General features: G+C 52.5%; 4 protein-coding genes across 10 annotated transcripts; 2 read left to right on the top strand and 2 right to left on the bottom strand.

The window, feature by feature from the left end:
- The first annotated feature begins 3,877 nt into the window (after window positions 1-3,877).
- Window positions 3,878-11,795, top strand: LOC113992029 (serine/threonine-protein phosphatase 4 regulatory subunit 3B-like). The gene is made up of 11 exons (XM_027728890.2): window positions 3,878-4,515; window positions 5,428-5,505; window positions 6,307-6,420; window positions 7,472-7,588; window positions 7,790-7,921; window positions 8,659-8,761; window positions 9,220-9,378; window positions 9,542-9,711; window positions 10,046-10,182; window positions 10,528-10,591; window positions 11,374-11,795. The coding sequence occupies exons 1-11, from the start codon at window positions 3,967-3,969 to the stop codon at window positions 11,449-11,451; spliced, it is 1,701 nt and encodes a 566-aa protein (XP_027584691.1). The 5' UTR covers window positions 3,878-3,966; the 3' UTR covers window positions 11,452-11,795.
- A 2,421-nt stretch (window positions 11,796-14,216) lies between these two features.
- PPP1R12B (protein phosphatase 1 regulatory subunit 12B) lies at window positions 14,217-145,715 on the top strand. Of its 5 annotated transcripts, none has more exons than XM_039379672.1 (25): window positions 14,217-14,583; window positions 47,860-47,990; window positions 48,430-48,548; window positions 52,938-53,097; window positions 55,720-55,864; window positions 58,164-58,238; window positions 60,912-60,991; window positions 61,542-61,684; window positions 66,614-66,723; window positions 69,789-69,986; window positions 70,779-70,861; window positions 72,927-73,052; window positions 78,584-78,769; window positions 79,313-79,495; window positions 92,660-92,750; window positions 93,733-93,891; window positions 94,615-94,798; window positions 95,319-95,431; window positions 96,722-96,766; window positions 130,021-130,031; window positions 130,545-130,698; window positions 131,287-131,391; window positions 131,672-131,725; window positions 132,818-132,868; window positions 142,529-145,715. In XM_039379672.1, exons 1-25 carry the CDS (start codon window positions 14,296-14,298, stop codon window positions 142,613-142,615), a joined length of 3,081 nt encoding a protein of 1,026 aa, XP_039235606.1. In that variant the 5' UTR covers window positions 14,217-14,295; the 3' UTR covers window positions 142,616-145,715. The 5 variants fall into 5 exon arrangements, with proteins under 5 accessions (XP_039235606.1, XP_027584697.1, XP_039235607.1 ...); XM_027728896.2 differs by having other exon boundaries at window positions 130,021-130,037; window positions 130,551-130,698; XM_039379673.1 differs by lacking the exon at window positions 78,584-78,769 and having other exon boundaries at window positions 130,021-130,037; window positions 130,551-130,698.
- A 1,132-nt stretch (window positions 145,716-146,847) lies between these two features.
- Window positions 146,848-170,643, bottom strand: SYT2 (synaptotagmin 2). Of its 2 annotated transcripts, XM_027728905.2 has the most exons (9): window positions 170,516-170,643; window positions 155,795-155,977; window positions 155,483-155,652; window positions 153,994-154,110; window positions 153,620-153,787; window positions 153,290-153,457; window positions 152,743-152,860; window positions 151,431-151,564; window positions 146,848-150,750 (listed from the first exon to the last, which is right to left on the bottom strand). In XM_027728905.2, the coding sequence occupies exons 2-9, from the start codon at window positions 155,958-155,960 to the stop codon at window positions 150,544-150,546; spliced, it is 1,248 nt and encodes a 415-aa protein (XP_027584706.1). In that variant the 5' UTR covers window positions 155,961-155,977; window positions 170,516-170,643; the 3' UTR covers window positions 146,848-150,543. The 2 variants fall into 2 exon arrangements, with proteins under 2 accessions (XP_027584706.1, XP_039235640.1); XM_039379706.1 differs by lacking the exons at window positions 155,483-155,652; window positions 155,795-155,977; window positions 170,516-170,643 and adding an exon at window positions 154,669-155,413 and having other exon boundaries at window positions 153,994-154,119.
- Window positions 170,644-174,110: 3,467 nt separating this feature from the next.
- Window positions 174,111-236,510, bottom strand: NAV1 (neuron navigator 1). 2 transcript variants are annotated; one of them, XM_027728845.2, is made up of 32 exons: window positions 235,466-236,510; window positions 234,867-234,967; window positions 231,863-232,585; window positions 204,787-204,889; window positions 200,782-201,147; window positions 189,832-189,970; window positions 189,330-189,627; window positions 188,267-188,960; window positions 187,706-188,164; window positions 187,461-187,502; window positions 187,148-187,296; window positions 186,368-186,538; window positions 185,757-185,809; window positions 185,568-185,591; window positions 185,401-185,478; window positions 185,122-185,205; window positions 184,850-184,961; window positions 184,116-184,237; window positions 183,711-183,719; window positions 182,157-182,353; window positions 181,908-182,070; window positions 181,602-181,776; window positions 181,290-181,387; window positions 181,077-181,172; window positions 180,763-180,922; window positions 180,429-180,664; window positions 180,178-180,332; window positions 179,921-179,992; window positions 179,452-179,648; window positions 178,832-178,950; window positions 178,406-178,603; window positions 174,111-177,849 (listed from the first exon to the last, which is right to left on the bottom strand). In XM_027728845.2, the coding sequence occupies exons 1-32, from the start codon at window positions 236,044-236,046 to the stop codon at window positions 177,754-177,756; spliced, it is 6,270 nt and encodes a 2,089-aa protein (XP_027584646.2). In that variant the 5' UTR covers window positions 236,047-236,510; the 3' UTR covers window positions 174,111-177,753. The 2 variants fall into 2 exon arrangements, with proteins under 2 accessions (XP_027584646.2, XP_039235603.1); XM_039379669.1 differs by lacking the exon at window positions 183,711-183,719.
- Between the last annotated feature and the right edge of the window lie 212 nt (window positions 236,511-236,722).

Raw genomic sequence — 236,722 nt, 5'->3', positions numbered from 1 at the left:
GGACGTGGAGCTGATGGAGCGAGTCCAGATGAGGCCAAGGAGATGCTCCAAGGGCTGGAAGTGTTCCAGGCCAGGTTGGATGGGGCTTGCAGCAACCTGGCCTAGTAGAAGGTGTCCCTGCCAGTGGCAGGCGGTGGAATGAGATGGGCTTCAAAGGTCCCTTCCAACCCAAACCATTCTGGATTGATGACTCTCTCATGAGAAATTGTAGAGAGCAAGGGAGTGAGGAGCGACTCTCTGGGAATGACTCCCATGGGAACCCACAACAATGCTGCTCTGGGGGCAGGCACCTGGGGAGAAGAAATAAGCACAGCACCAAACTGTGAGGGAAAGGCTGTAGGAGCACTGGGAAAACACTCAGAGCACAGCTGGATGACAGGTGTCTTCCTGGGAAGGGAGAGCTCTGAGAAGTGAAGAGGCCAAAGCACTGCGGGCACCGTGCAGCCTCTGCAGGAGCAGAGACACTGCCCACACCTCCCTGCTGTCCATGTACCCCCCCACACACACAGCAGTGCCCTCCAAGCCCACACATTCCCAGAGCAGCCTACAGAAAGTGTGACTGCAGGGCTGCAAAGCTGCTCTTTCCCTTTTTCCTGTGTGTTTCTATGCCAGGGCAATACAGGAGCCCAGGAAGGCCCAGGACCATGTCAAAAATAATCCCAAGGCTCCAGGTAATGCTATTTACACCGTGAAAAGCTGAGGGTGGTCCATGTGTAGGCCCTGCAGCCTGACCCAGCACTGAATTGTCTGTCCAACCCTGACTGCAGCTCCATGCTCAGACCCCCCATCAGGATTCCACATCCCAGTCTGAGTTTGGGTGTTCCCTTGTATGCTCATCCCTGCCTGATTTGCTGCTTGTTGGGGTACAAGTTCCCATTCTCCATGTCCTTGGGAAACATTCCCCTGGATCCGTCCCCCTCTGGCATTCCCCCTCTACCCATGGAGAAGGGCAAGGAGGGGAGTGGGACACCCTCCCCGACCCCAGCAAACCCCACACAGGGACAGGAACCTGGACAGAGAAAGGACTTTCCATTCTTAGGCATTTTTGGTGTCCTGAAAGATCCAAAGAAGATTCAGTCCATCGATGTTCTGTTCCCTGGATCTGGAGACCAGCAAAAGGCAGCCACTTCAGGAGCAGCTCCACAGGTTGCTCCATGAGGGGAAGTCAGGAGAAGGGAAGAGATTTTGCTGGTGGATAAACTGCTTCCCACCCTGAGCTGCTGCCCTGGGAGCCCCTGAGGCTCATCTGTGCCTCATGAGGATCTTCCAGCCCCTGGAGTAGGTGAGAATGGAGAGAAGCTGGATGCTCCAGTGCTCCTGATCACTGTGCCCTTGGACAGGATTGTCAAGCCAGGCCAGGATGCAGTTGGCAAAGGCCCCTTTTTAATATCTCTTGCCTGGGCTGGCCTTTTTCTACTCGAAAAATGTAAGTAGCCATTAAAGAACAGATATCTGGCAGGAAGAGGCTGCTGCTGCTCTGTGGGGCTCACAGGACCCTTTGCACTCACTCTCCTCTTCTGAGCCACCATGGCTAATCAAGGGAAGACAGTTCACTGGCAGGAGCTGAGGAGCCCAGGCTGCTCCAGCTGCTGGGTGTGTGTTACTGAAACTGGAAGGAAGGGAGGAGGACTGGGAGGGCAGCAGGGAGGTACTTCCTTTGGACCCGGAAAACTTGCCATTAGATTCAACAGTAACTTTGCCCTGAACTCTCGGTTAAAAAATTCCTGGCACAATTTGAGGCCATTTCCTCTTGTCCTGTTGCTTCTTACTTGGGAGAAGAGCCTGATCCCACCTGGCTGCAACCTCCTGTCAGAGAGCCAGAAGGTTCCCCCTGAGCCTCCTTTGCTCCAGGCTGAGCCCCCCCAGCTCCCTCAGCCGCTCCTGCTGCTCCAGCCCCTTCCCCAGCTCCGTTCCCTTCCCGGCACTCGCGGCGCGGAGCTCTCGAGCAGCAGGTCCGGCAGCTGCAGCTCCAGTCAGACACCAGTGGGTTCATGGAGGAGCTGCCAGAACCTGTAAAGTTCCAAGTAAGGACTAAGCAATAATCATCAGGAGGGCTGGAAGAGCTCTGGGACCCTGGCACAAGGCACTTTAAAAACAAAATAAAAAATCAAAATCACGGTGATGTGAAAGTTCCCTGAAAACAAATTCATCCTCCTTGGAAAACCTCAGGGGGCAAGAAGGTTTCTCAGAACATTAGGCAACTCTTCCACCACATTAATACAAGATGCGTGCACAGTTAGAGGCATTAGAGAAGAAATATTATGAGAACCTTTGCTTCTTTGGGCATTTAAAGGTGTGTTTAAAGAAGCCCTGGGAAAAAATAGTTGTGGACAAATGCATGCGATAGAAGAAATTTAGTATTTCAGTTCCTGGTCTCCCCCGGTTCACCCGAGCCCGGCCGTGGCCCAGGAGGCGAGTGGGGTTGGAGCAGAGACCCCCCGGGACACGGGTCTCCCTCCGGCACAGCCCCCCGGCTGCTCCCTTCCAGCTCCACCCGCTGCAGCGGGGAAGCTTTGGGATGAGATGTTTGCATTGGCTTCCTTGCGCCTTCCCCGAGCCCCCTCTCGTGGCTGTGCGTCCGTCCCGTCCCGCTGATCCCCTGCGGTGCTGGCTCTGCTGGGCTGGTGCCGAGCATCACTCCCGGCACTCAGGGGGCTTCTGGTCTGGCATCGTAAAGGTCAGACAGCGAATACTTTGACCAGGAACAGGAACAGAGGGTCCCTGCCTTCAGCCAGGAGGAGGAAAGGGATAACCAGGCATACAGGACTGGATTCGGTGGCCTGGCATATCAGATCCAGAGAGGTGTAAAGCTTTAGTAGATCCTGGTGAACAGTGCACACTGATGTCATCGAGGCAGAGGAGTGCAGAACCCATCTGGATCCCTGGAATGACTGGGGGATGCCAGGAGTTGTCTGTATTAGAGGCTGAGGTGAGTTTAACAGGGAACAAGTGGGAAAAGCACCTCATTGTGTCTGGCCCAGAAGCCCTGTGTATCCTTGGCACTGACTGCCTCAGGAGAGGGCGCTTCAAGGATCCAAAGGACTATCGATGGGCTTTTGGTGTAGCTACTGTGACTACAGAGAAGATCAAAAAATTATCTACCCTGCCTGGCCTATCAGAAGATCCCTTCATCGTGGGATTGCTGCAAGTTGAAGACCAGCAAGTGCCAATTGCCACCAGAACACTGCAGCGACAGCAATATCCCACCATCTGAGATCCATGGCTCCCATCCATGAGCTGGAGAGTAAGGGAGTGACCAGCAGGACCCTTTAACAGCCCCATATGATTTTTTTAGTAATAAATTCAGTTAATATCCCCAATTCAAGTCTGTTTTGGCCATGGTGGTATATGGTGAGGAATCTCTCCCTTTCCTTATTTCAACCCATGAACCCTTTCTTCTGTTTTCTGTCCCCTGTCCATTTCTGGAGGGCAGAGCAGCTTTGGTGGGTGCCAGGGTCAACCCACTACACATCTCCAGGCCTGCGGAGTCCTCAGCCTCTCTGGGCAACTTGTGCCAGGGCCTTACCACCCTCAGAGTAAAGAATTTCTTCCTAATATGTGATTTAAACCTGCCCTCCCTCAGCTTAAGGCCATTGCCCCTTGTCCTGTCACTACATGCCCTGGGCAAAAGTCTGTCCAGCCTTCCTGTACTAGAAGGCTGCTGGAACATCTCCTCTTAGCTCTAGAAGTTCTCAGGTTTCAGAAGTCGGTTGGTCAAGACATTCTAGAATGTAGAACGTTGGGAACCCTGAGGGCAGGAGCCGAAGGAGCAGAGCGTCCTGGTGCAGGTGACATCATAAGGGCTGCAGACAACGGAACCCTGCGGAAGCTCCAGGGCCAGAGCAACAGGAGGCGAGCGCAGCGTGAGCTTCCCTCTGGCTTCCCTCTTGCTCCGTGTTTGGATTTTGACATTCTGTGGAAGTCACCCAGCGTCTTTCAGCGTCAGAAGAGGAACATCTGTAAGAAATGCCTGCAAGGAGGCGTTTGATCGACCTTCCTCCCTGTGAGACCAACAGGCTTGGGGACATCGCTGATCTAGTCACCTCTGCCCTCTCCTCACGCAGCCGCGGAGGAAAGCTGGCCCTGGCCATGAAGAGGAAAGGCTATATTCCAAAACTGTTGGAGCTTTTCCAAGCCTGCGAGCGGTCAGAGGCCACCGAAGCCTTACACCAGTTACACGGAATTATGAGAGGGATTTTGCACCTCGGTAAATCAAGTCTGTTTGAAGTGATGTTCTCCAAGGAGTGTATTATGGACGTCATCGGATGCCTGGAGTATGATCCTTCGCTGGCTCAGCCCAAACACCACAGGCAGTTCGTGACTAAAAGAGACAATCTTAAGAAGATTGTTCCCATCAGAGACTCCAAAATCCAGAAAAAATTCCACCAGATGTACCAGGCACAGTATATTCAGGCTAACTTCTTGCCAAATCCTCCCGATTTTGGAGAGAATTATCCTCCTAACCTCGCTTCCTTCATCCGCCGCAAGAAAGAGGAGATACTCAGAGTGTTGGAGGTAAGTGGGTTTGATCTGGTCTAAAAGGGTTGGGGCCTGGAGCTGTAATTTCCAATGGATCACAGTTAATCCCACGTACTTTCATTTGCACAGTGTTGGGAATGTTTCCCCTTCTTTCTCATATCTTTGATTCTGTATTTTAGAAACAGAAGATTTCAGGTGAATCTTCTAAATATCTGAGTATCTAAATATTTTTTAATGGACTGTAAAGGGTTTAAAGTTCTTCTCTTTGATTCCTAAGCAACATCCTCCTTTTGAGCTGGTTTGTACAGGTGTGTAGGGAACGAGCAACTCTTGGTATTCTGGATCAGGGAAATTTGTGATGTGTGTGTAACAAATTCCGAACCTGTGATTCCAAAGAGCCTGCTCAAAGAGAATGCCACAGCTGCCTTCCCTGGGAAGGAATAAAAAAAAGCCAATAATAGTCCAGAGGTGCAAAGCAGAGTGTCTGTAAGTCAGGGAGCTGGTTTGATTGCAAGGAAGGTTAACAGGGAAACTGGGAACTTGTGAATCTGGTCACCCTGGCCCAGGTGGCCTGAAAAGATGCTTGGCAGGGCTGCAGATCCCAGAGAGGGAAAGGGGTCCTGGTGGGATGTTCCCAGTGGGGTGTGAGCAGCAGGTGCAGCGTGGGAGAAGTTGTGTCTTGGTTGGCTCTTTGTAGTTGCAGTTTTAGCTCAGCTTAACCTGTGGCTCTGGTCTCCTGGACCTGCATCTGCTACATGGAGGGAATGCTGAAACAATGACCTGGAAAATGATCCCGCCGGATGTGTACTCTGGCATTTGCCTTTTTGGGGATAAAATGAATAGAGGTGTGGGGAGTTGGACTTTGGGCAATGTGGGATCCTATAAAGAAGGAAGTTTAGCCTTTCCAGAGGCACTGTGTGAGTTGTGTTCCTTTTGTGTGTTACGCAGAAAGACGAGGAATTTTTGTCTGATGTTTTTGTCCAGTTGACAAATGAAGCTACGGCTGAGGACGAACGATTGGAATTGGTAAGTCTGTGCTCTCAGTGGGTTCTCGAATGCTTGAAAATTAGAGAGATGAAGTAGGAAAAGTGAAATTGTTCCATGAGTTCTTTGAGGTCTCCTGCAGCCACTGAAGTATTTCTGGAACCCTGGAACCACTTCCAGGGGAGCTCAGTCTTCATTTAAGTACTCACTAGAAAAATCTTTCTGGCAACATAAGCTCTGATTTATTTGTGGTAAATAATGATTTTATTGTGCAGAAAGGACTAGCACTGAGCTGACATCCTTGACTCCAAGCTCTCCTTTCCTCCCAGTATCCTTCAGCATCCCAGATCACTGACTTCCAGTCATATCAGCATTGCTTTCTTCACTGTGCTTTACTGATTCAGAAAGATCTTTAATGTCCTGTGACTGAGGATTGTTCTTATATATATATATTCCAAACTGTATTTATCTTTGAACACATTTAGCTGCTTAAATTCCCTGTTCAAAGCTCACTTTCAGCAAGGAAGGCTTTTTTCCTTCAGGCCTGGCTGGAGAATCAATCCTTCCTAAGCCAGGGGGATAAAAAAGCTACAAGGTGACTCTCTTTCTTTCCAAGCTCAAGCCCAGCATCTTCATTTATTCTTTCTCTGTGTGTTTATTTTGTTTTGCTTTCCTTTATTGATGTTGGTAAATGTTGTAGGAGACAGAACTAAAACAATACCATTTTCTAGGAAGTCCATCCCAGCCAGGACTCAAACTCTGCTACAAATTGGAACCGTTTCCTCCTTTTTGGAGAGTTTTCTGACTCAAATACTCCTGAAATTATTTTTTCCTATGCAACAGGTTAACTTTCTCAAGGAACTCTGTGCCTTTTCCCTCATGTTCCATCAGAAGAGAGAGAAATTTCTACAAAGATCGACCAAGTTGGGAATTCTTCCAACTCTTGAAACTCTAATAGTAAGTGAAAACTTCAAGCTGATTTTAATCAAACTAGAAAATCCCATGGCCATTGAAGCAGGTTTTTGATCTGCTGAGCACTTCTGTGTCAGTTTGCTGGGACAGCTTGGGTCTGCTGAGGGTGGAAGTTGGTTGGCACGATCAGAACCCAAAAGCTGCCCACAGCTCTCTGAAGGCCCTGACTTGAGTGCTCTGGTGATTTTTACTGTTGCCATTGAGGTTGTTGTTGGAGCAGGGCCAAAGAAGGACTTTTAGATAATCTTGAACTATCAGCTGGTTCCTACCCAAAAGATCGTGGGATCCTGTTTTTAGCAGATTAATATGCCCTAATCAGCTATGGAAAAACATAATTTTTTAACTCCTTTGGCTGAAGCAGCTGTTGCTGTCTGACCATTGCAATCCATGTGTCAGTGCTGCTGTTCCTCAAAACCACAAAATTCCAGGGGGTTTCTATCCTGGAGTAACAACCTGTGAACTGACCAAGGGACAGGGACTGCTGGGAAAACACTGAAGTGCTGTAGATGTTCAAGGATTAGACAAGGCTTAATCTTACTATTCTTTGTGAGGGCCAGACCAGTCCAAATGCAGCCTGGGGCATTGCTGTGTTGGGCTCAGAAGTTGTGCTGCTCTCAGAGAAAAACAGAGCCCTAAAAGAAAGTTATTCCTTCTTGTTGCCTGGAAATGAGCACAGAAACTTTTGGACCAATTGATTTGTACAGTTGGTCCTTGGGTACAATATGAATAAATTGTGGAGAACATGTACAGAAGATCAGTGTCTCAGATATTGGAGCCAGTGGGAATGTTTCCTGCCTAAATTAGGACCATTAGGTTCACAGAAAGCCTTGTGTCCTTTCTAAAGGAGGGAAAGAGTGGGGAAAAGACGTTGTTGGTTTACTGTTGTTTTTCTGCAATATAGTTACATGTACATGTTTCTCATAGAAACTTTGTAATGAAACATTCCCAAACCTTTTAACTCCCTTTTCTTTGCAGCTTTACCTGATAATAAATCCCAAACTTGATTTGCCTGGCAAATTAATTTCTTTTTTGTTAGGGAATGGATGATCTGCAAGTTAGAGCTGCTGCCACAGACATCTTGTCTGATCTAGCAGACTTTTGTCCATTCATGGTCCAAGATTTTGTAATGAAAGAGGCCCAGCGGAGTGACCTTGTAAGTAAAAGTGGTTTGGACTTTGTTGAATATACCAGTCTTAGGGCAAACAGGAAACAAACCAGCCAAACAAAATCTCCATTTTTCTATTTCATTGTAATTTTTATTCAAACAAACAAACAAACTCGATAAAAACGAGGGAACTCATTCCACTTTGGTATCTAATTATTCTGTGTCTTCTTTGTTTGGGTGTTTTTGCAGGATACTGACCTGATCAGTGTAGTCATTGAGCAGCTGATCTGCCATTCTGATCCCGAGTCTGGAGGAGCTGAGCAGTTGATGGATGTGCTGTGCACTCTGCTCGATCCGGGGAATCTGCTGCGTGCAGCTGAGGTAAGAAAATACAAAGGGGTGAAGACACACCACTGTCTCAGCAAAGTTAAACCCCTGAGATTCTCTATTGCTGATTTTGTGGGCAGAGGATAAAAAAGGGTTTTCATTTTTGGATGATTTCTTGGGTGTTGTGTGTGGTCTGATACTGAATTTAAAGAAGTTATAAAACAAGCTGAAGTTCCCACTCCCTTTGCTCAGGAAAGGGGGGTGTGTGGGGCACTGGGGCACTGGGATTTGTTAAGCCAAGCAGCGCTGGGTTCCAGTGACACAGCCCTGTCTGGGCAGAGCTCCTGCTGGCTGGGGGAGAAACCTAGAAAGAACAGAATCCAGGAGAGTCCCTGAGAAACCCAATCCATGTTTTAATCCATTGGAATGTGCAGGAATAGCTATGAAAAGGTTTGCAGGTTGTCATGACATAATTCCTGCACTTGAGAATGGTTTAAGGACACTTTGTCAAGCACTTGGAGTCATTGATGGGTTTCCAGGATATATTTGCACCCATGGTGGGGACCCTCCTGGTGACAGTGAGGTTGGCTGGATGTCTCTCAGATTTTCCCCAAAGAAAGAAGTGGATCTCTGTTGAGTGCAGACAATGCTGCAGGCCCAGCCAGAGAGATCCAGGCACAGCTGAAGGAGCCAGGAGAATTCTTTGTAGGCTGTTTCTGCTGTTACTGCCCTTTCTTATTTAAAAGGTGTGTGTGAAGGCCTGTGTTTAAGGAAATGATTCTCTGTCTTAGGCTCCACAAGTATTCGAATTTCTCAATTTCTTCTACACCTGCTGTATTCCTGTTCTGACTGCTCCACTTTTGGCCAATGCAGCAGAAGATACATGTGAAATAGGTAATGAGAAGTTTTATTTTTTCCCCCCTTTTAGGCTTTTAATGTTTATCAGTGACTGACAGTGCTGGTCCCAGCAATCAGCTTGTGAGGGCAGCTGGAAGTACACTTGGGGAAAGCTGCTGCTCTCCCAGGGTCAGGAGTTCTTGTGGGCAGAAGTTTTCAGCCCTTTCTTGCAGCTCTGAATGTTGACAGAGCTTGATGCTGTTCTTTGGAAAAGATGCACCTCCTTGATGTGTGGTGTTAATGGTGTACCAGTTTGACTTATATAATTTTAAAGAATATTTGCTGTAAGGGCAAAAAAGCCACAGTTGTGTTTTGTTCTGACCCAACGTTCCGCTTCCTGAAGCAAAAGTCCACTAAAAACATGTCAGGAACTATAACAGGAACTGACCTTGGTGTGCATGACAATACATTATTTGGTTTGTTTGATTAATTGAAGGCATTAATTCTCCTTGTAGATGACTATCAAGTGGCAAAACTGCTTGCCTTAATTCTGAAGCTCCTCACTTTTTGTGTGGAATGGCATAAGGAGCACATGAGGCATTACATTATCAGCAGGGATTTGCTAAGAAGAGTCCCGGTCTTGATGCATTCCAAACACACATTTCTGGCCTTGAGTGAGTACAGAACTGTGGTGATTTCCTTCTTCGAGCCTTCACATGTCCTGTGTCGAGGGTGTTCCAGTGTCAGTGGACACCTGAACTCAGAATTCATGGGAATGAATTTCTGGACTGGAGCCCGGGCATGCTATTAAATGCTTAAATTTCTCTCTTCATGCAGGTGCTTTTAAGTTTATAAGGAAGATAATTGGCCTGAGAGATGAGCACTATAACTGTTACATGGCCCAGGGAAACCTCCTTGAACCATTTTTACTTGCTGTGTTGGAAAATGGAGCTGTGTACCATCTGCTCACCTCGGCTGTGTTTGAGCTGTTGGAATTCATCAGACTGGTGAGTTCAGCAGCAGCTTCAGCTCTGACATGTCTGGGGCCTCTCAGGGCAAAAGGCAAAATGTGGCTCTCCCAGATTGCACCATCCTGGTTTAATGGCAGTGTCACAAACAGCATTGGGACACTGCTGAGTTTGTTGTCCATTTCCATGCAAAGCCTCATAATTATTTCTAGATTTCAGCTTTTCTATTAAGGGTAAATCCAGTTGCTTCACAACTTTTCTTTACAATGGTGTTTTGGCTCTAGCCAAGGAATCAGTTCCTTTCCAAATTAAAGGTTTCTGAACTTCTGCCTGTGACCATTTGAGACTGAAACCCCAGTTTGTTCTTCTGCAGGAAGATGGCAAGTCCCTTATTGGACATCTAGTGGAGAAGTTCTGTCAGGCACTTGGAACTATCGACTACGTTCAGACTTTTGGACTGAAGCCCAAATATGAGAAAGAAAAGCACCAACAAGAGCAGCAAGTGAACAGGTAGGCCTCAGTTCGTGTGTCCTGAGCCTGCCAGGGACTGCCATTCTGCAGGGCTGGTCCTTGATTTTTAATTTCCAGAGGGCAGCAGGAGCGGGTGGCTGGGACTGGGGTTGGGTTTCATTCTTGATGAAAATTTCTTGTTTTGTCCCCTGAATTAGGATTCAGTCTGCCTCGGTGCCAGATGGGGTGCTAGTGAGTCTTATGGTGAGGGCAGAACTGGGGGTGGAGTTGGATTGCCTTCTCAAATGTGCCCAATTCCTTCCAAAGCTATGCAAGGCATTTCTGATCCTGGCTGAGTCTGAAACAGCAGCAAAGCTGGAATCACTTGTCCTGTCTCTCTTACAGTGTCCCACGCCGTGGCTCCTCTTCAACGAAGGAGACCCCGAGGCCAGCGGTGGCGGCCCCCAAGGTGGGAGAACTGGTGTGAGGTGCTGTCCTGGCGTGGGACAGCGGAGCTGCCTCGAGGGGCTGTACCGGGTGTGACAGGCAGGGGGCTGAGGGAGGGAGAAACTCACCCCAAGACCTGCTTAGGGAAACCCTGGCTGCTTTGGGGGAAGGGTTAAGGAAAGCCTGGGTGGGGCCGCAGTCTGCTGGTGATCTGGTGGCACAGTCTGATCTCGCATCTTCTGCGTCATTTGACTGGTGCCACTCCTTGGCTTTGTCCCTGCCCAGGTGCTGCTGTGTGTGAGGTACAGATGGGATTAGGATTTTGGGGAACTGTGTCAGTGCCCCCTAGCTGGGGAATTACTAAGTGTTTTTAAGCAGACAAAGGCAGTCAGTGACACCTCTGTAGTGCCTGACACAGTCGTGCACTACTGGAATCTCCAGCCCCTGAGCTCCTGAGCAGCTCCAGCAAACTGTGGCAGGAATTTGATTGCCCACCCCTAAGGCTGAGCAGCCAAAGGGATCTCAGGGGGCACGTCCTGTCCAGCTGGAGGCTTCCAAAGGGATTTTGAAACAACTGTGAGGCCACAGCCAGAGGAGCAAGGAACCTCCAGTACTTTTTGCAGCTTGAGGTTCAAAACCACTCTCCAGACCAAGGGTCTTGGAACGCCAAAGGATCTCCCAGATGCCAGGATCTCCCGCTGCTGCCAGCTTGGGTGTCCCGACAGGCTGGCTGGGGGGGTGTACTAAAACTGCACATTGGTGGGTACCTTTTCAAAGTGAGGATTTCCTTTCTGTAATTGGCAGAGACGTCTCCGGGTGGATTGTACTGAGCACGAAGATCAGGATAACACAGTTAAAAGGAAAAGACCACGCCAGCGTTGATGAAGAAAACACAGCGTTTGGAAGACGAGTTATCATTTTGAGTTTCCAGTTCTGCAAGTGTTGAGTGTTAAATTTTTGGAGTTAGTTTTAATTGTAGCTGTTGTTTCGTAGAAGATAGGCTGCTGTAGGTTTTGTTACTCAAGTAGAGTTTGTTACATAAAAGATAAGAAGTTTGTTTTGTATTCAAGTTCCCATTGTTCTGGTTTTAGACTGTTTGTAAATATGTTTCAATATTAACATATTTTTAAAATATTTTACAATTTAGGATTTGTAAAATTTAGGATTTAAAATTTTCCTCTGTGATTTTATAATGTTTTTATTGATAAATGTTATTTTGATAAAAAGTTCCCATTGTTCTGTTTTTAGACTGTTTGTAAGTATGTTTAAGTATTAATACTGTTGAGTTGTAAAATTTAGGATTTAAAATTTTCCTCTGTGATTTTATAATATGTTTATTGATAAATGTTATTTTGATAAAAAGTTCCCATTGTTCTGGTTTTTGGACTGTTTGTAAATATGTTTAAATATTAGTAATGTTGAGTTGTAAAATTTAGGATTTAAAATTTTCCTCTGTGATTTTATAATGTGTTTATTGATAAACGTTATTTTGATAAAAAGTTCCCATTGTTCTGGTTTTAGACTGTTTGTAAGTATGTTTAAATATTAGTAATGTTGAGTTGTAAAATTTAGGATTTAAAATTTTCCTCTGTGATTTTATAATATGTTTATTGATAAATGTTATTTTGATAAAAAGTTCCCATTGTTCTGGTTTTAGACCGTTTGTAAATATGTTTAAACATTAGTAATGTTGAGTTGTAAAATTTAGGATTTAAAATTTTCCTCTGTGATTTTATAACGTGTTTATTGATAAATGTTATTTTGATAAAAAGTTCCCATTGTTCTGTTTTTAGACTGTTTGTAAGTATGTTTAAGTATTAATACTGTTGAGTTGTAAAATTTAGGATTTAAAATTTTCCTCTGTGATTTTATGTTTATTGATAAATGTTATTTTGATTAAAAGTTCCATGAAAGTTGACTGGGCGTGTTTGTCTCTTTTCCTGGGGGTTCCTGTGGCAGTCAGGGATGGAATGCCAAAGCCAAACAGTTCCTGGGGGTTTTCCTGGAACTCTGCTGAAAACTCCTGGAGTTGTTTTAAGGCTGATGAGCAAACGCCCCCTGGCCTGGGGGACTTGCCACTGATCATTTGGCAGCATGGCCGTAACTGAGATTCCTCCAATGAACAGTTTGAGGCAAATCCTCCGTTTTGGCAGCTGAGTACTCGAGGATAACCTGCAGAAGAGGAGCAGCTCCCCGGCTCAGAAGAAGCCCAGCATGGCCGAGTGCCGGGAGTGATGCTCGGCACCAGCCCAGCAGAGCCAGCACCGCAGGGGATCAGCGGGACGGGACGGACGCACAGCCACGAGAGGGGGCTCGGGGAAGGCGCAAGGAAGCCAATGCAAACATCTCATCCCAAAGCTTCCCCGCTGCAGCGGGTGGAGCTGGAAGGGAGCAGCCGGGGGGCTGTGCCGGAGGGAGACCCGTGTCCCGGGGGGTCTCCGCTCCAACCCCACTCGCCTCCTGGGCCACGGCCGGGCTCGGGTGAACCGGGGGAGACCAGGAACTGAAATACTAAATTTCTTCTATCGCATGCATTTGTCCACAACTATTTTTTCCCAGGGCTTCTTTAAACACACCTTTAAATGCCCAAAGAAGCAAAGGTTCTCGTAATATTTCTTCTCTAATGCCTCTAACTGTGCACGCATCTTGTATTAATGCGGTGGAAGAGTTGCCTAAAGTTCTGAGAAACCTTCTTGCCTCCTGAGGTTTTCCAAGGAGGATGAATTTGTTTTCAGGGAACATTCACATCACCGTGATTTTGATTTTTTATTTTGTTTTTAAAGTGCCTTGTGCCAGGGTCCCAGAGCTCTTCCAGCCCTCCTGATGATTATTGCTTAGTCCTTACTTGGAACTTTACAGGTTCTGGCAGCTCCTCCGTGAACCCACTGGTGTCTGACTGGAGCTGCAGCTGCCGGACCTGCTGCTCGAGAGCTCCGCACCGCGAGTGCCGGGAAGGGAACGGAGCTGGGAAGGGTCTGGAGCAGCAGGAGCGGCTGAGGGAGCTGGGGGGGCTCAGCCTGGAGCAAAGGAGGCTCAGGGGGAACCTTCTGGCTCTGCAGCTCCCTGAGAGGAGGGGGGAGCCAGGGGGGAAGTCCGGCTCTGCTCCCAGGGAACAAGGGGACAGGTCAAGACGACGTATTCTTAAACTGCACCACGGGAGCTTCAGGTTGGACATCATGAGGAATTTCTTCATGAAAAGCGTTGTCAGTTATTGGCAGGGGCTGCCCAGGGAGGTGTCGGAGTCACCCTGGAGGTGTCCAAGCAACGACTGGATGTGGCACTCAGTGCTCTGGTCCGTTTGAAAAGGCGGGAATCGGTCAGAGGTTGCGCTCGCTGGTCCCGGCGGTCTTTTCCAACCTCAGTGATTCCTGGATTCTGGCATTCCGTCACTCTGCGGTGGGCAGGGGGACCTGTCTGAGGGCGCAGCGATGGCGCCCTGCCCAGCCCGGCCCCGCCCCGTGCGCGCGGGGGCCGCCGGGAGTTGTAGTCCCGGTCGCGCCCAGGTGCGGCGGCGCGCGGAGGCCGCCGGGAAGCCGCGGCCGCCCCGGGGGGCAGGTGCGGCACCGCCCCCCTCGAACTACATGTCCCGGGGTGCCTCGGGGCGGGGGCGTGGCGGCGGCTGTGGCGGCGGGGGGGGCGTAGCGAAGATGGCGGCGGGGACGCTGCGCCCCGCTCCGGGCTGAACGCGGCGCGGCCCCCGCGCGGCCCTTCAGAGCGGCGGCGGCGATGTCCGAGCCGGAGCACCTGGGCGGCAAGCGGGCCGAGTCGGCGCGGCTGCGGCGGGCCGAGCAGCTGCGGCGCTGGAAGGGCTCCCTCACCGAGCAGGAGCCGGTGGCGGCGGGGGGCGGCCGCGGCCGGCACCGCGGCGCGGGGGGATCCCGCGTCCGCTTCGAGGAGGGCGCCGTGTTCCTGGCCGCCTGCTCCAGCGGGGACACCGAGGAGGTGAAGCGGCTGCTGGGCCGCGGCGCCCGCATCAACACGACCAACGTGGACGGGCTGACAGCCCTGCACCAGGTACAGGGCCGGGGGGCTCCGCGGAGCCCGCGCCGCGGCCGGGGCTGTGGGTAAACAAAGGGTGACAGGGCGCTGCAGCCGAGCCCCGCTCAGCCGCTGTCACGGCACAGCCCCGGCTGGCCTGTTCCAGTCGGGCAGCGTGATGTACCGGGCTTTTGCAGGGTTATTAAGGAGCTTAATTAGCAGAATAAAGATCGAGGGGCTGTCAGGGCTGCTGGCCAGCTGGCCAGTTTGTTAGTTTTTGGAAAACTTCTGCCTTTGTGCTTTTGGGGTCTGCTGAAATAGCAGCGATGCTGGGAAAATTTCCCCAGGGGAGTGTGGATTTTGCAAGGTCAGGAGTGTCTGGTCAGCCCCTGTGTTGTGTTTTATCAGAGTTGCCTTGAAACTCCTCAAACTGCTCCTTTGGCAGGGAGCAGAGAGTGCCCTCATCGCCGATAAGCGACATAGATTCTATTAATATTCAGCCAAATGTGCTGAAGATAGTACAAAGTGGTCCCAGGAATTGGCTATGGAGTGGTAAAGCCTTGGCTGTTGAGAAACGTGTGCTGTGTTTCATCCGTAGCCTTTGCCGTCCTTGTGTAAATGAGCAGGAATGCGAGGAAGCACGTGAAATTGCCATCCCAGATATTGGGAAACCTGTTGCTATCTAAGACTGATAGAGAATTTAGCAGGGGTTGTGAAATCAGTGTCCCACATTGGTGCATCTGGTCAGTGAAATGAATCCGGTTTGGATCCGGGCCAGCCTCAGGAAGAAAATTTTCTTAGCTCAAGATCTTGTAGATTAAGAATGTGGTGTGGCAACAAGACCGGGAAAGAAGCACCATCAGGAATAACATCTGGCAATAATGTTTGTAAAGAATAGCGTGTTAATAGCACAAATAGCAGGACAGTCGCTGAGCTGATCAGGATTTCTTCTTCGCTGGGACGGTGTTACTGAAGCATTTGGGACGTGTGTCAGCCGGTTCAGGAGCTCACTGGCTCCTGGCTGTCAGGGAACAAGGGGAGAGAAGACTGATACATTTTATTCTGGACTTCCAAAAATAAGTTATGAAGCAAAGAGCATGAGAGCTCACAGATCCTCAGGTTGAATAAGACTTCAGCTGGCAAAGCAGTGAACTTTGTGATGGCTCAGCTTTCTTTTGGTTGGTTGTGGGTTTTGGTGTAGTGGTAGCAAATAAGTTACACTGCACAAGTACTCTCCAGTCTGGCATTTGTCCATTTATTAGCAGATAAATAAGTAGTCCTATAGATGCTGGTAAGAGCCAGTTACTGAAAAGCATTTTGACAACCAAGAAAGCTGAATTTAAGGTGGATAGAAGCATGGTAGAGTTGGGATGACTTCATGAGGGTTTTCCAGCCAGGACTGGTTGTGATCTCCTCAGAACTGCCCAGGTCCTTGCTGATGGAGGTAATGTGACCTTTGGCCAGAGGTGTCTGGTGAAGTGCATTGGACTTGTCCAGCAACGGGCGATGAGCTCAGCAAGGTCATGCTGCTGGAGTCCAGGGCGGGCCATGTAGTGACAGGCAGGCTGCACATTTAATTCTGCCTATGTAAAGGGTACAGAATTGTGTTATTATGTGTCTTAGGATCCCAGTATCGGGTGACACTGACCAGTAACACCAAGGGCTTGATACTTGGAAGAGGGTTTGGATGAGCGAGCGGCGGAGCAGATGCTGGCAGTACCAGCCAGCTGCTTACGTGAAGGGTTTCTTCACTAACTTGACAGGAAGGGAGGGTGACCTTACTGTGACTGGAATAAAAACTTTGTTCCAATGTCCCATGGATGCATTAACATTTTTGCTGAGCAGTGACGAGATGTTCTTGCACACCCAAATGGAACAAAGGCTGTTTTGTTAGAGGTTGTGTTGTACATGTGTATCCTGAGTCTGTAAATCTGTATCAGATGAAAATGTTTATTAGCGTGGTTGGGGAGGTTGTTATGAGTTCCTTATCAGTGAACCTGGCCAAAATATGTTTATTTTCATATTACTTGGAGAATAATACTGCCTTATGGTAAAGTGTCAGCCGAGACCAGTTAGGTTGGGGGTCCCCAGAGCTCTGGTTGAGAAATGGGATGATGTAGTACCCTGAGGATATTTCAGTAACTTCTCTCAGTGTTAGAATCACAATGTTACATTGTGATGGTGGTGACCCTCTGCTCTCATTTCATACATGTGAAACCAAAGGGCCAAATAACAAGGAAGGAAATCCTGCATGTTAAAAAGAACTGGCTTTGTTGAAAGAAAAATCAAGTAAATTTATTTTTTTTTTTTATTAAAGAACTTAATATTAAGTGAGACTTGCTCTGGACGAGCAAACAGGTCTTTTTAGATAATGGAAGGGTTAACAATGTCAATTGACTTAATTTGTCAGAGGTAGCAGCTGCTTCCACAAAACCTAAGACCAGTCTTACAAATTGGGTTAGTTTATTTGAAACACAACGTGGCCCCAAACGTTGTGTGTTGTTCACAAAGATAAAATTACACTTTCTCTGGTATCTGGGCCACTGTGACTAAGACCCATTGTGTGCTTGCTGGGTGAGAAGCTGCTTCTGCTATTTATAGCCACGAAGCTGTATTTTGAAAATAACCTTTTAAATTACAAGTGGTATTCCTGAGCCTCCAGCCTGTGTCATCGTCCTCTTGGGAGGCACTGGGTGCAGCACAGACCTGCACCACAGCCAGTGTCTGCTGTGAAATCACCTGGGTGGTGACTTCAGCTCTACTTTATCTCCCTCAGTGCCTGCAGATTGCTGCTGGATGAACATCAGTCCCCTATTTTCAGTTATTAACTTAGACTGTATTCAGTGAATTATTTTTGGCAATGGTTTTGTGCCAAATGCAGAATGGAAAGGGAGATGTTACTTAAATGGGAGTGAACATTTAGAAATCATCGAGAAAGCTGCTTCCAGTTGGTGAAGTGAACTGTTGGTGGCTGTTGAACTTCTCTAGTGTTTGCAAGTGGTGGGAAATGGGCATGAACTGCTCCCTCTGTCTCCTGAGTGACAGAGCCAATGGAAGAGTAAACTTGTATGAAAATTGAGTCTTAAGGGGAAGAAGTCTGCTGCTTCTAGTTGGGAAAGCATCTCCAAATACAATAATAGTAGTGCTTGTTTGTCTTCAAGGACAGTTCACAAAGGATAACAGCAAAGATTGTTTATCCTCTGTCTGCCCTTTGATTTACCCTCTTTCCCTTTGGTCTGTTCCAAGGAGAAGTGAGTTGCTCATGAAATAACTCATGTCATTTACAGTGCTCTGCAAGTACCTCAGCACATGCTGTTTACTTGTTTTCGGGTGCTGGGCACTTGTGCTTATTCAGAAGCTGCTTCCTGAAAAGTCAGGTACTTTGTGTGGTGTCTCTGGGTTAGGTGGAGGCTGGAACCTCTCCAGGAGATCCTGGTTTAAGTTATTTTTCCTTCTGAGCCACAGCTGTAAAATTGCAGGTATGTCTTGGATGCTGCTTTATAAAGCTCGGAAGAGCAACATGTCAGAAGGGTTGGGAAATTTTCAGTTACTGCTCAGCAAATTTGCCCTTTCCTCCCTTCTGAAGGTTGTGTACAGTCCTAGCAAAGCAGAGGCAGCAAAATTTTTGGACAGTCCTAAAACCATCCAGGGGAATACGTTACAGAGCACTCTGGTCACAGCAGTCTGGAGACTCTTGGAAGAATCACTGAGTTCCCAACACTGGAACAAAATCTGGAGACTGAGGGGAAGAAAGAGAGGATTCGTGTGTGGATTGATACTTTCCCTAGCTAGGACATCACTACTGGAGAGCATGGAGCAAAGAGTTGGGACTGCAATAGTGCCTGAAGCAGCCCGGGTTTGTTTTATAGGATAACTGAGGTAGATCCAACCCACACAGTAAAGTGCTGTACTCCTACAGCCACAGCTTCTGGGAGAATCATGGAATGACATAAAGGAATTGTTAAGGTTGGAAAAGCCCTCTAAAATCATTGAGTCCAACAGTGAACCCAGCACTGCCATGTTCACCACTAAACCATGTCCCCAGGTGCCACATCCACATGTCTTTTGAACACTTCCAGAGATGGTGACTCTACCGCTGCCTGAGCAGCCTGGTCCAGTGCCTTTCAGGGAGGAAATTTTCCCAATATTCAACCTAAACCTCCCCTGGTATAACTTGAGGCTGTTTCCTTTTGTCCTGTCCCTTCTTCCCTGGGAGCAGAGCCTGACCCCCACCGGGCTCCAACCTCCTGTCAGGGAGCTGGAGAGAGTGAGAAGGTCCCCTCTGAGCCTCCTTTTGTCCAGTCTGGGCCCCCCCAGCTCCCTCAGCTGCTCCTTATCAGACTTGTGCTCCAGACTCTTCCCCAGCTTCATTTACTTTCCCTGGACACAGAATTTCTTAATCACCAAAAGGTAACAACCAGTTTGTGCCCTGAAAAGTGAGGAGATGACACAGTGTACAGTGGCATGAAAACTCTTGAATGAATGTTCAGGTACCCCATCTCTGGGGCATCACAGCTGTGCTTTAAGGTAGTTCAGCTTCTGATCTTTAAGTGGTGACGATAGTGTCATAAATCAGGCTGCATTTTTTAAGATTGGGTGGCTGCATTGCCTAAAAATACATTCATCCTCGGAAGAGAAGGTTATCTAGGGAGAGTCATACCTTTCCCGGTGCCCTGTGCAGAGTTCCTTTCCAAAGGCCTCTGCCAGGGAAAACAGAAGTTGCAAGCTGTTTGTGCTGCATTTAACACTGCTCATCACACTGAAATATGGCACTGTCAAAAATAGGGTTTATCACTAGGGAAAGAGAGATTTTGGGTTTCAGTTAAAAATGGGAATGCAGTAGCATGTACCATCCCATAGTACTCTGAATAAAGTGAGAGAACTTGGAAGTTGCCTACAATACACCAGGAATTTATTAGACAAAATGGTTAAGATCCAAATTGCTGTTTTATCAACCTCATGCTTTTATTTTCTTCCCTTTGGCTGACTCAGTCCCTTTTCTGGCTTGATGTTTTGTCCCCGTGGGTTCATTTGTCTGTCCCTTGCATCTCTATTTCTGAACAGTCTCCTAAGTGGGCAGAAATAAGTCTAGACTACACTAACCTTGAGCTGCAGTGAGTTGGAGCCTGGGAGAGCTGCTGCTCTTGGCAAAGGGGAGGAAACCCTCCCCTGGTGTGGTTTGGGGCACTTTCTCGACTGGTTGGTTTGGCTTCTGGAAACTGAAGCCAACCACAGCATTCACTCAGTACTGGATGCTGGGAGGAAACACCCTGTGTTTTAGTAAGTAGATGGGTATTTGGGAGGGGAAATGTGCATCTTCATTGCTTCTTTCCTCAGCCTCTGTTTATCCTACTTGTGATTCCACGCATCAGGCTCTGCTGCTCCCCAGAAACAGGGAGCAAGGGAGCTCATGGGATTTTCAGCTCCAGCTTCCTTCATGGCGGCAGCTGGAAGTGCTGAACCTGGTCCTTCAGTGCTGCCTGTGGAAAGGTTCTCATCTCCACTGCAGCTGCTGGGCAGTCCACATCTCTGGCCCCACATGGAAAGCTCCTTTGGGAAGCTTTTAGGGAAAGCTTGTTGTGCCTAACGTATACTGAAAGCTTTCTGGCTTCTGCAAATGAAATTCTTGAGCCTGCATTAGAGGTGGAGACAAGTCTTTAGGGCTGCGTACTTGTCTGAATCAACATGGTTTGATAAGATTGAAAGCCAGCTCAGCAAAACCTGCAGAAATGAGCAGTGAATGCAGTGGGATGGTCCCTGCTCTGGCAGTGTGGGGTCCTGCAGCTCCCGTTGGCGTGGCTGGAACCTGCTCAAACAGCCAGTACATTTCTGTGCAGAACTCTCAGCTCTAGCCTAGATGAAATTGCTGTCATCCTGGTATTATTTTTTGCAATTTACAATGCCTCTTGCTTTTGTTATCGGTGAGTGTTAGGGGCTGGGAGCTGTTTCTATTTCAAAGCGGTTTAGAGATTTAGAATTCACATTAAGTACTGTGGGGCTTGTGAGACATCTCAAGTGGTGTGTCTTGTAATATACTGAGATAATAACTGCCTAATATTAAAATATAAGACTTCTCAGTTGGTATGCTGGCTTCCAATTGAGGATTATTATATACCATAAGTCAAACAGGCCTGTCAGACTGTGCATATTAGAGCAATCTGTTTTAAGAAGTTTGGGAGAGGGGAATATAAGTAGTTGTATAAATTGACATTTCATTCTTTCTAACTTTTGAATACAAATGAAGGCAGGTGGAACATTAAAAACTCTGAAACATCTGATTTGGTTTTTAAAAAATGGCATTTGTGCACAAGGCTGGGGTAAAAAAAATGAAGGAAAGAGCAACCCAAAGCCTTTCAGGGGAATGGCAGCCCCCACTCTCCAGTGACAAGCTTTCCACTGAGTGAACTGTTTGACCTAGTGATAATGGTATGGCCCCAGCACAGGGAAGGTGCCCAGTATAAATCCTGGGATCTGAGTCTGCAGTTTATTTTCAGCTGTCCTTCTGAAGGGAGGTGCCACAGCTGTCCCTGCGATCTCCTTTCTTGGGCTGCAGCAAAATGATCTGTGTGGGGAGGAAAGGTGCAGGAGGAGCTGGGCCTTGTGTCTTAGGCCTCAGCAGGAAAACTTCACTTGCTAAAGGTGTTGAGATCAGGCTGGATGGGGCTTGGAGCAACCTGGGCTAGTGGAAGGTGTCCCTGCCCATGGCAGGGGGTGGATTGGGATGAGCTTTAAGATCCCTTCCAACCCGAACCATTTGATGATTCTATGGAGGAATGATTTGATGGGGATTTAGGTGCCTGTTTTCCTGGGGGGGTCACTTCAGCATGAATGGATTTCAGAACAAGCTCGTGGTGGATTTACTCTGTACAGGCCTGTGCAGAGATGTTTCCAGCTGCTGTGAACTTGTTGAAGATGCAGGTAATGGGATCCAGAGCACGGCTGTGAGATGGGGCTCCAACCTGCACAGCTTCCAGGAGCCAAATTTTGTTTCCTCTCTTCACTCCAGAGATGTCCCACCTCTTACTGTGGTGGAACAGGACCATTCTTAAATACTTAAGATGTTTTTCAGAGGAACTTTGCTTTTCTAGATTCACAGACTAGTGAGAATGATATCCCACAGCCACATCCCGGGAGTCAGGCCTTCCATTCCACATTAAGCTATTGACAATAACAAATGTCAAAATCCTTGATTTAGGCACCTACGCAATTTCTCATGACAGTTTTCATTCATAATAATTACAATGTGTGGTACTTACAAGTGATTAGTAATTTAGAAAATACATCCGTGTGCTTTCTTGTTAAATATTTTCCTGTTAAACAAATTTTGGAAAGCTCCTTCCAGCTTTAAACTCTTAAATATAGGCTTTGCTCATCTGAAGACAAACCAAAACCAGTGAAAATTCACTGTTTAAGAGTAAATGGTGTGATTTTTTTTTTTCTTTTTAATGCTGCTTTTATTTAGTAGCTTGTTTCTTGTAGCTGGGCAAAATAAGACAGCCTCAACTTGTAAGAGTCTCACTGGAAATGTTTCCATAATACAATAAGCTGACCTTGCAGAGGCACACAAGCAGCTTCAGTGTTGCTTTTCCAGCATTCAGCCTTGCTCATAAATCTTTGTGAGATGTACAGAATGCAGAGTGACCACCTGCCATCAGCTTTTTATGTGTCACTGCCTTTTCAGGGTAAAACTAAACCTGGCCCCTCTCCGATCCCCTGAGCCAGAGCATTGATTTGCCACAGTGATTGCTCACCGTCCATTTCTGGAATCTCTCTGAAGCCACCTCCTATTTATAATTTGTCATTCCTCGCTGTCTTAGTTAATGCAATTTCGTTACAAAGCCTGATGCTTTTTTACATCTGAAATCTTGCGATAGCAGCAACTCCTGGTCCAGCTTGTCTAAACACAAGTGCTGGGTTAGCAAGGGGACTCTAGCAGGGATTTAGGGAGCTGAGGGGACTGTGTATGGGCTCTGCCCAAACCTGGCTTATGTCTGTTTAGTTTGCACTTGTAAATATAAGACCATTACCCAGGGGGATGTAAACCAGCTTGAAGCTGGTAGGGCCCGCACAGGGAGCTGTGCCTGATTCACCACACGGGTTTTGTGCTCGAATTGGGAGTATCTGGAAGTGCTGCTGCCATGGTTTCATTCTGAAGTCAAAGTAGAAGGTGCAGTTACTCTTCATCTGCCAGGAATTTTAATTCATATGGATTGTCAGCCTTACCCAAAACGAGTATTGGAGTGACAATTATAAAAAAGGGGGAAAGCAACTTTTTGCATGGGGAGATAGTGATAGGACAAAGGGGGAATGGTTTTAAGATAAAAGAAAAGAGATGTTGGGAAGAAATTCTTCCCTGTGAGGGTGGGGAGGCCCTGGCACAGGCTGCCCAGAGAAGCTGTGGCTGCCCCATCCCTGAAAGTGCCCAAGGCCAGGTTGGATGGGGCTTGGAGCAACCTGGGCTAGTGGAAGGTGTCCCTGCCCATGGCAGGGGGTGGGATGAGGTGAGCTTTAAGATCCCTTCCAACCCAAACCAGGTTGGGATTTTGTGACCTATTACACTTTGATACTTCATGCAAGACATGTCAATAGGGATTTCAGGATTTCTCCCTTGGAAGATTGCTGGTGGAGGTGGACACTGCCCTTTGAGTGATGGGGCTTGCTTTAATTGTTTTGGTGGAGCCAGATATCTATATCTATATATCTACGTATCCATATATCTTTGTATCTACATATATTTATTTTTGTATCATTGCTCTGAGTTACATCATTAACAGAGGCTCTGCCTGTCCAACAGAAGTCATCAGAATATTTATCTTCAATACTGTTGTGGTATTGGAGGGTGAAATGTTCTAAATTTTTCTCTAACAAGCCACTTTTTCTACTCCATTTATTCTCTGGTTTCTGTAAATGAGATGACACACTCTCAGCATGGACAGGTTTGGTGTTTATGTGGATAAGACCAAATCTGAGCTAACTGATTGCATTAGCAGAGCCAACACCTGTCCAGGAAGAGGTGCACATCCTGAGCCTGCACTGGGCAGCCACACAAACACCACACACTTGCCAAGTGTCTGATTTAATTTTTTTTTTAAAGGGATATGATAATGCCAGTAGCAGTTCCTGTGCTAGAGGAGCACAGACCCTTGTTTGGGTCTTTTACTGACCATCACAGCTGACGTCCATATGACTGACACATTGCAATAATTTAACCATTTCTCTGGCAAAGATGCTTTCAAAGCAGCTTGATGGCACATGTGAAATGCTACGTTCTAGCCTATTACCACATCATCATCTTTCAGGCAGAATTAGGGATTCTGAGCTGAAATAGCTCTCTAGAACAGGTAGCAAAGAAAGATCTGCTGACTTACTTCCTAATGAGTTAAACCTTCAAAGCCGGTTTCATCACTTGATCCTGGTTTTCAGTTCTTCCCTGGCTTCATGCTCCTTCCCTGTGTTCTCAGGAAGCCGACTGATCTACTCCATGCTCCAGCCAGCTCCACTTACTGTGGGCTGATGTTCTCATCATTCCCTTTTAGGGGAATCTGTGTGCCCTGCATAGGCTTTGAAAGGTAGAACTTGTGTTCAAAATGACTGTTTCAAAGACTCTGGAGAAGCAGAAAGTCACTGTTGTGTCACAGAGTCTCTTCCAGACAGTTGTAGTGATAGTCCATAAAGCACTTACTGTGGCTGTCTGTCCTCTGGCTGCTCAGCCTCCCTGAGAGCTTGGCAGGTCATTTGGTGCAGAGCTGCTGTACAGCCAGTTGTCCCAGTCTGTGCTGGTGCAAGGGGTTATTCTGTCCCAGAGGCAGGAGACTCTGTTTGCCTTGGTTATCCCTCCCTCACAAACCCTCCATCAGACCCCTTCTCTAGCCTGTGTCCTCTGAGAAGGACCTCCTGCCCCAGCCATGCCAGCAGTTTGATATAGTCTACAAACTTCTTGAGAGTGCTCTCTGTCCCGTAATTAATGTTAATCGAGTTTGTTAATGAAGACATGGATTTGTATTGGCCTCAATACCAGCCCTGAGGGATGCTGCTGGTAATCAACTGCCAACTGAACTTTGTACAGCTGATCACCTTTTGAGCCTGGTATCCCAGGCAATTTTCCATCACCTTATCATCTGCTCCTGCAGTCCAGTTCCTGCTAAGAACACTGTCAGTGATGGTGTCAAAGGTGTTCCACACTCACTCTCCTGTCCTCCACGCAGCCACCTCATGGAGGGCAATCAAGTTAGGCAAGATTTGCCACTGGTAAATCCAAGCTGGCAGTTCCCAGTCACCACCACCTCCTGCTGGAAATGGCCATCAGGAGGATTTACTACACAGCCCTTCCAGGGACTGCATTGGGACTGACAGGCCTGTAGTTCCCTGGATCCTTCTTACACAATGTGGTGATGTTTGCATGTCATCAGACCTCCCTTTGTCGCCAAGACCTTTGAAAGATGACAGTGATTTGCAGTGACATTAGCCAGCTCCCTCCTAAGCCATGTGAGTATCCCACGTGGTCCCAAAAGTGATCCATGATCGTTCCTTCCCCTTCATTGCCTGGGCTGAGGCTCTGGTGCTGCCCAGTGGAGCTAACAGGACTAGTCTGTATTTCCTGGGAACTGTCCATTCTCTCAAGTGTGTGTGCAGGGCTGTCAGATGCAGCGCTGCTCTAGCTGTGGGCTGCAAGAAGCTTCAGTCTTACTTGCATCTGGCTCTTTGCAGTGACTGTCACATGCTCCTAGAACCACAGAACCACAATGGTTTGGGGCAGAGGGGACCTTAAAGATCGTCTCACTCCAACCATGGCAGGGACAGTTTCCACTAGACCAGATTGCTCAAAACCCTCTCCAACCCAGCCTTGAATGCTGGCAGAGTTGGGACAGTCCTGTGCACAGCAGACTAACCATTCCTAGGGCATTTTCCTGGTTTTCTTGTCTCTCTGATTTATTTTTTTTTCCCCTTTCTAAAAATTCGAATTTTACGGTGAAGTCCCTGCCAGGAGGGAAATAGAAGAGGTTCTTTCTACTTGACTTGTCTCTTCGTGCTTCAGCATTCAGTCCTGCAGGAATATGGCCAGTGAGCAATTCCTGTTGTCTCATGTGGTACCTTCTCTACTTTTTGGTGTAAACCTGCATGACATCACTAATGATTCCAAACTGCTTGTCTGTCAACACCCATTCAGTTTTAAGGCAGGTCATGACCCCTTTCCTTTGGGAGTCATGAAGTCAGAAGTGCTGCTGGGCATCATCTGCCAGGGGAGGTGATGACAGTGGATTTCTGTTTCCTACTACCCCTTCAGTAAATGCTTCTTCCCCATCCTGCAGCACAGACATCAGTGGCTCTTAAGGCTGGGGTATTCTCTTGGCTGCCTTAATTTTACTAATGGGCTTAGCAATTCCTTCCAGTTGCTGAGAATGCTTCTCCCTGCTCCCATGTGCTGACACTGGAGGAAATGCTATAAAGCTGAGTGGACATTTTTGGCTTGTGAGCCCACTTTAGTGGAGCCCATTTTACTTTCAGTCCAGCTACCAATTTAATCACTCCTTCACTTCAGATATTAACTGTTGCTCAGTGCCATCTGATATGGAAAGGGGGTGCAGGAGGCACCAGGCAGGGATTAGGCTCTGGCGGAGGATGAATGGCCCCTGAGTGGTGGATGCTTCATCCCTGTGGATCAACTGGAAGAGTGAACAGCCATGAACCAGCAGGCTCAGCTTGGCCCTTGGAAAAAACATGGTGTAGGGTCCCACTTTGCTTAACCTCAGCACCCCACCGACTCGTGACAGGTCAGACAGGGCTGTTCAGCCCCCTGTGCCCAGCCTATGCCCAGCTGATGGATGTGCTGCCTCGGGGAGCTGGGTTTAAGGAGTAGCCTTGAGTGCCAAACCTTGGTGCAAGCAAAGCCCTGCTCCTGCCAGGGGTGGGGAAACCTGGCTAGTAGGTAGGAGTGAGCGGCTCCTGTGGCTTGGAGATCCAACCTTTCTGCAAGTGGGGCAGTGAGGGGACAGCAGGGCTTGGCAGCTGCAATCCTTGCCTTGGATCAGGTGGAATTGCCTCTGGCTTGGAGGGAAAGGAAGCTGTGGGGAAAAGATCCCTGTTTAACAGCCTGTGGCTCTGTGTTCCTTTCAATAGTCCTGGGTGGGAAGTGGCTCTTGTTTGTTTGCTCTTCCTGGGCAGTCCACCATGTGCTGAGTGCTCTGCATTCCCAGGTGTGTGTGCTGCTCCGGGGCTGCCCGGATGCTTTCTGGACCAAAGTGCTGCTCCAGAGGTCCTGACTGCCCTGGAGCTGTTGAGCTTTGTCTCCAGTCCCTGTGTCACTTGCCTACCCACTGCCATTGTTTCCCAGACTCTCTGTCAAATCACTTCTCAGTCTAATTCATGTGGGGGAAGCTGAAAGGCAATAGAGTCCCCTGCAGCTCCTCAGGGGCTGCACTTTTCATCCAGATGCTCTGGGGGCCAAGAAGGCCAATGGGATCCTGAGGTGCTTTATGAAGAGCATTTCCAGCACACTGGGGAGGTGATCCTCCCCCTCTCCTCAGCCCAGGTGAGGCACTTCTGGAGTGCTGTGTCCAGTTCTGGGCTCCTCAGCACAAGAGAGGTGTGGAGGTCCTGGAGCAGATCCCAGCAGAGGATACAGAGATGATGGACTGGAGCATTTCTCTTATGAGGAAGACCTGAGGGAACTGGGCCTCTTCAGCCTCGAGAAGAGATGCTGAGAGGGGACCTCATCAATGTCAGTCATTGTCTGCAGGGAGGGGTCAGGCGATGGACCAGGCTCTGCTCCGTGGAGCCCAACAATAGCATGAGACAATGGGCAGAAGCTGAACAGGAGGAAGAACTTCTTCACTGTGTTGTGTGACCGAGCACTGGAACAGATTCCCCAGAGAGGCTGTGGAATCTCCCTCCTTGTAGATGTTCCAGAACCATCTGGACACAATCCTGTGTCATGTGTGCTGGGATGGCCCTGCTTGAGCAGGGGGGTGGGACCAAATGACCCACTGTGGTCCCTTCTAAAGTGACCCATTCTGAGGTTCTGTATCCTCAATGGGAGATGAGCTGCCCCTTAGATGCTGGTATAGACAGAGGTACTCAGATGCTGGTGTGTTAGTCCTCTGTGGAAAGGCTCAGTGCATGAGCCTTCCAAGTGCCAGGTAAGATCACCCACACCCCTTCCCCTGGGGCTGCACCCCTTCCCTGTTCCCACACACATGGATGCAGAAGGTGAGGTGTACGTGGAGAGGAGACAAATAGAACTTCTGCAAACTTCTGCATGTTGGATTGGTGGAACAGGGGGACTTCCAATAAGGAAAATTAAAAAATGGCGATTTAGTGGAATTTAAATCCTAATTATTTCAGACTGGAAAGAATGATATATTGTTCCTTGTGACATATCATCTTTTATATGTCATGGCCTGTGTGTATTCTCCTCTGTATCTTAAATCACTGTAGTAGGTACAGGCTCTAGTCAGGGAGCACACAGAATCCCGAGGGGTTTTTTCTGGAGAGTATTGAGAGAGTCTGAGTCTTGGATACGGCTCAACGGAATAGTTTCAAATGACAAATCTGTCCCAGTGTTGCCATTGTGTGATGAACAGTTTTGTAGTGTTTCTCAGCAATACCAGGGCTGCATTGCCTTCAGTCTTTCCTGTACAAAGATCTCTTGAAATAAAAATAAAAAATTCAGCTTTCTGAGCTTTCCCAAGCTGCAGTATTGACAGAAGAGGTTCCAGAACTGCTCAGCAAATTAAAAGTGTTGGGTCTTCAGCACCAGCTGGTATTTTGTCATGAGAAACTGGCACATGCAGTCACTGAGCTATAATCTGTTGTGTTTAGTATATCTTAAAACACTTAAGCCACTACCATGGAATGTCAGTGGGAAGTGACAGTTCTCCATGTGGTGCCAATTTCCATAAGGAACTCTAAGAAGAACTGGAAAATGATGATCCCAAAGGAGGCAAAAAGCATGTGGATTGGAGAAATGTGGTGGAGGTGGTATGTTTGGATTTCCAAAATGCTCTTCACAACACCCCTCAATGGAAGCCCTAAGAAATAAAGCTGTTGTGAAATAAAAAGAGATCTTATCTTTGATTAATTACTGCCTGAAAGAGAGAAAACAAAGGATCAGTTTGCAGGGGGAAGGTGAGTTATCCTGTGCATCTCCCCTGTGCTGCTCTGCACACCCTTGGGTGAGACAGAAAAGAGAATATAGAGCGAGGATGCAGTTTTGCCAAGGGTCCTGCACAGTCAGGATAATGAAGTAAGAGCTGGCAGTGAAGAGTGTTACAATATTGGCCAATTTGCTGATAAAGTGGCTGGCAAAATTTGGTCCATAAAGGGGGAGTAATGTTTATGGGGAAACAGTGGCTTCCAATGCAGCTGTTACAGGCTGGAAAAGGTTTTCTGGGGATTTAATGTAATAGCATGGAATTACATGCAGTGGCTGAAAAAACAAATCAAACATTAGGAACTATTAAGAAAGGAATAAATAAAGCAGATATTGTAAAGGCAGCATTAAGTTCATGTTGTGCCTCTGTATAGATTATTAGTATGCACATTCCTCTTTCTACCGTCTCAAAAAAAATGTAGTTAAGAGAAAGAGATGGGAAATAACAGCAAGAAGATGAAAGTCATTGAATGGTTTCTATACCAGGAAAGATCAAAACTGTCTGTGATTCTTTCTGACTGATGGAAAGCCACAAGCACAGATTGAGGGATCCAAAATTTTGTGTAAAGTGGGATTAGGAACGTTTATTTTTTCCCACAAGGAAGAATTAAAGAACATCAGTGTTTTAAAACATTTTTTTTTTCATTCCATGTAAAATTCAGCTGTGAAATGGATTGCTTTAGGACATAGCTCATACCAAAAGCTTTGGTGTGTTCAGAATCTGCATGATGGGTGCAAGTTCTAACTCTAAGTTAAGCTACAGATCACCAGGCTCTAGGATGGGTGAATGATATAAAGAACAATTAAAAAAGCATTAGTTGCTACAGGTGAGGGTCAAGAAGAGAAAGTAAGATGGGGAGAATTAACAAGGCCAAATACCTTCTCAAACGTTAAAGCAATAGTTTTAAACTGAATATCCAGTGCTTTTTAGGAGGCTCAGTAATACCACCCTGCAGAAATGGTGGGCAATTCTGCTTTGTATTTAGTGGAATTTTATTGAATGTTTGGGTAACTTACTGCAGTGGCATGAAGATTATATTTCATAGCGTTCTCTAAACCAGAAGAAAGCATATGTATATATGTAGGATGTCACCTTGCTAATCCAGGAGGGTTTGGAGCATTTTTCTATTCCTGGCTCTCAGTAGCCTGAGCTGCTACATCTGACTGATCACAGCGTCGAGGTGTTCATGCAAGGAATGGATTTCATCCTTGTGGTTTGCACTGGATTTTCTTCTCTCTCTTGGATGGCTGACAAACAGAATTTGACCTTCGCAGCCCTAAATGGTTTGTCTTTTAAATGGATATCACTTGTGTTGTTCTGAACAAGCATTCCCTCGTGCTGAATAAGATAAGTGGTAACTGTGTCTCTCTCTGGATGAGAGACTTCGGGGCCATGCCAACCTGTATGGCAATGGAGCCAGGGTTTGAACTTCAGAGCATATTGCACAAGTTATTTTTGGTCCCTTATTAATAGCTGCTATAGAAGGAGCCCCGTGTCTTATAAGGATTCCGGGTATTGGCTTCTCCTTGCTTCTCCTCAGCCTACAACTCAGCCCACAAAATCCATTCTTTTCCATTTAGTTTAGGTGCTGTTAATCTGAAAGAAAATTGTTCAACATTGCAGAAAGTGAGCAAGGAACAAAGAATTGATTGTAACCCTTGGGAGGGGATCCATGTGCTGACAGCATGCCCAGCTTCCTGCAAATTGTGCTCCGGACTTCAATTCAAGCCCTGGCCTAAACAAGAACTGCTGCATTAGGGGAAAATAAGGCATTTTGATGTAATCTGATTCCAGGATTACTTTTAAATTACAGTGTTGTGGTGATGAAACAAACCCTCACAGTCTTGGAGATTTGGGGATCAACCTGTTGTTGACAAAGCTACCAGCTTTTTTTTTAATATATAATTTATTTATTTTAATCATAGAATGAGGGAATCATTAATGTTGGAAAAGACCTCCAAGATCATCAAGTCCAACCTTTGACCAAAGACCACCTTGTCAACTAGACCATCGCCTATAAGTGCCACATCCAGTTATTTCTTGAACACCTCCAGGGATGGTGACTCCACCACCTCCCTGGGTAACCCCTTCCAATGCTTAATGACCCTTTTATAAAAAATATTCTTCCTGATGTCCGACCTGAACCTCCTTTGGTGCAGCTTGAGGCTGTTTCCTCTTGTCCTGTCCCTTGTTACCTGGGAGAAGAGCCTGACCCCCATCCTGCTAATGTGTTGCTCTGGCCTGATGTCAGTCTCTAACCACTCCCCCTTCTCCAGTCTGTCTAAGCTGGTTTCCTAATGCTTTGGCTTCTTGTAGCAGTGCTTGGATAGTTCTCCTTCTGTGGTGTGATGCTGAAAGCTGCATCTCTTCTGCTGCCATTTGTTCAGCCTGTTGTCGTTTGCCCACAGACCAGTCTGGGCTGTCTTGGTGGTGGGGACAGGCGGCTGCACTTGGAGAGTTCCAGACATGTGGCTGGAACAGGTCACAGAAGCCCTTCTGAGCCAGTCGTCTGCACTAAGGCATGACCAGGTTTACCAGAGCTCTTTCCAAAAGAGTTATCTAATCCCTTCCTAAACATCTTCGCAAAGAGCTTGTCTGCACCTCCCTTGGAAGCCTGCTCCAGGGCCTGGCAAGCTGAGCAGTCAGAATCATGGAATTCCAGAGTGGCTTGGGTTGGAAGGGACCTTTAAGCTCATCTTGTTCCACCTCCCTCCCATGGGCAGGGAGGTTGCCAAGGTTGCTCCAAGCCCTGTCCAACCTGGCCTTGGACACTTCCAGGGATGGGGCAGCCACAGCTTCTCTGGGCAACCTGTGCCAGGGCCTCCCCACCCTCACAGGGAAGAATTCCTTCCCAATATCCCATCTAACGCTGCCCTCTGGCAGTGGGAATCCATTCCCCCTTGTCCTGTCACTCCAAGCCCTTGTCCAAAGTCCCTCTTCAGCTCTCCTGGAGTCCCTTTAGGCACTGGAAGGTACCATAAGGTCTCCCCAGCCAGGCCCCAATTACCCAGTGGGGGTGGTAATGCAAAATTCGAAGTAATAGTATCAGTCATTGATGCTGTAACAACATATGAGTAAATGCTGTTTTGAAGGATGAAGATCCCAAGGAAGCAGCCTGGGGGCTCTCAGGGCCAGTGTGAGATCTGTGGCACAGCAGGGCTGGCGCTGCTCTCACCTAGTCAGTGATTTCCTCTGGTCCTGTGTCCTTTTTGTCCTTGTTCTGCCTCTAGAATCTCCCACTTTAATGTAGGAATGTTCGTATTTTGCTTTGTTGCAAGAACATTTGTCAGGGACACTTTGAGGCTGGGCTCTGCTCCCCGCAGTTCTCTGCCTTCTCCGCTTTGGTTTCATCCCACACCAGTAAAACATGATCCCTGGTTCTCATTTTTGCTGAACAGGAGGGACAGAGCTGGTCCTCATTAGTCTGTTCTGATGAGTCCTTCACACAAGTGTTTCAGAGGCTCTGGGATCCTGGGCTCCCCTGCACAGCCCCATCCCTGCTGTGCAGCTGCAGTGGGTTGGGGTGGCAGCAGTGGGGAGTGGACGTGGAGTGAGCATCCTGCTCTCCCCAAACCTTTTACAACTTGTTCTCTTCTTATCTTTCTGAAATCTTCTTTAGCAGTTTATTTCTGGGGTACCCTCCAAATAGCATAAACCGTATTTGTGATACCACAGAAATCCATAAGAAATGCTTTTGGGAAATGGGGAAGTTGTTTGGGCTTCTTGGTTTTGCAGGGTTTTTTTTGTTTCTTGTTTTGGGATTTTTTGCATTTTTCTTAAGTTAAGCTTTTTCCCATTCATGTCTACCACATCTTTCTTAGTTGTGGAGACTAGAATTTCTTATAATACGGTAAATCTGCTGCATTACATAGGGGCCTAACGATATTTTCTGATTTGTTTTGTTCCTATCCACGTAATTTCTAGAATTTGCTTTGATTTCTGAGCTTGGAGCTGATGTTTTCCTACAGCTATTTGTTATAATCCTAAGAGCTTTTTCCTGAACACAGTAATAAGCTCAGAGCCTTTCATTTTGTTACGTGACGTTAGGTGTATTTTGTGCCTGTGATTCACTCTGCAGTGATCTCACTGCATTTCATCTGCACTTGCTCAGTACTGTAAGATTCTTCAAGTTCGTCGTTTTCTTTACCCTCTTGAATAGTTTCATCAGCAAACTTTGCCTCACTAATCACCTCTTCTTCTTCATCACATCACCTCCTCAAATGCCCTTATGTAATACATTTGGTGGCACAGACCTTGGGAGAGCTTTCTGCAGAGATCCCCAGGAAGGATCTGTCACATATTCTGGTCTCCCCATCATGAAAATACGTTTAGTCTTGCCAGAAGGGTCCCTCTTACCCAGGCAACTCAGTGGCTTTAGGAGCCTCAGAGAGGGGCCTGGTGAGAAGCCTTTAGAAGTCTTTGTGGATAAAATCATGGGATCTCCTGAGCTGGAAGGGACCCACAAGGCTCATCAAGTCCACACCCTGGCTCTGCACGGGACAACCCAAAAAATCACACCATGTATGTGAGGTGAATGTCTTGTAGCACCTGGATCTTCCTTCCCTTTGTGCCTATTTGCCCTTCAAAAGACTCCAGTGCCTTTCTGTCACAAGACTTCCCTCTGTGAAAGCCTCGGTGGATCTTTTCCAACATAGCACAATTTCCCATGGACTCTTCAGTATTGTGTCATTGGCTGATGTAACCCCAGCAGCTTGGTTCTTCTTGGCTTTGATGAGATCTCTCCCTTCTATTCCAGGAGTTTCCTCACGTCCCACTGACTCCTCCTTTCCATCTTCTAAGCCATACACTGAGACACTTGACACTTGTCCATTTGTCTAGTGCTACACCAGGGGAGGTTTAGGTTGGATATTAGGAAAAGGTGGTTGAGCACTGGAACAGGCTCCTCAGGGAAGTGGTCACAGCCTCAAACCTGCCAAAGCTCAAGGAACATTTGGACAATGCTCTCGGGGACATGGTGGGATCGTTGAGGTGTCCCATGCAAGGCCAGGAGTTGGACTCCATGATCCTTGTGGCTGCCTCCCAACTCAGGACATTCCATGATTCTATGATACACATGGCCTTGACATGGTTTCCAAGAGGCTGCCCAAGCAGTCCTGCTGTCCAGCTCCTAATCTGAGCTGTTGTGTTTCTGGAGCCTCTCAGTCCATCCGTCTTCTCTTGGCCATCATCGTCCATCCATCCGTCCATCCGTCCATGTGCCTTGCTCTTGCTTCAAGCTGGGAACTCAGGGGTGCATCCTGTAGTCATATTCCCAGTGAGACAGACCCAGAATTGCTCTCCCAAGCATCAGCTCACTGCTTCCTCCTGGGAGCTCTTCCTTCACAGCTGGCACAGAGATGGGACTGCAGTGGGATCCCTCTGCAAGTCCTCTTGCATAATACTCTTTGCATCTCTTTCCTCTTCAGCAGAAATCATACAATCATGGAATGGTTTGGGTTGGAAGGAGACCTTGAAGATCATCTAGTTCCAACGCCCTTGCCGTGGGCAGGTACACCTTCCACTACCCCAGATTGTTCCAAGCCCCATCCAACCTGGTCTTGAACACTTCCAGGGATGGGGCAGCCAAAATTTCCCTGAGGAACCCATTCCAGTGCCTCACCACCCTCACAGTAAAGAATTTTTTCCTGATGTCCAATCTAAATCTACTCTCTTCAATTTGAACCCATTCCCCCTTGTCTTGTCACTCCAGGGTCTTGTAAATAGTCTCTCTCCATCTTTCCTGTGAGTTCCCTTCAGGTACTGTGAAGCCACAATTAGGTCACCCTGAAGCCTTCTCTTTCCAGGCTGGACAATCCCAATTCCCTCAGCCTTTCCTTATAGCAGAGGTGCTCCATCCCTCTGATCAAGTTGGTGGCCTCCTCTGGACTGGGGTGATCTGCTCAGAAGTGAGACTGTTTCATGGCTCTGGCAGCTCAGTTTTGTCAGCAAACCTTGCCCTCTCCTAAATTTCTCCTATTCACCATCCAGGTTGGAATGTGCTGTTCCTGAGGATTGCCTGTGCCACCCACCTGCAGGGCAGACTCATGCTCAGGTGATACAGGGAAATAAAGAGGGAATTCCCCATCCTCCAGCTGGACTTCCACCAGATTTAACTCAGGGATGAGTAAGTGCTGTAGTTCCCCGGTGAGCCCAGGCAGCTGCCCGGCTGCTGCTCCTGGTGGTTGCAGGGATGCAGAGTTTGCTCTCCCTGCCACCCCTCCCTTTGCTGGATATGTTCATTGCTCTCACCATTTCTGGCTAGGACCTTTTTTTGGCTCTGCCAGCCAGGGCTGTGTGACACTTTGGAAGTCCTGATAGGGCACTCAGTCAGAGTTCACAGGGGCTGCCAGGATCTGAGCCCTGCAGGGCATGTGTATGGCGTCGGGGCAATAACTGGGTTTATGTTACTCCTAGGAAAACATAAAAGTTTGTATCAGGTCTGTATTTCTTTGATCACAGAGACCACAGTTCATTAGACTCAAAATGTCATTCATGCCACCAGGGAAAGGTGACACTTTAGTTGTGTCCATCTTTCAAACTATCAGGATATCTGGTGTCGTGCTCTGACAAGGGTCGGTGCACGGCCTCATCCTTCATGTGCACAGTGCTCAGTTGCTCTATGTGAGGGTCTCTCAGGGAACTGGCATTCAAGCAACTCTTGTCCCTCTGCAGTGCCTTCATCCCACAAGTCATTTTCTTTAATAGTTCAGTGTTCTCTGTACCATATTTGCCACTACCTCTCTTTTCCATGGGCAGGATGGACTCCCTGCCCTCTCTTTGCACTGCTGCTGGCAGCAGGAGGGGGCTGTGCTTAGAAACCAGCAGTGAAGGATTTTGTTACTGGTGGCCAGGCTGAGATTTGCTTTTTTTTGTTTCCCACAGGATTAAAAAACCTCAAAGACACTTTCCTGTGGACTGAGTAGCCCTGATAGTGTCAATTGACTTTTTTCTTCTCTTTTTTTCTCCTGTGGATAAAGGCAAGTTCTAATGAACTTTACCTGAAAGTGTAGTTGGCATTTGAAAACTAATGGAAATCGGATTCTCAAATACAGATCTTTTCCAGTATTGGGAATTCTCAAAGAGATTTTTTACTTCTGCTCTGGAGACAGGCTAGGAAAGCTGTGGGTGCTCAGCCTGGAGAAGAGAAGGCTCCAGGGAGACCTTAGAGCCCCTTCCAGTGCCTAAAGGGGTTCCAAGAGAGCTGAAGAGGGACTTTGGACAAGGGCCTGGAATGACAGGACAAGGGGTATTTCTGTAGTCAGCCACTGGTTTCATCATCTTTGCCCTTAGTGCTAACTGGGCACTCTTGGCATTCACAGGAGCTCATGGAACAACTTCTACATGAGCTTTGGTGTCTGTAAGTTAGAGTTGGTTTCTGTGAAAGCAGTACTGGTTCTGGAGGGACTTGGGTGCTTTCTCTGTTGACAAATCCCTCTTTCCCTGGGCCAAGGTCAGTGTAAACTGTCTGTCTTGACATGAACAAGATGTTATGTGGCAGCTTAAGGCTATCTCTGTCCTGCCCTTCCTGCTGCTCCTGTCGTGTGCCTTTTGTACCAGTGCCAGGGCTTGTCTGGTCCCATTGTGAGCCAGTTTAGCTCCTGGATCTGTTCAGTGGGGATCAAATGAGTTATCAGTGACCTTGGTGGGGCAGAGGCTCTGCTGGCAGGGTGTAAGGCTGGGCAGGGTGAGGGCAGCCCTGGCTTCAGCAGAGCTTGCTGCAAGACCCTGCCATGGGAGAGGCTAAAGAAAGCCTGGAGTGACCGGCGGAGATTTCTCTGTCTGCCTTTGAGGTCTCTAGTTAGGCAACACAAATCTCACCTTCAGTTTGCCAAGTTGGAGCTAAACCCATTTGCAGCTGTTTTTCCATGTCTCTGACCAGGTAAGAGAAGACCTGGAGAGACTCTTCCCATAGAGGATTGAGTGCTGGAGCAGAGAGGCCCTGCCTTGTCTTCCCACCCCACCTTGCCCTTCCAGTGGGTGTGGGGTGAGTGGAGCCACCTTGCCAAGTGGGCTGCAAAGTGATTTTACATTTTTACCCCTATTATTGACAAGGTGAGTTTCCATTTAGCCTTGGCTGTTCTGCACTGCTCTGCCACTGCAAGGCAGCAGGACAAATGTCAGCCCTGGGCTGCAGGAGACCTTGTTGGTTTGGTTGCAACTGATCTAATGCTGCATCTTGGAAGTTTAGAATATGTTTATGTAATAGAGCTGATGGCAGAAAACACATCTATATTTACTTGTGCTGTAGAAGTACCTTTAGGAACTGCACTAAATAGTGCAGTGTAACCCCTGATGGAGCACTTGCAAGGGCAAGGGTGTTGTTAGCAGAACATTTCTTTGCTAAGCAAACCTGCAGTAGCTGAATTTCCATTTTCCACACAGGAGTGAAATGCTTGTGAGCTTTCTAATTATGAAATGTAGAGTTATTTCAGGCAGGAACAAAAATTTCAGTAATTTAAGGGCAAGATTTTATGTAGACTGTCTTGATCCAGTGCCAGGGAGTGCTGGCTAAGTGGGAGAGAAATTACATACTTAGTGGTCAGAATGACTAAACTGGTGAGACTTGAAAAGCCAGTCCTGCTCCACACCATTAGAAAACTGACAGTCCCTGCTTTTTAGCGACAGAAAGGCTTTATTTTTAGTGTTGGCACTTGATCATGTACTGGACTCATTTCAAGCTCTTCTCAGATAGTACAAAGCATTAGTCTTCGACTGCTGTTGAAATAATGGGTATTAAAAATCATGTTGGAATTAGTGGGATGAAGATGATGAAAAGGAAGGGAGTAAGATGATGATCTAGGTTGGATTTTGAAGTCAGTCCCACATGGCCTGGCACTGGTTTAGGGCAGTGTTCTGGTCTGTGAGTGCAAATGGCAAACCAGTCCATCAGCTGCAGAGGAGGAGCACTGTGAAAGTGGAAGTCACTGGGAAATCAGGGCCTGGTTTGGATGGGAGGTGCATTCAGTGCAGGTTGTTAGACACACGGAGGCACAAATACTCTGAGGCTCAAGGAGGTTCACGGGATCATAAAATGTCCTGAGCTGGAAGGGACCCGCAGGGATCATCAAGTCCAACTCCTGGCCCTGCACAGGACACCCCAGCAATCCTACCCTGTGCCTGAGAGCATTGTCCAAACACTCCTTGAGCTCTGGCAGGGTCACTGCCCTGCTCACAGCACCAATGTTGTGCATAAGGGTTGGTCCCTGTGGCTCTTTGCATAGTGAATTCCCTGTCTGTGGCATGTGCTGAGCTTCCTAGCTTTGCCAAAATGCTGTTTGATTAGAAAGGCTAAATGAGGGCCAAAAGCTGGCAATCCTGCATGAACCTGAGCCTGGTGTCCTAGCAGGAGTAAAAGCAGGGCAATTTAGCTTTCTTCCCCTTTCCCTCCCATTTCAGTAACACAGAGTGTGAGTGTCCAGCTGACCTTCTCTTTCCTTCCAGCAGTGGCTCTTTCTCCCACAGAAGCCGAGCTGGAAGCTCTGGCATGCCAAGGGCTGCCTTGGTGAGCACAGCTCCTGTCCAGCCCCGGGGAAGTGAAGTGTGGTGCCTCAGCACTCACTGGCAGCACCATCGCTGCAGCTCACGCAGGATCCTGGTAGTTGTAAAGAATTCCACAGACATTTAGCCAAGCCACCTCTGGTTTAATGCATCAGGTATTTACATCTACCTCCTTGTAAATAAGCTGATTGCCCCGGTGCACATAGGAAGGCGTGGGGAGTTTTAAAATGTGGCTTCTATTCAAAGCACTTCTCCACCTGACATTTTGTGCTGCTATTTCATCTTGGAAATGCTACGTTCATGACATAATTATGCCTTTGCATGTCTTTCTCTCTTCCCTTGTGCTCTGCTGCGTTTTTTGTTGTGCTAATCATTGTAAGAGATTTGTTGTTGGTTTCTTTTGATGACTGGCATGGATACTGCTGAGTACTTCCAGTTGTTGTGAGTTTTTTTCCGATGGAAAAATCTGACATAATCCATATCTGTCTTCCTGCTTACATGAGAAGTATGACTCAACCGCTGTTAGAAAAAATGAAGCTCCATAGCTAATTAATCAGACTAGAAAATGAACCTTTTTATGTCATTTTACTCCCTTTCCCCCTGCTCTCTTTAAAGCAGAATTTACCTCTTTCTTCTGACTGTTTCAGGATTAGATTTACTCAAGGGTTTTAAAGCATAAAGATTTTAGGACTGGGCTCGTGGTACAGAAGTGCCCGTGCAGGGTGTTGAAGCAGAGGACACACAGAAGCTGGGGCTGAGGACTGAGAAGGGCAGGTGCAGAAGCTCTGTGGTGTTGTAGGAGCAGCAGTATGAGCTGTTTGTTGTTCCCCAAATCACTGGCAAGTGTAATCTATGCTGCCAGAGATACGGGATTACTTGGAGGTGGAATTTTTGGTAGTGCCGGTTCTGACAGAAGCCCCTTAAGAGCAGAGCTGTGATCATGGGACACCATGGCAATGTCATACCTTCCAGTGCCGACAGGCCGAGTGGTGACAGTTGCCAGGCTATTTTGGGAGGCTTTTCTCTTTGTTTTCTGTGAACTCCTCTCTCTGTGCTCCCGGATTTAACCCCGCTGCTGTTCAGCTGTCATCGGCCTTGCCTTCGTTTGTGGGTTTGAGGTGTATGTTGACATCACGTATTTACTCTTGCTTTGCATTCAGTGGAGGATTGGCTCCCTCCATCTCCTAGCCAACCTTGTTCCATATATTTTAGACTTATGACAGGAGAACAGTAGAGAAGTGAGTCTTGTCATTTAATCCCTTTGACACTCTGTCATGACTGGATGACTGAACTGCCCTGCCAGTGCTTCCAGCCCTGTGTGTACCAGCTAATGGTGCTGCTGGTGTCACTGTCAGCCTCTGATTTGCAGCAGCTCTATAACCATTTCCAAAACTCCTCAAAGTGTTCTAGTTACACCAATCTTATAGGAAAAGGTTGTGGTAAAGAAAACCCTCTCAAAGTTCAGGTTGAGTAGTGACCTCATAGATCTCGGCTCTTGGAGGGTTCTCTTGTTCTGCTGGTCAGTCATGGAGGGTGGGATTCCTCTCACCCTGGTGTCAGTGGATCTCTGCTGGTCTGCAGGCAGGGGGAAAGGACAGGTACTGTGAGAGTGGTGCATCCACCCAGCTTGGACAGGGAATGCCCTGGGTATCTGTCTCTTTACACTTTGAAAATGTGGGTGAAACTTAATCTTGTGCAAAGCAAGGTGTAGGAGCACATGGCAGCAAGCTGGGCTTAAACCTGCTCGAGCTCTTGTAGGGATCTCAGACTGAATTTGAGCTGCACTTGCATGCACTCAGAAACCATCTTGCTTTGAAATTAGTGCTTTTTATGGCCTGTACTCACTCTGGCTCTTCATTTAGCACAGAGAAAACCTTTCAGTCTGTGTGAGCGCGATGTCCCCCCTTGGTTTGTATGAACAAACCCCACTTTTTTCACCCCGTACCTGATACAGAATTTCGTGTAGCTCATGGGTGGTGCAGCCTGTGCCACCCAAATGAGTCTACATCAGGTTTCCAGCATGAGGACATCATTTAGGAGGAGAAAGCCGGAGGCTTAGGCACATAAAGCATCAAAGCTGTGGAGGTGAGTCAGGTCTGGATCAGAACAGCTGCAGACACAGGACACAAATCTGTGTCTTCTAGTCCTTTCCCGCAATTTAAGACTTCCCTGGATTTTCAAAGAATAAATATAAGTGGCTGTGCTTGTATGTATGAACATATATGCACATGCATATGATGATACACACACAAATCCACAGCCTGGAATGGTGGGGAGAATTCACTGCAGACCCTGCCTTGTGCTAGAGGCACTAGATTAGGAGTCTCCTGAGGTCCTTTCCAACTGCAGTAATTCCATGATGTATCTGTTGCTATTCTGTCCCTGAGTGGCACTGGGGTGTGTTGAGAACTGGCTCCTCTTTAAGCAATAGCAGATAGTCCCTGCTCTGAGCATCTCAACATCTAAATTATAAACTGTTTCACTATATGCAAGAATGGAGTGGCTTTCTGGGCACACTGACATATGGGTCTTGAAGATCAGTGCAGGAATGATGGATGTAGGATTGTATGGAAGCATCTCAGAGGTGTTTGTTAATACTCAAGAGTTGCAAAAATTGGGATCAGGGAGGGAAGCAAGCCATGGGGCTGGATGTGTAAAGAGCTTTGAAGATGGTTCAACACTTGATTTCTGGACTGGAGGAGAGTCTGGTAAAAGAATTAATATTACGGGTTTCAGGAGCAATCTGATTTAAGAGTAGCATTTTGCACAGACCAAGATGTACCACAGTTGTAGGAGGTTCCAGAGACAAGTAATGAAGTAATGAAGAAGAGCTGAAGCAAAGGCCTCTCCTGGCCTGGCATCTCTCATACTCCATTTAAAAAGCCAACATGTGCCTGACCAGACAGTTTATCTGTTGCATTTATGTGTGACAAGTGGAACTGCCAAGTATGATTTCCATGTGGGAACCATGGGGATAGCTACCCAAGGATCTGACACGGTAGGATTAGGAGATTTTCACTCTTGTGCACAGAGAAGGCACTGAAATTGGGTTCTGTCACAAGACTGGTGTATTCATAGTAGAAACATGTAACACAGCAGCCAAGCACACAGCCCTTTCTGCTTCCCCCTTCTTGCATCTTCCTTCTGCCCTGAGCAAATGCATGGATTCTCCCTCAGAAATCCCAACAACCACAGAGGGAGCACCAGGGAATTAAATACAGCCAAAATTAACCCACAGCAGTAATTACAGGTTTCCTGGCTGACTGAGTCCCAGCTCTTGCATGCTGCTGCTGCTGCTTTATTCCGTGATCATATGACACTGGGGGATGTGACATGCTGTTTGTAAACCAAATGTTGACTCAGTGGGGCTTCAGGGAGCGATGCCACGCGCTCGCAGCTGGGTTCACCCTTCTTACAGGGGTTGTACACACGGTGAGCACCTCATGCAGGCCCAGGGCAGGGGATGTGCCCGTGCTGCTGAGCAGCTCTGCTGATGTCCTGTCAAGAACTGCTCTTCCTGCAAACAGCTGCTCTGTGACATGAATGTTGTTTATGTATTTATGTTAAACTACTTAGTATTGGGTAAGCTGTGGAGAAAACAGGTGCCTTCATGTGCCTGTGACAGCACTGTGGATGTGCAGTTATTGCCATGGCTTCTGTGTTCTTCTGGGCTTGTAACCAACTTTCTCCTTATCTCTCAGCTGATCCCGAGCAATTTCTTAGGAATTTCTCAGGTGGTTTAGTTGCTCTCTTTGCTGCTATCCTGTGTGTATTCAGTGTGTGGTAGGAATGTAACACCAGTCCTAGGCTGGGGCTTTGCTAAGTGTGATGCACCCCTAGAAGGTGAGCAGTGTCACACTGTTCACACCTTCCTGGAGCTCAATTCCCGGTCCTCTGAACCCTTCAGTCTCATCCCATCTGGCTCCTTTTCCTCCCTGATCCTCCAGTCTCTGTCCCAGGGGATGCCCAGGAGATAAGCAGACCGAACCTTTGGCAGGCAGCAGGCGCTGTTGCGTTGCTGATACTCATCAGGAGTTCAGCGGTGCTCGTGCACTCTGGGTGCTCCAAGGAAGGAGCAAACACAACAACACGATGATAATAATGAGGTTTCATTCAAGATAACGATCAGATTTTTGTCTGGTTGCTGGACAAGCCTTGCCAGCTGAGCCGAGCTGTGCAGAGTTGCTGTGACTCGTTTCCTGGTGTCCCCGTTTCGTTACTGTAATGTAAACTTCATGCTCCGGAGAAGAATGCCTTGGCAACAGCTCCTGGCAAAACTCAGGCCTGCAGCGAGTGTCCATGGCTGGAAAGGGCTCCACCTGTTAGCTGAGAGGGGGAAGCTAATCTGCCGTATCTGCAAATTTTAGAAACTGAGCACTTCCTCCCTATGGAAAAACTGCTAAATGCTGGGCTCCTGCCAGGAGCTGGAGGAACACCATGAGCTGGGGATGGAGACTTGCCCAGCAATGCCTGGGATTTAAATCCTGTGAGCCAACTTTCTTTGGGTGGTGAGTGGGTAATTCTGGGCACTGGATGCAGTTTGCATCAAAGACTGCTAAAACTGTAATGCATTAGTGCCGTTCCAGAAGCACTTGGAGCTCATCAACTGCCAAGAAAAATACGGGGATGGCAAGAGATTATCCTGCTGAAGATCCACGATGAGAGGGAAAGACACTCGCCCTGCACTCCCACCCTGTCACATCGCCCTGAAGGTGTTGTGTTAGAGCTTGTACAGAGAGAGAAGATAAAAAAGGAATTATAAATTTAAAGACAAAATTGCTGTGCTCTGCAGTTAACCTTGCTTTTAGCCTCTCCTACGTGTGAACCAAGCAGCTGGGGGTTAGCAGGACCTAAAACTGAAAGAATTAAGCCTATCCCTGTATTTTTCTTTATACCTGATTTCAGGGATGGTTTAGGAGAGAGAGTGTTTCCTCACAGGAAGTAACTACCCACCAAAATGGCAACATTACTTCTTGAACTAACTCTTTTTGACTTTGGCCCCTCCCTTTGGGGCTGGAGAGCAGGAATCTGCTTTGTGACTCTGTTCTCCGAAGTCGTGGTTCTTACCCTGTTCCCAAGGAACACTGTATCAAATAAGAGAGGAGAACTCTGCATAGCAATAGATCCTCTCGGGTTACTAAACTTATTCACTCTCCTAAATTTAAGGTTGGAGGATTAATAGTACTTAAAGGAGGACATATCTACCCTTTTACTTCCTCTTTGTCCTCTTCTCCTTCCCCCAGTAACCTCAGGTAACTGAATTGGCTCAGCGTGAAGGGGAGCTTTGCCCCCTGAATCCCAATGAAAGTGTTTTTCTTATGGGGTGGTTCATTCACAGTGCTTTATTTTGGCAGATATGCACAAGAAAACATGCAGCAGAAATTTGGTGGAGAGATATCAGCACTCAGGGCTCTCAAAAATTTTAGGTGGGCGAGTGTGAGCCCTGAGTGCTTTTAAACAGAGAGAATTTCTGTTCCTTAATTTGTGTCTTGGTAAAATTATATCATGTATGAAACTATTAATACCATTACTGTGTGTGCAAGTATGAATTCCCTGGTAAAATATTAGTCTTATTCAGTTGATACCTTAAAAAGACACACAGAAATACACTGAAACCCCTAAAAGCTGCCATTTAATCTGTTACAACCTTTATAAAGGCTTTTTAACGTTCAGATCTGTAGAAATTACCAATTCATTATCCATGTTGTTGGCCTCATAATTCTTGCTCTGAGATGTGTTAAATATGTCATAGTATATTAAGATGCAAGCAGTGTGTTCTTTTGGGTGTCTGACTAAGAAGTGATGTAAATAATTCTTTGCCTGATGGTTTCTTACGTAAGACCACAATGAGATTTTTCAGAGCTGAGCAGGGGTTACTCAGTACCTCTGTTTATCAAATGCCATGTTTGGAAACTCCTTTTCCACCTCACTTTTTCAACTCTCAGTGTAATTAGTAGTATGTAATGATACAACAATGCAAAAAGTTCTTACATTTTGGTATTTGAGGCAGGCAAGGAATCGTACCTGTCACTTAGGAAACTGTGTTACTCTGCCCTGAGCTCAGTTCTATTCCTATTAGCTCACACTAAAATCAGTATTTGCCAAGCAGCATCCCCTGGCTGGATCACACTCCTTGAGCAGCAGCTTTTCCTTGACCACATGCCTTGAAGAGCCCCTTTTCATGAGCTGTACAAGGGTGGAGTGAGGGTTATTTTTCTTAGATCTTAAAGAATATGTTGCTGCCCCATTAAGGCCTTACTCCCCCTTTGCACTTGGCTTTCTCCTGGTGGTAAGTGCAGGCAGCAGGCATGGAATGGCCATGGCTCCCTTGGGGAGCGAGCAAGTGCCCGCTGCTGTCAGCACCCACGGAGCCCTGGCACTTGGTCATCATTTTCTCCCTGCAGGAGCCAGGAGAGTCGAATTACTGCAGATTTCGGTGTGGGAACAGGTGGGGGTTGATCCCATTATCCCTGCTGGTTCGAGCATGCATTCCATTGGAACCACGCGGGATGGGACCAGCAGAACAGTGAGGCAACAACAGGCAGAAATTTAAAAGAGTGAGAGGGGCTTGTTTATGCATTTAAACAGATATTTCACTTCAGAGTGCAGTGACTTGAGCGAGAACCGGGCTTTTCCCTTGGCTGATTCCCAGGCTATGCAGATGAAGTAGGTGTGTTTGATGAACAATGTAAATATAATTCTCTATGAAATACATACAAAGCTCATGCTATAGAGACATTCTTCAGTCTAAATTTAGATTCCCACTCAAGCTGCAGGTAACACTTAAACAAACCCAGCAGAGCAGGAACCGTTCACTTCTCTGCTTTGGCAGAACCCTGCTGATAAAATTCCTCTGTAATGAGGCTCTGGTTCTGTGGGCAGCCAGGAGGGATTGTACCCAAAAGAAACCACTGCGTGGGCGAACTTTTCTTGGCTATTCTCGGAGCAGTATGCTTTTAGATAAAGTCAGCTTTATTTAAGAAGTGATTGGTACTGGTCGTGTTCCCAGGTCAAAATGTAAATAACTCATCAGGAAGTGTAATTTATATGAGGTGTGTTGGGGGGAAACTCAAAGTATATCACAATAAATATGGGTGGCAATAAAAAGAGATGAGCTGTGAGTTTTGCAGGCTCAGACTTGAATTCCCAAAGAATTGCTCCTTGAACTGAAAAGGGATTACTGGGTTCCTCTGTGTGTCCATGTCCACCTCTGTGTGCCTCACATCCTTCACCTTCTTGCTGCATTTCAGTGTGTTGGTACAGACATAAGACATAAGACGATTATGGAAATCGTGAGTTTATCCTTCTTAGAGTGTGTCTTAAACTTAACTGTGTGCATACTGGGCATATTAGTTCCCCTGTACAGTAGGAATATTGGGCTTGTGTTTCCTGCCCTCATCACCTGCTGACACTTGGAGGCTAAGTCTGTGCTGCTGGAGCAGGAGGAAGTAGTTGCAGCAAGAAAAAAATCCAGATTAGAAAAATTACCCACAGAGAGGAGGGTAAAGCACTGGGGCAGGAACCAGACCAGGCCTGGAGTGTCCATCCCAGCAGACAGTAAAAACTGGCTGGAGCAGGCCTGGGCAACTTGATCTCATACAGATTTAGCCCTGTTTTGAGCAGGGGGTCAGACCAGGGGATCTAAATAAAAGAAGACCAACCCCTTGCTCCTGGTGGTAGAACATTACTCAGACCTAACCATGTCTTACCCCATCGTGCTTTGACCCAGAGCTCCTCCAGCCTCAGGATGATGCTTTTCAGTCCCCAAGATTTTCAGTGGGGTTTTATTTTTTTTCCCTAGTTCCACTGCCTGAAATAATCTAAGGAAAGCCCCTCAGAGCTGGGTTTGCAGGACAAAACTGTTTTGTGCTTGAGAGTGGGACAGTGTTGATGGACTGAGCAGGGTGAATGGAGCCTGCCCAGGTCAGGCTCAGCCATTCTGGATTTGGAGCAGCTCCTGAAGTAAATGACTTCTAGAGTTATGCTTGTGCTTTCCTGACCAAGGTTCAGGTAAACCACTCTAAAACAGGGCTAGGGAACACACTGACCCTTCAGCATAGGCTCTGGTTGGGATTGAGCCTGCTCCTGGGACATCTGTCCCCTGTGTTGTCTCATGTTTGCCCAGTACCTGCACTAGGAGTTAGTTAATTCGGAATGTGCCTCCTTGGAGATTTCAAAGCTAGGCTTGTGCATGGCTCTTTGTGAACCAGCCAAATGAGGAACAACTCATGTTTGCAGCCTAAGCAGCTAGTTTGGGATTGTACTTGGAGTTATGGAGTATCCTGAGTTAGAAAAGTCCTACAAGAATCATCGAGTCCAACTCTAGACGTAGAAGGAGCTGGATGTCCTGGTGCAGGATGTGCCTCTCCTTTGACATGAGCAGTGCAGCAGAGATGAACATGTTAGATAATACAGGATTGTCTCTTTTTGGTGTGTATAGGGATGTTGGTTAGAGAGGATTCCTCGTTTTCATTCCTTGCTGGGACAGGAGTGGATAGTCAGTGCTGCTCTTTATAGACAGATCATCTGGGAATCACCTGACTGCCATAAGGGATTGATGTGCCCACACTGAGCTGTGCAGAGGGATCGAGTGCGGAGATTCTGGAGCAATTCTGACTGTTTCCCTCTCTAGTAATGAGGAACTGGGTTTCTGCCTGTGGATGGACATGCAGTAAAAGCCAGTCCTTGCCCCTCCTGGTCGTGCCCAGTGCTTCCCAGCGGAGGCAAACGCATTCGGAGGTATGGATTAAATTGCCAGCTCATCCTTAAATAGTAGCTTCCAGTGAGCTGTAAATGCAACACAGAACGTGCTAGAGCCAGGAATTTGAGGAAGGAGGAATTCCACCCAAGAGAACTGCTGAGACTTGAAAATCAAGCTGGGTTTTCTTCTGACAAGTTCAAAGCAGGCTCAGGAATGACTACAGCGGCTCATCAAGGGCTGTGGTTCTCTTCAGCAGCTCACAGGACTGTAGAGCAAACAGGGAAAGTTGTACTGTGTTATGCTCAGGAAAACAGAGATACTGCTGAATGAAGAAGTTATTAAGTTCTCTAAAACCCTGCTTTTGCCCTGGTAAAAGGTGACCTGTACACAGGTGGGCTGCTTTGGTCAGGCTTCTTCAGCTCCTGCTTTCTTTGCTCATCCCTGCCACTAGTCAGGCCTCCTTTTGTTCGCCATTATGACTTTTTTTCATTGACATTTTGAGGAACAACATAGTCTAAATGTTGTTCAGCTTGCCTTGCTTAGAGGGATTTGATACCATACCTAAAACTAATAGAGATCCATCATTTCAGCATCGCAGCTGTGGTGAGGTAACAGTGGGGGAGCGAGGAAGGAAACAATTCAATGGTGAGAGGTAAAGCTTGAGCAAATTCAGAAATTGTCCACCTGGGGAATCTGAGTTACAATTACTTTTTGAAAGTTCTGAAATTGATTTGTTTCAGTTCACAAATTGATGCTACCCTAAGCTTTAAGGTGTACTTGCCCACAGTGTGGATAGTTCAGCCCAGGAATTACCTGCTGCCAATAAACTGCAGGTGGGGGTTGTATGCTTGATTTCATACCAACACCTTGGTTTTTTCCCCCCTTCCCTTTCTCTTCAATCCTTCCCTCCCTGCATGTTCACCTCCCCTCCTCCCTCGATGTTCCCCTTCTCTCCTCCCTCAGGCCTGTATTGATGAAAACCTGGACATGGTGAAGTTTCTGGTAGAAAATGGAGCCAATGTGAACCAGCAAGACAACGAGGGCTGGACCCCTCTCCATGCAGTGGCATCCTGTGGCTATCTGAACATAGCAGAGTGAGTGAGTTTCGGGCTATTCTGGGTATTTATAACACTTCCTGTGCCTTTCTCATCGGAGCAGGTGCACAGGTGATGGATACTGTATGTACATTTGTATATCTCTTTGGTATAGAAGACAAATTTAAAAATTGACGATGGCTTGGCTTGCCCTTTTTTAAATTTCTTTTCTTTTTAGGGGATAATCAACCAGATTAGTGCAAGAACCTGGGGTATTTAAATAACTATAGAGAAAAGAAAACTATGAGCCCCCAAGCAGGGACTTGCAGTAACAGTGAACATTTTTAGTCTAGAAATTGGCTAAGAATACAGTACTCATTTGGTGATTGAACTTGAATGAGAATGCAAATATGTTGTCGGGCTACCTGCTGTACTGTGTAGGTTGCTCTGAAGCCTTCAGACAAGGTCTGATGTGCTGGTCTGGGTCTCACTGATGCAGGTACTTGATTAGCCATGGAGCCAACGTGGCTGCTGTGAACAGCGAAGGGGAGGTCCCGTCTGACATCGCAGAGGAAGCAGCCATGAAGGACCTGCTTCTGGAACAAGTAAAGAAGCAAGGTAAATCAGGTGTGGGATTGAATATGGGAGAGTTAGAGCCTAAAAATGTCCATAAGAGAACTCTGCTGGCTTGCTGTCTGTAAGTGAAAAGATCTAAAATCTGGCTCAGGAGACAGCAGACAGATTTTATTTTGCTGTCAGGACAGTGGTGCAGATGCAGGAGGTTTGTGGTGTGTGGTCTCTGTCCTTGGGATTCTTCAAGGCAAGACACCACAGTACTGAAATCTGAATCATTAGATCTGTTTGCTTTTAAAGTGAGATTTAATTCTGACCTCTGGTATCATTAAAAGGTCTCGTTTCACTAAGACTTGATAAAACAGAGGTGAGATTTACAGCACTGGCAAGAGGAGGAAACAGGATGTGAGTATTCCAGGCCTGGAGTGACCTGCTTTATCCTGATCCTTCCCCAGAGTTCTGCAGCCCATCTACCATGTTCCCTTTCTCATCAGGTGTGCCTGGCTGAGGGGTTGCTCTCCAGACTGTCCCTGCACAAACATTCCCAGTAGAAGAATCATCTTGGACTGTGTAGCTGATGTTATAATTAAGAAATGCTTTATTAGTGTGACATTTTCTTCATACCCATGGAATTCATCTGTGAGTCATTAAATATATGTACACATGGGTGAGAAGTTTAAATCCTGTCTGTGAAGTTCATCGAGAATGTTTTTGAAGGATGCAGTGATGGAACAGGGAACCAAGGAATTTCTGGAACTCCCATCATTGGATGTAATCAAAGCTCAGCTGCATTCAACTCTGAGCTATTTGATCTGGGTTTGAAGTTACCCTCCTTTGAGCAGGGATTTGGGCTAGAGATCCCCAAAGATTATTTTCAGTGTGGATTATTTTATGCCTGCAGGTCGATGGGGGGGTTGTTTGCATGCTGGATTGAATCCAGTCCTCTGTCAAATATATTCTGACATATGGTGGTTACTTTATTTTTGAAGCTCCTTTCAGGTATAGTTAGGGAAGAGATCAGTCCCGTGGTACTTTGTCACCCGTGTTACTGTTCCACAGGTGAGTTTGTAGCTGTTCATCTGAGAGCTGGTTGTTATTTACTGTAGTGCTCCTCTTGGAAAATTGATGCAGGATCATGTTCCTTCTAAACAAAAACTTTTCACTTTTTAGTCCAGGGATATTTGTGACAAGGTTATTCTTATTTTGTTCCCCTTTACCATCCCCTTTAAAATAAGGTTGAACAGCTCTTCTCCCTTATATTTACTCTGCTCATGTATTTAAAAAAAAAGATCTGTGTCTGCAGTCAGCCTTTGTTTTACTGGGCTATCCAAGCCATGCCTTTTTCCTGTTGGCATTCAGGCTTTATTGAATGCCCAGAAAGACAGAGATCCTTTCTTTACCTCAGTGTAACTTGGGTCTTTAAAGTGGGTATCAAGAGCTGTACATAAAATCAGAGAATGATTTTGGTTGGAAGGGACCTTAAAGACCATCTCATTTCAGCCCCTGCCATAGACAAGGGGCCTTGGACACTTCCAGGGATGGGGCAGCCACAGCTTCTCTGGACAACCTGTGCCAGGGCCTCCCCACCCTCACAGGGAAGGATTTCTTCCCAATATCCCATCTAACCCTGCCCTCTGGCAGTGGGAAGCCATTCCTCCTTGTCCTGTCACTCCACCCCTTGTCCAGAGTCCCTCTCCATCTCTCCTGGAGGCCCTTTAGGCACTGGAAGGGGCTCTAAGGTCTCCCTGAAGCCTTCTCTTCTCCAGGTGAACACTCCCAGCTCTCCGGAGCCTGTGGGTTCAGCCCAGCACTCTGGGTGTCACTGCACACAGCTGGGGTGTGTTGAGCTTCTCATTCCCCAGCACCCCCAGGTCCTTCTCTCCAGGGCTGCTCTCAATCCATTTGTCTCCTAGCCTGGATTTGTGCCTGGAGTTGCTCCAACTCAGGGGCAGGATCTTGTGCTTGATCTCATTGAACTTCATGAGGTTCTCATGGTCCCACCTCTCCTGCCTGTCCAGGTCCCTTTGGGTGTCCCATCCCTTCCCTGTGGCGTGTGACCCCACCACACAGCTCAGTGCCATCAGCACTTTGGTGAGGGTGCATCAGTCCCACTGTCCATGACACCAACAAAGGTTAAACTGCACCAATCCCCACACCAACCCCTGAGGATGCCACTCAGCACTGGGCACCACGTGGACATTGAGCCATGGGCCACAACTCTGAGTGTCACCATCCAGCCAGTTCCTCATCCACTGAGTGCTCCATCCACCAAATCCATATCTCTCCAGTTTAGAGATGTGTCATGTGGGACAGCGTCACATGCTGTGCACCAGTCCAGTGTCAGTCACTCTTTCCTCATCCACCAGCGCTGTCACCCTGTCAGACAGGGCCGTGTCAGGCACAGTTTGCCCCTCAGAGAAGACAGGTTGGTTGTCACCAATCACCTCCTTATTTTGCATCTGCCTTAGCATAGTTTCTAGGAGGATCTGCTTCATGATCTTGCTGGGCATAGAGGAGAGACTGATTTAGCTGTAGTGCCCCAGGTCTTCTTTTCCCTGTTTAAAAATGAGGATTATATTTCTCTTTTTCCAGTCTGTGGGAACTTCACCGTACTGACACAACTTCTCAAATATGATGGAGAGTGACTTAGGCACTTCTGTTGCCATCTCTCTTGGGATCTTTGGATGCATCTCATCAGGTCCCATGGACTTGTGCACCTTCAGCATCCTTAGATGGTCTTGAACCTTACAGGACATCAAGGCAACGATCCTGCCTCAGCTGCAGGTATTTTGCCTGACACTTTTTGGGATTCTGCTTGCACTGCTTCACCACATTAGCTGCATCCTGCTAAGATGCCCTGAAACAACCATCTGTCTCCACTGAGAAGCTTCCTATCAACACAGTTTAAAGGCTCATAACTGCTGGAGGAAATGGGGTTGAACTTTAAATAAGCTTTGTCCTGCACAGTGGCCTGTCCTCAGCAGTGACTGGAAACAGATGCCTGCTGCAAACTGGAACAACAGCACAAGCGTGTAAAATTCCCCTCCCAGACATTTTCCCAGTCTCCAGCCACTGTGCCTCCAGGAATTCCTGAGTGAGATGGGCTTTCTGTGCACTCATGAATCCTCCGTGATTTTCTGTTTCATGAGCTTGTGCAGTGCTCCTTGGGAGATTCAGCATGTCCAGCATTATAATTACAAACTTGTCGGATCCTCGTTCTGCAGACAGTTGTGTTTCTGATCTTTGCAACATCCTGCAGCAGTGGGTCTCACAGGTCAGACTCCCAAGTGTTTTCTTTGGTGCCATTTTAAGCCTAATGCCCCATAATTTAATTTGGAATCATGCCATCCTCATACTGAAAGAATTAATCTGTAGGGACACTTGCTCTTCAACACCCTTCTTGATTTTTGAGATTTGTCATCTTCTCCTTTGTATTTTGTCCTGAGTCAGCAAGCTCTGAGCTGATTAATCTTGTGTGGAGCTGTATCATACTTGTGATTGATACATCAACCTTCCATGACCTCATTATTGTGAAAACTTCACTTAGGAAAACAAGTCTATGTTTGTTTTGCCTCTTGTTGGTTTAGTGAGAATTGACAGTCTGTCACCCAGACCCACTTGCCTCTCCAATCATCCACCTGCCTTTCTACACCATAGCAGTCATTTCCTAAGGTGGGAGACTCGTCCCTCTTGTTGTCACAGAGCCTCACAGTCCATGTGTCTGCTATTCCAGATGTGTGTATTGATGAACTTACCTGATCTGACTTCAACTAAAGCAGTGACAACCACCAGAGTAGATTTTTTTTTTGGCCTCCTCATCCCCAAATGATTTAGGGTTGTGTTTTGTCAGAATCAGGGGGTTTGCTGCTCAGTGGGATAACTCTCAGCATGCCTGGCAGGAATGGCTCTGGAGCAGTACAGCTCACTCTGTGTGTCACCTGCAGGTTGTCCTGAATTCTGAGTGTGCACAGAGCTGGGCTGACATTGCTCTTGCAGGAGATGCCTAAGAATCAAGTCTTTAGACCTTCACTGTAGATTACACTCTCATTACAGTGCAATCCAGTTGGTTAAGATGCTGTTCATGACTTTTTTGTTTCAGTCTGGGACACATAGGCATATGTAGAATGTTGTTTCAATCTGGCATATCTAGAATTTAATCCTTCTACCCTTAGTGCACTTCTAAGCTTGCAGTTCCTTGGGGTGGGTTGCAACCACTGGCCCAACTTTCAGATTTTTTAAGTCAGACTGTTTCTGAAGTCTCTGTCAATGACACAGGAGCTCTCCCAGCTCATAGAAGGTGCTTTTGCTGATTGTTTTGTGGAAGATTACAGATAGTTTGCTAATATTGTACAGCAAATGAAGCATGGGGTAAGTTTAACAAGTGCTCAAGAGCTTTCCCTTGTTCATCTCTTCTTCTGTGCTTCACCCTCTTAGGTGTAGACCTAGACCTGTCAAGGAAAGAAGAGGAGCAGCAAATGCTGCAGGATGCCCGGCAGTGGCTGAACAGTGGGAGAATTGAGGATGTAAAACAGCCTCGGACAGGAGCCACAGCCCTTCATGTTGCTGCAGCCAAGGGCTATTCTGAAGTCATGAGGTAGGAGCTCCTCCCCAGGGCTGATGTGTTGAATTAGGGCTGGTTTTTGTAAAGAACACATCTGGCTTTACAGTTGAGAGAAATTTGTTCCATGCTGAGATTTTCAGGCTGCTGTTTCTCCAAAGGCTCTGTGGTTTTATGTGCCCAGCCACAGTGGTTCACACAGAAATACACAGGGACTGGAGCTCATTCCTCCAGGCCTTTGAAGTGAGGAAAGCTTTTCAAAGAGCAAGGCATAGGAGGTCTCATTTTCACTATTAGAGTAATAGTTTTAGGACTAGCAAGTTAAACAGTATTAGGGGATAAAAGTATAATTTTGGCCTACAAAGTGACAACACACAGTGCATGACAGTCACAAACACCCCAGAAGTTTACGTGACCAGTCTAATGGGAAAACCCAGGGTCCACCTCTGTCTCACTGTCCTCTGCCTCTTAGTGCTACTGCTCCTGCAGTGACAGAGGTATTCCAGCACCTGACAGTTCTGCTGCCCTGCCACTAACAAGACTATTATGAACAGCTTGCCCAATTTAGGGTTTCCTGGCAATAAAGCATTAATATTTTTACAGGTAAGATCACATTAAGGTTTCCAAAACAGAGCTTTCTTCTCTGCTCTTTGTGGGTGGAACTGCCATAAGCATGGAGTCATAGAATCCCAGAATGGTTGGGTTGGAAGGAACCTTAAAGCTCGTTTCATTCCATTCCCTGCCATGGGCAGGGACACCTTCCACTATCCTGGGTTGCTCCAAGCCCTGTCCAACCTGGCCTTGAACACTTCCAGGGATGGGGCAGCCACAGCTTCTCTGTGCCAGGGCCTCACCATCCTCACAGGGAAGAATTTTTACCTAATATGTAATCTAACCCTGCCCTCTGTCAGTGGGAAGCCATTCTCCCTTGTTTTGTCACTACATGTGCTTGTAAGTAGTCTTTCCAAGGTTACTCTATTGTCCACATTAGAATCTGTTCTGGAAGTGTTCATCTGTCTTGCTTCTCAATTTCATAATTTTAAGTGACATGCATAAGAGCTGTTTCATCTCAAGCTCAAGCAATTTTCTTATTCTCCATGTTTCTAACTTGTATTCAGTCATTAGAGCATATAATTGAGTTATGAGCTGTCTATGCCTGTACCATGCCTGAGAACAGGAATCTAACACAGCTCATGTGAATAGAAATGTAATATCTCCTGCATTTGAGGTGTTGGTCCCGTGGACTGTCAGAGGAGGGTTGTGTGTGCAGTGCTCCTTGATGAAGTTCACTGTGTGTGCAGGGTCACTTTGCTCTGAACAACAACTCCTTGGCATTAGTTATGGTAATGATAAACAGATCTCAGGGCAGACTGACATTGTTGTATATTATGGCCATGCTGTAAGTTCAAATAAAAATCTTCAGTGGCTTAAACCAAAGAGGCTGACAGCCAGGATCCAGCTCACTCTAAATGGGACATGGAATTTGTCTGTGACCTTGAGACTCTTAGCAGCTCTATTCCTCGCTTCTGCCAGCTGGAAAACCAACAGAAAGTCAGCACCTAATTTAAAATTTCTTTCACAGAGAAGCCCACAGCTGCTTTACTGTCACTGTGTTTTATTTAGCACAGTGGCACATCGATGTAAAGCCACAGGAGTTTCCAAGCTGTTGATGCCATTCTGGGGTCATGCTGGATTTCGTTCATGCTGCACAAAGGTGGCTCTGGATGGTGGAAATTCCCGTGATGGAAATTTTCAGTAGCAGTTTTACCAGATTTGCAGAATTCCCCTGGGATGATCTTCAGTATTTAAGGAACTTGGATAATAGTTTTGATGCACATGCTGCTCAGTGCTCTCACCTGATCACTGCCACAGAGGTGTGCACATGGCTCTGGAGCCTCAGACTACACTGACCATCTTGTGTTTGTTTTGGTGTTAAATATTCAAGCTCCAGATGCTGTGAAACACCAGCACTCTGGTCTGATGGAGATGGGAGGGCTGGAAGGGGCACAGCAGTGAGTGCCTGGGAGTTCCCAGGCAGCTTCACTTGGGAAAGATTTACTTGAACTATGCAAGTGTGAAAAAATGCATTTTGGGTTGTTTAACCCAAATGTGGATTATTTAACATATGAATTTCACCCCTGTCAATCACAGTAATGTCACTGGTGCTTACCTGGCAGTCCTGCTGGTCTCCTTATGGACCATCTCACACTGTGGCCTTGTGTTCTGGTAGAACCAAGCCCCAGCTCCATTTCCCAAACTTCCCTCTCATGGCAGGTGCTGTGCTTGGCTCCCTGTTGTGGGGATGCAGTTGCAGAGGTGCTGTTTGTGTACTCAGTGCCTGAGCCAGGCCAGGCTGTCTCCTCCACTCGAGCAACAGTTCAGGCTGGGTCACCAATGCCAGATGAGAAACTAAGGTGTTCTCCAAATTTATGGCATGCTGAAAGGAAACATCAATTTGACATGTTCCAGCAGATTTTACGTCAAAGTCACAGTTTTTCCACCACAGTTTGGAGCACGTGGAGTGAGGTGTTGCTTGGGGGAATAAAGTACAGAAGCTGCTGCTGGTGAGCTGGGCTGCTCTGTGCCTCACGGGGGAACTCTGCTCAGTCATGAAGCCGTTCTTGGATGAGCTGAGATCAGTACTGCTTCTTTTCCCAGGCTTCTGATCCAGGCTGGGTTTAATCTGAATGTCCAGGACAATGATGGCTGGACTCCCCTCCACGCTGCCGCGCACTGGGGGGTGAAGGAAGCGTGTTCCATCCTGGCCGAGGCTCTGTGTGACATGGACATCAGGAACAAGCTGGTGAGTACAGGACTAATGCAGTGTATTTTATAGCCAGATTAACAACAGCTTTATTGCCTGATGCTTGATCATGGAATCACAGACTGATTTGGGTTGGGAAAGACCTTAAAGTTCATCTCATTCCACCCCCTGCCATGGGCAAGGACACCTTCCACTAGCCCAGGTTGCTCCAAGCCCCGTCCAGCCTGGCCTTGGACATTTCCAGGGATCCAGAGGCAGCCACAGCTTCTCTGGGCAACCCGTACCAGGCTCTCATCACCCTCACAGGGAAGCATTTCTTCCCAGTATTCCATCTAACCCTGTTCTATGTCAGTGGGAAGCCATTCCTCCTTATCCTGTCACTCTGGGCCCTTGTCCAAAGTCCCTCTCCAGCTCTCTTGGAACCCCTTTAGGCACTGGAAGGGGCTCTAAGGTCTCCCCAGAGACTTCTCTAGGCTGAACAGCCCCAGCTCTCCAAGCCTGGCTCCAGAGCAGAGGAACTCCAGCCCTGTGGTCAATTTAGTGGCCTCTTCTGGATGCATTTCAACAGGTTCATGTCCTTGATTTGGGGGCCCCAGAGCTGAACACAGTGCTTGAGGTGGGGTCTCATAAGAGATCCAACATCACTATCCAACATCATGACAAAGTTACACACAGTGAGCAGTTCTGGCCTGTGCACTGGGGCATTTAAAAACATCAGAAAATAGAGGATCTTGACTGGAGGAAGGGAGAAGATATTTCAAATATCATAGGAAGAGATCTGTAATTAAAATTTAGGACCAAAGTTGTCATCCTGGTTTAGTGTAACCCTGGCCAATTAAACAGCAACAAAAAATCAATCTTGGAGTGCAATACAGTATATTAATATTAAGGTATAGGGCACTGAAAACAAGTGAGCCTGTTCTTCTATACATTGGTCATAACAGAGGAAATTGAAAAATTGATTCAGATTTGTAATAAATTAGTAAAGAAAAATAAGATGGAAGAAAAGAAAAGAAGAACCATTCCTTTTCCATCCTAATAGTTACAAGTTTCTCCTTGAAGAGCCCTTGGATTTTCAAGAGCTTGTCCAGGGCTGTTCTTGGTGTTCCCCTCCTTGCTGGAGTGTCCACGTTGGTCTTTGAGCTGCTTCCCCCCGGAGCAGGTTCAGGTGTGCCATGGCAGCTCCTGGGGGAGGAGAGGAAGTGGGATGTGCTTGGAGCAGCCCCGGGGGCTGAAGGCAGGTGGGAGAACGTGGTAAGAGAAACATGGCCCCGTGTGTTTGGGGGCATCTGCCTCTGTTGGAGACTACTGGAATCAAAATGCCTCTCTGAGGAGCCATTTTATCCTGGTGAGCTCTCTGACACCCAAAATACGGGGAATATTTTCTGTTTTAAATGCCACCAGGTGCTTTTCCAAAGTGTTCAGGATGTGTGGGGGGTTTTTATCGTGCCAGACTTGGAAAGAAACAGACACAGTTGTATTTGCTGCATTACTTTGTCCTTCCAAAGCAGGATTGTCTCCTTGCTGGGTCAGGTGGCCAAGGCTCCCTGCATTTCTTTGATCCCTGGCCATCAGGTTTCATTGCATGTTGGTAATTCAAGCTATTAGAGCTTCAGTTATGTTGAAAATGTAACTGATTTCTTGGTTTGTGCCCCAGAGTAATTTTTTTGGTTTGTTTTAGTTTATAAATGCCCATAGATGTGCAAGTGGATCCCAAATTTTTTGGCTGGCTGTTGGCTGGCAGCCTCTCAGGAGGTTTAAATACATGATGATACAGTAACCTAGAATCATGGAATCTCCTGAGTTGGAAGGGACCCACAAGGATCATCGAGTCCAACTTGTGACCCTGCACAGGACACCTCAAAATCCCACCCTGAGAGCTTTGTCCAAACACTCCTTGAGCTCCTTGGCAGGTTTGGGGTCGTGAGCACTGCCCTGGGGAGCCTGTTGAGTGCCCCACCACCCTTGAGGGGAATAATCTTTTCCTGATATCCAGCCTACCAACAGGTTGATCATATTCTTTCTCAGTACAAGAGCATCCTTTTTGGAAACCTGGAAACTAAACTATTGAAGTCCTAGCTGTTGGATTTGAGCAGCAGCAACCAGGGAGCTGCCCTGCCATGTGAAAGGTTGCTCACCGGACATGAACATGATCTTAGGTGTGAACATGATCTGTGATCTGTGGTCACTGTCACACGGGTTTCCCTGCTCTGGACCGAGTGTCCCTCACCTTCTGGGGAGGGAGGATGTGATGTATGTTCACTGGTAAATAGTGCTTTTTTTGACTGTTACCACCATGCCATATCAGATACCCTCTTGTGTTCTCTCACTGCACCAGGGCCAGACGCCCTTCGACGTGGCTGATGAGGGACTCGTGGAGCATTTAGAAATGCTGCAGAAGAAACAGACTGTGGTGAGTTTCTGGAGATCATTTTCCACCTCTCCAATTACCTTTCCACGCACAGGTCTTCTCCAAAACATATGGTGCCAACAGATGCAGGAAGCTGAGGCCCTGCTATTTTTTTTTTGTTAGTCGTTTGCAATCTTTAATCACAACAATATTTTTAATAGCTGGAAATCCAGACTGCAGCAAGAAGGTCAGTAGTGTGCTGGCATGCAGAGTTATGTGAACTGGTAAGGAATGTACAGTTCACCTTTGGGATTGTTATTATCCTGCACTTTGCTGGCATCAAACCCTCTCTAGCATCAAACTGCTCTGTTCCTAATGAGTGATTTCCCAAGTCCACTTTGTGTTTGCATCCAAGGAAATACACTATCAGCATTGAGAAAGTTCTGTTACCGTGTCTACCTCTCTTACAGTAGGGAGGCTTTGGATTGAGAGAGAAGAAATTATAAACTTCAGGGAATTCTGAAAAAATGGGAGATTTCAAAGCCGTATTATTCAAAACTGCCATTTCATAGTGCAGTGGAGATGCTGGAGGGGGTTATAAGCCACAAGTTGCCATAAAAAAAGGAAAACAAAAATATATCTTGACCAACATAAGGCCAGAAAGTTGGTTTTGGATTGGATTTTTTCCTATTTTATTTGATCTACTCAATTCTCTCATTCGGATGCTTCCACAAAACAAGCCAAGCTTCTTTAAAAGAAATTAAAAATTTTTATTATTTAAAAGGTTGGATTCAGAAACAGACAGAATGAGAACAGTGCTGATAAACCCCAGGAAAGTATTTTGAGGAACTGACAATGTGGGTGGTTAGAACTCCAGCTCTGATCACAACACAGCTGCTGCCATCCTCAAATAGCAGCCTTAACATTCACAGGAACTTCTTAAAAATTAATCAGCTTCTCCCTAAATGAGGTGTTGATAAATACTATCAGGGTTGTATTTTTGATTCCCTCCTCTCTCACTACCCCAGGATTCTGCAGATAACTGCTCTCCTTTAAAGCAAAGAAAAAGAAAGACAACAAGAAGTTGTTTTTGGTTGGGTGCTCACCCATTTTTAGGGCTGTTTTGCAGGGGCTACAACCCCTCTGTTCTCTATACAGCAGCACTATATAAGGGCCATTTCCGTTTATTCATTCAGTGTAGAACTGGGCAGAAGAATCCAGATTGTATCCCACTTCTTTTTTTTAGTGGATATGATTTTTTAATGGAAATGCCATTTTATCATGTGCGTTTATCATGTGCCATTTTTATCATTTAAAAATAGAAAACTCACATTTGTTAAGGACGAAACAGGCAATTCCATGACATTGCTCTAAGTCATTATTTCACTTTGAAAATGACTCTCAAATCAGATTTTTTTTACTCTAAAGCCTGAGGCAGAACACTGTGCTCTCCTTGCTTAAAGGTGTGCTGCTGTTATTGGAGAGCAGAGGGGATGTTTGTTTGCTGGAAGCAATATTTTGGTTTGGGTTTGGATTTTTCTCCCCGTCCCTATGAATGGAGTGGGCTGTTTCCTGCACTTCCCTTTGCTGTGCTCCAGCAATTTGGTCTGTTTAACAATGTGCTGTACTCCAAATTTTGGCTCTTTGCTGGAATCTGTGTAGCTTTTCCTACTTCACAGGTTGCCCAGAGAAGCTGTGGCTGCCCCATCCCTGGAAGTGTCCAAGATCAGGTTGGACAGGGCTTGGAGCAACCTGGGCTAGTGGAAGGTGTCCCTGCCCGTGGCAGGGGGTGGAACTGGGTGATTTTTAAGGTCCCTTCCAACCCAAAGAATTCTGAGATTCTGTGATTCAGAATTTGCAGAGCTTTTGCTTCTGGTGTCTGGTGTCATCAGCTCCTGTCAGAAGAGAAAGAGTAACTTTGTGAGCCACAACAAAACAGAGCTAGCCTTAAATTTAGCCTCTGCCATCTCTTCTTCTGTCTCAGCTACGTCTGGGCTTCTGGAAGGTACTAAAATGATTTTTGGGAACTATTTTGTCCATTAATGTTAGCGAAATTAATATTGCTGCTCTCTGGACAAAATGTTTCCATTGCTGTGGTGATCCCAGGTGTTCTTGTGCAATGACTTCATGCATTTGAGAGATTTAAGAAGTGACCCATCCTGACTTGAATGTTTTCCTCTGAGAACAAGTCAATAATAGCTACAAAGGCAGCGAATTCTTAACTGAATCCAGCCTGATTTCATGGGCACACACACGTGTGGGCAGACCTCCAGCACGGTCACAGAATGGTTTGGGTTGGAAAGGACTTTGAAGGTCTTGTAGTTCCACCCTCTGCCATGGGCAGGGACACCTTCCACTAGACCAGGTTGTTCCAAGTCCCATCCAGCCTGGCCTGGAACACTTCCAGGGACAGGGAGCCCACAGCTTTCTGGGCAGCAGCCAGGGTTTGTCTCTGGGTCTGGGCAGGGACTTTTGCAGGTGTCTTTGAAGGGTTCGTGTTGCAGTGTGAGGACCTGCTGGGTGTGTGGCCGTGCTCTGACAGAACTCGAGTCCAAAGCTCACAGTGCCCTTGCAGATGTGCTGCTGTTGGATTGGCTTGTTAAACAAATCCACAGTATTTTTGGTCTAGTGAGGCTGGGCTGACCTTGTGCTGTGGTGATGATTGGATTGTGCTGAGGTGGCTGGTTAACATGTCTCTTCTCATTCCTCCCCCAATCTTCCTGGGCTTTTTGACAGTTGCGAAGTGAGAAGGAGACGAGGAATAAGCTGATTGAAGCTGACATGAACGGGAAGCCTCAAAGCAGACTCTTCACCAAGTAAGTCTCTCCCTCTTATTTGAAAAGGAGCTGCCCAGGGAGTAATGGGAGAGCAGCTTCATCTGTCACAGCCAGCTGGCCTCAGCTGGGTCAAAAACAGTTCACTGCTGTTCATTTCGTGGTTTTTTTGTTTTTTTTTTAAATTTGAGCTCTCTCAAATACAATTTTAGTTGTTTCCTAACACACCCACTGAGTGGTGGAACAAGGGGTTGGGCTGGTGCTTGGTTCTCCTGCTCTGGCTGAGGATCAGTTAGAGCTTTGAGCTGAGAGCTGCACCTTCTGTTGCACGGAGCCCTACAGCTGCTGGGTTGGGTGGCTCTAAGAAATGAGAGACCACATTTTTTTTTGATGGTAAAAATGCTTGCAGATTTACAAAATGTGAGACTGGCAGTGGAATGCATGGCAAATGGCCCGTGCTGGAAATGCTGGGGTGTTGAATCCTATGCTTGTTCTATATGTAGTAAATCATGTCTGTGTGTTCCTGAGAAGTAGAACTCAGAATTCTAACTCACTCGCCTGGGGTAGGCCTTAAAGTTTCTATATTTTGCAGCAAAGAGAAGATTCTTTATGAGGAAGACACGCTGAAGTCCATGGAAATGGAGGAAGAGAACAAGGACTCGAGTAGTTCTAGTTCTGAAGAGGAGGAAGAAGCTGAAGATGAAGTTTCAGAATCGGATGCTGAAAAGGAGTCAGGTAAGACTTAGATTTAATAATCTCTTGGATTTAATAATTAGCATTCCAGTGTATATGTACAGAATATGGAGAAATCAGTAGTTCGTGTGCTAAAATAGCTGATCCAAATGCTGACTCACAGGTCAGCATAATTTTTTTAAAACAAAAATCCTGCACATCCTATTCAGTTTCTGCTTGAGATAACACATTGGTCATAGTTTGTTCTTAAACAGGAGGGTTTTTTCTTTTTGGCCCAGTTCAAGATAAACCCTTCAGGTCCTGCAGGATGGTAGGAAAGCAAATGAAGGTGTAGGAAAGCAATAACCTGTTGTGTTTGGATTACAGACATGAAACAAAGGGCTGAAGCTGTTCTGGGTAATTACAGAGATGAGGAACTTTTTTTTTCCTGAGTGTGATGTATAATAGTTGCAAAACATAGTGGAAAATAAAGATTAAGTGAATAGAGTCACATTAGCCTTTACATTATAACATATTGCTGGCATCTTACTCCCATTCCTTTTCCATAATTTGTATGGCTTCCTTAATTACTTTAAAAAGTGTTTATGTGCAGCACAGAAAGTTTAAATAAAGATACTTAATTTTACAGTAAGCTGAGACTTACTTCTACTTAATATTCTGCAAACACAGATGGATCTTGGTCTGTGATGTGTTTAATGGTGAAATTACTTTTAACATCAGCTTACTCGGCCTATATCCCAATATCCTAATACATAAGTCCTTGCAGAGAAGTGCAGTTTAAAGTTTTGTCCTGCTTCTGTGCCAGTGAAATTTTCACCTGTGTTCTGATTGTGTCATTAATGTTGCTGTGGCAGGGTGAGAGGGGTGGAGAATCATGGCTGCTCCTCCCAGAGCTGGTGTTACACCATGACAGGAACATGTGGGCATGACAGTAGCACAGGGAAGTAATCTTTTGGCTTTTAAATCAAGCAGATCTAGTGGAGAAGTCAGTGGTAGAAACAGACACACAGTAGAAGTCATATATTATTTGCTCCATAAATCAGGGGTTTTCCCTGATTATGTATATTATTTTTTAATATATATATTTATTTCTACATATATAAATTATATCTGTATAAATTATAGCTTTGTAGTTGTGTGCCAAACCTTGTAATCCTTTTAAACATGATGGGAGTTCGACCAAAACACCTCAAATGTACAGACCCCTGTAAGACCTGGAGCTGCGTGGGGTTTAACTGAGTCAGGAACAGCCTGAGATCCTTCAGCAAGGAAAGATCCACAGCAGTCACCATTAAATTTTGTGTAAAGCCAGAACAGGTCTTTTTATTGCATTAATTCACTGAGCAAAGCACATTATAGGAATCTATGTCAAACCACTCAAGCCAATACAAATGGAAGACAAAAAGCACTCAAGTAATGATTAAGCTTCAGGCTTCAGGCTTTGTTACCTGTGCTCTACTTTCCTCGAGAGATTAATGGCTCCTTTGAGACAGTTCCATCAGAGTTGAAACCCCACCTTGTAAACTTCTCAAGTCTCTGATAGAATGAACACGGGCTTGCCCAGCTGGGTGGAGACACAGTTGTCAGTTATAGCTTTTGATAATGAAAATTATAAATGTCAGTGTGTTACTGGTTTCAAGGACAGACAACTGTGTGCTGGGCTGATCCCACAGCGGGGGCAGCAGGGGAGGGGGAAATTCTGCCCCTCTGCCCTGCTCAGGTGAGCCCCCACCTGCAGAGCTGCCTCCAGCTCTGGGGACCCTGCAGAGGAAGGACGTGGAGCTGCTGGAGCAAGTCCAGAGGAGGCCACCAAGCTGATTAGAGGGATGGAGCAGCCCTGCTGTGAGGAAAGGCTGAGAGAACCAGGATTGTTCAGTATGGAGAAGAGAAGCTCCGGGGAGACCTAATTGCTGCTTTCCAGGACCTGAGGGGAACTTAGAGGAAAGATGGAGAGAGACTATTTACAAGGGCCTGGAGTGACAGGACAAGAGGAGTGTCTCCCCACTGCCAGAGGGCAGGGTTGGATAGGATACTGGGAAGAAATCCTTCCCTGGGAGGGTGGGGAGGCCCTGGCACAGGTTGCCCAGAGAAGCTGTGGCTGCCCCATCCCTGGAAGTGTCCAAGGCCAGGTTGGACAGGGCTTGGAGCAACCTGGGCTAGTGGAAGGTGTCCCTGCCCGTGGCAGGGGGCAGAACAAGATGAACTTTAAGGTCCCTTTCAACGAAACCATTCTGATATTCTGTGGTTCCAGGATTATCTGTTCAACATTTTAAATGCTTGGATGGTAGAGAAGACATGGGTATGAAAACACGGAAATTATTTCCTTATTCCTCTTCATTTCCTTAAATATCCCCATAGCTGTGTCATTCTGAGCAGTGCTGAACACACTGGTGATGACAGTTGTTCTGAAGTGTTCAAAGTCCAGATGAGGAAAAATAAAAATATTCTGAGTGATCTTTTTGAACCCAAAAATTCCACCTCCTTGGTAACTCAGCATAAAGCAGGACATGTTGAGGCCAGCAGTGTAACACAAGTTTAGTTTGAGGTGTGTTTTGAAGAGTCTCAGGTTGCGATCAATTTGTTGAATTCGCAGGGACTGTGGGAGGAAGAAATTGGATGAGGGAAGCAGTGAAATTGCTGGAAGGCTTCCGAGTAGCATTTCTGACAATCTGTAAGAAGTTTCTGTTCTTCAAACAAAGAGCATTAATGCCACTTTATTCATCTTGAGGACAATTCATTTGGAATTGGGTTGTATATAAACAAGAGAAAGATCAGTATAAAATTCTATGGTCATTATCTGTGCTGGGAACTATTACAATATGTAATTATTGGGAATTAAAGCAGGCCAGGGAAGCTTTCAGTGTTGTTTTGTTTAAAAACCAACCAAACAAAAACTCTAAGAGAAAGGAATTAGAAATTCCTTAAGAGAAAGGAATTAGAAAAATTAATTTTTACTCTCACCAAATTTTTTTGGGGAGGTTGAAGTAATCCTCAGCAGTTTCCCTTGACTGGAATTTGTCATGTTCATTGCTGAAATGTCAGTAAAATAAAGTGTGGGACCCTGCCCCGAAGCTAATGCTGCCCATGACTGTGCCATCTCCTGCTGCCAGCACAGGGTCCTTCAGCCTGTCCTGCTTCTGCAATCAACTCCCTTCAGTCACATTGCTCATAGTTAGAGCTCTTCCCAACCTGTCATTACCACTTAAGCCTGTGCCCTTCTAATTAGGCTTGACCTTAAAAGCGACCTCTGCACTATATACTTCCAGAGCAGGCTCCCAGTCCCCACCACCCAGCCTGCACAGCCTGGTGCAACCTTCCCTTCCTGCAGTGCCCTCTGGTTTACAGGCCTCAGGCTCAAGAAATCAGCCCAGGGCAGGGTGTTATTCCTTGTCCGTGTGCGTTTCCATGGACGCGGATGCCAAGTGTGCCAAGCTAGGAGGAATAGGTGACCTGTGGGCCCTTTCCCAAAGGGCTGTGTGACAGAGCACCTGAGTGTTTGGCTCCAGAACTGGAATCCTCTTCTGAGATGACTTGGATGGAAGTTGTGAGACAACATGGAGAGGGAAAGTGGCTGAGATTTCAGTCTCACACGCACCCGAGGGAGTGGCTGGAGTTGTGTCAGGAGAGGGTTAGGTTGGATGTTAGGAAAAGATTCTTCCCCCAGAGGGTGGTTGGGCACTGAACAGGCTCTCCAGGGCAGTGGTCATGGCCCCAAGGCTACCAGAGCTCAAGGAGTGTTTGGACAATGCTCTCAGGGCCAGGGTGGGACTGTTGGGATGTTCTGTACAGGACCAGGAGTTGGACTTGATGATCCTCGTGGGTCCTTTCCTGCTCAGATTCCATGATTCTGTCTTTGCCACTTTAATTCAGGCTCTGTCAGTCCTGCTCACTGCCTGTTATTTTTAAATGTTTCTCTTGGCTTGCTCTTTTCTGTTTTCCATGTCCTTTGAATCCTTTTTTTTGTAGGACTGAGAACATTTGTTTCAGAAAGACTGATCTTCATGCTCCAAGGTGCTGTCCTCCCAGATGCTCCACCCCAAACTGCTCCAAGTGTGGAACAGCAGATCTTTATTCCCTGCACATATCTCATTTGCTAAGACTGTTTGGGTGCTTATGCTTAAAATTACTTTATGTTTTCAAAACCGTGTTTGTGTGAGCACTCACAGCTCTCAGGAAAACATTTTGTTTCGTGTAGGTACATCATTTCTCAGGCAGGTTGCATGTGCCTGGGTTTTTGGTAAATAGTCTATCTTCCAGCCCTTTGCACTCCTGTCAACTGAACCTATTGCCTGAGACACACTTTCTGCTTCCTCTGCCCCAGTAATGTCTGGTGGATGTTCTTCTGTCCAGCTGGGTGCATAGATACAAAAATAAATGTAATGCTGTACAGCTGCACTTGTCTGACGAGCAGGGAGCCAGTTGTGAGCCTGGACAGGGATTGTTTAGCTTGCTTGGAGCCCTGGTAAGGGGTTTTGTTGGGCAGCAGTCCTGGCTTCCTGTAGAAAGATGGATTTTGCTGCAGAAGACCAGAAATTCTGCCCAGCAGCACAAGCAACTGCAGAGACCCGTGCAGTGAAACCCACAGCAGGCACTTGGGGCCGTGGGCTGTAACACACACATGTGCTCCAGCAGGAGCAGCACGTGCTGCTTTTCATCCCAGATTTTGCAAGGGAAGGACATTCCCAGATAGGGAACAAAATTGTGAAAAACAAAGAGTCTGTTTGTCCTCCTTTCTGCTAAGATTTTGCTTGTCTGTGGGGATCAAGTTCTAAAGCTTTGCCTGCCAAATGTATCTGTCCTATTCTTTAGGAAGTGGAAAGCTCTTTGCAGAAAGCCTGGCTTAGCCTTGTGACCTGAGGGGTCTGAGGTCACACGGCACTGAACTGGAGTGTAGAGCACACTCTATGTAAAGATGGGCCTTGGAAGGGCAATACTGAAACATTTGGTTTCTCTTCTTGTTTAAAATTTTAGAGAGGAAGGAAGAGCCCTTTGCCAACCACTCCAGCCGTGAATCCAGGCCCAGCATCACTGAGCAAATGCCACCACCCGAGCCCAACTCCTTCACTGCGTCTGCCAGAAGAGTAAGTGAATTTGGAATCAATGGGGACTCAGCAGTGCTCAGAAGCAGGAGGTGTTACTGGGAGATGGATGCTCTGAAACCAATTTTCAGAGCAGTTTAAGATTTGAATTTAGGAAAGGATGATATTAGGCAAGCCTGTTAAATCTCTGTGTTAATACCAGTGTAGGACTGGCCCCGAGGAGGGTGTTGGTACCATCAGGTTCCTCTTGAATCTCTGACCCTCCAAAGCAAATTGTGCTGTTCACAAGAAACCCAGCCTACAGCACGTGCTCTGTGTGCCATCAGTTCCGAGGTGGCTGATGCCAATCTCTTCCCAGGAGATCTTTCATCAGAACTGATTCCTGCTGGTGTATCAGTGGTGAATTTGGCAGTGTCATCACAAGTGCCCTAGACATGCCAAACCCTGCTGACTCAGTGATGTTACAGCCCAGCAAGGAGAGGTTTACATCTGACAGGCCAGCTGGACTATGGGAACTTTGAAAGGTGAAGCAGTTACTGCAGTCTTACCTGACTCCTCCAGCTCTCACATCACTCAGCTAGATGGCACCAGGAGACCCTGTTCTGCCCAGCACTGGTATCCTCTGCTGCTGGTTTCTTTTAGCACCAGACCATGGAGAATAGCCACGCAGGCACCTGGCCCCAGGCTGAAGCACTGGGTGCGTGTCAGAGGGAAATATTTCTTGCTTAGTCACAGTTTTGTATTTTTTGTATTTTTCACATGCTACTCAGTGAAATTTCTCATCCAGATCAAATGAAACAGAGCTCCTCTGGGCATTGTTCAACTCAGGCTGGCTTAGCAGTGGAACTGTTAGAGGTAGAAGGATACTGGGAAGTGAGAGCACTTTGGTTAACCTTTTCCCAGCTGCAGAGGTTTGGTCTCACTCCTTTGAGATGTTTAACCCAGAATAAGGCTGTTAGGGTATGGAAGGTGACCTGTGTGGAGAGCAGTTATTGATTTGACTTCAGTCACTTAAGATCAGTTGCTTTACCTTCTCTTACCTGTTTGATTTTTCTCCCTGACAGACTGGGCTTTGGATGAGAAAATACAAGTGCTTCTGTTGTCCTCCATTTGGGGAGTTATTAGGACATGCTGTGTTGTTCAGAATTTACAGGCAGCAGCTTTTGTTGTGGATTTGAGCTTTCTCTGAGGAAAGCATCAAAACTTCGTTAAAGTGTTAGAGCTGTGTAGGTCAGTAGGCTGGAAGTGCTAGAAATGGTGCAGTACAGATTAACTCTCTGCATTTGCATTAAAATGACATAAGCTGAAAACATTGCTCCAGTACTGCAGGCGTAATTTGAGCTTTGCAGTCCTGAGGCTGAGGGCAGAGCTGCACAGTAACTCCATTTATTCTGGATGGTTTACATCATGTAGAATATGGTGTAATAATGCTTAGATCATCTCTGACTGAAAGCCTTGTCTGCCCAGTGTCCTGCCCCTCACAGAGACCATCAGAAGATAATAGAGAAGACAGAATCTTGCAGGACTTCTGTCCCACCTTCCAACAATTGACATTTCAGGGAGCTGCTGAACCTGGGGTACTTTTTGTCTTCAGTAGCCCCTGTTGGATTTTTCCTCTGTGAATTTGTGCAGTCACTTTTTGATTGGAATCCTCTAATGTCCAGGGGCAAAGGGCCCTTCAGCTTAATTACAAACCCTACAGAGCTCCCTGCCCCTGTTCCATTAACCTGCCACACGCCAGATTTGTTTGCTGCCCATTGTTCCCTTATGGGAAGGACCAAGGGATCCTTATTCACTCTTCTGTGTGCCACCTTGGTACATATCTCAGCCTGGAGATTCCTAATATATTGAGTATCTCTTCATACAAAACCTCTCTTGCTCTGCTCATTCTTGTTGCCTTTCTCTGAATCTCTTCCCTTCTCATCTAATGCTGAGCTGTGCATGAGACCAAAGATGTGATTGTACCCTGCAGTAATATAGAGCTGTGTTGTGTATTCTGTACTTTTCCAATAATTCCTAATAATTTGTTTGCTTTATTTCCTTTACAGCTTGGTGTTGAGCCCCTGTACAAGTATCTCTTGTGATGCTCAGGCCTCATTCTTGGTGGCAGTAGGCAGCTTTTTGTAAGACTTGATAACCGTAGCTGAAGTTGTGCATTTAAGCAGTTGTATCTTTAAGGAATGATATATGCTGGTCAGAAGTGCCTCATGTAGCAAAAAGCACATGTTCTGTGCTCTGTACAGAGTCTGCAGTTACCTGCCCACAGAAAAGGTTGCACTAGGAGAGGCCTCTGCGAGGCTGCAGCCCAACCTCCTGCTTGAAGCAGGGCTGACTTCAAGCCCTGACCTGATGCTTTGATCTACCTGAGCTCAGCTGAGTATTAAAAGGTCTCTGGGGATGGAGATGCTCCACTTCCTTACCCCCTGTCGCAGTGCAGCATCACTCCTACCAGGTGGTATGTCTCCATGTCAGCAGGGATTTCCCATGTTGAAGCTTCTCTGTTCTCTTTTCACTGTAGACTGTAGACAAGTCTGGTTCCATGTCCTCTGTAAACCCATCCTGAAGTAGCAGAGCAACTAAATCCTTTCTTTTCCATGCTAAACAATCCAGGTTTCCTCAGTCTTCCCCTTAGTGTGTCGCTGGCTCCAGCTCCCTGATGATCTTAGTGGATTCTCCTGGACTCCCTGCAGTTTGATTGGTGTGAGGGGTTTATTTGCAGCCAGTCCCAAAAGACTTGAGTACTTGTTTTTGGTTTCTACCTTTACTGAATAATTCCCCCTTCCTAAAAGGGTGCTAATAAAAGCTTCATTGTTCCTTGTATTCTTTCCTCAAAGCTGGAGGAGGGCATTGTGTAGGCAAAGAGCTGCCCAATGACACAAGATTCCTTTCACTGTGTGTCCTTGGGGATGAGGCACTACATCAGGTTCCATCCCTGCGAGTTCACCTTGAGCTCTGTCCTGTAATTAAAGCAAAGCAGGAAATCAAAGTCACTCCATCTTACAAGTGTAGCCCAGCTAAAACTGGGGCTTGTTGAGACACTTTCAGAACTTAGAGTGTGCCTTGCAGTGCTCTCACTTCTTCCCCATGTCCGTGTTTCTCCTCTGCAGTTCAGTTGGCTCAGCAGGCCGGAGGAGCAGAAGGATGAGTCACCGTCGTCGTGGCGGCTGGGGCTGAGGAAGACGGGCAGCCACAACATGCTGAGCGAAGTCGCTGCCACTCGTGAGGCACAGAGAGATAAGGCTGCTTCCATCTATCGTTCCTCGTCCAGCCCTCGGATATCTGCACTGTTAGACAACAAGGAAAAGGTTTGGCTTTCAGCACGGATGCATTAGTGCATCCCACTTCACCTCACGTGTTTAAGACACTTTCCCTTTGAGTTATTGCTGAGTTTTGTATCCATAACTTCATTCTTTGTTTCTTTTCCTTTGAAAATTATTCCTCTCATATCAGTTGTTCCTCCAGAACTGGAATTTGTTGCCCCTTTCACCTAATTCGTGCTCAGTTTGGACTGGGTTGACCCTGAACAGGGGCTGCCAGTCTGATGTGGCCCATTCTTTACCAGAAAATACCAAATCCAGACAGTAGCACATACCTGCAGTGGAAATTCTTCTTCCCTCTTGTCTATAGGGATTCCTCCTGTATCCACCAGCTGTATTTGTTACTCCCACCCCACATATTCACTAACTGTAACTACCCTATAGGTAGATGCCCCATCCCTGGAAGTGTTCAGGCCAGGTTGGATGGGGCTTGGAGCAGCCTGGTCTAGTGGAAGGTGTCCCTGCCCATGGCAGGGTGCTGGACTTGATGACCTCCAGAGGTCCCTTCCAACCCAAGCCATTCTCTGATTCTGTGACTTATAACTAATTCTGTAAGTTAGAAAATGCTTTTATTCACTAGCATGTTCCTCAGGAAATCTCTTTCAGAACTGATACTTCTGTGCTGTGGTATCTGTTGCCCAAGAAAATGCCTTAAACCTGCTGTCCCTAGATAGGAGAATGCTTGCTTAGTTGAAAAAATTTGAACATGCATTTAATTGCTACCGAACATGCTGGAAGGGTAAGAGATGTGCAGCTGAAGTCCCTGTTTTGCTTCACCAGGATAAAGACAACAAGAGCTATCTTGCCACCATAGCTCCCAGAAGACTGAGCAGTACGAGCGATGTAGAAGAAAAAGAAAACAGGTGAGACTGGCTGAAGTTAATGCTCAGCTTCCATCCTGTCAGTAGTTCCATTTTTCTGTAGTCATGCTCCATGTATTTTCTCAGCAGTCCCAAGGACACGGGAATTCACAACATCAAGAGCCAGCTCTGGTCTATAAAGTTCTGCTGTGGTGCTTTTCATTTAGGTGAGCGGGGCAGCAGGCTGGTTCCTCCACCCCGGTGCTCACACAGACACGAGCTCCATCCAGGGAACTGGGTTGATGCATCCTTGTTCCTTTTATATGCAAGTGCCTCATTTTGTAGCTGGCACCTGCACTTGCACTTGTCACTTGCTCAGCAGTCACCTGCAGTCCCTTTGTTCACACATCTGTCACTTGTGATTCACTTGAGCCTGTGAACTCTGCCATGTAGGAACTGTTTCATTGCAGGGTTGTTTTTACAGTCAATGTGTGTAGTTGCCCCTGGACAGAACCACAGTATAAATCGGATATTTACATATCCAGTATCTCCAGATATATTTGAGGAGCTGATCTCTACAAACAGCTACTTCAGCAGTATCTGAAGGGAGCCTACAAGGAAGATGGAGAGAGACTATTTACAAGGGCCTGGAGTGACAGGAGAAAGGGGAATGGCTTCAAACTGACAGAGTGTAGGTTAAGATTTGATATTAGGAAAAAGTTCTTCCCTGTGAGGGTGAGGAGGCCCTGGTACAGGTTGCCCAGAGAAGCTGTGGCTGCCCCATCCCTGGAAGTGTCCAAGGCCAGGCTGGACGGGGCTTGGAGCAACCTGGGCTAGTGGAAGGTGTCCCTGCCCATGGCAGGGAGGTGGAACAAGATGATCTTTAAGGTCCCTTCCAACTCAAGCCATTCTATGATTCAGTTTGTGCTAGAAGGAGTAAAATTTGAGCTTAACCTCTTTTCCAGCACTTCCTCAATGGAGGAAGAAAGGCACATGCAAGAAGTGGCTGTGAACTGTAATTGTTGGGCAGGAGCTGTGGCAGAGAACACCCTGAGAGAATTTCAGCACAGCTGGAGATTCTTTGCTGATCTTTTGCTGGAACCTCCCCGCTGTGCTCTTGCTCACTCTCAGCCAGTCTCTGAGATTCAGAGAATCTCAGATTCAGAGAATCTCAGAATTTGGCAGAGGCTGCTATCAAGTGGCACATCCAGTGAGTGCTGACAGGTGTCCTTTGCTGGGTGAGTGGGGCCCAAGGAGAACTGGCCTGTGGGAACAGATGGTGCCAGGCCTGCTGGGGAGTAGATTTTCCAAATATTCTTTCCTTTAAAAGCAGATGAGTTTGACTTCCCAGAACCCACAGGTGTCTGAGAGGGTGTCAGTATGGGCACAGCAATTGGAAATAGAAAATAATTACAGGCTGATGGGGGAGTGGATTTGTGCTGCACTGCAAGCTCCAGGTCCTGTCCAGGACCAGAGGAGAGCAGGATACACCACCAGAGGGAAAGAGCCCTGATTTCACATAACCAGGATAAATAGGGCTGCTAGGAATTTATTGATAACTTGTCAAGTAGTTTGAGATATTGCAAACGTTTCGTATGTTGTTTTCTGCTGCATGGTTTAGTGGTGGACCTGGCAGTGGTGTGTTAATGGTTGGACTTGATGATCCTAGAGGGCTTTTCCAACTTTAGCAATTCTACGAAAGGATTTGCTGGGCTGGATTGCTTTTGTCCTTGCCTGGATACTTTGGAGAATAAAAGCTTCCCAACAGTTCCAGTATCTGCCCATTTATACCGTGTTATTTGATACAAGATGGCAGAGGAAATATCAAATGACACTATTTAATATGTTAAATTACTTTTATGGACGATCTAAATTTCATTTACAAGTTTTCTGACTAAAAAGGATTTTGTTCCTCTTTATGCAAAACATTACATCATCTGTGGTTCTGAAGGGATCTGGCAATGGCAGCATCAGTAAGGCCAGAACAGATGTTTCTCTGAGCTATGTCACCTGTGAGCATCGGTGCATGTGGATGTAAGGGAAGGATTTGTGTTGTGGAACTGTAAAGGAGCCAAAAGTAGACTCCAGAGGTTTTTGTAACCAAGCCCTGTGCTCTGTCCTGCATTAGGGAATCAGCTGTGAACCTGGTGAGGAGCGGCTCCTACAGCCGACAGCCCTGGAGGGACGAGTCAAAGGGAAACGAAGCTCCCCATTCTGGTGCACCCACCACCTATGTATCCACCTACTTGAAAAGGTACATCCAGTTCTGTCTCATGTGGGTTCCCAGGCAGTCAGTTCCACTCTTAATGTGCCTCTCAAACCTCAGCCTCCTGCTTGCTGCCCACTGCATCTTGTAACTGGCCTTGAGACCCTCTTCTGCTGAGAGCAGAAAATAAAAATTAAGGTTTTCTGGCATTTGTCATGCTAAATGGTATTTTAAAGGCTGTAATTTTTGCTAATTTCTAAATTGCTGAACTAAATTTAAATACTCTTATTCACGTTATTCAAATGCAAAATGTTTTCTCCATTTAATGCTGGTGTTATGGTTAGAGTATAAAATCAAAATTGGTCATAAAAAAAGATTAAAGTAATCAGAATCTGAAAGCATTGTTCAAATAGCTATTGGCAGGTAAGTTGTAGCTTATATCCTCTTATTTTGGTTTATATTAGTCCACGTTTATGGCATCATTATAAGGAAGTGGCAGTGATCCTGTGCGTGACACACAGCACTTGTTAGGAGTAAGACTGGTGCTTCCAACCATTGTCTTGTGGCAGCAAAGAAGCGGTTTGTGCACAGTGTGTGAGAAGTTGTAGAGGCTGAATGTTGGTGAAGGAGCCAGGCAGAGGCAGGAAGGCAATTCCAGGCAGAACTCCTGTAACTGCAGTGTCCTGTACCCCTTTGAGAGGCAGAGCCTCAGTGTCCTTGAGGTACCAGCTGACGGCTCTCTCTGAGTGAGCTGAAGGAATGCCCTGCTCTGGTGAGGCAAATATTGCATTGCTGGGTTTTCACCTCAGTTGTGAGCAGGAGGATCAGCCCTTCACACAAGTACAGTGCCAGCTCCTCACCTTTATTTCAGCTAATATTGGAGACCATCAAACCAGCCTGTGATAAACATGTCACGCTGCAAAGCTGTTGGGTCTCTGCTGAAGGAAAGCAGCAGCAACAGTTCAAGGTTTTAGATTGAGTTTCACCAAGTTCTAGACCCTGAACTAAATATCTGTCCTGAAGATGGAACTGCCCTCGAAACCCTCATCTGCTGAGAGCAGAAAATAAAAATTAAGGTTTTCTGGCATTTGTCATGCTAAATGATATTTTTAATACTTGAGATACTTGGGAAGAGGCGATTCTGAGTTTCAGTACTTAAGGCGGCAGAGGTGAGTGGTGCTCGAGGGGGTGTGTGGCCAATTGCTGAGCACACGTAGGCCCATTGCCACAAAAGGTGAAGCAGCCCCTTCCAGCAGAAGCCTTCTGCTCTGCTGATCCACTGCACTGATTTCTCAGCTACCCTGGGACATGGTGGCAGCCCAGCCTCCGTAGCTTGTCTCTCTCCAAAGCTGGTCTGACAGACCACAGCTGATTCCCTCGGAAAGCCTTTTCCCCTTGCAGCTGGCAGGTCTTGCTGCTCCCTGCTCTGAGGGCCAGCCCAGTCACCCAGAGCTGCCCACTGCAGTCTCACAAGCATTGCCTGTTTATCCCACCTAAGCCAGCACCACATTGTGTTACCCTCACACAGCTGTACTGTATTTCCCTGGTTAAACTGGGCAGAGTGGGGGAGGTTTAGGCTGCCGTGGGCTGTCACTAATACCGAGTTCCTGTCACAAAGGCTGAATTCTGGCCTTTTGTAGGAGGGTGTTGGTTTACAAGCAGTTACAGAGAAGAGATTTGCCAAGTAGGAATAAATGTGCTTTTGAAAGAGAGATCAATGGTTTTGCATTGTATATGCATACAATAGCATCACGATCAATTTGACCTTTGTCCCATATGGTTTTCTGTAGGAGAGCACAGAGAAATTAAATATAATCTTATTGAACCTCTGACTTCTCCAGCCTTGTGCATCAGCCCCTAAGATGAGGAAGGGAACCTAGTTGCCTGTTAAACATAAGCTTTTTATCATTTTCAAGTATTAGCAAAACTCTGAACACAACTCCAGAAGATAAAAGCTCCTTCTGAGAGAGAAAGATTTAGAAGGGACATGACATGCTTGGATGTCACCGAGAGGATGACTCCATACGTCTGCAGTTCCCCTCTGCCTCAGCATTTGACTAGTCTCCATAAAGATCACAGACTGGTTTGGGTTGGAAGGGATCTCGTTCCATCCCCTGCCATGGGCAGGGACACCTTCCACAATCCCAGGTTACTCCAAGCCCTGTCCAACCTGGCCTTGGACACTTCCAGGGATGGGGCAGCCACAGTTTCTCTGACCAACCTGTGCCAGGACCTCACCACCCTTACAGGGAAGAATTTCTTCCCAATATCCCACCTAACCCTAGTTATGTTCTACTACCCCCAAACACAGAGTGAATAATGTAGCAGATCATCTTAAGATGTGGAAAATGGCTTTTTTTTGTATAAAAGGGAACAAAATAACTTCCAGCAATGCTGCAAATGTTCTTCAGCTTTAGCTGAAGCAGATATTGAAGCTCTCTCTGTAATGGTACTGGTACTTCTCCCGCTTTATGGTTGCACCACTAGCCCAAAAATCCACAGTACCCTGCTCTGCCAGCCTGGTCTCCATGTGATGCCTCCGAACATCCAGGTCACTTCGCCTGTGTATTAAAGGGTTTGGAGGAAAACTGGCATGGCAGGTTGGATTAATGTAGCATCCTGCCTCCCAGGAAGGGCTCACACACCAGAACGAAATCCTTTATCCACACAGTTAGTTTCTCCTTCATTTCACTTTTATGCAAATGTCTCTTTACTGGTTCTGTTCACATAAAAACCACAGCAGCAAGTCAGGCCAACAGTCCCTGCAGCCCAGACTCTCTTTCTGACACCAACTGGTTTTGAAGGACAAGTTGCAGAAGCCAGGAAAGCTTCAGAGCAATCTTCCACCTCCCACGTTCTCCTTGCTTCCATCAATCAGGAATTTAGGAGCCAGGGGTTACACTTAACCATTGTTCTTAATGGCCACCACAGTGGCCAACAGCCATACCCAGAGCCTAGTTTGATCTTTGCAATTCCCCATGGCAGTGTGTTTAAAAAAAAGTAGTTACGTGCTTTGTGCAAACCGTTTTTATTAGCACATGTGGAAGCTTTTTAAGGGTTTGAAGGTTTTTATGTTAAGGTTTTTAACGCCTTAGCTGTTCTCAGAAGTATTTCTTTTTATTGCTTTGAAATGTTGCTTTGCGTTTCATTGCTCATTCCCGGATGGTTCTGTTGTGGTGATAATGTTAGAGAACGAGGAGCAGTGTGTCAGTGCCTTTTTCTATTTCTAAATAAATTCATAATCCTCCCTTTCACAGATTCCTGTGGACACAGCTGTTAATTAATAGGATTTCCTGGCTAACCTTTTTATTGCAGTTTTCTGGTCCTGTTCAGATCAAATGCGAACAATGGAGGAAATGCCTTGGAGTGCTCCTCACGCTGTGGAGTGCCACCCATGCACAGGGCCAGGCTGGGAGGTGGATTCCCATGGAGCTGGCAGTGCCATGGCTCCCCTGGGAGCAGCAGTGTGTGCCTGATGCCCCAGCACCACGTTTTTCTGGCCGTGTGCGTGTTGGAGCTGGCACAACACCACCGCCAGGCCCTTTTCCTGCATTCCTCCTCCTCCTTCCCTCTCATCCTCCACATCTCTGCTCTTCCAGGCACCTGGTGCTGCTTCCATACTCCTCACCCATTACCTTTCCCTTCTTGGGGAAGGTTTGGATTGGAAGACAATCCTTGCCAGGGCTTACTTGATAACCCTTCTGCGTCCTCCCTCCCTCACCAAGTTCCTGCTCTCTCTTGCAGCCACCCTTGTGCCCCAGTCTCTGCCTTGGGCTCTCCCAAGATGGTGTCACATCAACCCTGCTGCCCCCAGGGTTGCCACCACCTTTTCCCCTGCCCATCCTCTCGTTCCTTCCCCTGGCACATTCTCCCCTGCCATCATCTCCTCAGAACCCTCATTTATGTGACTCCACGGCTGCTTGCTCTGCACATCCACCCCAGCCAGGCTTCTCTCTCTGCTCCCACCCTCCGCCCAGCCCATCTCCGGGGCTCAGCCTTTCCCTCTGTAGCAGAGAGCCAAGAAGGGAGGCACTTGCTTCCAACAGGACTTCCTGCTCCCCTGTGCTCCAGGCAGGGGCCAGCATTCCAGAGGAAGCTTTGTTTAGGGTCGGGTGGAGGTTGCTACCTCATGACAATAACTCGCTTGTTCCTGTGTGACCTGGATATGGCAGGCAGCCATCAACTGAGGGACCCAAACGGGAGGTTCCTCCCCATGGAGGCCTTCCAAGATGCCCCATTGTCCCCTTTGGCTCCCGTGGGACCAGCTGCTTGTACTGGGCTGGCTGGGGGCCTTGGCATGTAAAACTGGTTTGTAAATTGGGTTCCTGAGTGAACTGGTCTGGGTCCTTCCTCCAGCCTTCTGTCCTTGGCTATGATCCTGCCCCTTCCCAGTGTTATTTCAGCCTAGGGCTGCTCTCTCTGACTCTTACTCCAGAGTTGACTTCCAGTTTCACTCCATTGTCCCTAGCCTTCCCAAAAAACTGCAGCTCTGTCCTAGCCTGCTGCTTTCCTCTAGGTCAGCTTTTATTCCTGGTGCAACCGCTTTCCTCCCTGTGCCGTGCTAGGGGAGTCCTTAGGCTGCAGGAGGTCCAAGCCAGCCTTCCAGCCTTCCTGGCCTTTGATCCTGTGGACAGCCCAGTCTGACCAGTAGCAACCACGCATTCCAGCTGCTGGGAAAGGTGTGGCAGGGCCCTGGGTCCTGCTGGGTTTCTGTGTGCAGGCAGTGAGCAGCCTGTGTGCAGGGCTCTGGCACGTGCAAGAAGGAGATTTTACCAGATTTCATCAAGTCTGTTTTCAGAGATATGCAACTTCTCCCTCTAGAGTGGACTTTCTCTCCCATTAGGGTGGATTTTATCTCCCAGTTAGGCTGGATTTTCTTTGAAAAAGCAAAACGGTCCATCCTCATGTCAGAGCTCTTCTCCTTTCCTCCTGTTTCTTCTCCAAAGTATGAGCATTTAAACACTTGCAGATTTTCCATGAGGTTGGTTTTCAGGGTTTGTTTTAAACTGGCAAAATATGTATTTCCCTTGCTCATTCTTGAATATTTTTGGGCAGTTGTGATAGCTGTTTTCCAGAAATACAGAGTTTGTGCCAAACATGCCTTAAAGAAAATTGAAGCCCAAACTGATCATCTTTGCCAAAGCTTTAAGCCACTGCAAACAAGTTCTTAAAAGTGGAAGTCCTGGACATCCTTAGGGTGGGATGCAGCCAGACCCGCTTATGTCACTCTCTCCTTCCCTGCTTTAAGCGTCCTCATCCTTGCTCCTTGTTCCCACCTTTCCCCAGTGCACAGGGGTGCTCCCTGTGCTCCCTGCTTTCACTGCAGCAGGGCTTTTCCCTTCCCTGATCCTCCCTGATTCACCCCATGCCGTTATTCTCTCACTGAAACTGAGCTGGGCTTAGCTAAGCAGGGCTCTGCTGGCGCTGGCACGCGTGGGTGACCTGTGGCAGCTCTGATGGCCTCTGATCTTCTTGCTACGATGTGGTACCTGCTCCCTCCCCAGCTGCCAGCCCAGCTGTGGGATATGCTGTTGAATGTTTGCTGTGTCTGAAGGACGTGATTTTGTGATGTTTTACAGTGCTTCATTTGGTAGAAGTAGTGACCTGGGCAGTCCCTACATTTCAGCCAGTCGCAGTCCATCTCTAGCTACCTCACCCACTGCCATTGGCTCATCTACCTCCCCGGGCTCCCCGTGGCAACCTGTCTCTTCCTGTCCCACATCTCTCGGTGTGAACACTCCTGCATCAGCCCGCCACTACACCAGGTAACAGCTCCCGGCGGAGAGAGCGCTGCCGCAAGTCAGCATTTGGGTTGGAAGGTCTGAGTTCTGGAGTGGAGTGTGGATTGGAGGTGTGCTTCTGCCTGGGAAGTGCCAATAGATAGAATGATAAGCAGTCCCCAAATGGTGATGTTGGGCAGTTCCAGCAGTGGGTATGCGCTGGCAGGCTGGGAACAGCCGGGGTGTGACTGTAGCTCCCTGGAGTGGTCCCTCTTGTCCCTTGACTCAGCCCGTGCTCAGGCCGCCCTCGGGCGCTCGGTGTACAAGTTCTTGGAGTTCCTTCCTTCTGCTTATTCCCCAGGTACATTTTTCTAATCATTTTTGCTACAAACAGGGATGTGAAGACTATTAGTTCCTCCTGCTTATTCTTCTCCAAGTTTTGTAAAACTCATTTTACTGTGGCTGTTCTCCATGAACACACGAGTGCAGAGCGAGGAGGATGACCTGTCCGCGCTCCCTCGAGGAGACTGGGCTTGGTCAGCACTTGAGTTCACTTGCTTTGCTTTCCATATGTCTTCTCTATTTCAGAGCCCCTTTCAGGCAACAAACTGATTCTGCTGTAGAGAAAAGCCCAGAGGGCAGCTGTGTTACCCCTCTAGGTGTAATCACAAACCGGGCTGTGCTCGGCGCTGCCAACGGCACCGCGAACGCCGGGGCTGCCTCCGCCCCGGGGAAGGACCTCTCGGCTGAGGAGGCCAGAGAGCGCAGAAGGTCAGTGAGCAGTGGGCTCTGATGGTCTGCTCCGTGGGCAGCTCTCACGTGGTGGCGATGGTGGGGGTGTAGGGACTGATTTTTAGGTGCTCCATGGAATTTCCAGGCTGCTGCCCCTGCTCTGTCTGAAGGTGTTGAACTTGAGTGATCTCTGGCTTGTCGGTTAAATTTAGTCTTGTCATTTTCTGCTTGTCTCTTCAGCATCTGAGCATTTGTCTTCAGTACTAATCTCAGCTCCTAATCTCAACCCCTCCAGTCTGTGGGTATTCAGGGACAGGCAGCAGAGCAGCCATTCACAGTAGGTTCTGTAAAATTAATCCCATCCTAAAAAGAGTGTTGGACTGAGACTCATTCAGATAATATCTGTCCCTCTGATTCTGCTCAGCTGGGTTTGCTTATGCCCCGATGGAGACATCTGCGCTGCACAGGACCCCAGATTCCCTCTGCAGTTAGTGGGGAAAACAAACCTTCCTGGGTTGTGTAGGTGTGTGACACAGGAGGAGATGGACTTCAGCAGCAGGCACCGCTTTGATTGACTGTAAAGGCCAGAGGTAGGAGTCTGCCATGTGCAACCGAGGCCATTCCAGCAGTAGCAGCCTTGGGAATGACTCTGGATCTAGCTGGTGGTATCTCTTTCTTATCACATGATGTTATTTTAAGACTGGGGAAATGCAAACCTGGGGAGCCAGAGCTCTTTTCAAAGGAACTTTATCCTGTGCATTAAGTACAGAATATCAAATGATCTGTGTTTCTTCCTGCAAGCAGGATAACTTTTCCAAAATCTGTCTCTCCTCATGGCATTGACGAAAGCAAATGGTAATAAATAAAATGCAGTGATGAACTGTGTGTTTCTCATCAGCAACCAGTTCATGCAGAGTGTATAGTGATTATATTCTTCAAGACTAAAATAGTGATTTATTGAAATGCAGCCCTTCCTGAGTGGAGATAGCGCTCTGACACATTTTAAATGGCCTGAGGCCAAGGGATGGGAAGAGCAATAATGAGAATTATCAGCCTAGAAAGCTGAAGGTGGTGGGGCTGAGCTGCAGTGTCCCACAGAGGGTGGGCTGCTCCGCTTCACCTGCAGCACATCCAAGCAAGGTGGGCTGTGCTGCTGGAAAATACTCAAACTTTTAATGCTGTTTGGGCTTTTTTTTTCATTCTAGAGCTAGCACAGGGAGTGCTTGGAAGGTATGACAAGCATTCTGGATGAGCCACATTCATCAGCTCTCTGTGCAGTGCCAGTTTGTAGGAGCTACTGCAGAGTATTTTTGGTGTGGGAACACTGGGGTTAACCCTGGGAGTGCCTCTGTGTGCTGCTCTTACTTTGCTGGAGGTCACTTGGCTTGGAGTCCTTTGCTATTGAATCGAGATGAGCTGCCATAAGATAATGCCAGTGCCCAGTGAGGTTGTGCAAGAGGACAGAGTGAGTATTGTGCTTTCAGTTCACACTTCAGACCTTTCATAACAGTCTCTGAATTTTGGCAAACCTTGAATCAAGTTGTGGAAGCAGTTTTCCTTGGAGAAGTGGGCTGCACAAACCCCCTCCCAGACTTTTGGCACTGCCTGCAGACAGGGAACTAGACTGGAATAGTTACTTGTAGATGCCCAAAAAAGCATCCTTTAATATTACTGCATTGGCATTTATTGCCAAATCTGTTTCTATAAATAATACAGAAGATCTGTTTGTCTCCTGCATTTTTATTAGAGAACAATCTCCTGTGATTTATGGTAATGTAAAGAGAAACCACGAGAAAATTCCTCCCACCTTTAATGATGCTTTGAAACGACTGAGAGGGAAAAAAACCCAGCAATGATGCATTGTGCTGGAGTGGGAGGAAACCTTACTGATGGATGTACATCCTCACAGCAGGATACAGTGACTGGGAGCTGCCTGCACACTGGAACTTGGAAACACAGACCCAGAGAGACAGGAGAGGTCACCAAAATAAGGAGACCGATTCCAGTAAAATAAAATAAAAAGACGAATGCCAAACAGTTGTCAGGGCAGTGCTGCATGGATTTCAGTTCCCAGTGGCAGCTGTCGCAGAAGTGTTTGGGCTGCTTTCATGTTTCCAAAGCTCCAGCTTGCTCTTAGCAACAAAAACATAAACAAGCTGATCATCTAATATTAGATCACGGGGATGTCTCCGAACGTGTGGCCTTAAAATTATCTGTGTGAAGCCAAAAGGTTAAAGTAGAAGAGGCTGCTTAGGGCTGAGGAGGGATGACTGGTGGAGAGCTCTGGAGTGCTGGTTTGCATCCTGTGGAGGCCAACAAGCCTCAACTCCACTGTAGCATTTGACCCATAGCGGTTCACCTGTTCCTTGTTTTCCAGCTGAATTGTTCAGGAAACATTCTGGTAGCTGGAAAATAGTGTAAATTACAAAGGGGAGGAAACCAAACAGCAGAGGGGCAGCAGAGGAGGGATCAGTTGGAGGTGTGTGGTGCCATGTGGGTGCCTGGCCAGACCATGGCAGGTCAGTGCTGGTGTTGGGCCAGATGCCCTGGACATTCAGCCCAGCTGCTGCCATGTGTGTTCCATGTATCCATGTCCAGCCTCCCAGCACTCTGCTGTGGCACTGCAGTGTGCTGCTGCTGGGAGCCTGGAAACGTGCCATCTCCCCCAAGGCAGGCTTTGTGCCGGTTTGTACTTCTACCATTTTGCTGGGGATTTTGGAGCTGCTGATGAACGGGGCTGTCTGGCTGTTCTGATGATCCCCTGCTAGGTTCAGATTGTCTCCCGTTGCAAATGTGTTTGTCCAGCTGAACTCAAACAGGGTGGATTTCAGCCATGGGGATGTTGTGCCTGCAGTGTCCCACACAGACCCTGTGCAGGACTAGCAGCCTCATGGTTTCCATTGGCTGTGACCAGGTGGTGGGGAATGGGGGGGGACCTGTTGGTTGAAGCCCATAGCTGGATTATCTGCCTTCATCCAGGGTGACAGCGGCCTCTAGTGCCACCAGAAGCTCCTTCCCAAAGTTCATCTGGACCCTTGCCTGTGCAGGTTCAGTGCTAGGCTCTGGTCACGGCTTCTCCCGAGAGTCCTGGTGTCGCAGGTCTGGGCTGCTCAGAGCTGTGTCCCCCTGGTGTGGAAAGGGGCTGCAGGGCATCCTGCCACGCTGAAATGTCACTCGTGCCATGAGATATCTGTGCTGAAAGGAAGGTCTGGGGGATTTGGCTGACCCTTTTCGTCCTCTGTGGAAGCTTTGGTTCCCAGAACAGCTGGAAAGGTGACCGAGCAGCCACGGCTGGCACTGGGGTGAGACACACTTTGCCCGAGAACTTCTGAAAGGCAAATCTGTGCTCTCAATTGTGTGACCAGTTTAAAAGGACTCTTGAATTTGAAATCTCTCCTGGTTTGATAAGAATTAGGATTTTAATTTGACCTTCCTCAGTTTTTTCTCCCCAGCCACTGTGTTTATACAACTGAATTCTGCAATTGTGTGTGTTCTTCCTGTTCCTCAGGAAGGTTCCAGCAAGGTGATTCCAGCACTTGCCATCAGGCACACTCTTACAGACAGGAAACTCATCTCTCTCTTCCTTATTTTAATGTATTCTAACCAGTTTCTCACATAACTGCCCCATCCCTGAAGTGTTCAAGGCCAGGTTGGACAAGGACTTGGAGCAACCTGAGCTGGTTGAAGGTATCCCTGCCTGTGGCAGGGGGTGGAACAAGATGAGCTTTACGGTCTCTTCCAACCCAAACCATTCTGTGATTCCATGATAAATTCAGAATAGGAGCGAGGTGGGCTTGTTTTCTGGGAGCTTTGGGGCTGGCAGGTTTGCTCAACCTGTGCCTTCTTGCCCTCTAAATTGTCCCCTGGAAATTTTTTTCAGATGAAGGAAGTTCACTGATGTGCCAGGTAAATGTATCTGGCAAACATTTCTATTTCCTGCTTAATTCCCAGGAGGAATTTATTTTTCATTCTTCATTCTAAGGATCCAGCTGCTAATTATAGTAGCATATATTAATAATATATTAATAACTGAATTCTCCTCCACCAGTTCTGTTAGATGAACAATTTTTGGCAAGTCCTTTTACCTCGTGATTCTTGTCCTGTCCGGATTCAGTGTGTGTCTCCTCTAGGATGAGCACAGATATCCCATATGTCCTTTAACCCTTATTAGCTCACAATTAAAATAAACCCCTCTGATCTCCGTGAAAGTTAAACTATGAGATTGCATTCAAGGGGTATTTAAATGTCACTTGAGCTGAACTGGTAGAAAAAGCTGTGAGCATTAGCTCGCCGCCACCTTTTTTTAATAGCATTTGACTCTATAATCCTTATCGCTGACTGATCTAAAGCTGAGTGGTCTTAATCTCCTGGGAAAGGTCCCTGGGGAAGCAGAACAGTGGGGATACTTGTGAAAGGAGCTGCAGGGCAAGGCACAGATTCCTGTCCACACTACACTGTGTACAACAAGAAGTTAAGAGGTTTCTCTCTCTTGAGAAGAACTGAACGATCTGGCACCTGCTGTGACAGCATTTCTCTGCCACTGCCTCTGCAGTTAATCGCTTTCAGATAAAGTTGTCCCTTTTTTAAAAGGCTGCTGGTGCAGATGACGTGGGAGGGCAGGAATTCTGCTGGCCATGGGATTGTCCATGTTGGGAAGAGTCGAGATTGCTCCTGCTGGATCGGAAATCAGGCTGCATTTTTATTTGAAATAAGGTCGAGTTGTGGGCCGGGGGTCAGTGCAGCTGAGCCAGTTTCCTGTAAGGGCGGTGAGCAGGTGTGTGCTCTGGTCAACTGCTGAGGCTCCATCCCCCAGTGCTCAGGAGAAGGGGGTGGATATTTTGGCATTTGCTTTGGGCGGAGGAGCCCAGGCTGTAGGTTGGCCTGCTAACAAAAGCAGGAGTATATGCAGGATCCTTCAGGAATGGTCAAGGGAAGGAAGCAGGGACCACTCGAGCTAAGCATTGTAAAAGAACAGCAGCTTGGCAGCGTGGAGCAAGCAGAAGGTAAAACTGTCTTCCCCCATCCCTGTCCATGCCGAGTTTGTGTGCAATTCCTCTTGGCTTACTAATGGGAACTACTGGCCTGCTGCACGCGCTGCCCCTCGAGTCTGGCAGCACCTCTGAGTCATAGCACATTCTGGCTCTGCTGCTATCCAGGTGCCACTGCCTGGACGTTCAGGGGCTGGGCTTTACTAACTTGGACATGTTCAGATACTTCTCTGTGTCCAAAATGGCCATTAAAGTGAAGAATGTACTGGAAATCTTTGTGAAGATCCATACAGCTGAGAGCTAATTCAGCACTAACTCAGCTACTCCATTAAATTCTTTGCTCCACAGCACCGACCTGTGGATGTGACAGGTGGAGGAGCCAAGGAAGCCATGTTGCCTCCCTGGAACTTCTATCAGAAAAGCTTTTGTGCAAACTTAATTAATCTTCTGTCTCTGGGAACAGTGGACACTGGAAATTGAACCAAAATCACACTCTTAAAAAAATTGCATTCAGAGCTCAGTGGGAAATGTAAATCTTTGATACATTATTAATACTCAGTGATATTTTCTGTTATTCAGCTGGGGCTGATCTGTGATCCTGTTCCTTGGAGCTGCTCAGGTGTCTCCTGGGCGGCTGCTCCCACGAGGTGGCAGTGGAAGGCTGCTGGGATGCACTGGCCAGGCGAGCATCGCTCCTTGGGCTTATCTAGTTCAGGGGCTGAACCTTCTTTATCACCATCAAGTTTTGAGTTTATTTTATTTTTTAGTTGCAAAAGACAATTTCCCAAATAGTCAGAATTTTGCCAAGTTAATTTTTTTTTTACCCCCGGGGATTTTCTGCCCTGAAAAATTTCCTGGTTTAGACTGTGTAAATCAGCTTTTGGGAAAGCTGTAACAGGTCTGCTTGAGGTTGTTTAAAATGTCAGATTGTGTTGGCTCAGTTGAAAATGAAAGAGATGCTCACAGAGACAGGACACTTGCATCTCCACCTTCGTTTCCTCCATCAGTGGTAGGAGGTGGAGTTCCATCCTTCTGCGGTTCATGCAGCAGATTTTTAATGTGAGGATCCAGCCCCTGAGGACTACAGACAGTGCACGTTGTTCCCTGTCACAGTGACAACCCACTCAGTGCTCTGTATTGACACCTGATGTCCTGTGCTGAACACAAACTGTTCCAGAATATTCCAGCCTGGAAAGCTTTGCACTTGTGTTGGTCTCAGCTGATGCATTCGGTGTCTCGGGGGCAGTTTGTAGGGGAAGGTGGTGCCCACTGCCTCTGCTTTTGGTTTGCAGCACTCTTGGCTTTCCTCTTTGCAGAAAAAAATCCTGGATTTTTTTTTTTTTTTTTAAACAAGTACATTTTCTCTTCTTCTGGCACAACTTTAAAGGTCTGGGTTCACAGCAACAGTCGAGGCAGCCAGTTTAAGGGAATGTGATCACTGTGGTGTTTGTTGCCTTTTTACCACAGTGCTGACTGACATTAATTAGTGCAAAGGGATCATTAAAAGCTTCTGATCTATATGTTCACTCCCCCAGCCCCAAACTTTGTGAGCTCTCTTGAGGTACCAATGCTGTCTTTTATTCCACTGGCAGAGGAAATGCAGGGCTGTGTTCCCAGCTGGATCTGCAATCGGAGCACTCCTCACCTTGTGCTGGGAGCAGCCCAGGCTGCTGAGGAGGAACAAGGAGCTGCCGTGGGGACAGGGCACAGGAGAAACAGCTCTGCTGTCTGAAGGACACAACGAGCTGAACATGGAACCTGAATGGTTTGGGTTGGAAGGCTGGTTGAGACCTTAAAGCCCATCTCATTCTACCCCCTGTCATGGGCAGGGGCACCTTCCACTAGGCCAAGTTGCTCCAAGCCCTGTCCAACCTGGCCTTGGATATTTCCAGGGATGGGGCATGGGAAAGGACAGGCAAAATCATCCAGAACCCTATGATGGGAAGTGCTGTTGGAGCATCAGCTGCCATATGTGTAACCTCACCCCACTGTAACATCCATGGAAACAGTTCTATGGGGATAAAGGGGGCTCATTGTTTTGATTAACAAGTGACAAAGATCACAAGCCTCTTAATCTCTCAGATCAGCACCTGAGCATGTTGAGCAAAGCAAAGCTGTGGCAAATAAAGAATTTAATCTGCTGCTAGTGAACCTGCTAATCTTACTGTAACCAGAGGGCTGAAATTCCAACATTGAAACTTGCACAGGTTGAGAATTCACAGTCCAGACTGAAACACAACAGCTTCCAACAGCAAAGGCCTGAAACAGGGAATGCTTAGCTGAGCCTTTTCAAGCCAGCTGTGAAAGGCTTTAGGAGCATGATCCTGTTATCCCTCTGTCCTCTGCTTATTAAATAACTCTGCATTGTCAGGCTGTCTCCCCCCTCATTCCCAGCTCCAACACTCGCAGAGTCTGATGTGTCATCCTTCTCCTGCCTGGTGAAGGGTTGGGGTTCTGGTAGTTGCCCTAACGACTGTTTTCAGTGGACTGATGGGCAGAATGTGTTAGCACAGGGATAAATTCAGGGAACAACTGAAACCTGTTGCTTGCATCAGAGAGCAGGAAAGTTTCTTTTTCTGACTGTTTCCATGTAGCTGCCAATGATTGACTTGCTGCTGGGGATGTAGTTCATTATCTGACTTAAGGAATTGTATTTTGGGAACTGCTGTCAGCATTGTTGCCTGCAAAACTTGCACTTGCTTCTCCTCCCTCCCCCAGCTTATAGATAGTTATTTGCTAATGGCAACTGTCCAGTTTGTAGGAATGCATTGCTGGGATGCTGTACTTTTCCAGTTGTTTTCATGGGAACAGTATCTGTACTTGAGATACTGTTTTGCTGAGCTTTTTTTTTATTTTCTTCACTTTTTCAGGTTTGCATGAGGATTTATATATATATATATAGGTGTATGTGTGAGAGAGAGATATACGTGTGACAAAGACTTTTTAAATCACTGTAGTCTTTGGAATAGTGTATTGTGTATTGTACTCTTCTTAAGAACAGCAAATTCAGACCTTTTAGAGGGAATATCTACATGGGGCTTCATATGCTGAATGCACCTCCTTGTGCACAGGAAGCCAAACCTGTGCCTCGCTCCCCTTGTCTGTGTTACCCAGATGTGGAAGAACCAAAAGTCTGTCCTGGCTTCCAAGGAAAGTGTCAATGTTGTTTCTAGTCTAGTGGGTGTTGTTCAGAGTCACTCTTAAGCTAGAAAGAGAATTTGGGCTGAGACAAGGAGTCGCAGAGGATCCAGGACAAACTGTCCTCCAGCAGAGCCCCTTCAAGCCCAGCCCCAGATCACAACAAGCAGAGCCCCATTTCCCAGAGACTGGGCACCCTGGAATTACTGTATGCAACTCATGTTCTTACTGTGCTGCCTATGGGACTTGGATGTATTGGAGAAGGACCTGATGGGGACAGAGGGAACCTGTTGTGGCCCATTACAGTTCGTCGAGGGTGTATCTCAATTTTTGGTCCTGACAGCAAAGCGAAATACCTTGAAGCCCCTTTGAGAAGAGGGAAGCTGTAGCACCTGGTGAATGTTTAGCGTCCAGATTTGTTGCCAAGTTTTCACAGAATCCCAGAATGGTTTGGGTTGGAAGGGACCTTAAAGCCCATCAGTTACATCTCCCTGCCATGGGTAGAGACACCTTCCACTAGACCAGGTTGCTCCAAGCCCCGTCCAACCCAGCCTGGAACACTCCCAGGGATGGGGCAGCCACAGCTGCTCTGACACATGGGTGATGTAAAACTCCCAAGTTTTGCATGTTCTCGCTGTTCTCTCTGGGACTGGGTGATGTTCTGCCAAAGGACTCCATGATGGTGGATGGTGTTTGCCACAAGCACTTCAATCTCTTGAGTGCCTGAAAGAGTTCAGGATGGCAGGAAAGGAGACCAGTGTTGTGAAAGGACTATCAGAAGGTTGTGTGTTTCTTAGAGAAGTTCATCTTCTGTTCTTGTTACCTGTGCACCAACAAACAGGGGATTGTAACTTCTTTATCTGCATCATTCACCCTTTCTTGGGAGAAGTTTCTCTGTACAATATGTTCTTTTCTTTTCCTCTGACCAAGGTTCTCTAAAAGATTTGCTCTTATGTTCCTGGCTTACCAGCCTGTATATCCAGCCCTGGTTTGAATCTTCCCCTCTATTAGTATTTTATTGATGCTCCTTTTGCCTTGAGATGGTGGTGAGTAGTTGAGATCCACCTTTGTGTTGCACTGTCCTGATTGAAAGAGTTGACAGAGAAAAATAGGTGTTTTCTTGAAAATAGGCAGAATTAAGTGGGAGGCAGGTTCATCATTCAGTTATCTGTTTTTTTCATAGCTAATACACCAGCCAAGAGCCTGTAGCTCTCTCATGGCAACAGGACACACTTTTCTCTGTCTCTGGAAGCTGTAAACCTCTGCAGTGGTTTTGCTGACTCTCACGTACACATCTCGCACAATTTCAATTCTGCTCCTTGAACTTGCAGCCAAAACTCTGGTAAAAATCTGTTCTGCTTTATACGTGCCTTGAGCTTGACGTGATGGCTGCTCTTGTTTCATCCATTTCTCAGAGAAAACTCATTGCAAGGAAACACAGTGCATAGGGCCATTCCTTTGAAGATCTGCTTGGATCCTGGGATATTTGCTTGAATTAATAGGATGACAAGGCACTGCACTTGAGCAAGCAGTGTGTTCCTTGAAAACGTAATTAAAAATGCTGTGGATTGTTTCCAGGCCACCTTTGGTGCCTGTGCCCTACAGCTTGCTGTGCTCTGCAGTGGTTCTGCTTTGGAGAGCAGCGTGTTGCTGCTCTGCCTGTGCCATCCAGCCCAGCCCAGCTCTGAGCTGCAGCTGACTCTCCATCTCCTTCCAGTGCATTTGTTCTCTCTCTCTCTTCCAGCTCATTTAGCACACTTGGGTCTCTCAAAATTCAGTTTGTAAGCAAAGCAACGCATTGTAAAATTGTAAAATCTGGCACTTCCCTCCCTTCCCCCCACAGAAGAAAACAAAGCACACAAAGCCCTGAGCAGAGTCCTCCTGGGCCTGCATTGCCAGCAGGGACGGGGCTGCTGTGTGTGGTTGGGACACTGACAGCACGGGCACCTTCAGCACCTGGAACAGGCTGGAGCTGCTCCCCTGGGGAAACCAGCTCAGTGACTGTACAGTGGCTCTTCTGACTTGCCTCAGAAAATTTGGTTATTTCATGCTGTAAATGGCTTTGGGTGAGCTCCAGGAAGTGATGAATTGTGTAAATGGAAAGAACCCAAAAGTTGGTGATTGATAACGGCTGCAGCCCCGGCTGAGCCGCTCTGACCGGCAAAATGTGCTCGGCTGAAGTCTCTGCTACAGGTTGGATTCCCAAATTTGCTAATAATGCTGTGACATATTTGCATTTTTGTATAAATTCTGGGAGAGCAGAGGGGAAAAGCCTGGGAGGATGATGGGGTAACAGACCCAAAATGGTTTTTCTCTTGCTGTAACCACAGCAAAGCTGCAGCTGAACACTGAACCGAGGGAAATCCTGCAGCCTCCTGCAAACTGCCAGGGCTGCCCCTGCTGCAGAGCCCTCCCCATGCCTGGGGCTGACCTGTTCCCCACGGATTTGCCAAACCTTTTCTGAAGCTCCTTTGAAAACCTTTTTTTGTCCTCTCCCACATCCGTGGCAGGAGCTCAGTATTGTTTCCTTTTGTGTGCAAAAGCATTTCAGCCGCTGGAAAGTGGCCTGGTATTGCTCCCACATCCTGGGACAAGCACAGTGTGCCTGCTGCAGACCTGCCTGTGTGAGCCAAACTCCTCCTCGGGCAAAGGCAGGGCTCACCTCCCTCTTCTTGTTTCCACGTGTGGACACAGCTCCTACATACCTGCAGCTCCTACATACCTGTGTCCTCACGGCAGAGTAAATTCCACTGATTTAAATTCCACCGATTCAAAGCCATTGCAGTAAACTGCTCACCTTACACCAGACTGAGCTACAAATTTACCGGGTTTATATGTTTCAGGAATTTATTTTTTTTCACTACTGCTCTGAACTTCATTTGCAGTATATTTTGCAAATGCCTTCTTCCTGTAGGTGGCTTATTGCTTCTAGCTGCTGGGCAAACAGCAGCGATTCTGCTTGTGTCAAAAGCTGCAGAAAATGCTTATTGTTTCCTTAATGTGCCATTACCTGGGCAGTGCACACACTGCAGCAGGGAGAACAGAACTCCTGCTCTGCAAAATTAGGAGTTGCACAGCTTTCATTCATCAAACAGCAGCTTTTTTTGTTCATGAAACAGCAAATTCTTGGGAGGCAATCATCCCTCTGAAGTGTAGGCGCTTCCCATGTTGGCATATCCATCACAGCTCGTGTGTCTGTCTGGATAATCAATGGGAAGAAATGAGCTCCTCTGCAGTGCATCCACATGGGCTGTGCTGGAGGCTCCTCTGAAGGTGATAAATCGCACCCTGGGAGTGCAGCTCTGCGAGCTCGGCCAGGGACATCTCTGCTGCAGGCAGCTGCCAGGACAGGGTTCATAGAATCATGGAATCTCCTGCGCTGGAAGGGACCCACAAGGATCATCAAGTCCAACCCCTGGTCCTGCACCGGACACCCCAATAATTCCACCATGTCCCTGAGGGCGTTGTCCAAATGCTCCTTGAGCTCTGGCAGCCTTGGATCCTGTTCCAATGCCACTCTCTGGGGGAAGAACCTTTTCTTAAAATCCAGCTTAAACCTGCCCTGACACAGCTCCAGCCCTTCCCTCGGGTCCTGTCACTGGTCACAGAGAGCAGAAATCAGTGCCTGCCCCTCTAGGAATCTGCAGTGCATCACCCCCAGCACGGACCATCGGTCCTGTGCACTTCTCCTGGCCTCTGGAGATCAGGGATGTTCAGGGCATAATTTATTAGGTCAAATCCTTACACCAGTTTCAGGTGAGAAAACTCTCACATGTGCCCCACGGCACTAGAAGGAGTGTGGGATGACTGGCTCCCATGGATGTACCACCCAAAAGCTGAGGAAGCCCCTTTGAAGGTCAGAGGTCAGGCTACATTTGCTGCACAGCTGAACTGGCCCTGAACGCGGGTCCTGTGGGTGGATAAAACCCACTGTGGCAGATGATTTTAGAATGATCCAAATTTCCTGATTCTCTGTGGTTTTGTCACAGTGCAGCAGCTTAGTGAACTTCCTAATAAATGTCTTAACATACTGGATCATATGCAAATCCTCTCCAGCCCGTTATCTTTTCCGTGAAGGTGGTCTTAGTGGAGAACCAGGAAAAGAGTCCAAGGACAAAGTCAGCCTATTCTATGATAAACCTTCATCCCTCACTTGGCTCACTGCCCTTTGAACACATCCAGGTCTCTGGTACACTGTTAACCTCTGGCAGTGATAGAACTGCAAAGAACATTCCAGCACCCTTATCCCTGTACAGTGGGACAGTGTGAATAATCATTCCCTATTAACCAGGCTGAGGAGTCCAATTTAATTAATCGTTCCTAAGACTGAAGCCTCTACTCCATTATGGAAATCACTGCTGTGCACTCCCTGACTGTGGGAGCACTGCCCAATTCCTCACCAGTTCCTCCCAGAGAATACCAGGGCAGAGAGTACAGTCTGTGTATTTTCATGTGAAAATTCTCTCGAATTCTCCCAGGTTTGATGAAATCCAGTGGTGCCCAGCTCTGTGTTTTAACCATGGGGTTTTCAGGGTTAAGGAGCTCCGTTTACACAGAGTGTGAAGGTCATTTCTTTAATTCCATGGCTTTTTCCAAGGTTTTTGCCTGCAGTTCAACCAGTTCCTGGTGTGATGGGTTTCATATTGATGAAGCCAGCAGATTGCAGGAATATGATCAGGACTATAATGACAGGAAGGAGGGTCTGAGGAATGTGCCAGTGCAGGATTTCTGTTCTGAGATATTTATCTGAGTGAGAGGGGGTAGGGGGGGAGTTGTTTTCTGTAATGTTACAATGACATGGAATGGAGCAAATAATGTTCTAAAAGGTGCAGTTTTTTAACAGAGCATGTCCAGCATTGTTGAGGGTTTATGTAGGGGCTCTGGGGAGAAGGAGCTGTGAACATGTGTGTCTTGTGCTCATGGGGGAGTTGTCCCAAAGCAGCAGCAGTAGTAGATGGAGCTAAAATTGTTTTTGTACATAAGAAAGAGAATAATAGCTCAGGAGTCTGAAGGGAGAAGAAAGCAGAGCATCTGCTTTTACTTTAACCTCTTCTGCCCCCTTTTTTTTTTTTTCCAGGTCATATCTGACTCCGGTGCGGGATGAGGAAGCGGAATCACTGAGGAAGGCACGGTCCAGGCAGGCCCGGCAGACTCGCAGGTCTACCCAGGTAAAGAATGGAAATACTCACATTCATGTGTTGGATGAAGAGAGCTGATGAATTGGTTTCCCCAGAGAAGCTGTGGCTGCCTCTGGATCCCTGGAAGTGTTCAAGGCCAGGTTGGATGGGGCTTGGAGCAACCTGGTCTAGTGGAAGGTGTTCCTGCAGGGGGTGGAATGAGATGAGCTTTAAGGTCCCTTCCAACCCAAACCAGTCTGGGATTCTATAAAGAGGCAGGATTTTATTCTTCTCTTACTTTATTTCTTAGGACAAGGAGCTTGTCTGCACTCCCACTGTTTTGGAGAAGTTCTGGCCAAAGTTCCTGCAGACAGTTAATACAAAACCCTCCCCCAGACATACACGAGTTAGATTTCCAAGCTTTCCTTTCTGCACTGTACCTGCCTTTTAGTTTGCAGTGTGATCACATATATTTGGATTGCTTTGAGTCAGTGATATGTCAGTACACTGAGAAATACATTAAAGGCAAGAGAATTCTTCTCTTTCTCTTACCATTACGGATGAAACTTGAGCCTGGCCAGGTGGGAGCCTGCAGCATTTTGAACTGACCTGGAAGACTTGAAATCTAATTTCAGCCTGGAAAAGAGAAGGCTCTGGGGAGACCTTAGAGCCCCTTCCAGTGCCTAAATGGGCTTCAAGAGAGCTGGAGAGGGACTTGGAGAAGGGATGAAGTGACAAGACAAGGGAGAATGGCTTCCCACTGCCAGAGGGAAGGGTTAGATGTGATATTGGGAAGGAATTCTTCCCTGTGAGGGTGGGGAGGCCCTGGCACAGGTTGCCCAGAGAAGCTGTGGCTGCCCCATCCCTGGAAGTGCTGAAGTCCAGGTTGGACGGGGCTTGGAGCAACCTGGAATAGTGGAAAGTGTCCCTGCCCATAGAAGGGGGGTGGAATGAGATGGGCTTTAAGATCCAACCCAAACCAGTCTGGGATTCGATGCATAAATTTAAGAATTGTCCTTTACTTTCTGTGCAGGGTGTGACCCTGACAGACCTTCAGGAGGCCGAGCGGACCTTCAGCCGGTCGCGGGCGGAGCGCCAGGCCCAGGAGCAGCAGGGCGAGAAAGCCGAGAGCACCGAGCCTGAGGAGGGGCAGGAGAGCCGGGCACGGTGGGGCAGGAGTACGGATGAGGAGGTGATCCTTCTGCCTCAGTGCTCATTGCTTCAGAGCTAATGAAACCACTTAGGATAGCTGAGGTCGGGAGGAATTCTCCCGGGGGTATCTTTCCATTTTAAGGGGGGACAGACTTGCTGGAAAGAAGCAATGCTGAGGAGCAGCACCTGCACGAGGGAGGTGGATCTGGAGGTGCTGGAGCTTAGCTATGCCTTTGCTCTCCACTGGGAATTTCACCTTTCTGTCTCTTGCCAGAAAGTAAGACTCTGTAAATCCCAGAAAGTGGAATGAGAAGGCTAATGATAGAAATGTGGCCTGGATCCATCCTCGCTGTGCAGTCTGGGCTGAGGATTTGTGTTCACATTTTTCAACAAATAGTCCATGTTTAATGGAAAACTGGAGAGACCAGTTCTCTTCCCCTGCCATCACCTCTGGTTTTTCACTCTGAATCATTTTATTTCTATTAGATAACTTGTTTATCCTGCCATTGGCTGTAGGGACAAAGGGTTTGATCCCAGATCTCCCAGCCATGGACAGTACTCTCACACTGTAGCTGTACAATGGTTTATTTTAACATTCATCCCTATCTGATGGAATAAACTTGATCTGGCAGATGCAGATGATCACTTCCAGCAGCAGGAAAGAAAACATTGCACTCTGAAAGGTTACTGCATTCCCTGAAATCCCAGATCTGCTGGTTCCTCTTCATTCTACTGACTTTCTGTCATGGCTCTGTGTTTGTAGTCAGTCTATCGGCGACTGAGGTGCCCGGCACAGCCCGACAAACCCACGACACCTGTGTCTCCTTCAACAGCAGCACCTCTGCTCTATACAAGTTCATACCTGACTCGAACAAATAAATACCTAGGTCTGGACTCTGTGAACCCAGCAGACTTCAGAGGGGCAGCCACAGAGATGGAGAAAAATGGTACGTACCAGGAGAGTGAGGAGCAGGCAAAGCTCAGGGGGGTTTGTGTGTTTTAGAGCTTTCAGTGTGTACAGACAGAGAGAACAAGTTTACTTGTTACTCTGAAGGGAGATGCCACATCACAAAACAAATGTTATTTGTTTAAATGGAGTTAAACAAATTCCTGTTGCTTGCAACAGAGGGATAAAAGGATGTTTTCCATTTTGGATAAATAAATGAAACAGTGATCCATGGAGCATTTAGATATTAGAGCTGAGGGAAGAGGTTCCTCTAGTACAGCTCATCCTCAGAAAAGTCGGGATGACCTGGGGAGAGCTGCTAGCTGGGGTAACCTCTGTCTCTGATGAGGGAAGGAGTGTGAGTATCCAGCTGTAGGAGGACACATTTGGTTTATTAACTCCTTTGTAATAATAACACAAGCCAAGATGACCTTGATCAGCTTGAAAAGAACCCCAGAACCTTAGCAAAAAGCACAGATGTAAATCACTGAAACCAAAGCAGTCTTTCTTTGCTTGGCCAGAGTGTGAAGATCAGGATTCAGACGACAGATCCCTGAACAAACAGTCGATCCGGGAGCGGCGGCGGCCGAAAGAGAGACGGAGAGGCACCGGCATCATTTTCTCGACAAAAGATGTAAGTTCGAGTTCCCTAGAAAGAGAAACTCATTCTGTAATATCCAGGATGAATTTTCTTCCGATTCCAAGCTTCAGATTTTTTTCCCAGTCAGTTGGTTTTCCATTAGTCCTTCCCTCTTCAGCTCTGTTTCACACTGGCACATCCGAAGTGGTGCATCCCTGTTTGGCCCATGTCACACCCAGCAGCGGGCTCTGCACAGCCTGTTCCTGAGCCACCAATCAGTGGAAGCCCTGCAGGACTGTGAAAGGGCCCACATGGGAGAGGAGAAATTAGAAGTCTTTAATTCCTTTGGAAGAAGAAGGTCACAAGCCACTTGAAGTATTTTCAAATTCCTCTGAGCTCAAATTTGTCTGCTCTTTAGGCCCCATGAAAGGAAGACAGTGAGGAATAAAACCAGTGTCTGGGTCCCCTCCCAGCAGCAGGGAACACTCACAGCATAAGTGCAGGAGAGCTGTCTGTGTCATGGTCACTTCTTTTAGTCCTGTTCAGAGGATTTCTTCAGTCTGAGGGAAGAAATCTAACCCTCCAAACTTTGGTTAGAGCCTCAGGTAGGAAAATTCAAGAGAGTAAGAATTATGAAGTCATGGTTAACGAGTTTAGTCTGGAGTCAGCTGGGATGCTGTGGTAGTTTCCCATTGCTCCGTGAAATCCCAGAGCTGTTACAAAGAGGCAGTGGCTAATTGAGAGGCTGCACAAGTGCAGGATGTCTGGGATGGTGAGTCTCTCCTCCTGGGTCTAATTGAAGTGGAGATGTTCTTTGAAAGTCAGTATTATGTCAGTATTTCAGATGAGCAGTCTTCCCAAGTGTCATGTTTGTTCCCTGAGTGTATTAAGGAGTTGTTGTTCCTCCTGACTCTTCAGGAGCATTCGAATGGCAGGAGCCATCAGAGAGAGTCATTCTGTTCTCAGTACCAAGATCTTCTAAATTAGGACACCAAACCTGATCTGATAATCAGCCAAAAACATCTGGACAGGTGTTTGTTTTGAGATTTCTTCTTAGCTTTAACATCAGATCATTTCTTCACTGGAAGGGTGGTCAGATACTGGCACAGGCTGCCCAGAGCAGTGGTGGAGTCACCATTCCTGGAAGGGTTCAAAACACAAGTAGATGTGGCAATTTGTGATACGGTTTCATTGACATGATGTCAAAGGTTGGGCTTGATGATCTTGGAGGTCTTTTCCAACCTTAACAATTCTGTGGTTCTATAAGCAATAAAATTATCACCCTATGATAAAGTTTTGTTGTCTCCAAAGCTGCCTAATTATATTGTTTGCTTTTCATCCTAGGACGATGATGAAGTTGATGGAAACGAGGATGTGAAGGAGACTCGGGTAAGTGAGACCATATGTCTAAATCATTGGTGTTTCAGTCCTGGGTGTTCATGGCAAGAAATCTTCTATGGCTTTGCTCTTGTCCATATGAGAGGTTTAGGCTCTGCTCAGTAGCTGAGTATGAACAAACAGGGAGACACCTCCAAGTAGCAAATTCTTTATTGATTTCTCTCCTGAAAGATAAAGAATATCTGCAGAACTGACCTAAGTTCAGAGCTGGCTCTTGGAGAGCTGCATGGGCATTTCTGGAGCCTGGAAGGAGTGCAGCAGAGCAGGGCTGAGCAAGAGCCTCACGAAGCTGTTGGGCCACGGTGCTGGCAGAGCGTGGCCAATCAAGTGTCCTGGGCAAGACCTGTGACCTTGGATCTCAGAATCACCCTGCTGTTGTTAGTTTGGACAGTATGTTTTGTATTTCTGAAATCTACTCTCCTGTCTCCTCACGGGTCTGATTTCTTGTGGGAAATTGTCTTCACAAGCAGCATGTCAGAGGTTGTTCCATGTTCCCCTGTTCCTGCAATAGTCTCATCCTTCGAGGCCCTTACTTTCCTTTTTTAATAATTACTGAGTCTTTCTGAATTGCCTTGGTTTCCTTTGGTTTAGTCTGTCTCTGTCTGAAACACATTTGAGCCTGACAACATGACTGACTGTGACAATGTCAAAGCTAAATGCATTTCCAGACTATTAAAACACAATGTGCAAGACTCGGGAGAAGCAGCAAATGCAGGGTTGTGTAGGGGTCAGCCTGCTCGTGTGATGTTTCATTTTTGCTGGAAAACGTTGAACTTGGGGTAGCCTTTCCCTATGGTTTGTGATGCAGTAGAGTGATTGAAGTATCATTTAGTTGGAATTACCTGGTTCACTGCTGAAAATTGGCAGTAACACTCTGCAGACTCTTATTTTTGTTTTTCTTCTTGCAATAGTTGGTCAGAATGCGGCAAAGTCACGGCGAGCCTTGCTGGGACCAGAGACTCAGGTGGTGCTGAGATGGCTTTTAGCATGTGCTTATCTTTCCATGCCAGGCATTGCTTTCCCCAGTGCTTACTTTGCAGTGTGAAATGTGGGATATTCCTGCTCCCAGAAGCATCACCTGCTTTGAGGAGCCCAGCCCTTCCCACAGGAGTTTCTGCTCATCCCAGAGCAGAGCTCCAGGAAATCCTCACTGAGCCCTGCAGGAAAGATTTGGCCATTTATCATCGTTACAATTGGTTTGACATTTCTGCTGTCTCACGGTAGGGTTGGAGGAGGGGAGTTCTGTAATGTGTAAAAAAGTAATAATCATAATAGGGACACCTTGTTTCCCACAGGAATGTTTGGGACTTGCTGGGAATGACTTGTTCTTCGTGGAAGTTGTCCCAGACTAGCTAAATTAAGACAAAAGAGTGTCTGAGGCTGCAGGTTTGAAGGCTTGCTGCAGTCTAGTCCTAAAATTGCTGAAGATTTAATTGAGTACAGTCCTCACTGCTCATGTCAATGGATTAGCTGCACTTCGGGAGAACCCACCTGCCCAAAAATTCAAGGTCACCCAATCTCTTACAGTTACTGCTGGTTTTCTCCAAATTAACAGCAAGGATTTCTTTTCTTGTACTTCCTGTGGTTTTCTTGTGGGTTCCCATCTAACAGCAGAGCACCTTCCCTTCAGTTCCCTCAGCCCCTTTGTGCAGGTGCTTTGGGGCACCAGCACCCTGTTTTCTTACACACCCCACATCCATTAGACCTGGGTTAGACTCTCCTCCCACTGTGCCAGACCTGTTTTTTCCATTTTCCCAGTCATCTTGTTTTTATCCAGTTTCCAGTTCATTTTCTTTGCTGCATGCCTCCAGCATCATGTCACTTGGTCAGTCTTCCCTGGTTTGTTTTAGATCCAAATCAGAGGTTTCTGTCCTAACTGGCCATCACTTTGGCAGGAATCACAGAGCAGCTCCTTTCTTTCGGTTCTAGTGCCAAGGAAAAAGTACAATTAATAATCATAAATAATCAATAGTAATAACTCTAGAATGGGAGTTGCCACCATGTCACCAAGATGTGAACTTGAACACACTGGAGCGTCCCATTTTAGTTGCAGATCCCCAAAAACTCTCTGGTTTTATGGGAGCAGTTGTATTTTTCCTCCAGTGTTTATGTCTTGGCCGATATTGGGAGTATTTTCATGGAAGCGAAAAAAAGACCCTACTTGAAATCCCTCCTGCAAGCTCTGCAGTGCTGGAGAATAGCAAAGGAAAGGTAAAGGCAGTTTTGGAAAAAGAAGGAGCAAATACATGTTGTACTGATTCTCAGAAGTGGAGGAATTATTTTGGCTGAGCTCACGAGCACCAGCGTGGGAAACCAGCCCAGACACTCTGGCTGAGCTTTAGGCAACTGAGTTGTCTTGTAATGGGATGTGTCAGAATCCTCCATGTGTTCTGCTCCCACCCTGCCTCTCTCCCCAGGATGCAGGCTGCCTGGATGCACTGTGGAAAGTTGGAAGAGCAGACAAAGTTTTATTGTGGAATAAATGTTCAAGGGCACAAGGACTTCAGCTGGAAGAAGCCTCTGGGGAAGCAGCTTTAGGAGAGGTTTTTACATGGTTCCACTGGGAAGGTGCTGTGAAGGAAAGAGTTTTTGTGCAGTCTGGGGAGACCTGAGCTCAAAGAAAAGTTTGGCCACAGTCTCGTCTTTGTTTCTCAGAAAGTAAAAACTGGGAGAGTCTGAGAGGTCCTGTTAGACCCAGACTGAGCCAGGGGGAGAGTCTGGTGTTGGGAAAGCTTCCCTGATCCCTCAAGCTAGTGACTGCAGGAATTCCCTCTTGGTGAGGCCAGTGAGGACAAATACAATAGAGTCAGTGCAAATAGGGATCAGTGGCTCCAGTTTAGGATGCAGCAGTTGGAGAATGACGATGAAGACTAAAGAGAATGGTCCAGTGTTGTGTTTCAGAGCTCTCCTGGCTTTGACTTGACCCTGACTTAGAATGATGGAATCTATTACAGACTGGCTTGGGTTGGAAGGGACCTTAAAGCTCATCCCATTACATCTCCCTGCCATGGGCAGGGACACCTTCCACTAGCCCGGGTTGCTCCAAGCCCTGTCCAGCTTGGCCTGGAACACTGCCAGGGATGGGGCAACCACAGGTTCTCTGGGCAACTTCTGCCATTGCTATTGTACAGCAGGAGAATTGGGAACAAATTTGGAAGAAAAGTATATTTTAGATGACAGACCATGCAGAACAAATGGAAAATGTTGGTAATCATTTGAAGGATTTTATCTCCTTGCAGTTCTCTGCAGGGGCATTACAGACATGCCTCATCCAGAGGGACTTTGTCAAAGGAAAACTTCAAATTTGGGGGAAGACACCGAGCGTTGTGTTGGTAAAATAACAGTTTATGGGCAGTAAAAGTGTCAAAGAAAATGTCTGTGGTCATGAACTGCCTCCAAGACAGTCTGTATAGCCCAGTATAAACCCCAGACATGATAATGGAATTAACTTTTATGCAAGAATAACACTGAACCGCTTGATTATGGATTACGATCACAGTAAGTCGATTAAATAGGCTCCATTCCTGTCTCTCTGTGCTTTGATTTATGGAATGAGTGTTTTACATTCTGCAAAGCGCCACTCAGGCCCACTCTGGTTTGTAAATAAGTGTTCTGCCTAATTGTACTGTTACCATGAAATCACCAGATGCAACTGGACACCAATATAAACTAAATCTCTGTCTTAGAAGGGCTGAATTTCTAAGCTTGATGCCGTGAGTTCTAAGGGAAGACCAATGAACTGGAAAATTCCTTATACAAACTAAATGTCTTCATGTTATTGCTGATTCAGAGCTATGATTTGGGAGTCCTGATTTTGGTGTGTCCTATTTCTCACCTATATTTTTGCTTTTAGTGCCATTTTATCCTTCGACCAAGGCTTCAGTTTAGCTTTTGTCATCGTGCTGTTTGCCTTTTTGTAAAAGATGGGTTTGATGAATGACTAGAAGACCGGGAATAGCTTTTGTTAAGTGTTTTGTGACTTGCCTGTCGTAGCCAGACTGGGTGTACTGGGAGTCCCCAGGAGTTATTGCCCCCTTTCCCAGTGTTGTGCAGGCTGACCCTGTGCCTGCGGACTGTGTTTGGAAGCCAGGGAAGGCTCCGAGTCCTCCACTTTCAGGACTTACATTGCCTAATATGGTAAGGTATGTCTGCATGGGCTGCACTGTTTTGCTGGGATACAAGGGAAAGTTGACCAGTAAAAGGGAACAAAATAGGTGAATTTCTGGCTGGCCCATAAGAAACTAAAATCCTTGAATCCAGCCAGCGCTAGACGGTGGTGTTCATGCTATGCCTCATTGCTGCTGGCCCAGGTTCCCTTCTGGGAGTTAAAGATACAAGTATTTTCCCCTGGTTTTACCCCTGAATGTTTACTTCTAGCAGGGATGTGGTGTGACGTGGGAGGGAAACCATCTGGCCCCGGTCCAAGGGCACGTAGGTGGCACTGTGCGTCACTCGTGGTGTAGTTAAAGCAGAGAGCATTTCATTCTGGGTAACGTAAAGCTGCGAGAGATTGGCTCTGGTTAGCCCTGTTTATAAACAAAATGCTCTAATGGGCTGTGTATGCTGCGAGGAAAGATCTTTAATATGTGTGAACAGCAATAGAAAATAGCAGCAAAGTGCTGCAGGAGCATGAGCTGATGCTGTGCCACAGAGCCTGAACACGGTGAAGAACAGCCTCAGAGTGCCCTGGCTTCTCTGGGAGGTGGAGGGCACAGACAACAGTGAAATCAAAATTCATTCTGCAAGTATTTCTGCACAGAGGATTTGCCTCATGAGTTCTCCAGCCTGACATGCTTGTGTTGGTTTTTCTTAACCTTAATGTGTGGAGAAGGGCATCAGCCTGGCTGGCTGCTCTCCCTGTTGATGCAGCACTTTACTCCTCAGCCTGGCTCTGAGCTCCTGTTTACAGCTCTGGGAAAACATATTGTTTGTGCCTAAAGCCAAGTGATCCAAGTGGGTTATGTGCACTACAGAGTTACAGCTAAATGCCTTCAGGTGAATTCCTCTAATTCACCAGGTTGCTGAATTAGGAAGGTGTAATGTGAAGCAGTGGCTGTGATGGGGATGGGGATGAGTAACACAAAACCAGCTAAAATCCTATCCGTGAGTCCTGGGAAAATGAAGCAAAGCAGTGAGTCCTCCAGGAATGATTTCCAAGGTCACAGACTCATAACTATTTAAGGTAACTTTATGCTTTAGCATCTTGTTTAGTAGATTACTGTCAGAATTTTGGTGTAGTCTGAGCTGACTGATCTTTCTCAGTTGTCAGCAAGTCCTTCCCCCTGCAGCCGTGGAGCCGAGGTTGGCACTGCAGCACCCACCCACAGCTCCCTTGGCCTCTGCTGGCACTGCTGTTAGTTCAGATGATCCCAGTTCGTTACTTTGCCTACATGGCAGCTATTGCACAAGGGTCCTGGGATCCTTTTGCTTTTTTCCCAGAAGGGGCTGGGAGCAGTGTGATGGATAGGGTGACAGCAGATCCGTGTGTGTGTGCATCTCCCCAGTGCAGCGTGGACACAGCACGGCCACTCCAGGAGTCAGAGCCACTCCGTTCAGTGTGGCTGTTAGCCCAGACCTGCTGCCCTGAGGAGCAGCATTGCTCCTGGACCATATCCCAAAGACAGAATAAATCTATCTATCATTTTATGTCTAATTGTGTTTATAATTTTTGGCTTTTTGAAGGTTAACAGCGTATGGTTGTGATTATATACGTAATGGAGTATGGTGACACTTTTTGTGGGAAACTGTCAAACTCTCCTCATGACATGCTCAAAATTATGGAAAGGAGAAGTATCTCTGACTGCTGAACTACTTCGAGCAGGTTCTGAGCCCTTCTGGGAGCTGGTGATTGTACCTTGGTGTCAATCATCCAGCAGGCTGGGGAGGATGTCTCTCCTGATATGGCTGAAGTTATCCTCCAAAAAATCTGATGTTGTAGGTTGAAATTCCTGCCTACAGCAGTAGATGCCTGGGTATGCCTTAATGGCCATGTCGTGGTGACACAGTGTCTGCCTTGGAGGAAGGGGGGTTGGGAGTACAGTGGGAGAGGGCTGGAGCTGGGATATGCCATGCTTGGGGCTTGTTTCCTGGCCCTTCTCCCTGGGGTGCTGGAGAATCCCCACTTGGAGTTCTGCATCCAGCTGTGGGGCCCCAGCATCAGAAGAACATGGAGCTGCTGGAGACAGTCCAGAGGAGGCCATGGAGATGCTCCGAGGGCTGGAGCCCCTCTGCTCTGGAGCCAGGCTGGGAGAGCTGGGGGTGCTCACCTGGAGAAGAGAAGGCTCCAGGGAGACCTTGGAGCCCCTTCCAGGGCCTAAAGGGGCTCCAGGAGAGCTGGAGAGGGACTTTGGACAAAGGAATGGAGTGACAGGACAGGGGGGAATGGCTTCCCACTGCCAGAGGGCAGGGTTAGATGGGATATTGGGAAGAAATTCTTCCCTGTGAGGGTGGGGAGGCCCTGGCACAGGTTGCCCAGAGAAGCTGTGGCTGCCCCATCCCTGGAAGTGTCCGAGACAGGTTGGACAGAGCTTGGAGCAATGTGGTCTGGTAGAAGGTGTCCCTGCCCATGGCAGGGAGGTGAAATGAGATGGTCTTTAAAGTCCCTTCCAACCCAAACCATTCAGTGATTCCAGGATTCCATGAATGCTTCTCTGTGGCAAAGCCACCGTGAAGTCAATCATCCTTATCTCATGGCCGTGGCCTCCTGTGCAGGCTGGTGCAGTCCCACATTTAAGTAGTAAATTATTTATCTCCCAGATATGTCCAGAAGGAGTGAAAAGCTGAAGCTGTATTGCCACATGGCTAAGAGAGAACTGAGCAGTAATCTGAATTTGTTTGGAAAACGGAAGTTAAATTCTCTGGCAATAAAATATCCTTTGGAAACAACTACTATAGGAAAAATTGTGTGTTGCAGTGATGCAAGTGTGGTGATGCTGTTTGTCCCCTTGTCTTTAAAAGGTCACTTTTTGTTCAGAGTTTGTATCCTCCCACATGCTTCTCTTCAGAAAAAGCCTCATGTTTGGAAAGTCTTTATCAGTTTTTTGCTCTTGGACACGGAGTTTCCTTATGAGAAGTAAAATTGTTTGGCAGAAGCTGCTTCATTATTTGTATGTCAAGATGTTGAATCCTTAACTGCAAAATTGCTTCCTGGCAGGAATTTTCCACCTGCTCTGCTTTAATTCGCACTTCATTATTCGTATTGGGAGCCTACAAGGAAGTGGAGAGGGACTTTTTACAAGAGCATGTAGTGACAGGACAAGAGGAATGGATTCAAACTGACAGAGGGTAGCTTGAGATCAGCTATTAGGAAAAAATTCCTCCCTGTGGGAGTGTGAGGCCCTGGCACAGGTTGCCCAGAGAAGCTGTGGATGCCCCATCCCTGGAAGTGTTCAAGGCCAGGTTGGACGGGGCTTGGAGCAACCTGGGCTAGTGGAAGGTGTCCCTGCCCATGGCAGGGAAATGTAACTGGATGGGCTTTAAGGACCCTTCCAACCCAGACCATTGTGATTCTATAGGAGGTACCTCCCATGTACCCAACGCTGGGCACTGTTGTTGAGTGGGTGTTTACCATATATGCTCTTAGATTTCATCCTTGGGAGTGAACATAACCTTCCACACCACAACCTGCTGCTGCTGAAGGAACACCAGAAATAGGCTTGAAGCACAGTTAGACAGACAGGTTTTGCAGCCGTGGAGTGGCTGGGGTGGGTATGAATGTGATGAATGTGGATGAAGAACAGGATTGATCATGACTGTTGTGAGTGCCCCGACATTTCTATTTCTCTATGTCATATTTTGGAAAGTCCCTTAGCTTGAAATAGCTGTTTCCATCTGGTTCTTGTACTGCTGTTTGCTTTCTCAGCTTTCCTGACATGGCCTGTTCATTCCTGTACAAATTGCTACCACGTTCCTCCTCTGTGACTTGGCATGTTTGTGCTTCATCCTTGTAAGAACCTGGGTCAGGAAGAGGGAACCTGTGAGGAAACACTTGCTGAGTGCAACCACAGAGCAGCTTCCACTGGAAAATATTATGTTCCAATACTACTTTATCTTTAATGTCTGTAACTGGGTGAAATCACTTGATTTTTGGTGTAAGCAATGCCCAAAGTGGACTTGTGAGCAAAGCACCACTCTGGGTTTGCTGGAGCATGTCCAGAGAAGGCAACAGAGCTGGGGAAGGGTCTGGAGCACCAGGAGCAGCTGAAGGTGCTGGGGGGGCTCAGCCTGGAGAAAAGGAGGCTCAGGGGGGACCTTCTGGCTCTCCACAACTCCCTGACAGGAGGGGGTAGTTGGGGGGGATCAGTCTCTGCTCCCAGGAAACAAGGGACAGGATGAGAGGAAATGGCCTCAAGTTGTACCACAGGAGGTTCAGGTTGGATACTGGGAAAATTTCTTCACAGAAAGGCTGGTCAGGCCCTGGCCCAGGCTGCCCAGGGCAGTGATGGAGTCACCATCCATGGAAGTGTCCAAAAATGTGTGGATGTGGGGCTTGGGGATATGGTTTAGTGGTGAATATGGCAGTGCTGGGGGAAGGGTTAGACTCAGTCTTAAAAGTCTTTTCCAACCTTAACAATCCTTGATTCCATGATTCTATGATTTTATCATCCTGCTTTTTTTGAACAGAACATGGTACTGAGTTGAGGAAAGAAGCCCCACTGTGAAAAGGCAGAGCTGGGCTTTGGGTGAGCATGAAGCAAGTTCTCCATAGACACCAGTCCTGCTGGTGTACAGACCTGGGGAGGATCATGGCAGGACAGCAGGCAGTGCCACAGTCACGCCAGGCTGCATTTACAGCCTTGAATGGAATCACCTCTGTAGTCTCTGAGACATTTATTTTTGGCAAAACTGCCCCATTTGTCCCCTCCAACAGGAGCCTGTTGCTGCTGTGTTGGTTTGTTGTTGCTGATTATTGCCAGTGCTGCCATCCATTTCTGTAACCTCTGCCATCAACCTGTGTCAGGGGAGGGTTAGGCTGGATATCAGGAAAGGTTCTTCCCCCAGAGGGTGGTTGGGCACTGAACAGGCTCCCCAGGACAGTGGTCATGGCCCTGCCACAGCTCAGGGAGTGTTTGGACAACACTCTCAGGGACAGGGTGGGATTGTTGTGTTTGTGCAGAGCCAGGAGTTGGACTCAATGATCTTTGAGGGTTCCTTCCAGCTCAGGAGATTCCATGATTCTATGAAATATAGTTTAATAGCACATTCAGAGAAGGAACATGAACTTCTGTGCACTCTCTCAGAAACATTTCTGGTTTTGATACTCTCAAACTGTGGGTTTGTCCTACCTCCTACAGGTCCCTCTCCTAGGTTCCCTGTTCCTTTGCTCTGGAAGTGCAGGTCTGGTTTCGTTTACTGGCTTGTCCTGAGCTTTATCTTTAAATGATGATGAAGTCAAGACAGTGAAACCCTCTCTGCAGCCTCCTCTTTAAATTCATTTCTCCCCCTCTGAAGTTAGGGATGTCCCCAGAGGGACTGGTGAACACTCCAGTTTCCCATCCTGCTGTACATGCTGGATTTGAGTGTCCAAGGCACCTTACCTGTTCTTCCAAAAACTCAACTCTGCTCCACAGAACTGCTGGAAGACATTTCTCCTGCATGCAGAATTGGGCACTTGCAGCTGCTAAAATGATACTTCCCTGCTGAGAGTGGTGCTTTTTGAACTCTCTTCACCCCTGCTTTTTATTGAATCTATTTATAAGAAAGGAAAAAGCAAAGGATTCTGAAATTGTATATTTAAAATGTGCCATTCTCAGCCCACACTAAAATGATCTGTGTGTGCTGCTCAGTGCTAATCCAGGGATGTCTAAGGGGTGGCACTTTGAGCCTTATTATGAAAAATTTGGTGATGGGAATAAAAAGTGGGGGAAGGATGATGGTATACATGCAATTATAGGCTGTCAGCTGCTGCATGTGTGTCTGGGAGGAGAGGAAGATCCTTTCCTTCTGCTTCCTATCTGCAAGGGAGATCTGCTCCCGGGAATCCTGGTCCTCTGCGGATGGAAGCGTGTTCCCTCCTCAGTTTGGATTCCATTTATGGGAAACTGCAGCAGTGCCTGCACATCCCAATTACAGCACAGCCACTGCCTGACATTGCTTTGCTCCAGCCCTCCAGTGTTCTGTGCCCAACATAACCCTGAGTGTCTTTTGCAGAGCTAAATAAACCCTGCAGAGCTGTAATTGACCCTGTAAAGCTTGCTTTTAATTTTAAAGTCATTTATTTGCAGTGGGCTTTATGTATCATGTACAGTTGCTGTAGAGGAGCTATTATTATTATTTATTTATTTATTTATTTATTTGAATTACTGAATCTTGAGGTACAAAGTTCCATTAAATAAGCTGAATCAAATCCCCAGAAGTACAGGTTGTAGGCTAGAGTACGAGTAACGTTTTAACAACTTATTTTAAATGCAATAGGTCTTGGTCTTGTTGCTGCTAAAGAAATTCATACATATATTTAAGTGTTTATCCAGTCATATAAAGACAGTTCCTTGGCTGTTCTATGCACACAGTTCCTTGGCTGTAGCTGCTGTTCAGCACATTTGTTGCTGTAATTCAGCAGCCCCTCAGCTCCTTATGACTATGCCCCAGGGGTAATAATCTGTATTTTGGAGCCAGTTTTTAGCTCTCTCACTGTACAATGACATACTCAGCCAAAATTACCTGCTCAGGTTACGTACAGTGTCATGAGAACCTGACTGTTAATAACCAATGCAGAGGGTAAGAGTGGAGCTGACTCACTAAATTTTCTAGGTTTAAAAAGACCAATTAAACACAAAAAAACAACCAACCAACAAATACCACTGACCCCTGAGCTGCAGCTCATTCCTTTTCCTGCTCTGGGAGCATCTCCATAGCTAAAGCAGAACAGCCTTGTCAGGGGGAAAAACAACAAACACCACCCTATGGAATAGGGTCAATGGTCTTAAAAGTCTTTTCCAGTCTTAATGACACGATGATTCTCTGGCTCTGTGATCACTTTTGGTCACATCCCCTGAGTTAAGTGAGGGTGCTGCTAGTTCCAAATTCACTCATTATGCACTGAAATGAGCAGATTTTCTCCAGAACCAGCAGAATTTCTTTGCACAGAGAGCAGTGGGTACAGTGAATAAAGGGGTGAGAGCAGGAAGGTTAACAAAGCTCAGCCTTTTGTTTCCAGGTGAATTCCTTTCCAAATTTTTGGTAATATTCTAGAGACTTTTTACTGCAGGATCCCATGTAGAAGCAGCAGTGACTGGTACCCTGGTGTAGTGACCAGGGACTGTAACCCTTCCTCTGGCTGTGGAGCCCTTTGTGTGTAACCAAAACTGTTCCTGTGTCAGACCCAACCTGACCCAACAGATCATGGGCTTTTCCTTTGCAAATAACAACACTTGGGCCAATTCAGCTGTAGTGGGAGACAGGTGTGAGGCTGGATCCTCTGCCAGGGCCAGAGCACTGGTACTATTTAGGATGCACAAAGAATGCGTGTTATTTTGGCGTGGAATAGTCACAAATATAGGACATTCTGAGGTGAAATGAATCACAGGATTTATTAAACTTTGTCCACACTATAAATGTAATTACAAAAGAGAGGTGCAGGACTGTGGCACTATGGATTTCAGTTTTGTGGGCCAGTCCAGTGACATAAGAGCAGTGGGAAATCTAATCCTGACTCTGTTCTCTATAAACCATGACAATGGTTTGATGGTTAATGGGTTTTTCACGTTTAAACTGAGTTTCTGGCACAGGTTGCCCAGAGAAGCTGTGCCTGCCCCATCCCTGGAAGTGTTCAAGGCCAGACTGGATGGGGCTTGGAGCAACCTGGTGGTGGTGGTGGTGGAAGGTGTAACCCTGCCTATGGCAGGACGTGGAACAAGATGAGCTTTAAGTTCCCTTCCAACCCAAATCATCTGGGATTCTCTAATTCTCTGAATTTTTTACAGAACTACTTTATACCCAGAAAAATTGTTTTCTGGGCACGTAGTGGCTTTGTAGCCTGGTTCTTGTGAACAACAGCACTGGTTATTTCACTCTGTTTCTCTGGAGAAGTGTCATGAGAATAAATGCAGCTTTAGAGTTGATTTAAGTATTGCATAAAATTACAGATTTCAGTGTTTTCCTGGACCAGGACATGACTCAACAGACAAACTGTGCAGGTGGGAAATCCAGAAGGGAGGGTTGGGAAGATTTGTTTAACTGAATAGCAAACAGCTGAACTATGTAGAAAGGGGTACCCCCAGGTACCTGAGGTGTCTGGGGTTGCAGGAAGCAATTAGGGGGGTTCTCTGCTTCTCAAAGTGAGCAAAATGGCCTCAGCAATAGGCTGGGGAGCCTGGAGAAAAGGAGGCCCAGGGGGAACCCTCTCACTCTCTCCAGGTCCCTGACAGGAGAGTGGAGCCCAGTAGGGGCTGGGCTCTGCTCCCAGAGAACGAGGGACAGGATGACAGGAGACAGCCTCAAGTTGCACCACGAGAGGTTTAGGTTGGATGCTGGGAAAATTTCTTCCCCAAAAGGGTGGTCAAACCCTGGCACAGGGCAGTGGTGGAGTCACCATCCCTGGAAGTGTTCAGCGGTCGGACTTGATGGCCTTAGAGGGCTTTTCAAACCATAACAAATCTGTGATTCTGTGACAGGTTCAAAGGAAAACGTGAGCCTCTTTCTTGCCTCATCCTCTTGCTGCTCATCCAGTTGGGTTGGCATTCACATGTAGCAGTGCAGCTCTGTGTTCTTGCATTACTTGGCCCAGCACAGGGGAGGGTCTCAGCAAGGGCTGTGGCACCGCTGAGCCCCCATCCCTACCCTCAAAGGCTGAGTGTCATAGTCCCAACTCAAACTGTTCCCCAGCACTGAGGCATCATCCATGTGGCTGAATCCTCTCACGCTCCAGATCGGGGTAGCTGTGTCCAAGCTGCCTTTTGGGACTGGTCCCTTGCCCAGTTGTACCTGGAGGAGCGTTGGATGCCACCTTCCCCCTGATTTGTGGTCTGCGGGGTTGTGTGGTGGAACAGGGATGGTCCCTGGCTGTGGGAAGCCCTGAGGGAAGGTCACAGTGTGAAGAATGGCCTGGAGCTGTGTGTGGGCCCAGTTTGTGTCTCCTACCCCAGCTGAGCCCTGTGTAGCTGGAGACACCAACGTGCTCTCCAGGACGTGGCTGTACTGGGACATAGAGGGGGTTTGGCTGTGGATGAAAGAAGTCAGCTGCATAGGAATTAATTCAGTGAGGTACAAGGCAGTGTGTTAAACCTGGTGTGGAAAATGACAGCTAGGACATTAAAGATATAGTTTTGGGATAATTTGTTCCAAAAATACCAACTACTCTCATTCTTCAAGTTTTATTAGAATTCTGGTCTCCCAAGAGGGCTTCTCCTCCTCTGCACTCTCAGAGAACGTGCTGTGGGTTCACATCACCCCTGAGCATCACTGCAGCTCTGGCTTCAACTTCCCACCTTTGTTTCCCAGTTTTGTCTGCTGCAGGTTGGAATGTTGCAGTGATGCTGACATTTATTTTACCAACATCATGTTCTGTAGGTGAAGATTTTCAGCACAGATAAAAGGGGTGTTTGTGTGTTCCTCTCAAATATTTAGCTTAGGTCTTCATTCTATTTCTGGTACATCATTTTCTTGGTTATGGGTTCTCCTGTCTTAAGTAATTTCAAAAATGGGGTACAAACACAGGTGTCATCACCAAAGAAAGGGAGAGGACAGACATCTGAACAGACAAGGAAAGATCATGGAATCTCCTGAGTTGGAAAGAACCCACAAGGACCATTGAGTCCATCTCCTGGCCCCACTCAGGACACCCCAACAATCCCACCCTGCCCCTGAGAGCATTGTCCAAACACTCCTGGAGCTCTGTCAGCCTTGGTGCTGTGCCCACTGCCCTGGGGAGCCTGGTCAGTGCCCAACCACCCTCCGAAGGAAGAACCTGACCACTTTCTGGGTGAGGGTGTCTGAAGAGTGATCATAGCCAAGACCACAGCTCTAACTACAGGAATAAACTATTTCATATAAATATAGGAAAGACATTATACTGTAGTATAGTTGTGCTGCCATAGTCCAAGATGAGGAGAAACTCTAAGGTGATTTTGCCCAGAAATAGGCCACAGCATGAAGTGAAGGTCCGGGCAGTCTTAGGGGTTTGTGTGCTGTGCTTGTGAAAATGCTCATGGAAGGTGATTTTTTTTGCATGTCTTTCTGGGGGCTGTATAAATATCCCTTAGCAAAGTACACAGCACCACAGCTAGAGCAGGTACCAGCCTGGTTCCTACTGAGGAGTCTCGTGAACAGACAGGAACAGTCAGATCTAAACCACAACCTTGAACGTGACAAAGCTCGGGCTGTGAGGAACAGCAGCGAAGGAGCATCGTGTTTCATCTTGCACAGGGGACAACTGTACAAAACAGCAGGAATAACTCCCTAAATTGGAATAATGATGAAAACCATTGTGTTTTGCCATATTGCATCTCATACTGCTTTCTGACTCCTGGCTAATCAGACCTTCCCTTCTCTCTAGAATGAGTTACTGTCCACTCAATCTGTGAGAGATCTGCACTGGATGACTAATTAACTTTTAATTAGTAGGGAATAGCTCAGGCTGTGTTTTGGTTTTGGGCTGTGAGTTCTGTACCAAAATGTTGATTTTGGAGCTTTCTGGCCACTCCTCAGCAGAAGCATGACCGTGGAGGGATGTGACAACAGATTGTTTGGGACTGGATGGGAGGGGAAGCCAAGCCCTGCAATTCTGCACTGTGTAACTCCACCTTGGTGACTAAGCTGGGCTCTGGCAGCCTGGGAGCTGGGACCAGGACACCCCAGTGCAGTGCTGGCCACACGGGTTTGCCCAGTTTCACTTACACTGTTTTGAAACCCCAGAAACTGAGAACTGGTGTGAAAGGATCATGCCTGTGTGCAGGGTCTATAAATATGCATTTAAAATGTCTGAATTGCCTTGTACAGCAGAGTTGGGCTCCACACGTGGGGAGAGGTGGGTGATGAGAGCAACAGATGGAGGCTGGAAAGATCAAGGTCCTGCCCCAGACTCCTGGAGCAGCTGGGTGCCTGTCCCTGCCTTCTTGTGTGCGTGGACTTCATTTCCATACCTTTAAACGGGAATGCAGAGGTATTACCAGGCAGAATTGGACCTCTTCAAACCTTTTTCCCCCCCCTGCTGCAGTCGGTGGATGACAAGTCCCCTCCTTCCTCATGATGAATATCAAGTAGAAACCTGATCTCACTGTGACTTTCTTAGTGCAGGACAATCCAGTAGCCCTGTCTCCCGCTCTCCCTGGTTGCTCAGCAGTGCTGCATTGCCCCTGGAGAGTGAAGGTGCTAGGTGGCAGGAGAAATTACTGCAGCTGCTATTCCAAGCCCCTTCCCCAGCTATGTGCCAGTGAAATCACCAGGGTGCCAAGCAGGGTGCAGAAAGGGACAATACTTCAGAGCAATGAGAGTGGGGTAATACTCTTAAAATATTTTTGTATAGATATTATTCTGCACTTTGCAGAATGGTTTGGGTTGGACAGGACCTTAAAGCTCATCTTGCTCCACCCAGCTGCCATGGGCAGGAACACCTTCCACTAGACCAGGGTGTTCCAAACCCCATCCAACCTGGCCTTGGGAGGAATTGTTTGATGTTAAGCAGCCTGTGAGGTGGATCAGGACGTGGATGGGATGACCCCAGGCCGCCAGTGACTCAGTCAGTGGCCAGGTCAAGTGGATGTGAATGAGTCCAGCTGAGCCTTACTGGAACTGGTCCAGTGCAGATAACTGGGGTGATACCTTTCCAGCAACAAAAATCATAGATTTTCAACCTTATGACTCCAAGATGGACTTCATGTGTAAGAGCTGGATGCATTCCTGTGTCACCTGCTCCAGGTGACCCTGATTGTTGGAGTGAATGATCTCAAGGTTTCTTCCAACCCCAAACAGTCTGTGGTTTTGTGTGATTCTTATGATCCTGTGAGCTACTAAATCACTCATGGTGATTTGAGGGCATTTTTCAAATGAACATCCCATGGGCTTATTTCAGTGGGACATGAGGGACACGCACTTGCCTTTGAATAGAGCAGTCCTGCCACTTTCCAGCGAGCTTGTGCAGCAGCAGAGCTTGGCAGAGAGCTGAGAGTTTGGGAGAGGTACGTGCTCTCCACACCCTCTGTCCTTTCCTCCAAGCTCCTCTCCCTCCTCCTTGATCCCGAACACTCCCTTGAACCAGTGTACATTACACAAGCTCTGTGACGCCCTGTCACAGCTCAAACAGGCTTGTGAGCAAACAACAAAAATCCTGTTGTGCTGCCAGAGTGTGTCCTCCCTTTCATGGCATGAGCTGCTCCTTGGACTTTAAATCATCTCCCTTTGTCGCAGCCTCCTGGAATTCAGGCTTTGCAAAGGTCACTTTCACCTCGACATCCCACTTGCAGCCCAACAGGCCTTGGGAGCTTGGGAGGGATTCTCTTTTCTCCCCATCTCCCTTTTTTCTTTTTTTTTCCCTGCCCAAATCCCAAACCCAATCCCAAACCCAATTTGGCAGCCCAAATCCCAAGCTGAAAGTGAATCGCTGCTTCTGGCTGCCCTCCAGCATTCCTCGCGGAGCGAGTCAGGAGCTGGAATGTCAGAAGGCAGCGGCGGGAGGGACGGAGAAGCCTGTGCGCGGGTAACGGCGCCGGGAGGAGGAGGAGGAGGTGGAGGATGGAACAAAACCCAACTTCAGCTGGACTGCCCCTTTCCAAACCAGCGTTTGTTCCTGATTTATGCTTTTGTGTTTCACTCAGAGCGTGCAGCTCTGCGCAGCGAGGGCAGAGCTCGCGGCCGCACTCGGGAGTAAATCAGGCTTTGCTTTGCCTTTCCCTTTTTTTGCCTTTTTTTTTTTTGGCAGAAGTTTCATGTCTAGAGAAACCCAGCCGCTTTTCCAGCTCTCTTCTTGAGCCGGGAGTTTTTGCCTCCTGCAGTTCTGGGGGGAGATAGATCCCCCTGGTGCTGTGGCACGCTCTGGACAAGGGGAAATGTCCTTTTGTGGAGAAGTTGGGACGGGGTCCGGGCGGTGAGGCTGGCACGGAGTAGCACCTGGCACCGGAGCACAGCGAGTCCTTGACACCTTCTCTTCTTCTGCTCGGATGAGAAACATTGTGGAGCCTCAGCTCTCCCTGCAGCAGATTAATGCCTAAAATTATACACCCTAAACAGCAGGGTTTAATTACCAGAGCTGTGAATAGTTTAATTAGTTTGTTCTGACCTTGGAAGAAGGACCTGCCCAGCGCCGTAGAGCGACAGGAGAGCAAGAACTGGTGTTGCTTCTCAAAGACACCCAGCCCGCGAGGCCATGTCGTCCCTGTACACCAGGAGTAAGGAATACACTCGGAGCAGGAAGGCTCAGTCAGACTCTCCCCCGTCCTCTCCTTCCCCGATTGCGAAGACACTCAGAGTAAGCAGCTTTTTCCTTTCTGTATTACTCAGCTCAGCACATGCTCCAAGTGGAGCCTGGCAGTGGTGGTTTGTTGTCTTACCCTTGGAGACCTGCGGCTGTGGTTTCCTTTGGAAAGAGGATGGTTGAAATGAAACTTGGGAAGGTGCCTCTGCAGCAACAGGTTTTAAGCATCTGCCAGAGTCCCTGCCCTGGGATTATCTGTGTTAGTGGTGTAGGGAGTTGCTGGGGTGGTAGTTTCCTCCTGTCCTGGAACACGGCTCTCCTGGTCGGCTGTTGCTGGATAAAAAACCTCCCCAGTGAAAATGAGGCAGAACTTGACCAGCTTGTTAAGCTGCACTTTTTCCATAAACACTTTGATACCGCTGGTGAAACGAGGTTTGTGTCCAGCTTTCGCCCCTGGGGCTGAGCTGGCCTGTGCAGTGCTTTAGTAATTTCAACAACACCAAAAAAGTGAATAAAGCCATCTGTAGGAGGCAAGTCAAGGTAGTTACCTTTCCTCCACAAACCAGAGCTGCTGTCCCTGTCTCCCAAGGTGGTGGAAAGTTGGGAACACTTCCTAACAGTATAATAGCTCCAGAGTCATGGGAGAGGTGGTCCCAAACCCTCCAGGTCCGTATCATTGTATGGGCAGCCTCTTTGCCATCAAGAAATATTATCATGCCGGAGCCAAAGCCTGGAGGAATTAGTTTTTAACAGCCAGGCTAATTTTAGATGGGAGCATTAAATTAATCCCGGCACTGGTGTTTGCTCAAATCAGATATGCATTGTCTGCTCCGTTGGCAGGGACAGATCTTGGTCTGGAAGAAGCATTGCCTGAAATATGTACAAAGGGTTTTAACCCACTGCCATGGCACTAATGAAAGCAGTTCCTGACCTCAGGAACTTCAGCCTCGAGGCTTCTGTGGCTGCTGGTTTGTCCTGGGCTGTTTTCTGTAACGCGGGAGCAGGATCTGTTTTCTTCCACCTGCACACCATTGGAGTGTCTCTGAGGGGATTTAGATAATCTAAAACTATCCCGTGTGCTTGGATGGACTTTCCTCACCACCACTGTGCTTACCATTCCTCACTAAACGGCCACAGTGTTGATCACCAGCCTGGTGACAGGTGGAGAGCTTTCCAAGTGTGCTGAAAATGGTTTAATTTTTTTCAAAACACAAGTTTTTAAGATCAGTCATGTTCAGTGAACACAGACTAACTCATTCCCCCCCCCCCCTTATGCATCTGGGCATGTGAAGGGGTGACAAACATCTCCCAGGAGCTGTGACTGCCATGTGTCCAGAGCAGACTGACGGGAGGTGCTGGTTTCTCTGTGCACAGCCATGGTGGGATCCCAGGCTCCTGGGGGTTCGTGGGTGTTGGAGAAGGTGGTGGCAGCTCTCAGGTGGGTACAAAAAGGTCCAGGTGGGAGTGGGAGTGCATGGAGTAGAGCTTCTTGTGGCAGTGGGGTTTTGATGAAAGCCAGCACATGAGCACAGAAATCTTTGTGATTCTTGCAGTGGTAATGGCAATGCCAGCTGTGACTCCAGAGCATCCACGGGGAGAAACCAGGTGGGAACTGCAGCAGCATTGACTCAGAGTCGGTGTAGGAAACGGCCCTGGTGCTATCTGGGTTATGGAAATAGCCCATGCCTTAAAAGGCTAATTAGGGAAGGATTGACTTCAGGCTAAAACAGGGATCTATGTTAACTCTTTCTCCAAGACAACATAATTTTGCCAAGAGCAAGAGCAATAAGTGTGTGGTTTTCTATGGGTTTGTCCCACGTGTTTATTCTCCCCCACTCACTCCCCCATGCCCACAGTGACAGGTCTGTGCTGCAGGGACCCACCAGCCTTTATAAAATGAGAAGGAATGTGGTATCTTGGAATCTTTTATCTTTCCATTCAGTCAAGATTGATACCAGCAGAGAGCTGTGGGCTCTAAATGTTCCCAGCTGAGCAGGGGTGCGAGAACACATGAGCAGGCAGGAGCCTCACACATGGTGCAGACAGGGGAAAAATCTCTTGGAGAACCAGACAGAACAAAGGAGGTTTGATTTATCGAGGTGTTGGTGCCAAACAGCTGCATTAAATGTCATTTACCAAGCAGTTTCCTATGGCATTCCCTCTACACTTGCACTGCTGCTTGGAATGCTCCTGCTTAGGAGTTAGGATAATACTGCCTGGGGTTTTTCCACCTTTAATTGGTGGAATCTCCCCAAATGCATCACTGAGGAGGGGGAGCACTTTGCAGTGAACTCATACAAATCATAAGAGAAGGAATATCCCTGCACAGGAGACTGTGGTGAGAGCAGGGTGTTGGTGTGTGACCCCGACTCTGTGCCAGGCCAGAACTGTCCCATTGCCCTGGAACCTTCACGAGGTAAAATACCTAACTCCTTGTGTCACAGCAGAACAGCCCAGAATTGTAGTCACCATACAGAAACAGCCCAGCAAATCCTGTTGAATGCCCTAGGGTAAATGTTGCTTTAATGAGGATGTTGCTCAGAAGAGGAAAGTCAAACCCCTTTGAAACCAATTCATATCGTCCCATTATTTGGCACAAGCTTCAGGTTTTTGGCAGTGGGGACCTTTTCATTACATTTTGCCCCATGCTGCTTTAGCTTGAGGTTTCTCTTCCTCAAAAAAGTATTCTTCCCATAGTCAGTTCCAAGGGTGCAATAGGCAGCTGATGGTATGAAACCTGTGGTGAGCAATTAAGCAAATAAATGACAGGATTGGAAGGCAAGAACTGAATTTTTTTTTATTATTCTTATTCGTGCTGGGTCAGTTATTTTTTGCATAGGAAATACCCCATAGTTTGAGTTTACTCTCATCCATCTGTTTATTCTGGTACTTTATAACCCTTGTGCTTCTCTATAGGATAATCAGTCAGATGGGAAAACCTAAGGAGAATGCACATTCCCAACTTTCAGCACAGACTGCAGTTGCAGCTTTTCAGTTGTTTCCCAACTCTTTGACACTATACCTTCCCTTCTTTTATAAACTACTCCTTCTTGATTTGTCATCCAATATTGTTTGCTGTAAAAGAGAGCATCAAAGCTTAAACCCTTTGTTGGTGTGTGGTGGCTACTGGTTCAGTAGCAGCTGTATTTGTGTGGCTGCCCAGCTTAGAATCCCAGACTGGTTTGGATTGGAAGGAACCTTAAAGCTCATCCAGTCCCACCCCCTGCCACGGGCAGGGACACCTTCCACTAGCCCAGGTTGCTCCAAGCCCTGTCCAACCTGGCCTTGGACACTTCCAGGGATGGGGCAGCCACAGCTTCTCTGGGCAACCTGTGCCAGGGCCTCCCCACTCTCACAGGGAAGAATTTCTTCCCAATATCCCATCTAACCCTGCCCTCTGGCAGTGGGAATCCCTTGTCCTGTCTCTCCATCCCTTGTCCAAGTCCCTCTTCAGCTCTCTTGGAGCCCCTTTAGGCACTGGAAGGGACTCTGAGGTCTCTCTGGAGCCTTCTCTTCTCCAGGTGAGCACCCCCAGCTCTCCCAGCCTGGCTCCAGAGCAGAGGGGCTCCAGCCCTTGGAGCACCTCCGTGGCCTCCTCTGGACTGTCTCCAGCAGCTCCACATCCTTCTGATGTTGGGACCCCAGAGCTGGAGGCAGCTCTGCAGGGGGGGTCTCACCTCAGCGGGGCAGAGGGGCAGAATTCCCCCCTCCCCTGCTGTGGGATCAGCCCAGGGCACGGGAGGTTTCTGGGTCCAGGCACACACAGCTGGGGCATGTTGAGCTTCTCATCCAGCAACACCCCCAAGTCCTTCCCCTCAGGGCTGCTCTCAGTCCGTTCTCCGCCCAGCCTGGTTGTCAAGTAGCCACTTGATGGTTCTTACTTGCTCCTCAAGAGGCTTTACATAATTCTTCTTGTTCTGTCCATATTCACGGTTTCACTATAAGGCTCTTTCCCTCTGGTATTAGTCACTCCCTCATTAAGCCACCCTCAGTGCCTATAACCTGAGCTTTCCAGCTGAATTTTTGTCAGGAAGGGCTCAGCAATAAAGCTCTAAGTGTACTCAGTGGTCTGCCCTGATTGATTTTATTCTGCCTCTCATCTGAGTGTCTGAAGGAGCCGCGCTGGGTGGAATATGGGATGCAGGAGCATCACCTTTTATGGGCCGTGTGTTTTCACTGAGTCACTTGATAGTAGTGCTTGAGTGGAAAAAGCAGCAGTTCCCAAATCGCTGTCTCTGTTAATGAGCCTCCACATGGAGCCCGCAGTGCTCGGAGCAGTGATTACCATGGCAGCAAATGCACCCAGTCTGGGCACGGTGCTGTGAACATGTATGTGTAGAATACAAAGCAAATCTTGAAGGAAAAAGAAAAGCTAATGTGCAAAAACGTGAGGGGCTGAGCTGCAAGTGCTCAGCACACAAATAATGAAAAAAGGGCTGAGTATTAATGAATAAGTGATCATAGAGAAGCCCAGAATGGTTTGGGTTGGAAAAAGGACCTTAAAGTTCATCTCGTTCCACCCCCTGCCCTGGGCAGGGACACCTTCCACTAGTCCAGGTTGCTCCAAGCCCCGTCCAACCTGGCCTTGGACACTTCCAGGGATGGGGCAGTCACAGCTTCTCTGGGCAACCTGTGCCAGGGCCTCGCCACACTCACAGGAGAGGGTTTGTTCCCAACATTCAATCTAAATTTCTCCTCTTTTAGCTTAAAATTGTCCCCCCGCTTTTCCTGTCTCTTGCCCATGTAAAAAGTCGAACTCCTGGAGTGCTGAGAGGTCTCTAGAAACGCCTGGTTGGATTATGGCCTTCCTAGAGTTTGGAATGTATATGTGCCAGACAGTCACCTTTTGCTCCGTGGTATTTTTGCAACAGGTTCCATCCTGTTTCAGATATTCCTGATCACAGGTTTGTTCTCACATGGAGTTTTCCTCTGTGAATCATTTAATTCTGCTGCAAGTGCATTAGAGAATAGAAAGTGTTATGAAAATATTTCTCCAGGAAACTTTATCTTCCTGGGTTTCCATTTAGTGGCTTGGACTTGTCTGGTTGTGATAAAAATGATGCTGTATAAATTGAAACGGAGTCAAATAAATTGTCTCATGACACTTTCTGTCTAATTTCTGGATTGCTGACTAGTTACACAGTTTGTGAAAATGATTCCCTCCTCTCCCAGCAGCCCACAAAAAACATGGGATACTAAAACTTGAACTTTAAGGCAATTAACCTTAGTCTAAGTTCTCCAGCATCCTGCTTTGTTTATCCCTGGTTGTTCCTCAAGCATCACGTTCTCGGATGAGTATCAGGATGAAATCCTTCTGCATTCTGTTTGTTCTTGGGGTTTTTTTGAGTCTACCACTGTAAATGTCCATATCTGGAAGTACATCGGGAACTTCTGGTCGTTCTCAGGGCACCACCCGTGAGATGTTCCCTGATGTGACTCAGTAGCCAGACGATGCTCCTGCATTTGGATGTATAAACAAGATGGGTCAGAGCACGTGCTGTGACCCGTGGGGTGAGCGTCTTCTGTCCCTGCGGCTGAACTTCCTTCAGCTCTCCTCGCTCCCAAGCAGCAGAATTGATCCAAGCCAAAGGTGGAGCAGGGAGTCTGTTAACTACTTAAGGCCCTGAATGGTCGTGGATGATTTGGAAAGGACCTGATGTAATGCTACAGCCTCATTTAAAATGCCTCTCTGACCCTCAGCTGCCCGGTCAGCGGTGGTGTCTTTGGAGAAGCTGGTTAAGCAGCCGGAGGGCAATCCCTTAGGACAGATCAGCCTTGAAACCCCTGCAGGGCAGGGGGGTCAGAAGGTCAGGGAGCAACTTGAGGTTGCCCCAGACCAGGGAGTCAGTCAGGGCTGTAAAGGGGGTGAAGGGAGGAGGAGAAAGAAGATACCTTTAATTTGGGTCAGCTCATGGTACAGCCACAAAACCAGGGACACAGAGACGGGGAGGTGCTGCGGGATGGGAATGAGCAGCCACAGAAGTGATGGGGAGAGTGGGTGGAACCTCTGTGGGCAGCAAACCACTTCATCCTGCTGAGCTGGAAACCAGTGTCTGCTTCCCTGGCAGGAGCCCATCAGAGTTTGTTTATCATAAAATGACCACAAACCCATCAAAAACAGGGCTAGAGGACACACAAGAGCCCAGTCCACTATTAACCCAGGACTGCTGAGTAGGGGTCGGGCTCTTCTCCCAGGTATGAAACAGCAAGATGAGAGGAAACATCCTCAAGTTGCACCAGGGTGGGTTTAGGTTGGATATTAGGGAAAATTTCTGCATGGAAAGGGTGGTCAGGCAGAGGCTGCCCAGGGCAGTGGTGGAGTTGCCATCCCTGGAGAGAGTTAAAAGCCATGTGGATGTGGCACTTGGGGACATGGGTTAGTGGCAGCCTTGGCTGTGCTGGGGGAACAGTTGGACTTGAGGGGGCTTTTCCAACCTTAGCAGTTCTGTGATTCCATTATTCCAATCACTCTGCCTGTGCCCATAGTGCTGTTGTGGGATGTGTGTGGCTGCTGGATCAGGAAGTGTTTCGGGGTTTTGGAGTGGACATCACGCCAGAAAGTGGCCAAGTTGGCTGTTGAACCCTGGCTGGTGACAGGTATTTAAATCCCTGATGAAACACCTGAGAACATCCCACCAGAGTGTTTGCAGGGCAGAGAGGGGATTCCTGCAGACATGTGGCATTCTCATCTGGAAGAAATTTAGGAGCAGAAATCTCCTCCTCTCGTGTCAGTTGGCCATTCAGTTTTTATGTCCTTGTGTCTGGAGAGTTTTGTCTAAGATCACGTTGCTTTGCAAAATTAAATTTCTCACCAACAAAATTTGATCCCTTAGAAAAGAAGGAAAAAAAAAATAAGAGCAACAAACCCTGGGTTTCAGCATTGTGGCCTTTCCTAAATTAAAATCCGATCCAGCCTGAAGTTTTACGTGGCAAGTTTCATCCCCAGGGGACAGTGGGAATAAACTGCAGCTGCTGGAAAGCCTGTGGGCCGCGGGAGGGGTTTGGGGCACCAAGGCACAGGCTGGCTGTGGCACAAATGGCACAGACCAGCATCCAACTCAGCGTGTTTGGGAGGGCAGTAAGTGTGACCCTCAGAGCCCTGGATGTTTGTTTCTGAATAAATCAGTGCTATTCGTACTGAAAACTATGGGATCTGTGGCAGCAGCTGCCAGAACCACTGTTCCATTTTGGAGAAGCTTTTAATGTTATGCTTCAGTAACAGCAGTTTTTCTTGAGCAAAGCTTATTGATTTATAGTTCAAGAAAACATGTTTTGCATCAGGCTTTGGGGAGTTGGAGGTTACATGGAGGTGGTTTGGCTGGACTGGATTATTAATCGTATCTACAGGATTTTGGAATCCTTGCATTTGCACAATTGCAACCTTGAGCTGGAAGCAGCACATTCATCACATCCATCACAGTGGAGCTGAGGGGATGCTGCACAAACCACAGCTCTCAGGTCGGAGGAGCAGCTTTCTGAGGGAGGCAACAACCTCAAAATAGTTCTCAAAAGCAGAGTTCAGCCAGACCTTCAAATTATTCTGCACCCACAAGAAAACCAAACTTGACCCCAGCCATCCCTGACTGTTACGACAAATGCGGCTGGAGAGGAACGCCGGCCTGAGTTGTACCCACTGGGGATGGTCCAAGGTGTCCCAGACAGCCTTTCTCCTGTCTTTTCCTCCTCCCAGCTTGGCTCTGGCTGTGCCAGCTCCATGAGGATTCCTGCCCTCAGCAGTGCTCTGCTCTGTGCTGGTACAGCCTCACCTTGAGTCCTGGGGGCAGTTTTGGGGACCTCAATGTAAGATGGATCTGGAGCTACTGGAGAGTGTCCAAAGGAGGGACACAGGGATGGGGAAGGGTCTAGAGGGGCCATACGAGGAGGTCACTTGGTCTGTTCAGCCTGGAGGAGCCTGAGGTCAAACCTCCTCAGGATCTGCAGCTTCCTCAGGAGGGGCAGCAGGGGGACAGCACCGATCTCTGCTCTGTGTGAGCAGTGACAGGACCTGAGGGAACAGCTGGAGCTGTGTCAGGGGAGGGTTAGGCTGGATATCAGGAAAAGGTTCTTCTCCCAGAGGGTGGTTGGGCACTGAACAGGCTCCCCAGGGCAGTGGTCACACCCCCAAACCTGCCAAGGAGCTCAAGGGGTGTTTGGACAATGCTCTCAGGAACATGGTGGGCTTTTTGGGGTGTCTGTGAAGGGCCAGGAGTTGGACTTGATCCTTGTGGGTCCCTTCCAGCTCAGGAAGGTTGTCCTTTCAGGCTCACTGTGCATCAGCCAGGCCCAGCACTGGAGCTTGTGGAGGTGTAGGAGCTACGTAACTTTGCATATAGAGGGAAGGAACCTCAAACCAGCTGGCTTTATTTTACATCTAATTTCTAAAATAAACAGAACTCACCAGGAGGATATTTGCCAGCACAAGAATAAAATTTGAGGGGTTCCTAAAACTTCCCCTCATGCTTAAGGGAGGGCAGGGTTGGAGCTGTGCCCCAGGATATCATTACATGGTGGTTAATTAATTGTAGGCATTGATGAGGGTCTCTGAGGCAAAACACACCAGAATTAATTCCGCAACAACTCCCTTAAAATAGTGCACACTGTCCTGAGGTTGGCCAGTTGGAGATAAAGAAGCCAAAAATGTTCCCAAAGCATCTAATTTTTTCTCGTTTTTAAATATTTTCTTTAAAAATGTAAATAGTGGGGGCTTGTGCCTTCACTGGCTCCAGTCTCAGACGTAGAATGCAATTGGAAGCAATTAGGGCAGTTTCTGCATTGGCAGGAGCAGTGGCCGATCCCACTTTTGGCACTGCAGTTCAGGGCTGCATTTTATCGAAACCTTCCAGGAGGAATTTGGTTTTAATTATCCTTCACTGAGCTCCCAAACAGCTGCAAAAGTTTCTGAGTTTCTTAGGGAAGGCTCCTGCCCTCCACAATCCGAGCACATTTTTAAAATCAGTCCCGGATGGCTTTTCTGGCACTGGGCAGCATCCTGGTGCTTCAGGCAAGTGGAGGCGTGGCCAGTGCCCAGCTGTGCCTTTTCCCTGGGACTGACCTATGTCAGCACCCTGAGAATTCCTGGAAGTGTTCAAGGCCAGGTTGGATGGGGCTTGGAGCACCTGGAAGGTGTCCCTGCCCGTGGCAGGGGGTGGAACGAGATGAGCTTTAAGGTCTCTTCCAACCCAAACCATGCTGTGATTCCATTATTCTGTGGTGCTCTTTGCCCTTTTTCTTGGGTTCCATCTCAGACCCAGATGTTCTGCCAGCCCACCTGGGTTGAATCATTTGTGAGCTGGCAAAATGAGGGGCACCCCTTCGATGTTCCCCACCACCCCAGCGCTGCCTAAACCTGCTGCCCACCAGGAGATGGATGGGAGGGAAGGTGGTGGAATCTCTCCAGTGAGAGCTCTAAGAGCCAAGGATTATCAGAAGCTTGTGAGCCTGCCTGCAAGTGCTCTGTGCTTTTTAGTCTTCCTTTAAAAGTCATCCCCTTGGGTGTCTCGGCAGGAGTGCCGGGGGCTCAGTGCCAGCTGCCACGCTGGTTTCTGAATCAGGACATCCACCTCCAGCACTGTGTGTTCCCTGGGGTCCTCCCCCCCCACCCCAAACCCTGCAGCGCTCTGACCCTGTTTAGATTGTGGAAGGATAATTTCACAACCCGACGCTTCCCTGGCTCTTAATGTTTCTAGTCGAATTTTGATCTCAAGGGAAATGAAGGAGTCTGGGCAAAACTGACAGTGCTGCTCCAAATTTGCCAGGGGAAGAAAGAAAACCCAAGGTATTTGTTGATGATGATTTGATGATGACTGCAGTGGATACAGCAGTTACTCAGCATCCCCTTTTTAACCTTGACAAGAAAAAATCACGAAGGAAGAGCCCTTTCTTGCACCAGCTTGGTCAAGTGCACATGTGGTGCCTCAGCTCTTCATTCCCTCTGTTCAGCCCCAACTTCTCTTCCCAGCAATGAAGGAGGAGAGTTTTATCCTTTGCCTTCTCACTGATCTCAGAATTTCTAGCTCTGGGATAGCACGTCCAAGCAAACACAACCTCCTTCATCAATTCCACAGGGAGCCAACGCTGCCAGAGTTTGGATGAATATTTCATGGATGTTTTAGGATGGGGCAGTGCAGGGAGGAGTGGTAGTGGCTGTGCTGACAGTGGTTGGAAGCACGTGGTGAGGGTTTCCAAGGGTTCTATGGCCAAACACAGGGCAGAACTGAGCAGGAAAGAAGCTGTTTGGTGCTCAAAATATGTCTCCAGTGTGACATCCCTGTGGCCTCTGCAGATTTGTGTCTCTCTGAGCAAATGGCAGGGATGTCTCAGTTAAGCACCCCGTCAGTGTTTCAGAGAATCATGGAATCACAGAATCATTGACGTTGGAAAAGCCCTCTAAGATCATCGAGTCCAACTGTTGTCTCACCACCACTGTGTTCACCACTAAACCATGTCCCCAGATGCCATGTCCACGTTTTTTTTGAGCAATTCCAGGGATGGTGACTCCACCACTGCCCTGGTGTAGGTGTAGGTCAGGCCTGTGCCTGACCACCCTTTCAGAAAAGAAATTTTCCCTAATATCCAACCTAAACCTCCCCTGGTGCAACTTGAGGCCATTTCCTCTTGTCCCATCCCTTGTTCCCTGGGAGCAGAGCCCGACCCCCCCCCAGCTCCCCCCTCCTGTCAGAGAGTTGCAGAGAGCAAGAAGATCCCCCCTGAGCCTCCTTTTCTCCAGGCTGAGCCCCCCCAGCTCCCTCAGCCACTCCTGGTGCTCCAGCTCCTTCCCCAGCCCCCTTCCCTTCTTTGGACACGCTCCAGCCCCTCAATGTCTTTCTTGTCATGAGGGGCCCAGAACTGACCCCAGGATTTGAGGTGGGTCCTCAGCAGTGCCCAGCATGGGGCACTGCCCTGGTTGTGCTGCCACACCAGTGATGGTACAAGCCAGGTGTCACTGGCCTTCTTGCCCACCTGGGCACATGCTGACTTGTAGTTTTTTGCACGTAGGGCTCACACTTTTCCTCTTGGACTCCTCCTGCCACCCTCAGGAGTAGGAGATTTTAGTTGTCATTTTGTTTAACTCATTTCCTCTTGCTTCAGAGCCTCTCTTTGTGCTGAGAACTGCTGCTTTCCACATCACCTCTTTTAGTTGGGACCTTTTTTAGAAGATGCAGAATGGAACCTGTATTTTTCATTCAGCATTTTTTCTTCTCCTCCATCATTATTTTAAAAAGCCTCCAAACCACCTGAATAAGCTGCTCTTTGAAATACCAGCACAAACACTGGCATTTTTGCAAAACCCAGAAAAATCTTGATCCAGAAACCAATTTAAAACAAAATAAATAAATCGTACCTCCTTCCCTGAAGGCAGCAGCAAGTGGAAGGAGAATCTGCTGATGAAAACTCTTCTGCAGCTTCCATTATGGTAGGGGCACGCCAACAGCTGCTGTCACATCCCCTCAGGCTCTGCCTTCCACACCTCAGTCTCTCAAACTTAATCATCTTTTTCTCAAAAATGCCACTTTTAACTGAAATAACATGGAGAGAGGCCCAAAAGCTGAAAGGTGAGCGATGGACACCAGCTTCCCCAACGGCTGCCATCGCGTCGATTCCCGCCGTTCCTTGCTGTTTCTGGAAGACACTGGAGTCGTTTGTTGGCAGAGATGAGCTTAAAGGGAGATAAAGTCACAGGGAGAGAAATCCCTGAGCACTAAGGAACACCCAGGTTTTGTTTGGAGCAGCCCCAGTGTGACTGCAGGTGCTGGAGCATGTCCAGAGAAGGGAACAGAGCTGGGGAAGGAGCTGGAGCACCAGGAGCAGCTGGGGGGCCTCAGCCTGGAGGAAAGGAGGCTCAGGGGGGACCTTCTCACTCTCTGCAACTCCCTGACAGGAGGGGGGAGCCAGGTGGGGATGCTCTGCTCCCAGGGAACAAGGGACAGGACAAGAGGAAATGGCATCAAGTTGCACCAGAGGAGGTTTAGATTGGATATTTTGGAAAATTTCTTCCCTGAAAGGATGGTCAGGCCCTGGCACAGACTGCCTGGGGCAGTGGTGGAGTCACCATCCCTGGATGTGTTCAGAAAGCAAGTGGATGTGACACCTGGGAACAGGGTTGGACTCAGTGATCCAAGAGGGCTTTTCCAACCTGAGTGATGCTGTGATTCCATGTTTCCAGGTCACTGCAGGGTGGCTCTGCTCAATGCTGGAAGCAGCACAGGAATGATGTGGGTCCTCCCGTCTCATCTGGCACTTTGCTTCCCTTTAGACATGTAGAGACAGTCCCAGTCTGAACAAGTCTGTCTCAGTAACCATCACAGGAAGGTTGTAAATACAGTAATCCTGGGTTTGTCCCCTTTTTGCTGTATATGTTTAAAGTGATTCCTTTCTTGATTCCTTTGCAGAATCCCACCCCTGCTCTCCCCTGCCTATGGAAATTTTAGTTTCTTTGGAGGAAAAAACGGAATAAAAGTGGTTTTTCCTTGTGCTGCAAGTGCCCAGAATGGTGAGGGGACCTGCTCGGGTTCAGTGCCCGGTTTCCACGTGGCCTTGGGCCACGTGGGGATTTCCAGCACTGTTCAAATCCATTGGCAGGTGTGTTTGTTGAAATAAATTCAGGCTTGCTATGGAGTGGATTACTTACCCAGCCATTTGTCATCCTAACAAAAGTCACCATTGAAGGGGATTAGCATAAAGTGCACAAATAACTTTCAACAAGAGGCTTGTTAATCACTGCCTAATTCCCTTCTCCCAGTCTTCGGGGAAGGTTGGGTCGTTGGGCCAGAATTCAAAAGGAGCTGTCAGGCTGCTGAGGGGTTTAAGAAGCAAATGTTGAAAGCTCAGCTAATAAAGCACCATGGTAAGATCAGCGTGTGCATGGCTGAAAACAGGAAATCTTTCGTATAACCCAGACTGGTTTGGGTTGGAAGAGACCTTAAAGTTCATCTCATTCTATTCCCCTACCATGGAGTTCCACTGTCCCAGATTGCTCCAAGCCACATCCAACCTGGCCTTGGACACTTCCAGGGATGGGGCAGCCACAGCTTCTCTGGGCAACCTGTGCCAGGGCCTCACCACCCTCACAGGGAAGAATTCCTTCCCAATATCCCATCTAACCCTGCCCTCTGCCAGTGGGAAACCATTCCCCCTTGTCCTGTCACTCCATCCCTTGTCCAAAGTCCTTCTCCAACTCTCCTGGAGTCCCTTTAAGCACTGGAAGGGGCTCTAAGGTCTCCCTGAAGCCTTCTCTTCCGTGGCCAGTACACCCTCAGCTCTCCCAGCCTGGCTCCAGAGCAGAGGGGTTTCCACTCTCAGAGTATCTCTGGACTGTCTCCAACAGCTCCACATCCTTCTTTTATTGGGATCCCAGAGCTGGAGGCAGCTCTGCAGGTGGGGTCTCACCTCAGCAGGGCAGAGGGGCAGAATCCCCCCCTCTCCTGCTGCCCACGCTGTGGGATGAGCCCAGGGTGTGGTTGGATTTATGGTCTGTCTTTGTAACGACAGCCCCGTGCCAGAGACCAGCTGTACAGAAACTATGACCCAACTTGCTGCCTCTGAGCTTCGTACAGAGCGTGGCCCAAGCCATGAGTGTTGGGACAAGCACTCCCATGTCCCTGTCACGACATGAGGCAGCTGCCAGGCGTTGAGTCCCATGAGATGCTTCCCAGACAGAATCTGACATGGCTTGTGGAGGTGCAGTGCAGCTTAGACATGGTGGAAGGTCATCTGCTGTCTTCCTTGGGAGGTTTTTCACCTGTAAGATGCAAAGAAGAGAGAGGGTCAGAGCAAATAAAATAATCCTGGGCTGGGTTTTAGTGACAGTGTCTGCAGGGTGGGGCTGGCACTGTACCCACCCAAGAGCCCGGCTGAGGGTGGCCCTGCGGGCACAGCTCAAGGGAGAACGTGTTGATTCATAGCAGGGCTTGCTTGTCCTTTTGAGCTTTGCACACAGGAGCTTTGCTGAGTGTGTTGCCCATCCACAAGGTTTCACTCGTGCCGGGTCCCTTCAGTTAATCTCTTTGGCCCTGGGCAGCTCCTGCGTCGAGTGTCAGAGGCTGTGCTGCAGAGCCCAGGCACTGCAGTTCCCTGGGGACACTCCTGTCTTGAATCAGATGCAAGATGAGGGTTACATTTAGTATGGAATGGATTGAAAACTTAGTAACCAGGTACAAGTAATAGGTAGCTGGTCCCCATATCCTGGCAGGCAGTGACAGGGACTTGTCCCCCTGCTCCTCTGGCTTTGAGTGGAGATTTGGCCGGGTCACTTGTCCCCGCCCTTCTCCTCCATACAATGGGGTGAGTTAATTCCTCTCTCCATGGCATGTGCTCCCAGATCCGTGCCCAGGATCAGAGGCAGCAGTGCCAGGTTGGAGCGGGAGGTCTGAAGTGTTCAAGCCCTGAGGTGCCAGACAGGCAGCAAGTCTGCCCCCCAGCAAGGCATTAGCCCAGGATTTACTGGTGTAGCTGGGAGTGCAAGCTCCAGCACCAGCATGTCTGGGCACTAAAAGCCTGACCCCTCATCTGCTCTGTGGTTCCTTTGTGTTGACTCTTTATTAAAAAGGACGTAGGGAAATGGCTGGAAGTGCCTGTGGGAGGTTTGTCAGAGCAATGATGCTGCTGATAAATCAGCAGAGGAATATTGGGCTCAATTTCTGGTTCAAGGGACTATAAAGAATTGGAATGCACCTGGAATTTGAGTAAATATCTGTCAGATAGAGAGAAACCTCATGGAGGAGGTGGCTGTCCTGCAGGACAGCGGTGCCATCACCACTGGATTTCTGCAATTGTGGGAAAGAATTGTCTGATCCAGAAAACTGTATGAAAACAGTGGTTTGCCACAACCAGCCGCTGTAGGATATTCATAGAATCATGGAATTATTAAGGTTGGAAAAGCCCTCTAAGATCGTCGAGCCCAACCATTCCCCATGTTTGCCACACAAGTGCCACATCACATCTTTTTTGAACAATTCCAGGGATGGGGCATCCATTGCTGTCCTGGACAGCCTGTGCCAGGGCCTGAGCACCCTCTTCATGAAGAAATTTTTCCCAGTATCCAATCCAAACCTCCCCTACCACAACTTGAGGCTGTTTCCTCTTGTTCTGTCCATTGTTCCCTTGGAGCAGAGCCCGACCCCCCCCTGGCTCCACTCTCCTGTCAAGGAGTTGCAGAGAGCCAGAAGGTCCCCCCTGAGCCACCTTTTTTCCAGGCTGAGCCCCCCCAGCTCCCTCAGCTGCTCCTGGTGCTCCAGCCCCTTCCCCAGCTCCATTCCCTTCTCTGGACACTCCAGCCCCTCAATGTCCAAAGGCTTGGATGTTGATAGAGAAAGAAGAATGTACCACAGGCTTCAACCAACATGTCCCCCTGGTTTAAGAGTCTTCTTCCTCCCTCCTGCAGCTGCTGTTGTGTCTCTCCATGCCGTGGTGAAGCTTTACTCCAAGGAGTACTTGCCCATGGAGAGAAAAACAGTGTTTGTGATTTCCTGAAGCTCAACACAAACATGCTGGGAGCTCCCTGTGTCTGTTAATCCCCCTCACGCACATCACACACAGGGCAGGGATGAAAGGCAGGAAGAATAACTTCATTGAAAAAGGGAAACAGTAGATAAGTTTGCGTTCAAAGGAAAGGATTTCAGTTGTGGAAATGAGGAATTGAAGAGCAAGGTTCAGGATTTCTTAGGTGAGCAAAAGAAAGTAAATCTTGAAATGCTTCAGAGGAACTGAGGCAGATGAAGATTCAGGCAGGGATTGGAGATTCTTAGTTTGTGCTGGGAAATCTCTGTGTAGCCTGGTGTGAGCTGGATGCTGGTATCAGAGGTGGGAAATTGCTGCTGCCTTGCACCTCTGCAGTTGTTGAACTGAACCTTTAATTCTCCTCATTATTAATTCCCTTTTTCTTTTCTTTTTTTTTCCCCTTCAGCATGAAAGACTTTCCAGGTAAGAATTTTCTTTTTTTTCTTTATTTTTTTTCCTATGTAATATTTATTGACAGCATGTTTTTGTATGGCTTTGAAGCCAAACCCTGTCCCCTGAAGCACGGGGGAGTGCACATTTGGTCTGGTACTGACCATTTGGGTTCTTTCCTGAGCTCAGCTGTGGGGGCAGTTTGCTTCTGTCCTCTGCTCCCTAAATTATTTAACTGCAGAGATGAAAAACCATCAGCGACCGGTTAGAAATGGAGCCTTTTCCCAGTATGGAGATAAGAGATCCATGGGAAATCACTGCCCATGGGGGCTGGGCTAGTGCCCAGGGGGTGTTTTCCTGTTGTTATTGGGTGGTGACTGCGGGTTTTGGGCAGCGATGCCCAGCAGCAGATGGAGATGCTCCCACCCATCCCAGAGCCCCGGCTCAGCCGGGACTGCCACAGCCTCCAGTCCCAACCAGTTGGGTCCATGCTGGCTGTTCCAAGTTACAGCAGCTCCACGGTGCTGGATCTTCATCCTGTTCCAGGTTGGAAGCAGCTACAAACCCCAGCACCAGTGACTCGTCCTACAGCGACCGTGCCTCCAGCCGCTCCAGTGCCTACAGCCGGAGGGAGAACCGGCTCGCTGCCCTCAGCAGCCGCGCGGAGGAGGAGAGTAACAGGGACTATAAAAAAGTAGGATTTTTTTAAATGTATTACTCTCATCACACACACCACAGAACCTGCCTGTTGCTGCAGAAACCTGCCCTTGAGAGTCTGTGGGAAGACAGAGAGAAAGTTCATTTTCATTTTGTCTGTTTCATGGAATCACAGAATGATTTAGGTTGGAAGAGACCTTAAAGCTCACCTCGTTCCACCCCCTGCCACGGGCAGGGACACCTTCCACTAGCCCAGATTACTCCAAGCCCCGTCCAACCTGGCTTTGAACACTTCCAAGGATGGGGCAGCCACTGCTTCTCGGGGCAACCTCATCACCCTCTGAGTAAAGAATTACCTAAACTAAAACCATCCTTTTTCTTTGCCTCTTGGCTGTGTTTAAACTCCCTACAAAATTCAACAGCTATTTTCTTATTTCATGCAAAAACACGAGTAATGCATCCAGGCTGGTTCTGTTTGCCCTTATTCTCATCTCCTGATGTGGGGGAGCAAATGCAACCCCACAGCTCAGTGCTGAGGGCACATGTCTGCTTAGAGCAGCACAGCAGGACAGGGTTAATTAACCAGGAGCAACCTGGGTAATTGAGCTCTTGTTTTGTGTTTCAGTTGTACGAGAGCGCTCTGTCTGAAAATCAAAAGCTGAAGTCAAAGCTGCAAGAAGCCCAGTTTGAGCTGGCTGACATCAAAGCAAAGTTGGAAAAAGCAGCCCAGGTAAGGGAAAATCCAGGTCCTGACTGGAGGAACTGAATACTGCCCATGATGAACCAACACTTGTTCCAGGATGGGAAAAGGAGGGGGGAGCTCCTGGAAGGATGCTCTTGGGAGGGAAGGTGCTATAGAAGAGACTGTTGTTTTTCACAGAAATAAGTGAGTGATTCTGTAAAGACTTGCTGCCTCTCTGGGCAGGAGCATCTGTGGGCTGTCTCAGCCTTTGTGCCGCACCCTGTGAGTGCTCTCGGGTTTAATCACTTTCTATTTTTAATTTCCATAGCAGAAACAGGAGAAAACTTCTGACCGGTCCAGCATGCTGGAGATGGAGAAGAGGGTACGTGTCTCTGCTTTCTTCTGAGTCACAGTCGTTGCCTTGTGTGGCTGTGCAGGGCAGAGTCATTTCTAGAAGGAAAGCGTTAATTAAAAGATAAGTTGTATTTTTGCCAGCTCACAGTGATAATTGTGTTCTGACCTTTCCAGGGCCTGAGACTCTGCTGCTCTTCTTTGCACATCAGCTTCATTCTGATTTCTCTCTTTCGTTATAGGAAACTGCAGACCAACGGATTGTATCCCACTAAGAGACTGTTGGTCCATTATGCTTTAGAATATTCTTGATCCTTTATAAATAAAGACTGGTTTGGCGTGGTGGGGGAACAAGGCAAAAGCCTGAAGGGCTTCTCTCAATCTCTTCATCCCCCAGCCCGGGTTGATACCAGGGATTGCCAACCCAGGGGCAGGACCTTCCACTTGGTCTTGTTGAAGTTATGGCAACATCCAGCTTGATTTTTGTTGAATTAGGGTCACAACAGCCACAAATACAGCTTTCTGAGAGTTAGAGAGTAAAAAAGAGCCCGACTGTTCTCAGTGAAGATGGCATTAGCTGTTTCCAGGATGGCTCATGCATTTTGCACTGATGAATCCCTGGACAAAGTACACTGGGGCCAAAAAGTGACCCAAAACTCATCATGCACAGCCACACCCAGCAGCTGCATTTTCCTCACTGTCCTGACCTTGTGTCTCTTTGCAGAGGGCAAAGGAGCAGGACAGAGAGTGTAAATCCTGTTCCTGACCCACATTTCCCACATTTCCTATTTCTCCCTTCTCAGGGCATGTCCCTGGGGTGTTGTGAGCCCCCTCATTTTGGGAAAATCATTGGAGGCATCCAGATCTGCACTCTGGCACAGGCTCTAGCTGAGGGCACCACCAGCACTCACATGGCAGAGCCTATTTGTGTAATCCTCATTTTCCACAATACACCTAAGGCAGTCAGCTTTACAGCTTTGCAGCCTCTGCCTTGCTTTGGGGTGCTCTTCAGTGAATGCTCCTACAGAAATACAAGACCCTTATTTTTCTCTAAAAGAAAATATACTGTAAATTTTTCTTCTCAAATCTTGTGACCCTCTTTGTTATGAATCCTTGTAAACAGGAGAAGCGAGCCCTGGAGCGGAAACTCTCTGAAATGGAGGAGGAGATGAAGGTAAGAAATAATCTTCACTGTGTCTATTCCATTTTGTATTCATGTCTTTTGGGATTGTCGCCCAGGAGGAGGATATTAAAGGTGTCCATGGGAGGGGACCCGCATTCCTTTCTGCAGTCAGGCTTCAATAGCCCTGTTCTCCAAACATGAAATGCTAATAAACTGTCCTGTTCTCATTCATCTGATTGCTCCTATGTTTGATTTGTTCTGCTGTTTGATCTGAGAATGGTGAAAGCTGTTCTCCTTAAATGCCCTCCCAAACTAACCTTTTGTGGCATCGCTGAGTTCCAGTGTGCTGACCCCCTGTGCTCTGACTAGTCTGCAGCCCAGGTTAAGCCGCTGAAGTTCTCTCCGGACGGGTAAGAAGACAAAGCTGGCTTTTGAGCTCACGCACACTGGCCAGGACAAAACACAGAGTGATTGTGTCCCCAGAGCATGTCACTGGGAGGCTGTGGAGGCCTGTGATAATTTCAGCCAAGATGAACTTGCTTCCTGGTGAGATGTGCAGCATGGCTTAGTGTCACAAGCCATCGCCACCATCGTGTTCTCTCTCTCGTGGTCCTGCTTCGAGGATGGTTCTCTCCTGCCCTGGGAGCAGGGGCTGAGCACTGCAGAGCAGGAGGCAGCATCTTGCTGCCTTTGTGCACCTAAAATTTCACACTGGTTTTGCAGCATCACGTCGTGTTGCGCTGTGTTTTAACGCTCGTGTTCACAGAATGAGTGCCCCCTTTGCTCTGTGCCCATGCTTCTGTTCCCTCTGAGCATGACCCAGGTGGGACTAAGCTGCTTTCAGAAGAACCCACCTGAGAGCTCTCCCGGTTCGCTGGTGGAAATGAGTTCCTGCCATTCTGGAGGAGATTCCAACGTTGTGTTTCTCTTTGAAGCTTTGAAAGGATCAGTGGCTTGTACTGCATCTTCTGCTGTGATTAGTAGCAGAATGATGTGGTGGAGTCTTCTGTAAAGACTCTTGTTCCCTCACAGAGGAGAAAATAAGTGTGGATGTTCAAGCCAGGAGGGGGAGAAGAAAGGATTTGATATGCCTAAATTCCAACCTCTTTGTTCAGTGAGCAGGTAACAACCTTTATCTGCAGTGAGACCTTCCTGTAATTACAGAATTGTGGCCTTCAAGAGAAACACAGGCGGGAGCAGTTTGTGTTGGTCCTTCAGCTCTCCAGATCACTGCAAACCAGCTCAGCCCGTGGAGTAAGAAGACAAGGTGGTGTCCTCTACTGGCTTCTCTGTTTGGGAACATTGATGTTGGTTTGGAGAGCAATTAATGAAGGAAGGTGCCTGTAGGGACTGTTGGACACAGCCGGAACACCTCTGGTTTGGATAATCCAGAGCTGCAGAGTGATGGAAGCCAAGGTGGTGCAGAAGAAGAAGCACTCCCAGAGGTTGCACGTGTTCTCACACTGCCCCAAGAGGTGTGGGCTGAAGGAGTCTGTGGTCCAGCTGAAAATGAGCTTCAGGTCCTCAGAGTGGTGCTGACTCTGCTCTCTGCACTGTTCTTGCTGCATCAAATAACCAAAGTGGCCTTTTCTTAGTAGAATAAATAGATAAGAAATTGTAGCATCTCTCTTCTGAGGCACTATTGCATTTTCACTAGTGTTTGCAAAACCTTCAGCGCGTGGTGAGTGAGTACCTGAGGGCACTGTGACGTCTTTTTTGACAGCCACTCAATAAAAAGGAGTATAAGATTTCTGAAGAAAGAAGTATTGAATTGGACCTGTGCATATGAAAAGCACTTTTGTGTCCACTCTCATCGTGCCTTGAAGCAGGAGAGTCAGCCCTGCTGTGTTTGCCTGCAGTGAGATAACCTCCACAGAGCATCCCTGTTAGTCCCCAGTGTGGGAATTGAGCCAGGAAAAAAATCTGTTCATTCTGGTTGGACTTGCATTCCTGCTCCATGCGCTGCCTGAGTAGCTGTCAAGCAGAGTCAGAAGGAATAAAGAAGGAATTGGAAAGGAGTAAGCAAATCCACCAGTTTCCTTGAACATGGAAGGTTATTCAGCAGTTGGAAACAACCAAACTTGCCAGGTGATAAGGTGTCAGGTTGGTTTGGGGGATTCTTTCCACTAGTCTTTGAATCAAACAGATCCAGCAAGGCTCACATCCAGCTACTTGATCCCGGGTAGTGTGTATCCAGTTCCACACATCAGATGTCCTGGCCAGGATTCTCCTCACAGGTGACAGAAATGCTTTGTACTTCAGGCTGTGCTTGAGGCAATGAGCTTTGTTCCTGTCCTGAGTGTAACCCCTGCTAACAAACCCATCGAGAAGTGCAGAGGAGTGGGACAGGCTCAGCAATCTCAAGAACCTTGGTGGCAGAGCTGCTCCTCAGACCTGCTCTTGCAAAGGTGACAGAGTGGTGCAGCATTTCCCTGAGCGACTGCAGAATTTGACTGGAGATCCAGAACCTTGGCTGAGACAGGAGAAAGAAAATTAACATTTGCACTGAGCTGAATTCGGTGCCAAGTGCCCAAGGTCCCAACTGAACAGAGCAATTTTTCTTGAAGGTCACAGAAGCTTCTTTATTCCATAGCAGCTCCTGGCCTCGGCCATCGTGCACGCTCCGGGCGTTTTTGTTTCCCCCAGTGTTGCAGGCACAAAATCCTTTAACTGAAGGCAAGTACAGCTGAACTGAGAGACCTGCTTTGGCTAAGCCAAGTATCAAGCAGAGTGATAAGCAATCACAGCAGTATCATCCAGATCCTGGTCTTCACTCTTGGCTTCAGTCCCAGCTTCCCAGCCTTTGCTGAGTTTCTTGGATAAATAGGAGCCTGGCCTACCTGCAGCATATGTACATTTTTACATAAATGATCCTTCCTGTGGGCTGTGCAGCATGCTGAGGCTGAGCGGCGGCTGATGGGACCATGCTGAGGTTTCGTGCTATGTTGGTGTGGAAAAACAAAGGTGGTCTCTGAAATGATCACAGTCCTTTCCACCTCGCGTAGCACAACACCTCATTTTACATATGTTGGAGTTCTTCTGCCAGCTGTGAGCCCTGTGGTAAAACAGAGGATGCTTATTGTCCATGGTACCGTAGAATCATGGAATCTCTTGAGCTGGAAGGGACCCACAGAGATCATCGAGTCCAACCCTTAGCCCTGCACAGGACCCCAAGAGTCACACCATGTACCTGAGAGCATTGTCCAGACACTCCTTGAGCTCTGGCAGGTTTGAGGTCGTAACCACTGCCTGAGGGAGCCTATTCCAGTGCCCAACCACCCTGTGGGGGAAGAACCTTTTCCTGATATCCAACCTAAACCTCTCCTGACACAGCTCCAGCCGTTCCCTCGGGTCCTGTCACTGCTCAGACGGAGCAGAGATCAGAGCTGCCCCTCATGAGGAAGCTGCAAACCCCAATGAGGTCTAATCTTAGGCTTCTCTTCTCCAGTCTGAACAGACCAAGTGACCTCAGCTGCCTTTGGTACCACCAAAAGAAGTGACTCTTCCAGTACAACCATCCTCTGGCAGCTTCTGGTGCACAGGCAGCCAGCACAGCTCGGGCGGGTGAAGGGACAGATGGATATATGGATGATGGATGGATGGATGGATGGACGGATGGATGGATGGATGGATGGATGGATGGATGGATGGGATGTGATGAGTGCAGCTCTCCTGCAGTTTGTTGGCCATAACTCTGTCTCGGGACCTGTTGATTTATCCGGTGTCGGAATTGCATTGGTGTGTCCAAGGAGCTGCTTTGTCAGTTTGATGATCTCAGGGGGCTCAAGCCCCATACTTTGCTGGCTCCCTGCACTCCCCACCTTACTTCTGTTGGTTTTGCAAAGCATTTCAACAGGGTGTCTTCATTCCTTCATGAGGAGCAGAGGTAGTGCTTTTGGGCAGCTAAGAATGGAGCTGATGGATGGGGCATACACAAAGTACTTCTGTTTTGTACAGGAATGAGCCCTTGGACAAAATGTCTTGGGATGCAGCAGGTTCCTTGCCAGCTGCAGCCAGCTCTTGGTCATCATGGAATCCCAGTCTGGTTTGGGTTGGAAGGGATCTCAGAGCTAATCTTGTTGCAGCCCCTGCCATGAGCAGGGACACCTTCCACTAGCCCAGGTTGCTCCAAGCCCAGTCCAACCTGGCCTTGGACACTTCCAGGGATGGGGCAGCCACAGCTTCTCTGGGCAACCTAAGACGTGCAGGTTGGGTGGGTGGTCATTGCAGCTTCTTTGTGATGCAGTAGATTTATTTGTGCAGCTCCTGGTTCAGGACAGACAGTGACCTCCCTTGGAGCGCTTTCTGCTAATGAAATGGCAAAAAGGAATCCCCTTCCCCAGAGACCCTTCCCTCCATTTCCTCCTGCTGCTGCGAGCTCACAAGTCAGAGGACATGGGGAGGAGCATGGTGCTTTGTGGAGCTACTTTGGTTCAGAGCTGCGATTTTGTCACTTGAACTTACAACTCTTCTTTTCAATATTTCCCTTCTTGCCTTCCCCTGTCCAGTGTTGGGGCTCCCCCCACCATGCAGGAGGGGTTCCTGTTCGGCAGGGGTTCTTGTTCTCATGGCCCTTCTGCCTGATGAGTTCTGAGTAGGGAAGAGGGTCAGGCCATGGCTCAGGAAGCAGCTCCATAGCCCTGACATCTGCTGGCAGCCACGTTGGTGTAAATGTCCAGCACATGGATTAGCTTTCGCATCACTGGCAGCAGTGTCATCCATGTGGCACTGGGATGTCTGCTTGGCTTGTACCATTTCCACATTCTGCTTCCCTCATGGCTTTTCTGTTCCCTACCTCCCATTGCCTCTATACCTGTGCAAGACCCAGTTTGTACCTGTGTCCAGTTTGTATCTGTGCCCAGTTTGTACCTCTGCAAGCCCCAGTGTGGGGCTCAATCTCTGCACTGTCCTGTGCTTACCATTGCCTTTGTCACCAGGAATGCCAGGCTGGTACATCCCTCCTGTGGGAGATGCTCTCATTCAGACTCCTCCAGCTAAAATGAGAGACTTAAGGTTCAGACTTGCCACCTCTGGAGGTCAGAGATAAATTGAGCCCCAGAGAAGAGCTGAATTTGGGCAGGGGTGGAAAACCTCCCCAAACCTCAAACATTTTGGTGGGACTGAGCCTTGGCAGACCCAGGAGCATCACTCAGGAACAAGGGACACGAGCAGGCACAGTACCTGTCTCAGTGATCTGCTGTGGGACAGTGACACTTGCAGATGCTGTACCTTTAGAATCTCCCATGAAGCTCTGATCACTCTTTGCTCTACACAGCTGCTTTAACTTTTAGAGAAACATGAAGAAAAGAAGTTTTAAAGAAATTCTCAGTTCCCAGCAGTGCTTTCAGAGCCTGTGTAGGTGGTAAGTCAATGGTGATAGGTCTCACAGCAGTTCCCAAGTCCCAGGGTTGTCTGGGTAAACTAGAATATAATCCTGCTTTTTGGTGGAAAATCACTTCATTTGACCTTTTCTAAGGCTTTGGGAGCCTCTGGAGAAAGGGAGGGTTCTCAAAACATCCTCAGTGTGTTGACAGGTTTTCCCTATCCAGCACTCACTGCTACTAATTTTTCTTTTACTCTCTTTTTTCCTTTCACTCCCTGTGGACTAAATTCACATTTCTGTGCCCGTTTGTCTCCGTGATGTTCTCTCTGTATTTCTCTATCCACTCCTCTCACTCTCTGCAGAATCTCCACCAGCTCAAACAGATTCACACCCTGAGGCAGATGAATGAGCAACTGCTGGCTGAGAACAGGGCTCTGACCCGGGTCGTAGCCAGACTTTCTCTGCCCACCAAGCCCTCAGAATCAGAGGAGCTGTAGCTGCTTTCCCTCCGGCTCATCTCGCCTCCCTGTTCCACTCTTCCAGGCAGGTCTCCGCTCCCTGGCCGGGCTGTTCCCTCGCCTCCCTGCTGTCCAGGGTGTCTGGTGACGCTTGTGGCTCAAAAGCTTGTGGCAAAGAATCCTCAAAATTCCAAAAGCATGGTGCTGCTGCCATGGTAGAGCTTTGCTGGAGGCTCTGCTCATCCCGCTGGCTCTCGCTCTGCTTGGCAGTGCTGCCAACCTCGCCAGCTTAGCACTGGGAAATGGCTTTGGGGTGGCTTGGCAGTGCCAGCAGCCCTATGCCCAGTACCCTGCCTGGAGATAGACTCCCAGACTGGTTTGGATTGGAAGGGACCTTAAAGCTCATCTCATTCCAGCCCCCTGCCATGGGCAGGGAGACCTTCCACTAGACCAGATTGCTCCAAGCCCCGTCCAACCTGGACCCTGGACATCTGAAAATAGATGGTTTATGCTCTATGTCGGCTCGTAATAGAATTCTTTTTTAGTTGGACTTAGTTCAGGGAGAAGCTGGCACTCAGGAAATCAGATAATCCAAAGTCAGGATGAACAATGTCATAAATTGGTAGGGATGTTGTGAAAAGTGCACATTTTAGACAGAAAGGGGATTTTTAGAAAAACTACAAACTGAGCTGTCCTCAGCAGTTTTTCTTGGTCACTTGAGCAAAGAGGACAACCTCCTTCCCTCATTTTAAATGGAGATTTTTGAGTCTGAGCCCACAGGTTCAACATCCCCCCTGCCTCCTGTGGGCTGGTGCAGGATGGAGGACCCAGCAGGAGCTGGACCAGGAGTGCTTTGTGTTTCCATCTTCCGTTTTAAATCCAGTGCAGGGCAATTAGTGTTTGAAACCCAAAGATGACCCTTTCCTAAGCTTTGCCCTAGCACATCACACAGCTAAATTACATCCCTTCCTGCTACTTCATTGGCTCTGTGCTAAAATAAAGCTGTAACTGCTCCTTTCTCGGGGCCCTGCCTGTCCTTTGCAGGTTAGTAGGGATATTCAGATCCCTTCAGACACAGAAGCACTGTGCTCTTGTGGGCTGGAAGTGGCACCACGGTATAAAAAAATCTATTCTTAGCACACAAATTATATCAAGGCTGATTAGCCATAGAAACAAACTAACCAGGGGAATTGTGACTTCCCCTTTCCAGGAGTCTCAGCTCAAGCCCACATGTGTGTCCCAGGGGCTGGGAGAGTCGAGTGTCGTGCTGTGTGCCCTGGATTGTGCAGATGGTCAGGTGCAGTGATCTCACTGCCTTTCTGGTTTAAATCTGCAGAAGTATCCTCCAACCCATCCTTGTCTCATTCCTTCTCACAAGCCGTGAGTCATTCTTCTTCCCCACGTGCTTTGCGATCTGAGAGGGAAAATTGGGCAAAACCATTTCCAGACTCAGAGAACTGATGTTTCACCACCTGCAAGTCACCTCTCTTCTCCTCCCGGGAAGTGCCTGGGTTATCACTTCCCTTCCATCCTCCCCTGCTCAGGGGTGACCTGTCTGGCTGAGCTGTGGCCAGGCTCATCCTTCCCTCCTCACTCAGGTTTGCCATTCCCTGCAGTGCTCAAGCTGGGGAAGAGCCATATGCTGCTCCACTGATTTATTTCAACTCTTTTAGTAGGTCTAACACAGGCTGTTGCTGGCACATGTAAACCCTGGCTCAGAGGTGTCTGTGGACATCACAGCTGTACAATGATGCCACTGGTTTCATATTCACCATGCCCTGGCAGCAGCAGTGCTTTTCAAAGAACCCCATTTTCCCAAACTCACATAATTTCTGAGGAGCCACCTTCTCCAGTATCACAGGTAACACAGAGCCCTACTGCTCAGACCATCCTCCAGCCCAAAACTGACTTTACACCGACACTGCATCACTGTCAGCCCTGCCATCCCCTGGGGGTAGGCCACATCCCTCCTCACCACACCTGAGGCACCTATAAAGCTGTAGTTTCCAGCCCCAGCCTGTTCACATGTTGTTTATTTTACCCAGTTTGAGGCCACTCAGCTTCAAAGGGAGGAACACCCTTGGCTCAGGAAGGGTGAAGTTGTGTAGGGTTGATGTGTCGCTTTCAGAAAGGCTCACTGGACACTGATGGGAGCAGGGATACAACCAGGAAACTTTTTCAGAGACACTTATTTTACATGCACTTATGCTTCTTCATTTTTAAATAAATCACTGAAGTTGCCTGGAGCCCACGTGCGAGGTACAGCTGCTGCCAGAGCTCCCGGTGAGCTGTGGGACCAGGGTGGGTCTCTCTGGAGTTGTTTCTGGGATCCTGTGACAGATTCTCTCTACCAAAGTGAGTGGCAGGACTTCGTACCCCCCTTATCACAGCGATGGGCACTTATCCACTGCAGGCAGGGGAGGACAAGGACTGTCCATCCACAGACTCCAGTGGGTGGTTGAGCTGTCACAGGGCACAGGGAGGCACTGGACTGAGCCCTGGGTGAAGCTCAGGAGGAAGCAGAAAGGTGCAGAGACAGCAAGGGCTCTGCCCTGTCTCTGACCTCCTGAGCACTTGATGATGGCAATGCCTCTCCTTTGACCATGAGAAATGTTGTAAGGAGCCATAAGTGCTGTCCTGGTGACAGCCCAGCCATGGTGATGCACGTCACACCACCACTGGGTCCAGGGAGACACTTCCAGCGTCACTAGCTGGAGCTCTGGCCAGCCCAGCACATCAGTTTACCCTTTCCCCACTATCCCACCATGTGGTACCATTCCCCTCTTCCCTCTCTAGCAAAACCTCCTGCCTGGACCATCCACCACCAGCACCCACAGGAATGGGGTTGGGAGTATTGGGGCCACCATGGCTTGGCCTGACTGTGAAAGGAGGGAATTGCTCCAGCACTGCCCCAGGAACTGCCTGCACTCTGTGCCAGTGGTTGTGGAGGGGCTGCAGGTGGAGGGGAGCAGGTGTCGTGGTCAGAGCTGAAACTCCAGCTTAGGAGGAAGGAGAAGATTTAGTGCAGATTTTGGGTTTGGGGGAATTCCTCCAAGATTCACCCTGGCAGAGAGAAGTCATGGCTGAGCTTATACCGGTGCTGTTCGTGCCTGTGTGTGACCCTGCTGTCCCCCAATGTGCTCCAGCAGGTCACCCTGTGGTCTGCTGGCACCTGTGGTGGGAATGACCCCTTGTCTGTCACACCAGGACGGGGGTAGGGAGTCTCCTCCTGGTGCCCCGACGGCCAGGAACAGTCCACTGAAGGTCACCCGCCTGCAGCATGGGGAGCATGGGAAGTTGGGAGGGTTTATGCCAATTAGAAATGCTGGAAGGGTCTTGTTGAGTTATTTCTTCTCTATGTCCAAAGTACTCAGCCTTTTGTCTGTGTTGTAACCCTTGGTTGAGCACCCAGGGGGTACCTCCAGTGTCAGTGTGTTCTACCAGTCCTCTGGCCTCAGCATGTTTTACACATCTGTGGGGTCCCAAGGAGATTTGGGGGTATTCTAAAGAGATTTTGCAGGGTCCAGTCCTAAGTGAGAATTTCAGACCTTTGTTTTCCTCTCTAGTCCTGGCAAAATGGAAAAAACCAAAGCAGGAAAACCAGCTTTATCATTTTTTGCTGAGCTCTAATTAGCCTCTGGGCACAGGTTTGGGGTGAAACAGCTCAGAAGTGGTTCCTGCCCTCCCAGCCTGGTGCTGACCTGCTGCTGGGGCCGTGGCATTGCTTTGCACCACGGACTTCCAGGCTCGGGGCTCCCTGGCTCTGCTGTGCTCGAGTCCCCTCTCACCCCTCCACGCCTGGCAGCCAGCTTGTAAAAGCTCTGGAGATGCTCCAGAGAAATGGAACTGTGCTGGGTGGAGGGGATGCAACGTCCCCTCTGGTCCGTCTGAGCTGAGCTCTGATCCCACCTTGTCTTTGTCTCTCTGCAGATTTTGACAGAGCTGAAGTCGGACAACCAAAGGCTGAAGGATGAGAATGGAGCCCTCATTCGTGTCATCAGCAAACTCTCCAAATAGGAATCCTGAGCAAAGGCAGGATGAGGAGGGGCCCTACACCAGCTGCCAACCCCACCACGAGCCCTCCCCCCCCCTTTCCCATCTGTCACGTACAGCAAGTGTTTCAGCCATGGGATCAATGTCACACCTGCCTTGCCCTGCCCTTTGCTGTACATTCCCTTTCTACCCCTATTTTCCTCCAACACACCCCCTGCCATTTTATTATTTTTAATTTAAGCATGTTGTGGTATCTCGGACATTTTATTCAAGGGAGAAACGTGAGGACTGGGTTTGAGCTGCCAAAACTTCTTCCAGAAGCCCAGTATTTGGTGTCGGACTCTGACCTGGAGTGGGAAGCTCCTACTGTAAAAAATGACACCTCAAAAACTAATCCAGCACATCCAAGCCCTGTACAGGTGGGAAATGTGAACCCAGGCTGGGACTCTGAGGATGCACATCAACCCACTGAGATGTGGGACTGGCTAAATATGATGCTGTGAAAGCCACCTGGGCTCATGTCTGTCACAGGCTGCTTTGCACAGAGACTTTCTCCTCCTCTTGCCCCAGTAGACCCAGTCCTTTATTTAAGATTTTGAACCTGTTTGGTAACATCAGCACTGACACTTGGCATCAGACCCTTATCCCTCACCCTCCCTTTCACCCAGCCTGGGTGATTCCATGTCACGTTGTGTTCTTCCAGGGCTCCTGTCTGTAATTAGTAGCACCCAGTTGCACCTGGACTCTTGCTCCTTGGGACAGGAGGTGTCTTCTGAGCTTTCTGAAGGACGAGCTTGAACCCTTAGAGACCCTCTGCTGCTTTTACACACGTGTGAGCGTGAATCACCTCGCAGGGAGCTGTGCCCACTCCAGAAACCAGCCTCCCTGTCCTGACAGCCATCTGGGATGTTCTGCTGTCTCCATGAAGGCAGAGCCCCGTAGTGGAGTCTGGTCTGGTATTTTGGGTACCTCACTTGGATTTGCAGCAGAATTTGTAGAGAGGGGAAATGCCACAGTCCTGTTCCCTCCCACCCTTCTGTTGGTGAAGCAGCTTGGCACAGCTGGATTCCGAGGCAGAGGACCATGGAGCAGTGATCACTTGTCCTCCCACACACCTTGGAAAGGTGAGGGTGCGTCGGTGTCAGACAGACAAGGAACTGCTGGTGACTGAATCACTGTGATGAAAGTCTCCTAACCTGTCAAAAGCTTGTGATAAGCCTTGACCTTGAAGGAAACCTCTAAAAATACCCCTCTTTAATCTTATATGCACTCAGAACAGCTTGGAATTGTTCTCCCCATGGGCATTGGCTCCTCTCTCCATGCTGTGGGACCTGTCATCAGGTCTGTTCAGCTTCCCCTTAACTGACTCCTCTCGAACAATACCTTCCCTCTCAGAGACATCTTGCTGTATCCAAACCACTCTCCCATCTACATCCTTCCGTATTTGTCCTTTCATTCCCTTTGTCCTTGGACTCCCAGCTCCATCTGGCCAAGGGCTGCAGTCTCAGTCACTGAACCTGGAGGTGGCGATGAAGCAGCTCTGCCCACGTTCCCAGGCAGCTCTGCTCTGGGAGAGAGAGATGAGATACTTGAGCAGAATACTTGAGCTTGCTCAACAGGGTAAAATTTATCAGTAAATCCTGGGCTTTTTGGAACCTTTTGCTGGTTATTGCCTCAGAAAGCATCTTTATTTTTCTCTCCCTTGGGTTTTTTTCTTTTTGGGTTTCCCCCCCCCCCCCAGTTCTCCATCTTTCCCGCTTCCCCTCCCTGTCCTGCCTGTTTCCACCTCTCTTGCTCTTCCTAGAGCTGCCATCTTTCCCCAGGCAGCTCTGGCCAGAGGTTCCTCTTCAGCCGGTGGAGCCGTTTGCATGGCGTTAGGTGCCGTTTCTCCTGGTACACTGAGGCCCTTCCTCTGCTGCTGAGCTTTGGGAGGAAGAGACCAAAGCTGGTAAAGGCATCAGGGTTTCTGCAGAGCACTGCCTAAACCAGGCGTCCTTTTTATATTCCTTGATTTTAACCCTGCTCTATTTAACAGCTTTAAGTCTTGAGATCCGGTCAATGCTTCCCCTGCACGCCATTCCCTCTTGGTGCACTCTTTATGTGAGTACTTCTGCCGTTCTTGGTGTTTTCTCTCTTGGTGACCTGCTCCTCACTCCAGCCTCGGGCTCTTGGCTCTGATCAGGAGATCAGGAGCCCGGTCCCTTCTGTGCCGTGCGGAGGAGAAGATGCTCACCAGCTGATGGTGAGGAGGAGAGTTGGCACTAAAGATCCTGTTCTTCTCACAGGGCGGGTTCCTGGCAGCAGGAAGAAGCCTGGTGTCTGTTTTAGGGAGAGGGTTCAACCCAATCTGACAAACCCATCCCACACTGATGTTTTGCCCCTTCCTAGCAGGACACTCACTGTGTTTTTTTCCTAAGGAACAGTATGGGAAGGCTGTGGGAGGCTCGTTCCTCTAATTGGCACCTTGCAAAGCCAAACTGCTTTAGCTGAAGTGTCTGCTTAGCACTGGATTCCCCCCTGAACCCCAGCCAGGGGGGAGGGCCCCCACAGCTCAGTGTCCCTGATCAGCCAAAGCTGTGAGCGTTTCTCAATGACGGTGCAATTGCAAACCAAATTCTTGAGAATTAACTTTTTTTGTCTCACTTCATGCCTGACATAACCAGTGCACTGAGGAGGTGACAAACAGGACACCTTGAACCCTGTGCATGGGACAGGGTGCAGAGTGAGCAGGTTTTAAAACTGATCCCTCTTGGAACCAGAGCATTTGCGAGAAGTGGTTTCCCTTAGGGAACACGAGTTGTTTTTTTTCTAAGCAATTGCTTGGGGTGAATTCATTTTTATTGCTTGGGGTGAACCCGCCTGTTGTGGCTGCGAGTTTTATGATGGCTCTTTGTAAATAAACTCCTTGGAGAAGCAGGACTGGCTGACGAGATGGGGAGAGAATGTATTTTTATGCAACTTTTGAGTGGCCTTTCAAACCCTGAGATGAATGATTTGTTTTACTGGTTGTTGTTATATAGTATTATAAGTGTGTTTGAAAGTTTGGGAATAATATTCACAGCTATGATGCTTGTAAACACAACAGTATTTATAAATGAATAAAATAAGAGTTGATAAAATAGAAGCTTTGACCTTGCTTCCGTCTTTCTGGAATTATAAGTTATTTGGACTAAAATTCCGTGTTTCTCCCAAAATTCTCATGGCATAACAGTGTCCATCATCCATAAAAGCACAAATGCTACAGCAGCAGCTACAACACAGGTGCCTGTTCAGGGGAAGCTGAAATGAAGGAACTGGGATGCATATCCCTGAGAGCCTCTCCCCAGTGGGAAGGCAAAAGGGAGAGGGTCCCATCTGCTCCTTGGAACCACATTGGGGGTCAGGACCATCTCCCCCATTCTGCCAAGTCCTGTGTTTGCTCTTCTCAGGAGTTTGGCCAGGACGAAGTGTGGCAAAGACACGGGCAGGTGATGGTGTCACATCTGGGATCCTCTGTCCCAGGTGAGGCTGCTGGAAACCTGCATGTGTTCCAGACTTCAGAGGTGGTTGGAGCAGGTTGAGCTCTTCCCTTGGGATCTGGGGGTGTCCAGTGCGTCTGCAAAGCAGGGCAGGACCTAAACTTGACTGTAGGGACCAGACTCTGTTGGGGGGGAAGAATTTGGTGGGGACCACCTGTGCCCCATGTCTGGTCCACCACACTCAGCCAAGGGCCAGGGCTCAAGGCTGAGAACAAGTCACAGGGAGCTGGTGGAGCTCAGCCTGGAGAAAAGGAGGGTCAGGGGGGACCTTCTCACTCTCTGCAACTCCCTGACAGGAGGGGGGAGCCGGGGGTGGTCAGGCTCTGCTCCCAGGGAACAAGGGGCAGGACGAGAGGAAATGGCCTCAAGCCGTGCCAGGGGAGGTTTAGGTTGGATATTGGGAAAAATGTCTTCACTGAAAGGTTTGGGCCCTGACACAGCTGCCCAGGGTAGTGGTGGAGTCACCATCCCTGGAAGTGTTCAGAAGACATGTGGATGTAACACTTGGGGACGTGGTTAGTGGTGAACATGGCAGTGCTGGGGGGAATGGTTGGACTCAATGATCTTGGAGGGCTTTTCCAACCTCAGTGATTCCATGATTCCATGGGGGACCTGGGCACTCATGGGGTTCCCCTCACACCTCCTTCCCTCCACTGTCCCTGGTGTCCTTACCCTGGGACCTGCCCCTCTCCGCGGATGCCCCGCCAGCCCCAGCAGCAAGACCAGAAGGGAACCAGCTCCTTTCAGCTCGTTTCTTTAATAAGGAGACAGAGATCATTACAAAATAACCATCGAACGATCAGAGACGGGAACGACACAGTCCACACGAGGGGAAGGGGCGTTAAAAGCAGCTTCCGCCGGAGCCGAGCGCTGCGGGGCCGGGACGGGGCAGAGCGGGGCCGGCACTGGGGGGCCGGGAATGGCCGAGCCTGCCACTCCCGAAGGAGCTGGCTCCTCCCTTCCAGTTTGAGGGGGGAAAAAGGAAAAGAAAGCAGAGCCCGTTGCCAAGACTCGCGGCTTCTCTTCCTTTTAACCCCGGGAGCATCTCTGTGGCACGGCTGGGTTTGCTCCGCGGGGCAGCCAGGAGAGGGGAATGCCCGCTCTCATCCCCAAAAACAGAAACCACCTGACTGGACGTGGCAGATATAACCCAAATTGCTCCGAAAAGCATTTTCACCACCAGCTTTCCCATCACAGAAATGCCCCCGGCAGGTCGGCCCGGCGTCTGTGCCCAGCGCTGCCCCGTTCCCTCGCCCGGTGTGGCGGCGGCATCTGTGGCCACCGAGGCAGTGGCCGATGCTCGTCCTGGCAGCCTGAGCCCCACGAAACCAGGGGGACGGTGGACACACGGGGGGAAGGAGGTCACGGCTCACCGCGGGCCGCCCCGCGGGGTCCCGGCGCACCGTGCTCTTATATGGCTTCTAAAGTTGCTCTGACGGTGAGATGAACCAACGCACACAGGACACGGAAGCCACGATGTTGCCGCTACCCGGCCATGGGACGAACGCGACGAGGTACAGGAACAAGACACACATGGATGTCACGGGCTGCGTCGGTGACGGCTCCGCTGGCGGGCCGGGCTTGGCATGCTTTTGCTTCTTGGCATTATTTTCTTCTTTTACATGATTTTATTGGGGGTTTTCGTTTTATTGAGGGGGGGGAAAATAACCAGGGCGGTGGAGAGCTCTCGAGCGATGAGTTCCCTTGGTCGCCGTGTCCCCCCTCGCTGAAGGCCGAGGTGGGGACGGCGGTGCCGGGGGCGGTGGCAGCGCCGGGCTGGGGCCATGCTGCTACTGCTACGTGGCTGCATCACATGCACTGCTCGTGGTATTTACAGCTATGTCTCCATATATTTTACCTACACATAGCTAAGTGGGGGGGGGGAGAGGGGGGTCAGAGGCAGCGCAGATGGCTTCAATACGTTGGTTGGTTTTCCCCTTTTTATTAAAAAAAAAATAAATTAAATTATGTATTAAAGTCACAGTCTTCCCCCTCCCACCCCCCCAAGGCTTAGAGAGTCTGAATGGAAACCAGCCAGGTGGGATCTCTGCTCCTGGTGAGACCCTGGCAGGTCTGGGGGTGCGGGTGGGGTGTGGGGGGGAGGGATGTGGATGGGGGTGCACAGGAGGGGGTGCAGGGGTACAGGTGTGTACAGGTGTGAACAGCTGTGCAGGTGTATAGGTGTGCACGTGTACAGGTGTGCACAACTCCACCTGCTCCCCAGGGGAGGCTGCAGGGCTGTGCACTCTCTCTGACTGCCAACGGGAGGATTTCAGTGCTCTTTCCAATTTCTTCTTTTTTAACCCATTTCCGTGTAAGGCAAACCCCCGCCCCAACCAGTGGCTGGATGGACCTCAAAGTGAGACTGAATCCAGCTAGTGCTCCTCGCCGTGGGGCATCCTCACCCTCTCAACTCCCCCTTTAATTAAAAGCATCCCGAGACTTCTTCTCCCTTTGGCTACAGGAGCAGGGCAAGACCCATTTGCTGATGCTGACACATTGATTAGGAAAAGGGACTTATTAAAGCTGGAGATGGCCTTGTGGGACCACTTGCTTGATGACCCCTTCAAACCTGGTGTGACCCTAGTGCCACTTTCACCAGGGCACGAGCCAAGCGCAGCCATGGTGGTGGTGGAGGTGGTCGTTGGAGGTGCCCATCCAACATCCCCCCCCCCATGCAGCTTGGTTACCTGAGCCCAAAGCTCCTAAGGATGGAGCCATCCTTCCCTGGGGAACTGTCCCAGAGCTGCACGTCCCTCTAGGGGCAAGGGCTGATCCCTGTGTCCATCTGAAACCCCTGAGATGTGGCTGCCACCAAATTTCCCATCATCTCCCCACCTCCAGCCAGGGCCAGGATGCCCTTTCAGCACCGGGAGCTGTGGGAGCTGCTGAAGCCTCCAACACTGCTGGGCTGAGCTCAGTTTTGGCACTTTGTCCCCAGACTCAGGACTGCACCAAGCTCCCAGCCCAGACATTGGACCCCCAGAGCAGCGGCCCCAGTGCTGGGGTGTCCCCGGGGCTCAGTTCCGTTGTGGCAACGTCCTTCACTGCTGCACTGCGGCAGAACCCCCAAAACTGAGTCCAGGGGAGCCAAGTGGAGCTGTGAGCGTGAGGCTGACAGGGAGTCAAAGCTGGGATGGGGACACCAGCTCATGTCAGAGCTCCAGTACAGACTGGGCTGAACTGGGCAGGGCTGCTGGATCCTCTCCCAGCTGCAGGGAACAGTGTTGGCTTTCCAGCTCAGGGGCTTGGTCTGACAGGGGGAGAGGTGGTCTGGAGAAGCTCTTGCCCACTGTCAGGGACACGGATATGGCTTAAACACCCTGAAGGGAGCAGGATGGAGTGGATTTGGCAGCCAGTGGCCTGGTGGGGAGTAGCAGCTTGTGGGGGTCAGAGGCTTTGGTCCCTTTTTGGCCCTGGGCTCGCTCTCATCGTCTACATCAGGTGGGCTGCAGTGGTGGGGCTGGAGCTCCCCAAAGCCCCCCCAGCTGCCCCCGGGCTGTGCCGGGGTGCCCACGGTGGGTCTGAGCCCTGGCGACACACAATGGATGGGCTTTGGGGAGGCACCTGGCACTGCTCTGGGGTTCTGCCCTCACCACGTTTGGAGACCTCTCAGCATAAACCTGCCTTGTGGAAGCATCTTGACCTACAGATTTCACCCAGCACTGCCCTTGCTTGGCCTCTGGGGACACAATGGAGATGGTGGCGATGGTGGTGATTGATGCACTGATGGTGCATCCACATCCACATGTCTCCTCAGAGCAGCACCCCCAGGGCTCCCGGGGCTCAGACAGGCCCCCACAGCTCCAGTTGCAACACCAAGGGCTCAGCACCCCACCACCACGCCAGCCACAGAGAGGATCCCCTGCAAACCTCTCCCCAGAGAAGCCAAACCTGGAGCTGACCAAGGGCATTCAGCCATCCCTGGGGAAGACCAGGGGGAGGCACCTGGATCTTTCCAGAGGGTCTTCTCCACTGTTTTGCTGTCCTACAGCTGACCATGACCCGAGCAAGCACAGTGGGTCTAGTCATTCCACACCGTCAGTCTCCGGTATCACCTCCATGCAACTTTCCATGGTTCCCCACGTGATCCCAAGGGAAGGATGACAGCAGCAGTGCTGCAGGCTGGTGACGTGGCTGCCGGGGAAGGTCCCAGGCACGCCGGTGGCTTTGCACTGGGAAGGGATGGTGAGCGGAGGCGGCGGGACATGCAGCACAAAGGGAGCGATGCTGAAGAACGAAAAGAACCATCCGTGTCTTTAACCTCTTCCCCTGGAAGCTATTGGGGCTGCCTGGAAACCCTTCCAGAGCCATCAGAGGGCATTTCAGCTTAAAACAGAACAAAAAAACCAAGACGGGAGGTTGCAGAACCGAGGTATCAGTAGCTCTGGGCCGCGCCGACTGTCCGAGTGCCGCGCCGGCCGCCAGAGCCGCCTATTTGTTCTTCCCGAGAGCTGCATCTACTTCTTCCTCTGGCTTCAGCGAGTGCCACTGGGCGATGGGCCGCCGGGGGTTGGCCAGCATGTCGGACCAGTGCCGCAGCTCTGTGCCAGTGGAGTTGCAGCCCGTGAAGATCTTGCCGATGGCTTCATTCTTCCCCAGCTTGTCATAGTCCAGCACCGTGATTACCACTTGCACTTTCTACAGGAGGAGAAACCTTCTTTAGAGGGTGGAAAGGCACGGCACCGTGACGGCTCTGTGGTCTCAGGGTGCCGCAGGGATCCCCCAAGGCTGAGCCCTGCCATGGCCCATTTTGGGGCAGGGCCCCCTCTGTGCTTCCTGCACATCATTCCCAAGGAGCCCAGGGCTGCAGAGCCACAGTGGGGACCCAGCTCATCCTGACCTAACTCACCTGGGAAAGGTCACCAAGGTGTGGTGAAGGAGCTGGGTAAGAGTTGTGGGCTACTGGGCCAGGGCAAGGGGCAAGTGCGGGGGCTTGGGCAGGACATGGAGGGGCAGAAGGCACTGGCCAGTGGTCCAACATGCCTTTAGGAGTACTGGGGGGTCCTTGTTATGCCTGGGGTGAGCACAGGTCCTTGTTATGCCTGGAGCAGGAGCAGAGGAAAGCCCTGTTCCAGCTGTTGTCTCTGTTGGGGTTGCATCTCCCATAGGTGCTGCCCAGCCTCCCAATTCTGCCCCTGCACCAGCTGCTCTCAGCATCAGTCCAGGCCCAGGATGGGACTGGGTCTATCTCAGGGACCAGGAGCTCGGCAGGAGCCACTCAGGTTGGTGAGAATGCTGGGAAATGGGCTCAGGCAGCTGCAGGACATCTCCCATCACCCTCCCCCTTTTCTGCCTCCCAGGGGAGTCATCAGACAAACCTGTATCTGCTCGAAGGGGATCTCAAAGCTGAAGGACTCATTGAAGTAAGGGTTCAGGGTCTTCTTCTTGACTGTGGTCTTCTTCTTCTTCAACCTCTTGCCATTCTGCAGCAGGTGGATCTTCACGTAGGGATCTGGGGGTCAGGAGGGTGCATCAGCCAGGGATGAGATGCCCAGGGAGCACCATCAGCCAAGAGGCATCTCAGCCCAGGATGAGGTAGAGATGTCCATGAGCTCTGGGGTTTGTTGATGGGGACCAAAGTCAAAATAGCTGGGCTGGAGAGGATTTGTGGGAGCAACTGGATGAGGGATGGAGCATTTCTGCATGCAACAGAGCTGGGAAAGGGTCTGGAAAGTCAGTCAGATGAGGAATGGATGAGAGAGCTGGGGAGGTTCAACCTGGAGAAAAGGAGGCTCAAGGGGGACACTTTTGCTCTCTACAATTCCCTGACAGGAGGGTGGAGCTGGGGGGTTCTGCTCCCAGGTAACTAGCCAGGGAGAAATGGCCTCTAGCTGCAACAGGGGAGGTTCAGGCTGGATGTCAGGAAGAATTTCTTCACTGAAAAGGTTGTCAAGCATTGGAATGGACTGCCCAAAGAGGTGGTGGAGTCACCGTCCAAGGAGGTGTCCAAGGAACAACTGGACATGGCACTCAGTGCTCTGGGATGGTTGAAAAAATGGGGATTGGTCACAGGTTGGACACAACGATTTTGGAGGTCTTTTCCAACATTAATTCTGTGATTCTGTGCTGAGGGCCCTCTTGTAGGAGGACTGGGGACAGTGGAGTGACAGCTGGCCTGTCAGGTGGCATCTGTCACCCATGTTTTTGGAGTAGGACACCCCACAATAAAGCTGAACCCTTCCAGCCATGCAGGGACTGCTCTTCCCGTGGTTAAGGCAGGTCTGGAAAGAGTTGAAGACCCCTGGGCACAGAGCTCAGCCCCACGATGGGGTTGGGAAGACTCTTTGAGCAAAAACATTCTGTCAACTGAGATCCCTGGAACAAGTCAAGGAGGAGCAGGACCAGGAGAAAATGGCAGAGGAGAATTTTCACCACCCAGGTCCTGCAGCATCCTGGTCCTGGACACAGTGTGAGACCAAATTCAAAACGTCCTTCCTAAGGGTAGAGGATTCATCCCATGCCCATCTTCCTTTGCCCTCCAACCAGACCTTGGGCTGCCTCCAATGCAGGAGGAGGCACTGGGGGAGCTTCCCCGAGTCCAGCCAGATTGATGGCCCCAGTGTTCTTCCTGACAAAAGGTGCTGAGAGCCCCAGTGGGGCAGGAGGAGGCTGCCCCCGAGTGACACTGACCTGAGAGACCCCCGACATCCATCTTCTTCAGGTTCTTGGCCTCCAGGATGCAGACAGTGAGCTTCCCAGCCGTGGGCACATACCGGAGAGAGATGCAGATGTCTCCCAGCTTCTCTGGCTGCCAAGGAAAGCAGGGAGTGGATATCAAAGCGTTGCCAGCGCATCAGACTGCACTGTTTGGACATGGTCCCACATGCAGGTCTCCCCAAACCCTCTTCAGCCTTCAATACAGGCACAAGCTGGCACCCCATGCACCAGCACAAGGGTTTGATCACTGGATCTGGAGCTGGTCAGGCCCAGCACAGCACTCAAGATGTTTTATACTCTTCATTTTTTGTGACAAAAAGGTTTTTACGTAGAGGAACAAGATGGCAGATCCTGCCCAGAACTCATAGCCAGGACAAGAATGAGTCCCACCCCAGTGGGACCCCACATGATCATCACCCTGAGTGCTGTGGGATGGTCCCAAAAGCAGAGCTCACCCCGTGGCCACCCCCATCTAAATCCCCCAACCAAGAGGTTCAGCTGGCTGAGGGCTGGCTCTCACCTCCTCCTTCTCACCGCTCTGCAGGTCCCGCCACTCCTCGATGGGCTGGCCCAGGTCCACCGTGTTCATGGGCACCTTCACCTCCCCGATGATGTCGTGCTTGGAGAAGCGGTCAAAGTCATAGATGGCCATCACCAGCGTCTTCCCACCCAGCTCTTGGTAGGGCACCTGCACAAACAGGGACAGCAACCGGGCTGACAGAGGGCTCAGAGGACCCCGAGCCAGGACCACCTGCTCCCAGCAGTGAGGGTCAGCATATGGGACCAGTGCAGTCAGTGAGAAGGATGGGAGTGGGAGGCAAGGTCTTGTGTTGTGGGTGAAGGGTCTCACCTTGAAGGTGAAGGTCTCGTTGAAGGCAGGGTTGAGCGTCTTCTTCTGCACTTTGGTCTCGTACTTTTTCTTCTTGTCAGGCAGCAGGAACACCTTGACATAGGGGTCTGAGGTGCCCCCCATGTCCAAAGCTGGCAGTTCAGCGGCTTGGAGGATTCCCACCGTCAGCTGGAGGGGGCAGAGGGGTGTCCTTATTAGGACAGCCCAGCTACACTCTGCAGATCTCCACTCATCTCCAGCCCAAGGCAGGATTTCCTCAGCACCCAGCTCTTCCTTCCCTCCCATGCCACCCGGGTCCAACATGGAGATTTGTCCCCTCAAAAATCCCCCTGGGCAAACCCCACTCCTCAGCTGAGCCCCAGCCCCTCCATCACCTGATTGGCCTGGAAATCGTAGTCTAGTGAGAACTGCAGCTTGCCCAGGTTCTCTGGCTCCTTCTCCTCCTCCTCACCTTCCCCCTCCGTCAGACCCGTCTCTGCATCATCGTCGTCCTGTTGGTCCTGCAGTGGCAGCCGCAGTGCCCAGCTCAGCAGCACGGTCACAGCCCAGCGTCCCCGTCCCCACACCAGGGGACCTCAGCACCCCAACCCTACTGCCATCTCAACACCCAGGTTCTCCCCATCAGAGGAAAGGAGACCCCTGTGCTGGGGACACAAAGCACTGGTAGAGCAGTCTGGGGGTGGCATTGGCTCTGCCACAGCCACATGGCTGCCAGGGAGCCCCCGGTGCTGGTCCAGACTAGGTGGCATGCGGGGCTTCCTTGGACCACCAGAACAAGGGGTTGGCTCCAGTGGAGTGAGGTTTGGTGCTTGCAGGCGGTGGGTCCTGTACCCCCCAGCCTGTGCTTGGGGAAGCACTACAGCCAGTGCTTTGTAGGCTCAGCTACACCCTAATTGTCCCCAGGAAAAGCCACCCCTCTTCCTGCCTCTCCAAGCCATGGTCTGTAGGGTGGCAGTCCTGGCTCCTTATCTCCTCTCTGACATGTCTCCAGGTCCCCCAACCCACCCTGGAAGCAGATGATGGAGAAGGAGGCTCATGGTGACACTTACCATGGAGGGTGTCCCAGGATGGGGAGGGACCAGGCAGCCAGGGCAGCAGGTGGAAGGAGGCCAGGGCACCACAAGGGAAGACAGACACGTTAGACAGAGCACTGAGGGACCCATGGGGTGGGGGGGGGTCAGGGTTTGTATGACCCTGTGGAGTCCCAGGGGATACAGCCCCTGCTCTCTGCTGGGGAATCCCACCCCACATCTCCTACTGCTCCTGCTCCAGCCCTGCCTGCATGTTCATGGTGCCCACACAGCTCTGAAGAGCAGGAACAGGCACCCAAAATCTCTCACCCCCTCTAAATGGCCCTGGGTCAAGGCCATGGAAATGGCTGGAGTGGCCCCAAGCCTGCAGGTACCAAAGCCCACCTCAGGCTGGCCCCAAGGATGAGGAGACAGCCCCAGGTCTGCTCCAGGTACCAGCACCTGCCTCTCGACCCCAAACTGGCAGTTGTTTTGCCCTGGTGGCCCTCCCCTCTTGGCTAAAGGCTCAGCGAAATGAGGGTAACCCAGAGGGAGGCAGGAAGATGAAAGGGATTAATTTAACATTTTCTGATTCGTGTGAAGCATTGGCAGGTCCAGGACAGCTCGAGCCTGGTCACATCTGGGCCAGTGGGCACTGAAAGAGGACAGTGCTGCTGTCTCAGGTCCTGGCTCCTGTCTGCACTGTCCCATCCCAGTGGCTGGTGGCTCCATGCCCTGGCTTCAGATATCCTGGTGACTCTATCCCAATCTGCTGCCTGATCTATGGGTGCCCCAGCACAGTTCATCGCTCATCCGGAGGGATTGTTGGCCAAGCAGCCCAGAAGGACGTCACCTGGTTGCCTGACTTCATGTCCTTCATGTTCATGGCATTCTTCATGCCTTTGCCCTTCTCTTTCTTGTTCTTCTTCTTCTTGCAGCAGCACTTCTTGCAGATGCAGAAGCAGCAGGTGAGGATGAGGAGTCCGGCTACCACTGCGATGGCGATGAGGGCCCAGGGTGGAACTGCAGGCAAAAGCCAGTGTTGTGGTCAGCCCTGCAGCTCCAGCCCAACCACCCCAAAATCTTGTCCAACATGTTGCCCGAGGACCAGCGCGGTGGTGGGGCCATCAGGGGGGTAGCACCTGGGAAAGAAGCAGCTACTCACGGGGGATCTTGTTGAGCTCGTTCATGAACTTGTCCCTCAGCTTGGTGAACATGTCCTCCTTGCTCTCGCCTGGCCCCGCGGCCTCGGTGGAGTTCTCCATCGTGCTCATGGGCATCGTGGTGGCCGTGGCCTCTGGGGCCATCATAGACGCCTGTTTGAACGTCATGGTGGGTCAGGGGCTCCCTGAAACACAACATCACCCCGTGGTCACACAGTTCCTGCTGCCCCTGCTCCTCCCTGTGCAGCGTCCCCAGTAGCACTGGGATCAGCATGGACAGCAGGGCTGCAGCAGGACACCTCATCCTCTGCTGGAGGGGCACAGACCCCATGGCTGTGAGAGATCAGACACCTGGATCCCTCACAAGTGATAAGAAGTCCAGCGGACCCCTGAGTTTCCTGGCCCTTGACATCTCCAAAGCCACCGGGAACATCACCCAGCATTGCATCAGTGATGGTGCCAGCTCAGAGCTTCCCAGGGACATCAGGGACACTCCTGGGGGGATGTTCGCCTGATGAGACCCCGTGGGATGAGGAGAGGAATGTTGCATCCCAGAAGAGATGAGTGAGGTCAGTCTGAACAAAGCCAGCCCCTCCTATCCTTCCTTTTAGGCCAGGACCCAGGCATGGGGCACCCAGCACTGGTGAGGGACCCTCAGGACTTGCTTCTGGCCCTGTGGGAACTTCCAAATCTGGGAGCAGGAGAGGAGCAGCACACTGTTCTTCTTCCAGCCCCAGGGAGCTTTGGCAGGGCACATCTTGAGGACGGATGGAAGCAGGGAAGGGCAAGCTCTACACAGCCATGGAAGGCTCAGCGTGCAGGTCAATGAGTTGACCCTTTCACAATGTCATAGGTACCATGCCCTGGGTGGTTCGAGGCTCCTGCCCAGCTCCCAACCCTGCAGAGCTCCCTCAGGCAGCCCCCTCCCCCGTGGGGCCAGAGAAGGTGCTCAGTTCACTACCAGAGCTGCAGCATAGCCCAGTGTGCTGAGCATCCCCTCCCCAGCCCAGCGGGGTCTGAGCACCCCCCAAGCATGGGGACACCCATCCCATGGTCTTGCAAATGTGGCTTTGACTTCTGCAAGTAAACCTGGTACAACATGCCTCCCTGACCAAGCTCCAGCCCCAAAATGTCTCCACGACTGACCTCCATAACCCAGCTTCAACCCCAAAGTGGATCCACAACCCCAGCTATAGACTCAAAGTGCCCCCACAACCCAGATCCAGCCACAAAATTCCTCCACAACTCAAGCAGCTTGCAAAGGGAAGACCAGAGTAGGAAGAATCCCAGAGAGTAAGTGTGCTGGTGGGGTTAAGGAGGATACCAGGCTCTTCAGGGGAGTAAGCAAAGAGCCAGCAGGATCGCAGATAACCCAGGAAAGAGTTTCTGGGGGCAGGTGAGCTCTGGGATGGGGGCATCCCACTCCCTGCATCTCTTCTTCCCACTCAGTGAAGGCTCCTTGCCCAGAGCACTGTCCCCCAGGTCTGGCTGCTCCTCTGCCCTTCCCACAGCAGTGGAAAAGGAGCATTCTCACCTCAAAAAGTCAGCCAGAGAGACCTGGGGGTGTTCCTACCTCAAATTGGTGCTACCACGTGTAGTCAGCCACCTCTCAGGTGAATCAAGCACTGATTTATCCAGCATCTCCATACCCAGACACCTTCTTTCTGCACCGCTACTCCTGCAGAGAATACGGTGTGAAGGTCTGGGGGGATCCCCCACAAAGGAGAGACAGCCCTTCACATGACAAAACAAGTTGATTATATGACTCCCACCCAGACAAGGTCCCTGCCACAAGCACAGGCTTTGCCACCCCATGTCTCAGCCATGACCACCTTCACTCCCTGTGGAGGGGCTGCCACTGCTGCAGACACCCACATCACATCACCTGGCCCCGATGCAGCTGCAGCTCCCTGAAATTCAGCACTGGGGGGCTGGAGCAGGGTGCTGGAGGTGCCCCACATCCCCCACATCCTAGAACAAACCGGGAGCTGCTGCATTTAACCCCAACCTGACCGAGGGTTATTTGATGCTGAGGGCTACGAGAGCTCCCCAAATCTTCCAGCAGCTGAGGACACCTGGACACGTGTCCAGGTTTGTCCCCATCAAACACAAGGGGTTTGTCCCCATCACTTGAGGGGTTTGTCCCCATGACTGCCCAGGTGCACCAGGGTCAGTGGGAGGAGAGATGGGATGTAGAAGCCCAGTGCTGCTGGAGGCAGCCCCCCAGTGCTGGATCCTGCCCCCCGGTCTGGGGCAGGAGGTCCTGGCTCTGCCCTGCACCCATGGACAAAGGGCGGGGGGTCCAGGTCACAGAAACCCTGCAAGCCCCCCAGCGAGCACGGGATGAGGGACCCTAGGGGTGCACCCCCCCAACACACCCCAGGGCACCCCCTCTGCCCCCAAACACACTGTACAAGGTGGGCAGCACGCAGGGGTGGCGTCCAGACGAACTGACCCCCCTCCAGTACCCCAGTCCTTGGGCACCCAGCCCAGCACTGGCCCGGGGGGGTGGGAGCTCCCCGAGCGCAGGGGGGGCTGCGGCAGCCCCGCTGCAATCCTGACGCTGCAATGATCACGATGCCACTCACATCCCACTGCACAGAGCCGCCGTCCCCGGGGACGGGCACAGCCAGCCCCGCTCGGCACCCGCAGCCGGGCACGTGCTGCAGCCCACGCGTGTGCACACTCGTGTGCAGGGGAAGGGATGTGAGCAGGGCTCCGTGTGTCTGTCTGTGTGCCTGTGCAGGGCTCTGTGTGTCTGTCTGTGCACCTGTGCAAGCCTGTAGGTGTGGGCATGGAGGTGCAAGGGCCAGTGCACGGGCACGGGGGGTGTGTGTGCACACGTCTGTGCACGTGTGTAAATGTATGTGCAAGCATGTCCATGCGTGTGTGCACGGGATGTGCAAATGCATGTGAAGGTATGCACACGTGCGTGTGCACAGAGGATGAGTGCACGTGGGTGTGTGTAAATGTGCACAGGGTGTGCAAGTGCTTGTGCATGAGACATGTGCCTGTGTGTGCCTGTGTGTGCCTGTGTGTGTGTGTATAAAAGCTGGTGCACAGGCAGTGCGTGTGCAAAGTGCTGACAGGCGTGTGCACATGGTCAGGCACACGTGTGAGCACACCTGCCCAGGGATGTGTCCGGGTGCAAGCGCTTGTGTGGACGTGCAGCACTCGTGTCGCCACCTCCACCAGCTCCTGCACGTGGGGCTGCACATCCTCACGTGTGCGTGGCACTGCCCACAGCCTGTGCAAGGGCCTGCACACACACACATACACAGACACACAGACACACAGACACACACCCCCTCTGTGTGCCTCTGTGCTTGTGGGAACCGTGAGGGGACGGGGCTCTGGGGGCAGAGATGCAGTGCAGGCACTCGACCAGGGAAGTGCTGCTTTGGGGGCTTGGGGGGCTCTTCGGTGCTGGCCAGGGCTCGGGAGCCTGCAGGCAGCATCAGGCCTCAGTGCAGGGGCTGTTTTTGAGCTGGGGAGCTAATTAGCATCACTAATTGCTCCCTTGTGGTGCTTACCGGGTGCTGGCAGAGCTGAGGACTGGGAGAAACTGAGGCACAGGAGAGGCCTGGGGGAGCAAGCCCATGGAGACCATGTTACCACACCCCCCCTCCAACTCAGTACCCTACAGTCCCCTGGACCCTACAGCCCTTGCCATGGGGCCAGGGGCCCGATCCTGTCCCTCCAAGCCAGGGAGCCAAGCTTTGATGCCCCTCCTGCATGGGGTCCAGGCTGGGCAGCGTGGGGCAGGTGTGGGCAGTGCCATGGGGGCAGCCCAGGCGGGTCGGGGGTAGCCGGGGTGCCATCGCTGGGTGGGAGGGCAGGCAGTGGAGCAGAGGGGACAGGCAGTGGAGTAGTGTGTCCTTGGGCACATCCCCTCAACTCCAGGTCCCAGACCCCATTGTGCCACCGCCTCACTGGGTGTCCTTGGTCGCAAGCCCCATCCCCACCAGGCACAAGCAGGGCAGCCCAAGCCCTCGCTGGGGGTGCAGAGCCGCTCCCAGCCCCACGCCGCAGATGCCGGGCGGGGGGCCCGTCGCAGCCTCTCCTCCCTGTCCCAGCCCCCTGTCCCTGCCGGGCCCCCCGTGCTGCGGGAGGGCCGTGCGGCGGCTGGGCTGCGGCACTGCATTGCAGTCCTGCTCTGGCTGCGCTGCCTTTTTTTTTTTTATTCCTTTTGCAATTTTTCTTTTTTTTTTTTTTTTCCCCTTCCCCTTTGCAAGTTGCGGCAGCTGCTGGCAAGGGGCCGAGCGGCCGGCGGTGGGGGTGGGAAGGGAGCTCGGCCCCTGAAATCCCCGCTGTGTCCTCAAACCCCTCTCGGCCGCCCCCACAGGGGATGTTCGCTGCGGTTCCTCCGGTGCTTCACGTTTCCTCTTTATTCCTCCCTGTTTTGGAGCTGCCCCTCGTCACTCCCCACTGCTCCCTGCCTCTCCCCTGGCCAAGATCTCAGAGTCTTAAGGACATAAATAAAATATGAGGGTTATAATTAACCATTTCTATCAGCCCTTGGCCCTGGAACGAACGTGGGTTAAGGCTTCAAGAAAAAATACTGGCTGGAAAGGATCCCCCTCCCACCTTGCTGACCCCTGCAGACCCCCCAGCTCTTTCCTGGGGTGCAGCACTCATGGGGGATGCTGATGAGAATGGTAGGACCCACCCCACACCCCTCTCCAAAACCGCTGGGAGCTCCTCATGGAGCAGAACAGGGTGGGCTTCACCCAGGCAGCTGCTGAGGAGACCCCACAGGGCAGAGGATGGGCAGAGCTCCTCATGGCACATCACCCATGCACCTATATTACACTCCACCCTGCAGCCCCCCAGGTACCACCCCAGTTCCCCCAGAGCTTTATCCTCCTCCTCTTTGCTCTGGGCCCCCCGGCATGTGGCCCCTGCACCCCACGGTGCATTACACTGAACCTGCCAAACCCACCCCCCCCACAGTGCATTTCCCCCCTAATGCACACCCCTGCATCCCCCAGTGCCTCATCCTGCACCCTTCAGTGCAGCACCCCCAAATCCCATGGGACATTACCCTGTGCCCCACTCTGCAGCTTCCCAGACCCCCTAACACATCACCCCAGCCCCCTCCAGGCATAGTCCTGACACTGCACTGCCCCCAGAACCCCAACACTCCCCTGCACCCCATGGGGTGTTACCCTCTACCCCTTCAGGCAGTGCCCTAAGCTGCAAACATCTGGCCTTGAAGGAGCCCCCAGGGACTGTATCCAGCGAACCACCCTCCAGGCTCAGCCTCCAAACTCCCCCAGCTTTGTTAAAGCTGATACTGAACCCCGAGAAACTGCACTGAGGCCCAGACCAGCCCCGTGGGGTCTGGCCCCTTCCTGGTGTAACCCCCCCTGGCTACACCTCTGATTTACACCTGGAGCAGGGGGGGATGGAGGCTGGGGGGTGGGCGGGTCCCCCTCCCATTTACACATTCCATTTGCCGCATTCCGTTTGCCGGCAGCACCCCAAGGTCTGGCGGGATGGAAACCCCAGGCTGGAGCCGGCGATCCCTTCCCCCTCCATCCCCAGGGCATTCCCTGTAACCAGAAAAGCAGTTTAGACGCCGGAAAATCCCCTTCCCAAGCCCTCATTCCTCCTCCTCCTCCCGCAAAGGCTCCATCCCAGAGACTCCCCCGCCTGTGCTGCCGCAGCACCCGGCACATCCGAAAAGCCAAACAAGGGGGATTTGGGCTTTCCCCAGTAGTGGTCCCATCATGGGTACCCCCTGCCCCGGCATCAGCTCCCTGTCCGGGTGGGATGGGAATGGATGGAGAGGGGTGGATTCACCCGTTGGGGTGGGGGGCTTTGAGGACCACGCAGGGAGAAGCGAGATGTGCGGGGGAATCGACAGGGGTTCACCCTCATCAGCGAAGGACCAGACCCGGGATGAGAATTTGGGGGTGCACAGAAGGATCAGGATGTCCTCGGACACGGCAGCACCAAGCGAGCTCAGCGCCAGGGTCGGGGATTTTGGGGAATCCAGCTGCTGAAAACGCCCCCCCTGCTCCCCCGTGGGGGCAGCTGGAACCTCTCCCCTCCGGGAAGGCGATGGAGATGACGGAGGGCAGAAACAGTAACAAATGAAGATTAATGAGGCTGAGGCAGCAATTAGCAGCAGCCGGCGCTGACGGAGGATGGGCTGGGCTCGAGCAGACGGGTACGGGGGGGCCCAACCCCTGGCCCCCCCGCCCAAAGTGTTGAATTGTCCCAGGGAGACCCCGATCTGGGGGAAGTTCGTTAGATAATGAAGGGCGGCTGCCACCGTGGGCCCGGAGAGAGCAGTTCTCGCTAATTACGGGACGGCAAAGCCGGCGCTGAGTTGTCCTGCTGAGATGGAGACGGGGCGGGGTGGGGGGACCCTCCAGATCTCCATGAATGTCAGCTGAGGGAGCTGATCCCAAAACCTGCACTGCCCTGTGCCAGGCTTGGATGACTGGGAATGAAAATCCCAAACAGGTCCCAAGGTGAGCCCCCTCCCATTCCAATGCCGGTGGGAAGTCTGGGAACTATGGATCCGGATCCTGCAGCGCAGCCCCGGGGCAAGTGGAGATTTCGAGGTACAGCTGAGATATTTGGCAGTGCCCCAGCTGGATCTTGATGCCAGCGGGTGTTTTGGAGCTGGGGTCAGCAGGACAACGGCTGGAGGAGGAGATCCCATCTCTGCCGGACCCACTGGCACGATGCCAGGGCATCCCTCTGGCCTTTCATGGGGGCACTGACCCCCCAGCGCTCCCATCGCATCCGATGTCAGTCACGGAGGGGACATGCTGGGCCAGAGTTTCAGCTCACAGCAGTGAGACAGGAGACTCTAATTAAGGCAAAAACATGATTTGGCTTCTAATGGTCATTTAATTAAAGAGAATTCCAGGCAAGGGATGTGTGGAGGCATGGGGAGACTGAGGGATCAGGGAGGAGGGAGTGTAGGGGGCACTAGGTAGGGAGACACTGCAGGACCCTGGTGCAAAGGGGCTCTGCAACAACCCAGCCCAGCCACCCCCCACATCTCATCCTTGTTCCCCTTCTCCAGCCCCGGCATGACCCCACAGCAGCTGCATCAGTGGTGCCAGATCAGACTCTCCATCCACAGCTCTCCAGGATGCTGTGGCAGCCCCCAGAGCTTGGGGAGCACTCTCCACTGGGATCCCCCCACAATCCCATCCTGATTCACTCTGCTGAGGGCAAGGGGAGTCTCTGCTCCCCCAGCTCCATACTTCTCATGGGAGAGTATGCCTACTGGGCTGGGAACAGGAGCTGCTGCAGCACAGGCGAGGAGTGTGATGGAGCAAGGACGCTCCAGTAGCACATGGCATCACGGGACCTGAGCTGCTGAGACATGGCCCACACAGGGACACGTTCTCCTGTCCCCAAACCCAAGTACCAGCAGGTGCTGCTGGCCAGACCCCCCCGCCCACCAAGGGAAATTGAGGCACAGATCCCTCTGCCCACTGAGGGAAACTGAGGCACAGCATGGGGAGCAGCACCCTGAGGGAGGAACCCCCTAGGCAGGGCTGAAGCTCAGCATTTCCCCCACTCAGAGCTGTGATGGGACCCTGCTGCTGCCTGGGCCAGTGACAGCCACCAGACCTTGCTGGGAGCCCCAGCACTGCTCCCCATCCTGCAGACTCCAGCAGCATCTCCAGATGGGACTAGAGTCAGCCACAATGTCCCTCCCTGCCATGGCAGGCTCTGCTCATGGCCCGTCACCCACCAGCACCTGGCTCAGCCAAGTAAAAGTAACAACATGCTGGGGCTTGGCAGCCCCAACCACCGTCCCTGCCCCGGGAGAGGAGCAATTCCAGGGGAGCACTGTGACAGAGAAGGACACAATTCCTGTAAACACTGGATGAGCTGCCCAGCTGATGGCAAGTGTGTCCCCTGCATGTCCCCACAGGGGCACAGCCAGAGTCCCCACCCTCGCCCCGACTGGGATGCACAGGGGATGGACACTGCACAGCCTGGGATGAGCTCCTGCCTCACTGCCCCACAGGCCAGAATCTGGGCTCCTCACCACATAGCCCCCAGCCTCAAGGAAGGAGATCCAGCCCCAGGCTCACAGGGGAGAGCTTGTAAAATAAAAAATTATAAAATAATGGTGGTTTTGAAGCCGGCACTTGCCTATGAGGGAGGACCTGCGTTGCTCACAGCAAAACCAAGCGAGGTCTAACAGTAAATGTAGCCTTAAAGGAGGCCTTCATCCATCATTTGAGATCCAAATTGATGCCTTCTGGTGCTCCCAAGCCAAACCACCGGTGCCTGCTGCTGGAAGACTGTGCTGAGCACTGCTATGACTCACTGGATGGACACATAAAGGTCAGCAGGGCTGGGGAAGGGGTGATCCCACCCTGCCCTGCTCTGTCCTGAGCATCTCCCCCTACACAGCATCACCCCAGCCTGGCACCCACCAGGTACCAGGGTCCCTCTCAGCAATGGCAGGTGCCCCCCCGAGAATTGTGGCTCAGGGAGACACCAGGTTTGTCCCTACCCAGGGACACTTCCCTGCATGGGTACCAGTGCTGGCACCCGCTGGTGCCAGGGTGCCCAGACAGGCAGCTCAGGGATTTTCTGCACCTTTGCCTCTAAAATCAGACCAGCACTGAGGTAAAACAGGGGACAAGGCCAGTGACAGCAACACCAGGGCCCGCATCAGGAGATAGGGAGACTCAGCTCTGAGCACTCAGAGCCCTGCCTGGCACCTAGGGGTGCCGCTCCCCCCGAGCCCACTGGATCCTAGCTGGATCAGGCCCTGGCTATCCCCAGCCTCCAGCACTGCTGCTGGTCCAGGAGTGAAGGAAGGACGGGAGAAAGCTGAGCTGGGACTGGTACCGGGGCTCCCCCAGGAGCCGGGGCAGGTGCTGCGACATCCACTGCCAACCAACACTTTGGTGCCAACAGCGAAGGGGCCAGTGAGCACCTTGTCCCCCTCCTCACTACGGCTTCAGGTTCCCATTGTCTCCCAGTCCAGCTGCACTGCTCCAAGACTCCACCAGAGGCATCCCACAGAGATCCTGCAGGGGCTCCAGAGGGTTTCGGCACATGCCATGTGCCCCCATGGCACCCAGAGAAAAGGCAGCTGGGGGTTCTGGTCCCCTGAGCTGTGGGGAAACAGCTGTTCCCAAGGACACCAGAGCATTCCATGTGGAACATCCCCCAGGGCACTGGCCACTGCCACAGCAAACCGCCAGGCTCCCCCCAACCCCAGCCAGCACAGGCAGCCCACCCCTGGCACACAGAGCTGCAAATGGCCAAAAAAGCCTCCCAAAAAATAGATGTAGGGCACCGCCAGCACTCAGCCCGTTCCCCAGCACCGCGATGCCACGGCAGCCATGCCTTGCTCCAACAGCAACACCAGTGCAGCTAAATAGGGCACCAGATGGTGATGGGCTGAGCTGTCCTGGCACTTTGAAGGCACCACACGGCCAAGAGCACCGAGTCCTGCCTGCTCGGGTGGGCACCGGCACCGCGGCCCCGTTGCTGGCTCTCCCAGCCATGGCCCCGTGCCACAGTGATGGCTCCCAATCGGCACAGGGGGAGTGAAAATGAGCCAGGTCAGCTCCTGGGGAAGAGCCAGAAGCAGCTCTCGCAGGAGCCGAGACGCAGTGGATCAATCGGAGACGGGAGTAAGGGAGCTCACACACTGCGCTGCTCCCCAGCTCAGCAGACGGGGCCAAATGAGCAGACACAAGCCACGAGGGGCCATTTCCAGTGGGGAGGCTCCAGGAAGATCTCCACAGCACCCAGCCAAGCATGAGGTGGTGATGGGATGGTGTTAGAATCCAGAAAACCAGTTCCCGGCCCTGGGGAGCCCCCAGCGATGCTCATCACCCAGGATCCCCCTCCTCCCTGCCAGCCTGGGCTCAGTCTCCAGGGACTGGCTGCCTGTGGGAGCAGTGCTGGTGCTGCTTGCCCAGCTCCAAGGCAGGAGAGCCCCAGAGGCAGAGTACAGCTCTGTGTCCCTGGGACCACTCACTCGTGTGGCATTGGGGGCGAAAAAGGGGATGGAGGAGGGATAGTGATGGGATCATAGGGGACACAGGACCACTCCAGGCAAGGGCATTTTGTTATGGCATGAAGTCCCACCAAGGCCAGAACACAGGACTGACTCCCATGAATAAACTTTGTGCAGATTCCACCAGGAGAGCCAGGAGCCCAGCCAGGGTGATGGGCACAGCCCCTAGACACCATGGCAGGGTCCTCCAGGGGCTGGCCTCCCCAGCCCCTCCGAGCTGCATCCCTGTGCATCCTTCCAAGTGTCTTGGAGGCACAGGCACAATGGCACACACTTTCAGGGCTGCACAGAGGAGCTGCTCCACTGGCACATCCTAGGGAAGGCTGTTTCTCCCCTAGAATAACCTGGAGAGCCCAGCTGCAAAGCATCCAGGTTCCTGAACTGGTGTTGGTAGCCACCATTCCTTCCACCTTCCAAGGGTCCCCCAGGGCCAGGCCCACCCCACCCCACAGGGAGGTCTCTGTCAGGCTCTCTCATGGCACAGAGCTGTGGCCGAGCTGTCACAGCCACACACTGCAGCACTGAGCAGCAGCTGTGCCAGGCTACTGCTAGTGGCACCAGGCTGGTGTGTGGACAGCAGTGGGCACACACTGGCACCTTCACCCCAAGCACTAACCCTGCCCTGCCATGCCTCAGTCCCAGGAGAAAACCCTGGGACTCCCATGGGAGCAGAGCAAGACAGCAACAGAGCCCACAGGGAATCCACGTGCTTGTAAATCCATGCACAGCACTGAAACTTGGGGTTGCTTTCCTCCTTGAATCCAGTGCTCGAGGCTGATGGGAGCTGTGGTGCCACTTGGGGATCCCCAGTCCCAGCAGCCCTCCATCCCAGTGAGTCCCTGGGGATACTCTGTGTCCTGCAGGAGAAAGTGGGAGGTGCCTCCCTGGGTTGGTGCTGAGCAGTTCCTTGGCTGGTCCCAGCTCCGTGGTGTTCTGGTGGAATTGTTCCAAGGCTCCACGTGAGGCTCACGGGGCTCAGGGATTCCTCAGCCCACAGAAGCACTGCCGGAGCATCGGCTGCTGAATCAGCTCTGCTGACCCCAAACTATTCTAGCATATTTTGGGCATCCTGCTGCCCACAGACATCCATGCATCTCTGTGGCTTCAGCCTGGCCCTGGAGCAGCTCCCCAGGTCCCTGGCAGCAGGACAGTCCCCCCAGCCCACCTCCAGTTCTCCAGTTCAGCACAGGCTCAGATGGGCTCGGGGTTTGGATGTGCCCCATCATAGCCCCCAGCACTCACTCATGCCACAATCACCTGCTTTGCTCCCAGCCTCCTCACATCCCCAGGGATGCACCAGCCCAGAGCCCACATCTGATGCACCCATGCAGGGCTGGGAAGAGCTGGGGAGCATAAAACACCCAGATTAATTAAAACACACCGGATTTCCTTAAGATGCACAAGTAGAAGAACCCCTGGCAGTGCCGGGAGCCCCTTCCAGGCTGGTGGGCTCATAGATGAACAACAGGATGGGTTTGGTGCAACAGTCAGACAACTGCCTGGGCAGGAGAGCGGGAGCAGATCTGGACAGCAGGAATTTGCCACATGCGCTGCCGGAGCCGGCTGCAGTCACCCCTCCCAAAGCACCAAGCACGACCAGAGCCACCCTGGGGGGACAGGGAGCTCTGCCAGCCTCCACCCCACTGTCTGACCAGCAGCAAAATTCAGAGGCACCACAGTTCCTCCTCCAAACACCAGAGCTGATGAAACATCCCTTGACTTCCATCACACAAGGAACAATGGAGTGGGTGGCCCCACTGGGATGTGACAGCACCCAAACTCAGGGGGAGACACCGGGATCCCACACCCCAGGGCTGTCAGGGATGGGCCAGCACCATCCCCAGCTGCAGGATCACACCTGTTCGGGGCATTCAAGATTACAGCCGCACGCTGCCTGATTTACAGTTTAATTAATAAATTGGGAATTATGCTGACTTTATCCAATATTTTTGGATGCGTGATGTTATCAAAATCCCATTACTGATGAAGGAAGGCGTGAAAAGCGAAATTAGCTTTGGCATCTGAAACACTTCAGTCGATGCGATAACACAATTATTAGAGCTAATAATCAAAGGGCACTTTGGGGAACGTGGGCTCTGGCAGGAGCCAAGCCGAGGGCAGCCGCAGAGGGGGGACAAACTGGGGAACAGACGGGTGTTCATCCAGGAGGGAAAGGCCAACCACAGCCAAGGGCAAAAGCATTTTGCCAACTGCACTTACCAGCAGCTCCAGATATTGGCACAGGGAAGGCGCCGGTGGCCACCCGGCTGAGGAGGAGCGTGGCCAGGCACAGTGCCGAGCTGCACTGCTGGGGATAGGAAATTAAAAAACAGAGGATCTGAAAACCAGCGGACACTGGGTGCCGTCTGTATGCTTGGGCATTGATCCTGCTGGACGACATCACGGCTGCCAGCTCACAGCTCTCTGCGCAGCCCGGGGAAGGAGAAACTCCAGTCATAACGAGAAGCCGCAGTCATCCGGCTCCTGGAGCTGGGGCTTTGCCAAAACCATGGTGAGCTGGAGAAAGGACCTGCTCCCATCCCTCGGGGTGAGTGGGAGTCCCAACTCACTTTGACGGCCTTTAGTTTGAGCCATCCCCAGGGCTCACGGAGCAGGAGGCAGCTCCTGCAGGAGCAGCTGGCAACAAATGCCACGGCTGTGCCATTCCACTGCCCACGGGCACGGCTGTGGGTGAGCAACGCCGTTTTGGAAGCCCCCTCCTCGACCAAATACATATAATATATATCCATGTATCATATAAGGGTTTATATGAATATATGTGTGTGTCCTCCCTCCTCCGTGGCCCCGGGCGCTGAGGGCAGCGGGTTGCAGAGCGGGTTGCCCGAGGCGATGCAGTGCAGCCCGTGCTGGCTCACTGCCGCTGCCATCGCCGGGCGACAGGCAGCGAGGGACGCGTCCTCGCCCTGCGGAATCGGGGGCACCGGGGCTTCGGGCCGACTCCCGGCAAGCGGGGCAGTGGCGCTCACCACGGGAGGCCGAGCAAGATGCCAGGGGATCAAGCAAGGTCAGACCCCTTCCTGCACTACACCAGATGCAAGAAGGGGACAGGGCATCGCACCAAGAGGCATTTGGGGTTTAGGGACAGTGGGGTGTTTTGCTGGATTGTGCTGTTCCCGCGCAGTACAGGTGACGTCCCGCTGCCACTGCTGGCCTCAGTGACCTTGGGTGCATCACCTCCCCGGTGCCCCTCACTCCCCTGGCACACAGACCACCGCCAGCCACGCTTCCTCCCACCAAAACCATGCGGCCAAAAGGAGCCAAGCGCAGCAAAGGCTCAGAGCCCCGGGGATGCCCCGGGGGTGCCCCCGGGTGCCCCGGGAGTCCGGCAGCCCCCGGCAGCCTACGGCCGAGGCACTGTGCGAGCGAGGAATAATGCAGCAGGCTGGAGACTCCTGCCGGTGGCTGCGCTGCCGCTCGGCAGGACTAACACCGCTGCAGCAGCACCTCACGCACCAGCCCTCGCTCAGGACTGAAGTTTTGCTGCAGCAGAGGAGCCGGCGGGGAGTCCTGCAGCGCCCTGCAGCTCCACAGCGCAGGAGGGCTGGGCTGCCGGACACCCTGCAGTGGGTGACAGCACACACTGGGGGACATCCCGCGGTGGGTGACAACAGCGTCCCGGCCACTCTCACCCGGAGGACGGGAGAGCACTGCGCCGAGGAGCGACCGTGAAGAGACAGAGCGATTGGTACAGTTGGGGACCATGAAGCGATGGGTGACACAGACGCGTGTCCCCCTCTTCCCATGCCACAGTCACCTTGCAAGGCTGCCTGTCCCCTGCGCAATTTGCAGAGAGAGCTCCTTCGGGATCACTCTTTAAAACTAGGCTGAGGGGAGCAGCCAGGTGCTGAGCACAGCAAGGGTTGCGGCACCCCAGTGTGACACCCCCGGTTCTGGACTGAGCCCCTCCACACCACTGCACCCCGACGGCACCCAGACAGCGCGGGAGGGCAGGAGGATCCCGGAGCTTGGTGTAGCCATGGCGGGGGAATCCAGCCGGAGAAGGGTCTGGCTGGAGCTGGCTCCTGGCCAGGCCGCTACGGAGAAGCCGCCAGCGCAGTGGGGCTTGGGGCCGCCCATGGCTGGGGCCACGCCGCTCCCACGAGTTCCCAGCATCAGGGTGGTTCCCTGCAATGCAGCGGGGACAGCTCTGCGCCCACCACCACCCCCCGGGGCCAGCACCCCAAGGGCACCCACGGTCGGGCAACCGCAGGGATGCGAAGCTGGAGCATCCCGCAGCACCGGGAGGGCACTTTTGACCCGGCTGAGTGCTCGGTGCGGGACCCGCGAGGATCCCACGTCCTCGGGAGGGTCCCACGCCCCTGAGTGCCCCCCTTCCAGTTCCGCAGCCCCGTGCACCACTGGTCGCCCCCCTCTTCATCCCACCAGGCTCTGTCTCCAGTCGCCTTCGGGGCGCAGCTCCCCACGGGCAGCCCCGGGGGCGTTGGGCAGCGCTGGGACCCGTGTCCCCGGAGGGTTTCCCGGGGAAAGCGCCGTTCCCCGCCCCGCACCTGGCACCGGGACACGGCGGGTCACCCGCGCGCACTCCATCCCACCCCACCGGGGGACGATCGCACCTCAGGCAGGGGCTCGGCGGGAGCCCGGGCGGCCCCGTCCTGCAGAGCCCGCGCCGCTGCGGCACCGGGGAGAAACTTCGGCGGGAGTGCGGGCGGGCACTTACCAGCCGGGGCGGCGGGGCGGGAGCGGTGCGGTGTCTGCGGTCGGTGCTGTGTCTGCGGTCGGTGCTGTGTCTGCGGTCGGTGCGGTCGGAGCGGGAGGGGACAGGAGCGGTCGGTGCGGTGCGGGCGGTGCGGGGCGGGCGGCGGGACCTGCGCGGCGCTGCGGCAGCTCCGGCCCCCCCGGGCTCGCGTGCGGCGGCTCCGCGAAGCTCCGCCCACCCCCGAAGGCCCCGCCCGCGCCCCGCCCACACACCCCGCCCACACACCCCCCGGGGGGGCGCGGATCGGGGGTCGCGGGGGAGCGGCACCGCCCGTGGGGCTCCCGGCACCGGGTACCTTCCCATCGGGGTCACCTCGCACCGGGCACCTCATACCAGGCGCCAACAGCGGGCACCGACATCAGGCACCTCACACCGGGCACCCCTCACTGGGGTCACTCAGCACCGGGCACACCTTATCGAGGTCACCTCACACGCAGCACCAGCACCGACATCAGGTCCTGACACCAGGGACTGCCACTTGGCACCTCACACCATGCACAGGCAGCGGGCACCCTTCCTCGGGGACACCTCACACTGTGCACCAGCACTGCCCATAAGGCACCGGGCATCCCTCATTGGGGGCAGGTCACACGGGGCACCAGCACCACCCCAGGGCACTTCACATCAGGCACCTCAGGTCAGACACCTCATACCAGGCACTAACACTGGGCACCAGCACCGAACACCACTCACTGGGGTGACCTCACACTGGGCACCCCTTATCAATCACTTCGTACCAGTCACCTCACACTGGTCACACCACACTGGTCCCCTCTCACCAGTGACCTTGCCCAGATCACCACCCACTGGTCACTCACCACTGCCACGGCCACCACAGGGACATCCCACCCCAATCAGGTCCCTGCTGTGGCCACAGGAGGGAGGGGTGATGGTGGCACCCTCACCATGCCTCCCCCACATCCAGAGGATTCCTGGTAACCCAGCTTAGGGGCCAAAATAGCAGGAAAAAGCTGGTGGGATTCCAGCAAGCAGCCGAGGTGGGGAGAGGAGGGCAGTGGTGGGGCGGTTTGCCCCTGCAGTGGGGTGCCCTTCCCATCAGTGGGGTCTCCAGTGGGAAGGGGGACCCTTGGACACCCCTTACTCCCCACAGATGAGTCAGGGCCAGGGACCCTGTGGGTTAAGCTGAAACCACCCCAGCTGGGAGTCCCACACCTCTGTTCTGGCAGCACCTGGCTTCCCACTGCCAGAGGAAGGGTTAGATGGGATATTGGGAAGAAATTCTTCCCTGTAATGGTGGGGAGGCCCTGGCACAGGTTGCCCAAAGCAGCTGTGGCTGCCCCGTCCCTGGAAGTGTTTAAGGCCAGGTTGGACGGGGCTTGGAGCAACCTGGGCTAGTGGAAGGTGTCCCTGCCCATGGCAGGGGGTGGAATTGGATGATCTTTAACATCCCTTCCAACCCAAACTGTTCTGTGGGTCTGTACAGGAAGGGCTGCATGTCCCTGGGGAGGGAGGTGCTGTTGGCACACAGGCTGTGGGTCACCTTGGCGGGAGCTGCTGAGTGCTGCTGTACCTACACTGGGTGCTGCTGTACCTACACTGGGTGCTGCTGTACCTGGACTGGGTGTTGTAGCCCCTGGGTGCTGCTGCACATGCCGGGAGCTGTGCCCAAGGGATGCTGTGCCCAAGGGATGTGGTGCCCAAGGGATGAGGTGCCCAAGGGATGTGGTGCCCAAGGGATGAGGCGCCCAGTGGCTGTGGCTGCACACCTGGCCCTGTCACACACACAGTCAGTACCTGTCAGGTGCTACTGAACACGCTGGGTGCTGTCTGTTCATGTTGAATGCACCAAACAATGTCCAGGTGCTGCTGGGATCCCACTGCCCTGCAACTCCCCTTCTCAGCCCTCACAGCCCTGCAGCAGCCCCCCCATCCCCCACCCCAAATCACAGAGACACCCACGAGCTCCCGGTAGATACTGAGAGCAGGGGAAGGGACTTGCATGGGGATCACATCCCCACTACAGCACCCATGAGTGCTGGTTGCCTAAACAAAGGGCCCCTCCCCTGCCCATCACCCTTGAAACACGTGGCTGAGTTTTCCCAAATGCAGGTGTCTGTCTGGAATTGAAGTATCATCATCATCCCCCTGTGGTCCTTCTGCGTCCTCCCCCATGCCTGGGGACAGATTCCTCTGGCTCACCGGCTCTGCGCCGCGGAAATCCCGTGAAGTCGCGATGAGTGGGACCCTTCTGCTGCTCTCCTGCCTCCTCTCCTGCCTGCTCTCTTCTGCCTGCTCTGCTGCCCGCACAGGGCCCGGAGCCAGCACAGGTTGGGATGCACGCACAGGGCACGTCTCTGCGGATGAGGGGCCGGGGCGCCCCAAAACCAGTTCCGCTCTCCGCGTTCGGGATCGCACCGTAACGAACTCGTGTGAACTCGCCCTGTGGAAGAAGCAGCAGCTGATGGGAAGAGCCCTCTCCTGGCCCTGGATCCGCCACTGCAGCCTCTTACAGCTCATCACCACCCTGTCATTAATTAACGGCTCTTGAAGCATCTGTCCCCGCTCCAGCATCGCTCTCCGGAGGGGAAAACAAATTTGGAGATGCCGCGGAAGACCGGGCTCTCCCTGCCCCCTTCATCCTCCCCATGTGCCCTGCTGCAAGGCAGGGGAACGGTCACTGCACAAGGGACACTGTCCTACCTCTGTCCCCCTGTGCTGATGTGGCATTTGTTACTGCTGTATTCTTTCATGGGGATCAGACCTGGTGAGGCAAAAGGGGCCCACGGGATGCCCACCCACCTCGAGCCCTTCTTCCCCCCCTACTTATCCCAAGTACAGCCTGTCCCTCCTGCCCCAGGAGAGGGGCCTTCTGCTTTCCACGTCCTGCAGAACTGCCAGGATTCCAAACCAGGAGCATTTCTGCCCACCCCAGACTTTACAGGAGTGTGACCTTGGGAGAGGGGTCCTCAATCCCTAAAACTGCTCCCAGCATCCTGCCAAACAGCCAAGGTTTCAACCCAGGAGCATTTCTACCAAGCCCCACTTCCCAGATTTTGCAGGAAGGCGACTACCAAGGACAGGGGGAGATGCTCCAAGGGCTGGAGCCCCTCTGCTATGAAGACATGGCAGAGCTCCTCTGCTATGGGAAAGCTGGGGGTGTTTAGCCTGGAGAGGAAAAGGCTCCAGGGAGATCTTAGAGTCCCTTCCAGTGCCTATAGAGAGATGGAGATGGATTTGGACAAGGGATGGAGTGACAGGACAAGGGGGAATGGCTTCCCACTGCCAGAAGGCAGTGTTAGATGGGATGTTGGGAAGAATATTCCATTTAATATCTTTTCCTGTGAGGGTGGTGAGGCCCTGGCACAGGTTGCCCAGGGTAGCTGTGGCTGCCCCATCCCTGGAAGTGTCCAAGGCCAGCTTGGATGGGACTTGGAGCAACCTGGTCTAGTGGAAATTGTCCCCTCCCCAGGGCAGGAGGGTGTAATGAGATGAGCTTTAAGGTCCCTTCTCACCCAAACATTCCATGATATGCAGTGGCACAACTGCCCTCACCTCTCCCGCGCAGGGACAGACCCACGGACACAGGACCAGGAGCCAGGGGTACATGAGATCACTTTATTGAATCCAATGGTGTTAGACAGATGACCGAGAAGAGACATGCCAGTTGGTGCGGGCAGCGTGGGCAGCAGGAGCTGACTTGGTGCAGGGCTGGAATTGTTTCTGTCTTTTCGGAATATCCTCAAGCCTCTTCCTGGCTTCCTTTTATGCTTCTTTTAAAATTTCTTTGAAGTAAAAACAACTAATCGTGGAAAGAGTCCAGATGGTGTTTGTTTGTTCCCTATGATTGTTCCCGCAGCTATGTACAACGTGGGGCTGGGTCTCAACATCAGGTATAAAATGGAGCGAGTTTACAAACGTGGAGGGTGCAAGGAAAAAGCAAAGACAGACAGGCAACAGCAGTAGAAATCTGGACCAAAATCTTAAAGAGAAATTTAAAAAGTGCTATAAAACCCCTTGGCAGGAATATCATGCAGTTAAGAAACACAAAACCCAGTCAATTACACAGATCATCTAAAACAGGAATTTGTCCATTTTATCTTTTATTTAATTAAAAAAAGGTTGTTTGTGTTTAATAGAAAAAAGCTAAAATTGTAAGGTTCAGGCCACCGGGCAGCAGCAGCTCGAGGGGGCAGGAGGGTGAGGCGCTGGTGTCACCCACCTCCAGCCCCTCAGGGGGGCTCCCAGGGGCCATGGGCACCTTTGGGGGCAACTGGCACCTTTGGAGGTGAGAGGTACCCTTGGGGGGGTGACGGGCAACTTTGGGGGCAACCTGCAGCTTTGCAGGTGGCAGGCACCCTTGGGGGGTGGCAGGCACCCTTGGCGGGTGACGGGCACCCTTGGGGGCGGCAGGCATCTTTGGGGACAACAGGCACCTTTGGGGTGACCAGCTCCTTTGGGGGTGACAGGCACCACTGGGGGCAGCAGGCACCACCTTTGGGAACAACGGGCACCCTTGGGGGGTGACAAAGCTCCTTTGAGGGTGATGGACACCCTTGGAGGTGGCAGGGGGATGAGTTAGTGCAATCCTTGGACAATTCCCTGGGGACAGAGGGGCTCAGCCCACAGCCAGGGGATGGTCCCCAGACAGCTGCCAGGCTTGGGGACACGAGGTGCTTGGTGTAAGCCAGGAGGAATCCATCAGGACCTGGTTTCCCCAGCCCATGCCCATCCCAGGGCCCACCTGCTTCCCTTCCCTTGGAGACTCCTCCTGGATCACACTCCCACTTGCCACTCACCTCCAACTGCCCAGGCTGAGGTGACAGGATCAGGGGCAGCCCTGACCTGGGGAGGGACAGGGCAAACCTGCAGGACACAGGCTGGGGGACAACGAGCAGCTGGGGGGAGGACAGTCTAGTCAATGTTTTGGTGGCTCCCTGGGGGTGTCAGAAAAGAAAGCAAGCCCAGGCGAGGCTGCCCCTCCTCCCATGGGACTCCTCAGGGCACCTGGGCAGCCCCCAAAGGTGCATCGTGTCCTTCCCACCCCGGGCACCAGAGCCCTGAGGAGGGCGCGAGGGGTTGGAGGGGACAGACAGGTCCCCACTGCCGGCCTCGAGCAGCTGCTGAGCCAGTGTCTCGTACAATCAGAAAAGAAGTCAGCACAGCACAGTCATCACAGAGTACAAAAGAAACCCAAAACCAGGGACGAGGCGCAGGGCCGGGCCCCCCCCAACCCACACAGGGCGTTCCACGACAGATCTATGTACAGTGAGTCCTCGGCCGACAGCGGCAACACAAGAGAAGGCAAACAGAAAGCCCTAATGCCCAAGCCAGCGTGGGGAGGGAATCCCGGGAGATCCCCACGGGAAGGGGCCGGGCTGGCCGGCCACGGCGGCAGCGGGAGGCTGTCAGACAGATGGAGGAGTGAGCACCATGGGGCGGCGAGGTGGAAAGCACCGGCCAAGAGCCCCGAGAGCACCGAGGGCAGAGGTGGCGGCTGCCTCTGACGGCACTGCGGGAGGTGGCCGTTCCAGAGGGGTGTGAGGCGTCCCTGAAGGCCCCACCAGCCGCGGCACAGGGGGCTGAGGTTGCCCAGTCCCCAGCCTGGCAGGGTCTGGGGACTGGGTGGGCTTGGTAGACCTGGCCCTGGGGTCACCTTTCCCCAAATGTCTCTCCAGGGCCCCGGTTGATGGTGGGGGCTGAGCTGGAGGGAAGGAGGAGGCCCCCATAAGCTAGGTGGGCACAGGAGGGGGATGCTGATCCGCAGGGCACCCCACACCATGGCTGGGGACAAGCCAGCAGCTTGGTGAGTGCCAGCACCCCTGTCCCATCAAGCTGGCTTTGGGGACAGAGGACACTGGAGCTGGAGCAGGCTGTGACAGCACTATCCCAAGCTCCACCTGCCCCTTTTCCGCACGGCCAGGGATTAAGGCACCACAGCAGCACCAGGGCTGACCCACTCCATGCAGCAGCCTAGCCTGTGACACTGCTGGGTAAGGCCAGAGGGACACATGGCAGTCCCAGGTGTCCCCAGAGCACCAACATGGGGCACAGCAGGACCCTGCCAGGCTGCAGGAGGGCACAGGGCTGGGAGGAGCAGGCAGCACAGGCAGCAACCCCAGGTTCATCAATCCACACCCCCAGGCCTGGCAGCACCGAGGGGAGAGGGGGCAGGTTGTGCTCCTCAGCACTAAGGGGACAGGGATGGCATCTGGCTGCCCAGGGATAGGGCAGCAGCAGCCTCCCCCTGCCCTGGTACCTCAGGGAGGAGACGCCCCTGGCAGAAACCCTGCCTCCTTGCCCTGTGCTTTTGGGGAGAGGGGAGTGGCCCAGCGAGGGGGTGCTCTGGGAGCATCCCACTGCCACCAGCCTCCAAGTCCCACCTCAGCCAAGCTGTGCGGCCCCAGGAGGTGGGTTCAGGGACTGGAGATCATCCAGTGAGCACCAGTTTTGTAACAGAGGTGGTTTGAGTGGTGAAACCAACAGCTGCAAAAGAAACCAAAGGGGAAGGGCGCTGCTGCCAGGGAAGCGGAGGGCACCAGGCCACAAGCTCCAGGCCAGGAGAGCGAAGAACCAGAACAAAAAAGGGACCAAAGCAAAGTCTGGACTTGGCCAAAGGAAAAGGGGAAGGGGGAAACAAAATAAAATAACCGAAGCACGGTTTATTGGGCTGTCCTGGGCGCAGGGGCTGCCATGTGGGTGAAAGGGGGAACGTACAGGCAGCAGTGAGAGCCGCGCTCCCCTCGGCCGGCGTGAGGCAGGAGCTCCCGCAGCGGCGGCTCCCTTGGCTTTGCCCAGTGGGTGCAGAGGGAGCCAGAGCCCCTCGTGCCTGCGCTCTCATCCTGCAGCCACACACTCCTCCTGTGCCCCCCCCCGCTTCAGCCCAGGTGGCTCCTGCAGGGTCCCTGCCCCACTCGGGGCCTTCCTGCGGCTCCCAGGAGCAGGGGCTCGGCCGCAGCGGTCACCTTGGTCCCAAAGCCCGAGAGTTTATAATAGAGACAGAAAAAACCATGAAGAGAAACCAGGATTCTCCTACCCCCAGAGTCGGGAGGGGAGATGGCACCTCGTGCTCTCCCGTGGATGAGCCGAGTTTCCCCACGCTCCGCCAGGACACACCGGAGCCCTGCTCCTTTCTGCTCGCTCGCCAGCCCCGCGCTCCTTGATGCCAAAGGAAAAGAAGAGCAGCCCAGCAGGAGCAGTGGGTGGCAGCTCCCCTCTGCCTGGGCTGGCATGTCCGGGCCTCACAGAGTCGACTGCAGGTCAGGGTCCACCATGGTCTCACGGTCTGGAGACTCGATGTAGTTGGCGGCTTCCTGGAGCTTGAGCAGCATGGCCATCTGTGGGGACAGGAGTGTGGCATGAGCATGAAGGGGATGGGAGGCCCACGGGTGCCTGGGAAGGCCACTTGGCCCTCCTTGCCCTCCTGGACAAACCACCCATCCTGGGAAGCTCCTTAAAGGGTAAAGCAAATCCCAGGATGCGGCAAAATCCCTCCCTTGCACCAGGATCCTGGCTGGGACGCTCCAGGCTCAGTGTGCCACAGCATCACCACCAGGCATCACCTGTGGCAGCCAGTCAGCCAGCAGCCTCTCTGGGTGACACGCCAGGACATATATGAGCACACGTGTGCCTGTGTGTGGCTCTGCACGTGGACACAATGCCTTGTGGAGTGTCACAACATGCCCGTTCACTGGCACATCACTACGTGCCCTGGTGTGCAGCCCACCTGCCAGTACCACCACCCTGCACCCACTGCTCCTCCCGGGAGCACAAAGTGCTTCTGCATCTCCAGACTGGGCTTTTTACACTGAAAATTAACTGAGAAAGCAAAGCTCCACCCTGCTCTGTCCCCTCCACCAGCCCCTCCAAGCCCACCCACAGTGCCCGGCATACCAGTGGGTCCGAGTCCAGGGAGCTGGGCGTCGTGTCCTTGACAGTGCGCTCCTCAGGGGGGGACACGGCGCTGTGGGGCCCGATGGTGGGTGGGGGCAGGTGGTACAGCTTGGACTGGTCCTGCTGAGCTGACGGCCAGGGCAGGGTGTCCCGCACCCACTCCACGGGGTCCTCCCAGGCCGCCTTCTGCCCATGAACCTGTGGCAGGGAGCAAGTCGTAGCTGACTCCTCAGCACATGCCAGAGCCAATGATGTGGCACCCCGAGCCCCCCAGGACAGTGCCATGTCCCAAAGCAGCCACACAGCAGGGACTGACAGAGATGTCATCTGCACCCACAATCCCAGTACCTCCCCTTTCCCCATCATGGCTGCACCAGCATGTCCCTGCACTGGTTTGTGTTCCCATGTGCCAGCAGCACTGGGTACCTTGAGGCCATCTTTTGCCCCCTCCTGCAGGTAAGGGATGATGGAGTTGTTCCACAGGTCGATGAACCAGGTCCGGAAATCCTCAATTCCAACAGGGCAGGACAGAAAGAAGCAGGGACCTGCAGGGAGAAGGCAGACAGTGGGAATGAGGGCTGGGTCTCCCTGCTCCAGTCACTGGCCCCATGGCTCACAGCACCAAGGTGGGCACACCTTGGCTGGCAGGGTGCCCTGGGAGCAGTGTCTGGGCAGCATCCACCTGGCACAGTGGGCAGATATCTCCCAGGCAAGGAATGGTGTTTCCAAGTTCAATCTATCCCCAAAAGCATGGTGAAGCATGGGGGATCCACCCAGAAAAACATAGTTCCTCCATGCTCCTCTGCTCCCAGGGTGGTGGGAGAACAGGCAGCCCTGGCTAACACCTCAGTGACAGCTCCCACAGGAACAAAGGCCACTCAGGGAAGAGCAATGCTTGTGTGCATCACCCACCAGCTGTGGCTGTGTGGGATTGGGGGACACAGGGAGCACATCAGACCCCCAAGCTCCCCTGGGAGGGTTTGGCCCCAGTCCCTGGGGGCTCCCCACGGTGCATGGCAAAGGAGGGAGGTGAGGCAAGGCCATACCAATGAGGAAATCAGACGTGCTGTGTTTCTCCAGGAAGGTGTGCAAGTGGTACCAGAGTTTGGGCACCCAGTCCAGCACCCGCAGCAGCTCCTCCTTGTTGGCGTTGATGTCTGTGTCTGACTCCAGCAGCTTCCGCCGCAGGTAGCGCACCAGGAAGCCGTTGGCTGGCTCCACATTGTTGGAGAAGGTCAGCATCCTGGAGGAAGGACTTGGGTGGTCAGGGCTGGGTCTCCATGCAAGCTGCCCTACTCCCCAGCACCCTCAGGGGATGTCCTCACACCCCTAACCCTGCATGCGCCCGAGGCTGGGGATTCAGGGCCTGCTGGGGTGACAGGGACAGGCCTGGGGCTCAGTCCTCATAATGGCCCCCAGACAGAGGACGTGACCCCAGAACTGCCCAGTGGTCAGTAACGGCTTCTGTCCTCCACAACTCCACAGGGTTGGTCACCAGGGATGTACAATTCCCACCTGAAGCTGAGATGGAGGCCGTGGTTGGGGGTCATCTTCACAGGCTGGTTGGTGGTCCCGATGATGTATGGGCTGAGTGAGTGATAGACAAAATCCATGAGAAAAAGCCTCCATGTCACCCCTGCCCGTGGCAGAGCTGATCTGGACACAGCAGACACGTGCAGTCTCATTCCCACAGCCCAGGGATGTCACCAGGAGCAGCGGGGAGCACGTGTGTGCCTGGGGGGCTGCGCTGGAAGGGTGCAGGGGGCTCTCACCATTTGTGGTACTTGCAGGTGAGTGCGCCGTTGACCAGCTCGCTGATGGAGCCCGCCTCGCTGAGGTCGTCCAGGAGGATCACCAGCGGCACATCCGCCGTGCCTGTCTCCCGGTCGATCTGGTTGGCCAGGTTGGACAGGTACAGCTGCAGGTCCTGCAATGAACGGGGCCGGGTGTCAGGTGTGGGGCCACGGCATGACGGCCACAGGGACCATGGCAGCAGCGTGGACAGGGACACTGCTGCCCTCACCTTGCAGGACTGCTGGTGCATGTTGAAGGTGCTGACAATGCCCTCGGTGACATCCCGACCCGAGCGCTCCACCAGGTACTCAGCCAGGCGGTTGGTCAGGTAGGTCTTGCCGGTGCCGCTGGGTCCCGAGAGGATGAGGCGGCGGTGCTTCAGCAGGAGGCTGATGTAGTGCTGCATCATGGGCTTGGGGATAAGTGTCTCGAACACCAGGCTGTCCACACACTTCTCCTTCAAGCCTGCAGGCAGGGGAGGGCTGAGGGTCCTGCTCACACCCTGTGACACCGTGAGAGAGCACGGACATGGCACAGCAACAGAGCCCCTCTGCCACACTGACCTTTGAGTGTCACCACGACGCTGGTCAGGCCCCGGCGGCACAGTGGCAGCTCTGGCGGCTCCGTGTCCAACACCCGCTTGATGTGGCTGATGCTGTAACCATAGACAGACTCGGTGCTGAGCCCCAGCGTGGATGCAGGATCCATCTTGGTGATGTAATCCTATGTGGAGAAGGACAGAGCTGTCAGTGCCCCTGAGGGCTGTCAGAGAGCAGCTAGCTCCAAGACAGCTGAGAAGGACCTGGGCCAGGGAACATCAGGCATGGTGGAGCAGTATCAAAGGATGGCTCTCCAAGAGGGCTCTTCATGCTCCTACCTTGAAGACCTGGCAGACAGCCTCATCCAGCATCTTCCAGTCCACCTTCCCGCTCACCTTGGTCCAGCCCAGGAAAAACTCCTGCTGCTTGAGGTCCTAGGAGCCAAAGCAGAGGTATGCAGCATTGGAGCAGCACGTCTAACCCCCAAGAGGGCCCTTGGCCAGAGCCATGACACAGGGACAGGTCAGGGTCCCCACAGAGCCCACACTTACCCCCTTGATGATGTGCTGGGGTGGCATGCGCACCACAATCCGCAGCGTCAGCTCGTCCTTCTGGGTGCCAGCGCTGACAGCGTCCATGGGGGACACGTCTGGGGACAGAGCAGTGAGGCTGTGCCAGCAAGGAGAGCCCAGCCACCGAGCCTGGCCACTGCCCAGCCAGAGCCAAATCCTGCTGTGGCCAATGGTGGCATCAGCAGCACAACAGATCCCCTGCACACTCCAGGTGAGCAGCAGCACATTCCCACCACACACACCTCCCTGTCCCAGCCCTTCCCTGTCTGCCAGCAGCTCTGTCACCCCTACCTGCATCAGCCAGGCTGGGGCTGAAGGCATGGCCAAGGGTGAGACCCAGGGAGCGCCGCGGTGAAGAGGAGGTTGATGTGCTTGTGATATGGCTGGGAACAGAGCCTGGCACTGCTGAGGGACCCGGGGCCACCTTGAGACGGTCGTTCTCGGCCTTCAGGAGATCCACCTCCAGCTGTGGGAGAAGCAGGTAGGGCACAGGGTGAGGAGCTGGATGCCAGCAGCACCCTGGGGGGCAGCATGGCTGTGGGGGACTGTGGGCACCCAGGTACTGAGAGCAGCCAGGCTCCTGGCAGGGGTCCTCACCTGCATGTTGTGCATGGTCTCTCGCAGCTGCTCCAGCTGGTGGGCCGAGTTGAGGGCTTCCAGGCGGATGTCTGTCAGCTTCATCTCCTTCTCCCACAGCTCTGACCGCAGCTCAGACACCTCCTTCTTCTCCGGCTCGCCCTCATTGTGGGCCTGGAAGAGCCTGGGCCAAGGGAAACACCACATCTTGCACATGTCCAGGGCAGGAGCCTGCAGCCCCCACGACTGGCTCTCCCTGGCCCCACATACTCAGCTGTATCGATGCCCACAGAGGAGGAGGTGGAGGATTTGATGGAGGGCGAGGCAGTCTCTGTAGAGCCATGCTGCAGCTTGGGGGAGGAGGGGGCCGACGAGTCTGGCGTGGCAATCTCCTCAATGTCTGAGTAGGATGAGGCTGATTTGGGGCCCTTTTTGATGCTGAAAGCCTTGTTGAAGGAGCTGCGTAGCTACAGGAGAGGGAAATGTTCTCGTTAGAGACAGCCTGACAGTCCAGCCTCACGAGCAGAGACCTGGCCTGGTTCTGCCCCATCTGCCCAGAACCCACAGTCTGAGCTGGGACCAGTGCCACCATACCCACCACCGAGGCAGCACTGTGCCCCACCACCATGCTGGGCTCCAGCCCAACCCTACTCTGCTGGCACAGCAGAAGGATGGGGTGCACAGCCCTTTGGGGAACACTCACCCCAGCCTGGATGGCATCAGAGACCCAAAGAGCGGGACCCACATCCTGGTCATAACATCTCCTGACCCTGCTCCCCACCAGCACCTACACTGGAATGTCCAGGCACAGCACCAGCACCCTAGTTCATTGGAACAGGCTGATCCATGCTCACATTCACCCCACCACAGTCATCCCAGCAAGCAGTGTTTAGGGGGACGTCCCTCGCTCCAGCCACTGCAGAGCTGGGTCCTGCCCCACACCTCCCTCTGCCACGTGGGCCCTGCTGGAAGCGCAGAGGGGCAGCCAGGGCAGCCAGCCCTCCGTGGGGGTCCCGGCTGGGCATGCAGCATGCACACAGCACACACAGAGCAGAGGGTGGGTGAGAGGTGGGCTGAGGCCAGGGAGGACAATGGACATTGCACAGGGACCAAACTGGATCTGGGTTCCATCAGCCTGTGGAAGAGCACTAGGACAGGCATCCCAAACTCACACTGTGAGCACCAGGGCCTGCTCTGAGGGGAGATGGGAGGAAGAAGGGATGGAGAACACATAGGATCCATCCCAATCCCCACAGGCACCTGGCAGGCTGCTCTGGGGTGTCCCAAAAATCAAAATTGTTGCATTTCAGTGTAAAAAAAAGCGGGTATCCAGCTCTGCTGGTGGTGGGAGTAGGGGAGTGCTGGGACCCACATGGGTACTGGAAGGGACAGAGGCACTTGGGGCCACATCAGGCAGCCCTGGAGATGCAGAGATGGGCAGTGCCCCAACCCAGTGCCCCCAGTGCCACAGGCAGGGTTGCAGGGGGATCCCCATCCCAAAATATCCAGTTACAGGGAGTCAAGAGAGCACCTGCCTTCCCTGGGCAAGAAGGGGATTGTTCCCATCCAGGGGACAGGTCCCAACTGAGCCCTTCCTGCTGCCTCTGGGCAGTTAAAACCCTTCTTGTGGGTGCCTGTTTCACCTTAGCATCCAAGGAAGCAGCCAAGGAGGGCACAACCTGGCTGGGGATCCAGGATGGCCTGTGCTGAGGTTAGGGCCAGTGGGATGGATGGGATGGGGAGTGTATGAGCACCATCCCATGAAATGGAGCAAGGGCCCTGGCCGGGCACAGCATGTGGTGGAGGGGACGGCATGGGACTTACCTCATAAACCTGGAAAAAAAGGGTTGAGGTCAGCATAGGGGGAGAGAAACAAAACAAAGCAAGACTTAATCACACATCCAGAGCTGCCTGGTGCTGGGAAGGGGCTGCCTGGCTGAGGTGTACGGCCCCCCACACTGCCAGAGCCTGCAGGCAGGAGGGTGACAGGGGAAAACACAAGGAAGCAGGCATGCAGAGCCAGGGCTGGGAAACTCCCAGAGGGACAGGAGAAGTCCCAGCCAATGTGTCCATACTCCTCATCACTGCTGTCCCCAGGGGACAAAGGAGACCAACACCATGAGGCCAAGGTAGACTGAGAGCAGCTGGTTTGTGGGGCTGACCCCGAGCAGACCCTGCCAGTGGCTCCCCAAGCCCCACGCCTCACGTCAAACGCCCCATCCAACCCACCCAGCTCTTCTTCTTCTTCTTCTTGGCGTCGGCATCCTTGCTGCTGCCGATGCTGGAGTGGCTGGTGATGCTGTTGAGGCTGGAGATGCTGTCGGAGGAGTTCTGCCGCTTGATGCGCAGCTCTGGGGTCAGCCAGGGAAGCAGGAGAGATTGGGAAAGGAGGGATCAGCTACCTGCAACTGTCCCAGTACCAGAGCATCCTGCACTCCCCTCCCTGCACCCCGTCCCTCCTCCCACCCAACACCTCCTGAGCTCTCTTTGTAATAATGACGTGGGGCTCAGACACCATATGGGCACTGCCTCAAACCCCAGAGAGATGCCCAGAGCACACATCATCCTGCTGCTGTCCCAGTCAACCTCCCTGCCAGCACCTTGCACCCACACTGGGGTTTCGGGGCTTGAAACAGCATTTATGGGAACAAAGGCAAGATCAGCAGCCAAAACTGGCTGTCAGCAAAGGGCCTGGCGAGGACGTGTCCTGGGGAGGATGACCACCTCATTCTCCTACACACGAGCATCAAGACCTGTGTGGTGACAGCTCTGGCTGTCCAACCCTGGCTTCAGATGCTCAGGGGTCTCATGTGTGAAAGAGCTGCTGCCCAGGGAACCCTGCTGCCATGGGAGCTCCCCCTGTGAGCGAGTGTGCCCTGGGGCCCTGCGCCAGCCCCAGTAGGAGCAGCCCAGCTCAGGAAGGGCTGCATCCCTGTGTGGGGAGCTGCAGCATCATGTCTTACCTTTGGGGGTGACATCAGTGCCATTCAGGGCACCCTGGATCACAGCTTGGGCCTCCGAGTTCTTCTTCTTCAGGAAGTCAATGGTCTCTCGCAGGTCCAACAGCTCCGTGTCCTGGGAGAACAGAGCCGGGAGCCATGGAGTGCATCCCAAAGGTGCAGGGCCCACCCCAAGAGCACCCTTGGGACAGACATTGCTGTAACACCACCCAAGTCCAGCACCCCCCACCCCATGAGCCCCACCAGTGCCTGCTCAGCACCCCGACAGCACTCACCTTCTCCTCAGCAGTCTCAGCCAGGTGCCGCAGGCGGGATGTCATGCTAACCAGGCTCTGCTCAAAGGCCGCTACCAGGTTGGCCTGGGAGAAGTGGAGAAACGGGTGAACACCCACACTGGGGTCAACACCCACAGCTGGGTCAGTACCCACTGTCAGGCGTGGGATACAAGAGGCTGAAGGGGGAAATCAGGGCTCCCACGGGCACATCCAGCACAAGCCCTGTGCCCTGCAGGGACAGAGTGTTTGTGTCCTGCAGCGGCTCCCATGGGGACTCACGTTAGCAGACAGCTGGGACGTCAGCGTGGCCACCTTCTCCTGCGAGGACTCCAGCTCACGGCGCAGCTTCCGGATTTGCTGTGGGGAGAGAGTGGAGGGATGAGGGGGGCTGGGTGCTTGCCCTCACCGGGGGCAGGAGTGGGCACGAGCAGAGGGTGTGGGCTCACCTCAGACTGCATCTTCTCCTCAGCCTGGCAGCATGAGAGCAGAGAGAGGCAGACAGAGGCAGGCAGTCAGGGGGGCAGTGAGGCACAGACAGGCTCAGCATCAGGCAGAGGCATGCACAGAGCCCCCCCCGATCCCACCCACACCCCCCAGCCATGCACAAAGCAGCGCAGCACAGAGGCAGCTCTTACGGAGGAGTAAGTGGAGGATGCGCTGGAGGCCAGGGACAGCACCGATCCGTGAACTGCAACAGAGGAAAATCCAGGGTGTCAGGGTGCCTTGGACAGTGGCACCCCAGGGGTCGCAGGTCAGGGCACAGCAGGGCGCAGGGGACAGTGCTCTCAGTGGTGGGGGGCTCTGAGAGGCCTGGGGAAGGCACAGGGTAGGATAGCAGCTGCTCAGCACTGTCCGTTTCTTGGTGCGTGGCTGTTGAACTCCCTGGGCACGTGGCAGGGAACACCACCCTCCACCTGTACCCTCCTCTCTGACTGAGCTCGGGGGCTCTGCCACCCTCCCTGGCTGCTTGGGTTCCCTCCTCCCCAGTGCCACAGCACCCTGGGGCCAACCCAGGGACACTGGACACCCAGGGGGGTCAGAGTGGGCTGTGGCCCGGGGCAGATGCCAGCACAGAGGAGTCCACCAGGCCCCTCAGGACTGCTATCCCTTCTCTGATGTCAAGGATGGGATGCACTGACTCATCCGATAGTGCTGTAGCACCAGTAGGAAGAGACAAGTGTGCAGGGAGCCCCCCCAGCACCCTTGGAGCCTCCTCTGCCTGGGCAGGAGCGTAGCACACTCTCACCATCGTCCACAGGGTCCCGGAAAGAGCCCGAGCGGATCATGCCTTTGGGCTTGTCGGCCAGGGAGAGGGTGCTGCCCATCTGGGAGGTGCTGTACAGCTCGAAGGTGGAGTCGTGGGTGGGGATGCTGTTGGAGCGGGTGATCCGCGGGGCTGCGGTGGCAGTGGGGCTCACTGCAAGGAGAAAGCAGGGAGGAAGCGGGCTCAGAGTCACACTGGGGACTTGGGATCGGGATGGGGAAGCAGGGCTGGGAGTGATCCACAAGAACTGGAATGCAGCAAGGAAGCAGGGATTGTGGTCCCAAAGCAGGGAGGGGCTGGGGGAAAGCTAAAAGGCAGGTTGATGCTGGGAAGACCTGGACACTAGCACCAAGGTAACCACTGGGCTGAGGAACAAATCCATCACTCCAGGGCCAAGTGGGCACCACCACACCAGAGACCATCACCTGCAGCTGCAGGACTCCAGCCTGCTGCCCCAACCTGTCCGTCTGGACTCCTCAAACCTGCCAGGAACATGCAGCTCCTGGTGAGTGCAAGGCAGGGCTCATCCCTTGCCTCACTGGGCACACTGAGAGGAGCAGGGACCACAGACTGAGCCCCAAAGGTGGATGAGATGCCCTGAAGCAGAGGTGATGGACGTCCCTGGTCCCAACCCAGCACCACAAGCACCAGGCGCTGGGTGTTGAGCATGGGCAAGGAGAAAAGCAGCACCCAGGGAGGCACCAGGGGAACACAGGCAGAAGGAAGGAAGGGGGCTGGGGACCAGCAACGGAGGGCACTGACCAATGCTGGTGAGTGGACCTTTCCCAACCAGCGCCATGGGGAGGGCAGGGGGCGAGGGCAGGTCCTGCTGCTCGTCCGACTCTGGGAGCCCACTGATGGCGTGCGAGTGGCGTCGCTCCTTGGCCTCCTCCTGGGAGTGCAGCTGGTACCTGAGGAGCCACAGACAGACACGGTGAGATCGACGAGGACCGCCCCAGATCCTGCCCCGTGTGCTGTAGCCCAGCCTCCTCAGCTCAGGGGCACTGCCCTGGAAAGCTCCACATGCCCTCTCTCTCTCCCCAGCACCATCCAAAAGTGATTTGGGCTCTTTTACCTCAACCCTTTCTTGGGCAGGGTGTTCCTGTCGCGGTTGACACTGGAAGGGAAGGAAAAACTGAATGACATCCCTGCAGAGATGAGGGAAGAAGCCATGGGGATTGAGCTGCAGAGACAGGGGGTTTTTCCCCAGAAATGTAGCAGGAAGAGGCTCTGAAGCAGGCAAAGGTCATGGCAGAACAGCAGGGATGGATCTGAGCCCATGGAGGTGCCCCAGAGACCCAACCCTTTCTCCAGCCATACCTGTCCAGATGCGTGAGCCGGGGGCTTCCGCTCCAGCCCAGCTCCCCTGCCTCTTCCTCCTCCTCCTCCTCCTCCGTGCTGGCAGGGGGTGCAGCAGCAGGGGTGGTGGTGGTGGTGCTGCCCCCTGAAAAGGCACTGGGCAGGCTCATGGGCATCTGCAGGGACTCCATGCTGCGGTGCAGGCCAGAGAGCTTGGGGTACATCCTGCCCTCCTTGGGGACGCTGAAGCCGCCCATGAGCTCCAGGCCCTGAGAGAAGCTGGCTGAGTTGATGTTGAGGATGGGGGCAGGGCTGGGGCTGAAGCAGGGTGCCAAGTGTCCGCCGGTCGGGTGCAGGTCCTGGAGCTTGGCAGTGTGAGGGGGGTGCAGCTCGCTGGAGGAGGGCAAGTCTAGGCTGTTGGAGTTGACTTTGTCCAAGTTGGCCAGGGTGGGAGGCTTCACATAGGTCTTGGCAGCCGTTCTGGAGGGGGAAAATGGGTAAGGAAACAGGTGAGACTCAGGTGCTGGTGTTGAGCACAGCCATGCCAGGCACCTGCTGCCCTCAGGTGTGGAAGGACCATACCTAAGAGGTGTGGAGGGCAGCTCAGCCACCTTGGCCACTGGCGGGAGGTTGGCCTGGGTTTTCGGAGTGCTCTCAGGTGAGCTGACACTCTTCAGTGTCCCGCACTCAGAGTCAAGTGCCACTGCCTTGGCCTTGGCCTTCTCCTTCTCACGGTCCGTCTGGTTCACAGGGGCCGGTGTCCCACGGCCGGCGCTGATCTTGGACGGCTCCTTGAGCCGTGACACCGAGATGCTGCCCTGCTTGGTGCTCAGCATGCTGGGGTCTATGCTGCTGCTGACCGGCCGGGCTGCGCTGCGGCCACCAGTCACGCTCATGGAGCTGGACTTGGCGGGCCGGGGCAGGCTGCGGTACTGGATGTTAGTGCGAGCCCCTGGGGCCAGGAACCCAGGCTCAGCTGCGTTGGAGACATCCAGGCTTGTTTTCCTCCCACTGACTGGCTTGACGGGGATGCCAGAGCTCTTCTGGATCTTGCCGAGTGTGGCTGAGCCCCCAGCCTGCATGACAGTGGCAGTGCCAGTGGCAGGGGCTGGTTTCTTGTAGCCAAAGGAGCTGGAGGACGAGGGGCGCGCGAGCCCCGACGGGGGCTTCTTGGCATCAGCGGTGCGGTCACGGCCGGCATCGGAGGAGGAGCGCTGCAGGCCCGTGCTCTTCACAGACAGCTTGCTCTTGTCAGTGGCTTTGGTCTCGGGCTTGCCTAGTGGCAGGGAAGGACAGGTTAGTGTCCCGGGAGGCTTTGGGGACATTTGGGAGTGAACTAGCCCAGACAGGACATGTGCATCAGAGAGGCAGGGATGTGATGGAGAAGAAGAGACATGCCAGGTCCCTGGTGCACCCAGTGAGCCCCCAGCCTGGCATGTGGACTCGAGGCCACGGAGCAGGCACAGACCCCCAGCCTGCCTGCAGGGACACACAGCCCTGTACCCCCCTCCAGCCACAGCCAGCTCCTGGGACTGAGTACAGCCACAGGGCATCCCATGGCTGATGTGCTCTGGAAGGTGCATAAAGACATCACCTAACCCTCTCCCTGTTGGAGAAGATGGACCCTGCCCAAACTGGGTCTCACCTGCCACTTTGAGGGTGCTCTGGGCTGTATGAGTGATGGGGGAGGTCACAGCCACTGGAGGGGTCTTGCCCTTCTTGAGGGAGCCCGGGGTGCCCAGACTGACAGGCTTCTTCAGCTCACCGCCCTTGGGCCCCTCCTCACCGCCATCCGAGGGCTCCCGCCGCCACTTGGAGGAGCCATGCTCCATCTTGAGGCTACTGCTGTCGTAGTCCAGCTTCTTGGGCGCCTTCTCCTCACCCTCACCGTACCAGCTCAGCCCACTCTCCACCAGCGAGCGCTTCTCCGAGTCTGTGCGCAGCTGTGGGCAGAGCAGAGTCAGGGGTGCTCCTGGCACCCACCCCAAACCCATCCCCAGAAAGCCAGCTGAGAGAAGGATGCACCAGACACCCTGTGCCATGCCTGTTTTCCAAAACTGGCATACTCCATCCCCTCTTTCCTGCCGAGGCAGTGGCACCAGGTCGGAACCAGTGCCGGGAATGGTCTGGGTGCTGCTGGCACCTACCGCTATGGCCGAGTTCCTGCGTGAGGTGGTGGGGGTGGAGGGCAGGGAGTTGAGTGAGGAGCTGGCGTTGAACTCCTCTGAGCTGAGGTTGTCAGAGGCATCGCTGAGGCCGCTACTGATGGAGCTGCTCTCATCCCAGCTGCAAGGGACAGACAGCATCAGATCCCTGCCCAGCCCAGTGGGTCCCACCACCTCCAGGAGCCTCCCTGCTCCAGGAGCTGCTGGGGCAAAAACCAGCTTCTGGTAGTGCCCATGGCAGGAGCAAGGTAGGAAAGGGCCACAGCTGTCTCCAGTCAGCCCGGGATGGGGTCAGTGTACCACTGGCACACAAGGCCCAGTGACCCTACATCTCCCCATTAGGGCCCTGTGGGGGCTTTGGGGGGGATAGAGGGTACCTGCGCAGGGCAGGCAAGTCAGCACCCACACCACAGGGCTGGCAGCACCACAGCTGGCACCAAACCCCAGCGACGCGCCCCACCAAGAGGGCTGGGATTGTCGGAAAGGGTAGGACCACTGGAATAAACAAACCAGCCGTCCCAAAGCATCCACCCTTCCTTGGGTGGCCCCCACCCACTCCACCCACCTCCCCCTCTCCAGCGCCCAGCAGCCACAGGCAGCAGGTCTGGGCACCGCTGCTATGTCGAGGCGGCTGCTCCGTGCTGGGGCTCAGCTGAGCATGCACGACCCCATCTGCAGGGCCGTCAGTCAGCGCCGTGCTGGGGCAGCAGCTGCCCAGGCGCCCCACGGGCCCAGCCGGCTCCACAGCGCAGGGCTGTGCCCACAGCGATCCGGCACAGACGGGCACGGTGCACCTTCCAGCAGGATGAGCATGGCCCCTTTCAGGTCAGCAGCTGAGTAGGTCAGCAAGGCCCTGCAGCCTCCAAGGGGCTGGGGGAGGCTGGGGGACACAACAATGGAAACAGGTTGCCCAGAGAAGATGTGGCTGCCCCACCCCCAGAATTGTTCAAGGCCACACTGGACAAGGTTTGGAGCAACCTGGTCTAGGGGAAGGTGTCCCTGCCCCATGGCAAGGAGTAGAACAAGATCAGCTTTAAGGTCCCTTCCAACCCAAACCATGCCACGATTCTGTAACAAGCTGCAGTGCAGGAGCAGAGCTGGGGGGTTGCAGCCAGCCCCAGTCCCTACTGGAGATGCCTGTTTCTCTACGCTGGGGCCAGAGAGGTGCAGGAGAAGCCCAGTGAACACCAGAGCCCCAGCAACTGGTAAAGCCATTTCATGTCATTCAAGTGACACTCTGACTCTGGGGACAGGGCAGCATAGCCACGCAGAGGAGAGGGCACCTGTGCCAACTGCAGTGCCAGAGCACAAGCAACAGTCATCACCATCCCCTCCAGGGTGCCCCAAAGCCCAAGATGGAGCAACACAGGCAGCTCCAGCACCCTATGACCAGCACTGTGTGTCCTGCTCTTTCCGTCAGGAAAGAGTTCATCAGAGACCGGTCAGAGCCAGGATGGACACAGCTCCCTACATCCCCACATCAACTTCTTGGATAGAACCCACAGGTGCTGCTGCCCAGGAAGGGATTTCACTAGGACCATGAGCCTGGGATGTACTGCAGAGCCGCTCAGCTCCAAGCATCTCTCACCAACAGCCCTGTGCTGGGGGTGATTTCCCACCGGGACAGAAATTCCCACCCCAGAGCCCACAGCAAAGCTCCTCTCCCAGCAGGCAGTGCTGGGAGTGAGGCCAGGCTTCAGGAGAGCCACATCCTGCAAGGACATGGCTGGGGCTACACGGAGCGTTGGGTGTCTCAGCTTGGCCTCTGGGACCTGGCAGAGAAACCCCAAATATTCTTCCAGCCACATATGGCATACCTTGCTGCCCTGGCCCCAGGCACCCAGAGAGCAACAGGGAAAGGGGCACAGGGTCAGGGGCTGAGCTGGGGCAGGAGGTGACCCCAGATCCTCCTTGGCAACCCAGTGCCAAGGAAGGACAACATGGAAGGTCACAGGTGACATCCCAAAAACACTCAAAGCCTGGGGTGAGGCCAGGGAGCCAGCTGCGCTCTGTGGGAGTGACTCTGACTCTCTCATGAGACACATGGCTGGCACATTGAGGGATCCCCCAAACTGGCACGTGTATGTCACAGGCAGCACAGCAGTAAAAGCCTCAACCACAGCACCACTGGTTCCTCGGCGAGCCCGAACTCCTGGAGCAAAGCCGAGTCTTGGCACCTCGAGTGCCCCCCTGAACCCCCAAACGGGGGGCAGCCATGTCGCACCCCCTGCTTTGTGCTCCATCCTCTCCATCTTACCCAGAGCCATTCCGAGTTCCCGCAGCCGGCCCCGCACCGAACCCACTCGCAGGCAGCCCCGCTACAGCTCCCGGAGACGCGGATGCTCAAGGGCAACGTGTCCGTCCTGCCGCGCTCGGCGGCGCTGGCGGGTGGGCGGGACCCATCGGGGGCAGGATGGGATCCACCGGGGACAGGATGGCCCCGGCACGGCCCCGGGGATGCAGATCCCGGCCCCATCCCCGGCCTGGAGAGGCGGCTGCACCGGCAGGGAGGGGGGGATGGACCTGCCCCACGGCGCGGTGCGCGGGGATGCTCCGCCGCGCTCCACCCCGGCCGCGCCCCGGCTCGGAGCGCCCCGCTCGGCAGCCCCGGGGTCAGCGCGGCCAGGGGCACCGGAGTCGCGGGAGCCCTACGGGGGCTCGGCCCAGCCGCGCTGCAGGTGCGGGGCGGGGGCCGGGGCGGAGGACTGGGGTGCCCAGGGGAGCCCCCCCGATGGCCCCGATGTCGCGGTCCCGGGCGCGGCCGCGCTGCCCCGACCCCCCTTTCTCCCCCCCTCGCAGCGCGGCCGAGACAAAGCACCGCCCGCGGAGCGGCCCCGGGGCGCGGGGCTTTGTCTGCCGGGGCCGCGCTCCGGCCGCGCCCCCGCCCGCCCGGTGCGGTGCGGTGCCCGTCCCCGTGCCCGCGCGGTACCTGCTGGCGAGGCGCGGGGCGCGGCGCGGCCTCCCCGCCCGCAGCATCGTGCTGCCCGCGGTGCGGTGCGGCGCGGCCCCGCCGGGCGGGCGAGAGGGGCGGGGGGCGGCGGGACCGCCCCGCTGCCCGCGCCTTAAAGCGGCAGCGGCACCGGGGCCCCCTCCGCCGTCCCCCAGCCCCGCCTCGACCCCGCCGGGACCGGCCCGGGGTCCCGGCTCTCAGCCCCGCCCGCCCCAGCCTCCTGCCCCGCGGCCGTGTCTGCACATCCTGCCCCCCAGCCCGGTCCCCGGTGGCCCCCAACCTCAGCCCAGCATCTCCCCAGCTGCCCCCGGAGCCCTCAGGCCATCACTCACACACCCAAAGGCAGCACCAGTGCCCCCCAGTCCAGCCCGCAATGTGACACCAAGGCCATCCCTCGGACTGGTCCCAGTGCCCCCCCAAGCCGCCCTGTTCTCCTTCCCCAAAGGAACCACCTCCCACTGTGGGTCCCACTGTGGGGTGCTGGGACAGCTGCTCCCAGCAATTCCAGTGCACACCCCCAGTAAGGACACCCACGCCCACCCTGCTCTGCCCTTCATCAACCAAAATCCCTATTTTTGTCCTTTTTCTCTCTCTCACATCAGAGCAGGAACCACGCTGCAGGGCAGGGTCCTCACCAGGATGGTGACAACTGGGACACCTTCACCAGCCCGGCCATAGTGGGCAGAGAGAGTTAACTGCAGCCTTGGCAAGACAGACCCAGTCCCTGCAGGCTGGGAAATAAGTAATTCCTTCCTTGAAGAAACGGCAACGCCTCTTGGCTCCTTCCTCGCTGCCCTATCACTCGCTGCACAGTGCTTGCCCCAGCATGGCGTGGCACTGCACGGCACAGCTGGCCAGCGGTACCCAACCATCCCTGTCCCTACTGATCAGCTCCTGCTCGCACCCACCAACCCCTGGCCAGAGCTCATGGTGAGGTCCCCAATACCTCCTGCAGGCAGCCAGCCCTGCAGTGGGGTGTCAGCTCCACAGCCATGTGTGCCAACGGGGCAGCACAGCCCACCCAGCACTGCATCCCCATGGTCCCTCCAGCCTGGCACGATGCCAGACACCGTCCTTTCCCTCCTCTTCTGCTGGCCAGCTGCCTCAGCCCTGCCACGGCCAGCTTGGGCAGTGTCAGAGGAGCTTCAGCTGGGCCCAAATCTGGGCTAGGGACATCCAGGGTGGCAAGGGGAGACAGCCTCGCATAGCCCAGCACAGTCCAGCACAATGGCCCCCGGGACAGGCAGCTTTGACCCTGCCAGAGCCACGGGTCCACTGTGAGATGACAGCAGAGAATTGCTGCTGATCACAGCAGCCCCACTGGCACCAACACTGGCACTGACCCCATGCAGAGGAGCATCCCCAGCCCATTTCTCAGTAGAGGTTGCTGTTGTGGCCCAAGGTTCAAACTCTCCCCGTTTCACCTGTCTCACACTGGCAGAGACACCTGCCCGTGCACCAGATAGACCCGCTGGAACCAGTGGGGGCTCCTGACACCCGTGTCCATGCCAGGTTGGTCCTGCTGGATCCCAACTGCCTGCCTGAAGCCCACCCTGGATGAAAGCGAGTCCCTCCTGGTCTGCCCTGGCCCTTTCCTCCTGTCACAGGGGAGGAAGTGCAGGGCCTGCACCAGGGGGTCCCACACCCCACATCGGCAGCTCACTGACACCAAGGGGGCTCTGTGGCACCAGTGCCCCCAGCCCCAGCCTTATGCTGTGGCTTGAGGCAGGAGCAGTGAGGAAAGCACAGGCACAGCCGGGACTCTTCCCACCCTCCCCCTCTCCTCCACTTAATGGGGCAGAAAAACCAATTAGCTGCATAAATCCCTCTGGGAGGGTTGGGGGCTCCCCATGGGCACAGGCAAGGGGGGCTCTGCTTCCCCCTCACATCCACATCAGAAACCACCTCAGGGCATCACAACACTCATCACTTCCTCCCTGACTCCCTTAGGATCCCCACAGCCCCCTAAACCCCTCCGTACCCTCCAGGACCCTCCCAGACCCCCAGGTACCCTCCCATATAGTGCCAGCCCCTGCAGAGAGCCAGGCTACCCTGACCCTGGGTGTTTTCTGATTGGATTTTGGGTACTGGCATCTGGCACCTTTCACTGAAGCCATGCTCAAAGGAACAAGGGGCTGCAGGGACCTGCCAGATGTGGAAACTGAGGTAGGGAAGGGGGATCTGACTTGCCTGAGCTCACCCAGCAGAAGAGGATCAGCACATCACATCCTGCAGTTGATCCAGCACCTCGTTCTCCAGGCAGCACAGCATCTGGTCCCTGGCCCCCCAGGGCCCTGAGGAGTCCTGGGCACTCCCCCCAGGGGAATCCTGAGTGTGCGTGGTCCCTGCACAGGGGGACCGCAGCCAGGCTGTGCCTCCATCCCAGCTCTGCACCACCAACCACAGTAATAGCGGGTTCTGATTTCCCCGTGGCAGCGAGGCTGAGGCCATGGGGGGTCAGCCAGCACTCCCTGCCTGTTGCAGTGACACTAGCCACAGGCCCCAACCACTCTCCTGGCCGCCATGTCAGTGCAGCTGCGAGCTCAGCTGGCCCCACTGTGAGGGACAATGAGGGGTCACCCCTGTAACCCACCCAAGTGGTGGAAACCCCAGAGGAAGCGTGTCCCGGTGTGGGGATCTCCACTGGCAGTTATGGTGACACACAAAGCCTCGGTCAGGGCCACCGTGGCACGTGGGGGCTGCAGCAGCTGCGTGTGGTGCTCGGAGAGCCCCAGGGAAGTGCCGGGGTGGGGAGCAGTGTGACTCAGCCCGCTTGCGAAATTCCTATTTTTCCCTGTTGTCTGGACAAGCTGGTGACCTCGGACACCTCAGCTCACAGCAGCAAGACCCCTCCACAGGCAGTAGGGTGGCACGTGGCATGTGGCAAAGCCAGGTCTTGAGGTCCCCAGGCAGCAAGCAGACAGGCAGGTGGGTTTGGGGGGCAGATTCCCCCTAGCAGCTCTCCCCAGGGCAGGTGGGTGTGCGAGGTCAAGCCCCGGGCTCAGCACCTCGGTGTCTGCATCCAGCCCCACCAACTAGTCACAGGAGCCAGCAGCTTCCCACATACTGGGCGTGTGCTGACCCCCAGGTGCCCTGAATTCCCGAGTCCCACAAGCCCAGAATCCCTTTCCCAAAACATGCCTCGTGCAGCCGCTGCCACAGACCCAAGGGGTCAGGGTTTAGCACTGGAGACCTGGATCCAAACCCCAGGGTACAGAGCTGCTGAAGAGCAGGGCAGAGGAAGGCACTGGAATGGTGGCGGTGCCCAGCGGGGTCCTGGGGCCCCCTTCTGGGAACATCCCCCATCCCCAGATGGGAGGAACCCGCCAAGCCTGGCACACGGCACAGCCCAGCAAATATTTATCCAACATCCCTCCCCAGCTGGCCAGGCCGGGGCCCCACACACACGCCAGGCCACGTGCAGGGCCACAGACGTGCCCCATGGGATGTCCCCGACGAGAAATGACTTCACAGGCTCGCTGGGACAGGGCGAGGGGTCATCCCAGACCGGCCAAAGCTGAGTGAGGGGCGTTTAAGGGAAGGGAACAGGCACCAGCGCCAATCCTGCTTGGAGCAGGAGAGGAGGGCGGCCACTCCCCCGCTGCTCTTGGGGAGCCAAGCCAAACATCTGCTCCCGCCTCCGGGCTGCGCCAAGCCCGAGGAGCTGTGAGGAAGCCAGAGTCAGGCCAGCCCGAGCACGGCGGGTGTCAGCTCCAGAGCATCCCTCCAAGGAGGATGCTGCTGGCAGCCCCCAGCCCTGCTGGAGGGGACCACGGGCCCTGCAGCACCCGGCTGCCAGCAGCACCACCACGGTGGCTTTGGACAGTGCCATGAGGTGTGCCATGAGCTGGACATACATGCCCCACAGTCCCAATGCCAAAAGCTGCTGCCTCAGCTCCATGTCATGCCCACGAGCAGAGTCAGGGCAGTACCTGGCTAACCAGTTGCTGCCATAGCTGTGGTGGGATCCACCTCTAACAAGGTCAAAAGGACATCCTCAAATCACACTGGTCCCAGGGTCACACAAAGACTCCCCCCTCAGGGCTCTGGAAGCCCCAGGGGACACGCACAGCCCCAGGGACTGGTTCTGGAGTGATGCCCCCACGCCGCAGCCCTGCAGTGCACAAAAGACCATCACTGCTCCCGCAGCCACCGCAACAGAAGGAGCTGACTCAGCAGCCAGCCCTGCTCACTCCCTCTGCACCCCACGAGCTCCAACTGCAGCAAAGCCTCACAGCATCCCACTCACTCCCCACTGTGACCCAGGGAACACCTGGAGGTGCTGCTGCACCAGCACCCAGGACAGGTCAGGTCCTGAGCACACACAGCACAAGGAGAGACACACCAACGTGCAGCTGCTCTGTGGTGGCACTGCTCAGACATGCAGGGCATAGCCAGAGCAAAACCAGGGTAAACCTGGCTTGCACATCCCTGCTCCTGCTCCTCACCACTGCCCAGTTCATGTGCAGGTCTGCACGGAAAGGTGCCCATGCTGCGGTACTGTGGGCCCCACACTGTGGCCATGCAGACAGAGAGGTCCCTTGGGGACCTCCCAGTGGGGTGACATTGGTGGGGTGACCTCCAGTGTCCAAGAAACATCCTCAGCCTAGATGGGAAAGTGTCACTGGTGGCACCACACCCCTCCTGGAACAGGCATTGGGCAAGGAACAGCAAGCAGCCACTGAGTGGTGGCAAGTGGGAATCAGAGTTGACCAAGAAAGGGAGCAAGGATGTTTCACTGCTGGAGAAACAGCCCAGGGCTGGGTGCTGTCTCTGCCCATGCCCTGTCCAGGCCCCAAGGAGAGACAGGACAGGGCAGAAGAGCAGCATCATTCCTTCCATCCATTCTGACACCCCGAGGTGCATCCTGGTGGGCATTCCCTGTGCCAGGTCTCTGCCCTGCTGTAGAGCACAAGGAGGATATGGTGACACCAGGGACAAAAGAAGGGATGTGCTGCCAAACTGGGGGGGCAAAGCCAGAGCTTTCCACCCCCTGAAACTGGCTGCAGGTTGCCGCTGGAAGGAGTGTCAGGCTGATGGACACAGGTATGGCTGGATGAGGAGCCAGGATGCCAGCACATTTGGCTGACACAGGAATGATGCTGGGGTCTTGGATGTCCCCAGCCAATCCCTGCTCAAACCTGACTATCCCACCCCCTTTCTGAGCTGGGCCCCAGGTCCCCCACTGCTTCCTTGGCTGGGCTCACCCCAATCTCCACCCAGCTGAATCCACCCCAACACCCCACAGGCAGCGCCCCTGCCCCGGCGGTGCCTCACCTACCTCAGCCCTCGCTCCTTCCAGGCTGCTTCCCTGCCGAGCCATGGGGATGCTGTGTTGCATCCCACAGCCCCACATGTCTCCAACAGGGACGTGTCACCGTGTCCTCTGAGCCGTCTCTGACCTACTGCCCTACAAGCCCGGGCGAGCGCCGGCGCCGTGCAGGGGACGCTGCCCCGCGGCCCGGGCTGGGGGCTGACGGCCCCATCTGCAGCACGCGGCTCCCGCCCGGTGCATTAACGGCACCGGGAGATGGGGCCTGGGGCGGTGGTGGCTTTCTAGGTCAGAGCCAGTGAGGAAGCTGGATGAGGGGCTGTGCTGGGTGAGGGGCTGTGCTGGGTGAGGGGCCGTGCTGGATGAAGGAAGGACAGATAAGGGGCTGTGCTGGGTGAGGGGAGGATGGATGAGGGGATGCACTGTGTGAGGGGATGTGCTGGGTGAGGGGAGGATGGATGATAGGCTGTACTGGGTGAGGGGATGCGTTGGGTGAGGGGAGGATGGATGAGGAGCTGTACTGAGTGAGGGAATGCATTGGATGAGGGGAGGATGGATGAGGGCCTGCACTGGGTGAGGGGATGTACTGGCTGAGGAGATGCACTGAGTGAGGGGATGTGCTGGCTGAAGGGGGGGGATGGATGAGGGGCTGTGCAGGGTGAGTGCTCCTGGCCAGCAAGGCAGCTCTTTGTCCCACCTGGCTCTGGATAGGAGGGGATGCCCCTGCTCTCCTGCCCTGGCTCTGCACCCACTGCCCAGACACCTGGACAAGGCACTCTGGTGTTCCCTGGCACCCATGCCCTGGGGACAGAGGACCTGCCATGCTGCCCACTCTGAGGACCCCCCCCAAGTCCTGCTGTGGGGCCATAAGGGATGGAGGTATGACTAGGTCACTACCAGCCCTGCATGCCCACAACATCCCAGCAAAATAGCTCATGCCCAGGACATGTCCCTGCGGATTAGGGGGTCCTGTGCTACCACCCTGGGGAGGGGTACCCAGCACAGAGCAGCCAGCACAGAGCACCCAGTCTCTCTCTGGTACAGCACAGCAGGGAACTTGGGACATATCCAGAGCATCATGCTGGGGACTCTGTGCAGGAACAAGGACTGTGGCATGCAGCACCACTGACAGCCTCACCCACACCAGGGCACTGTGGTGCTGCCAGGGCCTCTCAGAGGCTCAGCCATGTAGGGCTCCATCCCCAGAGCTTGTCCCTTCCCAGAGGAGAAGTAAATCCTGCCTGGAGTAGCGCAGGGCTGAGCCACCGTGGGTCCCTCCCCCTGCCCACATTCCACCTGCTCAGGGGCTGATGGAGACAAAATGATGTTCTGGTCACCCCTCCCAGCAGTGCCTCTGAAGCCAAGGGCACCCCAAGGTCATCTGCCTGCATGAGCAGCACCAAGATGAGACAAGGGGGGAGATGGGGAGTGGTGGAGCCCCTCATCCCCACAGCCAGCCCTGACAAGAACCCAGCCCTCCAGGGCAGCCCAAATCCACCTCACTGCCCATCATACCCAGCGGACCAGTGGCCAGCAGCAAAAGGTGACATGTGCCATGTGCCATCTCTGGCAATGGGTTATGATCTCCAAAAGAGTCCATGTTGAGCCAGCACAAAGCTTCCCTGTTCACAAGCCCACGGCAGCCCCCAAGGTAACCCTACATGCCTATGGGAAGGGTCTGACTCCCGCGGTGCTACAGGCGCTCTCACCCCTGAGCTGGAGCATGGCAGGGGCAGAGGCCAGCAGAAACAGCGTGTCCCCTGCACAACTGCAACACGTGCCTCCGGGCCATATCTGGGGAGTGCTGACCCCAGGATGTGTGCAAAGCCAGGGGCTGTGATCTATTCTGCACCAAGCTGACGTGACTACAGGCACCCCAGGAGGGCCAGAGCAGCACTGTCAGGAGGCCAAATACCTCCTCCTGCTCTGGGACAGCTCAAATGCCTGAGTTATTTATCTCCTGTGCTGAAACAGGAAACCTCCAACATGCTCAAACCCTGGACCCTTGCCAGAGTCAGGGGAACCTCAACAGCACAGCAGGAGCTGGACACATCTGGAAAGAAAATGTGAGCTCTGGGTGTGCTGTGTTGTGCCCATCTGGCAGAAGATGCCCCAGGCCCCGTGGGTGGAGGGATGGAGGCTGACGAGGGTCCCAGAAGGAGGGGACCCTGCTCAGTGGCACACCCAGTGCCACCCATCAGCAGTGACACCTTGGTGCTCACTTCTCCCTGGGGTGCTGAGAACTGACCCAGCCTGTCCCACCACAGGCCACCAGCACTCCCAGCCACAGGGCATCCCCACAGTGCCAGGGTCGCAGGAAGCAGCTCTGACTCACTGGTGAGAGCATTTCTGAAAGCAGCAACATTCACCCCAGCAGGCCTTTGGCTCAAGGGTCCTGCAGCCACAGACCATGTGCTTTTCTCAGCCCCCTGCTCTGGTAACATCCAGATCAAGCCAGACACTTCTCATATGTCGGGAGATCAGCTCATCCCAGCTCAGAGGGGCATCAGCCCCAAGAAGTCCCAGTTGCCCCAGCAAGAGCAGCAGTGGCAGTGGGAAGACATCTCCTGGGATGTGGGGACACAATCCAGCCGGACTGGCTGTGTCTATGTGCTCCTCCACCCATCCCCACTGTGCCAGGTGTCTCCCACCACCTGGGAAACCTCCTAGAGAGCCCCAATCCAGGCACGACCCCAGCGCAGGCACTTACCCTGTGGTGATGTCGTCATCCTCCGTCAGCGTCTTCCCCATGAGGTCGCTGTCGCTCATGTACCCCGACTTCAGCTCCACATCGTCGGTGTCCAGCGCCTCGACCAGCTCCAGGCGGGAGATGTGGCTCAGCTTGCTGGGGCTGCGCATGGGCATGGTGTGCGAGTAGTGCGCCCGCTCCCCGTGCATGTACCAGCTGGGGGTGCCCTCGGAGCGGCACGTCCCCCCGACCGACGGCGCGTCCCCTGCCTGCAGGCGCGGGCTCGACTGCCCATAGCGCCAGGACAGCGGGGAGGAGCGGTTGGAGAGGCTGGAGACGCTCCGGGGGTTGGCTTCGTCGCTGTCGTAGCAGGTCATCTCCAGGGAGCTGCGAGGATGGGGCTGTTAGGGCGGGGCATGGGGGGAAATGGAGGTCTGTGCCCTGCCTCACCCCCCCCAAACTGGAGCTGCAAGTGCTCAGAAACCAAAACTGCCCACTTTGAGGCAGCCAGGCAAGGCCAGCAGTGTGGGCACAGGGACACTGGCCTGGGCTCCTTCATCTCAGCTGGTCCCCTCCTAGCCTGCCTGGTGCCAGCCCAGTGTCCCCCACTTCAAGACCCACTGGGACATCCACAGCACCAGTGTCTAGTGGTTCCCTTGTCTCCCCAGGGACAGTGGAGCAGGATATGAGGTGTGATGGGGGCTTTGTGCCTCCCTACAGCCCCAGTCACCCCACAAAGACAATGCTCCACCACAGCTCTGCCCACCCACTTCGGAGCAGGGCCAGGGGTGCCACCAGGGCTGGCAGCAAACACACCTGGGAGAGGGGTCAACACTATCCCAGAGACCAGCCCTGGCCCTGAACCCCAGCTGTGCTGAACCCCAATAATAGGACACCTTCAGTGGAAAGCCCAGACATGCTTCCCTGTGCCTGGGCTGCTCCTCCTCGGCCACTTCCCTCCCAGCACTTCAACATCTGCATCCAAATATCACTCCAGACCCACAGGACAGGACAAGCTGGGGTGGCAGCAGCGATCCCAGGGGGATGTGGCAGCGGGACATGCCAGGGAGCGGAGGCTGTGAGCAGAAGGTTGCTGAGGGACAAACCAGGGACCAGGTCCCTGCAGCAGCATTTCACACTGAACCTATGGAGAGTGAACCACCACATCTGGGCCGGAGGGGACTCCCCAAGACAGGACTGCCCAGCCCCAGGGGCTGCCCACAAGCGTAGTGCTCTTCAGCCATCCCAGAGCCCATGAGTGCTTCAGGAACAGGGAGTTTCATCACTCCCCACACCCTTCGGGATATATTTTGGGCAAACAGTGATGCTGAGACTAAATTTAGGCACCAAAAATGATTACTTCTTGGAGCAGCTTCTTGGGAACCCACAGCCCTCAAATTGGCTCCAAACACTACTATCAGCAAATTATTCCCTAGCTTGGATTAAACGTTCCTGCAGGAGCACCCAAAGCCAAACCCTGGCTGCAGCATTGAATCTAAAACAGGGAACTACAGAAAAAAATTAGGAAGTTTGTTAAAGTGGAACTAAAAGGGGCAGCTAAAAGGGGTCTGTTTTTGTTGGTAGCACAAAGGATGTGCTGCCGGCAGCTCAGAGCAGATGCCAACCACATCTCTGAGCAGGAGGAACAGAAGCCTCACCTCGAATCCTGGGTTCAGTTCTGGGCCACTCATGACAAGAAAGATATTGAGGGGCTGGAGTGTGTCCAGCAAAGGGCAACTGAGCTGGGGAAGGAGTGGAGCAGCAGGAGTAGCTGAGGGAGCTGGGGGGGCTCAGCTTGGAGAAAAGGAGGCTCAAGGGGGACCTTCTCGCTCTCTGCAACTCCCTGACATGAGGGTGGAGCCAGGTGAGGGTTGGGCTCTGCTCCCAGGGAACAAGGGACAGGATGAGAGGAAACAGCCTCAAGTTATGCCAGGGGAGGTTCAGGTTGGATACCAGGAAAATTTCTTCACAGAAAGGCTGGTCAGGCCCTGGCACAGGCTGCCCCAGGGCAGTGGTGGAGTCACCATTCCTGGAAGTGTTCAAAACACATGTGGATGTTGCACTTGGGGACATGGTTTAATGGCGAACATGGCAGTGCTGAGGGAACAGCTGGACTCGATGGTCTTAGAGGCCTTTTCCTACCTAAATGATCCTGTGATTCCATGATTCTCTAAGCCTCTGAGAAGCTCATACAGCCCTGCAGCTGGGTGCAAAGACTGCCAGGAACACAGTGACGTCTTTCAGGAATCAACTTGCATCCTAGCAAGGGAAGAGCAAAACCACTGGATGGAAGAACACAGTGAGGAGAACAAGAGAAATTTGAGGAATAGTTTGTGGAAGGAATAGAGAGCCCAAAGTGGCTACAGCACACTGGTGATGCAGGCACATCCAGAGGATGGCAGATGACATCTGTATTGGACAGACTTGTAGGAAGTGTTCTCAAGAGCAGAATGAGTGGGTATGTGTGTAATTACAACGTACCAGGGAAGAGCTGACACAGTTTTAGGAAAGGAAAGTCTGGCTCACAGCCACGGACAAGCTCCTGGAGGAATGCAGGGAGCTGCCGAGGCTGCTGTGGGCTACCGGAATAAAATAAAGCTTCCAAATAAATTCAGCCGCCATGGGATAAGAGGGAAGATCCTCACATATTTAAGTCCTGCTGAAAGGGACAGAGTGCAGGGGTAGGGATCCCTGGGCTATCCATACCCATTTTAGTCTGTGGCAGGGATGCAGCTGAGGCCTCCACCACGTGATGTATTCAGAGCTCATCAAGGAAAGGAAGTGAGAGTGAAGAGTCAAATCCCACCAGCAATGCTAATTTAATCACCCTTAATATCCTTGCCCTATTTCCCTAAGACCCGAGCTGATGAAGGATTTCCAAAGGAGCTGAGCGCTGGGGCGAGGAGGGGGGTGAAGTTTGAAACCAATGAAGGTGAACACGACGCAGGCCTGGCTCAGTGTGGGCAGTGCCAGGCTCTGACCCAGCTCCTGTGCCAAGCAAAGGGATGGCAGAGCTGTAATGGACAATCCCAGCAAATGGCCTGCTCGGGGAATATTGTTATGGCCCCATGCAAATACCACCACCCCAGTGCTCTGCTGCTCCTGGCTCAGAAAAGATCTGGGAAGTGCAGCAAGGATGAGCAAAGATCTAGAAATTTGGGGTGATGAAAAGGGAGATGAAGGGGCTCCTTCATCCTGGGCCAGGCTGTTTGAGGGGCAACACAGGAAGGTCTGTAATGGTGAGAGGGGGCTGAAGGGTGGGAGGAAGCTGCAGCTTTTTGTCCCTCCCAAGACAAAATTCAGGATCGAGGGAGACCACGAGGTGGCAACACACTCTAGGAGAAGGATGTTCCCACATCCTCACTTTCCCAACCGTCTGCCGCCCACACAGCCTCTGCAAATCCAGAGAGGAGCAGAAACCCTGCAGGGCTCAAGTGAGAGACCCGGGGGGACACAGGCAGTCCCAGGTGTGGTCAGAGAACCCTGAGCACACACACTGTGCTCTGGTTCCCCACACACCGCTCACCCTGTCCCCAGCACTGCCATCCCTGGCCCCAGTCTGGGCAGGGCACCCCAGGGTATCCCACCTCTGCTCCTGGGCTCTGGCTGAGGGTTCCTCCATCATCACCCTACACAGTGCAGAGAAACTGAGTCAGGGATGGGGATGGAGCCTCTGGTCCAAACCTGAGTGGGCACAGGGGATACCCTTACCTCTGGTGGTCCACTTGGGGTTACCCAACCACTGGGAACACATCTACCTCTCTCTGCCCTGTCAGCTCCGCTCGTTGCCACCACCCCCCAGTTCCCAATGTCCCAGAGCAGTGTCAGGGACAGGGCTCTGACACACCCCACGGATTTAGGGGCTTCTCTCCAAGTCTCCATGCACAGGGTCCTCAGGACACAGGGCACAGCTGATTCCCTCCCATCCACATGGCCCTCACCAGGAGCAGAACTGCTTCCCGGCTGCCCCGGGAAGGACACTGATTATAGGGAAGGGGTGGTGGGAGTCCAGTGTTGGAGCCTCACCTGTGAGACACCTGAGAGCCCCTCAAGCTGGACATGGTCTCCTCCAGGTTCTGCCGAAGGTCCAGCACATTCTGCACTGTCCTCTTCCTCTGGGACTCGGGGTCTGTGGACAGACAAGGTGATGGCTTTAAAGGGAAGGAGGGATGGATGGATGGATGGACAGATGGCTTTTGCCCATGGCCATGCCCATCGGCCCTGGCTCTGTCCACCAGGAGGGAACAGGGCAAGGCTGGCACCGGACTGGAGCTGCACCACCCCAAAAGGCTACTCCCAAGTGTGCAGCTGGGATGGGGATGTCCAGTCTGGAAAGGATAAGCTGGTGGAGACCAAGTGGAGCCACAGGACCCACAGAGGTGACAGGAGGCCAACTACAGTCAGATGAACCCTGAAGCACTGTGACCCTGCTCCATGGGGCCATGCAGGAGCAACAGTCTTGAAAGAAATGTCCCCAAAACTGCCCCTGTGTCACCCAGGTGATGGGGGTGCTCCAGCCTAGGGACATGGGTACAGCAGGACCAAGGGGAGTGGAGGACACAGGGCCTCACTCACAGAGGGGAGGCTGCTTCTGCAGGGGGCTGGGGCAGCCGATGCAACTGAGCCCCCCATGGGCACAGCCCAGGGCTGGGAACCCCCTAGCTCTGGCTGCCCTGGAGTTTCTCCAGGTGTGCAGACCCACAGCACAGGTGTGCACACATACACACAGGCATGTACCCCCCAAAATACACATGTGCACACGCACGTACCTGCACCACAACCACTTGTGCACACACGTGCAGATACACACAGGCACACCCACATACATGTGCGTACACACCTGCACACACAAGCGTGTGCACACCTCCCAGAGACACCTGCACAGGTGTGTGTGAACACAGACACCCACACAGAGGAGGGGGGTCACTCCAGGCACTGCCCTGGCAGTGGGCTCAGGGCCATGGCTCCAGTCCCACGCGCCCGCCCCACCCGCGTGCACCCTGGGTGCTAACAGCCATGCCACTGCGGCTTTGATCCCCAATTTCAGGCCTTTCAGCTGCAGCCTGCCATGGATCCGCAGTGACAGTGGGCGCCAGGGACACGGGATGTGGCTCCTCCTAATGTAACGTGGCAACCAGTGCTTCGGGATTTGCAACGGCACCGTATGAGCTGCAGCGACACAAGGACTGGGGACACTGCCGGCACACACCCCAGACACAGGGATACAGGGACAGGGAACACCACTGGCACACATCCTGGCTGCAGGGACACAGGGACAGGGGACACTGCTGGCACACATCCTGGCTGACAGGAACAGGGGACTCCGATGGCACACACCACAGCTGCAGGGACATAGGAACAGGGAACACCGATGGCACACATCCCAGCTGCAGGGACACGGGGACAGGGGACACCGATGGCACACCCCTTGGCCGCAGGGACACGGGGATGGGGGACACCACCGGCACACACCTCAGCTACAGGTACACAAGGACACCGGACACCATTGGCACACACCCCGGCTGCAGGGACACGGGGATGGGAGACACCGATGGCACACAGAGGAACACCCTGGCAGCTCCCCACAATGGCACAGCCACACAGTAGTGCTCAAGCAGGGCTCGTGCCCCTTGTCCTCATCACACACCAGCCATGCCACAGGCAGTGCCCATGGGTGATGCTGCCCCACCCCCGGGCTCGGTCACCCACTGGCCTGGGCAGGAGCACCTCGGACCAGTGAAGCAGCTCCAATATACGCATGAGCCTGGAAGGGTGTGACAAGCAGGAACAGCCCTGATGAGACGGGTTCAATCAAGCAGGTTAAAGCCAGTTGTGGAAGAGGTAAAAGGGCTGGTGAGCCCACAGGGCACCCAACGTGGCCAGCACACTCCATCACTTAAAGGACACCCAGCCCTGCACCCCAGTCCAGCTCCCAGAACCAGGCTCAGCAGGACACTAGTCATTATTAACCCATTACTAAATCTCCACTGTGGCCCGTGCACGTTGGAGGAGTTAATCAAAGGCACGGAGGCTCCAGCTGGTCCCCAGAGCCACAGGATGGGGATGCACAGGCAGTCTGGGCAGAATGATGGAGCTGAGGTGGATGCACACACAGAGCCAGGGCACAGGGGAGGCTCAATGGGCCCTCAGTGCTGGAGGCAGCACCCACCCCACTCTGCAGCTAAGGACAAGGGGACACTGTGCCACTCTGGTGGGGCAGGCAGAAAAGGTCATGTTGGCACCTCAAAGCTGTCAGACCCTGCCTGGGTTGCCTGGAAAGATGGATTTTCAGGCTTATAATGGCAGGGCAGGAGCCTGCATCCAAGTCCACAGCCGTCACACTGCAGTCTGTAGGGCAGTGGGAGATTTGGGAGGGGACACACATGTGAACCTCAAGGAAAAGCAATAAAAGAACCACCAGTGTCCCCAGGGAAGGACTCAGCACCCTTAGCTCCTTCCCCCTGGCCCCATTTGGTGGGTGCTGTCACCCAGCGCCCAGCTTCCCCGGCCCCATTTGGTGGGTGCTGTCACCCAGCGCCCAGCTTCCCCGGCCAGAGAAGGCAGCACGCACACCCCAGCAGAGTCGTGGCCCTGCGCGCCAGGGCAGGACAGACCGCGATGGGATGGAGAGCCACTGCTGTCCCCTGGCGCCAGCAGTGGCTCTCACCCCCTGCCAGCTCGACAGTGTGCTCCTCCCGGGCATGGCTCCCTCCCAAAAGCCCGACTGCCTCCCCCATGGCCACCCGCAGCCATTCCCCAGGCACCGAGCCAGCGCTGGGGCCTGGCGCTGCCTCCTCCCCGGGCGCCGCTGCCAGCGGCGCTGCTACAGACGTCCCCATCCAAGGAGCAGTGGGGCGAGCCCGCGCTGTGTCCCCAGCTGCCCCGACTGAGGGGCCAGCACAGGGGTGCCACCTCCTCTGCACCACTCTGCAGCTGGGGCGCTCACGGGGAGCAACAGCATCCCAGGGCTCAGGGACAGGTGTTTCAGGGCAGTGGCACTGACCTGCACCCCCAGCTTCACCCTATGACACCACTGGCCATCCATGCCTGGATGACACCACCCCAGTTTTTGGGTGACAGTCCAGGTCACTCTGGACTCCAGGAAAAGCAGCAGCTCTCATGCAGGAAAGGGCCAAACTGGGACTGGAGGAGCTGCTCACCCACCTCTGGCACACATCCCACTGCCAGCACTGAAGTGCCACTGTCTGTCCCCACAGTGCTGGCCAGGCAGTGACTCCAGGTCTCTGCAGCCTGTTCCCCAGGGACAGCAGGGGGCTGGGGGCTGGCTCAGGGCTGGCCAAGTCACCACATGCGGAAGCTGAGTCGAAACCCAAGCTGTTGGGAGAGGCTGGAGTGTGGGAACAGCAGGAGCACGCTGGATTCCTCCCTGCATCGATTTAGCAAGCTTGCATAGCCAGATGTTTCCAGCTGCTGAAACGTGGAGCAGCAGAGAAGGCTCAGCCTGTGCTGTGGTGGGGTCAGTTGGACACCCAGTCTCGGCCAGGCAGCTACGGCTGGGATGTGTCCCACAGCGTTCCCCCCTCCACCGGGGCTGCAGGCTCAGGGACTGGCGTCTCTCCCGCCCCAGCTCTGGCCCAGCCTGCAGATCCTCAGCAGCTCCCACTGCTCTCACAGGCTCTGTCCATCCTGCTGTTACAGAGAGAAGGGGGTGCTGACTCTGGCCCTGTGCCTCATTCCAACCATGCAGAGGGCACCCTGAGATGCAGCCACTGTCCCCGAGCCCCGCACTGGGGCCACCAAGCCCCACTGCCCAAGTCTGCCCCCGTGCCAGGCTGGGTCTCCCTTGCCCATGCCCTCTGCTGTCCTTGGGCAGCTCTCCCGGACCCCTCAGCCTCCCCAGCTGCTCCTTTCTCAACAGAGCTCTCTCAGCACTCTCTTAAACATCAGCAAACATGATACGGTTCCACTTGGAACATGGGGAAACTGAGGCAGGAAGGCCCAGCACACCCCCGTCCACCCCAGTGCCTGCAGCACTCCCTGGCACGGCCTTCAGCACAAACCACCACGTTACACACACTCAATGTACGTCAGTGCCCCAACCCACGTGCTGCCCATCACCCCCATCTCCTGCCCAGCACAGCTGGGGCAGCAGCAGGTACCACTGCCAGCAGAAGGAACATCTGCAAGGTGGGATGCAGTGCTGGAGGCAGCCAAGGAGGAAGAAGAAGAGGAGAGGGAGGAAGGAGAGAGCTGTGCTGCGAAGGGCTGGCTCAGGGCACGGCGCTATGTGCTGTGGGTCTGACTGTGACAGGTAGCACAGAACCATGGCTGGATAAGGTCGGGGAGCCCCAGGTTGTACTCATGTCCAGCCCTTCCCACCACCCCCAGAGGGAGTGGCAGCAGCTCCTCTCTCCTCATCTTGGGGCACAGCCATGTCCTGCAGACGGGCTCTGCCGACGTGGCCAAGTACACCAAGGAATGAGGAAATCATCAACTCCAAACGGCTCTGACAGCTCATTTCAAAGGAGCATGTGGCCACCAGCTCCCACTGGGGCTAGGCAGGGCTGCGTCCGTAGCACACGTGTGGCCCATGTGCCTTGGCACAGGAACCCGCGCGTGTGTGTGTTTGCATCATGCATATGTTCATCTGTGGGCCACATGGCAGCAGAAGCCCACAGAAAAGTGTGTGGGTGTGGGGGTGTGAGGGTGTGCAGGTGTGTCACCTACGCCTGTGCCCATGTATGCAGGCAGGGGGACAGCAGGACGTGACACCAAACTGGCACAAGGGTGCCAGGTTTGCACAGATGCACTGTCTGCGCCTGTGTTCACACACTCAGCGTGAGTGTGGCACTCACATGTGTTTTCTTTCCCCCCACAACCCAACTGGTCTCATTTCAGAAGATCCAACTGAGAAAGGACTCCTGTTGACCCAGCAAAGACTTCAGCAGCAAGCAGGAACTCACTGGGAAAGGCCTTACGGTGTTCCTGAGTCATTCTGGTGGGCCCCTATTCCACAGTAGCTGCAACGAATTTCCCCAGGCCCAGAAACATTTTTAACTGGTTGCTCAATTCCTTCCAGCGCATTGAAAAATCCACTCATAAACTCTGCAATAAAACCCATTCTCGCAGGGCCACGAGCCTCCTCCAGCCCAGCCGCGCTCCCCGGCTCCAGGAACCCTCGTGCAGACACACGCTGCTCCCTCCATCTGCCCCAGCCCAGGCTCCCGGCCCCATTTATGAATGAATCAGCCCAGACAGCATTTTGCTGTTTCAGAAGATGTCCCAGGGCACTCAGGCTGGCAGAGCACATCTTCCACCCTCACTCACCCTGGGTGTGCATCTCCCCCTTTCCTGCAAACCTGCTGCCCCACCCAGAAGGCAGACAGTTCATTAGCACTCCTGGTTTAATTGCTTTCATTGGTGTGAGCCCAGGGCTGGCTGCCAGCCCCGCATCCCCCGCAGCAGTGCCAGAAGAGGGTCCTGCTCCCTGAGGGGCAGGGACAGGGCTGGAAGCCCTGTGCCATCCAGCACTCTGGTAACAGGGTACTGAGGTACCCAGACAGCTGATTGGTGCCTCTGAACCACCCTGGGCAGGGTGGGGACCGATGGGGAAAAGCATGGACACCATTCCCTGGATGAAGGCAGCAGTCCCCAGCCTGGAGGAGCCAGAGATGCTGTTACCTGGGGACATGGAGGAACAGCCTTCTGCCATCGGGGAGGGGGGACATGCAGAGGATGCTGCAGGTACCTGAGGTCCCCATCCATGACTCCACCAGGGCAGGCCAAGCTCTGCACATGGTGCTGCCCACACGTAGCCTTGCGAGGCTGAGGGAGATTTTACACAGCCCAGGATATCCTGTGCTTGCCCTTGGTCAAGGGAGGAGAGGCCAGGCAGCAACCACTGGAGGAGGCAAGGGGGTTACAGTGCTGTGGGGACAGCGTGTGCCCCACAGGACCTGAGTCCCCCAGGGAGCCCCTTCAAGAACACAGCCAGAGGAACGGTGACAGGACCCCACTTTGGCACGGCCACCCCACGTGTCACACCTCATTGGATGGACCTTTCTGCAAAACAAAATCTCTACCGGAGGCTCGGGGGTGGCTGCAGCAGGTGAGGAAGCCAATTCCCCTGCCTGCACTCGCCGTCCCCATCACCAAGCCATTCCCATCACTGCAGTCATCATCACTGCCACCATCCCCATCCCCACACAATCCCCATCACTGCAGTCATCATCACAGCCACCATCCCCCCCCATCCCCATCACTGCCACCTTCCCCGTCACCACACCATCTCCATCGCCACACCATCCCCACCACCACCACCATCCCCACCACTGCCACCAGTGCAGGCTGGGGCAGCCCCACGCTGTGGGAGGGAGCCACTATCTCCCCGCTGGCAGGTGAGAGCAGACAATAAGCAGCAGTGCAGCAGTGACAGGCCGGGACTTCGGCCGAATCAGCACTTCGGGGGCAATCGCGGCTGCTAAGCCTTGTGAATTGCTGCTCGTAACGAGGGCAGGGCTGGAAGACCTGGAGTCTGGACCCTGTCTGGCTCCAGTGAGCCAAGCTTTTAAAAGGGATTCAGACTTTCTCAGGCTAGAGCAGCCATAAATCTACTTAATTGGGTCTCTCCCATACACAAGTTTCCAAGTGAACCCGCTGGAGGATCCAGGCCGGGCCTCCAGCCCATTTGCGGGTTATTCTTTCAATGGATGCTGCACTTGGCCCCAAACCACCCCACCTGCACGTCCAAACCACAGTTCCTTTTCCAGCTCCAAAGCCTCTAGTTGCTCTGTGTCTTTGCATCCCACCTCCGTGCTGCCCTCTGTTCCCCTGCACTGATGAGCCAGAGGAGTCCAAAATCCCCTGTGTTGAGACAGACCCTGCTCCTGCACCTGGCACTGCACATCCCAGTGCCACAGCTGCCTCCAAAGCAACGTTGAAGGAGCTGGGAGCATCCCAATACCCCCCTTCCCAGCACTGTGGGTCTTTAAAATAACCCGTGGAAGTGCCCGTGCAGCTTGAGAAGGAGAGGGATGGCAGGTGGACTGGATTCATGCTCCGAGGGGTGCCACGAGCCTCTGGACACCAGCACACACAGCAGCACACACGGTGACATTAACTCCCTGCTGACAGCCCCATGGCCTCGGGCACATGGAGACAGCGTCAGTCACCAGCGGTCACTGCACCTGGGGTCTGTGCTAAGCTGACAGAGCAGGGTCAGACGGGTCAGGCAGCGCTCTGTGCCTCAGTTTCCCCCAAGAGCTTCCTGTCCTCCCCAGGGTTCTGCATTATCAGGGTGTGCCAGCACCATGCTGACCCCCAACATGGCACAGTTGTGTCCAGCCTGGGGGATTCAGCACCTTAAATGCTCCACATACGACACCTTTCCCACAGCCACCAGCAGACGTTCAGGGCAATGCTGCAGACCCTGTACAAAACAAAAAAAAGCCAGAGAGTGGGGGAGAGAGGAAAAAAAGAAACCAAACCCCCAGGGTGAGGCAGAAGGCACAGTCAGGCCCCGGCACAGGGGCCCCAGAACAGCCGGCGGCAGCGGGTTCACGCTCCCCACACATCACCAGACGCAGGTTGGACATTGTGGAAATTCAAAATTCCAGATGGCTCTTTTTGGGTGGTTGTTTTATTTTTTTTTTTTGCCTTGCCTCATTTCCAAGGCAACAAGACTCCCTGTCATCTGCCAGTTGCCATAGAGATTTCACCTGATTCTGCTTCAGCAGAAGAGAAAGCCGGGCTCCTCTCTGCTGCCGAGGAGCCACGAGCCGCGACCGCCTTCAAACTTACTGGGAAAAGCGGAGCTAAATGGGGCTTTATGTGAAGGAGGCAATGGGCTGATTCAGAGGATCAAAGGAAGGAACTGCGGGTTTCTATAGCACAAATCATCCCTTCACTTAACTGCTTCAGTGCCCTCCAGATGTGCCCTACATCTGGGGACGTCGCCAGCTCCCACTCCAAGCTTTGCCTGGTGGAGGAGGGGAATGTGGGAGCAGGGGGAATCCTGCACCCACTGCTGACGGCATCTGAAGGACCAAGCTGACTGCCCCGTAGAGAAGGGAGGGCACAAGGCCTGTGCTGGTCACAGCCATGTCCTTCCCCCATAACAACCCTCCCTCGCTGTGCACAGCCCTTCTCCAAAGTCCCCACGGCCTAGAGAGACAAGGGGAGGATGGGGCAAATGCAGGAGCAGCCAGGGAGGAGAAGACCCTTGAACAAGGGTGGAGATGCCCATGGGCTGTGCTCAGCTCAGCTTGGCTGCCATGGACACAGGGGTCAAGCACCGCAGGCCCCCAGGGGAGCCACAGGCAGCTGTCCACAGTGCTCATTCCACATTGGCACTGGTGACATCTCAACAGCTGCATCACTGCTGGGGATCATCCACGGAGAGGGTGTGGATGTGTCCATGCCCCAAGCCCCAGTGTCGTTCCTCCCAGACCCATTTTCACCCCAGGCCCCACAGCAGCTTCACAACAGCCTGTCCCCACCCCAGCACAACCAGGCAGATCAGGACCAGGCACATCACTGGCACTCTGTCCTGTACCACTGCACCTCCAGCCATGCACACCCATCCCCTTCCTTCTCCAATTGGTCTGGGAATAAAAACTCTGGTGAAAACCCAGGGCCGTGGGGATTCACAGGCTTTCCTTTGAGCAGGGCAACACCCAAGCCCAGGTATGGAGAGACATGGTTCAAGGTCCCAACCTGTGACAGCAGCCCTTGGACTCGCAGTCAGACGCCCCAAATCAGCAGATCTGATGCCCCCCTGCCTGGGGTTCCCTGTTGCTGAGGACATGGGAGAAGGTCCCAGGTGCTGGCAGGGTGCTCACAGGTGGCAGTCACCTCCGGGTACAAAAGGCCAAGGTCCCCACACCCACCCACCCCTGCCCACTGCTCCCTGCTGGGCACCCAGGCCTGGCTGAAAGGGCGTTTATCAGACCTCAGAGCCTGTCCCCACCCCAGCCCATGTCCCTGCACCAGGGCCGGCGGGGAAGGGCCCAGCCGGGCAGCTCTTGGCTTCAGTTGGCTCCGTTTTGCAGGAGAACAGTCATTAGCGGAGCCAAACTCCCCATTCCCAGCCAGAATACGGCCATGCTTGGGGAAGCTTTATATTCATGGAGACAAACAACTCACATTTGCTTTTTAACTGTTGGAATTGCACCCACTGGGACGGCGCAAACAGGGAGCCTTTTGTCCCCCTCGCCTTGTGACTGCAAGCTTTGTGCAGAGCAATGCGTTGCAAACACAATTCTCCCTGGCCTCAGCTGGGCTCTGGTAGACACTTGGTCTGTCTGTCCATCACCAGATCAGCCAAAGAGTCCTCATGTGTCTCCAGCAGGAATGCAAAATGTCTTCCCCGGCTTCCCTGCCAGCTGCAGCCTGTGGAGCTGCTCTGCACTGAGCAATCAGAGCCACCCAAACGGACCCAAAATGCAGCTGGCGCTGGGGGCTCTTCACCTCCCAAGTACCAGGGGTGGTTATGTGGAAGGGCAGGAGGTTACAGGTGGCAGAGCTGCTCCCTGGGGTTACAGCTCGCCTGGGAGCAAGGAAGAGCAGCTCCAAGCATGGAAAATCCCAGCATGGCATGGGCACAAAGAGTAGCTCATCATGAGCCTCCAGGGAAGTTTGCCCCCGTCACCCCACAGACAGGGAGTCTCTGGAGATCTCCAACCCACTGCTGAGCTCCTGAATATTGGAGCTGGCACTTACTAAGCTGCTGTGGGCACCACTAAGCTGCTCAGAGCTATCACTCTGGAGAGGGACAAGGGACAACCCACCCTGAGTGGGATATGTCCTTGTGGCTGAAGCCCAGTCCCAGCCCAGCAGCACCAGCTGGGAAGGAGCATCCTTCACTCCAGAAGAACAACACCCCAGCAGTGCTACTCCCCTCCAAACCCTCAGCTTCAGGAAGGGGCTGAGCAGTTCAAGCTCACCCTGGACTCTCTGCAAAGCCCAGGGGACACCAGCCACAAGGGTCCAGCTGCAGCAGGACTAGACCCCATGGAAGGTCATCAGCCATTGCACGAGAGAGTCCCCCAAGAGCCCCTCAAGAGAAGAGCTGGGGCAGGAGGCAGAGCACCTTGGGGGGGCAAACCCAGTTTAATGAGTTCTAGGCTCGTTAGTGGATCTATTGTTGCCACCTCCCACGGGAGGAGGGAGATAACCCAGGCTATTTTTGCTTCCATCTAGGGAATCGTTTTTCCTCCAATGTGTACTGCCACAATGCTAATTTTTAAGGCTGATGATTAATTGATGTCAGGCTCATTAGGGGGCAAACGGATCCCTCTTCTCCGGGAGCGCCAAGGACAGGGGGGACATGTTTTGACAGATGTCGCTGGAGCTGCGTGTGAGTGACGTCCTAACAACGGAGGAGAATAGGAGCCATTACCATGGAAAGTCCTGGAAATGGGAAGGGAAGTGCCTGCACGCGACCTCCGCGCCCCTCCTCACGCAGCCCCTAATCAGCCCTTCACGCTCTGCCCTGTGGTTACCAGGGCTTTGCTCCGGAGATAAACGGCCTTTGTGCACGCCCAGGGGAAATTGAATCTCCTGCCTAAAGCAAGGACGACTCAGCCTTTCTTCTCCCCTCCCCAGCCTCGCAGGAGGGCCAGGTGCCAAATCCACTCTGGCACCAGGCGTAGCAGCCTGTAGGGAGCCGGAAACAATATGCACATATGATCACCAGGATCCCGCAAGGCTCGGGGTCTCCCTGCACCTGTGGTCCCCTGGCACTGGGGTGGGCAAGCACTGCTGGGGTGCCTGAAGGTGCTGGTCCTACCAGGCACTGAGGCAAGTTTCACCCTTCTGAAAATCGCAGCAGCATCTGCCATAGTGGCCCAGGTAGGGATGAGGACCAACATGCACATCACAGATTACGGGGTTCCTTCAGTCTGCCCAGCTCATGTTCACCACAAAGCAAACCCCCCCAGCTCTCCCAAAGATGAAGCTGTGCATGGTGAGTGGCAGGAGGTTTGCTTGAAGAGGGCACCATGGTTCTGACAGCGACACAATGACAACAACAATCCTCTGTTTGTCCCCGAGGTCCTCCATGCCCCGAGCCCAGAAGCGGGTTGAGACGTCCTGATAACTCAGTGGAGAGCCCAGGGTGGCACAAATCAGTGCAGGTGACCTCCCCTGCCTGCTGTGCCAGCTCCCAAGAGCCACCCCCGCTGCAGTCATGGGTACAGGGCACTGTGCCCCGCTTCACTCCACAGCTTGCTCCCCTCCCCACTAGCACCAGCTCCACATGCCTCTTCCCATCTTGCAGCTCCACACCCGGCATCCATCCTGCCACATCAGAGCACTGCCCCACGCCCCCGTGCCAGGGAGGTGCCAGGGAGGTGCCAGGGAGGTGCCAGGTGTCTGCCGGGGAGCTCAGCAGCACCAGAGTCCCCCATCCATCCTCAGAACCACTGGCAGCAAAGGCCACGCTGCCGATCTGCCAGAGCTATTACAAACTTGTGTTAATTGCTGCACAGTGCCTCGAGCACTCTTCAGAGGGAGAGGGATGTGGATGAATAAACGATCTATTCTTAGTGCCGATGGTTCCCAGGGACGAGGGCTCAGCAGACCTGCACTGTCCTCTGGCTGCTTCCAGACTGGCTGCTCCCCTCACAGTGCCCTTGGAGGGTCTCCACCGCCAGGAAAAGGTTTTCTTGAGCAGCAGTTGCACTTTTCTCACTAAAGGTGATTTGCAGAGAAGGAACATCCTGTCTCCTTCAGGAAATCTGGGTATGCCGTGGGAAGGAAGGGTACACTTAGGACCAGAAAGCTCTTTGGTCACCCCATGGGAGCCGCCACTCAGTCCCTGCCCAGGCACCCCAGGGGGCTGGGGGGCAGCATGAAAGAAGTGTGTTCTTCACTTCCAATCCATCACCTGCATTACGGTGAGGGGAGGGACGTTGATGATCCTCTCAGGCACATGGTGTGACTCTTGAGGGTGGTCCTGTGCCAGGCTAGGGGCTGGACTCCATGATCCCTGTGGGTCCCTTTTAACTCAGCACATTCTCTGATTCTGTGACACACTTTACTATTCAGTGCAAAGAGCTGTTGTTCCACCTGCAAGTCCAAGTTTTAGTGGGGGCTTGGCAGTGCCAGAGAAGGGCAGGGCAGAAGACGCTCCGAAACAGGCATTGGCACCATTAGGACAGATTTCAGTGGAGCCTCTGGACTCTCCACCATGTGCCAGCTCCTGTGGCCGCCCTCATTATGCACTGCCAACACCAAGGGCTGAGTGACATGTGATGACAGCAGCCATGAGCCTCTGGGCAGAACGGGAGAGCGGCCGCTCGCCTCCACATCCCGCACACCGACAAGCCCCATCCCCTGCAGGCTGCAGCATCCGTTCAAGCTGAGACACGGCGAGTTACACCCCAGTTTGGACAGTTTGGGATCCCCAGCCAAGCTGGAGACAATGCCATTCCCCACGCTGCCAAAGTGCCAGCACGCGCTGTCCCACAGGCAGACCCTCCCGGGAATGCCATGCTCCTGAGGATGGCTACACCACTGCTGGGATTTATCCCCTCTAAGACATCTCAGCTCCAAGCAATGGCTGCCTGCATGGCACAATTCCTCTTCGCCGTGGGAAGCAGCTCTGCAATGTGCCTTGAGCTCTTCTCCCCAGATTTGCTCCGGGGGCCTGTCCAAGCACTGACGATGCACAGCCCAGAGCCACGACCGCTGCGGGAGAAGCCGAGCCAACACTACAGCTTGGGGGAAAGCATCAGCCAAAAGTCACTCAAACAAGGAAGTGATTTGTCTTCTTCTGGCTGCGGTCCCCTGAAAAAGGAGCATGGAGCAGGGAAATCAGGATCACGTGCAGCGCTCTGACTGAGCACCCACCGCAGCAGCAACAGGGAGCGCTCACACCAGGAGCCTGACAGATACAACAGAACAGGGGAGAAAGGATGGAAAAAGAAATGCCATGTGACCCCTCGCTCGATCCAAGGCAGGCATCACATCCAACGGCTCAGAATATGAAATATGCACAATGAGCTCCAGTGAGTAATTAATCCCTTCAGGAACACTGTAAGTGATTGCAGACAGCTTACCAAGAAAAAAAAAATTGGAAAGTCATTGAAAAATTACCATAAAATGTTTCTTTTTCTGTTCCAGCCTGACATACAATGAGATCTGCAAGGAGCTCTCTTTGCTCTGCACTATGTGACAGAGATGGATTTAAGCTGGTTTTCCAACAACACTCAATCTACCTGCCAAGGTGATGGCCCTGGGAAACCAGCCCGGCCCGAGGGAGGGCAGCAGGAGCGGCTGGTCCCAACGCTCGGCTCTGGCCTCGGCGTTGGTGGGACACAGCACGACTTCATCAGCAACCCAAGCTCTCCAGATGATTCTTGTCAGAGCCCAGGTCAGAGCCCAGCTTATGGAGCACGGAGAGCCCTCCTGATGGTAGAATGTGGGCGAATTCCTGGTGATTCTCAGCACTGGGAGCCAGCCCCCTCGCCTGCCTCCACCCCCCCTCCATCCTCATGCTCCTTCTTGACTCCTCCACTTTCTCCAGTGCTAAGCAGCCAGTTCTCCAGCTGGAGGGCTCCAATTCGGACCAAATTCTGACCCACTGCACCCAAAGTCCTGCCTCTGCTCCCTGCCCTGCACCAACAGGCAAGGAACCACATATGTCCTCGTGCAAAGCCACCACGTGGCTGCGATCCCTTGTGAACAGAGGGACAAACACCCAGAGGCATCTGCAGGGGATCTGTCCCTCTCCTCCAGCCTCAGCCCCCATCTCCAGGGAGCACCGACCCCTGGCACAGCCAGGGGGAATTACAGAGCACAGTAGTTGCCTTTTACTTCCATAATTCCACTGTATTTTTCAAATAACTACTAACACTTCTACTTGTAAAACTGGGGTTTATTAAAAAAAGCATTAGGAAAGGTATTTTCTCCTGTCAATAAAGTGACTTAAAATTAGTGGGAATTTTCAAATTAAAAACACAGCCTAAACTTTCACTTCCACTCGAAATCACTCTGGTTTGGACAACAGACTTTGTTCCCCATGTCCTCTCCTGAGTTTTCTCCCCTCTCTCCTGTTCTCTCCTCACTATGTTTTTGTTTAAAAATTCATCAGGGAAAAATGCTGGGGCAGGAAAAGAGGGAAGAAAAAAAAAAGCAGAAGAAATTGTAGCTTTTGCAAACCCATCTCAGCACAGGGGAGAAGCAGAGCTCCAGACTCGCCTTCCTGCTCTTGGAAAGCGTGAGGCACTTGGAAGGACAAGGGAATATCGTATATTAACCAACCTCCTGCACACTCCAGCAGTGGACGCAGCCTCACTGACCCTCCTCAGAGTCCTGAGATCCTCCTTGGCCTAAAACAGCTCCTCCAGCATGGCAGCCAGGGGAAAAAAGGATGAATGAGGCAAGGACACAGCCCACTCCAGCACTGATCGGACACCCTGCTCCCAGAGACCTGCACAGCTCCTGACAGGGCTCTCGCTCCAGAGAGCCAAGTGCCAGAGCATGTCTGGCCACAACACAGCTCTGAGCTGGACACTGGCTGATGTGAGGCACATCCCACATATGACATTGATTTGGGGGAGGATTAAGAGGTGCCCAGATGATGTTACGCAGAGCCAAGGTCGCTCCCATACCCTGCGGGACAGGGACACAGAAACATCATAGAATGGTTTGGGTTGGAAGGGACCTGAAAAACCATCTTGATCTAACACCTTCCACTAGACCAGGCTGCTCCAAGCCCCATCCAACCCGGCCCTGAACACTTCCAGGGATGGGGCAGCCAAAGCTTCTCTCTGGGCAATAGGAAAGAATTTCTTCCTAATATCCCTTCCTGCATCCCTGAACATCCCTGTAGTCTTATGTGGGTTACTACCACCCCAGGCTGATCCCACTCTGCTGCTCCAGAGCTTCCCCACCACAGTGTGCATTTTGAGGACAGCTGCTGCACTCTGCACACAGGACATGTTTAACGTCGGCTTACAAGCGAGCACACTCCGCCAGTGGATGAAAACCTATATGGAAATGGAAGATCATTACCATGATCTCCTTGGAAACATCCCATTGGAGCAAGTTTTTCTTCCTCTTCCTTCTCTCTCCCCATGTGCATGAATTCTGGCACCCTATGCACCACTTGGCGTTGCCTCAGCACTGTGGGTCCAAAATGCAGGCGTCTGATTTCTAAAGCCATTGTCTGGGATGTGCTATTGAGCTGCAAAACATGGATGGTTTGGGATGGAAAACAGGCAGCTCCCGCAATACAAAAAGAAGCTGGCAACCCGAATTTGATTTGACTTTGAAGCTATAGAGGATCTCAACCAAACACAGTTTGCTTTATTCCCACAAAAGGAATGAGGATGTCAGCCACAAAACAAACCAGCCCCTCTGCCCCCGGAACGTAGCGATGGACAAACGGGGAGCAGAGCAAAGGGAGCGCGGCTTCGCCCCGCCGGTCAACGCTGCAGCACAGAGCAGCCAGGTCTGAAAGGCAGCACTGCATTACCATGCTCCACTTGGGAATGCAAGGCAGGAAAAGCTGCTTTGTAAATTTACTTTTGATTTGGAGCTCAGGGTTTGTGTTCCGTTTTGCCAGCGCTCACGCCTCGCTTCCAGGCAGGGAGGTTTGCGGGAATCCCAAGAGTTTCACCCATTTCAGCGCAATGACCGTTTGCCAAGGAAATCACCCCAGAAAATTTATTACCTGCTGTTCCCTTTCGAAAGTGAGCAGGGTGGGAAGTGCCTGGTGGTGCAAACAGCAGGCGAGCTGAGATCGAATCCTGCCCTCAGGTTACTGTACTTTCCCCACCACTAATATCTGACGGGCGACCTCCCACTGCAAATTCTGCTTGCAGAGGATTTTTGGAGCAGCTTTAAAATCCCAAGCTCCAGGCCCTGCTCTGCACAGTCCCAAAAGCTTCTCCCAGGCTCCAGGATGAGATTCCCTCACTCATTCCCCATGCTGCTTTATGAGCAGGGCTGTTCCCCTCCCCTCACAGGAACCAGCCACATCTGGGAGCAGATGCCAATGAGCCAATAAGCTCAACTTGGAAAACTTCACTGAAAATAGCACCAAATTTCTGAGCGCTCTACAGACTGCAGCCAGATGATGGATATTAGTGCTCCAGCAGCACTGGGATGCTGTTTGGCACAGTACAATGAAAGCACAGCTAAAAGGGTTCAGGGAAATGGAAATGAGATGGCTGGAGGTGCTGCTGCCGGAGTGCCTGCCCTCCTCCAGATGTTCCGGCCTGTAAGGAGGGAGGGTCTCGATCCGCTGGTAAATCAGCCCCCAAATGGCTGCTGTGCTCAGTCTGGAGTATTGAAGGACACCAGCTTTGTCCCTTCTGCATCCCTGAAACACGGATGAGTCCTGGGGAGAAGGATGAGGCACCATGCAGAGCAGGGCCCCTCGCTGTCCCATCCCCCGTGCCTGTGTCACTGAGAGCACAGGGCCGAGGAGCAGGAGCCCTGGGGTTGGTTCTGGGTGCTGCTCCTCCCTGCAGGGTCAGGACACAGCTGGCTTTTGATGCATTTAACCGCCCCACACTGGGAGACAGGAGGTCCAGACAGTGATAAATCCAGCCTCAAACCACCCGGGGTGAGACATCAAAATGGAATTTGACAAAGGACCACGCAGTGATGATCTGTGAGCTCCAGGCTACGCACAGCCTGAGGCAGAGAAGACTCAGGTCTGTGGCTGGGAGTCAGGCAAATGCCGGTGCTTCCCCTTGGCCAGCGATCACACAACACGTTCTCGAGCCCAAGCAGGATTTTAACCCCATGCCAAGTCTACATCTGTGTTATTTGGGAGAGAAACTACCACTACGAGGAGCCAACAGGTCCCTTGTGCACTGGTACCTCTGCTCCCAGGACCCCTCTTCGTTGTCCACTTTGAGGTGCAATGCATGTCCAGGGTGACCCCAACTACCTGGAAGGGTTTTTGTTACACTTTTAAACAAACCTGGCGTCCAGGAGAGGCAGGAGTGCAGGGCAGCCACCTTCCACCATGCCCAGTGGCTGAAGCAGCACCACAGAGAAGCCCAGGGGCTGTCCCCATCAATGTCTCACAGCCACTTCCCTCCAGCAGCCCTGCCCTGCTCTGATCTGACAGAAAGCCCCACATCAAGCACCAACACAGGCAGACTCAACTTACTCCCACCCTTAGGTCTGCAGCCACACCAAGCCCCACAAAGCTCAGCTGCTGTGAGAGGCCAGCTCCTCGGGATTCAGCACATGCTTCTCCAGGCTCACAGCAGCAACATTTCCAGGACATCATCTGTCCGTTCTCCCTTCTGGGATGGAAAGAATTTGAATTTCGTTATTTCCCTTGCTTCTGCTCTGCCTGTTGGGAGCTTGGAGCCATCTCCTCATCACTCCCTTGGTGCAGTGGCAGTCTGGAGGCTAAAGGCTGCAAAGGGCCACAGCTGTGTGGCAGGGGTCCTGCAGACACAGCACATGTGGCTCCACATAGGTCCTGCCCTGCCAGAGCAGGACAGTCCCAGGTCCCACCCACAATCCGTCAAATGCCTTTCCTCATGCTTTCAACATGGGGGGAACCCAGCTGCCCCTCCTCCCGCAAAGCAGTGCCCCCACCTTGGAGCCTGCAAAAACAACCCTGCCTTGCCTGGCTTCACCACTGCTGGGTCGGCCCATGCCTCTGTACCCACCCTGGCAAAGCTGCCTCCAGCCTCTGAACCACCAAAGCTGGGATAAACCTCAGGATGTGGGAGCAGGCATCCACGAGGCTGAAAACGTGTCCCCTGCGGCACCACACCAGGAACAGGCCAGGGAGGGACACAGTGGCCCCATCCAATGGCCCACAGCGTGTTTTCTGCCAGCCCCAGCTCACCTCGGTGAGCTCCCGCATCATAAGGATCAATATGAATTAGCCACTATCTCTTCTTCCACTTGTTTGCATCTGCTTGGAAATATAACACCAAGCCAGAGATAAAGTGAACTGGAAATACCCCGGCAGCCCTAACGCTTCCAGCCCGAGGGGTTCATTCAGCTGATGAGTTTCACCATCACAGGTTCCAGCCCGAAGAGCAGGTTCCTGTGCTCCCCAAGCACATCCCTCCCTGCCAGCACCCACATCTCACATGCTGGGCCACAAAAGGGCTGCTCTCCGTGGGGTGGGTTTTATGGAGCCCAAATTGCTCCCCACTGTGCTCCCCGCAAAAGGCGGATCCTGCCGAGGATGGGGCCACACGGCCCTGCCATGCCAAACCAGCTGAACCCCCAGGCCAGAAAAAACGCCGGGGTAAACCTGTTTTTGTGTTGATCTGGGCTGGCACAAGACCAAGACAGACTCCACGCTGACACGTGGGAAGCCTGAGACGACGGCGATGCTGCACATGGGGGGCGGACACGTGATTTTGAGAGGTGTCTCCTCAGTGAGTTATTCTCAGCGCACAGCGATGCCGAAAGCTCACGTGCTAAAAATAGCCTGCGACAGAGCTGTACCTGCGCTGCAGCTCTGAGTGTGCTTCACAGCAGCTCGTGGAACTAGGAGAGCCAGGCTGGGGCAGAGCCGGCCCTGGGGATGCTTCAGGACCATGACAAAGCACAGAGATGTAAAGCTTCAATCAGTCTGGGCTCCCAGTAGAGCCAGTAAGGGCTGGGTTTGGCCAGGACTGGGTGCTATTGAAGAAGCTTGTCTGGATGCAGGGTCTCACTGCCAGCTTTGTCACTCTTGGTGACACAACCCTGCACAAGATGCACAGAGGTGGGACATGCAGCACCCCCAGATATCAACCACCCAGGCTGGCACCCAGCAGGGCTGGCATGAGAAATAAAGGTGGTTCCACCTTTCCCTGGTGCTAAAGGCATGGCACTGCTCCTCTGCCAAGCTGCAGTTAGGGGGAACAGCATTATATTGAATGGAATAGGGTTAGATTAGAGATTAGGAAGAAATTCTTCCCCATGAGGGTGATAAAGCCCTGGCACAGGTTGCCCAGAGAAGCTGTGGCTGCCCCATCCCTGGAAGTGCTCAAGACGGGGCTTGGAGCAACCTGGGAGAGTGGAAGGTGTCCCTGCCCATGGAGGGAGTTTGGAACAAGATGATCTTTAATGGTTTAACACAAATCTTTCTATAGTTCTGTGATTTTCCCCTCCAGCCCACAAAGCACAGGCTACAGCACCCATAGCACAGCTCTGCCCATTTTCCAGAGTTGCATGAAAACGACACAACCTCCAGCAGCTCCAACAAGGATCTCAGCCATGAGCCATTCTTCCAGCTCACCGAGCAAGAGAGGTTCCCATCCCACAGCCGAAGCCAGCCGACCAGCTGGTGAGCCAAGGGAGCTGGCACAGGGCCCAGCCCTCCCGCTGCGTCACCTGTGGCTGTGAGTCAGGCTCACAACCTGCCGAGGGAACCGAGGCTTCGTAAGCGGGGCTCAAACCCTCAATTTCAGTTCCTCACTGAAAGGCAGCTCCTGGGTCCCTCCTAGCCAGCTCACCATCCCCTCCCTACCCACTGGGCAAGATCCAGCCTGAGGGAAAGGCAGAGCAGGCCTGCCTTTACGTCTTCAGATACTGATTCCTGGATTTGCCGTAAATTCCTTCTGTAATTTCAGGGAGATGTTTGAGGCCAGACCCTCACAGGTATGTGGGCAGGGGAGGGCTGCAAAGCACCCACCTCTGGATGAGCAGGAGAGCTCAGGAAAGAGACAAGGCTGACAGGACACTGGAAGGATGTGGAGTGAGTAAGCACCACCGATGCCTACGTCAGGTGGAAAAGCCCTTGCTCCCAGTGCACTGGCACGCTCACATGTTCACGGAGGTGGAGGCACATGTCCCAGCTGCAGGACACACCTGCATTTCACTGGGCAGCACAGGGGCATGTGTGTGCCCGTGGTCTGCCCAAGTCCCCCCTCCAGGGAGCTCATATGCTGTGCTGGTCCCTGCACCAGGACCACAAGGCTCTGGAGCCACCTCCCTTATCCAAGGCTGCTCTTAGGATCAAGGAAAATGTCCTGTCCAGCTGTGCTGAGCTTCTGCTCAGCTTCCCTACGTGGATTCCAGCAGCTCCTTCCAGTGGGAGATCAATCTCAGCCCTTCTCCTGAATTAATAAAAATACATTACTGCCTCAATTGAACAAGACAAATATGAGCACAAGGAACGAGAGAAAAGCTGGAGTGAAACAAAATGTGGAAGAAATGGATTAGAGGAGGGACCAGCAGATCGGCGGGCGCTGGGCACCGCTCCTCAGTATCACACCCACCCTGAGAGGCACATCTCCATTTGCACAGCTTCTAATCTCAGCCCTGCAATGCAGCATCCCCTGCCTTTCCAGCTTCCCGGCTGAAGCATCCCTGCCTTCCCAGCTCCCCTCCCGCTCAGCTCCTCGCTCCTCGCTGCAATGCAGCAGCGTAGGAAAGCCCCATTCCCCCTTCTGCCCCTCCACCCCACCACGGGGTAGTGCTGAGCCTCCCGGCCGAGCTCCTAGCCTCGAACATTCTCTGCCTTCCCAAGCTCACCGCTTCCCAGTCAGAGAACCAGCAACCCCTCCCCTGGCTCCCCTCGGGAGAGCTGCCTCATGTGCCTGGAGGAGGACGTGACTTTGCAGGGTGGGGGATACAGCAGAACAGCACCGTATCTGCCCTCCTGCAGCCCCACAGCTCTGCGTGAGACACCCTCAAGGTGCGAAGCCTGGAGAGGACAAGGACTCGGATGCCACAGAAGGACAGAGCCACCCCCGCTCCACCCAGCGAGTGGATCCAGGCTCGGCAGCTTCACCACTGTCACCGGTACCAGGAACACCACACACACAGCCCAGAGACACCACTGTCACCGGTACCAGGAACACCACACACACAGCCCAGAGACACCACTGTCACCGGTACCAGGAACACCACACACACAGCCCAGAGACACCACTGTCACCGGTACCAGGAACACCACACACACAGCCCAGAGACACCGCTTTCGCCAGTACCAAACACACACGGCCCTAGGACACTGCTGACACCGGTACCAGGAACACTGCACACACACACACACTGTCCAGGGACATCACCATCATTGGTACCAGGAACACCAAACACACACACAGAGCCCAGGACACCACTGCCACTACACATGCAGGGCACCAAATGTCACATACACAGTGCCACAAAAGACACTCTGGACCAGACAAGTGACCGATTCAGAGGATGTGCCAGTGAGTCCACCTGGCACTGAGAGCCAGGTGGTCTTGACCCCAAGACTGCAATCCTATAGCAACTACCCGATCACCACTGGGCAGGACCGTGGCTGAGCCAGGGAAGCCGGGAGGACACACTGGTCATAGCAGACGGGCTGGCAGTGGACATTGGCATCACTCACAGGTTGCACACCTCAGAGGGTGCAGGCTCTGGCTCTGCACAGAGCTGGAATGAATCCTCCCCCATGCAGTGGACACAAGCACCAGCCAAGTGCTGTCCTCAGATGCTCGAGTGAGAGTGGGTAGCAGGGACTGTGGGCAGGGGTGACCAGGGACATTGTTGTCTGGCACCACGAGAAGATGCAAAGGAGCTGGGAACCTAAACAGACACAACAGGGTGATTGATGGTGGGGGGACTTGTGACGAGGGGGGGCTGTGGGCATGGAGATATATGTCACAGCCTGAGAAGCCAAATACACAGATTTGGGGACAGGGGGCATGAGCAAGGGGCTTTCCAGAAGGACCCAGAACTGCCACCAGCTCACGAGACACCAGGACCAGGCAGGACCAGGTGGGCTGGGTCCATCCCAGGAGCCCTCAGCACTCACCCTGAGGGGACCACAAGGCCTTGAGCGGACATGGCCCAGGTCCCACTGTGGTAACCTCCCACCAACAGAGCCCAAATAGCACTCCCAGAATTGCACATAATTTTCCATTCATTTACATATTTTCTTATGGGACAAGTGTTGGATTTGGGGGCGAGATACAGGCAGTCACTGGGAAAGCCCCATTTGAACAGGGATTTTCAGGCTTTTTGGGGAGGATTTCATTTCAGCAGTGCGTCCCCAAATATCTTTGCCTTCAAGTGTTTGTTCTGCTCTCTTTCCATGGGAAATTTTGAAAGACAAATCTGGATTTATTTTTTTCTCAGCCCTTTTTCCACACTGCCGTAATCACTGGGAATGTGGCACATCCCAAGAAGCTTCAGCAGAAGCTCTGGGACCCTCAGGTCACATTTCCAGACCTCTCCAGTCACTGCAGCCATCTCAGCTGGAGAGAGGAGATATCTACTACCCACTGCCAGCTCCTGGGAGCAGGCTGGAAGCAGTAACATGACCATGTACCTCTCCCCTTTCTCCTTACCCCTACCCTGAAGTCAGGAGTCTAGCTCTGTGGGCAGAAGGAAATCAATCCCCATCCCAACAACCTCATCACACAGATGCTGTCACACAGGGGTCGTAAGGGAGGAACAGCATTGGCAGTACCAGGGCAGCTACAGCGCTTTATGAGGCAATAACCCACTCTCATCACTGTGAAGAGCTACTTGGTCTCTGATCTCCTCATGGTCTCCTGCCAGGGAGCCTGGTTACTGCTGCACAGCACTGCCACAGGTCCATTAGTGCTTAATTAAACTGTCAGGAACACCATGGGGCAGGGGGAGGAACACAGTGGGGCAGAGGTGGTCCTTTAACCCCACACCATGCGCCTCCCAGCAAGGATGGGAGGGCATCAAGAGGGAATACCTTGGTAACCATCTTCACCGGGGTCAGGAACATCCTCATGCAGGATGTGTCAGACACCAGCCAAGCGTCTTTCCTGTGCTGTGGTATTTTTTTTAAACTGACCACAGTGAGATGTGAAGCTCCCGCCTGCCATGGAGCCCATCCGTCTGTCCCAGCCCTTGGCTCTCCTCCCCACCACCCACCTGCCCAGCCAGCACCAGTACAAGCACAGTTGGGTGCTGTCCTGCCTGCATGTTGGCACCACAGGGGTACCAGGTCCCCACAGGCATGTGCTGCCCAGCAGGGACATCCCCGCTGTGCCACCTGGGGAAGGGTGGCATGGCCCACCCAAGGGCTGCAGGACTGAGATGGGTTATAGCTGCACCTGCAGAGTTTGGCAGGGCTGCAGACTCCTGCAGCGAGCATTTCGGGGAACACCATCTCCCCCGGGATCACGTGTGTCCACCTGGGCTCCGGCCCACGCAACACCGACCTCTTATTCGCTGATGCGAATTAGCAGCCACTTAAGAGGCACTACATCCAGCAGGAGATGGACGAGGAAATAGCTGCAGAAAGCAGCTGCAGGCTCTTGGAGGTGCTCTGGGGAGCTCTAGGTAAGTGCCCATCACGCTGGGCACCGCACACACAGCCCGGACGTGCCCTTGCACACTCCTGTGCATCGCACACAGAGACGGGCACGGCCAGCTCTGCACAGCCAGCTCTGCACAGCCAACTCTGCACAGCCAGCTCTGCACAGCCAGCTCTGCCACCACGCCGGCCACGCGTCCTCCGCCCCCTTCATCCTGTGGTTGGGCACTGGTGTAATTAGCAACCCCAGCTGCCAGCCAGCTTTTATGAGAAGCCTCAGCCTTTGGTTGAAGCGAAATGTATAATTTGGAGGATGGAAATAGCCTCTACAAAGCACATGTGGTCGCTGCGTCCCGGTGACCTCTCCTGGCTTGCGCAGGCTGCTCTGCTTTAAACGCGGTTCAGCTACAAAGGCTTCGGTGCCATCAAACAGATGAGGCAGTGGTGGTGACTGAATGAGAGGTAACACTTGGCCGCTACTGAACAAACTGTATTTTTGGCCAAGAGAGGCTTGGTAGTGGAGTGCTTCTGGCAGGAGGAGCGTGAGGTGGAGATGAGAACTCAGGTGTGGAGACTAAAGACACGGAAGGTCTCTGGAAGCCACCTTGGTTGGTGAGGCCAGGAGCTCAGAGGCAGCATAGGCTTCTCAATACAGGTCAGTAGTTCAAGGACAAGTAGATCTGCCGAGGCTGGAAATCCCTGCAATTCCTGTCTCTCTCTTCTCAGCACAAACCGAGCTTGTGAGTTTTCCTGTGCCACTCTGGACAGGGTGCCCTCCAGTAGACATGGCCAAACAGCTCAGGCTGACATTTCTCTTGCCAAAGGGATTGATGGAAACAGTAGAAAGACCTTCCTTCCCTCCCTCCCAAGCACCTTCTAGCAATCAGGAGAAAGCTCCTCTCCTGGCCCTCCTCACCAGCCCACACAGGGCATGATGCCCACTCTCCTGGGATCCCATTCCTTGTGGGTCTATCTACACCGCAGGAACTACCCCTCCCCGAAAAAGTTAGATTGTGGAAGGTACTATTGCCCCCAGAGAAGGTTTCATCCTCCTGGATTGCACCAGACAAAGCAAAGGGGTCAGGACTGGAGGCTCAGCATGTGTCCATGCTTGGGCATCCTCAGTCACGGTTGTGCCACCAGCACATACAAAGTGATGGAGTAGCCATCACCACTGTCACATTGCTCCCTTCTCTCCGCATCCCCAAGCTCCTGTTGGCATCCCCACCATACGGGCTGTCACAGCTTTAGGTAAGTAGGTGTGACTCAACCTCACAACTCCATGAACGTGGGAAGTACAGCCCCACTAAAGGGAAGTGACGTTTCAGCAGACTGAAACTCCTGCTCTGCCTACCCCAGGCTCTGCCCCCACCCAACACTGGACACAGCCCTCAGTCCCCCCTGCAGGAAGCCTGGCAGTCTTGTAAAATTATCTATTTTGGCAAATCCTCAGCAGGAGATTCAGAAGACAGATTTGTCAGAGTCTGGCCCTCACAGGCCAGCCAACCAAGCCTTCAGGTGGTAAGTGCAGTCCAAATGGATGTTCAACACCTCCAAAGGTCAAGGTCAGCCCTGACTGACACAGGCAACAGCCCAGAAACCAAAGTGGGTGCTGGAGGCACTTCCACAACCCACGGTCTTCCTCAGCATGTGCACAAGTCCCTGTCGTGGACCTCTGGTACTCCCACAACTGCCACAAACCAGGAGTTACTCCCACGTAGGCCAGTCCTGCAAGAATTTTTCTTGGGGGTGCTGAGGAAACCTCCACCTAAGAGCAGAGTGTCACAGGAGGGGACAGTGAGATTCTCCCAGGCATCCCAACACCAGTGAGGGGCAATCTGTCAGTCCCATAAGTGACAAATCCTCCCGCAATCCTGCTCTGCTCCCACGGCATCTGGTGCTCCCATGGCATTAGGGTTAGGGATGGATGTCTGTGAGCCCAGCTGTGGAACCACCAGGGCAGCCAGGCTGACCTCCCATGTCCCACCTGCTCATCCCCATGGTCTGCCTGCCCACGCCTCAAGTTCACTCTGTGGCTTTCCAGTTGCAAGCCCTGGGATGCTCCAGCAGCTGGGACAGACCCCGCCAGGCAGGGAATGGGCAGGGTGCCCACCACCACTGCTGCTCCCATGGCTGGGCACAGCCAGGGGGCCAAGGGCGATGGGCTGGGAGGTTCCGTGCCTGTGTGTCAGCACATGCCAATGCCTGCTGTGCCAGAGCTCTGCGCTGGAGCAGGGGCTGTGATACCCCGAAGGCTCATGCAACATTCAGGGGTTTGCAGGGAACCAGACTCAGCAAGAGCAGCTTTACAGGTCTCTGCTCCAGTACTTTCTCCAGCTCACTCCACATCTCCAAACCGCCCCCCCAAGCCCCAGCTGGAGTAAATCTCTCTCCTTTCTTCCCAAAGTCTATTCACTATGCAGTGAGAAGAAGGCATCTCAAGCCAGCTCAAGTGCCAGAGAAGCTCTTGGCTTCCTATAAGGGGGTCCCAGGCAGGGAACATCAAGGGACTGGACAGACCAGCCCTGCCTGTACTGCTGCTCCCCCCATCACTAACCACCAGGGCTTTACAGCTGGGCACCAGGAGCACCACAACGGCTGTGCAGGGCTCCTTTGCCACCTTCTCACCCCAGTTTGCCAGACCAAACAGAGCTCTTGGGAGCCGTGGTCCTTGTCCAGCTGAGCCCACAGGCACTGATGGTCAGGATGCAGGGAGGAGAGGGTGCCAGGGGGAGGCAGAGGGCTCCCGAGGTGGCCACAGTTACTAGAGATCAGCACACAGCCATGAGGGAAAGGCGAGGGCTGGGCTCAGCCCCACCGAGACCCAGCATCGCAGCCCACTGTGCTCCCAAGGTCAGGGGCATGGCCAGCACTCGCTGTTCTCATGGAAACCAACAAGCTGAGGGATCAAACGTGCCAGGACAGCAAGGCATAGGCAGCCACAGGCTGAAACCGGCTCACACAAACCCTGCAGCAGCATCCTTGGAGGACCCTCCTCTGCCAGAGCCCCAGACCTCAGAGGAGCTCTGGATCTGCCCAAAGCACGGCAGCAGCACAGACCCTTCGTACGGCACCTCTGCCAGCAGCCTCCCAAGGTCACCCCTGGGGTGACCCACCCCGATGGTGGGGAGCAGCTGTGGCACCCAGCCGGGCAACCTCCATCATGTTTGGGGGTGTCGAGACAAGGGGCAGCCGACAAGACACGTGGGGGAGGACAAGCTCCACCACCACCTGCCACTGCTCCTCACGAGGAGGAACTGCCATTCTGCCAAGGCAAGAGGTGGCTGTGCAGACCCTGATAGCACCTTCCCCCTTGGCATGCCTGGAAGATGCTCCAAGGGCTGGAGCCCCTCTTGCTATGAAGACAGGCTGGGAGAGCTGGGGGCGTTCAGCCTGGAGAAGAGAAGGCTCCTGGGAGACCTTACAGCTACTTCCAGTGCCTAAAGGAGCTCCAAGAGAGCTGGAGACGGACTTGGACAAGGGATGGAGTGACAGGACAAGGGGGAATGGCTTCACACTGACAGAGGACAGGATTAGATGGGGTATTGGGAAGAAATTCTTCCCTGTGAAGGTGGTGAGGCCCTGGCACAGGTTGCCCAGAGAAGCTGTGGCTGCTCCATCCCTGGAAGTGTCCAAGGCCAGGTTGGACAGGGCTTGGAGCAACCTGGGCTAGTGGAAGGTGTCCCTGGCAACGGCAGGGTGGAAAGAGATGAGCTCTGAGGTCCCTTGCAATCCAAACCATTCTGTAATTCAAAGACCGACCGGGGTCACCGAGACCGATGGGTCCTTCCCCCTGAGCATCCCTTCGCTGAGGACACCGAGGTGGCCACTGGCGGGTCCCCCACGGGGTGTCAGGAGCCCCGACGCCTCCGGCCGCCGCCTCCCTCACCCCCCTCCCACGCCGACGTCGAGCCCGGCGGCTGCACTCACCCAGCATCTGGCTGAAGAGCAGCTGCTCCAGGTCGCCCAGCACCGTCACCACCAGCTCGGGGTCCACCTTCAGGTACGGCTTCTCCTCGGTGCCCGCCGCCACCGCCGGCCCCTTCCCGCCCAGCAGCTCGTCGTCGCATTTGCCGCCGCCGCCACCTCCGCCGCCCGCCTCGGGGGCCTTGCTGAGGGGCTTCACCTCGGCGTAGGGCCCGCGGGGGATGCGGCTCGGCTTCCCGGCGGGGGGCGGCTTGGCAGGGCCGGCGGGGCGCGGCGACAGCAGCGAGTGCTCGGAGCGGGACAGGCTCCGCGACATGGCGGGCGCGTCCCGCCCGCGGGGGCCGCCGCGCCCGCCGCCCCCCGCCGCCGCCGCCCCCGGCGCCGCCGCCTTGGCCATGTCGTCGCTCCAGCGGGGCTCGTAGAGCTGCCGCTTCTTCTCGGCGTCGGTGAGGAAGGCGAGGTTGGTGAGCGACTTCTGCTTGCGCAGGTTGGAGCCGGCCGGCAGCCGCCCCTCCGCGCTGCTCGCCTTGAAGACGCGCAGCTCCGCGCCCCGCGGCCCCGCGGCCGCCGCCGCCTTCGCCCGCTTCGGCATCACGGCGCCGCCGTCGGGGCCCCGCCGGTAGCCGCGCTCCTCCTCGCCCAGCTCCACGTCGGGAAGGCTCTTGAGGTTGCTCCCCAGCATCCCCGCGCTGCAATCATTTAACCCGCCGGGCGCTGCTGCTGCCGCTGCGGCACCGAGGACACACCGGGCGAGACAAGAGGGAGAGGCGCCGTCAGCGCCCGCCCCACCGGCCGAGGCGGAGCAGGGCGGGGATGGCGCGGGCCGGGAGGGGAGCGGGGGGCGGGTGAGCGGCGCGGCCCCACCTCGCCGCTCCGCCGCCGGCAGGACACTGCGAACCAGCGGAATGTCAGGGGCGAACAAAAAGGGCCCGCCCTCCTCTGGCGCGGACGGGGGGGCGGGGCCGCGGCGCGAGCAGGGAGGGAGGGGAGGGGGCGCGCGCCGAGGGGCGGGGCCGGGCGGGGGCGCGCGCCGGGGGTGGGAGGGGCGGGAAGGACCCCCCGGGGCGGCGGGACCCGAACGGGAGCGCCGGGAGCGAGCGGGACCCGCGGGACAGTGCGGGACCCCGGGGGCAGCGGGACCCCGGGGGCAGCGGGACCCCGGGGGCAGCGGGACCCCGGGGGCGGAGGGACCGGGTGGGACCCCCTGGAGCACTGGATCTGTGCGGGTCCCTAGGGTGACATGACACAGGAACCCCGGGGGCGAGGTTTGGAGCTGGCAGGCGCGGTGCTGGGTGCACCCGTGGGTGCCGTAGGGGGCTGCCCCCCGCACCGAGCCCGTCCCGCAGCCCCTCGCAGGCAGGGATGTGCCGGGTGCCCGATGGCAGAGGTGTGAAGCCAGAGGGGTGGGGTCCCACGCCCCAGCGCCCTGTATTGAAGCACCCCCTGTCCCGCCTGACACGGACCCCACATCCAGGCTAACACTGCACACCCATCCCCGGGGGGGAAAAACGTCCCCATTTCACCCCAAATGGTGTGGGAAGAGCCTGGGCTCACTCTCCCCCGGGAGCCCCCCGAGGGACACCGTGGTCCCCAAACACAGTGGTTCCTCTTCAGTGATCCAGGGGAATTAAGGGGGGGGGGAGGGAAGAGGGGGAGTGGGATCTGGTTATCATCATTTTTCATTAATTACCCGTCCCTCGGAAGGGGTGAATTAAGTCTATTTGGTGACCTCACGCGGGCTGCCATGGCAACCGCCGGGAAATATTGCATTAGAGCCCATCACTGCTGCCGAGATAAGGACGGGAGGGCCGGGGGCGGCGCGTGCCCCCCAGCCCACCCCCGGGAGGGTGTTCCGGGGTTCAGCCCGTGGTACTGCTGAGGAGTCCCAAAATAATGCAGCATGAATGGGACGGTAAAGAGTGGCCAAAAAACCCAACGTTTTGCACCAAAAGGTGCTGCTGGGGCAGGATGGTTGCACAAACTGCACCCCGAAGGGCCCTCTGTGGGGGGCAAATCTGCGGGTGTCGTGTCATTTTGGGGCTGAGGAGGTGACCCTTGGGGCCTCCCAATGTCCCGTATACCCTCTGGCTGGGTCCAACGGAGCCCCGGGAGGTGCCGCGGGCCGGAGTGACTGGAGGGAAGGAAAGGAGCCGGCCCCTTCCCCAGCGCCAAACCCGCTCGGCCTCATCCCAAAACCTCCCCAAGGTCTTCAGGCAGCTGCGCTGGGCGCATGCCAGCCCCGCTTACTCCCTCCTGCTTCCTCCCGGAACACCCTCCCGCTCGCCCCCGGTTTCAGCGCTTCCCAAATCGGGGCTCGGCGCTGAACCCCCTTATCCTCTGGCTGCGGTGCCGGGCCCCCGCGTCAAACACGGGCTCTGTCTGGAGCCACCTCATCTCTGACCGACTTCTGTCCCTTCAAATCACCCGGCGAAGCTCCTGGCTCTCTTTTTTCCCCGTCCCTGCACATCCCTGGAGCATCCCGCCATCCTCCGCTGCCGCTGCCCTGGCAACCGCCGCCCCAGCATCCCTCCAGGAACCGCCCCAAAATCTCCCCCCGAAGCAAGAGCCGGAGGGGACTGGGGTGTCCCCAACATTGCAGCGGGGAGCTCGTATTCAGCCCTCGGGAAAGGGGGCGATCCGGCGGTGGGTGTGAGGAGCCAGCAGTGCCGCGGCACCCGCCCCCGCGCCGGCTCCTTAGAAATGGGTCATTCCTGGAGCTCGCTGAGAAACTGGGAAGAGGAGGGAAAGGAGCCAAGCGGAGTGATGTCCCGGCGTCGTCCCCGCAGGATTCAGTCCCCTGTGCCCCCCGCTGTGTAGGGTTTGGGCCTACACAGGATGCGGGAACTGCAGCCGAGCCCTTCCCAGGGGAGTTGGGGCACCTCCAGTGTGGGGGTTCCTCCCGCCGCCCCACCGACCTCCGGTCCTGGCTCCTGTCCAGCACGAGCCTCTGCCCTCTGGCACCGGCAGGACCCCCCCCGCCATTCCCGGGAAACCCCCCTGGACTCACTCAGGCCTCTGGGTTTGGGGTCACGGCCAGGTTGCTCTGCAGGACCAGGACACTCTTCACCTGAGGACGTGGCCCTCTCCTGCTCCCGGTTCTCCTGCAGCCTGGGGGCAGAGGGGAATGAGGGTGGGGAAGCAGGGGCACATCACGGCGTGCAGCCAGCTGGGAACCCCCAGGAGAAGGGAACATGATGCCATGGGCTCTGCCAGGGTCTGGGGACACTGGTCTCATAATAGTGGGGTCCCAGGGCACCCTGTTCCCCACTGAGTCCTTCCCCTGCCCCTCACCAGCTCCCACAGGTGCCCCAGGAACCCCCAGCACCCCAAGTTCAGTGGGAACTCACCTTTTGGTTCAGAGTCCCCAGACCCACCCAACCCCTCCATTTCCCGTGACCACACCCACCATACCTACCAGCCTCCCCATGTCCCCATACCCCCCCAGCCCCATGTCCCACTGTCTCCAGGCCCCCCCACACCCCCACCATTCCCTGCCACTGTGTCCCCCTGTCCCCATGCTCCCCCACAGCCCCCCATTCCCTGTCCCCATGCCCCCCCGCCCCCATGTGTCTCTGCCCCCCTACCTCCCCATCTCCAAGCACTCACCGGTAGTGGAAGGGTGCCACGGTGGCAGTGACGGGGTGGCTGTGCAGGGGGCCCGAGGAGAAGGTGATGGCCCCTGACCCAAATACAGGGCCTCTCCCCTGTGAGCCACCATGGGACTCATCCCCTGTCCCTGCCACGGCCGCTCCGCTGCCCTTCCCAGGGGACCCCTCCGGCCGTCCCCCAGCCCTGCCCTGTGCTGATGGAGCTTTGGGCAGCTCCGTGGGCTCCCCCACTCTGCCTGCCCCTCTCCTCCCGCTGCCCACTGCCTCTGGACACTTCCCAGGGGACACGAGGGATCTTGCCAGGGCTTTCTGCCTGCCACGAAGGGGGACACTGGGGCTTCCCTCCCTGCCCTTGGCTGGCTCACGGCTGGCAGCTCTGCCAGTGCCTTTGGGCTTGAGGGTCTTGGGGGCTGGCACCGTCCCTGGCCAGGAGGACAGAGCCCTGTGGGGGATGGGGGACCCTGGGGTGCTCGGGGGGGCTGCTGTGTGCAGCTTGCCATGGGTTATGGCACGGGGCACTGGGATGGCGGAGGGGTAGTGGCTGCGGCCACTGGAGTTGACGTTGGCCATCCTGTTCATCCTGGCGAGGCAGCTGCTGGCAAGGCTGTGGAGGGAGAGGAGGGTTGGTCACTGCCCAGCACAGCATGGGGGGGCCACACCAGACCCTGGTCGTGGTCTGCACTGGCTGTGGGTGCTACCTGTCCCCACCCCAGGAGGAGGACACTGCATCCCAATCTCCAGGGTGAGGACACACATAATGTCCTCCAACAGGGCCAGGGCATATGTGATGTCCTCCCCCAGGGAGCCTATGCAGCCCATCCCTACATGCCCAGGTCCCTGTGGCAGGTCTCTTCAGTAACGACATATGGGCACAGACCCTCACCAGGTCAGGCTGCACCACAGGCAGTCTTGGCCCCTCTTGGCCACTCAAAACCTTCTCCTGGTCCCCAAACCCACCTCCTGGTCAAACAAGACTGTCCCCTGGCCACCCAAGCCCATCTCCCAGACATCTGAGGCCACCTCCTGGCCACTTAGGACCACCTTCTGGTCATCCAAGACTGTCTCCTGGCCATTGAAGACCAACTTCTTGTCACCTGAGACCATCTCCTGTGGCACCTTCTAGTGGCAGAGGACCAGCTTTGTGACCCCATCTACTGGTGTCTGTGTCCCACCCCCACAATGGAGTGCCCTCCACCTCCCCAACATCCCCCCACACAGTGCCACCTGCCCCATCTCTCCATGCTCCCATTCTCAT

This window comes from Pipra filicauda, unplaced genomic scaffold (assembly GCF_003945595.2).
Source record: "Pipra filicauda isolate LSUMZ 115617 unplaced genomic scaffold, ASM394559v2 scaffold172_size1731463_pilon, whole genome shotgun sequence".
Lineage (NCBI taxonomy): Eukaryota > Metazoa > Chordata > Aves > Passeriformes > Pipridae > Pipra > Pipra filicauda.
Note: the sequence above shows the minus strand (reverse complement) of the source record. Positions and strands in the feature narration are given on the sequence as shown.

Bases quoted from the DNA above. Each gene is read 5' to 3' on its own strand.
- LOC113992029 (XM_027728890.2), top strand. From the start codon at position 3,967: ATGCCTGCAAGGAGGCGTTTGATCGACCTTCCTCCCTGTGAGACCAAC. The intron at 6,421-7,471 runs GTAAGTGAAAAC...CTTTTTTGTTAG, and splicing joins CAACTCTTGAAACTCTAATA to GGAATGGATGATCTGCAAGT. The intron at 7,922-8,658 runs GTAAGAAAATAC...TCTCTGTCTTAG, and splicing joins ATCTGCTGCGTGCAGCTGAG to GCTCCACAAGTATTCGAATT.
- PPP1R12B (XM_039379672.1), top strand. From the start codon at position 14,296: ATGTCCGAGCCGGAGCACCTGGGCGGCAAGCGGGCCGAGTCGGCGCGG. The intron at 66,724-69,788 runs GTAAGTGAATTT...TCTCCTCTGCAG, and splicing joins TCACTGCGTCTGCCAGAAGA to TTCAGTTGGCTCAGCAGGCC. The intron at 70,862-72,926 runs GTGAGACTGGCT...GTCCTGCATTAG, and splicing joins GTAGAAGAAAAAGAAAACAG to GGAATCAGCTGTGAACCTGG.
- SYT2 (XM_027728905.2), bottom strand. From the start codon at position 155,960: ATGACGTTCAAACAGGCGTCTATGATGGCCCCAGAGGCCACGGCCACC. The intron at 155,653-155,794 runs GTGAGTAGCTGC...TTTTGCCTGCAG, and splicing joins CGAGCTCAACAAGATCCCCC to TTCCACCCTGGGCCCTCATC. The intron at 150,751-151,430 runs GTTTGTCTGATG...CTCCTCCTGTAG, and splicing joins TCCCCTTCGAGCAGATACAG to AAAGTGCAAGTGGTAATCAC.
- NAV1 (XM_027728845.2), bottom strand. From the start codon at position 236,046: ATGAACAGGATGGCCAACGTCAACTCCAGTGGCCGCAGCCACTACCCC. The intron at 181,388-181,601 runs GTAGGGGTGACA...CTCTGTCCCCAG, and splicing joins CCCCAGCCTGGCTGATGCAG to ACGTGTCCCCCATGGACGCT. The intron at 178,604-178,831 runs GTACCCAGTGCT...TCCCTGCCACAG, and splicing joins GGGCAAAAGATGGCCTCAAG to GTTCATGGGCAGAAGGCGGC.